This window comes from Cloeon dipterum, chromosome 4 (assembly GCF_949628265.1).
Source record: "Cloeon dipterum chromosome 4, ieCloDipt1.1, whole genome shotgun sequence".
NCBI lineage: Eukaryota > Metazoa > Arthropoda > Insecta > Ephemeroptera > Baetidae > Cloeon > Cloeon dipterum.
Genome location: NC_088789.1, coordinates 10,763,270 through 10,982,277, shown reverse-complemented (window position 1 = coordinate 10,982,277; position 219,008 = coordinate 10,763,270). Strand labels below are relative to the sequence as shown.

At 40.8% G+C, this 219,008-nt stretch overlaps 6 protein-coding genes across 20 annotated transcripts; 2 read left to right on the top strand and 4 right to left on the bottom strand.

Annotated features, from left to right (window-relative positions):
* Positions 1 to 9,978: 9,978 nt before the first annotated feature.
* On the bottom strand, positions 9,979 to 11,881 carry LOC135943273 (RNA-binding protein 41-like). 3 transcript variants are annotated; one of them, XR_010575183.1, is made up of 7 exons: positions 11,680 to 11,881; positions 11,439 to 11,618; positions 11,073 to 11,369; positions 10,820 to 11,013; positions 10,451 to 10,768; positions 10,244 to 10,391; positions 9,979 to 10,180 (listed from the first exon to the last, which is right to left on the bottom strand). XR_010575183.1 is itself a non-coding variant. In XM_065489733.1 (7 exons), exons 1-7 carry the CDS (start codon positions 11,709 to 11,711, stop codon positions 10,080 to 10,082), a joined length of 1,275 nt encoding a protein of 424 aa, XP_065345805.1. In that variant the 5' UTR covers positions 11,712 to 11,878; the 3' UTR covers positions 9,979 to 10,079. The 3 variants fall into 3 exon arrangements, 2 of the variants coding, with proteins under 2 accessions (XP_065345805.1, XP_065345806.1); XM_065489733.1 differs by having other exon boundaries at positions 10,446 to 10,768; positions 11,680 to 11,878; XM_065489734.1 differs by lacking the exon at positions 11,680 to 11,881 and having other exon boundaries at positions 10,446 to 10,768.
* A 203-nt stretch (positions 11,882 to 12,084) lies between these two features.
* On the top strand, positions 12,085 to 14,276 carry LOC135943272 (la-related protein 7-like). 2 transcript variants are annotated; one of them, XM_065489731.1, is made up of 9 exons: positions 12,085 to 12,244; positions 12,319 to 12,508; positions 12,576 to 12,757; positions 12,815 to 12,979; positions 13,038 to 13,216; positions 13,273 to 13,438; positions 13,486 to 13,630; positions 13,695 to 13,983; positions 14,035 to 14,276. In XM_065489731.1, the coding sequence occupies exons 2-9, from the start codon at positions 12,325 to 12,327 to the stop codon at positions 14,213 to 14,215; spliced, it is 1,491 nt and encodes a 496-aa protein (XP_065345803.1). In that variant the 5' UTR covers positions 12,085 to 12,244; positions 12,319 to 12,324; the 3' UTR covers positions 14,216 to 14,276. The 2 variants fall into 2 exon arrangements, with proteins under 2 accessions (XP_065345803.1, XP_065345804.1); XM_065489732.1 differs by having other exon boundaries at positions 12,111 to 12,244; positions 12,291 to 12,508.
* Positions 14,277 to 17,872: 3,596 nt separating this feature from the next.
* Positions 17,873 to 34,962, top strand: LOC135941886 (tumor necrosis factor receptor superfamily member 11B-like). Its single transcript, XM_065487655.1, has 4 exons — positions 17,873 to 18,139; positions 30,348 to 30,717; positions 33,319 to 33,467; positions 33,968 to 34,962. The coding sequence occupies exons 1-4, from the start codon at positions 18,062 to 18,064 to the stop codon at positions 34,118 to 34,120; spliced, it is 750 nt and encodes a 249-aa protein (XP_065343727.1). The 5' UTR covers positions 17,873 to 18,061; the 3' UTR covers positions 34,121 to 34,962.
* Positions 34,963 to 35,014: 52 nt separating this feature from the next.
* AP-2alpha (adaptor protein complex 2, subunit alpha) lies at positions 35,015 to 44,432 on the bottom strand. Of its 2 annotated transcripts, XM_065487652.1 has the most exons (16): positions 44,291 to 44,432; positions 42,402 to 42,504; positions 41,878 to 42,089; positions 41,631 to 41,824; positions 41,348 to 41,579; positions 41,189 to 41,297; positions 40,978 to 41,128; positions 40,758 to 40,926; positions 40,392 to 40,529; positions 39,590 to 40,102; positions 38,971 to 39,311; positions 38,055 to 38,323; positions 37,817 to 37,961; positions 37,481 to 37,685; positions 37,276 to 37,314; positions 35,015 to 36,504 (listed from the first exon to the last, which is right to left on the bottom strand). In XM_065487652.1, the coding sequence occupies exons 2-16, from the start codon at positions 42,463 to 42,465 to the stop codon at positions 36,427 to 36,429; spliced, it is 2,859 nt and encodes a 952-aa protein (XP_065343724.1). In that variant the 5' UTR covers positions 42,466 to 42,504; positions 44,291 to 44,432; the 3' UTR covers positions 35,015 to 36,426. The 2 variants fall into 2 exon arrangements, with proteins under 2 accessions (XP_065343724.1, XP_065343725.1); XM_065487653.1 differs by lacking the exon at positions 37,276 to 37,314.
* A 231-nt stretch (positions 44,433 to 44,663) lies between these two features.
* Polr3C (RNA polymerase III subunit C) lies at positions 44,664 to 47,004 on the bottom strand. Its single transcript, XM_065490242.1, has 9 exons — positions 46,747 to 47,004; positions 46,510 to 46,652; positions 46,314 to 46,447; positions 45,954 to 46,224; positions 45,690 to 45,901; positions 45,479 to 45,632; positions 45,230 to 45,425; positions 45,008 to 45,175; positions 44,664 to 44,953 (listed from the first exon to the last, which is right to left on the bottom strand). The coding sequence occupies exons 1-9, from the start codon at positions 46,897 to 46,899 to the stop codon at positions 44,807 to 44,809; spliced, it is 1,578 nt and encodes a 525-aa protein (XP_065346314.1). The 5' UTR covers positions 46,900 to 47,004; the 3' UTR covers positions 44,664 to 44,806.
* A 1,964-nt stretch (positions 47,005 to 48,968) lies between these two features.
* Positions 48,969 to 218,512, bottom strand: LOC135944397 (transcription factor SOX-5-like). Of its 11 annotated transcripts, XM_065491293.1 has the most exons (15): positions 218,168 to 218,512; positions 197,425 to 197,478; positions 178,864 to 178,929; positions 160,638 to 160,692; positions 130,064 to 130,173; positions 95,157 to 95,268; positions 81,277 to 81,744; positions 78,618 to 78,768; positions 54,894 to 55,019; positions 52,802 to 52,966; positions 52,449 to 52,737; positions 52,232 to 52,387; positions 52,119 to 52,166; positions 51,707 to 51,859; positions 48,969 to 51,616 (listed from the first exon to the last, which is right to left on the bottom strand). In XM_065491293.1, the coding sequence occupies exons 6-15, from the start codon at positions 95,258 to 95,260 to the stop codon at positions 51,141 to 51,143; spliced, it is 2,136 nt and encodes a 711-aa protein (XP_065347365.1). In that variant the 5' UTR covers positions 95,261 to 95,268; positions 130,064 to 130,173; positions 160,638 to 160,692; positions 178,864 to 178,929; positions 197,425 to 197,478; positions 218,168 to 218,512; the 3' UTR covers positions 48,969 to 51,140. The 11 variants fall into 11 exon arrangements, with proteins under 11 accessions (XP_065347365.1, XP_065347371.1, XP_065347366.1 ...); XM_065491299.1 differs by lacking the exon at positions 95,157 to 95,268; XM_065491294.1 differs by lacking the exon at positions 178,864 to 178,929.
* Positions 218,513 to 219,008: the final 496 nt, after the last annotated feature.

The following is a 219,008-nucleotide window of genomic DNA, read 5'->3' as shown; positions in this document are numbered from 1 at the left end:
AAGTGGCTGCTATTAAATTGCAGTTTAACAGACCACCAACGCGAATAAACTTGCCTAACGCCGAGTTTTCAATCTGCGGAAGATTAAAGATACGGCTTCTTTCTTCAAGATTAATTACCCCCTCGATCTTTTTTAGATTTGCTTCACCATTTTAATTCGAGCACAAAAAACTCTTAAACTTATCAGTCAAAATATTTTCCAACAAAAATATGCCAGGGATAAATATTAAAACACTGTTTAGCAGAGTTTCCAAAATATGGTTTCAATCAAACCAAGTGCACTCTCGGCTGCAGTGATCCTCCCTTTGTCTCTGCGGTCGGCATCCAAGTGAAATGTCATGCACTCGGCCAGATGGAAACATAACGAGTGAGTTGCCCGCCGTCGGCGTCTTTCCTGCCATTTTTCGCCGAAAGAATAAATTGAATCTGATATTCGAGTGTCTCGAACGAGGCAGCTGCTTCTCCCTCGCCGCTCCCTTATTCCGTACGGCCGAGCCGAGTGCTGCCTGGCATACAAATGACGCGCTCGACTCTGGAGCATCTTTAACACTGAGTAGCAGCCCAGATCCCCATCCGACGATTTGACCTAAAAAATCGGCTCAAAAAATCTGGTTTTTCCGGTATATGGTGTTAGAAACAATTTTGTATTAATATAAAAATCACTTAGGTATGCTAGAAATGTTCGATAGATTAAGGGAATCGAGTAAATGCTTTCAGAGTAAGAAAACAATATTTTACTTAAAAGAAGCTGCTCATGCGTGGGGTAGACTGATATTTATTTTAGTTTAAAATTTAACTCTAAATATGACTACTGTTGGGAAAAACTTCAACAACTAAAATTCGTCAAACACTATGTATATTCAGGTAAAAAATCCACCAGTGTCCACTCAGCCCTTTTATCACTGAAAAAGCGTGTGTAAGAGTGCATTACATCTTACTCACTGCTGGCAGGAGAGTAGCAAGTAAAAGCTGCGGGAAAGTGGCAAATATTAATGAACGGCTTTTTCCGCGCAGGTGCTCTGGCGAAAAATGTGTTTGCGGCTCATTTAAAACGGACGAGAGAGAGAGAGAGAGAGAGAGAGAGAGAGAGAGAGAGAGCCAAATAGCTTGCTAAGTGAAAAAGTGTGTGTGGGCGTCGACAGGACCTGCTTTTTATTTATTAGTCCGCGTGAGAAACGGAGCTTGTCATTCGAAATCTTTTCTGTCCTCGACAAAATTCAACCATCATGAAGCCCGCCGCCTTTTTTACACTCTTTCGTCGGGGCCCAAAGTCGCGTCATTTATCTTGCAGTCTCTCTCGCAGCCACTTTCTTCTGAGCTTACACACAAAAGTATATGCATGCACATACAGCACACGCACAAAATGTGATGCCGGGAAGCGAAACTTTTATGTCGTAGCGCACACGACAATAAGTATGCGTGCGAGATAAAAAGTTTCCTTCAGTCAGCAAAAAGGAAAAGCTGTAACCCAATGCATGCAACGACAGGCAGAAATAGAAAAAATGGAATTTTTGGTACGTTTCAGTTACAGAAAATATGATAAGAAGCAATTGAACTAGCATGGAAAACAATCACTTACGTTTGACGCTGAATCTTATAAAATGTTGTCACGTGTTCCTCATTTTTTCCTGGTTGAGTAATTGAAACACATACTTTGCTCTATATTCATCTGTGTTATTTTATTGTGTCTTTCCCTAAGTTATCATCGTAACATTATGAGATAATGCACTCCTTTGAGGGTTTTTATTTCATTATTTCATTTTCCTTGAGCTAAAAACTAGAATTTTTACATTAAATAACAAATTTTCATCAATAGAACGAGATAATTTTAGGTTTTTTCATTGCTGGAATACTAAATTACTATACACGGCAATTGTGTATAACTCGGCAATCGAGGTGGTGAATACAGCACAAGCGATTAGGATTTTGGATGAAATCTTGGTTTAAATTGTAGTTAAGATAGTATATTTTTACAACCGTTCCGCTTAAGCGGAGGTTAAGACGATTTGTCTTTTCACATTTGCGTGGCAAGTTTGTATTCCAAGAGAATGTTTGCTAAGTTTAGTGCGTCGTTAGTTTTGCGCGCTCTTAAAATTTAATCCTTTGCTTTTGCGAAAGCTTTCTTGCAGATTGCGATTCCGCGAAACAGACACTACGGTCGAAGAGAGCAACACAAAAAGCACCGGTTATTCTCTCAACCCTCTCTCGTCATTATTATAATAATCATAAACATAAACGTAATGTGTGCAGCCCATCCGGTAGCTCGGCTGGCTTCCTTTTATTAGCCTCCAAGTCGGTCTATGCGAAAGTTATTCACGTCAGCCAGAATGCAGCCAGGGCAGCTAGGTTGTATGGCGGTGGCTATAAAAGCACATAGAATCATCCAGGCTGTTCAAAGAATGTGCTTATCCTTTTTTTCTTGAACGCTCCAACTTATTGGTGCATAATACTTTACAATGCACGACCATAATAACACGCTTTCTCAAGTCTAGCGACAACACGGCACTCATAACTTGGAAACTCGAAGTAAGACTGATGTCGTTTCACTAAACATATAGCATGCTTTTTCAATCGCTATAATGGTAAGTTTAGCCATCAACTTTTCAGCTTATAGTGTCGATCAGGATGTGCAAACTGTCTCTTATCACTCGTCACTTGTGTTATACTTTTAAAATTAATATCACACCTTTATGGAAAAAACTATATATACGATTACTTTTTATTCCATTAAGGATGAAAAATTTTTAACATTTAATGCTTTTCATCAGCCCTAGCACCTTAAATATAAATGTATCTTTAATAATCTTTATGTAATGGGTATATGGGAACAATTCTTAACAAAGAATAAATATCCAGATTCAAATAATAATTACTCTTATAATATTGAATGGCTGTAAAGTTTTGAAAAGTAATATTCTCGATTTCATTTTTGTTACTTTAATAATGTAGATAGAATACAGTAAGCCTATAATAATTTAAAACATTTTTTAATGACATTTTTAAACTTTATAATAAATTAACAAAGAAATACAAATGAAGAAATGAACAATGAAAACTATATTGAATGCAAATGGAATAAATTTTCTTTTAGAGCTGCAGAAAAAGTGCAGTGACACCGCAAAAATTCTTAGCAAGAAAAGGAACGATGAATGAATCCAATTCATTTGCAGACTCGGATGAGCAAAAATCAAAGTCCCCGTTCCCTATGGCAGACACATTGTATATTGACACAAAATTGTGCGTGCAGCCCTCTTAGGTGGTTGACAAGCGACGCGCACTTTGAAAAGCGAAACTGCTCTCAAAGCGTGCTTATGACTCTGTGTGTGCCACATTTAGACGTTGGCAACAAAAGTGATGGGCTGCGACGCAATAAATTCGCTGCCTTGGCAGCAGCTCATAATTAATTATTGCTAAGCTTGCTCTCAGTCAGGCATCGTCTTGTTGGGCAGATATACGCCGTCGAGGATTAACCTGCTCGCAGGTCAATGGTCCTTGAAAGCGGCACTTTCAAGCAGTTCGCCGCCACTCGCCCGCCCGCCTTATCGAATATCAATTACAACACGTTTGAGCGGCCGGATTAACATCCAAGCTTTATTTTGACATGTAAACAAATGTCCATAATTCATCAGACGAGGCAACTCAATTAATTATGCTTAATTGATAAAGCGTCGCTGGCACTCCTCGAGCGCTCGGCTCGACGGATTCATCAAATCTGCGCTCCTTCTGCCGCTGGCTGCTGCCCCCATTATGCTGACGTTATCTCTTTCTCTCCGCTTTTGGTGCAAAATATCCAGCCCCGTCTCCGCCCCAGTCCCACGGACAGAGAGCAGCCCCCGCCATTATTAATAGCTGATCTAGCCGCAAAAAGCTGTACCTTGACGTTTTCACATCGCGCGCCACCAGAGGTGGAATACGTATTGATTGATGCGCCGGTCCAGTGCTTTTCCAAGCAAAATGCTGTATGAATACAAACGTAATATCCAGTTTGAGCAGTTCCAAGCTAAACCCTAAATTATTATTTTTTTTAATTCAGATGAAACAGGAATAATGCATTTAATAATCGTATATGCGCTAGATACGAGAGATTTAATTTTAATGCAAAACTATACAAACGAAAAAATCAAAACAGAATTAAGTATAAAAAATTAGTAAAAAAACTGGAGAAAAACTTTTAAATTTAAGAATTTGAATGGCACAGAATAATTGAAAAAAAACAATCGTATTCTAATGAATGTTACCATAAAATTTCATCCTTCACTCGTCTTTCAATTAAAGCTGTATTTTGTTTAGCCCCTGTCGAATTCCAAAATATGCAACCTGCTTAGCTTTTATGTCGAGACGTTTGCATAACTAAAACTAACTATTTTTAAATGAATCGTAAAAATATATAATAAGAAAATTAAAGTATTTAAAATTTTTACTATAACATCTTTTTTATTCTTAATCCGTCTAGGCAACATTCCAGCGCAAGCGGGTAAAAATTGGAACATTAACTTCAAATTACAAGAATAAAGTACTACTACAAATTTTGATATTCCACTCTCCACATTCAATCTGGAAATGTGACCCAGTTTTGAAGAGAATTTAACTATCGATTTAAAAGGTTGTTTATTAATGAACAGCTTGCGTGAGACGAAGGGGAAATAGTTGGCTTTGGTAAACATTTTTAATTAGCGTTGGCCGCGTACTAATTGGGGTGCGAGCAATGCAGTCTGGACATCGAGAAGGAATTTTTGAGTGCATACTTACTTTTGCTTGCTCCCGAGCTTGAGTTTGATTGTTCGAGAGCGCAATCACGTTGCATTGCATGAGTCACGAATGGCAATTTATGTGTGTTATTGCAGAATTGCATGCAGCCAGTGTAATTAATAATTTCAGCAACAAAAGAGCAGGTACAGCTTGTGATTTACTAATTGTCAAGCACGTGGCTGCCAAAGAGACTTGATGCTAGTACAAAAAAGGCCGTTGCCTTTTGGCTTCTTAATTTATGCATTACGAAATGAAAACTTATCTGTATCACTAGTGATTACACCATTTGATATTTTACTAATAACTGCTGTTTCGAAACTTAACGTATAATTTTTAACTTGTGGAACACTGAAGCTAGTAAAAACAAATATTCAACAAACATTTTTGTATTCATTTCCACAGCTGCTCCGATTTCAAATTTGCTCATCGGATTATCTCAGAGACACGCTGCTTCATAATCAGTTTCCTTTTTATTTTTTGGGACGAGAGTGGTAGCAGACTGCAAATCCTTTAATTGGACCCATCAGATGAATTTCAAATAAATTATTAGCGGCGGGAGCACTCTTCTCATAATCCCATCACTTTATATCAGTCGGAGCATTATCGGCGCCCCAGTGACGAGGAACTATAACCGATTCTGAAGTAGAGACGACTTAATCCGGCTCTCTCATCTTTCTCGGGGCCCAGGAAAAAAACAATTTAGCTCTTCTTCTGCTCCTTTTTTCCGCCCTCTTTTCCTTTCCGTGATAAACGGCACCCATGCTTATTGCCCCGATAGATCAAAAACGCCGATTACCCCGCACGCTGTGCCCAGACTACCGCGAATATACCATTTTGCCGGTTGGCATATAATATTATGTTGTGTGCTTTTGATAAATATGCACATGCCACACTCAATGGCTTTTGCGAAAAAGGGAAAACTGAGCGTGAGTTTGCGGAGGGCATATGAATAATCTTTGCACTGAATTGATTGCCGGGAACGCCGCCGACACGCCTGCGCTCAATTAGCATAATACCTAATGAAAATGAAGACCTAATGAGTACTTTGCTGTGCTTTGACTGGCGTGAGAGTCAAATCAAAAAGTTAACCTGGATAAATTCAAATTGAAAAATGGTGGTAAAATCAGCATTTTCCAGTTATTGCTTCATTCTACTGATATAAATGAAAAATTGTATGACTACATGTATTCTTACTTATTAAAAGTTAAATGCGATTACAAAATTAAAAATCCTGTATATAAATGAACATTATAATTGAAAAAATAAATGAAATGTTTTCATCGAATTGCATCCTTCACTCATATTTAAATTAAAGCTGTATTTTGTTTAGCTCCTGCCGAATTCCAAAATATGCATCCTGCTTAGCTTAAATATCGAAACGGTTGCATAACACCAACTATGTGTTATTTTCGATTTGAATTGAATCATAAAAATATGAAATAAAAAATGAAATATTTTTGAAATTGTTATTATATTTTTTCAAGAAACCGGCAAAGCAGTTCCGCGAAATTACTTTTGTGTAAGAGCTTAGCATCTACATGCAGCTAAATTAATTTGAAGAAAATTAAATACATAACCGGAATTTTTTCCAAGAGGCCGTGGAAAGTTCTCAATTCGGCGTTAAAAGCCTTCTGGTGGTGGTGATGAGGTGCGAATCTCGACGAGCAGCAGCAATTACGGCATCCACTCGGACGTGAGTCAAAACACGCGCTCAATTTTGTGAGAGGAAACTTGTGTATGGCCGGACGGCGGATATCAATTACTCGTCGTTTGGAATTAAAAGCACGCTCGCTTCTTGGAAACACGCGCCGCGCGTGTTACCTGCTGTAATTAGGTTGCAGGAAAATAATCTTTTAGATGGATTCCTTCCCCAGGCGAACTATGTAACCTTGAATGACAGCGCATAGGTGTTTATATCACATATATGCTGCAGTTGAGCAATAAATAAAATCACAATTGAGTTTATAAATTGAAAATTAAAATTATTTAACCGTAAGTATTGAGAAGGTGAAATTAAATCGGGTGAGCATTTTTATGGACTGTTATTCATATTATTTTTTGATGGAAATCGAGGCAGAGGGGTGGGAGGAATTCCTTTACTCGGGTCACACCAGATTAAAATCCTTGAGCCGGGCGGTAATTATTTACGCCCCGTGGTGTGCTGTGTTCAGCAGCAAAATAAGTTCTTGACTTTTGGCACGCCACTCACTTGGATCACGCATCGCACAAAAGAGCAACAGAATAAAACGCTGCCATCTCTGGCTGGCCGTTAGCGAACGAGGCAAATTCAATTCACGTGGCCTCGTTCGCGTGCAATATGGTGCGCAACTTCCGCTTCGAGAAAACGGCCCCGGCTGCCGCTAAATATACCGCTGCTGCGAGACAATGTTCACAGCACTCGCTTGTTTCTCGGGGAAAAACCGAAACGGAAAATGTGCTTGGTGCGCGTGCGAGGAAAATCCCACGCTCGAGAGGCCCGTGCAATATCTTGATATCTGAGCCCAGCCTCTCTCGTCGGGTAAAGAACGAAAAAATAATAAAAAGATCAGCACGGCGATAAAAGATCACTTCAGATAGTCCGTAATGCTCTCTCAGAAAAGGGCTATAAAAGTAGTTTCTTGGAATTTTTTAATTAAACCAAATTGACTGATAAATGGCTACTTAATGGTAACAACTAGCACTTTACAATTAGAATTTATCGCTTTGAATGTCCCAGGGCTGGTCAAAGCAATTCATTAAACCAATACTATTGTTTTAAATTTTAGAAGCATAACATGTAGATTGTAGATTCAATTTGATATTGAGGAGATAAAATACAAAATATACTAATCATACTATTAAGAAGTTGAGCTGAAATTTGACATGCATTTCTTGTCACTAGTTTGATAGGCAGCCGAATAAGTATGTATTATTTTTTAATAAATTATTCCAAATATTTAAATGAAATATTGAAATTTTTCGCTAGATCTGATACTACATCAACAATACACACTTTGTAAGTCTATATAATTCATTTTTAATACTTGAAACAATAAGGGCAATATAATCTTTTTAGCATTATTATTAACTTAAGCTTTTATCAGTTTTGTAACAACTTAGAAATATTCCACTATCAAAGGGAGCGGAGTTTTCAATTTTATCAGAGATAAAAGGCCTCAAGGCTCAAGTTACATGGAACACGAGCCATAATGTATGATGCAAATCTCAGCGATTATATATGGAGCTTCGGAAAAAAGTGAATAGGAATAATGACGAGACATCCAAAACTGATTGGACCACGAGTGCACGAGGAAATATAAATAATAAGTTGCTATTTATAGGCCACAAAATATCATGATCTGTATATATGTACATTTCTATATTATATGCGGAATACATATTTTTATCCATATATATGTGTTACGCTATGATATTCAATATGCTGCATCAAAACCGAGGTCGCTAGAGGATAAGCTTGACTCGGCCGATGCCACTTTTTAAAGCGGATCGGATACATGGTGGGGCTGTCAATAAATCTGCTAACCCTTGCGAAATACCCCGCAGTGGGTGACGTGAAAATACGGCAGCCGCAGCATCAGCAAAGAGCAAAAGGCCGTTCAGTTCAGTCAACAGCGAACACACACATGAATGGCAAAAATGCGGCCGGCCTTTGTGACACTGCGGCGAATGCCACCGCGGGCCTCCTTTCTCCCTTGCCATTTTTCGCCCGCGCCCGTCCTCCGCCCTATCACGCTGGCTGACTGGCTGGGCTGGCTATTTGTGTCCGTCGACCTGACGTTCCTCACCTTGCTGACAGTGCGTCTCCGCTCAATTCTGCGCTGTCAACGAATGCGCTGCGTCTCCACTTCACCTCTATTTGTGTGCCCAAAATGCGACTGTCGCCGACACAATAATGCAATACCTGGTCTTCCTAATTTTTATGTCCAATTAAGCTATAATCGTTACATCAGCTTTTTAAAAAACAATTTTAACAATTTTATCGATTTCATTTCCACTTTTTAAGGTCAGATCACTTAAATGGCTTATGATAAAAATAACGGGTGTGGGAAATCTATTTAGCTATAGCGGAAAACCTAAATATCTTTTACTGTAGCTAACGCAATGCGTATCCATTGGTAAATTATAAATTACTTAAATAAAATTGTATTTGACTTAATCATAATCACCTAAAATTTCACTCCACAGATCTGATGCTGCATTAGAAATGGGAATGAATGGTGGTGCGGCCATTTAACAGTTTGTGGTTGCCAACCGCTCCAGGGTTTGATGACCCTGAAAGAAAATGCGCACTGGCCAGAAAACATTCGCGGGGGCGGCTGGAGGCGAGGGTGCTAGTTGCTGTCCCCCCCCTCAAAACAAAGTTTTTATTATTCTCGCGTGCGCAATGTAGCTTTGAAAAGTTTAGTGTGACCTTTCAACATCCAATCTCTATCATTTAATTTCAAAGGAAGTCATCAATAAGATATTTTAGTTTCTCAAATGATGGTCGTAATATATGCGTATTATCTAGTGGCTTCATCCAGCTGCGCTCCACTCTACGCCTGCTGGCAAATATGGTCAAACACCATACGTGATTTTGGCTAATTTTCAACTTTATCAGCCATGAGTTATGCTGGATCGGCCACTTTATCAAAATTAGAAGAAAATTAAATTGAGTGTTTAAATTTCTTTTGCCAAAGCGCAACAAAAATTCAAATTTATTAATTACGCTTGCCGCTGGTGAAAACAGCTAGCTGCTCATGGAGCAAGAGGAGGCTGTAATCCAGTTCATTAAACCAGCTAGTCTTGAAATCTTGAGAAATGAGAACTCATTCATTACTTTTTTAATTTCATTACAAAATTTAGTACAAATAGGAACTTGGTCAGAAATTCATAATAATTAAAATATAAATTATAATTAGTAATACGGCAAATTCTATCATTGTATTGTACTGAATAATAAATATTTGAACTTTTTTATGCTCATTTTATCCCTATCTGAGGAGGGGGAAGGGCGCGCACTGCACTAGCATGAATGCTGAAACCCAGGTCCCAGTAACACCGCGAATGGATAACATGGGCGCACCTGGCCGCACAGGGACCCAGCCCACTCAAGGGCCACTTGCATCCGCACCGAGGACTGCATTGAAACGCTAGACATTCGTCCCGTGAAGCCAAATCACGCATGCTGGAAAGGTGCTAACCAGCAAGTAGCGAGAGATTACTTTATGAATTATATTAAAGAGGCGTGTAATTTCAATAAAATGGTTAACATAATTTTATTTTTATATTAATATCACACTTCAGTCTATTAGTTATAAGTTTTGTGAAGCTAAAGGGTTTCATCAATATTCAGCTTGCTGAACTCTCCTTTCCAAACTGGATGATAATTGGCCGCCCTTTCAGTTGATAGCCAATTACACAGTCAAGAGCTCTTTCCGCTGTCTTCTCATCTGAATATATAAGCAAACTCGAATTACTATCTCATGCTAAAATTACCAATGCAAAAATCAAACCTGGGAATTTCACAAATGCTTGGCCTTTCATCCTTCCTCCCATCAACCGATATACGATGGCTTGGCTTCCTTCTTGCTCAAAGTTCCCAAAAAGCTCAGCCAGATCTTTTTCTAGCACCAACCCTGATAAGTTTTTCAGAAACAAAGTCTACAAAAGAATGAAATTTCAATTATCTCAAATTGAGAGGAATATCTTTCTTACCCTACTTGGAGTGCCCTTTTCATAGTTTTGGAATTTGGTAATTTTTCTTATTTCTGCTATTGGTAAGGAATTTGTTTTAATTATCTCCAAAGGGATTGTTGTCTTGAGATGTGGTGCAACATAAGGCTTCCCCAGAGTAGGTTTAGATAGAGTTTCTTGCGGTGGCACTTCTGGTGGCGCAGTCCTTCCTAAAAAGACAGTCTTCCCATCCTTGATAGTGTAGAATGTTTTTGGAGCACACGTTTTTAGAGATGCTGTTGTTGCTTGCGCTTTTTGAGGCAACTGATACTTTTTCTGTTTTTTCTTATCCCACTGTGATTCACCTGAAAGTTTGAATTAATAAATTGTGAAACAAATGGCTTTATCAATGCAACCTTCAGCCAAATACGACACTGGTTCATTTTCCTCAATTTTTCTTTTCTGAACTTTAAAACCTTCATTCATTTGCTCAGGTGACTTTCTTAAATGACCGAAAAGGCTAACTTCTATTTCCTTTAGTTGATTCATTGGATGATTAGGAGGGTAATAATGAGTTGAATTTGATTCTTGGGGTGATGAAGAGCTCCCGCTGTGAATTTAATTTCAAACTGAAACTGGTCTATGTATGCGTGAAATTTATTTTCAAACCTGGTATTAAAGGAAGTTGCAACTTTAACTTTGTTGATAACTAAACTAATCTTCCTGTCCAACGCAGTTGGTTCTAATTTTGCATATTTGCTTTTAAGGTATTGTCTTCCCTTTTTCAAATCATAAAAGAAGTCGAGCTCCTCTTGGGCAATGCCTCTGCTCAAAAGTAGCTTGTCGAAGCTCAATTGTGAAGTTGATGCTGAAAATCTGTCAAGCGCAGCTAGCCCAGCTGGCAATTCTATTGAAGAAAATTCATCATTCGAACCCTGGATGAAGTCTTGCTTGAACGATAACTGTCTGCAAACACGAATGGCATTGCCATTTTTATCCTTAAAAGATGTACTTAAAACCGATATGGCTGCTTACTCTGACAACGATGTGTGCTTGGACAGTTGTTTCTGTGCTAATTCTTTTATAAACGACTGTGTCTCCGAGTTATCAGGCTCAGGACCATCTTCCTCGAGTCCCATTTCTCGGAATATCTTGCTAGCTCTATTGGAAATATTCGCCATAATTCGATAATTCGGCCCCAATAATAACGTAGATCTGAAACAAAATACCCCTCAGTAAAATGAATGAGCTGAAATTGTTAAAATTGATTCCAAACCTTTCTGAAGAATTATATGTATTATAATGCATGTATTTTATATGTATTAATCGGTCAATACAAAATGGTTTTTAATATTATATATGATACATACACACCTCACTTCAAATTTATGTAGATTGAATTTTCCGAATTTTCACATTAAGCTACGATCAAGAGTTCGAGGTATTAATTATAAATAAACTTAAACTGGTATGTATGTATGTAATCATAACAACAGTGCGGTTTGTTTACATACTATTTTTAATTTTCAATTCGACCAACAGATGGACTCAAGATCTGCTCAGAATGGAATGCTCCGTTCCCCGTTCTGCGCAAAATGTGTTTTGTGTATAAAATCTGTACAGGTGCTGCCATCAAGGGTTGCACGATGGAAGTTTTTCCCAGAAGTCGTATTATTTAGATATACTAACAGATGACAGATGATCTACACGCGCGAGAACGCGAGAAAATCGCGCGCCGGCCTGCTAGTGCGCAAAACAAACGCTGAAATTGTATTGTAAATTCGATTTATCTTGCTTATGTAAACAGTACCTCACTCTCTCCACGTCAGATATTCTTTGAGGTAATTTTGTCTCTCTAGATTTTGTGTTACATTTAATTATGCGTAGCCGATGAACTGCCATCGTCAATTTTCAGGAAACTATGGCTGGTCATGACAAAAGTGAGGCACATAACGAACCATCGGACACCCAGACTGGTGAGGATCAGCTCTCTGAGTGCAGAGAGAGCCTCCTGCATAAGGTCAATGGTGTCTTAGAGTTCTACTTCAGTGACATAAACCTATCAAGGAACCAATACTTTGCCCACAAAGTGTGTGAGGATCCTTGTAAGAAGTTTCGCAGAAATTGCAATATTTGCATGATTAAAATTAAATTTAATTATGCATGTTGCAGACGTTCCAATCGACCTCCTCATGACTTTTCATAAATTGAAAGAGCTGACGGACAGTAAAGAAGTGATTTTGGATGCTGTCAAACTGTCCAAAATGCTTCACGTTACTCCTGATGGTAAAAAGATTTATCGAACAACTGAAATCCAACATGTTGACCAAATAGAAGAACACGTCATCTATGTTGTATGCATCCTTTAATTTTTGAATGGAATATGTTATCGAACGCGTTAATATTCGCAGGAAAATGTCCCCGAGAACAAAGACATTGAGTGGCTCAGACAAATATTCTCTTCGTATGGACAAGTTGTGTATGTGTCATTACCAGTATTCAAGATGACCAGAATGAACAAGGGATATGCATTTATCGAGTTTACGTCAGAGAAGGATGTTGCGAAATCCTATGAGGTAAATTATCAACCCTTAAGTTGTTGATGCATTTGATTTATATTTAACTTTCATCCAGGCCTTTAAGAGCTCAGATTTGTTGATTTGCACAAATAGGCCACCTGAAGAGCTCTTGAGTATCAAAACTCATGAGACGGACAACCCTGCAGATGCTCCAGAAGTGGACAGAATGAAACTGGTCAACTCAACTGTTGAATCACGAGATTTGGCGAAACTTGGAATGAAAATCATGATGAAGTATACACTATAATTGGACCTTAATTTTGCTAAATTAATAATACTGAATCTTTCAGGTGTGATTGGAGGAGACTGAGAAATAGGTATTTAAATCGACTCCATGTGAAAAACAGAACATTGAAGGAGGAATCTGGTGCCCAAGAAGAGGAATGTACTCTTAAAAAAGGTCTCATTGTCAAGCTACAGAAATCTAAGCACTTGGGAAATCTCGCTCAATATATTGTAAGTCTCATTTTTTGTTGAATGATGGTCCTTAACACTAATTGTAGGAGGGGATTCGACTGCGACCAAATGGAGGAGTTGTGTTTGTAACAAACCATGCTAAAAGTGATTGTGTGTACATCCGATTTGCTTCTGCTGAGCAGGCTGATGCCTTATTGAGTTCTGACGCACCTCACATTACTAAACTTGAAGGTCGGAATAACCTGCTTATTAACTAAATTTCTAATTGACATCTGAATTATTACCTTCATTTCAGGCTCTGAGGAGGTTGAGTATTGGGAAAATGTAATGAAAATAGTTGCAGAAAAAAAAGAGCGCGCTTTTCTTAAGAAGGTTATGAAAAAGAAGGAAAGGCGACTGGCTAAAGCTCAAAACCAAGCTGGGCCAACCTCAGATATTCCCGAGCATGGCAACACGATGGACAACTTTGATAATTTGGTACACAACTTACAAGCTAGCGTCGCAGATGACCAACCTGAGGTCAATGTTGATCCTAGTTTGAGGAGCAAGCGCAAAAAGAAAAGAGACAGGAAGACTGGTCAAAAGTACGTTTGTTAGATAGATTAAGCTGTTCTTATCCTCTATGTTCAATTCAGGCAACCAGCAAACAAGCACATCTACTTTGATGACGACGATGAAGCTAAGGAGACTAATGATGAAGTTGGAATACAGGATCCAACATCTGAAAAAGGCAAAAACAAACGGGAAGCTGATTTAGGCAGCAATGATGAGGAGCCTTCGTCAAAGAAAGCATGTTTAACAGAGACAGAAGCATAATACTTTGAAAAGGAAAGAAAATTTTGTCAAAATACAATAAATTTGTTATTTATCCTTGATAGATGATATGAGTATGATTTGATACTGCCATAAATAAATTATTATATTTGTCTAACTTCAAATTAAAATATTAGCTCAGGAATGAGCAGTCAACTAGTCCAATTAAAAACTGTTTGCATAAATTAAGGTATTCAAGAATAACAGTGGTTACAGCAATCACGCATTTTTTTAACCAAATGATTGATGTATCACAAACTTATTCTTGTTCTCTTCTTGTTGTTTTTTAATTATGTCTGTTGACACCCTGTTGGTATGGGTCCTTAGATTTAGAAAACATATTTTGGAGTGGTTGCCCTAGTAGTCCTATGTCGCACCCTAAAATACGGGGCCAAAATTAAAAAAAAAATTGCTGATTATACAAGGGCTCCAGAGTTTTTGTTTTTTTGTAAGGGCGATTTTTGGAGAAAAAAACGTTTGCCTGGATTAAAGTAAATCAGAAAATGCTGTGTCAAAATATTCTAAATTTGACGCCAAACAAGAAACAAAAATAGCTCCTGCTGGTGACAAACTTCGTGGGTCACGAAAATCTGGTAAATTTTAAAGAAATTCAAAATAGCCAAAATGTGACACATGCACGTGGAATTTATTTACATCATAAAAACAGTTGCGTGTTTAATAAACTGATATACAATGTTTTCTCAAACCATTTACATTTTCGTAGTTTTTAGTGTTTGAAACAAATTAATGTTTTAAAAACAAACAAAAAATATTCGCAAGCATGTATAATTTAATATTTTTTGAAAAATAAGCCGTAGTAAAAACTTTAAAATTATTTTCCACTGGGAAATTGTTAACTATCAAAAATTTGAATTTGAGAAGAGGTAAGCCCCGGCTAACCGGCCAGTACTAACTTTATTTGCTATAGGTCGCCCTCTTCATCAGCTCCGCAGATTTTATGTTGTTTATTCTTCCTCCAAGCCATACACAAATATTTAAAATCACATTACATCAATAAATTACGTAGGGAAGAATGGGCAGACAGACACTATATAGCATTTAACGCAAAAACGATCAATACAATATATCTCGCACCGCGCTGAGCCCAACTCACTTAATTGATAAGTTGGCAGTGTTACGAGTGGCACTATTAGTTTCAGTGTCCCTAATACACCTTAATGTGAAGTCTACTATATTCGCACACTAATAAATTTATGCTAAAAGCTAGATTAGTTTAGATTGAGGTATTCACAGATGACTCATAACTCATGCTCTTTTTCATTTTGCTGTCAATATTTTTTGATATAGCCTTTTAAATTTTATTTTTGTTAAATTTATTTATCGTGTAACGGCCGCACACACGTGACCTGCAACAAAGAACATGAGCCACGTGCCTGCTCCCCGCGAGAGATCATCTTGCTTCGTTTTTTGTGGACGAAAGCTGCTGCATGTGATTCTTTTTCACCTGATTACCGCGCAGCGAGCGGTGGTTATCTCCCGTCCCTCGTCGTTTCATCCCCCGCAGCTGGCAGCGCCACAAAAGCCGCTAGCTGATTGCGAGAAGAGGACAGCTGCTGCCTAAAAATCCCTGGCTGGGCAGATGGCTCTCCGCTCATCAGTAGCTTCCACCTGATTCATCTTCTTGCCAAAGTTTTGTCTCATGTAATTTCTTTGATTTTAATTTTACTGATTTCACTTTAAAATTGCACATAATATATGAGAGGTTTTTAAGATGATTTATATTATTAAAATTGTGTCATAAATTGTGATAGTAAGAATAACCATAATCTTTGCGGAACTTTTATTTACACGATGGCAAAAGTAATTAAGAATAAATGCAAGTTTTGTTAAATATTTTAGAGATGAATCCCATCAATGTTATTTACGACATAAACTGAAGTGGCGGAGCAATATTTTCCTGTTCATGAATGTCTAAAATACCTCTACGTCAGAGATTTCATAAGATAAAATATGTTCCTAGCTGTTACTGGAATTTGATTAAAAAACCACTGGCGCGTAAAACTATAATTTTGCCTGCCTAGTTTGCAAACACACTTCCTGCCAACTTCATATAATTTAAATATCGTTTTTATATTTCTAAAGTTAATGTGAGTTTGAATAAATAATATATTAATTTAATACCTTTCCAACACATAAAAAAATATTGAGAGATGAGTGACATTAAATTTGTGAATATGCAAGTAAAATATTTTGTATTGCAGAAACCAGCATTCCAGAAGATGGCTAATCTGGAAATTATAAATATGAGTATGATATTTTTGTTGCGAGCGTTTGTTCTATTGATGAATCAAGATGTCCCTCTTGCGATAATACACCAGATCTTTTGAATAATATGTTCAACTCTTATCAGAATCAGATGATACAGCACGCTATACCAGCCATGAAGTCAGGGATACAATATTTTCAAACATTTTTGCTTTATTGAATCGAATTATTTTAGATATTTTGTGTGACAATTAAATGACTTACGAATATCATTGATCATTCACTGAGTCTTAATAACAATTAAGTTTTTTGCTTCTATTTTCTCTGTGGATTTCCAGGGGCACTTTTGCCTAACAAAAATACAGCGCTCCTCCTCAATCAACCTGGCATATGGCTATCCATTAAATTTAATGCAGAGAAGGCATGACTATATTATATAATAAAAATATCAAATGCTAATACTCTTTTGGTGAAAAATTTACTATGATTCGTTGGGGGCACAATTAATAAGTTATTTTTTTTTATTTTCTATGTGATACATACATGTATGGCTTAAAATTTACCTAAAAATAAAAAGTTTAAATTTATGATAAGTACGATCGATATTCTGTACAATAGCAGTTACTGCACGAGAAAAGAAAAACAAGCCAGCAGGCACTGTGAAATTTTAATCCAACCAACGAAACTTTATCCTTGCTGCATCCCCCAAATGTGGTGAATATTGGAAATATTGAACGCAATTTTAGTTAAAAGGAGAGAACAGAAGGCCAAAAGTGTGGCAGTGCGGCACATGCATGCTCTTTTAGTATATCTAATTTCATATACGAAATACCCTTCACTGCATATTTAAGCCAAGTCAGGAGATTATTTTACTTTCCACGTTGACTTGTGTGGGCCTTTGAGCAAGAGAAGCGTACTTTTATTTTTATTAATTTTCTGTTTGAATTCGGATAGTCAAACGAAGCAATCTGATCAACAGCGTGCTCAAAAAAGCATTGAAAAAAGTTTTATAATAATGTTGAGCTTACATTAAGATTGAATTAGCTGATATTACAATAAAATAGTTAACTTCGTTTAGGTGGAGTTAATTAAGTGTTTCAACCATTTGTACATATATTTGTACTAGCTTAAGAAAATATTGCTTTATATTTTCAAATGAATGCTAATTATTACATTTTTTTATATTTTTAGGTTCTGATTAATTACAAGTTGGACGTTATTTTTATGCATGAAATAAAACAGTTTCGTGAAAAATTGCTTATGCATGAACAATTTTTTTCATATATTTTATCATGGAGAAAGCGTTTATCCCCCGCTATTGTTGTGGCGCTGAAAGGTGCAAACTGAAATGATATTCAGAGGGAGGGAGAGCCGCAGGAGGAAAACCCTGACGCAGAGCTCTCGCTTGCTCCCTCACACACGCCACTCACTCAGCGCTGGCCCACGGACAAAGCAGCAGGCTCTGTCTTTAATTCTCTCATCTGCTCCATTCGCCTGCACGCGTGCTTTGCGGGAGGAAGCACGGAGCAGATAAAGTCGCCTGGGATACCGATAACGCACGTATAGGTCTATCGATCGAAATGAAATCGGTATTGTCAGGCTGAAATCGCTATTCGCTACAAGATGATGGACTTGAGGGTTGCTAGACGGTGGCAAGTGGTCCTCGTGCTTGTAGTCTTCCAGTTTCTCTGCCCTTCTGAGGTGAGTACAAAACTTTTTTTTCTTAGATGCTGTTATCTGGTTTAAATTTCGATCCATTACTAATGCAAGTGAATCAATCATCGGTTTAAAAAAATAATTACATACATAATTTTTATTCTGAATCCACATCACCTATTAACTCATAAGCCTACATGTATGCATCGATAAAAAATACCTCGATTTTTCTGCATGAAATTATTGAGCCTAGCATACTTGAGTAACTTAACATAAAAGTATGAAAATTGCTACAAATTTCCCAGGGTCCTTTTTTCCAATCCTTTGTCCTTGTTTTAAGAACGAAGCGCTCAAAGTTGATATAGTTATCAAATTTACGTCGTTTGAGGCAAAACTTTATCTCATTTAAAATAATATATTTATCCTATCAGTCCAACTGTGATAAAGATAAAATTTAGCAATATTTTCATTTTTGTATTAAAAAGGACGTAATTGTTAATTTTCACTTAAAAATTGTAAAAATCAATTTTTTTGGAGTCAAATTTGAAAAAAATTGCATTAGAAAGCTGATTGTTATTCTATTTGGATTAAAGAAGAAATATATATGAACATCGCAAATCATGCTTGATTTAGTTTTGAGGTAAAAAAATTAAAACTTTAATGAGTATTGAATTAACTGTTATTTTTGCGTGGGTAGTTCCTTAAATGGTGCACGAAAAATAAAACACAAAACTAAAATAACAACTTCTAGAATGAATGTCTCTTTGAATAATTAATTATTTAATTGTAAAATTTTCGGGTATACATTTAAATCATCAAGAGTTTTATTTTTCAACTAAAAACGAAAAAAGATACGCAAAAACTAAACAGTAATGAAGCCTGAAGCAAAGCACCTTTTTTAGAATAGTCGGAAGTGGCGTGTTTGCGGGGGCGGGCCGTCGTTTTCCATGCTGCAACTGAATTTTTATGCAATTGGCTTTTTATGTGGCGCATGGCAAGTTAATTAGAGAAAATCGTCACACTGTTTCCTGCTGTGGTCGTGGAGAAATGAGACGTTTCCTCTGAACTGACTGATATTTTTACGTGACTGCCGATATTTAAAGAAAAATGCCGGCTTCCTGCGATTTTCTCATTTGAATGCAACAGAATTGTAGGGGGCTAGATTCTCACAAATTAATGAAATTGGATGATCATAAATTAAGTAAATATGTAATATATTAGGTAGATATAATTTGATAAATAAATTATAAGCAACAATTTTTCCTGTTTCATCCGTCGCTTGTTTGTGTGGGATTTTTGTTGCAGACATTCAAACCGAGCATACGGAATTGATTTTTGACATGGAGGTTTACAGGGGAAAAACAAGTTTTGCATTTGGTGGTATAAGAATCGAGAAAAAGAAAACGAATCCCTCAAGGCCAAATTTGAGCATGAGCAGGAGATCAGTGGAGGAGCGGAACTAGAGCCGAGTGACTACCTGAGAAAGAAAAGTGCGACAGCTTTCTTGGCATCGATCGCGCGTCTTCTTTTCCACAACAATGAAAACCGCTGTTAAAGATGGGGGAGGTCGCGCGGCTGCCTTTTCATTCTTGATCACACAAAGTTGCACTGTTCCCATCGCTTGCGAGCTGGTTCATCTGCATGTAGCGCTAATTTTCACCGGATGAAAACATCACATGCAATTACTTCCAACCACCTAATATTACATTGTGTTATTAAAGCATAATACACAACGCACGGCAAGCCCCTCTCGTTTTGCATTTTGTATGCTGCAGCAACGGAACCATAATATTCTGCCAACAAGTGAGCGAGTAATCGACTCTTTAACATCATACAGGCTGTCCGCTTAATCAATTTCACTACTCTCTTTCTTAATTAGCAACATGTTCTCGGCGGAACACGCACTGGCGTGCGGAGAGAAGCTCCTCAGGTCGCGCCAGCCACTTGCACAGTGCTAATGCCTTTTTGAATTTGTCTAATTACCAAGTGCGGGGCAAATTCACTTTCCAACGAGTCGAGATACTGATATTCGACGGTGAGAGTGTTTCTGAAATCATTATGTGCGCCAGACAATTAAAAAATCATCATGTGAAGTTAAGGGAACCGTTGATATTTTCAAACTAAATTGTCATTAAAGAAACAAAACACAGGCAGCTGCGCGATTTCAAACTCGAAGCCGTACAGATGCGAGAACTTAATTGGGTGGTTTATTATATTATACAGATAACGTAGCGTAGGGGACCCCACCCACTCGCAACTCTTTTTGTTCACCATCAAGGTGGTCTTGCATGAAGTGTGTATCAAATGTAAACAGAAACACGAGAGAGGCGGGCGTGCATTTTATTGCGGGTTGAGCTAGGCCGGAAGCTGTTGAGAGAGCGGAGATGCAGCCACTTTTCTCCTATCGCACATCCACGCTGTGACGAGTAGGGAAGAGAGCCGCGTGGTGTAAGGCACCTATAGTGGGTCCCAAGCGAGCAGTTTATTCCTTTGAAAAACGGAAGTTGTATTGGGGGAAGGACAAATTCGATGCGCAAAATGCGAACTCATAGTATATTCATACTGCAAATCAATATTTATTATTATTATATGAAGAATTTTTCAATGCTGGAATAAATTTAAATCTGTGGCACGCGACGATCCCCTCGCGGGCGATACCATTCCTACATAAATAATTAGCATTTGCTTTTTTCTTTTAGTGTTTTCTAGAGACTTTTGAAAGCAGATGCCATTGCACCTTCGATTATTTCACGAATTTTTGTTCCTTGAGTGCTCATTTATTGCAAAGAAACCACACCAATTCATAAGCTATACACGCAGAAACAAATAATAATATTTTTTAGAAAAAACTGCGTGAAAGATTTGCGGTCGTTAAAGTCTCTTTCCATTGCTCTCAGAGAAAGAGAGAGAGAGAGAGAGAGAGAGAGAGAGAGAGAGAGCCGATCAAAGAAAATTGCTCCTAACCACTTTAAAAAGTATTTTAGAAATTAAAAGACCAACCGCAGAGCTCTCTAATTGGATTTGTCACTTCATTTAAAGGACAGCTGCCTAAATTTTCACCAAAGCCGATAAAAAACATAACAGATCAGGATCAGTCTAGGAGACGAATCCAGCAAAATGGTCCCAATTAATTGATCGTAAATCCAATAGGTGATTCCTTCTTAGCCTTGAGGGTCACCTGCTTTTCTCTCCTCTCTGAAATCCTCGGCGTGGCCGCGTGCGGAGTTTGCTTAGCTGTCGGGCTGTTGAAGCGGCAGCTGCGTTATCACATCTCGCCGGCGGCTCCGGCAGGTGGAATTATCCTGGAACATCCTTTCTAACCAGATTCCACTTTAACGACTGCTCCATATATACATAATTTAGCCTTTTGTTTATGCTCCTGATCATGCGAGGAGAAAAATGCGCGAGAAAGTAGCTCTTGTTCAGGCGAATGTGGATATCAAGATTTTAAAACAGTCTGTTGCGCGCGTCGCGAAAACGATTCGACAGCTGATTTTCACACCGACCGTGATGAAAAGAGCGAGATTATGCGACACTCGTCTTTCAATTTCTTAATCCACCAGCATGAAGTGCAAAGTTTTGACTTGTTTACATTTAGATGTTAAAAGTGTTTTAAACAATAAATCTGCGCCGCATCGTGCTAATTTGTTTGAATTTGCATAAACTGTCAGCAAAGTTGGATGATTAATGCAAATTAATTTATTGTGGTCGTTAAATCCTCATGTTCATGGTTCTCTTTGCATCCTTAATAAGTCACTCATCCTTCCTTTTACGCTTTTATAATGGTGTGTAGCAATGTGAGAGAAAATACCGAAACATACTTTCCGCATAAATTAAGCTGAAATTTCTCGGCACTTCTTTTATCTCGAGTGACATAAGAAAAATAAAATTGAGCTCTCTATCATTTGTATTTCAAATGATGCCGCAAACATATTTGCAGTCAACCTCTTATCGTATTATTTTAACTTTGACATGGTGCAGCTGGCCGGTGCTATTTTTTAGTCTCGAGCAAAACTCTTTTGACTAATACATTACGTTGTAAACAGGCACTTTGCTTTTTTGTCCGCAGCTTTTAATCGAGAAATTTGCTGGCCTGTTACCCGCTGCTGATTAATGAGCGCGATAATTATGCAGTGTGCATTAAAAAGAATACCGACTGCCCGTCGAAAGCTCTTCACTTAGATAGGGAAAAAACAGCGGCCGCGCCTCCGTGAGTTTTTCACCGCACACTAACATCAGTGTGGTTGTTCGCTAAAGAATTTAAAAAGGCATCTCGTGTACACTTCCACCGCTTTGATATATGCAAAAAAATTGATAACAAGCACAGGCAAGAATGCCAAGCTGCTTTGTTCAGAAAATTCACGTAACCTTATGAGCAATATCCAAACTTTAATTTTTGAATTGTACCAGCACAAATGACTTTAGGTTGCCCAGAAAAAGAAAAATGGTAAACTAACTCAATATTTGGAAATAGTTCCTGAAATTTTTTTTCAAATTAGAAGAGAAAATCAAGATTTATTATTTTTTTCAACTGGACTGAATGATGAACATCTCCGTGACATTAAATAGACACAAGTTGAACGTGGAAAAATTAAAATTGTTGGAATAAATAACAATTTTATGGGTTCTTGTTGTCCTGTAAATTCAAATTCATGAAGTTTTTCACACCAAATTTTGGTTGGTTTTTAAAATGAAGTTGATTATTATTATTCTGATTTTAGACCTTCACTGACATTTTATTTTCTTTGACAACCACGCAACCCTCGTTTGTTCAAAGCCAACATTATTTTGACAGAATACGTAAATATTAAGTTTTCCAACCATGAAAATTTGCGGCTTCTCCCCTCTTATTGGCCACAGTATGTAAATAGAAACCCTGCAGTCGTTGACTTTTAATTGAAGACAGCAGTGTTGGTTCGTTGATAAGTAGAAAATCGAAAGTGGAGGCAAAAATTATAGAAAAGCGGCAGCACGCAGTACCACCTGTTGTCCTCAGCTCAACTTCCTGCTTCCCGACCAAAGGCAGCATCTGTGAGCGAGTTCAACCCTTCCGCCAGCAGCCGTTTGCCGCACGTTCATTGTGTTTCTTGGTACGGAATATATTTAAAAGCATCAGCAATTCACAAAGCTGACAGAGCACAAAACTCTACCCCTTTCCTGGCGTCCAAAATTGTGTGCATTTAAAAACAGTGCATTAGCGAGCGGCGGCGATGAACGCGTTGATAAAGAGTCAGCAGTTAGCTCTGTGCGTTCTCTTTCCATTATTTTCCTAATTACGTAATAAAACCGAGGAACTTGGTGGGTGTGCGAAAGAAAAGGGTTGGCTGATGTGAGTAATAAAAATGTTTATATCTCCATCAGCTTTAATTGCGCAAGCAGATGTGAGTTTTTTGGCAGCAATAAAAAATGTTGTTGTGAAGGTCATAAATTATAATGCTTACGTTCTTTTGTTTGTGCCAAAGTTGGTGCGTAGCTCTACGATTATCAAAACCTATACCCTATTAATAAACATAGAGGTATGTTAATTTTTGTCCGAAATAGATCTAGACTGAGGAAATTTAGATCGAAGGAAACGTTGATTCAGCTAAAATTATATTGAACATAGTTTCTCAATTAAAGAAAATGCAAGAATAATTAAAAACAAGCCAATGTGGCAAAAATGGTGATTTAATATACCTAGACGGTGAGTCTCATTGGCGATTTTTGCATTTGTAAGCGTTGAAGCCGCGATCGCGACGCTTCTTGATCTTGGCAATAAATTGTGCAATAGCTGAAAACGAATAAAAAATGAGCTATACAATTGAAATTTGTCACACCTGCTGTTGAGGTGTCGTGTACTGCTGCTGTATCGAATTTTAATTAATCACTTATCAGCATTTTTTTGCAACTTCACATGCGGTGATTTGCAACGCTCCACTTTGTGTGCTAATCAAAGAAATCATTATTTTAAAATTAAAACTTTCAATTTTATTCAGCATTTCATCAAATGCAAAGTCGCTGTGCCAAATAAGCATTCATATTTTTTATGCTTTGAATGTTCACTGTGATACAAGGAATGGAAATATTAAAATCAAAAGTGACTGTAATTACAACAGAAATGTCTTGTTAACAAAATTTTAAGCCTGAAAATATAATATTCAAAATGTTGTTGACAACAGTGCTCTTTTTCAGAGAATATATAGCGTGTGTGTATGCATAGAAATGTGTACAAATTAAAATAAAATGAGCAAAAGTGTTCCATCCATATCATCGCGATTATGCATCACACGCATGGGTAGCTTTGAAACAATTTTTTTCCGTTATTTATTGCTGCTAGTTCCATGCGCGAAATTTAGACGAAGTGCTTTATTAAGACCGCGTCTCTCTCTCGCTCTCAGGTCGCTGCAATTGACCAGCTTGATTAATATAGCTGAACTAGCGTATCAAGGGGAGCATTTGCCTTTCTGCGTGCGTTTTGACATGCATGGGTTAACTAAAAAAAAGTTTGCCAGCTTTACAATGCATTGTTCCCTCACGCGTTTCCAAACGCAACGTCCCACGCAATCTCAAAATTCGCATGCATTTTTTCACTCTCCAAGCAGCACAACGCTTCGGCTCTGGTTTTATTTTAGTCTGTGCGCGTGGTTCCCATTTGAAACAATAAATTAGGACTGTTTCCACTTCCTCTAGTAGTGCATTCAAAATAGAAAACCCAGGGCAGTGTCAAATTGTTGTCTGAGTCATCTTGAGCATATAATATGACTTAAAATATTTACTTGGGTGTTAATCGAATGTCTTGAATTTTAATTCAAGTTTGTAGGAATAACAAGAGGAAAACAATCTGAAGTGATTGAAACAAACAGACACATCACAATTTTTAGTGGTGATCACTTGTTGCTTTCTTCATTAAATTATTGATTAGATCAATGTTAAACAAAGAATTGCTATCTTTATGTTGATTAAATGTGCGGGATAACGAAACAAAAATCAAGAAAAGTAGCAGGCGTGCGTAATATTTAATTCGTTTTATCTTTTGAGCACTTCCCCCATGGAGTGCCAACATAGATAAATGCTCTAACAATGAAGCACTATTTTCTCCTAGCGAACCCCTTCCATTCAAGGGCACGTAGGAATTTGAAAACACCTTTAATTTTGGGCTTTTGACGCTCGAGCACCAACGCTTGGAGCGGCTCCTTACCTCATAATTTATTGGACACTCCGTCCCCGAGATGAGAAAAACACACGTTGGCTTAATTTTCCGCTTCCTCCGAGATTAATTCAGAGCTTCTACTCAGGGTTTTAACGGAGGAGGAGAGGAGAGAGAGAGAAGGCGGCGGTCTTTTCCATGGTTACGCTCGCTGCACTTTTACTACGACTCCTTCATCCTCATGCAGCCTGCCCCCATCCGACAACGTACATGTATTTGCGCAGCGCGCGCTCTTTTCCTATTATCGCGTCGTTGCTGAATAAATGCATTTTGAGCCTGTGACTCACAACACCATTAATAACAGCATTATACGCACCGCACTCGTTTCGGTGATAAATTGGGGAGGAGTGTTAGTTCTTTCCTCCGAATGGATAATACATTTTTTACGTTGTTGGCTAGAAAAAGCATTTGCTCTCGCACACGACTTAATTGATAATTTTCAGCTTGTGAAAAAAATGTTTCCTTTCCATCCAGCAATTAATCTCGTTCGCCGACAGCGCTGCGTAAGTTTATTCACAACTAATAACGGACCGAGTAAAGACGGAAAGTGAGGTGAATTATATTCCTCTTCTCTGATGTTGGCGAGGTGTAATTTTCTTATCCTGAGCTATTTTATCAGCTGTACAGTCGTTACTATCGAATTTTGTTTGTTTTAAATTGCTCCAATTAAATTTTAGTCAGCTTCAGCCGCGGGAACGAAACTAGTTTTCTTAATTAGATTAGCAGCTAATTGCGTAAAATTAACTTGGAACGATTACATTCGTTCTCTAGCGCTTTTGCTTTCTTGTTTTGTGATAATAAAAATTAATGCTCCCTCCTTTTCCCATTTTTACGAGCAAGTGCAGATGCCGACCAGATAAAGAAGCAATTATTCACTTATCCAGCCCTCGACAAGAACAATGACAAATTTAATTTTCTCGTCATCTCCGAGATGGCACTTTCGCTTTTGAGAATTTGGCGTGCAGGAAATAAGCGACAAAGGCACGTCTTACTCTAGTGACATATTTTGCGCTCATGCAGTCGCGCGCAATTACATAATTAACTTCTAATCAGATGGAATTTAAAAGCGCTTTTCTGTTCCGTTGCGACTCCTACATGTGTGTTTACGACAAGCTAGCTATTGTCATACTCAGTCTGGGGGAATAATAACAGACAAGAAAGCTTAAGTCATAAGTTTCGGAAGAGATTTTGAGAGATTTGAATGCAGTCTCAAGGACACAGGATATTTAGGGAAAACTTTTTTAACCAGATTCAACCTTTGAAAAATATAGCTGAGAGCAGTGAATTCTGTTAAAACTAATTAAAGTGTTTGCCCCGCCGGTCGCCACAAAAGTGACAGGTATGCAAAGAAGAAAATACAGGAATAATCAACTTCAAAAGCTGGTCACAATTTTTGGTCGTTAAATTTTGTTCCTTGGAAAGTTGCATGAAATATTCCAGGCTGAATAATTTGTTCTGTTAACTTTTTTATGCAATTTCCTCTAATAAAAGTCCGTTTGAAAGTCTTTGAAATAGTCTTTTATATTTGAACAAAGTATATCTGTTCAGAAACTAATCAGGCGTCTGGTGTGTAAAATCAACCCCCAATCTCAAATCTAAGAGCATGTGCTGCTGTACCCAGCAGAAGAATTACAAGCCACGCGACATCTGTAAGGTGAGCGAGCGCCAAATGGAGCTAAAAATCAGCCTCGTGGGGGCAGCCTGTTGCCTTTTGTCTGCATTGAAAGCACAGGCGGTCGCTGCCCGCTGGGCTCAAGTTCAGCTGCAGCTGCTGCGTCCCAAATCGCATCTGGCAATCAAGAAAACAATCGCTTTTACCAGTTGCATCCATAATTTCCACAACAGCATCAAACGCACGATTGAGGAAAATTGCTTGAGGTATAGGGAGCAGGATTTTGCAGCGAGTGAGGGGACTGACAGCGGATTTGTAATCAGGAAGGAAATAAAAATCATCTCAACAACCCTTTCTGTGCTAGTTGAGGGTAAGAAAATAGACCCCTGTCGTGTGGCAGCTGCTTTGAAACGGAAAGAGGGTGAACAATTAAGGAAATGCTGTTCATTTCAGACGTGTTGAGAGATTTATATCAAAGAGGGGCAATTACTTTGATTGCCTGCATTTTTCGGTAACTGAATCTATTAATTAAATAATCTATTATTTCCACACCCTAGCCAAAATTCAACCAAAGCCTTCTTTGCATCACTTGTTTTAATATCCTCTAATCTTGTTCAAATGAGGAATGAGAAAATATCAAATGGCAGTGTCAAGACAAGCAAGGCTGTCGTTATAATGATACGTTGCGGCTCGCACGGTGACAAGATGAACCGAGCCGTACTTGGGAATCAACGCAACACGCACTAAAATACACGACGAAAATGTTTGCTGGGCATTTGATAAATGAATAAGATTGCCAGAGACCGCACGCGTTTTTATCCTAATACGCGCGTATATATTCCCATTGCAAGCGGCAGATAGGGCATCAGTCCTTGAGCTAGAGCAAACTTTAAAGTATAAAAACTTAAGCCGCAGCGCGCCTGCTTCGTTACTCCAAACCGCAATGCATAATTAGTGCCGGTGGGAAAATGAAATTGCATTCGCTCATTATTTGATCCCACGCCTCGGTTTGATCTTTTTTCTCCTGCTTTTCCTTTCCTCTTGCCAACACTGCCGACTGTTTGAAATCACTTGATATTTCGAAATGCACTGTCGCAATTCGCTCATCTGCAATTAATTTAAAATTTATAAAAAGTAAATATTTAGATTCTTCTATAAGAAATGCTACCGAGAACGGACAAAAAACCTACTCATGAAAATTAATTTAAATTCACTCCAAGCCGCCCAGGCTTACCTATCCTTGTAGTTTCTCGCAGAAAAGAAAGCTTTTTTGTGCATAAATTTTTGGTGCTATTTCTCTCTCCAAATAGAAGACTGTTAGAGCCAGGATTATCTTCAAATTAATTTTTGTCGCAAAATATTGTTTTTGCTTGAACGATTAAAAATTATAGCGAAGTTTATTTAGATCAGAATCGCAATGCTCCATTTTAAGATTTCGTTAAGTTTCCATAGTGTCATAAAGGATTAAATAGCAATCAAGTTAGCAATACTGTTTTGCTGCGCAAGATTTATTTCCGAAAAATCATATTTTTCTGTGCCTGTTAATATATTTATCAGCAAATTTTAGTTTTTTTTTACGAGGTAATGAACACGATGAAGCGTCAGTTGCCACGATTCTCACCGCAATTGTGCTTTCATGTGGGCGTTTGTTCGATTTTTTGCTAGCGCACACACATGCTTTTGAACCTGTTTGCACTCTCTCATTGTTATCTGTACAAATTAATTATGAGAGGAAGGTAATCCACCCTTGCCGCCGCCGCGACGGCACAAAAAACGAATTAAAATGCAAATTTATTCGTGATGTAACACCCACTTGGAGCTGCAAAAAACTAGTCGCCGAAAGTTGAATTACACGCGCGCTTTCGGACGATGAACTTGCGAAATTTTGATATCATACCACTTTTGCATTTCATTTTCAGAGGAGAGAAACTTATTTCCGGGCTTAACAGTGCTGCAATAAGCATTAGTTTACTTTTAGGGAATTTTTCATGCGGTATATAGCTTCACGAAGTCGGTCTTTTTGCAGCAATTTCATGAGTACAATTGCGATATTATCTGCTTTAATATTGCATAATCAGGAAGGGGGGAATAGATCATTAATATAGCAGGCGTCAAGTGGTTTGATGGAGTTGTTTTTATTTATGAATGCAGTTTCAAGGTTTATTTTGGTGTGCGCTGTGCAAGTAGTTCTCGGAAGTGAACGGGAGCCTGTGGTAATAAATTTGCAGTGAAATAACTAATTCAGCACTCAAACAAGGGGGACCCCCTCAGTATCTGGAATTCCTGGTAGAAAGGAAAGGGAGTGCTCATTAAATTGCAAAATTGGCGAGAGAAATGGCGAAAAATAATCATCATCAGAAGCGAGCACAAACGTTATGCTAATGAAAGTGTGTTGTTTGAAGCGCTGACGATTTTATCTGCCTCTCGCGCGGACGATTATTTTGGTACCATGTTTTCGCTTCCTCGGCACCTGTTCTCCCAGATATGATAATGACCGCGATGCACTCACCAGAAAATATTTTAACTTTGCGAACTGAAAATTTTTTCTCCGAAGGAGGACAATGGCGCTTGCTGCAAACTCAACGTGTGTGAGAGCGAATGCAGTTTTTACTAATTATCAGAAAATCTTATCTTGCAGATAATTTGGCGCAAACTTCTTCACTGACCATCATTGAGGAGTAAAATCTGAGAGTAATGAACCCTCGAGTTGGGGATAAAGTAATTTCTGTGGGAACTTTGGATCATCTTTAAGTAAAAAAATTGTTCTGGGAAAATTACTAGCTTTGCAACATCGTGATTTTAATAAAGCGCGCGCCTTGCTTACCTGACGCACTAAAAATTGCCAAAAGAATGCCTTCTTATTTCAAGTGAAATTCTACCGATCGTCAGAAGCGAATCTCGTATCCCACCTGTCAGTAAAATCACCTTGCAATTTTTTGTATAGAAAACAAACAGCAAGGACAGTTCGCGTCAATAAAACACGCGCACGGTACGTGACCTGCAATAATAACAAAACAAAAGGAGCAGTTGTTGCGGCTAAAGGTGTTTAAAGCGCAAGCTGCCACGCGACGCAGGTGGTGTTCGTGGGTTCGCCTGACGCCACAAGCGAAGATATCTTCCTCCGCTAATTGCCCCCGAGAGGCACACCCCTGATGCTGCGCGGCAGATGATGCCGTCGGAGAGAAACAAAAGACGACCCACCAATTGCCACCTGCCTTCCCCGAAAGTTGCTCATGCGATCATGCTGTAAATATAGTAGCAAAAACCATGCACGGTCAAATCATGTCTGCAATTTATGAACCAGAGCCACTGAGAGGGGAACTCACTTGAGTGAAATCCAAATTACAATCAGATACGCATCGGAACATAAGCTACTAGATCACTGCCAGTTATAGATGATAGTTTTAATCAAATCCATGAAAAAAATATTGATTAGCCCGTTTAAATTGTTTCAGACTGCAACAGTAAACATGCTTGCATCTAACACGAAGTGCTCCAAGTGTCCCCCGGGCTTCGGAATGGTGCAACTGTGCTCGCCGCTGAACGACACGGTGTGCGTCGAATGCCCGCCTGGCTTCTACTCATCTCACAATTCCGCCTTTGAAAGATGCTACCCGTGCTCCAAGTGCGGACCCAGTCTGTACGAAGCGCAGTCATGCACCACGCGGACGGACACCGTGTGTGACCGTTGCGCCACAGTCATGGGGCCGCACAACATGGACTTCTTTGCCAAGCATTGCAATGACACCATCTTCGTCATGGAGCAGCCAAAGCCCTCCTCGGCCTGGAGGAACGAGCTCTTTGTGCAGTATCAACATCTTCCAGGTAGGTTTAACGATATTAACTTTCCTCCAACAACTTGTTATAATTAATTATAAATTGGTGTGCAACTACAAAATTGGCAAACACGTAGTCGTGTAAAATAATATTTTTATTTTTAATTTTGTAGAAGCAATGGTTTACGTTTAGTTTGTTCAAATGATACGTCAAGTCCTGTCCCGTGCGGCTGCATATTTTACGAGCGTGCTCGGCTGCTGTGCGACTACCGGCGCGTTTTTTTACTTTTAACATTTTGAACTGGTGCAGATGTTTTGAGTTACAACTTTTTGTCCGTATAACTACAGCTAAAGAGCTTTTACAAAAATAAAAATCAATTAAATATTTTACACGGCTACATGTTTGCCAATTTTGCCATTGCACACCAATTTACAATTAATTGTAACAAAGTATCAAATGTGCAAGCTTTGAAACGTTCTCAGTTTTAACTGGTAACATTTAATTTATCTTAGATTGTTAAAACTTGGCCTCAAGCATTTCGCCACCACCTTTTAAACCGTCTCATACTCAGAAAGGTTAGAGAACTCGAGTTTAGTTGCAGCCACTTTCTTCAGCAATACACATGAACAGCTGCATTTATCGACGCTTATGTATTATATATATTCATGCTAAATTTTGATGTCAGCTCGCACCTGCCAGGTGTATATAAAGTCTCTGTCGTTGCACTTAAGTATAGCTGTAAACCGTTGAGGTTTTATTGCCATAATTATATATGCGTGAAAAGTCATAAAATTATTAATTTGTTGCAGTAGCTCACAAGTTCTGTTTTTTGGCAAATAAAATATAATTATTGCTCATCTCTACTGTGCGTGGTTCCAATAATGAATATTTTTTAATGGACTGCATAGTCGCACATATTTAGTTATTCGCCTTTACAAATAGGTCAAAAGGACATCTCGATTAAAATAATGCCGATTTCCTGCTATTATAATCTATTTCTCTTTTTCACAATGTCCCTCATTCAAAATAAGTGCAAGACCCTATTCACGCTAAGATTTCCGCAACAATTAAGTCGCGATAAAAGACACAGTTATAAATTATGCAGTTTCAATTTAATACGACAACGTGTGCTGAAACAGTACGCGAAAAGACGGACTCTAATTTGAATAATAATAGGCTGACAAAAAACTGTACATGCCTGAGAATCTCACCATTCAAGACCGGGAGCAATTATATTTAAAAAGACATTTCTTCTAAAAGAGTGACATCGCAATTTTCTGAGTTGTTCATCCTGAGAAACGCTTGCTGACGTATTCGAAAAGGTGCTGTGTATGTTCAATTACTATTGAATCAGCCAAAGCCTAAATTATAAATATGCAAAGCAGAAAGCAAGCTGCATGCATGTCATTTTCGACCACCTTCCCGCGTCCCCAGCTGCCGCACAAAAAACTGCTCTCGCCTGAATAACGCACCAGCTCGACAGTTAACACTTTGAACACCATAATGTTAACGACTCCCTCGCCATCCATCTCGAGGAAAAGCACCTGCGTGTTTATTTTTCAACCGAGTAGAATCGACAGCTTTACAGTCTCGATTGCCGACCCCCAAAGTCTTTTTCACTTGACTGCCTCGGCGCTGCTAGAAGATGACTTTTGTTACCCTTTCATTGCTAACTTATCCAGCTGTGGTACCTGCTATCAATTATGTAAAATAAATTAATATGGTCCTTATTGACACAGCTGTAGCTTTATTTTAAACAATGATTTCAAAAACTGATCAATCATATTAAATATACTGATCGCACACAACCGTCTTTCTGCATTAATTAATTATATTGGTTTTCCCTACAGTGCAAGTGGCAAGTTTCGCAATTACAAGATTTGTCTTTTTTTAAAGGTCTCACAATCAGTCGCGAGATTTAAGGCAGCGACTGGTGGGACCGGCTTAGCCGAATTTTTTGCCCAGCGGCGGCGGCTGGTCATTTTACCGGTGGCTGGCGCGGCTGACAACATTTGAAACGTGAATTTTGATAGTGCTTAAAGGCCCGAAGAGGCGGAAGATATTTTCTCCTGCACTTTTTAATTTTTGCCCTTTTTTACTGGCAGCTTGCGTGGCTTGCGCAGCTTAGCCAGATTCGCGGCGGTTGGCGGCTGCACAAGCGGCTTGCTGAGACTTCCAGTATTTTTGCATCAATTTTTCATTTCCTTAAAATAAAGATTCAAGTATATGGGTAAATAAGTTATTTTTAGAACTAATTACTGAAGTTTTTTGTTTTAAAACGGAACACATTTAAGATAATAAACAATTAAATCTATTTATATCCAGTACTGTGTGGCATACAATGATTTTTGCCACATTAATGGCAACCACACGCATGCAACACCAATAATTATTATCTAACCAAGCACGCACAGGAAGGACGCCAACGCGGCTAACTATTATCTCTGCATAAGACAAAAATTTGCTAAGTGCGCGCGTTGAAATTCTGAGCAACTCATGTGTGTAACATCGAGTTTTCAGGTTAATTTGTACAAAACACGAACACACAATCCTTTTTCTCCCCACTCGTGCCGGACAAACTGCACGTTTGCGGAAACACAAATTGTGCTATTCAAGTCACTTTTCTCATGTATGCCTTTCTGTTATCAGTTGCAGATCATCAGAAGTTGACAGCGCCGGCGGCGGAAAGGGCGCTGTGGCCGACACTGGCAGCGGCGATCGCCGTCATTTTCGGGGTTGCGGCCCTTCTAGTCACCATAGTGCAAGGCGTCCGTTCGCACTTCACACGCAACATCCAGGTTCGCATGCTTTTCAAATCACGTTTAAAATCGTGAACTCCCTTTTTTAATGACTATTTGAAAAGTATTTTGCCATTATGAAATGCGAAAAAAAGCACTCAGAGCTTTCAGCAGTCTGACAAGTTTTCACTCGCACTTTTCGATCAGCAATCCCATATTTTTCCTTATATTTTTTTTTAAATCAAAATTTCTTAATTGTTATAGATAAAGTGCCCAGCAGAAATGCTAAATTTTGTGGTAATATTTTTCAAATCAAATATGCTATGCAAAAAAGCCTAAAAGGTCAATGCGATCTATTCAAAATATTTTTTCAATCTCTAATATTACACTCATTTAAAAAAACTCCCACGTCATTAACTCACTAATTTTAGCATGATTTCAAAAACTGGAAAACGATTATTGTAATTAAAAATGAACCTGTGAAACGTTTCTTAGCGAAAATAAGCCCGGATTCTATAAAAATATTCACTGTCTTTCATAAGATTAATTTTTGTCCACAGAAAATCGATTTGAGTTTCGACCAAGAAATGACCTTACTAAAGGAAATGAGGCCGCCAGACGACTTGGACGAGGTGACCTGCTTAAGCCAGCAGCAGATGTCACTGATTTTGCACGAAGAAGAAACACACGAGCCATCCGAGGCGATTGGATAGCTTTTGGGGTGACCTGTTCTGCTATGCTACTTCACCAAGTGCTAATTTGAAACCAAATTACGGTTTAAAGACACTTTTGTTTAACTTAATTCATGCCGTGGACGTACAAATTCTTGAAGGGGAATCAATTTAGCTTGTGTTTGATTTGTAAAATCGAAAGAAGGACGAACTATCCTACCGAAGTGTTTAGAAGTGAAGAATAGCTTTATAAGTGCTAACAGAATAAGAAATTATGCTAAAGGTTGAGTTTTAAGAGAGAATTACAAGGCGCATCTGAAGATGGACGGAAATGCCAAAAATTGAAAATGAGTCAATCTAATCCAAGTGTGAAAACGCCAATCATCAAATTATCGGGTCTTTATTATTGCTTTTGTAAAGTCTTGATCTCATTTTTGAAATAAAATTTTAGTGTTCTTCTTGCTCAATGTTTGGAAAGTGCTTGAAATTAATTTGAAAATACATCTCAATAACAGAAGAGGTTTGACATGTGGCTTTGTTTTAATTGTGTTCGTTTGCATTCCAGTCGGCGTCACCGTTTTCGTGTTCACCGTTCAAAATATGTGTCCATTCTTAATCTGTGCCTTCGACAAATTTGTAAGCAGATTTGTATTAAGATTGAAAATCTAGACTGCGTATTTTATTAAACCAAAAACGATTTAGAAATGTAAAATCTAGTATGTATTATGTAATTCCTGAAACAAAACTGTAGATCTTGTATAGATTATAATCATCTGTATTTTATTTGAAATTGAGCAACTCTTAATTTGAATGCAAGAAATTCGAAAGTACAGAGTTTGTGATTTTGGATGTACAAAAATCCTGGAAATAAAAAATTAAACGAAGGTAATTAATTTCATTTAAAACAATTATAAGGTATATAGAAAAATAAATTGCTTAACTTTACAATATATTTATTATATCGTTACATTTTTGCATATAGATTTCACTACAACTTTGAATCTAACAACTCTTGTATGTGCCTATTTTAGTCTAGGTCTTCTGTATTTTTGGTTATAGCCAATTACATGATATTGATATAGTTTCATGACAATCGCACGAGACAGGATCTCGTTTTCAGTTCAAAACCCAAAAATTCATCTCAGTACATTTTAAGTCACTGGATAAGTTTGTTTCGCGTCTGCTTGGAATGTTGAAGGATCAAAGTAGAAAAATCAGTTTGCGAAAACCTGCATCAAACATTTCGAGAGTTCTTACTCAACAAGAATAACCAATTAGTTGATAGCTTCGTTTGCATAGCTGTCGTAGATAATATAAACATAACTTTAAAAGACTTGTCTCATCCTAGTTTACAATGATTTTTCCTATTTGCATATATGTTTTATTACTTTTGAGCAAATGAATTAAAACATCCGGTTATATCTGGTCTATGTTTGGCATGCAGGCATGCAAATCAATTAACTAAAGTCCTCACTACATGCATAATAGGTAAATTCATTTCCTTCTTACATGTAATTAGCATTACAGAATATCAGTTGATTCATTCATTCAATGATAACAATTAACAATAAAAATTAAAAAGTCGAAGAGAAAAACTCATCCTTCACTGATCTACAGACTTTTTCTTCCACTCGGACAAATTAAACTGCGATGCAGCCCCTATGGCTTGGCTTGATATCTACGATAAACGTTAGGTGATATATTATTCCAAATTCCATTCTTCCAATACACGCACAGCCCATCCACTCAATTTACACAGCCTGTGTAACTCACAATCAGCATGCAGCAGCCAGCCATTTGGAAAGGTCAGAGGCATTCACGCCAAACAATTACAATCATATCACTGATACCTAATTAAAAACTCCCAGCTTCTACTAGACCATTCACCACCGTTGTGTCTTTTAGTCATATGGAGCGGCCAATAAATATGTCTATTGCACAAAATTATCTCATTTGACCAAGCTTTTTGACGCCACAAACAAAATATTTTTCAGCCTGTTTCTTCAACAAACTGCCGTCAGTTAGGATTTGAGCACTAATCAAGCGCTAACAAGAAAAGGCTGTGATAGGTTTTAACAACTTGTTCCCGTTCCGTTTTGACATCCTTCATCATTATGTGGATAGTAACCAACAAATATGCGCCTTTGTGCTCAAATAATTAGTTCACACCACCAGCTTGTTTAATTTAACAGTGTTTTCTATACTCATTCGATTCACATACAGAGTGTGTACATCCATTGGCTGGGGATCGAGTAGTGAAATGTTGATGAACAATCATGTAACACCTTACGCAGTTGAATAAGAGAATATTTTAGACAGAAAATTTTCTCCATACAGTTTATTACATCCTAGAACTGATCCACCAGAAGGTCGCACACCGTAACTGCAACAGATTCTTTACTAGAACGCACCGTCAACCGGAACATCTGAAAAAAGAAATAAAACCGCAACGTCATTTTAAAATGTATTTTCCACTGTTGAATAATATTCTGTTATGCTTGAAATGGGAAAATTAACTACTCAAAATGTCATGTCATAATGAGCCACCTTGATGAAGAACAAAAACAAATCTTTGTCATGAGCTCATCTTCATTACAAAAGGTTGAAAATAAAAATATCAGAGAAAATAGTTTCATGTAATTACACAATGGTTAATTAAGAGATTCATGATAATTTGAAAAATTACTTATCCATAAGGGGAAATCAATAATTGACGTTGATCTTTAATCCTAAAGAATTGTCAATAATAGTTGCACTACTGAATTTAATAATCCTAGTATATTCAAACACCTTTCTGTGATGGTCAACTAAAATAAGTAGTGGGTTATGTGTTTCATTAAATAATGGCATGGCTTAAAAGTCTACACCAATATAGCTAACTAAACCTGGAGTTCACATGTGTACTCTGTTATAAAATTCTCAATAATAAGTACCAATGTAAGAAAAACACAAATAAAATGAGGATGCTCAAATGTGAATACCTAACAAACAATAATTCAGTAGTTGCGTTTGTCATTTAATTGAAACCATTCTAGTTTAGTGTTGGATTAAATTGGAATGGAATCAACTGAATGGCAAACCATTTAATAGATGATAAGACTTTGTCTAGCAACTTCTAGATTTTGAAGCAGGGCAATGTGATTAGCATGAATTAACTGGACCCAGCCACCAACAGCACTTTAGAAATTATAACTCACATCCATGGTGGTTGGCGAATCATAAAATCCATTTGATGCCTGAAATCATAATTTGGCAAAATGATTGTGAAGCAATGGAATTAATTTAACCCAAGCCACAACCAGCATAGAGGAATGAAGAAAATGACCAGTGCCAGACAGAGTTTCGCAAACATTAACACGTAGTAATATAAAAAAAGCAGTGACATTGCAACAGATCACTCACCTGCGCTTGTTTATTTGGTTCTAATCTCAAGAGGCAACCAATTTGTTGCTTGCTGGTGTGGACAATGCCGGCGCACACAAAGTTTTCAGGGTTAGGATCGATTCCGTCCAACAGCTGCATACCAAAGCCAATAAGCTTGGTGCGAATGGCAGTGTTGTCCATTGGCTGGGTTGCTTTGAAGATTTTCTGCGATCTTTGTTCATTCCTGCATCAGGAAAGATAAAGTTATCAATTAAATCAATTAAAAACCTTTTTAGTTATGGAAATTTTGGCATCAAGAATAAGAATACTTAAAATAAAGAATACATTAAAATGGGAATGCTGAATCTAACTCACCCGCTAAGATTTTTCCATCTGGCAAAGAATACTTCGCCAGTCATTTCAGTCGGCTCAAAGAATTTGTTGACTGTCAATGGCAGTCTCAAGCTCAACTTCTGTGGTGTTCCATTGCATGTGAAGGTTACGGTCAAGCTAGGCGCATCTATTAAACAGAGATTAAAACAATAATTTAGGTGTTGCTCATTCATCATTAATTTTGTCAATTGCAAATTGGCCATCAAAATGCTAAACAAACCTGGATAGTCAAATACACATTCGCCGTTGACCATTTGTTGCACTTGAGCCCCTGCTTCGACTGTTGGGTCCACTTTTTTGCTCTGCACGTTGAGTTTTCCAACGCACTCAGGAGGATTGGTCACTGCGGCAGAGAAGTTTTGCAAGGCTGTCGAAGTCTTGTTACCATAAAACAGCGTGATGCGACCAAGATTTTGCCGGAACTCAGACTTAACTCCAATTTGGATCAGATCATTTTCAAAGAGTACGCCATTGTTTTTACAAACAAACCTGCAATCATAAAAAAATCATAAATTCAGTTAAAAAGAATATCAGCTTTCATAAGGCAAATAAGGGAATTCATTTGTATTCAACCATGAACATATTTAAGAAGGTAAAATTTTAACATAGTTGTGGCTCATTGTTTACTTCACCACTCTTTTATATCCGTTCATCTCTTTCAAGATGGGTGAACTCCTAATAGCGAAGAACGAGCGAAAACTCCGCATCCCAATAACATCTCTAACAAATAACATGGGCTCGTGAGCCTCATTGGAGGAAGCCCAGTCCACTAATGGAAGAGACCATGATACTTCCCTCTCACCAGGGTCTTTTAATCAAACGCTAGACATTCGTCCCATGAATTTCATTAACGCATGCTGGAAAGGTGCTAATCTGCAAGTACTTTGCAATACTCCAAAATCTGAATGGACTTGTCATTGCTATGCAAATGAGGCAAATATAGGCGCAAATCAGCCTGCACTCGACCCCCAAACATGGTTTAGATTCTTACATTTCAAGCGTTCGCAAAGCATACCGTGTATTAAGGAAACAAGCATAATTATTGTTTTGTTCAATTGACAAGAACTTTAAATCTTTAAATTATTCTAAATTTAAATTATTACTACATCTGCTCTTCACACATAATTAGTACTCACTTGGCAGGATTGTAAGCGTTTTGTGCAGCTACGTTGTTGGCGTGAGGCTGTGGGGACCCTGAGGTGTAAAGCTCTCCAAGCATGTCAACTAAGACACCAGTGTTGCCAGCGGTTGGGGCTGCTGGAGGAGTGGACAGGCCCAGAAGGTCAGTAGAGGCGTTCGCAGAGACTGTCTTAGTAGCAGATCTTTCTTCCTGGTGGTTGGCTGTGGAGCCTGGAACGGGACTCTTATGCTCCCGAATCTCATTTTCTGGCACACGGCCAGGCTTCTTCTTCTTTAGTACCGCAAGAATTGAAGATTCTCGCTCAGGGAACACAGGCATTTCCTCAAGGACAGTTGCCTGAAAGTTAATTTCATGCAATTAGTGCACAATCACAAAGGGTGTAATTAAATTTTTAATTCGCATGTAATGATTGCATGAATTTTATCAGAAAATAAATGCAACAAAATATCATACAATTTTAAATGGGAGTTTTTCATAATAATTATTATTATGCTCCCGAATCATACTTAACGCTCAGGTCAGAGAAGAAATAAATATGCTTTGCTGGAAACATAACTTTGCTCATGGCAGCTCAGCTAATAAAAATAAAAAATAAATATAAAAACAAGACTTACCAGCATGTCGTGGGAAGCAATAATGCTGAGCTGAAGGTACTCTGAGGCGCGCTGTTGTAGTTCGGCGTCAGCACTGCGCAGATTGCTGTGTTGCTTGAAGACTTCCTGGATCTGTGTTTTGATCTCAGGGAACAGATTGACGAACTTGATGTACGTAGAGAGCAGCAGCGCCCTGGTCATTGGCGAGCACAAGTGGTACTTGGAGTGTAGCAGCTGGAACTGCACCGACGGCGAAGACCTTTGGTCACCAGCGATCAAGTTGCCGAATTCGCCAAGGATGTAGCCGCCAACCTTGACCATATTTTCGTGGCATGCGGGCGCCTGCAAGGCCTCAAAGACGGTTTTGGCTGCGTAGCCCTGTACGTCATCCCTATTGATGACGATCTGGATGACGCGGTACCAAACCTCTTCAGACACGTAGTCACCAGCGATTCGGATCAGATTCAGGATCACATCAACATACCACGTGTAGTCGGTTGCATATTTTTCAGCCAGAATCGCCACTTTCAAAACCTAATCAGGCTAATTAGTTTCTTGTTGATCACATTGCCCTTCATAATCAGCAATATCTGAAGCTGGTTCGCTACAAATCAACAATCAATGATTCAGATTGGCTTGTGGTACAAGCTACTGACATCACAGCAATATTTGATTTGTTTAACCTCAGCTGATATGTTAATTTGTTGCTTGCAACTTGACTGTTTTGCCACTATTTTAACAAATCAATTTATTTTCCTTCAATTAGGAGCAGCTTCAGATAAGGCTGTAAATTCATTGTTTAGAAGGTCATATATAAACCAACCATTTCTTCTCTAATTGAGTAATCAGCAGTTTCGAGATAGTTCAGCATTTCTTGCACAATTTCCTCTGCATTGGTCTTATCACACATGGCGTACAGCAAATCAACAGCTTGTTGGCGAACAGACACATCCTTCTCCATCTAAAAAGTTGCATGTTGGTAATTCAACAAGAAATAATGTATACCCTTGTTAGGGGAGCACATTAAAATATTGTCAACATTAAAATCACTTAGGATAAAGGAAAGCCATTAATGCTCATTTGAACAAAGGAAAATATAATAAAAATAAATAGATTTGTGAAAAATGACGTCATTATGATTTTAATTTTGAATGTTAACGCTTTTTTAATTTTCCAGGGGAAAAATTACCTTCATCGACAGAATGACCACTTCTTGGTGTTTTTTAACAGCATCATGTGAGAATTCTGAAGTCGCAAGCAAGCACATTGACTCAAGCGCCAAGTACCTCAGATTTGTCTCTCGGTTTGATAGGAATTGGCCGAGCTGATTGCACGCTCTCACTAGCAAGTTTGGCTCACTAAAATTACCCATTAGAATTAATTTTGTTATATTTAGAATACATTATTACGTGTCCATATGGATGATGAGACTTATTGCTTCAAACAGCACTGCATTTTTGGCATTCGAATGTTGCACCTTTTTGGACTTAGGAGGTTCTTGGGCTTTGTTCAGAATTGTCTCCAAGCATTCGATAAGCCTGCCCCTGACGCCTGGATCATCTGAAACACGACAAATGGAGCAATTAGAAATGTCAAAGTTAAAAAAGATGTATTATCTACCTGGGGGTGAGTAATTTTGCAGGAGCCTCAACAATTTAACAGACAACCATGGAGCTGGTACAAAATAGTATGTGTAGTCTTGAAGATCAGTGTAACTTGCAGTAACAATCTGAAAATTCTAAATAAATCTCCACAATCATTGTTGAATATTCCTCTTACCCTGCTGAGTCTGGACACAGCCAAGCTGATGCATCCTTTGTATTCATCAGGGTTCTTCTTGACAAGCGCATCAATCAGGCTAGTCGCTGCAGTGACGACACCCATGTGCTGGTCATTCAGTAGGTGGATGATCCTTGATGTCCACTCACCCCCTGGAATGATTTCTTGGGATGTCCTGAACAGCCGCAGCAAACAAAGGGCTGCCGACTGCTTTACCACGTCCATTGTATCACTATACACGCAAAATAATTCACGTATCTTGGAGAAGTCAAACTGGACTCACCCTGAAACTAGGAGTTTGGGGATGTCATGTCCAAAAACCTCTGCCATTTCTTTGCTGCCGATATTTGCGATGCATTGGAGGGCCAGATTCACATGGATTGGGTTCCTTGACTGCAGATCATTCTTGATACTTTGGTTAATGAGATTTATCAAGTCACTCCTTGTGTTGACCAGCACGGATATGAAGAGATAACCCTACGCAAAAGTAAAATGAAATCATTTAAAACCAATGAATGCTTCTTCCTTACGATTTGCTTCTCTGAATATTTATTGGATGAGAGAAGGTTGACAGCTTCCATGTGGCCAAAGTCGATGTCATGACCAAGCAGGAAAATAAACAACAGCTTGCACACATATTTCTTCTTTTGGTATCCGTCAAGGGTCTTGTCTCCTTTGAACTTGCTTCTGATGTTGGCCAGCTCCTTGTTGATTCTCTTTATTTCAGCCTCTTTGCTTTTGCCTGCAAGAGTTGGGTAACATGTTTTTAGAAAACCAGGCCGGACATATTGAAGAACATTATTTTATTTTATTTTATTTATTTTATTATAAGCCACATTGAAATTAGAACAGAAAACGGAAGGTATAAACTGGAAAGTTTTACTCCCGCATTTATTTACTTCACATCAAATTGGGGAAAATAATTTGAAAACAAGAGAACAGGTTTAGCAGAGGCGGCTAATCACTTCTGGTGATGATTATTGAAATTGGTTCGTGAAGAGCAAAGCAAAGGATAATCGGGGAGGCGTTTCCAGGGGCGTGTGGGCACACTCACAATTTCTGATATCGGAGATGAAAACCGCCAGGCCTCGCATGCCATCGCCTCGCACTGCCGGCATCTTGCCGCCTTATCACTGCACCAGCGTACTATCAATTCCCTGCGAACATAGAGACAACAAACAAGGGTCAGGCGCGCTGATCAAACCGCTATTGTGTCCGTTACATTTCACGCCCGCAATTGTCATCAGGGATCAGGGAACGTTTATCAAGAGCGTTACTAGGCAGCACAAGGGGATCGTGTGTTTCTTAATAGGATGAACAACGATTGTGAAGTGATATTGTGATAACTTAAAATATTGCTCCATATAGTTTTTAACATTTCTCTTTTCACGAGAGTAAAAAATTATAATCCAAATTTAATTCTGATAAATATCACCTATGCAAATTACATAAAATATTAATCAAAAAATTTAATGTTCTGGATTTTGTTAAACTTGTCAGTAAAACGTGACATAGATCTGTCCATTTTCAGTATTTTAGAGAAATAAAGTGTTTCAGGAAATTTTACTTAAAATATTTCTTTCAATGATTTAAATGTGCTCAATTTCTTGTAAAAAATATTGAGGAAATTATTAGAGTCAAAACTTGCATGCCTAAATTACAAGGAAGTAACACAAAGAAATTAATTTCCAGCTGCAAAGCTAAAAAGCCACTTTTTGCCGGTCATAATAATTTGTATATTTATTCAGGCCTGGCAGCGACCAGAGCCAATCTTTCGTGTGCGGAAAGGACTAATAATTACGCAGGCCGATGACAATCCGCCCGAGGGAAGAAGTGGCCCTTGCAGCTGATGTCTGGCATGCCGCCGTTGGGGCCGACTGGGAATGCTGCCGCGAATATTGATCTCGCGCTAACGCTTGCGCCCCTGACTCGAAATTGACGTAAGGCCGTCCTATCAAGCCAGAGTGCCAAAACGCCCACTACACAACCCTTTCTTTCCTCTCGTGCAATTTCTGAATGAACTAACTAATCAGCTCAGATAAATGTGGATAGGCAAATTTCGAATTTAAAATATCGAAAAACAAAATGATAGGCATCAAAAGAATATTAAGAAAAAGATTAAACGTATTTTTTTCTAGGTCAAGAATTTTCCGAATTTAGAAAGATTTAAAATACCAAACTAACCTGATAAAAATGGCACGGAAGTGGTAAAAAACAAGCTCTTCACTTAAACCTCAAATGTATAGGGATACATTCCTACTCTCCGTGAAATTTAGTGCAAAAATTAGTCAAACGCGTCGAGCGTACTCTTGATCAAACGTACATGAATCGCAGTTTCAGATCTCTTAGTCCACGAAGTAAGCAGTCAATTTTACATTGGACAGCAATCAGTCACAGTTGTTATTTATTTAAGTTCTTAAATCGAGTACTTAATGAATCACGTCAGTAATGAAAAACATCATTTCGTTTGAAGACTGGAGGTTCAGGAAAATACATTAGGAAAGTTTTGCTAATGGAATGCGTGAATCATTTACATAGTGCATACATTCTCCCTAATTTGGTTCCTGTGATGACAAATTAAGCGCGAGGGCATCGGCTTGGTCAAGCATAATGCACGTCCGTGACCAAAATTCTAAAAAAACATCTGCTAAAGCAGCAGAAAAGCAATGCACTTTTTGATGGGTTGGGTCGAGCTTAAAGGGCGCCTTGACGCCGCGTACTTATCTTTATGGTTCACCGACCTCTTAAAACGCGCTTTAAGAGTCCATGATGGACACTTGAGAGACAGACACCTAACAATTTTAAACGCTTTTCCGGTGTCAAATTTATTTTTGACAGGACAGAAATACCTAACGGTATACGAGGAGGGTTTTCGGCGAACGATTTTGTTAGTTCTCCGATGGAATATGGACTTCGGTGTGCAGAGTTCGAGGGGAAACTTACCTAGGATCCTGAAACTCTTCAAGTTCGCGACACTTTTCTGGTAAATTCGCACCAAAGCCGGTCGTTCCGAAAGCAAATCTTTGCGTTTCATACGGTTACGTGCGCCATTTGCCGAAAACGCACCACCCACTTTTTCAGAGGGACACGCCCACGCCATCTGTGGTCGAAGCAAGAGACACAGAGATGTCACGATTTAATTATTTGCAAGTTACGACCATGAAGACAAAGACATAAATTATTTTCTCATCAGCTGAACAGTTGACTTGAACGGAAATGTTTTGTGTGTGAACAGGGAAAAATAATTTCATAACTGGCGTTCTCATTATTTCTATGGATAGATTTCAATAAAACCAAAAGCATAAAAATTCAAAATTGTTGTGCAATTTTTTATTTAAATTTTTAATGATTTAACTTTTAGCAAGAAATGACACAAGCATGTATAATCAGTCTCGAAATAGAATTTTTTTCACTTAAATTATGACCTAGGAAAATTTGATGTACAACACAGCACCTCCCTTATATTTTCCCCTTGAACATTTGAATATATAATTCAAACAGAAGAATCGAATTGTCAATATCGTATTCAGAGAAGTTTAGCTGGGCGCGCCAAGTTCCAATCTTCTGTAAATCTTCCCTCTCAGTGAGGGTCAGCATCCCAGCTATCTGCAATTAGAATTATGTTAGACATAGCTTAATTTGATAACTAGCTGCAAATACATCTTCTAGCTGCTCCTGTGGGGCGCCTTGATCTTTCAAAGTCACGTACAGGCTTGTTAGTCTGCTTTCCTTCTGGATGGTGTGACTGTATTTACTGACGATGTCATTTTGTCGTACTGATGCGGAAAATTGAGCGAGGTAGCATTTTTCTAAACACATTCGCACCAACTGCAAGTCAACTGCTAATTTCTAATCAAAATGAGTAATTTAATTAATTCATACTTGGTTCAGATTTATAAAGAAGTAGTAGGACGTTGAAGTTTTTCCTGCTTCTGATCCTGTTCCTAATTTCATTTCTCTGAAGTGCACAAAATTCTGCCCTACTAGCGTGTACAAAATTTGTTTGGCTTCCTTTGGAGGCAGCATCGCATGATTCTGGATATCATCTACAAGGATGAACTGATGTCTTCGTACAACCCTTGAAATATTTAAATGTAAAGATTTCAGGGCCAAAGTAGTGTTTCCTCATACCGAAATATTCTTGCACCTTTCGTGCCAAACTGCTCTTGAGTTATTTTCTCCAAAGCAGACCATGTCAGCTCAAGTATTGCAGACTTCAAAGTTATTTGGTACTCGCCACCAGAAGCATCTCCTAAATTTTTTACTAATGAGCTCGAGTCTTGAGCTAGATTAAAAAATTCCTCATTAGCTTGAAATCTCAAGAACAAAGATAGATTATTACACAAAATTTGGAGATATTCAGAGAGGTGAGCTTCCAGAGGGGAGCCGGAGTAGCTATTCTTGACTGCCGATATAATGAAGGGCTTGTGTAAGATGTTTGATACATCACTCATTGCAGGCCCTGTATCTGCCATCAATTGCAGAAGAACGCGCACCAAATTTCCAGCGTGACAGTCAACTCTACCAGTGAGAGCTTCAGCAAACATCTCGTCCCTGAAGACAATAAGTCAGAATACAAACTTCTTTGGTGTAGGATCGCTCCAACCTGAGCAGCTGAGTCACCCTATTCCGACTAACTTGCCACAGAATGGCTTGGTCTTCTGCATCCTCAAGAGTTAATATACCATTGGAAATTCTCTCAACCATCATTGGTAGATCAACCCCTTTGAGCGAGTAATTTTTTCCAGGCGTAGAAAAGTCGCTCAACTTTTCTTGGTTTTCAGGTTGTTTTGAAGGAGCCCTTTCGATGAGTCCAAACTGTATGAGCTCTGTCAATTTACCCTTAATCTGTTCTAGGACACTGGCCACGTTCTGGTCTGGAAATATTTAAGTTTTAACTCCCAGTCCACACATTTTTTGTTTTGTTTGTAGATTCAATTAAAATGTATCTGTATGTATTCCTCACCAGACTCAGTCTTCAAAATTCGCACTGTCGCTTGGAAAATTATACCAGAAGCACATTCGTGTCCACATTTCATGAGGGAGTCCAGGACGATTTCCCCCTCAGTTCCAAACTTCCATATGAACACTGGTACTCCCCTGGAAAAAAATTATTTGGTAGTGATAAAAAGTGTTGCCGAAGACCCGTAATACTAATGTACCGTATGTATCTGTGCAAGAAAAGGACTCTGTCCTTGCAGAGACTATATATTGGAGTGTTTGACTGTGTTCCAGACTTGGCGTCAACTCCCATCTCAAATTTAACTAGGCCAAAATTAATCAGACCCTTGAGGACAGTTTGCAGCTGCAATAATTAAACATTAATACATATATCTACGTATAGATGCTTTAAATATAGAAAAATGTAACATAGTATTTATGTAGATTAAGTAACTTGCCTTGGACTGCTTCAATTTCGAATGAGACGCTAACTGCGAAAAAGTGAGGTCTCCAAATCGAAATAAGCACATGGCAACTTTTACAGCGTGATCTCCATACGCCTCTCTCAACAGGATTGAGCACAGTTGTGAGTGCTGGTTGGTGCCTGACATAATGCCAACTTCTCAATTATATTTATCATTAATTTTAGCAAAAAAAAAAAAACAGGAACCCCTTTCTTTTACAATGAAACTGAAATAAGCACGGAAACACTTAAGCCCATTCAACTGAAGGCGTCATGAGGTGTTCACGGTGTTGTGTTTTGTGCTTTATTTTCAACTCTAGTTGAGTCTCTTACCACTAGGAGACAACGCGTAAGATTTGAGAATTAGCCCGCGCTTGCTCTTGCTCGGCGCTCGCGTTGAAACCATTTGATTATTTTTCCTTTCCTATTTTCCAGCTATTTTCGCACTCTGTTTCCCTTGGCACGCAGCACACAAGGGATGAAACAAAACAACTTTTAGTTTTAAGTAGCTCATAACATATATTAGAGACACAACAAATCACAAAAAATGTTTTTTTTTGTATCGTTTTATGATATTTTTTTTGCTCTTTTTATCCCTGTCCTCGGACCGGGAAGGGCGCGCACTGCACTAGCACGAATGCTGAAACCCAATCCCATTAACACCGCGAACGGATAACATGGGCGCACCAGGCCGCACAGGGACCCAGACCACTGAAGGGCCACTTGCCTCCGCACCGAGGACTGCATTGAAACGCTAGGCATTTGTCCCGTGAAACCAAATCACGCATGCTGGAAAGGTGCAAACCAGTAAGTAGCGAGTCGGCGCCGGTGCGCCTCCCAGCCCGTTGAGCAATTCGAGTCACTAAACTAACCACTTTTTGCCATCTCTGACATTGGGTAGCCAGTATTAGATCTCCCAACTGCTCAAATACCTCTCATTGCTGTGACACTCCTGAGAGTGCCTTAACAATGCGAGCCAACGGGCTGGTCTAAGTTTTTAGATTTTTAGATTTTTTTTTACAAGACAAGAAGTGTGGATAAGGGGTATAATAATATAATATATTAAATTGTGTTCGCACATACTTTACGGTCGCATAGTAAATTATTACTTACTTACTTATTAATTTGACTAATTGCAATAATTCAAAGCAATTTTGAAGCAAATAATCACAACAATTTCTGTCCGATCCTAAACTAGAAGAGTAAAGTTTGAAAGAGTATAGAGTGATTTTTGTTTTATTAAAAGTGACAAAAAATAAAAATAAAACGGTTGATGAAATAAAGTAAAATTATACTACATTTCATGATACATGAATATTGCCTTTTGCTATAGGGCACTACTCAAAGATTTAATATAATTTAAGTCAGCAAAATCATCGCTATCTATTTCTTGTTTGAATCTACACTTCAGTAGAACATGAAATAAATACTTAATATTCATAATTATTTTAATATAATTGTATAATTACATGACAACAAAAATATAAATTTTCTAGTGACCAAGATACAAACTTGTGGATTTTTAGTTCATTCTTCGGGTAAAAAGAAAGAGAAAAAGAAATACTTAATTAATATCCAAATTTAATTACATTCATTACATTTGATCAAAATCTTATGTGAAAACTTGAGTATTATCTTTTTTTGAAACTATGATCAATACAGTGCCACATGGGGGCTGATCGGCGCTGCTTGTAAGCTTTTTGTTCAGAATTCATGATAACGACCAATTTCCCTGCTGTGCTGCGACCTGTGGAACTGGAGCAAAAATAAACGACTCTTGTCGGTCTTGTTTAATGTACCATTTTATAATTATTATGGTTGCGTCTGACACAAGCGAGTTTTGAAATTTTTGAATTCATTTTAGTTTATTTGATCTGGTATATTTTAAAACATTAATATCTTGTGGAAGGAGCAAACATTAAAGCAATACCATCTTGATTTAATGATTACAACTTTTGTAATTTCTGGAAAATTTGACAGCTTTCAGCACTATTTTCCACTACTTTTGCGAGTTTAATAATAGCAATAACATTATGTTAATTATGAGCTCAAGTAGCTCAAGGTATATTTTTTTATTAATTGCGCAAAATCATCAGCTGAATAGCGTTTATGTAGTAGGAACGAGCTGACGGCCCACGTCACAGCTTCTTAACAAAAGCTTTTCCAATATTATTAATTTATTTTAAATATACTTTGAATTTAAACGAGAAAGACATGTAAGTTTTAAGCCATATTTATTACGTTTCTACAAGTTGTACATAAAACAATGAATTATTTTCACTGGTGTACATAGACGTGTTTTTGTATATTTTATAGGCTTTTTGAAACACATAATTATTTTTGACACTTTCGGACATATTATCTTGTCCCTAACAATTACAGAATAAATATTAAATTTATTATAAGCACTGTATATATTACCTACAATTAAGTTTTCTGTTTCAATTTTTATTTTATAACAGTTGATTGGTTTGCTTAATTGTTCACACTGAAAGCAGCTTTTACTTAGAGTGGCTCCTTTACACATTGGGGCCTTTCGAGCGAAAAGAAATGCATGAAGTTACAATCAGTGTGATGAGGATAACTTATCAAGATTATTATGATGTTAAGCTGCCAAGTCATAACATTAGAACAACCATGCAAAACAGACACACAAAATGAAGATAAAATTCTTTGGATTAATTTACATAAAAGTGCCCTATCCATCCCTTCCGCGGATATTTAATCTATTTTTGGCACTGTGATGAGCAAATAAGAGATTTTCCACGTTGGTGACCATTGTATTGTGCTGTCGAAAAATGACATCCGCAATTTTGTCAGTTTGAAAAGGTGTGGACGCAGGAACTGGCCTATGACAATTTTATCCAACAGTTGTATGTGAAATATGTGATTTTAACTGAATTATGGCAAACAATAATTCACGTCTGGTGTCGCGCCAGGATTGTTACTGGTAATAATTAAGTCTTATATTATGCAACAAAAATTTAACCTTTTTTGGCACTGCAAGCATTGAGCACAAATAAAACACGACGTGAACGCAATATCTTTAAAATGATCTCGCCGTAGGGGAAACTGTTCGCCCTTTCAATTCAACAGATTCATCAATAAAAAGTTATTCATTGGACCACAGAGGAATATTCAATTTTCCGCTAAGCTACGGCAATAAATTAATTTATCAAAATGAAATGCACTTTACATTGTGTTTGTTCCATTCACGCAATCTGATGCAACATGATAATATTTCTCATATATCTCCTATCGCTAGTAATTTTACACATTTAAGGTGAAAGAGTGACACTCATCTTGGATATTGGTTTATTGCATAAATCAATCCACCATACACTTTCAGTGATCCTCAGAAATACGTTATTAGGTTTGATATTGTTTATTTCTATGTTTGTGTTCTGTGTTGAAATTTGGGTTTTGAGGGTTGCAAAAATGTTCCTTCTGCCTCGCGGGAGAGATTCTCAAAAGAAATGCCAAAGTTATTCATAATCTAGAGTCCTTTGAACCGGTTAGTTAGTTGTTTGAATATTTTAATAATCCCCACCATATGATGCGTCACCTCCGCCCAACCCCGAAAATTAAAAATATATCACATCAGTAATTAAATTAGGTGTTGCACTGAAAACGGCAACGATAACTTCTTATTCAACATGATGTTTTCTTTTTGGCGCATCAAAAAATTTATCTCTTGAAAAATTGTCCTGGGTGTCACTTGAGATTGGAAGAAGTGAGTTTGTATGGACAGCTTTGATTCATACAAATCAAGAGATGCGCCAGCGACTGACCTTGATGCAGATTCTGTACTGAGATCCACAAGTTTTCAGACACGAAAAATAAAAATAAGGTCCAGGGGGGCCTTATGACATAGGCCCATGGTCCAGATAGAATTTGAATAAGTATTCTTTCAATTCCATAATTGTGCAAAAAAACTTAATTCACAAAAATCCTAAACTTAATTAACAACCATATTTTTATCTACAATGATATAAGTACATATTTGTTGATTTTTTTCATAAAAAATTCCAATTCCTAAAGGAAGCAGCTGGCTCGATTAATCAAATTCGACTTCTAAACCTCTACAGAGAAAGGAACTTTTCCTCAAGACTAAACCAAATACATTTTGAAAATGGCATTTTTAAATGCCAAAGTCACATCATTACATAGCTTAAAACCAGCCTTCGCACTTCCTTTGAAAAAAATCTTGACCGTGTTGACGTCTCAAATATTCAAAAGAAGAACGCGCTCTCTGAAATCTGCGAGAGTCTCAACGATAACCAACTTTTTTGATTCCACAAAGTCCGCCACGATCTCCGCTGTTCACGGCAAAAACTCCTTCTCTTGGGATGCAGCGTATCAAAACCTTCAGAAGAAGTTTCTTGCCAATCAGTCCTCGTCTTTGGGCCTTGGACTGGAGTCGTAGGGGCCGACATTCTCCGGCGAGAAACTGAGCACGTCACTTGGCGACAGGCTGTCCGAATAGTACGGGAAGGTCTGGCCCCTGGGCATGCCGGAGGTCGACTGGCCCGACTCGGAGCCGGAGCTGGCCGCGCTGGCGGCGCTCGCAGGGCCCATCAGGGCCGTCGAGGAGGACGGCATGTCCGCGCCCGGCGCCAGAAAGGAGGGCATCTCACCCATAGTGCCGTCGCGGCACCACAGCTGCCTCATCTCCTGCCGCCTTTGCCGCATCAGCGATTTGTACTCGGAAATGCGCATCTTTTTGCCGTCGACGATGCAAGTGCGCTTGGGACGCGGCCTGTACCGGTAGTCAGGGTGCTTCTCCATGTGCAGTTTAGAGAGCCGCGACTGCTCTTCGTAGTAGGGTTGCTTCTCCGCGTTTGACATTGACTTCCACCGAGCACCTGAGAAAAAAGGCGAAAGTCAGTCTACAGTTTTGTTGAAAGTGAGATTAAAAAATACTTAATTGGTCAGTGCGTGAGTGTGAGACTTACCAAGAATTTTGGAAATGTTGGAATTGTGCATGTCAGGGCAGGCCTTGAGAATTTTTCTCCTCTCGTCCTTGGCCCATACCATGAACGCATTCATCGGCCTCTTGATATGCGGCTTGCCCTCGCCGTCCCGCTTTTGTGAGCGCACAATTTTTGCTGCAGACAAATAAATGCATCGTTTTAATTTTTAAACCCTTTGACCTTCAGATTACATCTCTGTACAAATGATTGTGAAAACCAACAAATATATCAGCAATGTCATCGTTGGCTGCAGTATAATTAATTTTGTAACCTCGCATCGTCGCGCCTTATTTTGATAACAACGCGATTATTGCACATTGAGCATTGCTTTAAACCCGAAGCTACGAAATCATTATTTCGAGAGATTGAAGTTTTAATGCATTAAAACACACACCTTTTTCTGAAGATTCGTCAACTTTGAAGCCGGCATCTGATCCCCACACTGAAACAAAAATAGCGCAAGTTTAGTTTAAAATATCGATATTTAATGTTTTTCTGAAAACTTACTTTGATTAGCAAAGAAGTCAGATTCTACTTCTTTTTTGTTATCTTCTTTCTGCGGCATGGGTAGATACATATGTAGGGGAAATCCCTTTTCCTCTTTGGGCACAGGACTGAGACTCATTTTGTTGGTCATCCAAGGGCGCCTCTGCTGATCAGCTTCTGCATACAATAAATTATTGGTCAGCAAATCGTTGTATATGAAACCTTATGAGATCATTACCTGTGGGAGGGAGGTGGTTGAGATGGGGTGGCAGTCCAGCAGCGTAGGGCAGGAAGGGCCTCGGCATGACCAGACCGTGGGGCAGGAGTTTGGGGGCAGTTGCTGGAACAGGTTGTTCTCCAGCTGTAGCCACCGGCGAAGGAGAGCTGCCTTTGGGCTTTGACAGGTTTAGAGGTGTGTCGACGTCAGGTGCCGGGGCTGGAGGCGGCTGGGGTGGCGGAGGGGAGGCCTTTTCCGCTGGAGGCAGCATAGGGGTGGCCCAGCCAGGCACCACAGGAGCCATCATCTGCTGAAAGTGGAGAAAAATATGATAAATGAACATGCCTCAACCAAACAATTGAATTGGTCCTCACGTTTCCTGCTGAAGATTTGGCCATGGAGGCTGGCGAGAGAGCAGGGTTGCCTGAGGGTGGCATGGCGCGGAGCTGCTCCAAAAAGGGCAGAAACATGAGTTGGTTGGGGATCGCGGCCATGGATGCTGCGTTCTTGGCACCTCCGTAATGAGTTGAGATTTGGCTCTATTCGAACAGAAACAGAAAGGCTGCATTAGCTGCGTGAAAAGCAATAATTCTCGGCTGGCACACTTTCCATTCATTAATTTTAGAGCGAGCCCTTAATTTCTCAAAGGGCGATTCAGCCACAGCTCGTCAACTGTTCTCCTGCGCACACCAGAATAGAGAATTCCGAATTTTCTTCGACCGGCCGTGCTGACTACTCGGCAGGAACAGCCGCCTGAATGACCGATTGTCGTCGCGAAATGGAGCTTCAGATATGAAGCGACGTCGTGTTTTTCTTAGGCCGGGCGTAATTCATTTTCGGTGTGCACAGAATATAAAAAGAAACTGTCGCGCCTGGTCGAGCTCGCTCAGTACACTTTTCGGGACAAGTAAATCTACTGTGGCTGATTTATCATGCACTGCCCGCTTTTTGTGCCGCACGAACGAGAGTACCCAGCTCTGTTTGCATACCACGGCCGTGCACTTTTGGACTTGAGCAGAATATATTTATGGCCATAGCTGCATTATGCTTGCCCTTCAATCACGAATATGAATTTATGAACACGCAGGAAAATCTGTTGACGATTTAATTTAATTTTCATTTCAATTTCGGCTGTGTTTTCCCCGGTCTGATCTCATTATGTGTCTGCGAAAATTAATTGCACGAGAGACAAAGGCGAATTTTAAAACTGGAACAAAAGCGTCCTGTGCTCGTGCACGCACGAGGCAGCTCGCCGAGTGTGCTGGCCGAAATGCGTCGGCTTCATTTCAATAAGCCGAGGTGATGAGGCACCTGCATGAAATCTAATTAGAGAGACGGACCGCTAACCACTGCCAACTCCAGGGGTGTGATTTACTGCGAGGCCATCATGTGTCATAACCAACAATATAGCGGCCACAATTGCCGCGCGGCATGAACGCTGCTTTTAATCTCAGCACCACTTTCAAGTCCCACACACAATGACATAATTGAAAATACGCGCCGCTTCTAACAAAGGGCGCAATTAATTTTGCCAAGGCTCCACTTTTGCGGCAGGATTACCGGGGCTCAAGCGGCAGCAATGGCTCTATTTTCGCGGAGGCTTCATTAAAAACTGAAATATGGCGCGCGGACAAAAGTTATTGCCGCATTATTTCTTTCACTCGCGCGCGCACACGATCTTTTTGTTCGAGCCGTGCAATTAAAAGAATTAGGGGACGAAAATAATAATGAGAATTATTATCTGTCGGCGTAAATTTATCTGCGCCAATTAATTTCCACGCATCTCATAATTCAGAATGCTACCGTCACGCGTGATGTATAGGGTGCATCGTTAATGCGGGTGCCCTTTGATCCAATTTTCCAAATTTTGGAAACCACACCATTCTTTACAGTCTATTTTTTCAGAGTTGATGCTTCGTTGAGGTGACACCTTGACTATTAATCATCTCTTTCATTTTTCTTTCCTCCATTCTCGTCAGAAGTGGATCAAAACGGGTCCCTTTCTCCAGAGTCCAAAAGGAAACGCAACATTTGAGATTGCGTTTCCAAAAAGCGTTGCTGCGTAGCAGCGTCATTATTGAGAAGAAAAAGTGGTGGCGAGCGTTGTTAATTGCGTCCAAGAATACTATAAAGGACTGCTGCCACATCAGAGTACAAGGGAATCAAGCCTGCGTTTTGTGGGCAGCTCTTTTAAGCAGACGCCTGACATACTGGAATTAACCGGCGAACCGACGTTTTTATATTTGAGGGAATTAATACGGCGTGCGATATGTGACGAATTATTACTGCTGGCTCTCATCCTCCGCGGCAGCAGCCGCCGGTTCCAGAATAGCGTTTGTGGCGGCACAAAAACAGCCGCTTATTATCTAAATTTATAAAACAAGCGCTGGCCGATATATCATAAAAAGAGCAGTGACGTGCGGCGACCATCGCATTTAAAGAAGCGAAGAAAGCGCGTATAGTCACCTGCAATTCCTGAATTTTGTGCTGCTGCTGGAGAATGTGGTCCTGTTGCCTTTTGAGCTGCTCATGCTGCATTCGTTGCAACTCCATCTGTTTCTGCGTTTCTGTCGTCAAGTGGTTGGCGTATGCCTGCAACACAGTAAAAGATGGATTAAGTCAAGAGTTTGTTGAAAGGAATATTTAGTGCCTTGGAAAAAAAAATATTCAAAGGGTCCAGCCAATTTGATGGAAAATTGGAATAGCGGCTTCACTTGCCAAGCGTTTTGAAAGCATGCCAATTCAAATTTGCTCCTGCTTTACGGTTGTTTTCGCAACAAAGTTGAGCCCCACCTCGCTGCAGGGCTTCGAGTGTAAAATGCATTTCCTCAGGTGCGGAGCAACAGCAGCAGGAACAAATTGAGCAAAAACGACTCGGTTTAACATTGATACATAATTAGCTTCATATTTTACTGCCACGACTTTTTATTGAGCATGCCATTAAATCGGTCGGCAGAGCGGCAGATTCCTATCGAATTGCGAAATGCTGGCTCATTCCTTGCATATGGCCAAGTGTAAGAGCGGCGCATTATTAATGAAACGGGCGTCTTATTATATCGGCTGTCGATGCATAAATCGACCGGGAATTAATTTGCTGCGCAGCTTAGGCAGGGCACTAAAATGGAAGGAAAATAACAAGAGGAAAGCGCGGTCGGCCATTAATTAAGGCCGCCGCTGAAAAATTACGAGCGGCAGTTAAAACTCCGTGCCGCTGGAGGATTGATTTGTCACTGTCTGCGGCGGGAAAAAACGAACGAACGCGCGGCCCGAATTAATTACGGCAGCACCGAGTGAAAAGGGAATAATTAAAATCCTTGTAGAGTGTGCTGGTTGGTCGGCTGCTGGTGTGTCCAGCAACGAACGAGAGGCCCTCTGTGTCTATCTGGCTGCATCTCATCTCTTGTGTGTCCGTCCGTCCGTACATATGTAATACACAGTGTATTTTATTATACGGCGGCGATGGGCACCACAGGAGAGTGCTTTGTTAATACTCACATACACGCGAGAGCATAGCTCTCTTTAAATGAGTCGTCTGTTCTCTTTTATATCAAACTTTTTGTTTGCAGAGAGATGAAAGGATTGACTTTGTTTTTACAAGCGGCAGCACCACGGAATTACGGCAGCCATTACAGGGCCCTCCTATTCTATTCTCTGTGTCTTGCTCAGCGCCATATTATTCCTTTTACAGGCAAAATTTGCTCTGCACCCGCTCACTCGCCGCTGCTGGCGTGTCGCGTCAGATGCGAGCGCACACACGGAACCTTGTTGTGCCCAATTTCAATAACTGCAAGACGGCAAAATCTGCACTCAGTTAGAAACAGATGTGCTGCATTGTCTGACCTTTTGTCAGCCGCTCTCCGCAACAACAGGAAACCATTTTTCACCCCACTTGTCCTGCTGCAATCTTTGCAGACGATCGCATTACACGCCGTCGAGCGCGCCTTTCCTCCGACTCTCGACTTTTACGGCCTTTGTGGATTGAAAAAAAAAGAAATTTGATCTTTCGAGGATTGTGCAGTTCTGATATTCTGGGGCAGTTTTATTTGTGCTTGAATTGTCGTCAATTTGCCATTGCAGCAACCAAAATAAATCAGGAAGTTGCACGTCAAGGCGCAGTTGTGAAAATCAGGCCGAGTCGTGCGTGGAATGAATTCGCCGCGGCTCAGCTCTACGCGAGCCTTGATGAAATTAAGCCATCTGAATTGACGGACGAAAAATGCAATTTCCTGCCAAAAGTCTCGAGGTCTGGCGAACGCATGCGCCGCGGTATTTTCGTTGGAGAGCATGCTCTTTTACTCTCTCGTTAGTAACAACTACTTTTGAATGGGAAAGGTAAAATTAGAAACATTTGCGCGGCTATTTCCAGCTTATGTTGTGAGATGACCGTGGGCGTCATCTTGCCGGGAATCCTCATAGAATCGTGCTGCGACTCCCCTGTTACAATAAATTGAGCGAACCACTTGGATTCACGAGCAGTGCATTTTGCCAAAATTCCGCCGCTTCCAGGTGTTCGCGCGTCGTAATAGTGGACACGTCCGTCCTCGTTTAGATCGAATTCTCAGCATGATTCTTGACAGTTCCAGCGGACAGGAAGTGGCGCGACACTTGTTGTTCCTAATTTTGGCGCAAACGGGTTACATAATGAACCAGAGGGAAGAAGGGTCGCAGAGAAGCAGCAGGCAGCTGGAACTGAGCACTCGCCCACTCAATTTGGCCTGCTGAAATTTGCAAGTATAGCGTGTTGTGTCCGCCTTTGTTGCCAAATTAAATGGCGGCTTGTTTACGCAACTCGTGAACGAGCCTTTTTGTTTTTCCTCCGGCGGACAAGAGGTAATTTAGGTAAAGGAACTTGGTTCTGAGTGAGAGAGAGAGAGAGAGAGAGAGAGAGATAAAAGCGTCGACGGCGCGCCGCGCTTCACAGAGAGGGCAAACGTCGAGACACAGTACACAAAACGTGGCATTCTTTGTCGCAGCGCAGACTGCTGCTGCTTGCATCGTAATATTGTAAAGCACGTATAATAATGTCTGTGCTGCTGGACCATCAAAGGGAAAATACTGCTTTTTGCTTTCTTTTGTACCTCACCACTTTCTTATTACAGGGAACTTTGATGAGGTAAGCTGGCTGCCTGGTGCTGCAGCAGACACACACACATACAGGAAGCAGAAGAGTTCATCAACATAATGTACGAGATTGCTGTCGGTTTTGCTTTATAGAATGGAAGGAAACATCATAGAGCGCGCAAGGCAGAGACTACTTTATAAAAAGCGCGCTTCTCTCTAGTTATGATACAATAAAGGCCTTCAGCAGTTGACCCGATGTCTTTGTCGGCACCGCCGCACAAAGCCGACGTGAGCCAAGCATCAAGCCTAGCTGTGTGCTTCCTAATTTTCAGCCGACCGAGTCGCGCGCGCTGTACTTCATTGAGACTGCTGTCTTTGAAATCACAGAGGAAAAGAGAGAAGAGCGCCCGCCGGGCAGACCTCTTGCATTGCACATGTGTTTGTTTTGCAAGTACAGCAGCAGAGGCAATTTCCGCTGCGGCTCCCGTTTTCACCTTGGCGCTTATTATTTTAGCCCGTCTTTCTTTCGCCTCCTTTGAAATTGACCCGTTTTGATCGTCATCGCGCAAAATATGATATCACCTCACCTTTGAAACTCGATTCAAAGCATGAATGGCCACTTTAAATAATTATTACCTCCAAAGCTGCGAATCTCGAGCCACACCTATAAAGAACAGTGTCGTTTTTTTTTAATTTCACCAGCACATGCCATCAATAAAAAGGAACCTCGGCTGGCATCACGCAAATTCAATCGTCGGCCGCTGCGATTGTGTCAAATGGCTGGGCAGACCTCCTCTCTCACAATCGAGGGGTGCTGCGAGATTGGTTGCGGCCGCACAGGTGCACGCAAATCATTAGCCGACGTCGCCAAATCCCACCGCAACTCGTCCCCCTAATGATGATTGTGCGGATTTCGTCGGAAACAAAGCGGCCGCCGTCATCGTGCCGCGGGAATACAGACGGATTGTGCACAGAGCACGGCCGTTCGAAAAAAGCGGGCATGATGATGTGAAAGGTTATCTGATTAATTAATCACCGTTCAATCAGATAGTCTGTGCGTCGAGTGTGTATGTTTTCAAACACGCGCAAATCTCACATCAAAGGCCTCGGCTTCAATAAAATAAGCTGTCGAGAGGGTGGAAGGAAGGGAGCGCCCCCGCCGACCGGCGTTTTTGTTCGTCCGAGGGAACGCAAACAGAGGTGCATTAGCACCGAGAGCAGAACAGAATGGTGATGATGATCACCCATCGGGCGCAATAAATTAGCGAGCGATTCTCGCGAGCATTCTGAGGAGGATGAGATATTGTGACTGGCTGTCAGAGAAGCCGAAGTTTGCCTGCCTTGACACGTCCCCGGGGGCTGCATTGTGACATCCAGATGACAGCCGAGCTGGATCGGCAATAAGCCGCAAAATGTAGACAAGCCACTAACCCTAAATGCACACACAACTGATAATCGGATTGCTTGTTTACACTGCTGTGCACGTTTTCAATTCCTCCGTTTCGAATTTCATTTTGAAGTCCTAACGAATTGCAGAAAGTTCAATTTGCGTCTCGTCTCAAAAGACGAATAGATTGCAACTTTGTTGCCAATCGGTGAGGGTCAAGTAAAGGGCCGATAATACGGGCGTGGATTAACGGGGTCTTTAGGGACGCGAATATAGTTGCTAATGGCTGATGACAATTTTAGGCCGACTCCCCAGCAGGAAGTGGAGGAAATTATCTGCCGCTCACCTGCGGGAAAAGATAGGCAACCTGCACGGTACGCGCATCAAGCAGGTTACATACCTTTCAAAGGTGGAGGGGCTGGAGAGGTCTTCTTTTTTCTCGTTCAATGAAGAAATTACAAGAGAAAAGATTCCGGTTTTTTAACAGCCTTAATTTTTGTATTTATCTAATGTATTTAGAAATGAAATTAATTTATCAGGCAATTCTAACACGGCATTCAAATTATCCACGATCTGTGGTCTCGTTTTGTTCTAGTTGCACAATAGGAAGTGCAATTGTCAAGTAAGCGACTGTATTTTTGGCCGCATTGCAAGAAGGATCCACTTTATTCAGCTATGTGGATTGAATGAGCAGCGTGAGCGCGAAAAGTATATATAGCGTAAAAAGTGCGAAGGGCGCACATCAGTGAGCAAGTTAAAATTAGACGAAGAGGTACATAATTCCATCGTCAATACTTTCTCACTCCAGCAATAAGAAGAGCTGGCTGTGTGTGTATGTGTGTAACACGAAGGCAAGCATCCAGCAGCAGGCAAGGCGCTCTAGAGAGTATAAGTGTTTGTGAGGTCATAAAAAAGCACGAGAGCGCGACGGCTGAACGCAGAAAGAAAATTGTCGGTAGGGAAGTGAGTGGTTTTCAAAATTTAACAGCACGTTTGCATTTTCATCCGTAAGGGTTTCTAAGTGTAAGTGAGAAGATTTTGAGCGTCGCCGTGTGTGCGAGCGAGATTGTCTGCTGCTTTTTAAGTACCAAAGAGCTGAAACGGTATCCGAGTGCCGGCGTCGGCATTATTGCTGCGTTGTTGCCGGGCTCGTATATCATTCAGCGGCCGTTTCCCAATTTTATTTGGTTGGCTATTAAAATTTTCCCCGTTTTTTCTGGTCCAACACGCGCACCACCCGCGGCTTTTTTCGCAGCTGACGACGTTTTTAATAAACGAGTCGGCCGCCTTAAGTGACGACAAATCGAATCGACGGGCGGACGGCATGTCGTCGAGAAACAACAGAAGCCGTCTCTGCTCTTTGTGAGTGAGGAATTGTTTTAGTTCTTTAGAATATAGCAGCACCTCCATCATCACAGTGAACGATTACTTTGGGCGAGCCGAGGAATTTTCTATTTTTACCCCCACAAAGAGAATTAAGTGAATTTGGCTCAAGAGAAACATGAAAAATCGAGAGCAACGCTCTTTCAAAACACTGGACTTTTCACATTTTCTGCTTAAAAAACGAGATTGATTGTCGTCTGCGGGTGCAACAATTAATTCTGACTTGGCAGTTATAAACTATATATAAGTCATATTTATCCAGCTGTCGACCAAACGAGAAATTCGTGCTGGGACAACAGCAGCCAAAATAGTGCGCTTGTGTTTCTTGTTACTCAACTAAATTAATCGGTTGCCATGGGAAAGGTTAAGGCGCCGGGCCATTTTCCTGAAGTAACTTTGTCTTTTCCTGTGAGAGGGGGGGGGGTGCAATATATCAGCGGGCTGCTTTTCCGTAATAAAACGCTAGATCCATCAAAAAACGCAAGCGTCGTTCTTTATTTTTTCAGGTCAGAGGTGCGCCTATTTGTCGCTGTCTCAACTAAGTGATTGATAAATTGTCTCGCGGGTGACAAGCGAGGGAAGAACGAGAGGCGGCAGTTGTAGTTTCTACGTCTTTTATCTTCGCCTCAGATGAGCGTGTGTCATATTTTCAGGCATAATTAATTGTTTTGGAAAGGAGGAACAGCTCGCGAAGGTAATGAGCCGGAGCAAACCCTCTGCGCTGGCTAAGGACAACGCTTTCTGAAGATTGTTTTGCAAGTATTTTTTCTCCGCGAAAAAAGTGCTACTCTCGCTTTTTAGCTTTACGCCTCGTCTGTAATTTTTTTCTTGGGTAGCTTATACAAACGCATAGAGCAGATTTGATTTCACGGTTTCGAATCCATTTTCACGCCACAGATTTGCATCAGAGGGCAATATTAACTGGAAGAAAGGGCCGCCGGCGCAGATTCTCCTTTGCATCGGGGTTGAGCCGTCTCACTCCCGTGCCGTATTGTCAGGGGAAATCTGCATCGCCCTTTGTAACCGAGCGTTTCCTTTGATATGCCCGCCCATATTGCGTATATATTACAAGGCAAATTAGAATCTTTGTGTCTGCACAGATTGCCTGTGCTGTTGCTCATCCTTCGATCGCACAAGAGCAAGAAAGGCAAAAAGGCAGCAGTGAGCTCCACCCCGGTGTTGGCAGCTCCCCTCCTCCTCGGCATGCCACCGGATTGTTTTAAATTTATTTTGTGCAAATACTCCACCGGGAGATAAAAGGGTTTCTCATCAGGCATTATTCCGTCGAGCATGCACACACAACCCTCGTCGGCCTCGTCGTCGTTGCGGGCTAATTAACTTATTAGAGCAGCGACGGATTAGCAATTCTCTTTCTGTCACGAGAAAGATGTCGGCAGGCAGAATTTTAAGAAGGTCAATCTCGGTAACCAGATTAGTCGACTCGTCCTTAAGAAGAATGACCCCAAAAGCACATAATGCGCATTTGCCATTCTCTGTGTTCTGCCACGCCGACTTTTCCCTTTTTATTTTCCTCCGCTCTCCGCCTCGACAGTATGTGTGCGTGCGCGCGTGTGTATTTTGCCCTCTGGTTTTTCCTTTGTGGAGTGAAGGTTTATTTTCCGATTGGGTGACTCCCATGGGATATGCAGCCTGCCGTACACGCACATCCAATCTGCTTGCCTTTCTTTTTCACCACAACAAGCTCTCTCATTTTTTATATACCATCTTCCTCTTCCCTTTTATTTTTGCTCTTTCTACGCTCCACTCTGCCTCTGCTGCAGCGGAGAAGAGCTAAAACAAAAGGAGCACCGACAGCATCATCTCTCTCTCTCGCACTCTCTCTCTCTCTCTCTCTCTCTCTCTCTCTCTCTCTCTCTCTCTCTCGCTCTCTCTCTCTCTCCTTCTCAAACTGTGTTTCTTTTGCGAAGCGCTTGCTTGTTTTGATTGGTCTCTCTCAAGAGAATTACATTCTCTCGAGCCAATGGAAGCTGCTATTTTATCGGGCAAGAAGAAGAAGAGGAAGAAGAGATTGCAGATGAAATAAAAAGAAAAAGGAGCAGCAGCAGTCTCGAGAGCTGCTGCCTCCACTTTTCCCAGGCTGCCGCCGACGTCACACAATATCCGCAGTGCTCGATTGTGTGTGTTCCTGTGTGGTCCTAATTTCGCCCCTTTTCATGGGATGAAACGCATTATTCGCCCCCTTCCCACCCAACCCTAACTAGGGGATGCGTGACCCCCTGAACTTGGGCGTGAAATTCTATGTTTGCCGCTTGTTATTTCTGATGCACAACACCTGTGTCCCCTTCCTCGTCAGACTTTTCTTGTTCATCCCCTGCTTCGACTTGAAGAAGCGCTTATTGTCTCTCGCATTCCTTGGAGCTTAATTACGAAGAGGCACGTTGAGAAATTGCTCGTTTCCTAGCACAAGTCATGCGCAAAAAGAGCTCATTATCTTTTAAAACCGCGAGAAGCGTTTTGATTGTCGTCTCGCGCGCATCGTGTGAAGTCTAATGGCGAACTTTGCCGCTAGACGAGTTCATTTTTTCCGATTTGTCTTCTTATAATTAAAGAAGCCTTCGAATTTAATTTGAATCCACAATTTTGTGGATAAATCAAAGTTTAAGTGCTCCATCCACGATCTTGTGTCGTACATGCTAGCATCAATTGAAACAGATCCTCTTGTGTTCCCCGCATATATTTTTCAGCTTTGATAACCTATAGGTGACCCTCGTGAATATCTGTATTTGTATTTATAAATGCAATAATTTTGAGTCTTTGGGTTAGGTCAAGAGAAAAAAGAAAGAGGCTGTTGCCGTGGCTGATTACAATTAGATTGAACGACGTATACCCTTGACTTGTTTGTCCTGCCTTAACCCAACGAGGCCAAGCTCGTTAAATTTCTGCTGCTACGAGAGAAAGAGAATTCAAATGCAAAACGCAAACACTTTCAATCCGATCCGAGGGTGGAAGGGCGGAAACAAGCTTATGTTTGCTCTGGTAATATCATTTGAGAATTACGCAGCGAATTTCGCCAGGGGTTGGCAAAGTGTAAAGATAACAAACAATGGCGGGCGGGCAACCGCGTTATGAATTTATAATGGCCTCATCACCAGCCAGCAACAATGCTGAAATGACGCCGAGAGGTCATGAAGCGTGCACGCCAGATTATTATAACTTCATCATCATCATCATCATCAGGCGAGCGAACATGATGAGGAGCATATTGCGCGGGGGTATGCACAATAAGCGCACAGACGGGGGAGTTATTAAAACAAACTTGCGCCGAGACGAGGGAGAGAATTATTATTATATTGTGCGCTCACTCACTCTCTGTTTATTTAAATATCGAGCGGTCGCGCACAATAAATCTCGAAACCGCATCCCTCTTGCCGTTTCCGGACCACTGACTCTGCCAGTTAGAATTATTTCCTTGTGTGTGGCACGCGTATTGCACACATATTCGCGCGCGCGCGTGGGGGTGCTGCTGTGTGGTTTTCCTTTTTGTGCGGGATTCAGGGGGTTCGGTCACGTGCCTAATTAACCACAGATTTTTGTCGAGAATTCGATGTCGAGTGGCCCTCGCTTTTGTGCATCGGGGGATTGGAAACTGCTGCTTCGATAATAAAGAAATTCTGCTTTTGGTCATTAGTCGAGATTATTGACGCTTTGACCTCGATCTGAGAAAATATAACACAATGAAATTTGAACTCAACGGAGACAAATAAATCGTGCTTTCGGGATCATTTGACCGGAGTCACGTTCTCATCATGCATGTTGACGGTCAGATATTCACATGTTATTGGTGCTATGTAAAACATATATTATAAATTATCAAATTGGACCACATTGCACTTTGGGCAGGAGTAATTAGCATTTACAGAAAAATGTGGAATATGCACTTTTTTGCTCTCTGTCCTTGTATTATATGTCTCTTTTAAAGAAATGACTGCGATAATTGTGTTATAAATTAATTAATTTTTTTGAGGACAAAAAGTCGATAAACCTCTTACAATATAGTGCTTGTTTTGACTTTATGGAAGCGGCATTTTGTCCCCGCGCGTCAGCCGAGTGTTAAATTTAGTGGGCATTTCACGTGGCACCTGAACAAAAATACAGAAACGCGCGTCTTCTGTGGAGTGAGTCATTTTTCCGCTCTGCGCGTGGGTGGCTGCCGAATTAACTAACATTCCGCTACAAGAAAATTATTATCTTTTTGACAGCGCCGACTATTTTCACTTAATTTCAGCGTGATGCTAGGAAAAGATTATTTCGGAGGCTGCCTAATTAATGTGGTCCGGCCATTCATTGCACCATTAGGCCAGATAATGGTCTCAACGCCGGCTCCAGTCTTGCTGTTCATATATTTCACTTCCAGAAATAAAATCAGCAACAAAGTGTCCTACAAAAACAGTCTTGTTCGTCTGACGGAGGGGATTATGAAAAATAGACTCTGGACGATTTTTCAAATCTCAATATTTCGAACCTAAAAATAATGTTTGAGGGAGAGAGTATTTTTTTCTATATATATTGTATGCGTGCTTGCTGTGGTGAAAATTAAACTTGTGCGCGTATTTCGATGATTGGGAGAAAGATAAAGGAATCGGGCACTAATTTTTCTGGATGACTTCTCAAACGAGTGGTGCAAAAACTCGAGGTGCGAACAAATTAATCCGCGAGCGGATTGTGATAAAAATCAACAGCAGCAGCCATTCACTCGCAATCCAGGCGCTTTTCTCGTTTAAAATAATAATCGCGAAAAGGCAGCCGAGCGCGAATTCGCGCCACACGACTGCTTGTTTTGTGATGGAATATTAATTAATTACCCCGGCACGCCGCCCTCGCGTGAATAAAAAGCGCGCCGCCCTCGCAACAAAGGCGTGCAGGCGTAAATTTTTGCATGCACCCGCACAATGCTAATAACTGCCATTAGTTAATTAGTCGCTCATTGGCGGATTTGTCAACAAAAAGCAGCCCCACCTCGCGTCAGCACATACAGAATTTTAATCCAAACAGGCATACATAATATTGCATTGATGGCGCGCGCGGCATTATCCTCAGCAAAGCATACAGGCGCAGCAGTTTCATTCGCTCGTGATGAATTCATGTTGTGTATGGTTTGTTCATGCTAATATCAAAGCAGCCAATATTATCAACGACTCGATGATTTAGTTAGTGTATTATTAATAGCGGCAGCCATCATCCGCGCCAAGCCTACACATATGCCGACTGCTGCAAAATTGAAACACGCTGCTGCCAGGTATGCACGGCACAGAACGCCGCTGGCTCTAAAATTGAGTATGCACCTATCCGGCAGATGATCACCACCGTGAATGGCGCTGATGTACGCTACTATTTGAATCGACAAAAACATTATGTTATTGAATATTTATGCTTTCAGCACACACAAACACAAACACACGGTCGCATCCTCGCTCGTTAATGGATAATAGATTTCAATTCGTAGCTGTTTGAGCCCGGCTGATGTTGCTGCGTTGCCGCCGCCGATTTTAATTAAACGGCGCAAGCACTTTTGTTGCTCGACATGCGTGTGCTGCGCGTTGGCTGATAGGTGCGGGTAAATACTGGTAATGGAGGCGAGGCAGAGTCGGTACCGTATGATATGCCAGGCTGTGTCTGCATTTATCGCAACCTAATTAAATTTGAAGTTTTCTTTTAACTGTAAGCAGACTTTTGTGACAGCTCAAAATGTTTAAAATCGCGGGGCTTAAAACTTCTGTAATTTTCAAGGATTTGAAGGGATTATCAAGAGAAATTTTAAACTTGGATTTTTCTCTATTATTGATAATGCAATTTCGATTAGTCCTTTTTTATTTCTTTACTTTTTATATAAAAAGCACTACATACTGCTTTGCAAATGAGATTAGCAGCTCTTTTGAGTACACAAGTGTTTTTTTTTTTTTGGTTTGAGAATCTAAAAATGTTTTCAATTCAAAACTGCTCGTGCGCGGATATTAGCTCAAAATGATTTTGCACATTATTAGTGCCGATTACGAGTGCGGATTTCACCCCACGAACGGTTCAATTGACTCCGTTATATCTACCTTCATAACAAATCTAGCATGATTTGCATATTTCTCGCGACAATCAGGTCCAGTCGAGCGGAATGGGAGTTGCACTTGATCTACCGCGAGCGGGCGATGCGTGAACGCTTTCGTCAAAAGCGCTCGCGACATGGGAGGAGGAGATGTTTGTGTGCGATAATTATTGCCATTGTGCTCGTCGATAAAGCGGCTTTTTGCACACCGTGATGCCTCCGCTTGCACGCTTGTACACCCTCCCTTTCAGCGGGCGGCGCGATTTTTACACCCGCGCGCGCCGCAGTTGCATTTGCCGGTGTAATTTTCGCACAAAAGTGTGATAAAGGGGTTCAAAACGAAACGTGCAGCTCTCTTTTTTGCCTCACACGCGCACTCGCGGTTTTTTGTGTTGTTTTTCGCACTTCCGCATTTGCATTATTCGCACCCCGCGCCAGCAGACACTCGAATGTGAGGTGCCTCGGAAAATATTCACGCATTTCAGCTTGTGACAAATTAGCGTCAATTCCATATCTTTTGAATTTCACCGCATTTTGTCTCGGCAAAAACGCGTACAATCAATTATTTTTTCACGTCAGTGGTGCTTGGTTGAGCTCCCTCTGATCTTTGATGAGTATTGAGCTTTCAACAAAACTTCAAGAGACGCGAGAAATGAAAGAATTTTCCAAAAAAGCTGAACATATCAAACAGCTCTAATTTAGATTGTGAAAAGACAGATTTTTGCTCAGACACTGCGATTATATTGGATGATTCTAAAGGAAGATTATTTAGCAATAAAATTTGGCCTCACTTATTTCTTTTAAATAATATTCAAAGAAAAAAAGGAAAGGGTAAGAAAATTTGCTGTGTAAGTATGAGTTGAACGGAGGGAGAAAAATAACAATTTTTAAAGATGGAAATGTGTCGGCTGTTGATATTTTTAAATTTTGACACAAACGCGCTGTCAGATATCGAGTATTTTGCTATTTCCGCTATTTGATAAAGAAGGCTGCTGAACCGAGTAAGCTCAATTCGTAAGGGCAAATCTATCCCCATGGTTTATATACAGTGCGTCAAAGCAAGAGCAGAACACACTCGTCTCTTTGTCGAAAGTTTGCTCGCTCATTACCAAAACACGCGGCGACAGTCTCATCAGCATTCTAAATACGCGATATTGTGCAAGCAGCGGCATCAAAGGGGTATTATGTGCGTCGTATTAATATTATTTGTTGTTGCCATTATGGTATACGTGCGCTCGGCTCGCTTTTGCATTACACGTGTAAGCTGCGCAGAAATTTGATGATGTTGACGATTGTGCCATTGAAATTATTGTCGCTGCTGTTTGTGGGAGTTGCTTTGTGTACACATTGTGAGCTGCTGCCATTGCAAAACGCTGCCATTCAATTATGTAGATATTCCACCCTGTGCGCTACTGTTGGGTCGTCGTTCCATTATACATACACACACAAGTTCTCTTGTGAAGCAGGCACCCAACCAAGCCAACCACCGGGACAAACAAACGAGACACAACACGCACAAAGAGCACATCCAACTATAGATCGACACGGGTTTATACGCATATTATAGCAAACGAGCACTTTTTGCTAATATCAAACCCAGCAAATTGGGCGTTTTTACCAGCCATTGATGTATTTTCGGTGAAATACAAAACGACGGCTGCACTGAAACTTCAGCCGATTATCCGATTAAAGTGTCAAGCGGGAGGAAGATCGGGGTTGACGGCTCCATCCTCGCACTTTTGTCTAGATCTCTTCCAATTATTCGGCGAAGATGCCGAGCGCGCAGCCGCGGCAAAATCTCTCTTTCGAAAGCTGTCCAGCGGAATTATACGCGAATTCCTTTATTGCTGGCGATAACGAAAAGAGATGAAGATTTACCGGAGCGGCAGAATGTGGAATAGATACGTGTCTCGAGAAAGAGATCACAAGATGTTTTACCCGGATCACAAAGATGAAGAGAGCAGCAGCAGCGGAGACCATAACCCACACCTGTTCGACATTATCTTTGTGGAGAGCTCCAAATTTTTAAAACATCCTGTGTGCGTGTCACACATACGCACATATTTTCTATTTTTTGTCACCGCTCGGGTCCGATGTGAGCAAGAAGCGGGAAAAGAGAGGACACTAGCAGCAGCTCAGGCTCTTCACTTTTGATGAAATAATTACTTGAGCGTAACATCTTGTTCCTCTCAGTTTGTGGCTGTCAAAAAGCAGCGCCTGTCTTATTATTGAAATGGAACAATTATACAAGCGTCAAATTTATTTCGGAGGGGTTAATTTGGATGGAGAAACGGAATGGTGTTAAAAAATGATGTGCCTCATAAAGCGGGATTTCCTCAGAAATAGATCAACGCGCGCGGATGGGCTCTAAATTAAATGCATAAATTTAAAACAAGAGCTGACGTGCGGCGACAAACACCGAAATAGAATTTTATGGAAAATCCGATTCTCCGCTCACTTCACTCATTCGGCGGCCGCCTTTTAATTTTTACTGTTTCAGGAAGATATGAAACCGTGAAGGGAATAATAAAATCCGATACCAGTGAAAATTTTTACCGTTTAACATTCGCATTTGTTATGGGTGTCGCTCCGGTTTTAATTTTTACGATCCAGCGCAGGTCTCACGCCAGCAGGGTATATTTTTACGCAGATAAATGCAGCTTTGCAGAAGTTTGTGTGCCTGCGCCGCTCCAGCAATGAAAGCATTGAACCGAGAAAATGACGGCGTGCATGCTCGAGTTTGACGCGAAACACATGGCACTCCCACACTCGCATTTCAAAAATTTACACGGGGTGAACCCGTGTGTAGCAAAAAAGCTTCGAGACGTAGTGTGAGCTCGTCGAAAGAAGTAAGGAGAGGAGGTCAAGAAGAAATCAAAAGATGTAACAAAGTATAGGCTCTTGTTCATTTCCCTTGTACCAAAATAGCAAGAGAATTTTGGATTTAAATATACTTTTAGAATAATCAGAAATTAGTGAGGACGACAAATTTTATTTTGTTTTTCAAAAACACAGACTCGAACTAGTTGCCAAAAGAAACAGTCATTATGAGAAGAGCACACAAAGAGCTATAAATCAGCGTCAAAATCGGCAGTAAAATCACTGTCGAGATCATAAAAGGGGGCCGACGATTGTTTACAAAGGCGTTCCAAAGAGTGTCATCACAGTCGGAATCTAGGCGAAATCTAGTGACATAAGTCATGGTGCATTTTTTGAACAGCGGCGGGTATTATAAACACAATTAGTCCTCCATGCATGGTGATCTGTTTTATAGAAACTTTTGTTCTAAAATTAGAGCGGTGCGGCAGAGGCGGCCGCGCGGCCCCAGATAAAAGAAGAGTTGAGTGGCTGCGTTTTAAATAAAATATTAGACGAAGCAGCCGCCGCTGTGTTCTGCGAGCTATTATCCTCATCTCGCGCTCTTAAGAGCATTATCAAAAGCACACACAGAGCACAAGTACTGACGCCACAAAACTAGACGCCGCGCTCGCGTTTCTTTCTTGTCTTTTTGCCTCACCCCCTTCTTTCTTATGGCGTGCTTGCGGCGTCAGATAAAAGAATGGTTTTTCGTTTACACTGAACAGACACCTAAGCTCACTTTCCTTTTCTTTTTGCAGTCTACCAACTGTGCTTGAGATTTATTGCTCTTGTAAGCTGAGAGCCGGCGAGAATTTAAAGTGGTTTTGTGAAATTTGGTGTCATTTGGATGGAATGTGCGCTCAGCGAGTGTGAGAAATCTTTACGAAAATTCATCTTCCGAAGAGCTATCTGGTCACGGCTCAAAGGTCCGCAAAGGGAAACAAAAGTTGGCCGCATAGCCTCTATCTTGGCGAGGATCAGAAAACTTTAGAAAACGGATTGCTCTGCTCCGAGCACTTTTCAATCCTTGATTTTTCTTTCACCACGAAAGGAATTTTCTGAAATTCTTTTCCGTAAAGTAGCTAACGCAGAAAATTAACAGTATATAAAATTTACACTTAAATGCGGCGCGGCTAGCGTCAAAAATGATGCGGTGCGTTAATTTGGCCATAAAAAAGCGCATGCCAGAGCGGTATCCATGTTTCATTTCGCAATCGGACGACTCTTTCACAGGACCTCTCGACCCCCAAGTGATGATTAGGCAAGCCGGCTACCTTTCTGGGTAAATTAATTTTTATGACCGTCTTTTTAGCTGTGCGGACTGCTGGCAAGTACACACACACACTTGCGATGGATTAATTAAAAATTTTCTCTCCTTATAATCAGGCAGCTCAGCATTGATTCCTGCAGCTATAAAAGCGAGGCAATAAAATCTCACGTGACGCGCGGTGATGTGCAGGACGCGCTTTGATTTCTTACTTTTGTGTCGCGTCCTTCCCGCGTGTATATCAAAAAACCGGTTCGTTAATAGAAGAGGAGACGTGCACAATGCACATAAATCTGCGATGATATTGCCGCTTTTTAGTAACTAAGTGAGTTTCTTTTTCTCTCTCGCACAGCTTTGATCATCGGCATTATGATGATTATTACACTGTGGTGCCTCCTCGCTCGATAAATACAAAACCGAAACTTGTTTAGCCTTGCTTGCGATTTTCTTATTCTCGCGCTGATTGTGAATGTAAATGCGAGCCGGCGATTTTTCAAGTCCATAAACTTTAATTGCAGTATTATTCGAGTGCGTGTGTAATTTATTCGAGGTTGGAGTCAGAGGCATTGATGAAGACTTGAAAATGTGTCTTCATCATCATTATCAACAGCACTCGGCACTATCTGACGATATATGTAAAGCTGCTACACCATTCATGTGTCTCTTTATCTTGGCAAATTATTTTCTCATATCTAGTTCTCTGATGAATATAATAATAAGTGACAGGTGAATTGTAAAAAAATCCTGGTCAAAAATGAAATTTCAGCATTTTGAAAATAAACAATTATTTGTTTATGCAAAGATAGAAAAAGGTGAAAATCAGTAAATAAATTAATTTAATCAAAAGAATGCTGCCAAATCACATTTTTGTTCTAAAAATATGCTTCTTTTTCTGATCAACCGCGAGCAATTTTTAAACACCTGCAAACAAGGAACGATATGCGAATTGATTGTTTCGCACGTGCAAATGCGGGGCTGTTGCCGAGAGCGAGTGGTTTGTATGTAAATATACGCATATTTATATGTGTGTGTTTGCATCAGCACAATATTGGCATGCTCCGATAAATTCCATCAATAATGTACAAACACAATGGCAGCACGCCGCGGGCAAAAACAAATAAAGTCATTAGCGCAGGCACACACTCACAAAAACAAGCGACGGCAGTACAAAACGTGATTATATATGTATATTTTGCTGCGCAGCCGACTCTTTCGAACGTGAAAATAATGCTCGGAACGCATTCAAAAGCACTCGCACAAAATATACGTGCGCATGTACACCAGCTTTTTACATGCACAACACACGCACACACAATTTGAATTATGCCGCTTTTTATTTCGCAACCCTCTGTGCTGGAAAATTACAAAAGCTCGCTCCAATACGCTTCAGATTAATTTTTTCGCTCATTGTCGCCCAGAATAATGAAAAATTACAATTTCGGTAGGATAAAGCCCGGGGTATCTGATTTTTCAGATTCCCATCGCTTGTCATTATTTCCGATTTTCATTTCGTGTGGGTCGCTGAAGCGTTGGCATCATTTTGATGATGAAACGCGCGAATCCGCTCTCGGACGTTTTGGTCCCTTTGACTGTCATCCACGTTCGTTTTGTTTTTGCTGCGACCAATCAAAGGGTTTTATACGCCAGCACACAGGCACCATCAGCAAAAAGGGTTTTATTTTATTTACAACATTGAAAATTTATCACAAGTCGCGCTTCATTATCACAATTCCCGGAGTGTAAAACACGTGTGTTCAGCGCTGTGTGAATATTTTGCGGTTGGAGTGACGCACACGCATATCGGCAGCATTTTCGATTAAGTACGCAAATTTATGTCAATTCGCATTTGAAAGGTTTTCGGTTTTCATCAATCCTATTGAAAAATGATAAATAAATAGCCAATTTGACAGACGCGCGCGCAAATAATTCTCTTTGTAGCGTGTGCGTCGCGTTTCAATTACAGACTGTGTGCCGACGGGTTTTGGTTGAAAATTTACACTCATGCTTTTTAATTCGAAAAACATTCACTGAAAGCGTTTTTAATTACAGGAGAATGACTTTTTCAGTTTGGTTTTTATGATACGGGAAATCGGTCGTTTGTATATAAGCAAATTTGCTTTACATTTCACCCTTCCTTTCTGGGACAGAAAAATGCACAAACGGGCGCATTTTCGACTCGACGCACAACCTAAAAACCGAAAGAGCAGAGAGTTGCGAATTTCCGAGCAGTAGCAAAACACAACAAAGTTAGTGTGTGCGTCTCTCTCTCTCTCTCAAACTTGAGCCTGCGGAGAATAAAATGTAAATTTGCGCTCACCAGAGAGTGAGAGAGAGGAAGGAAAGCTTCAGCAAATTCTGCTTAACAGAAACAAAATGGAACTCGCAGAGCGCGCCGGAAAGGATCGGGAAGCTGCTCTTCGCTCGCAGCTTTTCACGGAAAATAATTGTACGGGAGAACAACACGGCACAAAGTGCTCTCTGAATACATTTGTTCGCTCTCGCTTGCTCGTTCGCTCTTCTTTCCCATTCGACAGACAGACGGAAAATAATAAAGCAAGCGCCGGCAGCAGCAGCAGAGAGAACGAACCAGAAACTCGCTCGGCATCCAACTCTTATTTCCCTTTGTGAGCCGCGGAAAAAAATCAATTCGCAGCGCGAGAGTTGAAGGCAACATCACCACCACCCTGTGCTAACAGGAAAATCGGGCGCAACGCTGATTCCACGGGCACAAAACGAACGAGGTATATATTCATGCAAAAATGCTACGTTTCTTGCCCGCCGCTGCTCAATGCCTGAAATAATACCTATTTTGAAAAGAGCAAGCTCGTTCGCTATTCTAGCCGTGTTATTAAGAACGGACCACTTTGAAAGATTGGCGTGTAATTTTAATTCCCCCTTTGAATTGGTCCGGGCCCGTCTCCTCTCTCTCTCTCTCTCTCTCTCTCTCTCTCTCTCTCTCTCTCTCTCTCTCTCTCTCTCTCTCTCTCTCTCCGTGGCAAAGGTTTTATGTGGGCAAAGACAAAGCGCGACATAAAAGAGCTTCTCTGTTTATTGAAACTCTGGCGATTGTAATTTGTGAAAAATAAAGGGGGCCCGATGAATAGCCCTGGCGAAAGAGCCTGTGTGCTTGGTGCATTACGAGGCGCACCGTGGTGGAAATTGTCTTTGTGCCGAGCAATGCCGATTAAATCCTCTTACACGAACCGCGTGCAAGCGGCTGCTGAAACAGCGGCACAGCTAGCGGACGCTTTAAAATTGAATTCGAATAAAGGGCCCTGTGTTCAGGCACTTTTTGAAAGGGAGAACTTACGCTGACGTGGCCCTGCGGATGCTGATGGAACAGTCTTTCAGCTCAAGGAAAATTTGTTTATTATAATAAAAAGCAGTGGGTTCGATAAGGATTTTATGAGGAAATTAGATGCTTCTTAAGAAAAAATAGGAATGCAATACATATTGAAATGCAAAAAGGTATCAGGGGAAGTTTTTCGAAAAGAAGAAACAATTTAAAATTATTGAGATTTTAATTTTTAGCAATGATGTAAATTTGTCTGGTACATATGTACAAACTTAATTTTATGAACGACTAAGAAAGCGTTATTTTTTGCCTTCAAATAAGACATTTAAAGATATTTTATCTATCACGTCATTCAACCAAACAAAATAACATTGAATTAATTTCCTTGTATTAAAATTTTCCATCGATTATTTTCATCTGTGCACGGAACACAAGGAAAATGCACCGAATCAACTCCTTTCCTGGCGTTTATGCAATTGAAGACGCGGACGTCTGGCGAGTTGCATACCCTTCCCCTGGTGCGAGCGAGTATCGCGGTGCGCGCGCGGATGCGACTCTGCTCGCCCGGCCACAGCTCAGCAGCCGATTGTGTTGGCGGCGCTTTGTCGACGCGCAGCGAGAACAATAGCTGCTGCACCTGCCATTGTGGAGCGCCGCCCGCAGCCGCGGCGCCGCCCAATCAGCGAGCGCCGTCGCCGCCGACTACCTGTTGTCCCGGCCGCCCGCTATTGTTGTGCCAGGCGCAACGGCTATTGTGTCTCTGCGATTCACAGAGCAGACGCACCACAATGGGAATCTCACCGATTCTTCTCTGCTCCAATCGGCGGCGCGCTGCGTTCAGCCAAAAGAGTGATCCGCATGCCCGAAGGAAAGTGGGAAGGCGCCACTTTGGAGTTTGAAGGAGGAGTTTGATAATTGGACCTAGCGAGTTTACACAATATCCTTTTAACATTTTTAAAGGGACTATTATTAAATTTTAAAAATTCCACGGTCAGAGCAAAAATCAACGCAATTTTGAAAAAAAAGCACAAAGATTTACCATAAAATTATTGTAATTTGCATAACTTGTCAAAAGCCCTTGGATTTTAATTATTTTAATGTTTTGGGATGCATTGGTTCAGCTCGTATTTAGTGCACTTCTTATGATTCGAATTAAAATTTAGTAGGAGTTTCAAAAATTCTACAAATGATTTGTGCTCGTTGTTGGCAGAAAAGTACGATCTGGATTTTTTCAGTATCATTTATTATAAATGAAATGGTGTCTGGTTTTTAAAGGTCACGACCCCTTCTAGTCTGAAAGCCAAGGCGCCGAGCATCAGACAAAGCCTCTTGTTCTCTGGCAGGGCCGTGAATGCGCAAGTATTGTTCAATCTGAGACTCGCCAGCTCCACCAAGGAGTCATCTGTACACTACTTTAGTTTCAAACTGGAGAGCAGCATTCCGACACAATCATTATTCAAAATTCAACCTAACAATAATTTTGTGTGATGCTTGTTCTTAAATTTATAATTTAAATTTAATATTTTTATATAAATGATAAAAATAATAATATAAACGTCCACCAAGCAAATAACACTTTTCAAGGTCTCATCCAGAAACAGCTAAATGGTGAAATACATTCTGAAGCTTAGAGACTGTATAGTGAAATTATTAATGAGTTACTTGTCCCTCGATTTATGCTTTTCACACTCATCGTTTCATTTCAATCTGCACTGAGGTTGGAGAGTACAATAAATATTCCTTTTACACTTGGGTATTTCGGTGCAAACCAATTAGTTTCGTCGTTTACAATTCACGGTTTATTAGTAATTTTCACTGCACGTATTTAGTTTCTAACTGAAAACTTTTAAATAGAATTTCTGTGAAGAAGACGAAGCACCGTAAATTTATGGGAGATGGCGCAACTTTGTAGTAAAATGTTGCATGGCTGTTGGAAGCGTATCCCCTTACTTTTATATGATTTATAACTCACAGTGAGTGCGCGCGGTGTGTTTTAATTGCGCTGGAGTACCGCATCCGAGCATCAATAATAAATTAAATACAACGGAATATAAGCCTCACTTAAAGTAGCTATTTTGAGCGGCGGCGAGGGTGTTGGCGAGCACGTCTCACGCTGGAGCCAACCATGTGTGCATTGTTACTAAAATAATAATTGCTCAAGTAGAACACGCCTCTAGACTGTGGCAGCACAGGCAAGAGAGGCAATGTGGAGACTGGAGGACACCGTATAAATAATTCACCTTAATCGAAGGTTATCAAATAATTTAAACTTTTTAAGGTCAGAAGCACCTGTATGGATGATTAGTCGCATTGTCCAAATGGACTGAGAGCCGAAAATGTGCTAAAAAGTCGGCGCCAAGTATTGGTGTAGCCACATCGGCAATTAAGAAACACCATTGCAAGTCTCTTCTTAATTGCAGGGAGTTATTGGCTATCTACGATTCTGTCAAGAAGTTTTATTTTCTGTTGCACTCAACACAGTGGCTCTGATTTTGTTGGAAATATATATGTTAATATATTTTATTTTTTTATTTATCCCTCATTGCGTTTGTGGAGATAATTTTACAAAAATTCTGCTCCAGAATATTTGAAGCAAAATTCGGATTTTAAAAAAATATTATACGTTATAACATTCATTCATTCCCTGGCAAGTGATGGCCGAAGAGCGATATTCGCATGTGCAGTTCGATCGCCAGCAGAGCAGCTCTTTGAAATGCTGCGCAGAACAGAGCAGCATTATCTGAATACCATTTTATATATGTATACTCTCTTCATTCCTCCTTCGTTCGTGTTTGTCTCCTTTCTTTTGAAGAGTTTGCTTTTTATCTGCCCTCTTTCTTATTTCTTTTATTCGCCTGCGCAGAGAAGAAGAAATTGGAACATAAAAATAATGCAGTGGGGAATAATAAGGCGGAATAAAAGATAAGGCATCCTCCGCAGCGCCTCTCTTTCGTATGTAAGACCATGACCGAAGCATACTCTCTTAGTGTCGAGTTGTATGCAAAAACAAAAACCCGTCCTCTGATCGGGCCAGCCAGCCAGTCAGCCAGCAAGCGAGTGAGCGAGAGCAGAAGCAGAGAGAGGAAACTGGCATCAGCGGAGAATACATTTTCGCAAGAAAATACTTTTGCTGCGCGTCTCGCTCGGCATGCATCCTCTCTTTCTTAAATCGCTCTCTCGCGACAGACAATAGGATTAAGGGTTGAATTCTATTCATGATTGAGTGAGGGAAAATATTGTGTAACTTTAGAAGATCAGTACCGGTCTGTGAGAAATCCGATATGCGATAAAAACTCATTGAGCATCGCGCGGAGAGAGTGCGAGCAAAGAAATCCGGCGCTCGATGATTAATGCATGTGAATGTATCCGCACGTTTATCTGCAGATCGCATCTCGATTGTACGAGGTGTTGGACTCTTGGCCAGCACCGGAGCAACAAAATGATTATAACGTACAGATCATTAAAAGCTATTATGCGTAATTTAATCAAGCAGTGCTTGAGAGAAAAATCCGGCGTGCACTTTTGTCGCGCAAACATCATTTGAGAGAACGAGGGAGAGAAGGTGACACATTTATTATTTCGGATTTGAATTGCTGCTGCTACTTGCTGCCTGTCTGTCAGTTATCTCGGCAGCAATCGTGTTACAAAAGTTATCAAGGCGCAACTTAACCCCTTCCGCGCGCTGCTGTAGGTATTTCATTGTGCCGCTTTTGCCGCGCGGCTGCTGTGCTGGTCAAAACCACTTTAAATAGCTTTTCACGCAAATACAAAACACGTTCTTAACACCTCTCTCCTGCTCATTATACTTCTCGCTCTGGTCTTTTTCCAACAAAAACGTCTCGCTCTCTCATTATAATGCGCGAGATTATTTCACAAAGATACAATTCAACCGTGCGTCGTGCATATATTTTAGCTGGTGAATGTGTCCGCTAGAGAATGACGTGTCACTCATCTTCAAGTGCGCCCAGGCGACGCACCCATCAAAAGCAGTTTGGAAATAAAAAATTGTTGACAACTTATTCGAGTGAATGAGTCGCATTGTTGCCCTCTCGAGAACTTCGGCCCGGAAGAAAAGGGCATTGTGAGGCGTTAAAAGAGTGCGAAAACCAGTTGAAAAGAGAAAATGCGCAAATGCGACGTGCGTGTATCAGTGCACAAAATAAAAGCAAGGAGGAAATTGGACACACGTGCGTGCACTTCCGAAAATCACAAAAGCGCTTAAGCCGCTGGACAAAGCGCAATTTTCGCGCTGTGCCGTGCGGCGCGGGCACAAAGTTGTTAAAAAATTCTCTAGACCGTTTCGACAACCAGTCTCATTTTTGCAAATAAAAAAGGTGACACGATGTGGACAAGCTCGGAGCTGCGTGTGTAGTTTTTACTGAAAAGTCCCGCAGTAACGAGAAGCACAAGTCGCGCCGCAGTGGACATGTGACACTTGCTCAACGCACTAGTTGCTGTAATGTAATTCGCACACACGGCTAGCTAGTTTAATTTGCGCAATTTATTTACCTGCCGCTGCGTCTGTTCTGGGCGTACGCGGCGGGAAATAATGAGCGGCTGTGTCGGGCACAAATTATTTTAAAAAAGGAAATTACATCACAGAAACAGCGGGGGTGCTATTTGAAAAGGCGTGGCTCAACTTAAATTGCATTCAAATTTAGGAGATGTTCCTAAGAGATGCCTGATTGCGCAATAATAATTTTCTTCATTAACTGTCTGTGCCATTTGCAAATAATAATCCGCAAGAAGAGAGTTGAATTTTAGAACAAGTTTTGGGGATTTTTCATGTCCAATGCCGACAAATAATTCGAACATAAAATTTACTCTTAGACAATGAAGAATAAATTTGTAGATTAATATGATCGTGATCAAATCATTCCTACCTTGCTCTGATGTTCCTGCTGGATGAGAAGCTGGTCCCTGACCATCTGCAGCTGCAAGATCATCTCGGAGAGGCGACGCTCTTTCTCGACGAAGGTCTCCCCGCCGGTCAGGGCGTGCTGCAGGGCTGTGCCTGGATCCACGTCAGACTCGCTGGTGGGAAAAAAAAGAACGGAGGAAAATGAATCAAGGCAGATCAAACGGTGGAGTTGCGGAATGCAAATAGGAGGGAATAGCAGTGCGTCCCCGGGGGAGGAGAGAATCGAGAGCTCAATTATTCACCGGCCAAGAGAACGATGCTTAAAATTCAGCGCGCTCGCCGATAATGCGGCGTGGACAATGCAAAGTGCCTTCGGAAAACGACGGTGGCGGCGAGCCGAGCGGGGAATAGACAAATGCCGGTGGCTCGTCCGGCTGATGAATAAATTATTCACCTGCTACCCCTCGCGTTGTGCATTATTCAAAAATCGGGACTTTTCAGCAGCACCGGCACATACAAAAAGCATACGTTGCTGGGGGTGAGTGAGAGCAGAGAGTGTGTATGTGCCTTCTGGCTGGCTGGCTGGCCGGGTTGGTCAGTCAGTTTTTAAGTGGGCATTCCTAGGCAGAGCACGCGGTGTCGCATATCAACTGGATTTGCACTGCTTGCACGTCAAATAAATGCAAAATACGCGACGAGACGACTGCTCTGCTCTCGAAACTGACGGAGAGAGTAAAAAAACGGCTCGCCATTTGCACTGCTGGAAGAAGCAGCCCTTTTCTCCGCGCCGCTTTGAGAAGGAATACGTAATCAGGAAAAATAGAAAGCAAACTTTTTCGTACGTGCGTTATTGGAGTTTGCCACCTTTTGTGAATTTGTAATAGAGCTCCGGAGCACGTGGCTTCAATACATCAAGGAAAATTCCGCACAAGGAGTTTTAGTTGTTGAAACGAAAAGAGGAAACACTATACACCGAGTTTCAACCAAGTTAGGCAATGTCTTGACAGATGAGCTGCACTGGTTGCATAACACTAGGATATTGTTTAGCACCACTGCATTTTGAGCAGTGGGAAACCCCTCGCTTTCTCCCTACGGAGCATTCTCCTGATCTCGCGTCTTTCTTTTGCCTCTCTTTCTCTCGCGCACGTAGCAGATTGTGCTATTTCCAGCAGACCTGTGTACGTGAATGTATTATTTTTAATCATTTGTTATCTTTATGAAGGGTCTGCTGCTGTTGTAAACAGAAGAGTGAGGTGCTCGCATAGAGCAGCGAGCAATTCTTCTTGAGCAATTATTATTTCTGTGCCCTGTCTGAGGCGCAGCGCCGCGTCAATATCGGCCCTATTAGCCAAAGCAAAGCCGTGCCGTTGGCCGGCAAAGTTTGCTTCTGTAATATCAGCCAAGAGCCTGCTCAATACAACGTTCAATAAATGTGATGTGTTTGTTATTTTTCTGGCGGCGCCGATCTACCCAGTTTACCTCAGACGCGCGCGTGGATTCTAGTCGCAAATGCCAAGCTGAAAAGTGTTCAATTCTCCTTTTCAATTCAGAAATTTGCAAGCCAAACGCAACTTACGCGAAAAACATAATTAGTTACCCCACCTGGAGCATGTAAATGTTAATAAGTTTTCGTCTGGTTTGAATAGATCGTAGGCTGCTCAGAATACGTTAGCCACGAATAAAATAATACACGCGTGTAAAACAACGTTCATTACAAAACCATTCGTAAATCATCTCGAGCAGGCTGCACCGTGGCGAGGTGTATTATAAATATTCTCGGAAAACCACGCAAGTTCAAGCAGTAAGCAGCTCTTGCGGTGGTGCTCGCGCTTCTCTTTTATTTTTAACTCTCCACCGTGCTGGAATCTTTTCGCATTTAATAATGAAAAACTAAACCTGCTGTTGCCTAATTTATTACACGGTGGCCCCGGCTATTATTTATCACACGGCATGCGCGCAAAGACGCATTTCGCCAGCATAATTATAACACACGCACAACTGCTAAAATAGAACAAGCCGCTGTTGCTGCTGGAGAATAAAGCATCAGCAGGCTGCAAATCTTTCTGTGCCGTGCGGGGCGAATTTGATACTCGATCCTGCTCAGATACCTGCTTCTTTCAGCGAAAACTTCAAAGGTAAACACGGTCCACACGCACGCACGGAGCACCCCATTAGTCTGGACTCTGGCGGAATGCTGCTGAATTCTCTTCTTTTCAAAACAACAGTTTTAAGTTGCAGCGAGCTCGAATCCTATTTTGACGGCGCTGAGGGAGAAAAATGTTGCGCGAAAATGACTCATATGCTTTTCCTTTTTGCGGCCCTGGCAGTTGGTGGATTAAAGTGTCCGTCAAACGAGCGAGTTTCAGTTACAACTTGTTGGAAATCCGCAATTAGATTGTCCAATATTTTGTTTTGTATTTTCTAAAATAACTTTTTATCGAAAAACGAAGCTCCATTTACACATATTCATAAATTGACCACACGTAACGTCACAAAAAGCAGCCAACTAAATATTTAAAGAAAGTGAAATTTTTACGGGAAATAAAAAAATAATTGTAGGGAAAATTATGTTAGAAATGGATAACCCTCTCTAAACATCGAGAATGAGTAGGTGTGGGATGTTCTTCGAACTGAAGTTTATTTACTAAAAGTAGCAGTGTTAAGTTAGACAATATACACACCTCGCCGACTTGGGAGTCGTGGCGGGGGTGGGCCTCTTGTTCTCCTCTTTGATGGTGCTGTGGTTCATTTTAGAGGTGAGTCGCTTCAGGACATCATCCATAGTCCGCTTGGGCAGCAAACTGTTGTGGTTGAGGCTGGACGAGTTATTGTTCAGCCCCTTCAGCTCGGTGTCGTACTGCAGACGCTGCTTTTTGGCGCGCAGCTCGTGCTCTTCTTCCTCGTCTTCGTCCTCTTCCTCGGGCCCGCTGCTGTGAGGCGACTTGTCCTCGCCGAACGAGGCCGGCGGCGCGGACGCGACCTCGTCGCCGCTGTCGTCGGCGCCGGTCGCCGCCACATCGCCGTTCTCGCGGGCAGGCGAGTGGCCAACTTCTCCGTTTCCGGCGGACGCGGCCGAGTAATCCTGAGGGGCGCCGCCCTCGTGCAGCTTGGTCGGGGGCGATTTGCGTTTCGACGACATTGTGCTACTCCTGGGAACAGAAACAACAAACACAAAGTTCAGTCGTCGGCTCTTGGGTTCCCGTACGCGAGTGCGAGCAACAGGAAGTGTTGAGAGCAGATGAGAGATGGAATTTTGGGGGCTGCTGCTGCTGCAAAGACAAGGGCTTAATGAATTTTTGCGCGCATTTTTTCTTCCCCTCTTTGTTTCAGGCGTGAGAAAGTTAAAAATCCGTTCGTTTGAGTGACACAGACCATCCCGCGAGACTCCCTAATTATATTTGGGGAAACAGAGGAAGTAATAAACGATTTACTGATAATTGTAAATTCCCCCAAAAATAGTCCAAAAAACGATTTTTTGAAACTTTTACTTTATTAGTAGTAAGAAAAAATATATTTAAATATTTCATATTTTCAAGAAAATTTCAAGCAACCACGGAAATCAACTGAATTTCTTTTATTTCTTGCCAGAACCTTGTCTCGGACAGTCTATTTTGGGTATCAAACTTAGGGTAGACGCGCTGAACCGCACAATCTCCAACCACTAACTCAACTGGGGTTTAAGATAGCAGCATGCATTGAGACAAAAATGCGCAGTATCAAATTCATTAACCTCTCAAACAGAGTAAATTAGGAAAACACGAGCCTCATGCAAGAACGCGGAATGTGCCGGATTTTTATGTCGATTGAGAAAAATCCTTGATTTTCCGACGCAAAAGGAAAGAGCTTAAAAATGAGCGAATGCTGAGATGATTTGTGCTAATTAGTGTGTTTGAAAAGTACAATCCTTGATTTATCCATTGAAATCGAATGAAAAATTTTCGTTTCATATAATAATGAATGATATAAAATTAAGAAAGCATAGGAGTATCTTAATCTCACCGAAATTTCAGTTGACCCCTCCGGAGCGAGCGCAGTTACGTTTGAGAGCGGCGGCATAATTAGCGTGTGCACGGGCGAGTGCCCTTAGCTGTTTGTGCGAGAGTACTCGGACGAAGACTAAAAAACAGTTGGCCGGCCGGCTCCATGCGTTCCGTCCACCACAATACAAGTCTCTCCGAGCGATCATTGCGTGCGCACAATGAAAGAGGCGAGATGTCTGGAGGATGCATGGAGATGGTCCAGCGCGGAATAAATTATCAGCGGCCAGTACCCCTTCGCTGCTCCCATGAGGGGTTGAGATCTTGTCACACCAGAAAGATAAAAGGTGACGCGCTCGCTACGGAAATAATTTTTTGATGGTTTTGACCCTCAATACAATGTTGTCTGATATGCATGATAATGCCGCTGACATTATTATTTTGGGGAGAAAGACAAACTTTTTATTCGGGCTGGAGCTTTGAGCAATGATAATGCGCATAGAAGTCGTCGTCAGGCATTCACCGGCAACATAAACAAAACTGGATCTCTGCCGAATATTATCCAGCGCATTCATGTTATTCTTGCATTTAATCAATGGCCCCACCGTTTGTAATCATTTTGCAGAGTGTTGTCATTATGACCGAAAGCTGCATGCCCCCCGTCGTAGAAGAGAGAAGATACAAAATATAAATCCACACGTTTTGTTTGTTAATAGGAGCTGAAAGGATTCATTTCAATAAATAAATAAAACGAGAGGCGGTGCGCTGGGAGAAATCATTATTATTTTTGTTATTACTGCCACCGTGTCAAAGGAAGAACTGCGAGAGCGAAGAGTGCCAGTGCGAGACGGGCAAAAAGGTTTGACGCTGTTCTCAAATCGGCATGAATAGACGCGACGAGCAAATATCCTTCTTTTGCAATGCATCATCATCGTCGTCATGCGCCTCTGAATGTGTAATTTTTCATTATGTGTGCGCCGAGATTATTTGATCTGTGTTCTCTTCTTTTTTGCCCCGTGTGCTCTGGATTATGGCGTATTCATTATAGTTCGCGAGGCCTTATTGAATGATTATGTTGGAATATAACTGCTGCCGCTGTTACATTGTTCGTCAACGCTTGCTTACACAGCCAGCACCTTCGGGGAGGACTGGGGGAGACAGATAAATTGGTGGATGCTGCACGCTGGACCCGCCGCGATGACCAGTACGTATATTATAATAATTCATTCCCCTTTTGTGTCACACACCTTTCGAATAATGAAGCGGGCATCAATCATCTTAAACCAACATTCCCGGGCTTCGATTCGGACAACCGAAGCTGCGCCGGACGCGAAATGAGAAGTCGCAGCAGCTTGGAAATCGGCCAACTACTTTTTTCTGATCAAATCAGCCTAGAGAAAATAGAGGAGAGTTTTGAATTGGGCAATTCACAGACTTAGCCAATTTCTCGGTAGTATAATGATTAGTTTCCTCGCCTGTCACGCGAGAGACCAGGGTTTTATTCTCATCGGGGATACTTTTTAAATATAAAAAATAAGCTCATTCAAACAGTTCAATAATGTTGCCAATGCCTGTTGTTGGTTATGATGTTTCGTCTGCATCTTCTACCAGGATGAAAAAGTGAGTTTATAAAAAATCTTTAAAATATTTGTCAAATAAGAACATCTATTTGACTAATTTTCAACTTTTCGATTACAGGATGTGACACATTACGAAGCAGAGTTGCTTTAAATAGAACTAAATTCATTTCTAACTTAAAATCTATATTTTTAACTCAGATTAATTACAAAATAATAATAAAATTATCGGTTAAATCAAATTGCAGCTCTCTCAAGCGTTCCAACTCGCCAATTTAGTGGTTTTCGACCACTGCTGGACCACACGTCATATATCGTCGCATGCGAGAGACTGGGTGCATCTCCAAGTGGATTTTGCGCTCGCTCGACGTCACCGACGTTGAGGGGCAATTTCCTTCCCAGGGAATTTTAAGAAAAGCGCGCCGAACGGAGATGAGGTTGATTTCCTTGCGTTAATAAAGGGCGAAAGGGATGACACTTGAGCACCGAGGCTGCGAACAAGATTGATAATCGGCTTGGAACACCGGCATGGCAATTAGTTTGCTTATGCAAGAAGACGAGAAAGAGAGAGAGCGCGCGGCTGCCGAGAGCACGAAGGCGGCTTAATAGCGCCGGATGACGCTCCAAGAAACATAAACGATGATTCCATTAGGCCAAATCACATTAGTTTAATTATCTGCCGGCAATGGCACAATTTAGCCATCATCTTCCAGCATCTCTCCCTGGCGGCGCAGGATCAAGCGGCGCGCGCTAAAAGTGTTTACGCCGTGAAATTTCTCGGTGCCGGTCATCCAGTTGGACGATCAGAGGAAAAATGGCGTGCTCCTTCTCAGATGCAGATGTAATAATAAAAATTGGAATAACAAACTATCGCCGCCGTCATAACTGACGCACGGCAGGAATTATGGAATATATTATAAAATGTCCTCTCTTTATTTAGCTTTGCTTCGGCTGCTGCCGTCCGGTAATAAAAATGACGAGGGTAAAAATAATATTTCTCCATTTACACAAAGTCAAAAGTCCAGCAGCAGAAAAAGAGCGAGCCGCTTTTTTCTCTCTCTGCGCGCGGCTTTTATGCCTTTTCTGTGTACCACGGCGGAAGTTGACGAGTAAACCTAATATACTCTCTCCGCCGCTGTGTGTTAGCTCGTTCGCTGGAGAAACAGACTTCCTAAATCTCATTTTATATCTAGGCGACAATAAACATAGAGAAGAGAGCGTCGGCATCCGTAAAAAAGCCATTTCCCCGTGTCGCCGTCATCAGTCGGCGCAGAAGAAGCAGAAATTGCATTATCCCAATCCATTTTCCATTTCATCAATGCGATTTGTCGTGCCTGCACCAAGCAGAGAAATTGTGCGCGGCCCAAAATGCAGAATGCTGATGTCAGGCGAGGAATGATGGGAAATTGCTCTTTTTCAATAACATTGGCGCTCGCGCGTTTGCACTCTCCGTGCTAAAGTTTGTTCTTTCGCTGACGCGACGGGAATTGCTGCTAAATGTGAGCAAGAGCACTCTTGCATGCTGAGGGAACAAAACCGTAACAAAAATCATCAGCAGCTGTGCAGCTAATTTTGAAAAACGAAGACAAAACAAAAAGATCTTAAAATAATTTAGTTTTGCTCAGCATTAATCAAACTTGCAAGATTAGCGAAAAAGGGGATGAATTTTGAAGGGGTTTTTAGTTTACAGCATAAAATCATATCAAACGAATCCAATATGATCAAAAGATTCTTCTAAATCGCCATCAAGTAATATTTTATTATTATTATTATTATTTTAACCATGATCATAAAGTGTTTGCAACCGTAGCTTCAAATATTTAATAGTCTCCGCATTAATAGCCTTTTATACAAGAAGATGGAATAAATATTATAAATCAACTAATTCGAACCCTTTGAAGCTTTTTTCTCAATCAACACGCGAACAAGTCACACATTATAATAAAGAGACAGCTAGGCCAAAAAATGGAACTGACAGACTAATAAATAATGCGTCATTAATCACATGCAGAGCCACGAGTATTAAGTGTCTGTGCAAATTAATGCCAAGACGAGAGCGAGAGTGTGAGTTGTGATCCGAAAGGGGCCCACTTGCCCCTTTGGCCCCTAACTGTTTTATATATTAAATTTAAACCGCTGTTATTTCGGTTCGCATCTTTGTTTCTCTCGCCCTCGGCGCTCAGCCACTGCACACACATAACAAGCTGCTGCGTGATATTTTAACCCTTTTGTTAAAAGGCTTCTCTACTGCCTCTTTTTTCGCCCGCCGCGCTCTCTCTCTCGAAATAATAATAATAATGCGGTAGAGACAGGTCCTTTGAGCTTTCACAGCCACAACAATTAGCGCTGGTATTATTTTCAGGCGAGTGAAACAAACGTCTCTTTTCTGCTGACGCCGAGTGTATTTCAACGCTGCTGGCGAGTTAAGTATAAAATAATGGGGTTTTCTCTTGAAAATGCCTGATGGACCGAGGCGTTAATTTGACACGTAGTTAAAAACATGCATAGTATATAGGTTGGTACCAAATATTTGAAGTGCATATTAAGCGCACGGAAATGAAATGTTTTTTAAACCGCAATGCAAGACTTAAAATGATCACTCGCAAAATGTATAGCCTTGATTAAAATTGCTCTAACCCAGGGGGCATCCACTCAGATTATATAATTATAGGAAGTAGTGGGACAGAAAATATTGTAGTTGTGATCTTTTGAATTTTTTTATAGCAAAAATAATAAATAGAGTTGGTGTTGTTTTTAGATTCATAGAGAAATTTGATCGAAGTTCAAAGATGATTGTTGAATCATTCCAATTAAAATGAATCGGTTTTTAATGCTTAAAAGAAAAAGTGCAGAGGTTTTCTCTGGCATCACACTTTTCCGAATAAATTTGGCATTTTTTAATATATGTCCAGGAAAATCCCGAATTAGTGATAGCAAATCACATAATTTTTAATCTTCGGTTTTCCTGATGGTTGTATATAGTCGATTTAATTAAATTATTTACTCATATTACTCATTTCCTTGTATAAAATCTAAATTGAAATAAATGAGCGTTAAGCACAAGCTTAATCTAATTTGTTAATTGATATTTGGGTTAGATAAAATACAGTACGTACTGTACTCTTGTACAAGGGCTTTCCTTATCAAATGATTAAGCATAATCAATAGATATATTTGTCCATTTAATGCATTGGATATGATTGGTTACGTCCCCAAAAATATGTACATTTTTTAAAGTATTGTGAATCATGAATGATTCTAATCCCGCTCAGAATATGATGTATCTTCAGAGATAAATAAATTGTTGGGAACGCAGTTTGCTAGGTGGAATGAGAAGAGCGGCAGCGAGTAAAAATTTAAATGTCCAGCAGTTAGTGGCGGGGCCGGGAGAAAAAAACACCCGCACACAATGTACCGTTACCAGTCAGGCAAGTAGCCCCGGCGACGACGGCGGCGTCGTCATGGGAAAGTGGCATTTTTCCTGAGCCGCCGCTGGACGCTCCATCTGCGCCTCTCGGCGCGGCGGACAATGCTCGGCTAATAGTAACAAAAGGCGGCTTGTCCAGCCGGCAGTCGCAGCTAGAGCGCAACAATGCAGCCGGCCAATTGCGAGAGGAAATGCATCTCGGCCAATAATCGCGAAAAATATGTGTGTCGCGCGAGCGGGATATATCTATCGCTGGCGTGCGCGTTGGCAGAAAGGAAAAATCGTGTGCAGCCGTTTTCTCAAGCGGGTCCAGCGGCAGGAAGGAGGAGATAAAAGTGTATAAGTGACATGCTGGAATGGAAAAACTCGTTTCGGCCGCTGCCCTCCATACATTGTGTTAGATTTGAGTCCATGAAATAAGAACCGTGTAAATTTAAGCTCGATTGTGTACAAAGGAACCAGAGACAAGCACGGCAGATGAATTGTCCAGGAGCAAGTACTTTTGTCATTATGATTATTATTCTAGCTGAAGCGGAGAGAAAGGGTGAGGTCCAGCAGCTTCTCCATAATCTGCTCTTCCTCTTATAACGACAAAGATAGTGTGCGGCCGTTGTCTATCCTTTTATTTTTCGCCTTTGTTGCTGAGGACATTGTGACAACCCAACGAGCACCCAGCAACTCTTCTCCCCGTGCGCGCGGTGATCAAAAAAGCGATTGTCATCTGCACACAGCTGAATAATCGGACAAAAAGGAAAACGGTAGAAACGCATGTCGGCGATCCACAAGGATCTTCGGATTTTACTATCATTTTATTTTGTGTGCGTGTCCGCGAGCATATTGAGCGAGAAAGAGTCTTTTCAAATAATAAGTAGATGCACGCAAGTATACGACCATTATTGTAGGCCGCTGAATACCGGACCATTCTTTCGCCACCGCGCGCGTATTCCAGTTTCTTGTCATTATTGTCATATCACTGAGCTTATTATTTCGACCTTTTTATTCCGAAATTCTGCCGCTGAATGAATTTATGATGAGCTGTGGACGGCGCGCACAAAAAGAGTCGTTTTATGATTTCCAATGCGTATCATCGCTTTCAAGAATGGCTTAGGGGCCTTTTTAGCCGCTGCCATTTTTCGCAGGACAATCGAGTTAAAAGTCCGCTTTGTGATATCACAACACGGAAACTCAGCAACGACTTTATTTGCTGGATGAGTGACAACGCAAGTGGCGCCGGCCGAAATCCTCGCATAAGTAATTAGTTCTCATGAAATACACATGCAAGCAGCGGGAAAAACGATTATGCAAAATCATCAAAATAACTCCGTCGTGCTCGGACGGTCCCCGAACGCATTTATGAAATACAGATCGCATTCACTTTACTCCCGCGGAATGCTGCCCATTTTCCTTCTCCGCCACCAGAGAATGCCGTATTTCATCTCGCTCGTCTTTTTAGAATGACAAAATGCAAATGCTGCATCGGCAACTTATTTATAAACACACGCAAGCCGCTGACATGAGCGGAATCGTTTCGCGAAGGATTTGTATGGCCATTTTTACCCATTCTGAAAGCACACACACGGCATTATTTAAACTAAACGGCAGCGTCGGAATATAATCCGGGTGCATGCATCCCCTGCTAAAAAAACGACGATTTCATTATTTGAATATACAATCTTTATAAATGACGCGGAGTGATATTTTATGAATTGAAGTGTCACATGGCTGCTGTGAAAAACGCGCATTGGTCGTGCTCATTGTTCATGTGCTAAAAAAGCTTTATTAATGATCGTCTAAATATCACACAGCTGAAGAATGCATCTCACAGTCCCATTGTGGGCTAGCTAGATTCCTGCTGTCGCTCCTCCGATTCATTCACTCACATATTGTTGCCTAGCCGTCTCCGCTGCTGAGCTGGCAAAAGGCAACTCGGAGAATATTTCTTATTGCGAGGGTCGCGTAGAGGAAGTCAATCTGGACTTCAACAAGCAATATTTCCAGTCATTCCTTGAAGGAAGGGGTCTTGAATATTCTGATATAATAAAATCCCCACAGTGAGCGAAAATTTTCAAACAAAATCTAAAAATTCAAAGAAAAAGTGACACAAAATGTCATTTGCTGTTTATATTTCGCGACCCTTGCATTCTTCCGAGTCGGCTAGAAGTGCAGAACGGATAAATTTGCTCGGTTACCGGTTGGTTATAAATACACACACGCGGACAGAGAAATATCAACTTATAGCAGGAGACGCGTCCTGTCACACACGCAGCGCACAACTTTATGTTGAAATCCCTTTATATTGTGCTCAAGAAAAGCCAGATATGAGATGAGACAGCAGCATCTCGCCGTGTCATTTCAAAGGGATTAAAAAACGCAAACAACAAAAGCGCGCGGCATATAAAGCAGCAGGCGCGAGAAGCGCAGATAAAAAACCCGCTTCTGCCGGTACACATATAGTGTCCGTGTGTATATAGTAGTTGGCGGTAATTAATTACATTCGGTCATCATTGTGCCTGGCGTTGGCAAAAAGAACCAACAGATAGGAAATATATACGTGGCAGGCTATATCCAAGGAGAATGAGTTGCGCGATTTGCTTCTGGATATTATAATGTGCAGCTTTGTCCTCCACGCAGAGAGAAAGAGATGAATTGCTTGCAAATCTCCTCTGTGAAACTAATACCCTTAATGAAGGCACTTATTTTGCGTTTGGAGAGGAGTGAATTCGCCCCGGGCAACCTTTCCACAGTGAGAAGCGAGAATTGTGCAAAAAGCTTTAACACATTTGAAATTCCAATAATTTGCTATTTAATTTTCATGCATTGAGAAATTCATTAGCTCTCTTTGTAATGAACACCGTTACTTGTTTTCTTGTGTGGTCCATCTGTGAGAGGACACGCATATTTGCACCCGAGATATCAAACGTTTCTCATCTCGTTTTTTCGACCGCATTAGCCAGTTTTTTTATTGTTTATAAAAACGGATACGAATATCAATTCATCTAGATGTGGTGGTGGCTGAGTGCTTTTATTTACCGCTGCGGAATTTTGTATCTATGTCATTGGTTTATGCGAGTATTATGCGATGGCGGTGCAATGAGGCGAAACAGCGCTGATGCATTTGCAGCCTAGCCCGCGTAGGGGCGAACAAATAAAGATATAGAGGGTAGGTGACCAATCGATGGGTGATTTTATGGTAATGAGCTATTAAGAGGCGGAAGGAAGGCATAAACCGCGCAGGAACACGGCTTTTTGTCATTCTTCGGCTGCCCGTGGATGGTGGAGATGATGATTTTTTAAGTTTATACATCGGCCGGGAGACACGCGCACGCGGCCGAGTAAAAAGAGTGGAAATCGTCCGCCGGCATCAGGGCTATTTTCCGAATGCGATCGAGTGGATGACCAGACTGCTCGTGGCAAATAAAAATATGAAAAAGCGAGCATCGCACTCTCATTTAATGAGCCAATTCATATTGATGATCATGGGCTGTGGGGGAAAATAAAGAAGTGGAGAGAGATGACTGCTCTCTCGCTATTTCGCAGACTCTTAACTCTCCTTTTTTACATTTTCCGGCAGCAGCTCTCTTGATTTTCCTACCGCCGGGTTAGAATATGAAAATGGCTCGAGTGCATCAGACTTTTCAGTTTTGTCGGCGGTTAATTAGGGTGGAATAATGAATTCATTCGGCGCTGATGATTTCATGCAGTATATTCTTGTGTTTTGTGTGGTGCTTGACTTTTTTATTCGAGAACACTTGCGAACTGGAGTGGTTGTGAATTGTGTTAATTGTAATTGATAAGTTGCTATCGTTAAATTAATTAATTTGAGAGACTTTCGTTACTAAACAACTGTATTGTCACACTTTTGCTATACAAAACATTATTAAGATGGTTCGCAGAAATATAAAAAATGTGTATGTGGTTTCCGTATAAGGAAAATACCGAAAATATTTAAAGTCAACATACAAAAAAATTAATTTAATTCCAAAAAATATCAATAGGAAAGTTTTTTTTTTTTAAAACGTTTTAAAGAATAAATACAGACTTATTGTATATAAACGATTGTGTTTACAATAGGTTAGAGAAAATCTGTAAATAATTAAATTTTGAATATATTGCGCACGATTTAAGTATTTATTAAACACTTATATTGCGTTTGTTAAAGATCGAGGAAAGAAAACGAAGCAAATCTCAGATACTATTATGGGCTTTTATCTTATTTAATATCTCTTTGCAAATGATAAATTTTCTAAATGGTAATTGCGGGAAGACAATTGCTCTGACGCTGTGTGTGCAGAGAGGTGGGAAAGGCCAAATGCCGCTGCCGGCCGCGGGGATATTTTTATTCGCAACTTCTCGCCATGAATGCTGGCCGGGTGTGAATGGGGCCGTGGGCGGCGGGGGCTGCGTGAATAGCGGGGCAGAGCGAGGTGAAAACTTGGCACACGGCTCATTACCTTGATGCCCGCCGCGCGGCTGCTCATTACAGAGTGTGGCTCGAAAATCGCGTTTCCTCCAATTTTTCAGTCAGCGCCTCGATCCGAGCGAACGCTCGCGAAACGCGTTGCGCTTCATTCAGCAGCGGGGCAAAAAAGTGGCTCGGCGGCGGCGGCGGCGACAGTGAGCATGTGGCCGCCTTGAGACAATAGATCTCCAGAGTATATTAACAGGATGTAAATTGTGATGCCAACCGCAAAGAGTGACGAGGCGCCAGCAGCCCCTCGTAAAAAGCGGGAGAAAAAGTCGCCTGCGAGGCTGTTGATGCACCGCCTAAATAAAATAGCAGATGTGCTTTTGTTTCTACTCCATTGTCGCCCAAACGAGTGGTTTGCCTTCCAGTCTGTGATTCTTCGCGCTTCCTGTTCATCTGCCGCGCCGGCTTCTGGGATTTTCCCATTAGCGTTATGATTTCATTTATCATTTTAATTGGGCTTTTCTTTTCAGGCTACGTTTGTCACCAAAGTTGCATTTCGAATATTAATGAACGCAGGTTCTGGGAAAGTGCTCCGAAGTCGAGCACTCTTTCATTAATTTCATTAAGAGCGTTTAAAAAAGTCGTCGTTAAACACTCTGGGTGGTGCACTATGAAAATATACAAGAAATCCCGCTGTCTGTTGAGATCAAGAAAAACCGTGGATTAGTGACAAAAGTTTGAAGCGTTCTCCCCTAATCTCAATATACTCTCGGAAATATCATGAATGTGAACGAATAAAAAGTCTGCAGCCCTGGCAGACGAGAAGTCATAAACAATTCAGCGCTGCAAGCTAAACTGTTGCATTGTCTTTTACTACCCCCTCGAGGGTTTGTTCTTCTCGGGGTCAAGAATTAGGGGGAGCTGGCTGGCTGGCTGCTGCTATACTGCTGCTGCAGCGTTTGATGCAGCAGCAGCGGCAGCAGCCCCAGCTTGCAAACCACAACCCAGATGTGAAAATGCACACACAGGCCCAGGAGAGATGCATTTTTCGTCTCAAAAAAAGTCAGACAAGGAAAATACTTGCGGCTGGGAATTGTTTAAAATTGGCCAAATGGCGAGCATACGGGTATTTTTCACATTGTCCCTGGCCTTGAGCATCTGTTAGGCCGGGTCAAATTTCCTTAAAAGACTCATTTTTCACTCTGGCGCAACCTCTATCTCGAAAACTAACAGACAGACGCACGCTGCTTGTTAGCAGTTTTAATTCTCCCAGCATCCTTTTGATCTTGCATTACGACTGATTAAACCATTTCTAACAGACAAAGTGAAAGATTCATCTATCTATCGGACTGGTTGCTGTCCTCTTTCTCTCTGTGCCTTAATTGAAAAGTGGTTGGTAAATAAAGGTCTCGGCTGCATAATTATAGCAAATAAAAACAGTTGGCTCGGCTGACCCTCCAACTGACCCTCTCGCTAGAGCCGGCTACAACAATCGCTTTTGTGTTGGGGAGGAGCGGACAATACGAGCGAGAGAGTGCACCCCGGCTGCGTCATAATCACCGTTATAGCGGCGAAAAGGGGTTGAGATGTCATAATTAATACCGCAGCAATTACCTTGATTATCTAGAGTCAAAAAGGGGATCGTTTGATTTATCTATTTGCGCTGACCGATCATTTTGAATGGTACTTACAAATTCTATAAGCGCTCCAAGCCTGGTGAGGAAAATTTACTCAAAAATGAGCTTCATGAGAATTATTCTCGGGAAAACCACAGCCGCGATAGAGAAAAAGAAGTAGGTCCAGACGCATAATACCAAGTGTGATTATCACTTTCGCATTCAACTTTCAAAGGGAGGCACTTCCTGCTGCGACTCTCGGCCAGCAGGAAATCAACATTGTATATGCACAAAGCATTGCCTGAGAAAAAGAAATGTTTCCTATTTGTGTACGAAATTGATAACGCAATCTGCGGTTTGAAACAAAAGCTGAACGCGGTTCGGATAAGAAAATCCGTGCGCGTGCATAAATACATATATTTAGTCTGTCAGGAAGAATGCAAAATAACAAGAGAGGGAGTGCGCGCAGACAAGAATGAGCCAAGAATGTAATTTCAGTCAGCTTCATTATTATTTCTGTCTCGAGTGCGATATTTTCTCATCGCGCACTCCGCGGCCGCACAATGGGCCTTCATTACTGCGCACGGCTCCCGTCTGCCGCATACTCATCAACAGCGCGCAGAATAAGCGCGAGAGCGGTGCATCGTCGTCATTATTTCGCCGAGTGTACATATATTTATCATATTTGGCTGCCGATGTGTGGAGAGGGACAGACAATAATACGCGGGCATTGTTTCTACATGTCAAACCAGGGAAAGAGCAGAGTTCGTCAACTGATGCAATATCGCGCGCGCGGCGGAACACAGCGTGCACACAACACACGCACTTGTCTCCCGCGAGATCTCACCCCATTCACTCGGCGTGCGCGCCCCAGAGCTCCCGCGTGCTGATATAAAATTCCTTTTGTGGCTCATCTGAATCAATAAAAGCGACAAACAATGTCAGCCGCGAGGGCGAACACATGCAAATATATTTTCGATTATTTGCTTTGTATGCAAAGTAAAAGGCAATAAGCTGCTGGCTTGCAGGGGAGCCGAGCCGAAAATCATCGCACAAATGTTATCGACTATTACGCGCAGTAGGAAATAAAATTGCGTTATTGAAATTGAGTGTCAGCTGGCGGAAGATTTAATTTAAATGAGATTGAAAAAGGGTTATCGCGTTCAAAGATCGACTTTTGTTTCCGCGATAAAATCGGATGGTGTTGGAAAAGCGGCCTAATCAAGGATAATAAATATTCATCAGCATTTCAATTATACCATCAAGCCAGTCGGGCGAGTGAGAACACGTTCAAATTAAAGGTCCGCGCGCGAAAGGTGTGTTCTCACATGCAAATGACGGTGGCGGACCTGAAGTTACAACCGCCCACCTGAGCGTGGTTACTACCTGAGCGCAACCAAATCCAGCCCCACGGCTGCCTAAGCGTGCACGGCACGAATGGCAGGCGCGCCTCCCTCCACTTCCCAATAGCAGCAGCAGCAGCAAACCGGTCGTTGCGTTAATTAGACAAAAATCTAGAATAGCAAATGCAGCAGCCACCTGGCCAGGGTACTCACTGTTTCTTGAGCTGAGCGAAGGTGTTGGCGGATAGGATGTCGTGGTGGTTGAAGGCAGGGGTGATGTCGCCGCCGGTTCTGCTCACTAGGGAAGCACCTTGCATACTAGCCCCTGTTGGAAACGAACACGGTGCACCGAATTAGTATACCGTGCTCGGTCCGGCTTGATTGAGAGAAAAGTCGCGGCGCCCGATTGGAGTGAGTGAGTGAGTGTGTGAGAGAGAGAGCAAAACAACGGACGGGTGCCGGCAGTGCTAGAACAGCAGCCGAAACATGGTCCGCAGCGGCGCAATCGGGCTGAGAGAGTGAAGAGAGCTGGCGGCTGCGATGGGAATTATTTTCGAGAGGCTCACAGCGCGCGCTCGCGTCTTCTCTCTCCGCTGGACCAGATGGATGCTGTGTAATGTTCTCTCTTCTTCTTGCATGCACACTGGTGGGCAGGGCCGATCTTTAAAACAGAGTGGGGAGTACCAAAGGGTGCCGTGGAGAAGAAAAGAGACAACAGCCAATGGTTAAGCTCGCTCCACTGTGTTTAGCACCGCGCGCGCTCTGCGCGGGTGGAAAACTACTTGCCAGGGGTATTTTATTATGTGGCCGTGAGTGCTGCGCTCGACTCGCGCTGAATTTCTGCCAGAGACACCGCCGAGCACGCCTCTTCCCTGCAACTGGTGCAAGATTGCAGCACAGTGCATTGGTTTATTGATTCGCGAGCTCATTTAACCGCTTTTTATCGCACTCTACTTGTGAGTGAAAATATTATAATCCAACGAAAAGGAAGAATGGATTAAAAATTAACATTCGCATGCATTGAAGGATCAAAAACCAATTAACGTTTTCCTTATTTTATGCTAATTGGTCTGATGTATTTGTAATAGTTATTGAACGTTTTACGGTGGTTGTTTTGATCACCTTCAAGACAAACTATATCATGCCACCGATCAACGTATGTTAATATTCAATTACATATCTGCCTGCGATGCTTTCTCGAATGCGAAAAATGCAAAGCATTCCAGTTAATAGCCTCTAGACAAGATTTACAACCGACATTATTTTCAGAAAATATAACGAGATTACAATCTGAAACAGGTGCATATCACAATTTTATGTATTGATTTTTTCCGCTTGCTGCTGGAAGCGACTGCTGTCGATTTATAAAATAATAAACGATTACAGATCGCGCCTTAATTTATGGTGTTTTTGCTGGAAACTCGCATAAAAAGTGCAATGCTCGCCTTGTGCACTTCGTATGTGTCACTGCGCGGCGGACTACAGAATCCGCACCTGCTGAATTATAAATTTTAATTTTATGCGTTTTCATGAAAAATGAGCAGTTGGAGACGTGGTGATAAAGAGGACAGTGATCTCGATAAAGAAAAACTGCAGCCGCAGCTCCCATTTCACGGTGGTCATCGAAATAAAATTAATATATGGCACATTAGATATTGCATTTAAGTCTGAGAGCTGCATTTCGTTTCACAATTACGCTTAAAATATTAACTCAGGCAGTGAACGACTGCAATTAAATTCACACACACGGCGAGCCGCGCGAGAATGCTGCTAGAGAATTAAATATAAATGCGTAAATATCATGTGTAAAAAGATTTACTTTTTACTTTTGTGTAATTTCAATTTTAATGAATGCAGAACGACAACATCATCTCTCGCCTTGCGATTATTTCTTCTCTCTCTACTCTCGCTGCAGTTGTATGTTCTAGAGAGATAAATGAGAAGTTAGTTAGTTAGTTGGGCTGCACAACTTTAACTGTACAACTTAATTGCTATGACCTGCTACGTCTTTTAATTATTCTTCGCATTTACGCGTGCACGCAGCACTCTTGCACACACACATCAGCTGCTCGGGCTTGTCAAGAGAAGATGACTTTGGAATAAATGAATGCATAAAACGGCATTCTGGATATGATCTCAGCAGCTTTTCGTTTTAGCTCTCTCAGTCAGCTTTCAGGAGTTGAATTAGTGATTTATTTATTTTTTAAGCAAATTTACCGAAGTATGCAACTTCACAGCAAGCGGCCCGTGCCGGTTGCATAATAGCAGGGGATCTAGCTTTGCATTTCTGCTCAGGATCGTGATTTTTCCCGTTCGAGCGTTTTAAAATGCAGAAGGAATACATTTAACGTCAAACAAGGCCATCGTCTATTTGCTGACACGTCAAATCAGCGCAAATAAAGGGAAGCAGCGACGGTCAAAGAGTGTATATATACGCTCGCTCTTTTCAAAGGGGCAGCTGCAAAGAAACGTTTTGTTAATTGTGTTTTCCGTCGCACTTTGGCGGAAGATTCACGCGCGCGTATTTACCTGTTAAAAAGGGTTGAAATAATTCCAGCGGTAAATTTAATAAAGCGACTGCGTATTAGAACACCCTTTGGACCCTTGTGTTGGACGTATCCTATGCCCTGTGAGAGTGTTTCGAAATTCACAGGATCTGCACACATATATGCATCCAGTTTCTTTTACAGCGCGAATTAATTGCAAAGCACACAGGGGAGCGAGGGGAGGGCGGGGGCACGCTCCTCTTTCGCGCGCGCACAGTCATCAGCGGGTGATCTTCAACCTTCAAAACGCCGGTTATTAAAACAACACAACACTTTTCTGCAAGAGCATCTCGCTTGCAAAAAAGAGCAGCTCGGCGCTTGGCTCTGATATTAACGAGTACGAGCACTGGGGTCATGAAAAATAGTCAAAATGAATAATATCTCGGGTATAGCATTTATATAGTTCTTTACGTTAATTAATCCTATGTTTAATTTACCTTACATTAAATTGAGTAGACTTGTAAAAAAATGCCCACCAAAATCTCACACAATTTAAAATTGATCCAATCAAAAAGATTTAGTTTTGAAAGCAAATATATTTTCTTGGCAATTTATATTTGTAAAAAGAAAAGCCGTATGTATAATTATTTTAAAAATTAACCGTTAATCTTCTTAAGAAAAAAAATGTCTTTATTTTCACATTTTCATCTGTACCAATCAGCTGCAGTTTTTTTTTTTTAAATATCTTAATTGATTTGGAGACCATCGGTGGAAGACTTTATTAAATTTTTTCTTGAGAAAATGGTGTTTTGATACAGTCGAGTAAATCATAATATCCTCGATGAAACAAATTTCTTAATTAATATTTCAATTGAAAATTCTGTCTTTTAAGCCTATGCCAATATGCTTGGTGCGAAACAAAATTGCACGCCATCGGATGAAAAAACCCTTGATCAAAACTTGAAGGATGGGGATTCTGACTATTTTTCACAACCCTCGGGATCATGAGAGACGTGGAGCAGAAATTGAGACGCGCATGGCCGCCCGCATTTTTTCGCAAACTCGGCGAAAACTGTGCACGCGACTTTTTGTCACAATTAAAAATCACAAAAAGCCTTGCGCGCGGGTGTATCAAAAAAGTTTCCATCTCGTTGCATAGTTTCAAAGTGCGTCCTCGCACAATGAGCGAGAGGCTCGTGGAGAGCATCAAAAAAGCGTGCGCAGGACTTCTGAAGGTTTTTGATACGAAAATTTGTATAAAACACGCGAATGGCGCTGACTTTTGTGCAAGGGGACGTTCTCTCTCTTTTTTGCGTCGGTGGGTGTCTCATTAAAAATATTTTTTCAATGAAGGACGACGCGCAGGAGGACTGCTTAAACGCTCACATGGACACAGTTAATTAATTTCATCATCTCGTAAGAGAGGAAAACGAAAATTCGCACCGAAAAGAGAGGCCGCCCTGCAATTTAACGGCTGTATAAATCGCATTTTCGCCATCAGCCGGCTTAATGGTAATTTAATCTTAATTGCGTTACGCATCACACCCTGCGCCGGTGCGTCGTGTGCAGGGGTGTGAAAGTGTGTGAGCCGGGCGGAATCCACCTCTCGCGCATATACCTACGCCTCGTCTACACCTTTAATAATACATAAAGACTGCCGTGAATCCCAAAAGTGCGAAATTCCAGCAGCAGAGCAGCACTCGCTTTGCAACCGCGCTGCTTTTCTTCTCGTCTGTCACTCGCGCGCTGCTCTCGTCTCGGTGATAAATATTTAATGAAATAACATTAAACTTGGCTCTTTATGTTACTGCTGGAGCGTGTTCCATCTCAAGCAGAAAGTTTTGAGTTAATTTCCTTAATTTTCTTATGGCATGATGTCGTCAAACCCCCGGGTTTGCTCCTTGCTTCCTTTCACCAGCAGCAAACTCTCTCGCGCTGTTATCTCTCTCTCTCTCTCTCTCTCTCTCTCTCTCTCTCTCTCTCTCTCTCTCTCTCTCTCTCTCTCTCTCTGCCGCGCGCGGGAGCGTCTGTCTATTTACGTAATCAAACCGAAGCCAAACTTTCTGCTAATAAAATAATGAGTGACGTGCCTCAAATCACACGCGCATCTCTCAAACTTCGGCAGCTGCCCTGCGCTCCTCATCTCGCGAACTTCCTTCTTTTGCTCTCTTTGTTTCCAAGGGGGAGAGGGGTATCTGCCGCGGCCTGAATTTGCTCTAAAAAGTTGCCCCATTGTGATGCGCAGCGGCTGCTCAGAGTGGATGGATACTTGTGTGCGCGCGCTCGCGCTCGCCGATTGTGGGAAAAATAATGGGAAAAAGTCAAGAGTTGCGGAAACACGTGACTCGAATTATTCTTCCGGCACGCGTCGCTGACTTTTTGTATGCACTTTGTAAGGAGGCAAGCGTCTCTGCGTCAATTAGAGCCGCAATTCAACTTTCCGGACCGATGGATTGTGGGAAAATAATGAGTCGTGTGTTAAGTGAAAAATAAAACAAAAAGTTCAGAGTCGTATTCATCGATCCTCTTGATTCCCAACACTATTAGGTGTATTTTAGTTTAGTTTTTGTCTATGAATTGAGTCATTTTGAATGAAACCGCAGCACGAAAGCGTCACACACGCAGCCCATTAAGATGAAGAAAATGCGATAGCTGATGACGGGCGAGAGATTTGAAATGCCGCAAAAAAGTAACCGCACGAGCAGATCGAGAGCCAGAAACACTTTTCCTGTTGGTAGTGCAAGAAATCCTAACGACGAGGCGGAGTAGGTGGAGAAAGGGGGTATATAAGAAAAAGTAAAAAGAGCACACGCAGGCCAGAGGCGTTTATGAATAGAACCTTTAAAAAAGTGGGACCAAAGCGGCTAATTCTGTCATGTTGCAGAGACCATAGATGATTTTTTCTCTCTGAAAACGCGTGTGCTGTTGGCTGCTGATGAGAAAACAGCCGTGCCAGGGCTTCTCCATTCATACATTTTACAGCAGAAAAACTAAAACAACTTTTTATTCGGGGAGCTGCGCGGAGGTATGTAACCGGAAGACTATAAAAAGTGGTAGTAGGAGAGTTCATTCACGAAAAGAGCGCCGCGGTCCAAATTAACATGCGACACCGCCCGGCCGGGCAAATACCATGCGAACGAAAGGACAATAATGAATTAATTAGCATTGTGTGTGGTGAGAATGTGATTATTATTGTTGCGTAATGAGCCGCGTATAATGAGGGAGGAGTGAATTTGCATGCGGCAAATCCAACAATGGGCTGGCTTCATTCATGAAACAGGCGGCCCGCCGCAGACCGAAATACACTGCAGCTAAACAACTGCTCTCAACTCTTTCGCGGAGGAAATGCTTCTCTGCGTTTTTTTGCCCGCCGGTGCCATTGTTGGAGAGATTTGATGCGGGCTTATTATGCATTGGAAATCCGATTGCGAGGTCTGATTTCCAGCCTTTATGTGCCGCAGTGTTTACATTCCACGCTGCTATAAATATTGTATTTCACATTCCTCTCAGTTGAGGTGCATTCGGGCCAACGGATATTAATTTCAATGCTCATCATATGTAATATTTCATGCAGAGAATTTTAATTAAAATTTGAATCGATCAACATGCATTTTCAATCAAGTAATTCAGGCAATTTAGATTTACTAATATGTATTATAGTTACGAAAAATGTTATCATTTGGATTTATCTTAAATTGTTACATAACGATTGCGAAAATATTTATTTGCTGGAATAAAAATTAAGAAGAAAATCTATTGAATGATTAGAGACATGTTTAGCCAGTTTTAATAGATGTGTTAAATAAGTTTCTATTTTTCTAGCTTGCGTTCTGTTTTGTGCCAATAATAATTGGAATGGTGTTTTAAAAGTCAGTGGTGGTGGTGGAGGCTATTCAAATATAAAAATATATGAAAATCTTTTGGAAGTATTTCAAAAAGCAAGCGCGGAATGACGCAGAAATTATGCCTTGTAGTGAGAGGCTTTATTAATAGAAAAAGCTAACGAGAGATCCCGCTCACGCTTGCTCTCTTCGCGGCCGTGCCCGCTTTACTTCTTCCTTTTAAATTCACACAAGTATTGAGGGATTTGTCGTTAATTTAGCCATCCCCTCTGGCGAAAGTCAACAATGCGGGCCGACCAGCGTGTCGAGAGGCCGCACTTTTATTTCAAACCCGGGGGCGCTTCAAACGGTCGGGAGATGTCAGTCGAAAATTTAATTAATCCGAGTTCAGAAATGGCACATCGTGTAGTTTTTCTCAAGCGATCCTCGTCCTCGATTACTGCAACTTTCCGCATTCAAACAGGAGCTGCGGAGAGAATACTGCTCGTCATTACCAAGTACTTGTTTTTACTCTCTCGTTTGGCTCGATTTCAAGCTTGAATTTTCCCCGCAATTATGATCAAGATAGTCAGCCTTTGTGTCAGAACGGAATCCAATCAAAATGTTTTGAAAAGGATGAGTTATTATCCCAATGATTATTCGCCGTACGTCGAGAACAAATTTTTCCATACTGCATGCCTCTCTCGTGGAGCTCTTCATTTCTTTTGATTTGATGAGGCGAATGGGTAATGAATTCGTTATTGGCGTTCACGTTCAAACTCGTAGCGGCACTATAACACTTCACAGTTGGGTGGTTTAAGCTAAAATCTCATCCTTCGCCCCGCCAGTTATTTTTTCATTGTGTACCCGCAGTCAAGTACTACTGGCTCTCCTTCTGGCCGCGCGCGTATTTATTCTCATCTAGCCGCGTGAGTATTATTGCTCAAGAGTTATTCTATAGCCGGCCGCGTATTCTCGCTCTCATCTCGGCACCGCGATATTTCGCTCCAGCCGGCATAAAGCAAACGATGGGGGGTGCGCGCATTATTTAATATTTATTTTCAACTCGCCTGGCTTGCGTGTAAGCGAGCGAATTTCATCTCGGACGCCGGCTTTCATTGGGCAGCATCAATAAAATCTTGGCATTAATGCCCAAATGTTTTCCACAGCGAACCACACTCATTTTCAATGAATCAATTAATATTAAAAAAATATATCGGACTGCGTGTCTGTGAGATACGTTAAACTGAATGACTGGAATTTTCAAAGATTTAAATTTCATGGTTTACTGACATTGCAATAATTAAAAAATATTGATGAGCTGAACAGTTCAAATTAGGCCAATCCTCTTGCTTGCATTTTCTTCTCTCGTGAATTGTGAAACCGTACAATCAAATCAATCATCTATGAAGCAACTGTTCAAACATAAGAGAGCGAACGGTTACATCAGATGGCTATAGTAATTTATAATTGTAATAAAACTTGCCATAAAAATTCTCCCACAGTGAAACGAACTAGCGCGTCAAACACAATGAAAAGGAAAGGAGCAGACATAAAATTAAGCACTTCGGGTCGTCAAATTACACTCGGCCTCTCGTCTCGCGCGTTTTAATGTACGAATCGATTAATTTAAATCTTTTTAAAAGCCACCAGAGTCGTTTAAAGCCGAAATCTCTCCATCTCCACTGCTGCTGCTGTCTGTCTTCTCTCGTTTCTTGAGCCCCTCTCCCCTGCATAATCAGAGAGAGCCAGTCCGTCTTTTTGTGCTGCGAATGCCAACACACACATTGGAACATTTCTTTGTGTCCATTATGCATTGATAAAAAAAATCCAGTTTAGCATTCAGACTGGTCCAGCGAGGAATAACAGGGAAAATGTGATGCGCCTTACACAGCATCCCTCTGCACGCTCATCTCCCCCTTATTGCAATCTCTCTTGTTCCTCCACCCCTTTTGTATTTGAATACTATGTATGTATGTAGCTTTTTTGCTGACTCGCTTTGCTACCTATACCGCAAAGCACTGCTCTTACATTCATTATTATTTATTCGCCTTCATATATCATCGCCGGCGGACTTTTTGACCTTTCTCTGCACCGTCAGCACTGTCCATTCCGTTACTATATACGACGGCAGTGATAAGAAACTTTGCAAAACATCTCTCGAGGAGGCCGAAAACTGCTTTAAATAAATATGGCACCATTCACGCACGCCCTTGCCTTTGTGCCATTAACTCTGGGATAATTACAGATTTTCAAGACAAATTCGGTCACCGCGTGAAAAGCCCAAAAGCGAGTGTCCAGACGGGAAGCAAGATGCGGGCAGAGTGTGTTTCTATGTATAGAAAAGTGGAAGAAACAGCCCGGCGTTTGCACACAAGTTTGCTGAACCGCGACCAGTGCGAGTAACAATGACGTTGAGCGGTGTTTGTCAATAGCTAGTGTTAATGTCCTAAGCCATTAATCATTCTTCAAGTAAAGCATGCAGCCGAGCGGCAGACACGTCGATGCGAGCGGTGGCGGCGGCGGCCGTGAATTGTGGCAGCAGCTCCCGCATAATGCCTCGCCTAGCTATAATGGAAACACGACGTGCCGGCTTAAACTTTGCTCCTGATAAAGCTTATCCAGCAGCAGCGACACACACGTCTTTTTGCACTCTTTCTCCGGCGACGAGCCATTCATTCTGCACGCCGACGGCAGCAGCGCGCAATCGACGGGATGCAAAGCGTCTTTCACCGCCGGCGCAAGCCCATTATCTTGTGGCAGTTGAGCGACTTGCCACTTTTTGTCCATTGGGAAACAGGGAATGAAAGGAATTTTGCGCGGAAAGGAAGGCTCACTCATCCTCTAGAAATAAAAACTCCCCTTGGCTGAGATCAATATTTTCCAATATATAAACATTTAAATTTTGAGTGGAGAGAAGTAAAACGGGGAGAGTTTGGAAATGAATGCTTTTATACAGTCATTTCATTAAAACAGTCCATTTAGATGTGGCCACATAGTTTGTCCGAATAAACAAAACTTTCTTCATCTGCAAACCGTGATGAGATAGTTTAGTTTAGCTGAAAAACAGCTTTTCCGCTGAAATCCATCACCGTTTGAGCCTGCGAGAAAAACACCCCTGGCATTGCAAAGGTATCCTCGCCCGCCGAGCAGCCGTACCAGACAGGTTGCCTATTATACCCGGTGCGGCCGCCCGCAGGTGAGAGGTTTCAATTTCAACTGGAGAGGCTGAGAGCAAAAAGAAGGAAAGACCATTCTCATTAAGCCCGGTCGGGCAAGACATTAGAGGAAGATGAATGGCCGGAGAGACTTTTCCTGGGTAAAAAGTTGCCCGAGTTGGAAAGCAGCGGAGGAGCCTATTTTCTTTTCTCCAGAGAATATCGACGTTTGTATTTGCAGCGGCAATTCCATTCAATAGATTATGTGTGTGCGCGCGGGTACCTCGGCCGGTTAGTGATGTGCATCAGGCCGACCAAGATTGCTTTTCTATCTCTCGGGCTGGCTCACCTTTTTAAATTTTTTATGGGCACTTTTTTATTGAAGAGAAAAGCAATCTAGTGTAGTGTGGTTGGCTGAAAATTACGTCAGAGAAGCACCTTTTTTCCCGGCACCAGGCACTTGCCACTCGGCCGTCCGCTCCACACAAACATAAATCATTGGGCCAAGAAATAAAATGGCAATTTTAGCGCGTGGTGCATTTTCAAAGAGAGTCCGCTCGCCTCTGCTGCTGCTTCTGCTGGATAAATATAATATCAGCAGTTTTGACACAAAAAGCAGCGTCAAAGTGCATTTGCCGCTTCAAAGGCTCGTGTGGCTATAATCGTAAACAGATAGGTGAGAAACGACGAACCGAAAGCACTGATCTTTCTCTCTTTCCGAACGCGGATACACACACTGCATACCCCCCGTATAAATATCTCGATCCAGCTGGCTTGCTTTACCAAAGCTTTATTTCTTAATATTCAAAGCGAAACATCGCCTTTTGATCTGCCAACATTGGACCACAAATATTTTAATTCGAGCAGTCATAATTCCTTAAGTTATGAGTGCGCAGCCTGAGATGCATTTCAAAATAGAAAATAGGACAATTTTCTCGGCATATGATGTACTCTGATCCAACTGGAATTTGAATCAATCCCGTGCATCTCGGACCTTCATAATTGGGCGAAACACAGAAATAGCAGATACAGCAGACGACGCTAATGGAGTTGTCCACGCGTTCTAAAATAGAGCAGCAAATGCAGCCGCCGAGAATCTTTCTTTGATTTGTTTGAATCAGATGTTTTGATTGGAGATGTCACCGCATCTGTTTGATTCATCTCAGAGGCTCGAAGGGAACACAGAACACGCGGAACAGTAAAATGCAGCAGGCCAGCATAAAAAGTAACGAAAAAAGACCGAGACGCGGGTGCAGGAGGAAAAACGCGCTGTCACGTCCCATTCAGAAAACAGTGCGCGCGAGAGAGCCGTGCTCTTTATAAATAATATTACGCGCGCTTGCGTTGGACCAGAAGGGCGGCGGAAGTCGTAACTATTAGTTATATGAGTTATACACCTCTTTTTATTTGAGAAAAGTAGCAGCTCTCCGCTCTCTCGGTGTCATCTTTCTAATGTATGTTCTTTTCGTGGTCCCACACCTCTTCAAACCGCATACATAACCTAATTTCGCTCGATCTGCGCATTGAGTCATTTCAACGTATATTTTTGCAAAGCATGTATTCCTGTAATTTTGCTGTAATAACTTGCTTAAAAAATGATTGAAAAATGTAGAATAAAAATGAAATTAAAATCAAGGACACCTCCTTTTAATTGGTGAATTGCCTACGTGAATTTTGTTCATTTTTTATAATTCATTTAACTAATTAATTCCAAGTATGGACATACTATAAAGGCAATGAATACTTTTCAGTTATAGTAAAGGATCGCATTATTATTTTTCAAAGTACATTTAAGTTAAAGATCATATTTACTATAATCCAATGATTTTAGCTCCTTTTATATAAATTTAATTGATAATTTAAATCCTTGAGATTCAGTTTGAGACAGAATTGAAGCTTATCCAAGCCAGATCCGGTGATTGAAGTTAGTTCAGCACCCACGCACGCACACGGTTAAAATTAATAAAGCCGGTGTTGATTCGACATCTTTCTCTCTGTCGCCGTTGTGCCTGGCGTATACGCGTAAAAGCAGCAGAAGCCGCTGCCTCAACTCCCACAATTTCCGGCTGTTTTGCCTGAGTTCTCGTAATTTTGACCGCGAGCCAACTCAGACAATACCGCACGTTCATGCATTTTGCTACTCAAAAGCGGGCCGCCCGGCCATATTAGTTAAAGCAGGGTGTATGGATAAAAAGCTGCGACGTAGAGAGAAACAGCAGTTCTATTTTTCAATAGGCTGACTCGGCCAGATAAATGTGAATGAAGGAGACGCGCAAAAATCTGTGCACTTTTGCGCGTCAACTTGGCACTCGTATCCAATTGCCGGGGAGGATGCGCCGGGAAACAATAATCAACTCTTGGACGCGCCAGGCATTATTTATTTAAAGCGACTCAATGTGCAGTCGAGCGAGGAAAATGTTAATTGAATCTACTTGAAATAGACCTAGTCTCTTTCGAAACGCACAACAACACTGCTCCAGACAACGGTTTCACTTCAGACAGTAATAATTATTGCTTCAAATTTTGCAATTCAATCCTTTAGTATACTTGCCCGATTTAAGCGAATTTCGCTTATAGCAGTTGAGTGATTTAAATTTAATTATAAGCAATTATCAATTTGACAAAAAGAGCAGAGTTAATTATGGCTTTTATCAATCTATTAAAATCAAAATCATTTCTATTTCATCGCCCTCCTCATTAGAATCTGGGCAGAAGCCAAAAAGAACAATGAGCACTCTACTCCAATTTGGTCGCTCTGGATTAAAAATCGAGAGAATCCCATTTCCGCTTTGCTGTTTTACCCTCTCTCGCTGTCGACTTGTGTGGCCCGTCGCGTACTTTTGATGAACTGCGTGCAGAAGAAACACTGACGACTAAAATTGTCTGCGGCGGCACTAACAAGTGCATAAAAAAGACATTCTGATTGTTATTTATGCGGCTGTCTCGACTACGGGAGGGAACAAGGGAGCAAGAGGCGGAGCTTTCTTTTTTTCCGTTCGCAAAATCTGCCCGAATTCTAAACAAGACTTAAGACAAAAGTAACCGAATCCAAGGAGTTAGCAGCAATCGGTAGCTGAGGTGTTTATTTCTCCGGGAGTTTTTACGAGCCATCTCATAAACGGAGTTCATTGAAATGAGAGAAAGAGAAATAGACTTGAAAAGTCGACGATTGTTTTCCTCTCGTCTTCCAAACTGCTCTGCTCTCGAGAATAGAAGTGTGTGAAGGCTGCTGTGAGCCTCCTTTTATTTATTTTATTTTACCCACCAGCGAGGTACACAAAAAAGATTGAAAGTGTGTTATTTATTTTCTCTGGCAGGCAGTTAGTTGATCGCATGCCAAAACCTATTGTTCTTCACGTCCTTACGGCTCACTTCCTCGCCTCTTCATTTCGTTTTGTTTCCACAGCCTCAACTTGTCTTCACTTTTTTAGCCCGCCGACTGCCTTTGACTTGGCGCTGGCTGTCTTTACCGTCGACTGAGATTGGATTTGCAGCAAGCATCAAAGTGAAGAAATATGTGAAAATTGTACTCTCTCAAGAAAATTAAAACCTAAATAGCCTGTATGATATTTTTCAAAGCGCGGCAGAATTAAATTTGTTTTCAAGTAAAACAGTGAACGAGATTTTGCTTGATAAGAAATAAAAATAAACTCATGCTTCTGGAATTTCAGTCTCACAATTTGGGCCAGTCGGCCGGCCATTGTTTTTATGCTTGATGAATGAAATAAAGCATTGTTTTCGCAGGCTGCGACGAATGAATGAATCTTTGTGGAAAGACCATCTCGTTTCTCTGCTGGCGGGTCACAAGTGTTTAAAGTTGTAAGTGATGCGCGGCATGTCTCTTTGTTTCACATACGATCGCGAGCCGCTTTTTCTCCCCGTCGGGCCACAAATTGTGAGGGCATTCCTCGCGTGTCTACACAAAGTGACAGCTGGAATTCTCTTCTCTTTGTCTTGAGTGTTTTATTGTGTGGTGTCAGGCGCAGCTTCTGTTCTCCTTCATCTCGCGGGCAACCATGTGTGTGATCTACTCGGGGCATTTTAATGGCCAACTAATTAGAATTAGCAATTGGCATAAATAACTACCAGCCTAATTCATTTAGAAACTGGGGCATCAAATACCACTGTTGTGTGAAAGGAAATAATATATTTTATCTTTGGGTTTTCCTTAATTGGTATCGGTCAGGAAGTTGAGGTCAAAGATAAGAATGGATTGGCTGTGAAAGCAAAAACCAGAAGTTTGCCTCACGTAGTCCATATTAAAAGGATACGAATTATCATATGTACTCATGCAAATTTGAAAAGTAAGCTATGTGGGAAAATGCTTACGTGATAGACGTCCTTCCTGCAATGGAAATGGATTTGACAAAAAACAATTATCAAAACACTTCGCAGGCTTTGCGATAGAGTTCCGTTTGTATCGGGTGTTTGAAGTTAATCAAAAACTTATGTTAGAAACAGCGTTGCGATGTTATCTTCAAAGCTCATTAATTTGCGCAATTTCTTTTCAGTCGCTGATGCGTGCAGCAAAGGAATCGTCTTTTTAGTCGTCTCAGCTCTTTCTAATGTCTGCAGGTGACAGTGAGTGCCGTTGACAGAACAACACACACCTCTTCTCCAAAGCACTTATTCACAGTAGCAGAAGCAGCTACAGCTCAGTCTCTATAATGAATATATTATTTAGCAGCAGACACCTCCATAACGCGGTATCCTGTTTCAACGCGGCCGGCACACAACGAATATCTATCCGCGCCCTGCTGACTCGCAGCTCCTTTCTTTCTTTCTTTCTAGCTCATGTGCTACCACACTTCACAATGTGTATTTATAAATAAACCCCACTTAGGTGGCAACTGCGCCACACAGAAATAGGTCCCATTGTCATATTCCTAGCCGGGCTTATCAATCTTTCTACAATTTCCATACTGCTCATTTTAATTAAATGGAATTGCAGCTTAATTGTTTCTGATTGTGACACTTGAACGATTATGACGTACACATTTCTTCGCAATTGTGTTTTTCGAATTAATGGTAAATTCCATTTTAATCACATATTAAAACTGCTGGAAGTTTCTTGAAGTATTTTTAAATTCAATTCAAATCAATTGACCGTAAAAAATTATTTTCACCTATGCTTCAAGATTTAATCCAATCATTCCTACATTAAAAATGATTTTAAATCAGGGATTTTGATTGATATATATTGTACTAACACGCTGCATCTGCAGTCATCAATTGAAAACCACAGAGGCACTTTAACTCTGTTATTTCAGGTGGCACAATACAAAATTAGCCAGCACATTTTTATGCTCCTCATCGTGTACCGTTCCGCGCTCGCTCATATTTATATCTACGCAAGCCGTTTCATCAGCGGCCGAGAGCTTGGGTGACAGTTGGTTGGAGCGCCAAGAAAAAACAATAAGCCGCGTCATCAATTGTCTAAAAGCATCAGCACGCATTATAATGTATGGGGAGAGCGCGCGGAGACAGCCGACGAGCTTCTTCTATTTGTGATCTTTAATAAAATAGATGAGCATGTGCAGGGGTTGTGGCCAACTTCTTGCCGCTCACTTTATCCAAGTGACACTTTATCGCGGGGAAGTGAACAATAGCATGGACAATTTAGAGATGGAAAAATTTAAACTATTTTACGACTGAATCTTTTGTTTGAATTTAATTATTTTGTTCCGATTTTCTAACTCAATTTTACTACCTATCTTGTGGAAACAATCCGTTATTTGTATTTTATCTAAATATTATGTGTGGGAGACAATAATATTTATAAATTTATAATAACATCTGTGGTTCAAAGGAAAAGGGTCGCTCCTTTTCTATATTGCACAAATTCGAATATTTTAAATTTCATTCAAATATATAACTTAAACCTTTAACCACTGCCCTCGGAAGTTATATTGTTCACCTTGAAAAACGTGTTAGAATTAACGATGTCATTCAGATTTGACTGACAATGTGACGCTTCCGCACAAAGCAGCAGAGGGAAGGAAACAATGCTACTCTCTAGGCGGGGGTAATTGGTTAGAAACGAGCAGCCAAATCGTCCAGACGAGAGCATTAAGCACCCTTCAAGGGCTGAGAAATCAAGCATTAAACGAGGCTCGTTCACAAAAAATTGTTTCGCAACATGTGGTTTTCTATGAGAAACGCACTCAACCTTTTTAGAACGCAAACATCGTGAGAAGTTAATTTTTCAACTTGTAAAAAATCACTTACTGATGGCTAGGAGCCTAATTTTGGCCGACCAGCCGGCTCATGATGAATGAATGAGTTGCGATTTTTGCGCCGAGCCCATTGAGCAAAGTCTGCGGCTAATTATGCTGGTAAGGGACGCGGCCAAAACACGAGCAGAGAATGAAACGCTTTCACGCCTTGGTAGGGGAACAACGCACGAGGAAAAATAGCTCAGCGCCGAATCACAATGACACATGTCATTGTCAATTGTTCGCGTTCGTTTTTTGTTTAATTAAGTTTTAATTGCCAGAGGCGAAAATAGATTCGGTCGGGTCACGTCTCCCGTTACTTTGTTCAAATTTCAATTTTCACTGGCGCACTAAAACATTTACAGAAGAATAACTATAAATTATCTAGCTGAGAATTGGGAGGGACGTTTGTCCTTTTTCGTCAAGGTGCTCTAATATTTTCAAGCCTAGATACTTTTGAGAAGCTCAGCATTGCCGTTCATAGACGTTAACATGAATTATTCATATGTTCTTGCTGTCTACAAAGCTGTTGCGATTTGTCCGACATCCAACAGGCCGATGGGAATTATTTGCTGACAGCACATTTTTGGCGCATAAGTCTACTGACTGAGCGGGAGATGCACTTTCCCCGAGTGACTGCTGAGAGGACGGCTTATGCTATTCTGAAAAGAGAGCTGTTTATAGTCAACGTACTTTAGGAAATAACCATTTTCCACTATGTATGTGATCCGCCTGCTGTCTTGCGGTCAGGAGCTTACCAAAAACCTGTCAAAAAGCTCAGACTTCGAGAGATATAACAGTTTTTTCTTCATTTTGCAATCACAGATTGTGAGAAACTCAGAGAAAAAACATCTGCCGTTAATTGTCACTGCGCATTTCAAGGAGAAAAATTCCGATTGGAAAGACAGGCCCCGTTACAGTTTATCTCAAAATTCCAGCATAATCAATTCCCACGGAGTGAGACAAATCATCGATCTGCCTGGGAAAGCTGTCTTTTTGGCTGAAAACAAGCAAAAACCGCACTGGCATGTGATAGGAATTGATGGGAGGAACAAATGCGGCGAGCCAGCCAGCGGGCGCGCGCGAGATTTCTTGTCTCACTGGTTATTGATGATGCGCCACAAATAGAGAAAAGCAAGCGACGAACGGAGGAGAGAGAACGAGAGTGGCAGAGAGAAAGAAAGGAAGAAAGAGATTTTCCGCAGAAAAGCGGCTGCCGAACTCGCCAGAGACGTGAAAGAGTGAAAGAGGGCAAAAAATCTGATGATGGGTTTTTGTGGGATTTTTCATTTTTATTACGGGGCCAGCTATAGGACGTCTCTCTCTCTCTCTCTCTCTCTCTCTCTCTCTCTCTCTCTCGCGTCTGCAGTGACATGGGTTTTGTACGCGTCTGAAAAGAGAGAGAAGAATCTGCGGCAATGGTGCTGTGTCACCTTTTATTCTGCTCGCTCGCAGTTGTTTTCTTGCGCGCGTTTTATCTCAGCACCCGCTCGCTTTTTGGGTGCTCGGCTGCTTCTGCCCTTGCTGCTGGCACGGGCAATAGATTCCTCATTAATCACTCAGCGTTGACACAGAGCCACTATCATGCCTCTCTCGTGTCGTAGCCCTTTTTGCACACGCTATTATGCTCTTTTCCTTCTCTTTCGGCGCAGACAAAGAGAGCTTGGCCGCGTCGTCTCTCTTGGCTGATGTGAATAACGCATTTGCAAACCTCAACGCGGCATCCAGAGGCCGAATTTGGGAAGGGTCGATGAGTTTAGCTCCCAGAGACGTTATTTGCAAAAACCTTGCGCCATCAAACTAACATCAACTTTTTTTTCAATTTTTTATTCCTTATCCCCTATCAGAGAGCATAACAATAAAAACTGAGTGATGAACAAAAATGAATTTTAATCATATATATAGTAATAATTAAATTTAGGCCAAAACTATGGTAAATATTGTAGCTATTGCAATGAACCTTGAGAAAGTATTTTATAGATTCATAGCAAAAATTCTTCCAGTAATTAAAATAAAAAATAGAGTCAATATAGTCGTTTAAAAGTCAAAACTGAATTTCACATAAAAATAAAATCAACTAATGATCAATTTTAAAATTTAAACTTAATCAATCAATGATCTAAAAATAAAAGGCCATTTATAGTATAAACCTATTACAAACATAATTTATTTTGAGAGCACAGCTTGTGTTTTTAATTAGGATATTGATTTAAAATTTTGGAAATCTGTTCTCAATCAGGATAAGAAACACCATAGAACAGTTCAATGGCAAACCTACACGCATTAGTTGGCACAAAGAGCACCCTCGGCTTGGTCTGGCAATTATCGAATGGTAATTAGCGAGAGCACGACCGAACGCCCCCTGAGCATTAGCGCAGAACGCAATTATTCGCTGCGAGGGAGTACGTTTGCACGATGTAGAAAGAAATAACGAAAGGCATCGGCTTAAGTTGAATAATGCGCGCCGAAAAGCATAATGGGGCGAAATGCGACGGCGGCGAGATATCGGGAAAAAATAATGCGCCAGTGGTGCCGGATAATGGATTGTCGATTGTTCCTCGTGATGGCTAATCCGTCAAAAAGCATGACAACATTGAAGGTTTGATCTTTGTGCGGGGGACGCACTCGGCCGGAATTACACGGTGCGCCTCTTTCGCGCAGCATTATTCTGAGTTTTTTGCCTGGCAGCAGCGGCAATTTGATGGATCGCTAATAATGCCTTGTAATTTATTGATAATGGATTGGTGTTTATTATATATACATGAGAGTAGCATTTTTTCTTTATGAGGTAAGACAACCGTAAATAGAAAATAGGCCCTTTTACACCTTGCCATGATAAAAATTGACGAGAAATTTTACCGCGAAAACAGCCATCAGGCAAAAGCTTTTGCCACAGTGAATCAATTCTCAATCAATTATTAAAGCACCCACGGATTCTTTTTTTATTTTATTTCCTGAGGCAACAAACACAGTGCCACCAGGAGGGCTCGCCAGCAGCGTCCAATTTAAATCTAATTTTGACCAGCCGAAAGTGGTTTCAATCAGCGTGGGGCAGATCAATGGAATTTGCACACAGCGAGAGCACTTTGTCAGAGATATACGCAGCACACGCACACGAGCCGATTTCGCTCGCAAGCAATCACATTACGAGGCAAAACATTTGTTTCCATCAACAAAACGCCAGGCAAACAGAGCCGTATCCCCCACCCCCGAACACACCCACGCCCGCTGTCTGTATAAAACCGTGTGTGTTTCTATATATGCTGTGCATTTCAGGAGAGCAGTTTCGGCGTATTGTCAGTGCGACACATCAAACAGAATAATTCATGAGTTTCACCGCATTGTTCCCGGAGGATTGCCTCCCGACAACACAAGGGTTGGCGTTTGCTCTCTTGATGTGCATACGGTAGCGAACGAATACACACTGAGAGTGCATGAATACCAAATCAGAGCGAGTGCGCAAGGGCATTTATATACATTATCAGCCGCTGCTGTATGCGAGTTTAATGGCATTAGCAGCAGAATTCGCGCGCCACTTAATTTTCTCACTACTGCACGGCCGCTGGGAATTGGTCCTCGAACTGGATAATGATATCACTGTGAAATTATAGACATCAGAGAAGGGCAATTAAAATATTTATACTGTGTGGAATAGACCGCCTTCGATTACTTTACTATCAGGAATTGCGAAACCTTAATGATAAAAATGAAACATTATTGAAAACTTAAAAAGTAATAAAATTTAAGGTTGGGATTTAAAACTGTCATTAAGATTAATAGAAACTGTCCAAGTTGTTCGCTGCTGTTATGAAAGAGATAAATATGTGACCTTATGTTACTTCAATGATTATATTTTTCTTCATCTTAGAAGCTAAAAAATAAATCACTTTGAAATTCATACTCATAAATAACGTTTTAAAAAATAAATCCATCTTTATCAAACTATAGCGATAGTAAAAGGAGACTGCATCATGTAAAGATGCAATTGTTCGCCGCGTGTCGCACGTGTTGCATAAGCAGCTCTGAGAGCGGATGAAGGAACGTGCACGACAACGGCGGCTGAGAATTAAAGGCAGCGAGCGGTACAACACCATAAATCCTGCGTGGAACAGTCTCGGTGGGATTATATAAGTGTGCGACAATCGCAGCAATAATGATCGCTCTTTACTGTGGCACCCACAATGCGCCGGTTACGGCATTCTTTCATTCACGAATGTGTCCTTTTCACGAAGCGGTGATTATGCACGTTGAATGGGAGAAGAATACGAGCGGCGAATAATCTGCCGCGGTGCACAATGATCACGCAGTACGTAGCGAAATCTTTTCCGCTCTCACTTCTTTTCAGATTTGAGCACGCGGTTAAAGATAAATCTTGTGCTCCGTAAAATCAAATCTTTCAGTGGTAATGAAATTTACTTTGGCTTTTGGGTCATTACATAAAAAGCCAGCGGCTGATTAGAAAATTTCTCAGAGCCAAGAAAAATGGGTGGTGAAAAGAAAGCTCACCTGGCGCGTCGGCTGAATGGGCTAAGGCGACTTTCCTCTTTTTTCGCAAGAAAAGATAAGGGAAAAAGAAAGCATAAAGGAGGGAAGATGAGAAAAGGATGAAAAAGAAGCTCTGGCTTGGTTGGCACAAGTTTTTGCACTCTCTCTCGCCGGCATCTCGTGTCGTATTTTTCTCTCTCATTCGATGAGCTCCTTCTAGATGGGAGATGACATTATATGAGGGAGCCCGAGAGTCTTAAAAAAGAAAAGCTATATAGTGATGATGTGATATGAGAGTTGGATTTTGACAACCAAACCTAGAGGCACACACTAGTTGTAGTTGTATAAAAGCAGCCACGGACGCCCTGGATGTGAAGGCAAAGAGCTTTTTTGTACGGGCCCATCTGTATAGATGAGAAAGTTGTATAATGCTCGAACGGGCTGCGAGCGAGGTAGAGGTAGGTGTTGCCACCGTCTGATATGTTAGGGTTAATCTTTGTGGACACTGCGGCTTGGAGGAAACTTCCATCTATAGCTCTTAATCCTTTGTAAGTACCGGCCGTAAGAGGTGCGAAATGAGGAGGAGAGTGAGAGCAAAGGCGGCCTTCCTCCTGCACGGCTCTCGCCCATCTTCCGCTCTGCCACGGCCTCTCATTTCTCTTTTATCGGGACGCCTTTATTGTCAACACTAAGCCAGAAAATTAAACTTTTCCCGTTTGAACACCAAAGGGCCCGAACAAAATACGTCGCAGGTTCAAGCGGATGCAATGTTTCCCGAAAATCAATACCTGTCGGAGAAAACCATCAGCAAGAGCAGCTAGAGCCGTGGCAATAATTGCAATTGCAATATTCACCGTCGGTGGCAGATGCAATTTGCTGCATGTCGCAACGGCAATCACATTCAAATAATAAAAGCACCCTGCGGTCGTGGGCGGTGATTAGCGCTGCGCTCGGATTAGAAGTAATCATCTTTTATTATCGAGGCCGGCGCATAAAAAGCCATAGATGCGCTATACACTCGTCCGCCGTATTATACGGATCGGCAGCAGTCGAGTGTGTACATATACGCGTATTTAAGTAAGATATTTTGCTGCAGTGCGCAGATTAACCGGCAGCCTCTTATATTTTTGTCATTAGACGCGTGCAGAGAGAATCCCTATCCCTAGCCTCGGGAGAAACCATAATATCACTTTTATTACATTGTTCGCGAGTGCACCTAATATATACGCGTTGGCGATAATCCCGGCCCCGCTCTCGTCTCTTCGGCGCGAAATTCATATTTGTCCTCTTCTTGTAATTCGGCGCCTCTTGCCAAGGCTTATCACACCCTCTTTGCGGCTCTTGTCACCATAGATTTTGTATCAGGTATTATGTGCGCTCGGCTGTCAGGATAAGAGTGAGATTTAATGTTGTCGTGCAATGCACAAAAGAGAACGAGGCGCACGCGATGATTGAACGGCCTAAAAAGTGGCAGAGCCGACGACAGCCCTTGCTCCACGTCATTCCCCGATGAATTCTAGTGATAGATTACACTTTGTGGCCAAATATTAAAATTTTTGGCGAAGCACATAACTGCAAGGGCCCATACTTCAGGAATTATGCTCCGTCCTAAAGGGTTATTTATAGGAAGTTAAAATTCGATGCCTGTAAAATTTAACTCACGGAAAATATGCATCATTTATTAGTTTTACGTCAATTTTTTTAGTTTTTATTTTATGTGAAAAACACAAGGAAACCAATGTGAAATTTTTCTCATAATGGGAATCATCAAAACCATAAATTTCTATTCACTCCTCAACCATCCCTTTTGTTTTGCTTTTAATTTAATTTAATTTTAGCGGTGGGCAATGACTTTCTTAGTTATCATCGTTTTTTGATAAATATGTCTTCATTTCTATTATTTCCAGCCACATTCAAACTTTTACGTGTAGACTCTGGGGGCGGCCATCATGCGCGGCCAAGTCGAGTGACGGCGCAGTGCCGGGACCCAGGATAAAGGAGATTGTGTGTTTCACAAACTCTGCCATTAATTTTGCATCATTCCATAACTGCTATATCGAAAACTCGTTCCTGTTTCTCCGTCTTTTTTACGCTCCTATTCTGAATGGCACACATGTGCGTTGGCCTTTTTCGTAGTCGCACACACACCGGCCCTCTAGCTATGTACCTGGTGCCACTGCACGCGGAGAGATAACAACTCACGTTTTTACATTATTGAGACCGGCGTGGTGGACCGTTTCCTCTGTGCGCCTCTTTTCTACACACACACATATTATATTTCGAGAACAATTTTTGACAAGCATATAGACGCCAGCAGAAGATACACTCTTCCTTTTCAAACGGCAGCAAAATACAGCGCATAGACATTTTTTCAATATCTTTTCCCCGCCAGCACAAACATTTCGCTCTTCTTCTGCTCTCCTATTCAGATATAAATATTTATTCCTTCCTTAAAATACAGAGGCTGAATGTCATGGCATTTGTTAAAGATATGAAATGTGTGTGTGCGAGCGCTCCAAGTGAAGAGAGAGAAAGAGAGAGAGGTCCATACTAAGCGAGAAAAATGAATAACTCGGAGGGCTCCAACACTCTACTTTTCTTCTTTACGACCAACACGTGTATTCTGATCCTGGACAAAAAATATACTCAAAGGGGTGAAATTCAAGTAACTGCTTCTGTTTCAGTCTGGGGTTGTTGGAATTATTTTTGGAAGTAATTCATCAAATACATATTACACGTGTAGGCTCTATCCAAAAGTCCCAGAAATAAAAGCTCGGAGCATTAATTTTATGGTCTGATTAAATTTTACGCAATTAATATATTCTTCTTTCAAAACACAGTCTCAATAAAACTTCCAATCTAGTTATGTGTGCACACGCAACAATTTTAACTCGTTAACAGCTGCTCCAAAAGGTTAGTGGACTAGGTTGTTTTGGCAGATCGGCTGATCTAAAGAGGTATCCCCTGTTTTGCATCAGCCTGGTAGGCTGAGACGCATATTCATTAAAACTGGATCTGTTGTGTTTGACACAAATCGCGGCAAAATGAGACGAAACTCTTGATGGCCTACGTGCGCGGTTTCGCACACCTATATATTTTCCCTCGCGCATTTCCATCAGGCGGGAGAGAGTTTTGTTCGCATTTGAATATTTATTTACAGTTAATTTTAATCGGTCGCACCGATATAAATGACCGTAAAAAAATAACAGCTACGAACTGGGTAATTCAGTATCACTTTTTATTTCGGCTTAATAATGAGGTGGGCATTCCAATTAAAGCCAGCGGTGCTTGATTTGAGCAGGATGAAAAATGCGATATTAATACGCGCGCGGCTGCTATTATTGGGTCAGCCGGTAATAATAGTGATAATCGGTATAATGGGTTTTTAGCATACCGTGTTGCAGAGGATCCAGTTCGTTAAATTCAGGCTCGCGGGCAGCACTTGACATTTTTGGCAAGTGCCGCTGACCATTACGTGCTTTTCGTCGCAAAAGTGGGGTAACGACTGACCATGGAACTCTTGTCAAAAACGCTCAGACTTGTTCGCTGAGGGGGACAATGAGAAACTGTTTGGGAGTGGAAGCAGCATTTCCCCAAGAGAGAAGTTTTTGCTATATATGACGCATTTTCTAACCGGGAATGAACGCGGAGATATAAATATTCTATTGAAAATTGACAGAGCGGCTGCAAAAGGAAGAGCAAAAGGTAATTACGGAAATAAATAGCTCTTTGGACGGCAACAAGATTGAAAAAGACAGGCACCGCGAATACGCTTCTATTTTCAGAAAATTAAAAAGCTTGTTCGCTCGTCAAGTCTAAAGTTTGGTACACTTTTCTCTGGAGTTCGTGAAAGAAGCGCGTGTCGTGATATTCCACCCTGAGGAGCCCTCTCTCTCTCTCTCTCTCTTTCTCTCGTCGTCTAATTTTTCTGATCTCCTCTCCTTAGCGTCGTCATTATTTGAAACGCGACGGAGCAGCAAAGTTTGCAGTTGACGTCCCAAGTTAAGATGTGACAAGGGACATGGCTTCTCAATAATAATCTCACCGCTACTTTTCTCTTCTTCATCATCATCTCAGCAGCCCATCCCACTAATCATAACTCGGATAAAAAAGCTGAGAGGAAAGCATGCACGCGGCAGAAAGAGGAGCCGCGCTTCTTTTACTCTGTTTTTTAAATAAAAATCGAGAATGAGTGAGCTCGGGCACAAGCGTATATAACTGCTGCGGCACTCTGAAAGAAATACACAACGAACAGCTGGACGAGAGCTATCTTAGAAATATGATTAATATTTTCATAACAGACCTTTTGATTTTTGATGCTTCTGAACAAATGTGCGGCTGCCCGAATTGAAGAAGAGGGGTTTTAATAGCAGAGTATTAATGGAAGCTGTGTGCGAGTGCTTGTCAGTGAAGCCCTGCTGATGAAAGATGGTTTGTTACATCTGAGGGGAAAGAAATCATTTGATTTTTCAGAAAAGCGCGTCTGTGGAGGGCTAAAGAGACGGAATCAGTCGTTTTTGGTTAGTTCTGCAGCTCGAGTTTTGTATGCTGGCAATTTGCATGCAGAAAATTTAATCTGTCTTCTCTTTTTAATTTATATCTCAACTCTTATCGATTGTTATCATTGAAAAATTAAACCATTTGCTGCTGCCGAGTTGAAAATGGAGTTCTCATCATTTGCGGTCGGGCAAAACAGAATAAAAAGCAAGAAGGACGATTATTAGCCACCACGATGGCCGGTGCTGATAAAGAACTAGAAGACGATACTTCTTGCTCGCTCTCGAGCTGCTTGCACGTAAAAGTTGTACGCTACTCTGCGAGGCAAGCAAGCTCGATTTTTAAAACTGACAGCGGCTTAAATTATAAATAATACACACTCGGCTCTTTTGTCTCGGCTCGGCGCGTCCCTCGACGTGCAGATACCATCATTGGCAATATTTAAATATGAAATACAACAGCGTTAAAAAGACGATTTGTGCCGTATTTCAAAAAGCTGCTCGGATTTTTTGCACGCCGTCGGGTGATGCTATCGTCTTGTGCCGAGTTTATTAGAAGAGCAAATGGGCGAATAATGTTGTCATAAAATGCCGAACAAATAACTCGGCAGATAATGGAGGCAAAAAAATCAAGTGCCTAATCTAGAAATCAGGAAAACCGTTTTCGTGTTTTGTATACATTCATCATGCAATTCGCAAAGTTTCACCAAGCGGTGCGGCACTCTGACATTTCAATTATTTGCGCAAGAAAATTTTAATGCTGACAGCCTTGTGCCGATAAATTCTCTTTACGCATAAAATAATTAGCCGCAGCAGCAGACGGGCCTCTTTTGGAGAGAATTTAATCCCTGGGCGCCGGACATAAAAGGCTCAGTCTTTAAAATAATCATTGTCCTGTTGGGTGGCTATTCAAATTGAACGCTTATAACTCTGAGCGGCGAGACTAATTAGCCGGCGGTACAGTGCCCGCGCCTCTCTTCTCCTCGCCTTGCCCAATCAATGGCCCATCTGCTCGCTGGGTCTCTCATTAAAAATAAGTGCGATCAATGTAACGACCTGAGCAATTATCAGCAGTCAGCTGACCTACAACTCAGTTGCTCTCGGCGAAATAAAAAGAAGTGACTCTTTTTGTCAACCGATTTGGAAACAACTCACCATTGGCCGTGCCAAGTGCTATTTGGCATTGTGCAATTATATTCGAAGTTTTGGCCACTGGCGAGCAACTCATTAGCCGAAACGGAAACAAAGTCGATATAATTGTCGTCCGCTTTGGCAGCTAACCATTGCACGAGGGAGCGTTTATAGAATATGTCGCGATTCGATCAGCCTGCTCCCCTTTTTCCTGAGCTGATTTCATATCGTGTTGCAAAAAGTAAATACAAAGAAAAGTGCAGGAGTGGTGTTGTGTGTGTTATCAAAAAGCATGCACGGCAAATTTTATTATTTGCGTGTGGTGAGGCGATCAAATAATATAATGTCGACCCGGCCCAGTATCTTGAGCACACACAGGAAGATAGAACGCCGGGTAAATACCAACAAAGGCGAATTTGCGGGACTGCAAATTTAAAGGCGATAAGGATTTGAAGAACGGTCGATTTTCTAGAAGGAAACAGAGTCGTGGTCAAGGCGTTTGCAATAATTTCGACACAAAATCAATGCCAGAACGATTCAGTCCACAATTCATTTTTATGGGAAAAGTGATTCAATGGACGTCGTCCATTGCCCGGCTGAAAAAGGGCAACTGTAAACTCGCGGGAAATTCCGCAGGCATACGAATCCGCAAGCAGAATTGAATGCGAAAGTGAGCTGGCCGCTTTTAAAGGCCCAACGTGCGCAGTTGAGCTTCTTTGCGCGATGCCTGCAGCCTCAAGAATCAACCGCACCCGGTGGGGCGGCTGACGGATGTATACGTGCAGAAGAGGGTAGTTTGGTTCGCTCGGATTTATTAAATAGCCATTCTATGCAGATTCTGCAAACAGGCCTTTGATCTTGCGGCCGCTGTGCTCGCCGAAAAGCAAGCGGCTGGCGTGTGTACAAAAACTATAGCCTTTTCTAAAACTTTTCCTTTTTTCCTCAAATAACCATTAACGAGCCACTGCTGCATGGTTATTCAAATTACGCCGGGGCATGCAAAGCAGCCAGCTAGCCGGCAATATACTTAAAAGCTCTTCCTTTTTGTCGGCCGCATGCAAATCCTTAAAATAAATAAACGCCACTCGGCAACGGAATTTCAGCAGCAGGAACAGCAGCACTGCTAACAATTTTTTAATTGAAACACACATCTTTCGAGAAAGGAAAACAAACAAGACGGACGGACCCTAAAGGGGAAGCAGTGCGATTGTGAATTTATCGACAATGAAACAAGTTTGCTCGCCTTTGTCAGAACGGAATTGAATTTTTTGCCCTCTCTCGCGTTTCCGCCGCTTTTGTGTCCGCGCGGAAGCAGTTCGAGTTGATGGTCAACCAGGAGAAAGATTTCTAATAATGCAAACAAGCCGACACAATCGTCAATTGTGTGCTGCTCGACAGGGATTTTATGGCGTTTTAATGAGAGCTGCCACCAGTCGCCGGGAAACGAAGCAGCAGAAAAGCTTTTTCACTAGACTTCACAGAGCGCGGCGTTTTCGAAAACGATGGCGCAAATAATCAGAGCCAGAGCTGCGACAATGCAGGCCAGCAGATTACGGTCGCGCTTTTGTATCTCTTTCGCTCTCGGTGTGGATTTAATCTCACAGATGTTGGTCGTCGGTCTGGCGAGGAGGGCTCTCTTGTCGCCGCGCGTCGATGACTAATGTGCGTCGATGAGCAACCAGATAACATTGTACTTGCGGATAAATAATGAATGAGCTGCTTATTAGCGCAACGGGACGTTTTCGCCGACGTGCATTATGCTGGGCACTTGTGTGTTTTCTCATACGAAAATAATTCTTCTAAGCCTTCTGTCACTTCCGGAATTAAAATCGAAAAAGAAGAACGTATGAATTTTCAGTCATCATAAAGCAATTAAATAAATAAAAATTGCCTTTTTGCCTACGATAATGATATATCGAAAATAAATTATTTTCAAAATAATTTCGGTTCAGTGAAAGGACCGTTTTAACGAAACATATAATGCCAGCTCATATTTAGAGATGTGTAGTGTACACTGGAGCGTGAAAATGAGCTAGTTGCTTCGTTCCAACACACACAATTCCTTTTTTGTTTGGTGACATTTTAGAAAATAGCATTCAGCTGTGCTGGTTTCCACCCTAGCGTACAGGATTTTTCACCCCTTCATTAAATTCCAATGTAAGTGGATCTGTTTTGTTTGCGGCCAATAATTCATTCACATTTTAATAGTTGCCACATGCACGCACGCCTCGACTGATTTAAACGGCGTGTCTCCTCTCGCCTCTTCTTTCCATAAAATAAAGCCTCTGTTTTGGTGCTGCGCGCGGGGGTGTCACAGCTCAACCCTTCTGTCTCGCATTAAGTACTTCCTATTTGGAAACAACCCTTCTCGGGTTCAGCGCGAGAGAGAAAACACCTCACGCGCCCGAATAAAAATAGAACATGCTTGCACATGCACAATCAAAATAAAAAATTGCTTCTGTCGCATCGGAAGTGCGCGGGTAAAAAATTGCTGTAGACAAATCATAGGCTTAATTGTCAAGAGTGAGCTTGAATATTTCCGGGAGGTTGTTAATAACTTTTCGTATAATTTCAACGCATATGAGAATTAAATAGAAATGAATTTTTATGGATTAGCGCATGTATTATGATTTACTTTTCATTTTCTGTAATATTTTTATAAAATATCAAGATATTAATTTAAAATTGCAAACACTAATTGGTCTCCTGTGTCTTTGTAAAAAAGACTTTGACGCCGGTGCGAAAAGAAGGCGTGGTCTGCGAATCCTATTGTGTTTGAATCCATTGTGTGCAGAAACTTCAATGCTGGAAACGAGTCTAAATGGAGAAGACACGAGAGCCGAGATTCATCGCTACCGAAATTGATGTGACGCACCGCGACTTCCTGAGCTGCAGCACGACGTTTCATTAAAATCATATTATGAAAAAAACGCCACTGCAATAATCAGTTTCACGCACACTTTTTCGCATAACCGGGGAAAACGCTGTCATCACGGTGGCAAAGCTGTAGCGAAATAATTGAATTGAACAAAACGCGAGAGGCAGGGTGTAAAAGGCGCGCGTCAAATAAAAACTGTCATTCACGAGGCAAAACGTGCGGCGCAGCAGCGCTTATATTCAGGCGATCATTAGTAAAGAGGCGGAGCGCGGCGGGAAGATGCGTTGCTTTCGAATGAAAGGCTGGCTTGCTGCTGAACACAATTTATTGAAGTGCTCGCCTCACGCTATACACACACATCGCCCATAATTGAAATTTATACATTTTTTTCCAGCGGAAAAGTCGCATCGCGTTATCACTCTGCGCGATGTGTGGCGTATTTTATTTTAAATGCCGACGAGGTGCTTCATTAGACACACGACAAGTTGGACAAAATAAACAAGCGTGAACGAGTCGCACTGAAAATCCCGGCAACCCTTTCCCTCGGTGCCCTTTCTTAATTGCAAACTGCCAACAATTTAACCCTTTTTCCCCAGAAGCCGCGACGGCTCGAGGGTGTCAACTACTTGTGTTGCCGCAGCTTTTATAACTAATGGTCTCTCTCTTTCTCGCCGGCGCGCGTAATATAATAGCATGAGCATGCACATTTTTATTTCACGCCGCAATGAGAAACCCCATTATGCGAATAACCACGTGGCTCCTCTCCTTTCGTCTGAATTTGTTTAAATGAAAAACGTTTTCGCCTTCATGTTTTCGAGCCACACGGTGGACTTATTATTTTTCCTGGCGGAACAACAAGGAGCAATTAACAACCGCTGTTTCCGTAAGATGTGTATTACTCGCACCCCTTTGGCGTAATGGGACTCTGGGAAACGCGAGGGGTCTGCGGCCCGACAACGACCCGCCGACGCCGTTCTCGTTTGTTAATGAATAATGAGAACTCGCTAGGACGAGATGCTGCCACCGCTAATTCATCTTATTTTGGCAGTCCAGGGCGGAAGCTGCGAAATGAGTGAAAATTACGTGCTAATGACGGCAGCTTTTTTAACAGGATTACCTTAATTTTCAGGTCTTTGGTCTGCATTTGATAATTAGGAAAATTACTCACTCCTTTGATTAGAAATTAAATAATAATTATCACTGCTTAATTTATGAACATTATAGTAGAGTTCTAACTAATATATTGTGGAGTATGGCATGCATTATTTACAAAAAGGTTTGTTTAAAATGTGCATCTAAATTAGTTTTGATGTTGTAAATATTTAATGTAATTTAAACAGACATTAAAGAAATATCAACTCTATATGTGGTGATGGCTAACCTATTAAGGTCCTATTGGTTGAAGAATAAAAGCATAGTGTATAAAATTTTGAACAAGTGGATGCTTTCAGGTGCTATCTGACCGAACACTTAGGTCTGGTATATAATATCCCTCTGACACGCAGTAGCCCCTTCTTGTGCGCAATACTTTCTTTTCCAATACTTTTAGCACACACGTGGCTGTTATATTTTTTAACTTTTCCCAAGCGGAGGCCGGGGGAAGATGGAGTGTGCTTTAGGCGCGCGAGTTATCGTTCCCGGGAGGATGCTGTGCGCGCCGAGCAGCTTGTTTTACATCGTTTTGTTTCTAACAATCCCGCTGATGTCTTACACAGTGGCCGAGCCCCTTTCCCGACCGGCGGCAGCATTATTCGGAAAGTCATAAATTCGCAGTTTGATAGCTGGCTGCTAAAAAAATGAGAGAACGGCAGGAGGGCGAAACAGCTTTTTCGCGCTCAAATATATGTGAAAGAAGCGGACCGAAAGAGCATGAAATATTTATAATGCTTTTTGTTCCCTCGGCTTGCGCTCCACAAAATTTCCGAGGAATTAACATTCGCGCCTAAAGGCGTCGAATATTATTATTTCTTTTAATGAAAATCCCGTGAGGCTGCATTTATAATAGCAAGAGCCAATATATTAATCGCCACTTAAAAATTCATCGAGTTTGGCGTGCCGCAGATAATTGCCAATAAATAAATTCCAGCAGCCGCTCTTCCTCTCTTTTTCAGGGCACATGCTGATTTAATTATTATCGCCTTTTCAATAAAAAATTGACTCCAGGTCCCGGTGTTAAAAATGTAACACCGGCAGTAGCTCCAAGACAAATATCACGGTGTGGATCAGCTACCGATTGATTTGCATAAGCTGAGAGCACCGTTCGTCCAAGTGCCGCTGCCCCATAAATTGAATGAAATTTATGTCCTGTCGTAAAATATTCTCCTCGCGAGAGCGGCTAGTGCATAAATATCTAAAATAATACCACCGTGCGGCGTAATGAGCGCGAGAGAAAGAATGCTTTTTATGTGCGTAGAGACAGAGAGCGTTGATCACCATTGAGTTATGCGCGATCGGAGGTTAATTGCGCTGTTTATAAAAAAGTGGGATTTTCTTCTGAAGTGCGTAAATATTCATTCTTATGATTCTGCGAGATAATTATCGCTGGAAATAAAATAGTGGAGATTGTTCAGACAAGCTGTTTTAGCACCTGCAATGTTTTTTGTCCTGAGACATATATTTAATCCGCAATAGTTTAGCAAGCTAGCAGATGTTCATTAATTGTGCAGTTTTAGAGGCACATTCATATTTTTGTCTCTGAAATGAAGTCTTCTTTCGAGCGGGAGTCGAAATAATTTTTGGCCCAAAATCTAGAAATAGCTTCCGCGAGTTGTGTGGCTTCTTTTTCCTCGCCAGCTTTCTCGCACTTCCGCACGAAACGGCTCAGTGAGAAATGACCAAAACGGCTGCGATAAATATTTTTTACAGCACGGCACATAAATTTTTATAATTTGGTGACGTCCTTTTATATGAAACGGGCCAGTTTGAATTACACCGCTGGCCAGCGCTCGCAGTGGCCTCTGCAAATATAAATAAATGAAGCGGGGATAAAAGTGTATAAATTTTTATATGTATCGAAGGAGTCCGTCGAGATGTCACTGCGTCCAGTGTGCGAGTGCCCCTTTATAAATAAATGTAACACCACTGGCCAGCAGATATAGGATGGCACGCATTCATATTTATCATAGACAAGAAGAGAAAACCGAAGAGACCATAACTCGCGTGTGAAACGGAAGGAAGAAATGAAAAGTGAGAGCAGAAGTCGGTGGTCTCCTATGTCCCAAGGCATTCAGCCGCACGAACTCCTCTTGACGAAAATTTGAAATGAAGGTTGACAGACAGTATTTACAAATTTTTTAGCCTGCTAAAACGAAACTGCGGCACCATTTTTAATGTAAACAGAAAATCAATCAAATTTGGGAGCTAATATTTCATTTCCATGGTCTCTTCCTCCTTGATTTGTCCTAAAATTGATTTATGACTAAAATATACACGAGTGTGTGTTAAAAAACATTAAAAAAAGATTCTGATGCCTGATATTGTTCATTCTGGGCCTCAGAAATATATAAATCATAATTTTCTGCCATTTAGAATGAAACACTCGAGCTTATTTTTAAATGAACACATAATAAAAGCACTGATAAGGATGCATGACAAGATGCAAAAGCAAAAGCTCTGCGCGAACCAATTTGCTCTCTCGCTCAGCGTGTCTCATACAATATTGGTGTCAAATTCGAGAGCATTGAGTTTGGTTTATGTTGCGCTGGAGAGCTGCAAATCATTAATTATGCAAGACGCAGTAGAGGGCGGACACCCGAGCTGCCCTTGTGCGGCCCTTATTACCCCTCGGTCTATTTTTCAGCCGCCGCAACCCCCGGAGCATCTCAGGGGCAGATCGCCACCCACGCCACCGACATATATAACTCGATCGCTCCCTCCGCGGATTGGGAACATAAAATTTTTGTTCTCGCTAGATATTGCGGTCAGGTTCCACTGTCAAATTTATTGCCGCTTTGGATTATTATTTTCCCCAACAGGATTCAATTTTTTAACAAATAGTGGCGCGCACGAACCACCGCATCAAACTGATTGTATGGGTGTGTTTCGTGGGGCAGTCTTCTGGGTCGAAAAAAGAGGCCTTCACCGTTTTGGGTTCCGTTTTTCAGACCTTCCTCAGGTTTTGTGCAAATCATTTCGACTACACATGATGACTGCTAATGGACATATCCAAAGTAATGTTAGGCTTTTCTGATTTATTAAATTTAGGTTTTGCAGTAATACATAAAAATTGAGCATTTAAAAAAAGAAATGACTCATTAAACAATTAAATTCTTGGAAATCTTTTTGTTTCATCCACCTTGTAATTTACGCTACTTGGGAGCAGTTGCGCACTTTCGCAGGAGCAATAATTAACTTAAATGATTCGTATATCAACGAGTAATGAGAGAATTCAAGCCGGCAAATTCTTCGTCGTGCATCTGAAGCGCGACCACGGGGACATTAGATGTCCAAGAGGCGGCACAATAATTGACCTCGCGCGCCGTTTCTCACACACAGACCTTAAATTTTATCCCACACATCGAGGGAAAGAGAGAGAGAGAGAGAGAGAGAGAGAGAGAGAGAGAGAGAGAGAGAGAGAGAGAGAGAGAGAGAGAGAGAGAGAGAGAGAGAGAGAGAGAGAGAGAGAGAGAGAGAGAAGAGGACTAGCTAGCTTTTTACTTTTAGTGCGAGGGACATTAAAAAGTAGGACTATAAAAGTAACTAGCGGTCACCTGTATAATAAAGCAAGAAGCAGCAGCACTTTTATATCAACGGCAGCCAATTACAAGGCGAAAGCGTTCACCGTGGTCGAGGCATTATTCAGCATTACGGACGGGTGACGGCGGCATACGTTTTGTGGCGCAAAATAAAACACACACACGCAGCATACTGCGCTCTAGCTGCGGCCACTTATGATCGGGGAATATCGACGCGAGTAAAAACAGAGCTGCGTGCGCGGTTTATTTTATTTGGCCAGCCAGAGAGCTGTCCGGCCAGTTGCACAATAAAAGTAGCCACAAATCATTGTTCATAAAAAGAAGTTGGAGCCGAAAGAAACGGCACAGCATCATTTCCATTTTCCCGCTCGTTTTATGGCAAAATAACTGGATTACCTGCCGCCGCCACCGGAGCTCTCGTCAATAATGTATGTGTGCGCTTATCGCATACCTTCAAATGTTATTACGCGTGAGTTTAATCGGAATTTTCCATTTGTTGCAAAGTGGACCGGTCAATTATCTGAACGGCAACATCATTATCGGGCGTTTTGAAGAAGCGAAAATTCTGCCTTTACCCATCTCGCAGGCAGTGCAGCCAATGACGCAAATAATGCGTGTTTTCTGTTGTATATAGGGAAATTTTCTCAATAATTGCACCAGTGACGGATGAGCCGAGTGACAATAACAGCGCAATAAATCACGCGATTTTTACCTGGTGAAGGATTATAGGCTGTTGAATGCGAATCAACATCGAACAGATCATCCCACTTATCTGACCATAATTGTTTGCGATTGTCTTTGCAGGTGTATATGTAATTACTGTGCACTAGAATCCAGCATAAAAGTGAGCACTTGGCACTATAAGAATGGGTGTGAGAGCGCCAAGATAATTAATTACGATTAAACCTGCTAATCCCCCTCCATTTTTCCGCCTCTCGGAATAATAAATATGCCCAGTGAAATGCCCTTGTCAACCGTATTGACATTGTATCAGAAAGAAAAAGAAATGATCGATTGAAATCCACCTGCTGAGGTCAGCGTTTTCTCACGTGCGGATGCAAAAAGGCAAGAAAATCATCAATTTCCCCGGTGAAATTTAATTAAAACGTTTCGCCTGAAGGATTAATCTCTCAATTGGCATCTTCGGCCGAGCAACTATATAAGCTATTTTCCAAACATTCCGATCCACGGACAGAAATAATGATCAAGTTGTTTTGTTCGGAGCCAGTGAGCAGGCGGAGCAAATATAATAAATTCCTGGCTCTCACCGAGACCGCGTTCGCGAAATACACATAAAGAGTTTTAGCGACGTTATCTTAATACAGGCATCTGAGTGCTAATTGGCAAAGTGTGTCCATTCTCTTTTTTGCCGCTCACAAAGAGCGGCGCAGGGCTGATGCCGCCGCTGCAGCCAACCAGATAACTCGAGAGAGCAACAATAAAAATATTGACTGGCTATTATTTTTCCAGGCTGATTGATTATGCGGTCGCGGTTCTCCATTTTAATTACACAACGCAAGCTGCCTTTATCGCAGTCCATCGGCCGGTCGCATGACAAAATTGAAATTAATAGTTTGGCGAGTGGCAATTCATCACAAATCACTTTAGTAAAATAGACGACGCGGAAAACAGACAAAATAAAAAGCAACTCTCTCACAATAAGCGGTCAGAAAAATTAAATTAATGTAAAAATATTGCTTTTAGTATAATTTAGAAAAATCATCGACGAATTGAAAAAATTGAAAAGGGTACTCACCAGCAACTCATGTGTATAGGGATCGCAGAAAGGCAAAGCCAACAGTGCAGTGCGTGCAGATTGGCGAGCAAACTGATGTGTAATATTTCAGTTGGTGTTTTCAGCAGATTCTGTGGACAAGACAAGAAGAAACGGCCGCGTAAGCTGGTGTTCAGTGCGAAAAGTGTTATCTTGAGACGAGAGAGACAGACACACAATGTGCGAGCTATGGACATGAACCACTTCGTGTGCGTGCTATGAACTTGTATGATGATGATGCTGAGCCATGATTTTTCACTATATATTTTTAAATGTTTGGTTATCCCGCACCGAAGCAGTGAGATATCACCACGCGAGTCTGAATTGAGGAGGAGCTAAATAACACTATTATTACCGGCAGATTAGATAAGAAAATTGCGCCGGTGGAGCTGCCGGTGTTGTTACACCCTTTAAGATGCGAGCTGGATCAATATTATTTTTTTGAGAGGAGCAGTTTTGGGAATTTCATGCAGTTTACAATCTCAGATACGAGACGAAATTATGCTCTCGACTTCTGATTGTGAGCCAAAGGTGTGTCATTGCTAACAAAATGACTCACAATTTGTCTCCCTCTCACAATCAAGTTCATGCTTCATGATTCACCTATAATCGGACTATTATTTACCTAAACTTTTATAATTTATTAATAATTTGATTTATTCATGAACAACTAATATTATTTATGAACATATTTTCATGCTTAAAATATAATTATATGCTTCAAAATTTCGTCAGTATATGTGTAGCGAAAATATTACAAATGGCTTTTTGAACAGAGAGGCGTATCAAAGGAGTTTAAGTGTCCCTGTTACTTGCAGCGCCCTTTTGAACTTGCAGGAGAACCCGATGTTGAAAGGTCTCTGATGGAAACGAGGCAGTCACGATTTGCGGACGCCTTTCCAATGGTCAGTGCGCATAAATCAGCACCAGAGACGATTACCTCTCTTAATTAATTCGCAACTAAGCTGTTGACCCAGAAACAGAGAGCGAGTCAAATTAAGCCTCACTCCGCACGAGCAGTATAATTTTTCTTGTCTCCGCGGAGAACACGGCAGCCATTGAGATGCAAATGTCACGGATGACCACCGATCGGCAATTACTCAGATGGATAGTCCTTGCTCGTTGGTGGAGAAATAATTAAGCGGCTGCCAGTCTGTCGTCGGCTTTTCATTTTCGGGCGCTACTTGTTCTTGGTTCAAGCTCACGCATGCACACAATGTGGCTTCAGCTCATTTGGCAGGAAGAATGAAGCTCGCGCGGCCCCAATTTTCGCGTGGTGGGTTAAAACAAATATGCACGTCGAGTGGAGCATTGTTTTCACGGGGCGGACTACTTTTCAGGCTCCCCCGCTTTTTTTCTCTCGGAGGCTCTGCGGCCGCAAGAGATAATGGAAACACAAGCCTCTCTTTCAGAAAAGGAAAATGATGAGGACGAGAGCGAAACTGATGATGAGAGACAAGGAGTAGAAGTTCAGCGTGACACACACGCACGCACTCGCACGCCGAGATATGCATTTTAAAAATTTATGTGTACTTTTTCAACTGGCGCGCATTGTGGAACAAGAAAGAGTTTATTTTTCCTACTTCCCCGTTTTCCTGTGTGTGACAAAGACTGCGTTGTCAGCTTCGTAATGAGAAACTCTTTTCGTTTAGTCTTTCCACTGCATAATTTGTAAGCCGAATAAAAGATTTAAATAGATGAGAGTAGGTGGAAAAAAAGAGTTAAATTAACTCTGCAGTGTGGATTTCTTTTTGAAGGTGATGACGCCTTAGGGGTGAACTAAAAGTTGTCCAGCTTGAGATCGTGTGATTATTTTTTTCTGTTTCTGATTGATTAAACAATAACCTACTTGTTGATTTTTCGTTTGTTTATTCAACTCGTGTTCAATTATTTTTATTTACTTTTCTAAAAACCAGGGTGAAAATTGTTTATTTCAGAATTTCGCTTAATAGCTTCTAACCTGAGTGATGGAGAGGAAAGATTAAATTCAATTGATCAAACTGTTCAAAATAATCAGGTGGAAATTACTACTTATCGAAGTTCGTGTCATTTTTAAGAGCGAACGATTTGTGCAATCGATGGATTGATCAGTCGGCACGTTTGCTTGAGCTCACGTCAGATCAATTGTAGTGGCGGGTAGCAACGAGCAAAGCGAAGCTGCAAAATGCTCTGGGTGCCGGCCTGCATAATGGCCAGTGTGGTCGGTGGCATTGAATTGGCGGTATAGCCAGGCAGCTCGCACAAAGAAAAAGACTTCTCCTGCTCGCTCACTACCCGCTTCTTTCGCCGTTTTGTTTGCCCAATACAAAATAGCTGGCACCGCTGGCGGCAATAAAGTTGCAACCTTTTATATAAAGACACACACAAATCCATTGTGTGCTCCCCGCCTGCTTTTGCACAACAATCGCCAGCCTCGTCGCTTTTCTTTTTCGCCAGCCACTGCCGAGAATAAAAGCCGCTCCACGAGCGCAGCGCAAATAAAAATACACTCGCCGTGTGGCTCTCCGCTGTACTTGAGGTTTTCACCTGAATATATTATTTATCTTGCACTGCTGCATCTGCTGCTCGCTCTCGGCGGTTTTCCATTTTTGTTCTGCGCACTTCGCGAGCGCTACCATTGCAAAAAGTGGCGGAAAAATAAATAAACTCGCGCTCGGCTGCACATGTTTGTTTTAAAATAAACTTTTGTGCACATGGAGGCAAGTTTCATTTTTGCAAAGCACCGGAGCGAAAATTTACAACCTCCGCAGGATTTTAACTTTTCCAGTCTCTCTCTCATTCACTGGCAGGTTCGTTCAATTCAAGTGCTGTTGATTCATTGTGCATGAGCCAACAATTGAGTTGTGCCTGCTTTTTCCAGCCAGCTACGTTTTTAATTGTGTGTATGGCATTCAAAAACACTTTAATAGAGATTTAAAACTCGCAGCCTGTATTAGGGATAATTGCAGCAGCATAATTTGAGTGCCATTCAACTCGTTCAACAGTGCAAATGTTCTGATGGAAGAGCGATTGTGCTGCGCACAAAGGTCACTTGAGTACACGCATTTCTCAAACTTTTCCGAGCTGAGTAACAGCCAAACGCATACAAAAGGCAGATGAGGATATAACGATCTATCTACAACGTAGCGAAATTATAACGATTCAACTTTTAATTACCTAAAACAACATTCAGAGATGTTTTGAATAAAAAATCTTTAGATTACCATTTCTTTAATATTGCACAAATCAGTAAATAATAGATTTTATGATAAATAATTCATAATCAGTCATGATTTTCGAAGTTGCCAGGATATGAAAGGTAAATGTATAACCAAATATTGTGATCAGAGTTTTCAGGATTAAAATTGATTTGGTTGTTCAAGCACCGCTTTGGCAGAGTAAAATTGATTGCCTGGTTTGTCTGGCCGCAACAAAAGCAGCCGCATGGAAAAGCCGCTCACCGATGGCAAAATCGTGCTGACGTTTGTCATAAAGTTGGTGCTGATAATCGCACAATTCGGAATTGAGGCGTGCGCTTGTGTGTGTCGCTCCTCCCGCACCGCCAGCTCGAAATTGAATTTTTCCTGCGCCAATGTGGCGGGAAAATGGGGTTTGACCTCAATCAATAGGTGCGGCGCCGGAGCGAGCATCACACACAGAGAAGAGTGCGGCCGCCGCAGCGAGTACCGGGCGTTAATTGCACCGCATTTGTTTCCCCGGCTCATTGTTTCCGACGCGTACAAAAGAGGACTTGATTGTGAGCGGGCGATTACTTTGGTGCCGCAGCCGAGCCGCTAATTACCCACCTTATTGTGCCGACGGTCGCGGTGGCGAGTGGGTTAATCTGCATTGTGCAAGCCTGCAGTTGTGTGTGCGGCATCCCCATTCACGGCGGCGATTACCTCTCGCGGATGGCTTTGTGTCATTCGGTCTATCTGCGCGGACAGAGTATTCAGCACGTGCAGAGTACTCTCCTCTAGCAGCTATGATTTGCTTTTATAATTTATTGCAGTTCAATACTTACTAATTTTTAGAGTTCAGAACAATTTTTCAGTCTGGGTGGGAGCGGCATACGATCCAATCATTAAGTGACTAAATTAATTGAAAAGGTTACATTTGCTGAGCAGCCGTAATAGTAAAAGCTACTCACAATCAGGTGTGTCTGGTTTAATTAATTAACAACGTAATAATTCTGCACCAAACCACAGTAATATATTTCAATTAGTTTGGAAAAACGTTGACCGCTAAAACGAAACGTAGACCTTTAAATTAATTAAAATTTATGTTAATAATTTTAAGGACTTTTAAGAACAACGGCACCAACATCAACATTAATTATGTTAAACTACTGTGTTCATTCCGTCAGGACTTATCCTGAGCCGGCTATACCTTCCCCCCCCCCCCAGGTAGGGTTAAGTCTGAGACTGCACCGCTCCTTTAGATCGGCCCTTGACATTTTATGGATGAAAATACCTTGTAAAATTTATAACATTCCATATATTTATTCTATCTCAGGTTGCTTATTGAGGGAAGTTTTGAAAAACCAATTATTGATATGATAGCTCAAGATTTAGCTATTTAAATACTATTATATTATATTAATTAAAATAACTCTGACAATCTAACGTTTTGAAGTTTTAAATATTAAAAAGTCACACACATTGACTTGTTGCGGCAAATTTTTCTGGGGACATGATCCGAAACATATTTTGCTAAATAAGTGGAACAAAACTCGAACCACAAGGGGTGCAAATTGCGCACGAAATCAGGAAATTACAAATATGCTGAGAAAATCGAGTGGTGGGTGATGAGTTGCATAAATGCGCTGCAACGCTGCGGTGCGGTGTTGTTCTCCCCTTTGCCGGAAGTCGGCCAATATTGCATAAGCAAAAGTATTTAGCCGTGTTAGCGGAGCAGGCGACGCGCACTTACGGATTTGTGTTCTTTTCTCGCGCCTTCACCCCCGCCTATCGCATCATGAAAGAGTTCCAGGGGGTTGATTCATGCGGCACAGGGGCGCGCGTTGTTTTTATCCACATGCGACGACTCCCTTGTCTCAAACTCATTTCCGACTCATGCAGGGGATATTTAATTTCTGATTCGCCCTTTACACACAATTCAACGACAGTCGATCGACGTGCTGTGAATTTTTTCAATTTTCTCCGGGAAAAACTTTCGCCGTTGTACACTGCGCCGGAAATGAGCGTTTGCCGGATTTCGCCTTTCGCCGATTTTTGCGCTGCTCCAGCCTCTTTCAAAATTTATGCTTTCGGTCTGACACGCCTGTCGCGCGGGTGGCATATATCGGCTCGCCCGCAGGGGTGGGGAGACAAAAGCAGCCAGCTCGGCGGCATTGTCGAATATTAATAGCTGTTGTGGCGCTCGAGGGAGTGCTCTGCCAGAGTGAGAGGTAATGATGACAACGTACACCTCAAGGGTATTGGGGAAACAACAAAAGCTGTCGTCACCTTCTGAAGTAATGACACCTTCTGAATTATGCATTCTCACAAGAGGGTTTGTTTTCAGCTGCAGATGAGTGACGCTGAGCACAACGTCGCCGCTGTTTTCAGAATTTTTTTAAACGCCGTCAATTATGCATGGCAGACGCTATGACATCATGAGGGATTTAGTTTGAGCTCCGTGAAATCGATTTCATCTGATGGAAACGAATCAGATTACATGGATACAATCACACGTATACCTTTTTTGCAGTTTTATAAAATAATACAAGTATCACTTCATCATAAAATGAAAAATTTTGTATAAATTTTATCAGCCAGCTAATATTTGTTTTCTTTTAGCAGCATATTTTACTAAGAACTAGCAAATTACACACTCTAAGAAATTAGGATCTCAATGACAATTTATTATGTAAAAATCATATAATCCAAAATTGACTGTTAAGTTTTCGCTATGGAAAAATATTTTGAGATGTTCTTCAATTTAATTTAATCTTCTCGCAGGCATAAATTAATTCAAGAATAGCAATTATATTAAAAGTTGCGATTTTTAATAAAAAATCAAAAATATATTCTTTTATTAAATATTTTGTACAAATAGTAAATAAATAGAATTAAAATGTTGATTAAGCGCCCAGACCCCCAAATTGTCATTCGCCGTAGATGGTATTTTTTAGGCCATGAGGAATAAGCGAGCAAGTCGGCAGGAAAGAAGTCGAGAACAGGCATCGCAATATATCAACACACCTCCCAAGACAATACATAAAAAAGCAGAAGCCGACATAAAGAAAGTCGTTTGTTTTGTCAGCATCAGCGTGCCATTCTAACGAACGACTCGCTCGAATTTCCTGTGTCACCTCGCTCTCTGTTTTCTTTAGGTCTTTCTTATGTGTCCCATAAAACTTCACACATCGGTGTAGACGCCACACGCTGAATAAAAAGCCTTGTGCTGCTACTGGCAGAATTTCCGCTCTCACACCCCTTTGTGGAATTACTTCCATTGCCTGAATTTTTCATCGAGCGAAATACTAAAGCTGCTGTTTAACATTTTTATTTCTCTCTTCAAATAAAATTAGCCGGGTACACGATAAAAAAGGAGAAACAGACTTCTACGCCGCGGCACAAGGGCTGCATCGGCGACGAGAAAGAGTCTGCTAGCTGTACAGCATAAGCGCAGCGCGTTTGATGTTTTATTTTTCACTTATTACGGTGCATCTCTCGAGCTGATTTGCAGATTAGTCGAATTATCCAATCTTTTTAGTCTCCCTCCGCGACGGCACACACAGTTTCTTTCTCTTTCGCAGATGAGGAGCGCGTGTAGCGAAAGAAAGGCGCGCGCTCGTCCAAACACAAGGGGTCGATGGGGGTGCAGAAGAGCTAGGTGGCCCCTTTTTCTTTCGCGCTGAGCGTGCAATCAAAGTTGATTCAGAAAGAAGATAGAGGCACAAGAAAACGCAAAGATAATAACTCTGCTGTATTGAGAGCTTTCAAGAAACGAGCGGGAAACTTTTTTTCTCTTTTGAAGAAAAAAAGCGAGTCTCTTTTCCTCGTTGTCTGATTATGAGATGAGTGACTCCCCTCCCCACGAATTTAAATCAGCTTGCTTTTCTGTCGGTTGTAATTACTTTGGTTACTGCTCAGCACGAGATTTTTAAAATTACCTTTTTGCCTGCATGCCACTCCTGCTATATAGATTTTTAATAAAATAAATACTTGCAACTATGACGTCAAAGAATAATATTCCTACTGAGATCCATTTGCGAAAATTTGGGTGACTTGAACGAAGGAAATTAAAGCAGGCTGATTAAAACTAATTTACAATAACTCTTGCATATTTCACATATTGTCAGTTGCTGGATAAAAATTCAACGAGAACAAATCATCTAAAATCTAGAACTAGTCGATCAGTAGCTTCAAAGGTTTTTGCTATCTATAGCCAAAAAATATATATAATTATGCGTTGAATTTGGACAAGAATGTCTATTATTGCAAATTCTTTGAATTGAAGTCAACTTTGTAAAAGTATGAAAAGCATATTCTCAAAATTGCATTACAAAATGCTGTCGTTATTCACATATTGAAGAGTTTGTATGCATGATGTATTTGCATGAGTCCAATTTTCTTTGATGTCGAAAACATTCGAACAGCAAGCCCGCAGATGATTGTTTCATGTATGTTTTATCAAGAGCGGAAACGCCATTCCCGCTCTGACCATAACAAGCTCTCCGTTCGCTCTCCATCCACTCTGGGTTGAATATGTAACGCACTCGCAAAGTTATCTGGTTAGATTTACTACTTTTATGGGTGAAAGATAAAAAGGCCGCACAATTTTTATATTCGCGGCTGAAAAAGCAAGTCGAGAGGGCGAGACGTTCAGACTATGAAATACAGCACAACTGCCGTTGGAGGTAAAACTCGCATATATATTATTTGCACGCACCAATACATGCGAATTTATTATACACGTGTGTGTGTGTGTCCGAGTACCCAGCCAGCTCTTTTGCAAACACAGAGAGAGAGAAGAGTGGTGCACGCGTGAGGGGATACACTGGCCGTTCGCTCCTTTGTGGGCACGCATGTGTGCAAATTTCGCGGATCTAATATCACCACCAGCGTCCGACGATCTTCGTGCGCGGGGAGAGAGATGCCTAATGGCAATATAATTCACTGGAGCCGACGTAATTCGCTTCATAAATCTCGATTTTGTTGTTTTCATTTTGCATACACGCGAGATCTCGTCTGCATGTGCGTTGGAAGCAAAACAATAACAAAAACGAGCGACCGCAGCAATTTTGCTCACAGCTCAAGTGCTAAACGAACATCTCCTCTTTCTTTTTCTCTGCGATAAAAATAATAAAGGGGAGTAAGATGACACTAACTAATGCGAGCGAAAATGACTAAAGCTCCACTTTTGTTTTCAAGCGTTGCACGCAGGTGGCTTCAGTTTCAACTGACTCTGCACTTTCAAATAAAATTCTCACTGTATACACACGACATTCTCTACAGAATGAGAAATTAACTCGTGACAATGGTATAAATTGGAATGAGGCAAAATTGAAAATAAATTATGTATAGTGTGGCCTAGAAACTTATCAAAACTTTAACTTATTTTCCATGAGATTACCAATAATGGATTCTAGTTTGAGAGACTTAACCCACCAGTATTGCCTTCAATTTTGGAGAGTTAAAAACGACGAATTGGAATAGAACGAGGATGAAGTCTGTTTTCATTTATTCCCAATATTTTGTTTGCTCTTTTTATCCTTGTCCGAGGACCGGGAAGGGCGCCACTGCACTAGCACGAATGCTGAAACTCTGGGTCCCAATAACACCGCGAACGGATAACATGGGTGCACCAGGCCGCACAGGGACACAGCCCACTGAAGGGCCACTTGCCTTCAAAATTTGGACCAATATATAAAAATGGGAGAAATAATTTATATAACACATTATTATTAATGGTTTATTAAACGCAAAATATGCGTGCAACACTCTACATCTAAAGGTTAATCAATTTTTACACATTTTCGCTGCTTCTCTCAAAGTAAGTTTTCTTGCTGTACACTTTTGGATATGATATTTTTCACAAGTCTCGCCACAGAACTTACATCTACAATCATAATTAGGCTCATAGTGAAACGTTGCATTATTACAGAAAATATAGTGATATCCATGACAAGCAAATCTTGCAAAAATATGTCTATCAGGAAAATCAGGGCCACGCCAGTTGTCATTAATCATAGTTTCAGTCTCAAAAAACTCAGAACAAATTAACAGTCTATTTGTTTTCTTTTCTTCACAGAACTTTATATACACATCAGTCTCTGGTAGATTAAATCTAACCTTTAAGTCAGTTACATATAAATTGGAGTCTTTCGCAACATTAAAGAGTTCAAAACTGCAAAGGCGAATGTCGATTGATGCATCCTTGTGACTATCCAAAATAAGAAAGAGAGTTGTAACCTTTTAAGAATGGTCAAGGAGGCAAGTGGCCCTTGAGTGGGCTGGGTCGCTGTGCGGCGTGGTGCGCCCATGTTATCCGTTCGCGGTGTTATTGGGACCTGGGTTTCAGCATTCGTGCCAGTGCAGTGCGCGCCCTTCCCGGTCCTTGGACAGGGATAAAAAGAGCAAAAAAAAATGAAAGGGACAGTGTTTTTCCATCGCCACTAATAAAGCAAACTATTGACTTTTCTCAAACGCAAGTGGCACCCTGTAATGTCTCTTTTTAGCAAGGGGAATCTTATGGTAATTAATAAAATACCTGTAAGAATTAAAAGGTATTCTCGGATGTTCTAGACTAATCGAGACAAATACCGATAATAATTCAATAATTAATTAAAGCAGATTTAACAGGATCTTGCATGCATAATAAAAGGCTGACGTGTAAGTTTAAGTTAACGTGTATTAATTAATTAAGAAAACCTCAATAATTGTGCATATGATTTTACAAATGATATCAATTCTAATATTCACTCAAATCTTGATTCTTGTCAAGTCTTTTCACTTGTGTGTCTTTCAGTTCTTCACTTGCTCTTGTACTCACGGCTTGTTAACATGGTCATTAATGGACCTGAATGTGGTTGCTTTGCTGATAAACTGTGCTGCTGGTGACCTCTTGTTCTCGGTGCAGTTTTCTTGTGGTTGCTTATTGTTGAAAACAATGATTGTCTGCTTCGATTGAATACGCCTTTCCTGTGTGAGACAGGAAAAGTAGTTCTGCCCATTTGGCTTGGCTCGGACACAGGGAAACCCACATAAAACCTGTATCGCAGAACTCACGTTCACCACAGGTGTTGATAGGGCCTGATTACTAAGTCAGCGGCCACAGTTAGCACTTCCACTGCACTTGTGTCTCTCAAGACTCCTCTCCAGCATCTGACCTCGTCCGCTCGGACGCAGTCTTCCACTTGTTCCTTCGCAACAAACCTTCTTCAACTTGGTTGGTGGAAAATAACCAATTGTTTGGTCGTGTAATCTCATTGGTTCATACAATAATGGATAGCATAATAGTTTACAGAAATAGCGTCTTATCCAAAGGTCGAACACCCTCACCCTTTGTCATAAAGCTACTTTTTTGTTATTCTTCTAAGCACACAGGTGTGCATGTCGAATTGGCTAAGCCCGGGTCGTACACAATAAAAATAGTTTCCTTAGAAAAACACATCTGGACATCATAAAGAGAGCTCCTCACGTTGCAATTAACATTCCAAGATAAACGTATTTCTTTTAGATGTCAAAGCTGGTGTTATCATATCCCTGGTCACCCAAGGATAATTTATCATTGCACAAGTATTGAGTTCATTTTATTATTGGTTTTCCATAGATTTAATTACCTATTTTATTGCACGATTTATAGCGAAATTTATTTTATACTTGCAAAAATAGCATAGGTATTTAAGGGTTAGGAGGTGAAAATAAAACCTTGCGGGATCTTGAACAATTCTTCTCTTTTATAAGACAGTCACTTGGCGACTAAGTCTAACAGAATACAAGGACCTTTAAACAGAATTCATGTTCGAATTTAGAATAAACAGTTTAAGAGAATTGACTTGAAGAACAATTTAAAATTAGAAAAGAATTTACCCGAATGAACCGGGTCCTTCTCAATTAAACGCTCGGAACTCTTAAGATGCGACTTGTTGGCTTGTGTTTCCGGCGAAAACTACATAATTTAAATTCAAAATCTCTCTCTGTTGCTTAAACGAATTTTTAACAAATATCGCCTAACAATCATTAATAACAATACCCTAGACCAAAAGTGAAAAAGGAATGGGAGTTCGGCTCCGCAACCAGGTATATATATATTTCATTTTTTGCAGAGCAACAAATTAAAAAATGGTCATTGTTCCCTTTTGAAAATATGTTCATATAGTGGCCAATGAATTCATTTTGTCCTCGCCTTTTCATTTTCCAAGCTATGAAATCGACTTTAAACTTAAATGCTGCAATATACATATAAGTAAACGCACACATTTAGTTCACGAACACCTTTTATTTGGTTTTTGTATGTTGCAGCCTTATTATAAAATCAGTGTGTATAACAAAGAATGAATTCCGTGCATCTTTATCGCAGATAAGATGCTAAAATCTAAGGGTAGTTTTTCAAACACTAATTTAAAATCGGAACTCATTGTCATTGCTAGCAATTTTTCCAAGTTGTATTCGCATGTCTGACAGTATGGTGGTTGATTAGATCAAGAACACCAAACTATCCCCCATTTGGTCGTGTGTGAACTCGATGAATGTCCAGTTTCGAGGTATTTCGTTCCTCAAGCTTATAAATCAGCTAACACGCGTTAAAATTCATCCGGAACATTAAAATACAATCCACTTTCTACAAAGTATAACCAAATCACAAATTTCAAAGTAAAAAGTTCAAACAAACCATTTAAAGTGTGTATTTCGAGACCAGAGAAATTTGGTGGACTAGTGGTCAGTCGTCAGTCATTCACTTCTGAGTTCCAGTTATTCAGCAGTCTTGCTCGAGTCCATAAAGTAGCCGTAGGCGACAGAGTGAGGCACCCAACGCTCCTCTTACTGCTGGACAGACCGAATTTATGCTTGCTGAATGCAATTAGCATTCGCTGGCCAGATTCTGACGCACAGATTAGGGGACAGGTTGTTGCGCAATTATTATTGTAATTTTGCGCTTAATTTTTTAGCTCTTCATTCAAGAAGTCATAAAGTGAGAGAGTGCGAAGAACGGGACCAGAGAATTAAAAAAGCACGCCTGACAAAGTGGCTTTCGCAATCGCTAAATTTATAATAATGAGCCGGGAGGAGCGTATCGCATAAATTTCGGTTTTATCACTTCGTCGAGCTGGAAATGGGCTGAAAATTCATTTTCCGCGGCAGCACTCTTGTCCGCATTTAATCGGCAGAGGTCATCTTCGCTCTCACTGCCGCCACAATGGAAGAATATCTTCTCAAGATTTATTGCGTGTTGTTCTTGTCCGCTTTTTTGCTCGCCTGGCGCTTGTACCACTTCACGTTGAAATATTGTTCACGCAGTTCGCAATGGACTCTCGTTTTTTGAAAAATAATTATAAGCATCAAGTGAGTAGAATTTTAAATTTGTGCGTGAATTTATATGCTTCCAACGCGCTAGAAGTCTGCTATGCTAAATTTATATCACTTTGTTCCCGATTTTTTCCATTTTTAAGCAATTAGAATAGTAAGAGTTGAAAAAATTAAAATTTTAAATAGTATAATTTATGCCTTAAGAATAAAAGATATTGCAAAATATTTGAAGTTTTGTGAATTTAAGGTCATATAACCAAATTAATGCGCGAGGAATTGCAAGACACGAATAATTCTCAATATTTTAAATCCCTGTGGAACCAACTTTCCAATTCTAAATACTTCAATGGGATACTTAAACTTATTTCGAATAAGTAGTAAGAATATATGGAGCTCGTATACAATGCTCCATTTTCGCGTATTTGACATTAATTATCATCATTTTAAACTATTTTGATTCGGAAAATGCATTAAATTATTAGATTTGCCGAACTTTTGCACTTTAGAACAAATAAATTAGCAGCGGCCACATTTCACGTCTTGGCGAAAAATGAACAACATTTGAACGCAGGCATGGTGTGTCTGAAGAGGAGCGGTTGTGTGTAGTTGTCGCGCATCTCTCCTCTCTTTTTATTTTTAATATCACACCGCGCAAGCACAATGTTTTTCAGCGGGCACAGAACACAAGCAACATCTAGACCGGCCGTATAACCCGCTAATAAATTATGAAGTGTAATGAATTTATGTGCTTTTTATAGCGCACTTGGAAGGACAAGCTTTCAGAGGGAGATTCTCTCTCTTGTATTCTCAGCGGCCGCGCAGAGAAAAATACACTCTCGATTCGTACGTTTTTAATATTATATAAGAGAATTATTAATCAGCAGTTGCGGTGGCGGCAGCAGCGGCCGTGTTCCTTTTTATGTAGCCCCGAGTCGTAAATTTCCCTTTTTGCGCATTTAAATGACGCGATTAGATGCTTTTCCCGCCGAGAAAAACACCACTGGCTGCTCTTAAAAGATCAGCAGCCGAGGCCATCATCGCCGGCTAAATGATTTTTTTCGCTTAAACACACCGCGCCGTCTCGATTATGGAAGCTTTCACATAAATCCAGGCGAAAAGATTGGCCACCTCTCCGCGCGGTGTGCATGCTCGTTTTATCTTTTTTCTTTCTTCGCGCCGCCCGCGTCACCTTTTTGTCTCTCGAACAGCCCACAATCAGCTCGCCGGCCCCTAAATTAACGCGAAAATGACGACGGCTGCGGCTAACAAAGTCGGCGATGCCGCCGCTTGATTGTCGTAAAATTAAGCAGGAATTCGAGAAATCCGCTCGCTTGGTCGCACGCTTCGTTAATTTGCACTGCGATCAAGACGCTCGCCCAAGAGTTAAAGCGCAGATTATTAATTTTATATGCCTACCATGGAAGGAAATCGTTCGTGCCACCCAGCTTGAATTTCTATATGAAGCTATTATGATTTAGCCCTGGAAATAAATTCAAGTGATGTCTCTAAATTTCTTTTAAAATGACCACACAATGACCATGAAATTTTCATTCATCTAAGTTCAGAATAAATTTGGTGAAGTACAAATTATTTTCATTTTAAAACATGAGCAATGGTTCGGAATCGTGAACCTTGTGGCTGATTGAATCGATGGTATTGGCAGCTTGCAGCTATAAAGCAGCTGAAAGTTATATTTTATGTATTTAAATTTCTATGGGGAATATTTGATGGTTTAGTCGAAACATTAAAGTTCTTTCCAGTTATAAAGGCTTCGAATTTTCAACCCAAGGAAATTAGAGACTAGAAAACGATATTCCAGTAACACTAGACTGTTTGCTGGCTCTCCAGTTGTTTGGATTTGACAAACATGGGAATCATGAGAAATAAAACAACTAAAACCATTGACTGTGGAGTATATATGTTAACTGTGTGAATTATAAATGACCTGAGTGATAAAATATTGTAAAAATGTGGTTGATGGACAGAGACTGATCCTCACACACTTATATTTTACCTTTCGTTACAGAAAATCGCATAATATGTAAAATAATAAGAGTTACCTTGTTGCAGATGAGAAGCACCAGACGATAACTTTTCGGAATTAGCTGGACTTATAATGATTTTCTCAATAAGTATATTTTCTAATAAGGCTTTAACAACCTGAACATATATTTTGTATCCGTATACTATCTCCATCAGCTGGCAATCAGTGTGTTTCTGGCGCCATTGTTCGATCTCTCAACAGCTTTTTTATGTCATAATAGACAATAACTATGTAGGTGTTTATGAAACAAATGCTTTGAAGAATTGATAACTGTTGTCATAATTTCTTTGGGTCCGTCAAAGAAAACTCAAGAGGACAAAAGCCCAAAATTTTAGCTTTATGAACATCTTGTTATCCAAGTACAAATAACTCATCGTTCATTTCCCTGTTCTGACCGTTAATCCGTTACTTTTTCACAAAAATTCCCAATTTTATTATTTTTGTTTCAAAAACTCTTCGTTTTCAGAGACGTGTTGAGGCTCAAAGGTTTTAATGTTTTTTGCTGCAAACACTATCAACGGCTTTACTGAAATAAAGTTATTTCAGAAATCAATTCCCACAGATATATCCAATATGTTTGAACCGTAAAAATTCTTTTTTCATTCATTTGAGCCTTTGAAAGATTCTTCTTGCTGCACATTCTATACCAGAGCTATTTCTAAAAGACAAAGTGACAAAGTGCTCCACTCTACTCTATCAAAATTGTACTGTGCTCGTACAAAAAACAATTGTTAAATATTTTCCGGCTCGTAATCACTTCTTTAAACGTGACGCCGGTGCCCATTGAGCGTCGCAGCAAAAGCGTTAGCGCGGCGACACACGCGTTTAAAGTAGAGTGTTGGTCCGGGAGAGCTATACGGTTTCACGTCACCAAGTTGTAAATGAGTTGGTGTGGGCGAGCGGCACACTCATTAAACACGCACAGGCGGATATGTGGTTCAGATCGTGAAAAGGAAGAACAGGTGACCGTTCAGAGAGACAAACACAACGATCTTGGCAGGTGGATAAAGGTTTCACCAGATTTCACACAAAAAATTATTCAGAAATAGTGGGAAAAGAAATAGAGACATCCGGAGCCAAACGAGCTGCGAGATGTGCGGGGCAAGATTCGGGTGTCTTTCATGCATGCATTCCCCCGCGGGTGGGTGCATTTTCACGGAGAAAGCACAGCTGCTTGCCTATCTATCTATCCCGCTATCCCGCTGGACGAGCGTGCGTGTGTTCGAAATGAATGAGATGTTTGCTCTTCCGGGTAGTGGAAAATAAGTGAATCACATTTTAAGTGCTGAAAAATTATTTCACAGTACTGGTAACGGAATTATATAATTATATTTAATGGTTAATTTATTTGGAAATTTAATTTTTAATCGAGTCCGTAAATCTTAGGTTGTTTATTTATATTCTTAATAAGGTATTGTGTATGACTTTAAAAATGAAAGAAAAAAATACCGAATTGGACTTCTTCATCTTCAAAAAATCATATTGTTTAAAGTTTCCTTTAGGAAGATTTTTAACTAATGTCGCTATATTAAGCAGCTAAATAAATCCTGATTAATAGCTTTTGATAAGCTTGATCTAAGAAATAGATTACGATGATATGCAACATCAGTTATCAAAATCATGACTAAAGAACGCGTAACTAAAGTCCAAGAGCCAGCGATGGCGCATTTAAAAACAACACACCTACTCGGAACACATAATTTGGGGCGAAACACACACAAAAATCCAAAAATAATGCCCACCGAGCGCGTCCTCGCTCCCCGAAATCTGTGAATTCATTTTTGTAAATGATTAATTTCTTAAGAGCGACACACAGGCTGTCCAGAAATATTTTAATGTGTAACAGCACTGCAGGGCCGAGATTTTCATAATATTTTACAAAAACGCTGTCATATCCACTGCTCTCACTCTTTTTATGAAGCCACTCTGCCGACGAGTATATATTATTTATATTTTTAAAGCTTTTACGCTAAAATTTAATGAATCATAAACAAAGATGTCATCTTTTAATAGGCTCCTCCGCGTTGGCTGTTCTTTTTCCCGCGAGCAGTTGGTTCTGCTCTTAAAGCTACGCTGACTGGAGCATAATATGTCATTTTTCAGAAAACATCATCCTCGATGGGTTGCAACCCAGCATGCTACTTTATATTGCCAGATGAGGGTTTTACTTTGTTTCGCGCGTGACAGTTGAAATGAAGAACGTTGACAGGATGATAATATAGACAGTCCGTAAATATATACATATCATAGAATAAAAAACAAAAATCTTATTTTTGCTATCCCCTTCAATTTTGCAATTTAATTATTAGCCTTTTAAAATCTACAGAAATTTAAAATTAAAATATCCTTGTTGATTAGTTATTAGATGAGAACGTATAAGTTTGCTATTTCATTTCATTGCTATATGCTCAGAGCTATAGAAATCTACACTCACATTTGGCACCAACTCCAGTGTGCTGCTGAACCATGTTAAGTAGTGCTCGTCACCTTTAGTACTGCGAGCGTATTTATTGTCCTCGACAATCGCAACACTCAGAGGACTGCAGCACGCACGCTTGTTGGCAACCACCACCACAGAGCCTTTCCGACGAAATTGATGATTGTGCGCAAATTCATTCAACAAAACAGCAGCACTTACAGTCAGTCGTATTAATCGAAAGTTCTCCCCCGCGTGATCGAATAATGCATGAACAAGATTGGGGGTGCGTTCAGCTGCGAGACGGGATGCAATGTGGCCGTCGAATTTTGGCGTGCCACGACTGTTGCCGCTGCGGGACGATCGAGCACACGTAACAGGTAAGGGTGCACGCCGCGGGCCGACTGCTGAACAAAGAATTCTGATGCACACCCGGATGGGAACCAACCGGGGCGAGGGGGTATCTTGACGTCATAATAGAGATATGTGTGTGCACATATAGTAATGGTTACTTAAGGTGTGCGTGTTTGCGTTTTTTCGGGAAGGGAGGCAAAAATGCATTGTTGCCCTCCCTCCCCGCCCGCCCCGCTACTAGCAACAATCTATACGAAAATGCATTCCTACGCGGAAGCAAGCGGGCCCATTAAAAACCGGATTCTGCTGCTGTTCTTTGCATGATGCTAGAATTGGCTTTTGGCGAATTGTTTGCCCGAATGGGATTTCGCAGCCCCCTCCCCTATATGGCTTACGAGCAATAAAAATACAAATCCGGTAGATAAATCTATTACGTCTGCAATTTCTCGTCGCTGTGAAAGGGTTGTTGCATCCCCCTGTGCTGATTCTATTAAATCGGAATGGGTTCCGATGCCCTCAGCCGGCATTTGGCAGTTTGATTTGATCTGCTAAGCAAACAGAACGGGCAAATGATTGCGTCGAAATGTCTGATTGAAGTCAGTCACGGACTATTGTTCAATTTGCTGCTCGTAAAAGAAGGAATGGAATTAGCTGAAGCTGGATGTTGAGATGTTTCTTTGAAGTAGCCGTTTTATCGCACTTTACTGAAGGAATCATCAAACAAAATTGCCAGGCTTTTATTTCTCCTCGCGGCGCGTTCACTTTATTATTCCTCAGCTTTTTTGTCATCCACTCACCGAGAGCTTTGTGGTGCGCGTTGATGGAGCCGCGGGTCGGCAATCATAAAGCTCCGAAATAGCCGCGATCATAACAACCACAAAGTGATTCTTCCTCGCGTTGCCAGCGCCCGCTTGAAGAGTAACAAAGTGAAATTATGTTCTGCCCCAGATATCACGAACAGAAGGGCGAATATTTAATTGTGATCCAAAAATATTTTTTATATTTCGGTCCGCCCGGGCCGCGCTGCTTTCACTAGACGCCGACGACTGACTCTCTCTTGAAACGCACAAACAGCTCCGTATTATTTTTATACCATTGTTATGAGTAGTGGCTCAAAAATAATTTTTCAGCTGTGTAATCCTTTGTGTGTAACTAATCGCAATGCGCGATGCTTCTCTTTCTAGCCCAAGCTTTCTTCCAAAAGCCCCTAATTAATTTAGCCGGGCTAGCGCAGAACAAATAAAAGTAAAAGCTATACAGCTTCTGCCGCTCGCACACGTTGCTTTTATCCGTTCCAATTACCATTAATACAATATTTTTCTTCATCTCATAATGCTCTGCCTAATGAGTGTCGGCGTCATTTGTTATGCTCACTGCTGGATCACAAAGGATCTTCAGAACCAACCGCAGCAGACACGTCGCCTTGAGCTTTTTACAGAAGTTGGTCTCACCCAATGCCACTTTTCCTTAATAAGAAACTTGGTTGAAATCAATGGGAGAGAGTGACTAAAACCAATCTTTATATTTTTATTGGTTTAACTTCAGGAGAAATCATATTGTTCCATTTTCACTGATTTTCAAATTTTAACCAGCCATCAGCCTGAATAATTTAGGATTGAAGAGTTAAAATGTGTGGCTAATGGAAGCCTTATGGGAGTCTATAAAATGATCAATCACGAGCACCAGCGAAAAATTTGTGTAAGGCAAACGACGAGAGAGAGAGAGAGAGAGAGAGAGAGAGAGAGAGAGAGAGAGAGAGAGAGAGAGAGAGAGAGAGCCCACCCAGCAGCAGCTGCCGTTCATAATGTGATGCTAGATCACAACAAGAGAACACAACAAGAATAATGGCGCACAAGAAGAAGATACGGCTCGATTCATCCCACAATAATCATAATCCTTTTCTTCTTCTCTTATGCATATGCTGGCTGCCCGACTGACTGTTATGAATTGCCGCTCTGTCAGGTAGGGCCTGCAACTATCAATCTCATCTTTTGTGCGCCCTCTGCTCTTTCTTCTGCTGTTTGATTATTTAACGCACAATGAGCCATATCGTCCTCAGCCGCGAGAGCGGAGAGAGAATATGTGCAACCCCTTCGTGCCAACGGAGAGATCCGCTGCTATAATGGGCCTGATATGCTTTTTGTTCCGTTTATAATTGGGACAATCGAGATCTGAAGACTCGATCCGGTGTTTCCGTCCAATTATCGAGCTATTTTCAGTAGGGGTTGTGAAAGCCAAACAAAATTTCATATGTATTTTCATCTTCATATTTTTTTTTAGAAATATCATTATAAAACAGCTAAACTTGCCATAGTAAAACGTATTTCATAATATAAGACAAAATTATGATCGGCATAATTTAAAAATAATACACATTTTAATCACAAGATGAAAATATCGAATCCTAATAATTTAGAATAACTTGCACGATTGCTATTTTTAAAAAATACCAATTTATTAACTGTAATTTCTCCATGAATTTTAAGCATTAAATGACAATTTTTTCACTAATATACATTCAAAGAATTATATAAAATCAAGAATCTTTTTTAACTTCATTAATTTCAAAATATGGGGTAGTTTTAATTTAAAGCTAATGTAGTAGTTTCCTAGGCATATTACAAACTCGAGGCTTGAATGTCATTTGCAGCCTCCTGACGATATAACAAGAAGTGCCGCGCATTCCTTATAAGGTGCGGCGGAACACAATTTGCTATTCAGACACAAGTGAAACAGCCGACCAGAGAATCCTGCGACTCACGAGAATCAAAACACATAATGCTCTCGTCAGGGTGGCATTGAAAAAATCAACTGCACAATCATCAACTTCCTCCGTCTGACACGACGATTTGTATGCGGCCAAGCTGAAAGAGCAACACACATGTAATGTGCCTCCTGCTCATACGCGCGCACAGGGTTCCGAACGAACGAAACGAACCCACCAACACCAAATATTTTTCACATGACACAATGGGCCAATTTTTGCTGACGCAATCGGTGCATTATTCGATTCAAGCAGCAGCTTCTCTCCATTGAGCAGAGTGCGCACAATGGTGCAGAAGAATTAAAGAAAGAAGCCGGTGGCGCTCCCAAGTTCTGGGACCACCGCACGGCAGCCCTTTTTTGTTTCTTTGTCCAGTGCTTGCACATCATTGCCAGTAATGGCTCCTCTGTGTGGCCAATGGAGAGAGCAGCATCATTTGTAGTCAGACAAAAGACACTGCTGGACAAAATACAAAAGCGCGGCCCTTTCAGCACAGCCGCCGCCGCCACTGCTGCTGGAGATGAATATGTGTGTGCTCCAGCATCCGTTGTTTTGTAACGAATTCTCCGCAACAGGACTGGGAACTGTTTGCTTTTCACGTTGCTTGTTTTGTAAGCTATCTGTATTGCAGATTGAATTCAACAGGCAAATTTACTGCGCAAATCGTGAATAATTACTTAAAAAATTAAAACTCATTCAACATGAGCAAACTTGCAATAGAAATTTTAAATTCCGCACTTGCAGGAAATTGGTCCAATAAGGCAAAAATAATTGTATATGTTTTCAAACTAAGTATAATGAAACACAGTAATATTTATTAAACATGAAATTAGCATGCTATATTAGCTTAACAGCTAAACGTGATATAAAAATTAATTTAAAACATAATTTGATTTATCTTTTCAGGTTTAGCCCTTACATTCTGAGGGAGATTTTATATAAAAATATCTCATATGCTTCAATAAATAGAAAAATGGTTTTACATATATTGGAGTCAAAATAACTTTTAGAATCAAATAAAGAACTTTGTTCTAGACTGTGTGTAGAGCGCTTCTGTGATCACGTATATCCTTTAAATTTATTTATATATCCTGTTTTTTCCTCTTAACCAATTTTTAAAATAAAATGTTTGTGAGGATATTTTATGTAAAAGTCCATTCAGATTCGTAAAAAATTCTTTGGCATATGCTGTTGGGAGTAAGTGCGTTTACAATCAACGAATTGATTGCTCTATCCATTATCCTCCTCATGAGTTGAAATGCACGCTTCTTGCGCTTGACAATACCACGCTAATGTAGGCAATAAATTACCAGAGGCAGAGCACTATACTTTGCTCTTTTTTCGTATTATTATTCCGCTGTAACAGAATGCGCGTAAGAAAGGAAATTATTACACACGCGGTGGTGGCGGTGAGCAGAGAATTCCTTTCTACGCGCACGGAACACGGAGTGCATGCTTAAAGAGATTAGGCCCGATTCAAGCTAGTCGGCGAGGAGGGTGGTCGCATAAATATTATCTCGTCTTTTTCAGAGCTCATTACCGAGGCGAGGCGGCGAAATCACTTTTTATTCCGGGCACGTCTCACACCTCACCAAATCCACTTGCACAGCAGCAGCAGCCGCCGCACACTGGCTGCTCGCTCTTCTCTGTCCACTCCGGCTCTCTATAGTCCTGCGTAACGCAATAATGGTCCCGGCAGCAGCGCAGAGAGAAGCAAAAGTCATGATGCCGCGCTTTTGTGCCCAGAAAATGCCTCTCGGTCATCATGCGCGGTCAAGACATATTTCCAACGAGCGCACAATATATACCATTATCGGTGCCATTCAAACTGCTCCGGCTGCCGACAGTGTAATCGCCTTTCTATCCACGCAAATGCAGCCGAGTGCGTATGGAGGGAAATATGAATTAATATCGCCCCCGGCCACTTGCTTTGTCGCTCACGCTTGCCCTTCAGTCTCTGTCCCTTCAGCGCGTGGACAATGCAAGGTTGCAATGAATCGATGCAAATTTGTTTAATGCTTCATTTATGTTCAATGTTTAAATGCTGATATAATTTAATTACTGATTTAAAACTCTCAGAAACACATGTCTTTATGATGAAAGGCTGTTTTGTCTACAGCTTTCCAATTAAGTTAATTCAGGGTCGAATGCAGGCTGGATGCATTTTACACGTTTGACTAGTGCGTCTACCATGAAGAGTCCATTCGGATATTAAAGCTAAAATACTTATTTGTTTGCACCTAAATTAATTTCACGAAAAAGTATGTCTAGCAGTTCAACAAAAGAGCCCGGTCCGGGAGCTACAGCGTTCGTTTCTTTAAAGGACCGAGATCACCCCTTAAGGCGTGAAGTGTGTTGTGTCAATAATCTCATAATATTAATGTTTTTGGGTGCACTAATAAATAGTTTTCTTGCCAACTGTGGCAGAAACACATTGCTATCTTTGACATTTTGAAGGAAGCCATCTCATAAAAACTATTGAACGTTCTTTGATACTGAATATTTTTCAAACATGATAAAAACGACAAACTATTAAAATATTTTAGTTACTAAGCTGAAAAAGGCAATGTTATTTTCCACCCTTAACGTATATAAATTTGATAATAGTCCATAAAAAAACAGTGCTGTGTGATTTAAAAGCTTGAGCTAAGGTCAGAGCATTTTTGTAGATTGGGGTAGTCAGTATAATATATGGTTTCTTTATGTGGACTATTGTAGCCGCCTAAAGCATCGCAACCCAGCAAAAACTGACCAACTCCTTGCTATAAAAAGGTGAATTGAATAGGTACTGAAGCTGCAATAGTAATTTAAATTCGAACCAGCAATGACGGAGTAAGATTTATTTCATTACAACTATTTTGAATTTTAAATTATTATCAATGTGGTTTTGACTCAATTCTAATGCGTTAATCGATTGAAGGGCTAATTTGTGATTAGTAATTCTTGTAAATTGAATTTGCTGTTTAAATCGGACTTTGAATCAAGACTTAAGCTCGCCATTCTTTACTTTCCAGTAAAAAATATAAATTTTAAAACGCAAATGGAAGAAACTAATCTTTTTATATTTTGCTGTCTTTAAAAATTACGAACGCGCGCACTATATAATTATACAGATCTGCCTAGAACTTGACAAGATTGAACCATCAAATTCCTTTGGTTAAAAATTATTACTGTACTAAAAAAATTCTCAAAAAATTTAATTTTCCTTTTATTTATCACGTTAACCCGAAAAATGTAATTTAGCCACAAAATGATCTCGCAATCTTGTGGCGACAAAAGGATGAGGCAAAGCTTGGCGTCGGGAACGCTTGTTTAATGCCCTGTGCGTGTTCTTTAATTTATATTCAATGTTCTTGGTTGACAGTGTAAAAATAATCATATGCATTATTATCCGTGGCACCATCATATGAGAGCGAGTTGTGTGCACATTTAATACATGTAAAATATATAATACACGCACAACACGGGCTTTTGCAGCCGAGGGAGGGAGAGCGAAAAGCGAATTTTCAGAGACAGGCCGCTATAAAGCACAATGTCTGATCGAAAAACACGCTGCTTACGCGAAAATCCCCACAGGAGGTAAAAAAGTTGGCGCGCCGGATTAATGTTTTCAGCTTATTTGTCAGGCTGAGGCAAAGCTACTGCAAATAGAGAATTAATTTTTATTCCTGCTCATTGGCAAGTCGCCGTCGTTCCTCGTGGAGCTTTTTCTTGCATGCCACATTCTTTTATTCTTTGGCGAGTGGGTGCCTGCAGCTTTTTCTTCTCATTTGAATGGAAGCCTTATCAATAAATGAATCGACGAGAAAGAGAGTTGCTTTGCTTTCGTCGTCGAGGCAGAAAGAAAAATTACGTGTGTATATTGACTAAAAGCAAGAAGTGCTTTCTTTCTTTATGTATCGAGATTTTGTCATACAAAGCGCATAATGGTTATTTTTCTTTCCGCTCTCGTCGCCGTCGTCTTTTTTGCCACGAAGAAAAAAAGAAAAGCTGCGCTTTAAAAGCAGTTTCATTCTCGGTGAGCGAGTAGCACGGCGGAGGTATCGGAGACAAATCGACTTGCGGTGCCTTTGTACGCCCCACGCTTCTGAAGGGGGCCAACATTTGAGGAAACACTTTGCGGATTTTCGACGCGTCAACTCGTAATGCGTTTATTTATCCAACCTGCAGTCTGCGACTGCACCCTCGGTTTCACTTTGTTCCCTCTGCTCTGTGCTTCTGCCACTGTGCCGTCAACAAAGGCAATTTGTCAAATCACTCACCGTTCAGGAAAGAAGAAAATAATGGCCTGAGTTCAATCATATTTATATTTATTCCATTAAATTGAGTGATCCATTTATCTTAAAGCTCAACATTTGAAATCCTATTTTCACAGAGAACCATTTTTTGTACTTGAATGGAATGAATTTTTGAAACCAATTAACTAATTATAATTAAGATGTTATATACTTTGAAATCTAGAGTGGCACACCTTTGGTATACAGTACAATACATCTTATTAATAATAATGGAATCTATTTTTTACACCAAATTAAAAATTAAATTTTTCATGCTTAGGCTATTTTTTAAACAAAAAAAGAGAGTCTCTCTTAAAGAATATTACCCGATAAATGCTCGCAATTAGTGAAAACACGGGCCTCAGAACTCGTATCTGTCGTCCGCCCTCTCCTTGGGCCTATCTTGACAGCACAAAGGAAATATCAAGAGCATGTGCTCTCTCTCTCTCTCTCTCTCTCTCTCTCTCTCTCTCATTGAGAGTCTCTGGTAAGCAACCCTTTCATCGCCGCGCGTCTAATACATATCCCCGCAAGAAGATTCAATCAGGCGCATTTTTCGCGCTATCGATTAAATAGCCGTCGGGCGGAGTGAATGCAAAACTCGTCTTGCAATCCCATTTGCGCACAATGCGATGAATAGCCTCTTAGAAACTGTTGTAGAACACGACCCAACCAACTCTGTCGGTCGGCCGTCGGTGGTGGCGGCAGTTTCGAATTATTAACAGGAGCCGGGTGGTCAGTCACAACTCTGGCGGGTGGCCGACGAGGGAGTGTGTGTAATTTGCTTTGAGGCTATTGAGAATGGCGTGTGTTTATGTATACCAAGATAATATTATGATGAGAAACCAGGGACTTGGAGGAGAAAAAGACAAGGCTGGCTGCTGGCCTGAGAGGCGAGTGAAGAGAAAAGGGCTGCTCAAAGTGTTTTCTCATCAAGGCTCAGGCGAGAGAGTTGCTGGTTGGTTGGTTGCTTGGTCGGAAGGGTGGTTTAGCACTCGGCTCCACTAAGGCCTATGTGTGTGAGAGAGCGAGTGAGTGCTGCAACTTCCTTAATGAACTAAACATTGACAAACAAGACTGCTACTCCCACTGTATTAGGTTCTATCGAGTAAAACGGCGTCAGTGGTAGACAAAGTTGTTAGAAAACAAGCGTAAATAGTAGTGCTTCTGCAGAGATATAGAAAGTTTTCTCTAATGTGAATTTCGCCTTTGCTCACTGGCTCGGCGAAAAGCCTCAAAACCCCGTGCTGCCGCCGCTGCCACAGCCACGCTGACTTTGTGAAAACCCTTTCTGTGCGATCTGAGGAGATATGAAGAGTGGAGAGCGGCAGCAGATCTAAAACAAATTTCAATACCAACTGCAAATACACGCGCGGCACATCACAAGATATCAGCAAAGTTTTGTGTGTATGTGCTCAAACCCATCTTGGCTCCTCGGTGCTCATGCTCACTCACTCACGAGCCCGTTCACTCGCTCGCTCGCGTGGTGGAAAATAAATAAATTTGTACAGCCAGCGCGCTTGCTTTTAAATACATTGCTATAAATGCTTACGTTTTAATTTGTGCCAATTGCTTCTCTCGGGTTATTTCGCGTTTGAGTTTCTTCTCCTCCCACACTGTTGCTTGCTCCCGACTTGTTTGTGCCTGCCCACCAACTTAACAAGTGCTGCCCGCCTCTTTTACGAGTGGTTTTCAAATATTGCGTTTTCTTCTTCAAACTTTCCAATCAGTATAGCACCAATTCTAAACTACATGAGCAAATGCCGGAAGTAATTTGAATAAAACGGCCACCATAAATTAGATATCATAATTAATTTGAGAAGTTGCTGATTTATGGCAATTAATGAAAAACACCGGTTTTTCTGGTACAGCAAACTGACTGAGAGGTGGGTTGAATTTGTACTTAATTTGGCGAAAAATGACAAATTTATCACAAAATACATTCCTGTTAACTTTGATTTGCGAAATTATGCTAGCATCAATATCAATTAATATTTTTTTAAATTATTTTCCCATTTTACAATATATTTGATTTCATAGATAAAGATATTTAAAAACAATTAATTTTTATATTTCACCCCCAAAGAAAAATGCAGATTTTTGCAATCTCCAACTTAAATTGCAGAATATAAATTTAAATGAGGACATGCAAAAATTAGTTCCTCTGTCTGCAAAATGAAAAAATCACATAAAAATAAACATTTTAAATTGGTTTTGGCACCAAGCTAGGCAATTGTAAAAATCTGCCCAAAGAGAGGTTATGCAACAAGCTCAACATGTAGCTCGTGCGAGATGCATAACTCATAAATCTCTCTCGCCTTGAAAATCTCCCGCACGAACTTATTCGATATACGCAGCGCCTATTTTGCTATCGGAACGTTTTTCCTCACACATTTCTTGTTAAAGTTGTGGAATCAGTCCCCAGAGCGCACAAGGAAAGAGATCATTTGGCAACATGTGTACAATTTCGCCGAGATATCAGTGTGTATGCCGCGCGTACCGGCATAAAAGCATTTCAAATATCCCCGAGTGTTTGCATTGTGGCAGTCTGCTTGCTCTCCATACAAACAGCACATCCTCAGACAACCATTCAGATCCATGCATATCTGTTGATAAATTTCGCCACGGGGAGTTCATAAATGAAGGATTCTGGCGTGCAATACAAACAGGGCACGGACGCCGAACCACGGATCAAGTCGACGTGGATGCTCCTGTGTAAGCAATAATGCAAACCAAACTTTGGTGCCACCGTCGAGAGAGTGAGCCGGTCGAACGGATAGCGTCTTTGGGGTCGTGGAAATGAGTGTTTTCATGCTTCCAATACTTTGCGGACGGTTGGCGTGGTGTAAAAAGCATGTGAAATTATTTCCTCGCCCTCGGTGGTTTTTTTAAGAATTAAATATTGGTTTCCAAACCAGTTCCGAGATTGTTTATTTGGAGTGACTGTTAATTTGATCAAAATCCACCACTCTGATTTGTGCCCGCACACAAATGTGTCCGCCCCGCTTTCCATTATATTTGCGCACACACCCTCCTAGAGCCGGGGGTTATAAATGAGACATCGGGCCGAAATCTTCTTAGGCACGCACAAACAAACTCATCAAATTAGCATGCCCGGTCGTTCCAAGGCGGTATCGAGAAGAATAGCGAGTGCAATGTGAGCCTTGGGTGCAGCCAGAGCTCGCTTGTTTTTAACAGGAGGAAGCGGACCGCTGCTCCTGAAAGCGCAAATCTTTACCTTTTCGGTTAAGCAAATCTCGAGTAATCACGAGTAAAAGCAGTCGCCAATGTCTTTGAAGTTTCTTATCCGCTCGCAAGTAAGAATCATGCGGTGCTGCCCACGTTTGTCTCTACACGACGCTGGAACTCTCAACGATTTGCTTTCAACCTGACTCAAAATATATGTATATAAGTAATGAGATTGGATTTTCCAGCGCAGCTTAGTTCCACTTTGACACAGCTGACAAAAACATCATTGAGGCAGAAATAATTTTTTCCTGAAGGATTAAAAATTCTCGTGTTCTTTCTCTTTGAGAAAGTCATCTTAGATATCGAGAACATCAATTAATTTGTGCCAAAGGAAAAATTAATTTCCGTTGTTCAAAGACAACTGCGTGGCTGAAAAGAAGTATTTTGGTGACAGCGGATCAATTTTGATTATAAAGAGTTGGTAGGCGAGTGGAGGCGGAAAGTTTGTATATGCGTGCGGCCAATTTTTCCTCTGCAAAATGTATCAAAAGAAAAATTAGAAAGGGTGGCGAGATAGACAGAGTGCGTCGCGGGCAGAAAAAGCTGGCGCACAAGGGGGTGGCAGGCAGGCTTCATTTGAAAAGTCAAGAAGAAAGGGCCGCGCTCTCGGCAAGAGAAAAGTTTGCGTCATGTAATTACTCCGTAAATACCATATATTCATTTCTAGGTCTTATTTTGATGTTGCTCTTGCCTTTTGATGAAAGTCAGAGTAGCATGCTGCGGCGGCAGTTAGAGAAAAAAGATACACATACACATACACAAGCAACGCTCACGGTCATGGCAGCGTCGAAAAAAGTTGCCGGCAAAAGAGAAAAGAGCAAGCCGACTTTGCAATGATGATCCATCATCCACTCACTCTCTTTATAATGTGAACCCGCGTGCACCCTGGCTAAGAAAACATCCGTAATTATTTATCATTTGAAGCGAAAAAATATTTTATGTTCGTCTGACTCTGTATGGCGCAAAACTTTTCATTCTCCGTAATGTGGAGCAGCATTTTTCCCTGCCGGCTGGCTGGCAGGATGCCTGCCTGGCTCTCTCTGATGTTTTAAATTATTCCTGCTGAAAAAAGGGAAAGATGAGAAGGCCACTGCGAATAATCTCCGCACGCTCTCTTTTTGCACCCTTGAAGCGCCCCTCGTGCACACAAAAACTCGGAAAAATTAAGTTGCAGCATTAAGGAGAGGCCTCTCGCTTTTTGTATATGTGAGTATAAATTGCAAATGACGAAACGCTCTTATGAATGCCCGCGGACTTGAAAAAGAAGAGGATTTTAGCTAAATGGGACATTTTCGGCATCCTGCTTCAAATTAAAAGTCGAGAGTGCACGCGTCTTTCGCATGAAAGTTTTTTAAATATATTCTCGGAAGTCGCCACTGTAAAGCCCCCAGCAGAAGCTTTCATACCAAAGCCTGCCCGTATTGAGCAAATCAAAGTGATTAAAATTGCATAATTTGCTCAAAGATCAATTCAGGTAGCCAACTGGGATAATCTCAGAATTACAATGTCGTGATTAAGAGGCGTATCAAAATTGCAGGGCCGCGAACTTTCCTGGACACGGCAGGAGCAGAGATGGATATACGTGTGCACGGGACCTTTTCATTCATTCATTCATTCATCAAGGCTCACTTTGTGTATAATAAGTCGATGAGAAGAGAGAGAAGTCCACGCGAGGACAGACAATAGGCCCGAATTATACGTGCACAATAGCGGATGATTTTCCTTCAGCGCTCATTACACGGCCTTTGTCGGACTTTCCCTTTTGTCATTTTGGCGTCAAGTGCAAAAAGAAAGAGAGCTGCTGCAAGTTCAAGGGGGTGAAATTATCGAGGTTTGTTTTATCTCTCGCTCGCTCTCCTTGAATGATGGCCATTGTGCGCCGCAAATAACCCTTTTGACGATTATTAGAGAGTTTCGGCCGTCGCCGCGCCGCCTGTGAACCCACGCAAAAGGCCAAAAGCCAGACGACGACGAAGAAGTCGGAGCGAGAGAAGAAGAAAAGTAATATAATGCAATTACCTTCGCTGATTCTCCTTTGTGCCGATCCTCCTTGAGCAGCACCACCGTGTGCCGCCCTACGTGAGCATAAAGAGCGAAATTGATGAAATGAATAGCAACGAAAATTTCTTTCTCTGCTCGACCCTTATAATGACAGGGGAGTGTAAAGTGGCAAAAGTCTGAATCTCAAAGTTTTTATGTCTGCTATTTGAAAATGGGTTTTTAATAATCGTCAGCATGCGTCCTGCTTGACACGAATGACGCTATACCAACTTAAAACCTTTCAGCGTTTTCTCTATAAAATCTATCGAATGACCGTTATCAATGAGGTCTTTCGCTCACTTCCCTGAACTCATCTCGCATCGAGCATTTCTCTCCTCATCATCATTTCTCTTCTGACTCCGCCACTGCTGTTGTCATTCGTCAAAAGAAGCAACTCCTATATTTGTAGGGAAAGGCATTTTGCCCTCTTTCATATATTACATAAAAAGGAAACTTTGCACAATTTGAAGAATTGCTCTCGTGTGTGTATATGTACCTCCGCCGCCGCTTCCACACCGTTCTTTTTCACCCATTGCCGTTTCTCTCTCTCTCTCTCTAGCTCGCTCTTTCCCAACTGCCGTCATCACAAGGGAGGAACATACACACGTGCCTATGCAGGCACCCGGTATTAACTCGCGCACATAATCCATTTTGCAGCAATTTGCTTTTCTCTTGGCGATGCACGCGGCGTTCCCGTCGTCCTCTTTATCTATTATCTCGCGGCGCAACCGACGTACGCTATTCACTAACATAATCTGATGACGATGACACGTAATTTGTGTATTCCGCTCACGCTCTAATTCAATCCGATAAGGACGACCAGAATGAGTGATATTATGAAGGTATTCAAGCAAATTTAACTTAACGTATTAAATGATATAATGTTTTGTTACATCAATTGTAGATTGCGATTCACAGTTTATCTGACGCCTCGTAAAGAAAACACAATCTTACCTTTAGACTATAGGCTGCCGAGGGAGGTTAGAGATCAGTCGGTCTCCAAATGAGTCTGGAACACACACAAAAATTGTACAATTAGATTGAAAATCCCTTTTTGCAAAAAAAAAAAAAAATCAGAGCATATAAAACCAACAAAAGTATTCAATAAATTTAAGAAAATCGTGGCAGTTTATTTCTTGACTGATTATTGTATTTCTGACCTGTTTTACGCATAGCATTAATACTTTTTTAAAGAGGTATGCAGAAAATTTCAAAATTAGTAAACTCATTATGATTCTAGCCATCCAGAAAAACGCCACAGAAAAGCCAATTTTGCAACGTTTCAAATATTTAATTAATATTTTTAGAGAAATTTTCATTAAGTATTGTAGAAAATTGAAGAATGAAAAACACGAGAGGCGCTTTTACTGGCGTCCAAATGTCTCGCCAGTAGCGCTATATAGAGAGGGATGGAGGGACAAGGAACATTAACTATGAGATCAATGCTAAGCAAATTAACGCTCAAATTGCGTAATCTAATTAGTGAACAAATTGGCACAACACTTTGATGCCGCCGCCGTCGCACACCTGATTCACAGGAGAGCGAGTGAGAGGGCGCACAATAATTAGATGTTAGACGTTGTTAATGCCGCGGTGGATCCCAGCAGCAGCAGCGGTGGCAGAGAGGAGCGCGCGCGAATTCATTCGCAGTGGCAGCAGCTTTGTGCGCCTGATTCCCCTTAAAACTAAGTTGCTTTAATTCATTAGCAAGTCCACTTTGATCTCGGCTGACAAAATGTATGCGTGCAAGCAGCCACGTCATATTATTCATGCACGCAGAGATCATGTCGCACCCTTGCAAGATCGATTATGATCCTGTGATGTGCAAACAAGGCGAAAGCGAACGGTCATCCGTGCGCCCTTTTTTGTCCGCGGCCACCCTCCTCGCTGTCCCCGCAACTCGCTGAATGTGTTGAACTTTTGTATGAACGAAATGCGCCACGCACTCTGTTGTTGCTTCGCTCGTCCCTGTTATTTGAGGAGGACACAATCAATTCATCCTGTTTGCATTGTGCTCGAGAGGCATGATTATTTTGAGCTCTGATCTCGGTGTTTCAGGATGAATAAGGCGTAATTTAAAAGGATATGGCTAATTTCACAGTTTTTGTTTAAGAGTTTAGACGAATGCTAGGTATATAATGCAAAATGTTTTGAATAATTATGTATGGGCCAGACTAACTTCAGTTCTATACTGAAAATGTTTATGTTTTAATCTTTGATCATATGGTGTTAAATTTTTAGTCTATCATTTTCAAGATCTATATCAGCTAGAGAAAATTAGAAATAATTTAGTACAACAGCGCTCGATTTGACTTACATTTCAAAACAAAATTACAAAATCAGTTTACTTTTTTTAATCCAACTTTTAAATTCCCATCCTACTATGCAGAGTATTGTTGATTAAATATTTATTTTCAAAAATCTGCTTTTGCCAATGTGGGTGTGGGTATAATTCTCCGAGCTGTTTTTCATTGAGATAATGTAATAAAAATCATCACACTTTAAAATTAGTACAAATCTAAGTTCGAATGAGAAAAACAAAATTTAATTAAAAAGTTTAATAAAAAGTTATAAAAATATCTACCAATTTCAAAAGTAAATTGTGTTCAACCTTTGAAGTATCACGGTATGTTTATTATCTGATCGGCAAATGAGACGTCCACATTAAAGTTTAAAATGGAGGAATGCTTACTTTCCCGTCAATCGCTTCTACAAACATTGGTTTTTCCGAAAGAGAGCGGCTCTTTTATGGAAAAAAGAGAGAGACCATGCGTCGAAAATAAAAAGATCAAGTGGAAGAAAAACAAGAACGGTGAAAAATTTTATATAGAGAGGGTGAGCATAAAACTGATGAAAAATAAAACGCGTCATAGAATGAGATAAAAATTTCTGAATCTCTGATTTCTAAATTTATTGTATGTATATTCGGAGTGGAGCCATTACAGTGAGGGTCGTTTTATTTGTGGTGAACAGGACAATAAACTGTTGAGCAGCATCAGCATTGTAAGGAGGGATTTTCAATTATATTCAGAATGAGACCAGCCGATAAAATTTAATAGAGCCAATAAAGTATCGGAATGGATGCTCATTAGGCACTAGGCTGAGGGGGAAATCATCGCGAGGCGCACAAAAAATGCGGAGCCCTTTTAAATAAAATAACAATAAATGTAAATCTGCCAAAAATATGGGTAACAATTAATAAATTCCTGGCGGCAAGGCAACGCGTTTGGAGACTGAAAATTTTTATATAGTGAGGCCAAGAGTGTAAACGCGGCGATTGACAAATGGAAATCTCGTGTTAGCTCTTGTCACACGCAAGAATGCTTATTTATAAACAGATATTTGAAAAAAAGAAGCTGCATTATAAAATTTTATTCAGATATATTACACATATTGTGATGGAACCAGTTTGATCAGCCGCCACTGCAAGCCGTTGCGCAAGTGTGTTTCCTCTTCAACTCATTTTCACATTTTCTCAGAGACGAATCATGTGACATAAAATTCATCCGAATTCCTCACTCTCAAGTAGAAATATCACGCATGCATAAATTTATATTAAAATGGACTTCAAAATATTTCAAATGGTTTTTACTATCGGATTCAATTATTTTAAATACCCGTTTTATTTTCTCAAGATATCGATTGAGTGAATGAAGAATATAAACTACTTGAAAAATGCCATTATTCTATACCTTTGAAACAATCAATACGCGGCTATCTTCAGCATCTTTCTCTTGGCATTAACGACCTGCCTACCAACTGCGTATATATAGTAAAAGAATTTACAACCTCAATCTTTTACCGACTACCGGGCAGCACTCTCATTTTAATTATTTTTGGCAAAAGGATTGCTGTTTTTGGACAAGTTAATCAAGCAGAACAGTTAGGAAACTAGCTTTTTACTCACGCTTACAATTATTAAAAAGGTCTGAATAATGAGTGCCGCGTTACGAGAATTTCGCAATGGCAAAGAGGAAAACGAAGAAGAATAGGCAGTGCGCAATAAAACGCTTTTAATTGTTGGCCAGCATTAAAAACGGGTACGTACTCACAATTTTCTGACGTTGATGATGATGATGACCAGCAGGTTCAACGACTCGCTGCGGCTGCTCTCGCTTAATTTTTTGCCAGACTGCCGCTGACCGAGATGAGATTCTTATCTGCTATCTATAAATCCCGCGTTTATGGCCGGCGCGCAAGCATTTTCCTGCTGCAACATCTTCTTTAAATGTGGGCCATAAACTATTCAAAATATTCCGAGAGATATGCCAGATATTGATGAGATTGTCGACTCTTTTCTGATGGTTTATTTTCATTTTGATGTTTTTATTTTCGTTCGCGCAAAACAATCTTGGGCATTTTATCAGCAGCGTACACATAGGTGTATCTGTTTGCCCAAAATGGATAAATCAGCGCATACACACCGATCCAAGATAAGCAGTCTGCTCGTGAAATTAGGATTTATACTGTAGCCAATACAGCTTTTTCACTGGGTATATTAATAACATAATTTGCCGTTGGATTTGGCTCAATTAGTGACACATTCCAGGCAATTAGCAGCAACTTTTGTAAGATAAGCAGCCCGCCCACCTTCAGCCTCCAGATTAGGCTCGCTCAATAACTCATTAACTCGCAAACCTGAATTAATATAATAATAATTTATGAAGAGCGAATTCTCCGCATTTCTTTTAACTTAGTTAATTATATCAACTCGCTTCTTTCTCTCATGCTCACGCGTGTATATATGTGTGAGGAGGAAAACACAAAAGGTTCGTTAACCTAAAAGTTGTTAAACTCAGTGCGGATAAGTGGATGATGCCATTGCCGGCCGAGCAGCGATGGTCACTTACTCGTTAACACTTTTCACGTCCCACAAAGTCTCAATAACATTAATTTGCAGCGGCTGACGCGAGGATAATGGGCGCAATTCTTCGCACTGTCGACGTAAATTAGTTTTACGGAAACCTTGAAATGTGTACAAATAAAATAATCGTGGAGCGATCGATCAGCAAAGTCCGCAATGAAAATAATTTACACGTTTTATGCGGTGGCATAGAGGTTCAAAAAGAAAAACAAAAACTCGTCCCATTATATGCTGATCCCTTTTTCGCTCGCGGCTAGATCAGAAGAGTGATTTCATTATTTTAACGAACAAGGGAACGATTTCAAGGATGCCGGTGAGTATCGTCAGTTCGAAATTTCATTCACAATCAGAAGCAGGCTCATTAATCATCACAAATGTCAAGTTGAGCGCTGGCGAGGATGAAAAAAATGGGAAGAAATGCAAATGTTTTGTGAGTGAAATAATGCTGTAGCTGCCCAGCCGAGCCGAGAGAAAAAGAGCAGATTTAATTTATGCAGCATCAAAAGTTAATAACAATCCACGCGGTTGGGGCATAAAAGCAGGAGGGACGACCAGATAATAACTTCTTAATAAAGGTTGGGCAATCATAAAATAACGTATCTCCGGTAGCCACTGCTACTTCTTCTTCAAATAATATTTATGATTGTGCCTTTTGCATTAATACATAATATTAAAATAAGGGAGTGCTGCCGCCAAGTGAGACTGCTGAGACGGTTTCGCTTAAAAGCTATGAATACAAAGTAGCTATCACCGGCTGTATATGTATACGTTTTCTTTCGATATATGTATAAATAGTGTCTCGGGAGCACTCTCTCGAGGCGAGGAGCTCTTATAATTTGAAGCGTTTCTCCCGCACGTCCATCAGATGTCCGTCCGTCCAGGGGCACGCACACATCCATCAACGGCATGTGCGTAGGCTCGCAATTCTTTATAACCGCGACGCTGATACATTATTTGTTGGAATCTCGCTACGCCGATTAAATTCGACTTAGCAGGAGGCTAGAAAAATCGCTAAGCGCAAGGTCCGTGCAAATTAATATCAAAACTACCCATTAATTACTTTTCCTAGCGCATAAAATGAATTAAAACTGCACCAATAGACGTTGAAACTTTCGGATTTTTCTTTTAATTTTGAATTCAGCTCCGCGTCAATCTTCGCATTGAAATGTAAATATTCTCCCATCGGAATTTGTGTTTTACAGCTGAATGGCCACGTGGATAATTTATCATCGGGTTAATTCGCAATCATGAATAGACAACCCCTTGAAACCTTTTCGTCAAAATGATTATTCAACGGTGATTATACAGGAGCGCGGAGAAGCGCCAAGTCAGCACAACCGCTGGATAGTGAATGAAAAAGTCAGCAAAATAAGGGGGAGTTTCCTTCTTGAGCAATGACTTCTCTAACCAAGTGGACTCGGTTTTCAACCCCTTGGGAATCGCTGCCGCGTAATAGAGTAGCGGTGTGTTGCCGAAACGCGCACAAAGCGCGCAGTGAGTAAAAAAGCGGCGCAGAAAATGACCCCGACGCATCATAAAGAGAGATTGATACTGCATTTACTCCGTCACTTTTTCTTTAAATCGACAATGAGCAAAGAGGAAATAATAGCGAATGGTAGGGGAGGCGAAATCGTGAAATAAAATATTAAAACTGCGCGCTCGTCAAAAGAGAACGTGGACAAGTTATAATTTTATTTATTGAACAATTTCACCAGGCGTCCGTCGAGTAATGGGCCTGCTTTTGAAAAGTGACAGACAACTACAAATAACACAAATTCACCCGTGTGATAACACGATTTTATAATTTTATAGACCTACCGGGACACGATTGTCCGTCTATTTTTTATCTTTTCCGTGGCCCCCAAGGGTGGCGAACGGACGGTTGGTCGTTCCTCTCTCATTCCCTGGCAGCAATAAAATTCCAATATTGTTCTCAAATTACGATCGAGACGCGGCTGCCGACCAAATTTTATATTTCTTCCGCTGCTATTGTTTGTTGTTTTTTGGGAGGCAGAGAACGGGTTTTTACTCTTTCTGGTGCGATGATTCCTCGAGAAAGAGGCAGATGTAAAAGGGTGAAGACGAGATTATGACACACCTCCCGCTGCTGCCGCATCTTTTATTTCAGCCAGAATTTCTCTGGAACCGAGAATATTTTTGTTTTCTTTCCTCTGAAAAGAAAAGAGAGGAAATGTGTGCTCAAGTAAAAGTGTGGCTCTCAAAATTCCTGAAACAACTTCTCTGAAAAATAATTTCGTTTCTAAAAGAATTCCAACGGTCTTTTAGATGCGACATCCGATAAAGTTTGTCCCGCAAAATGAATGAATAATTTTCATTGTTGGTAGACTGAGGGTCGCATGCTTATGATATTGTAACAATGAGAGAGGTTCCAAGATAAAAATCCTGATGCTCACTTTGCGGCGAGAGAGATGATGTCAGATAAGATAAGCCGCAAAAAATTTATGTTCGGCTTGTACGCTTGCGAGAGCAGAAAACAATATGTTAAGTCAAGTATGCATGTGGTTTTGTCTTCTAAATAAGCAGTACCTCTTTTTCTTACGTGCATCTCACTGCGGGGAAAATACGCCGCGAGCGTCGAATCCTTGTTATTATGTATGCGTATATTCGCATTGTGCAGCGTGTGTTCCCAATTACAGAAATTAATTTCGATTTCATGGTTCGTGCTCATGAAGACCTTTTTTACCATAGGGGCCTTACCAAGATTATTTTACCCACACTTGACAATGAACGAAAGCAAACAATGTGTATCATATGGGCTGATGCACCAAAAAAATTATATTTCCACTCATTAACTAGAGGTCCTGTAAGGAATTTTAATTTTTTAAATTTAGTTTAACATTTGTGTATTTTAATAATTTTTTACCTCACTTTCACACTTTAAATTTGAATTATGATTTATGTAGTACATAGAGCTTTATAAAACTATACTATAAGACATTGCTTGTTAAAATTGGTATTGTTTAAAATGTGTGTTGATGATGCTAACCAAAAGATTGAGCAATTTTACTGCAGTAATTTTAAGAGCAGTAAAATTTAATTACATTACACGCTCATAATTACAATTTATCTTAAGGATTAGCGTGTTTTATATTAGTGGTAATTAATTCCAAAGATAACTAAAATAATTTTAAATCAACTAAATTTGTAAAATTTTTACGATAAAAATACCGTTCTATAATGTATAGGTCTTTAATATTAATCTAAATATAATTTTTTTGAAACGTTGGTAATAAAATGACACAAAGCACTAAATATATCTGGACACTGCATATTCAGCCGTTGTTAAGTAATTCCACTTTCCATATTTCAACCGCACATCGATCAGTGAATATAAGAATGAATTTAAAGCATTTTCAGACTTGATTTTAACCCCAGGCACTAAACAGTTATGCAAACCAGTGGAATTTACTATAAATCTCTGCCTGATTCCCAAGAGCATCGAACGAGTGGCACACGATTGATTGTTTTTAATCGGCCCCTGCGAAGGCGAGCTCTTTATCCCGACCGTTTATTAAATCGGCAATTAGCTTCCACTTATCCGAAACGCTGCTGCAGTTAAAAACAAAGTTCTTCGTGTGTGCTGTACTCTAATAACAACAAAAAGCAGGCGAGAGAGCAGCGCGTTTAAAAAGTACTAAGCGCGCACAACAAAAAAGGATCCAGAAGTCGAAACCCGCGCGGTCACGATTTTGATATAGCAGCAACCGGGAGAGAAGAATCGTGAAGGAATAAATAACATTAATTAGTATTCGCCCATTACATTTATAACAACAAGGAGCTGCTGCAGAAGCTGCCCTCAGATTGGAACAGAAGCGATTTTGCGGATCCGCAGCCGGGTCAAATGGTAATTGCTCTCGCTCGATTCAAAATCGAGAGCAAAAACTGCCCTGCAATCTTGCGTGTATAGATATACTCGCGTACGCTCTCTCCCAATCATCTTACACAGGCTAACCTGTAATTTGGACAGGTTTTTTTGCCTAATTTAATGATGCCAATTCAGCTTTTTGTCTTGCCTTTAACGCTGCGGTCTACCTATTTTCATAATGAAAACAGTTATATGGGTAAAATATTATAGAAGATAGTACTTAAGGAATTTCTTAAAGAACAAAAAATTAATTACAATCGAAATGTTAAATTTAACTGGTTAGCATAATAGGATTAAAATGAGAAAATAAAAGTCAAGTTTAAACCATTGAACTAATAATTAAATTGACAGCGCAGACTATTAGAATTTTCATCTCCTCAAAAATCAAAATTCAAGTCAGAATCAAATTATTTGCATAAAAAGCGCGATAAATTGCAGTGTTGTCAGCGGGACGCTCAATTAAGCCGACAAAAGTCACAGATCAAGTGCTCATCTGTCTCCCGCTCTCTGCGCTCTCGTTTCCTTTCTTTTCTCCTTCCGAACGCTCTCTCTTGTCTGTCTGTGTGTGTGTTTTGCTTCGCGCCAAGAGAAATGGGGTGTCTGAGCGAAACGTATAAATTTGGCTCCCGGTGACAATGCTCGCAATAAATAAATGACCCATGTTAATTTGCTATTCTTCTTCTGCAGCCTCAACAGCTCGAGGGGAGACGTGGAGAACAACAAGCAGAGTAATCGTTCTCTTGATGGGGCGCAACGAAAATAATACATACATACAAGAATGCGCAAGCTGAACCTTATACACGCCCGCACGAATTTGCTCTGCGGCTAAATAGAATGCGTGCTGATTTATTGCGGCAATTAGTCTTTTGCAGGCGCCAAAACCTTTTTTAAAATTTCATGCTAAGATTCAATTTTTTCCAAAGAGCCAAATGTAGAGTCTGAAAATATAATTGGTTTATTGGGTTTGTTGCAATCTTTCTATAGATATAAAAATATATATGTTTATTAGATGAAGACTGCGTCTTGTCGGCCCTTACCGGTAGTGCACAAGGCACTTCCTATTTTTTTTAGCCTAATTTGAGCTAAATTGAAAAACGTCATTCATCGTTTTTATCTCTAATATGCACATCTTTAATTTTAACGTCAAATCAAACCCAGTGCAATGCAGCTAGCTTATAAGTGCTTACGTGAGAGCCCAGAAATGAGCCTTTTAACAGCCTGATTTTGACTTGTGTTTGCGGTGGGACAAAACGCGAGTGCTCAACTTGCACCCACCATGTGCAGACAGCCCTCGGTGCTTTTTGTTTTGCACTCGGCGCCAGCAGTCTGCCTGCGCGGCGTTTACGCTTCGCATTTTGGCGTCGCTCGAGTGCATGAGCTGTCATTGTGCGCACATTTACTCTCGGCACTCGGCTATTGAATTAGGCCTGGCAAAACATCTGGGAGTGAAGCTTTTCAATTCGCAGCTCGCATTCTTTATTCACACTCAGCGAGCGAGTTGATCGCAAAGCGAGCGTGATTAGCTGAATAAATTAATTTTGCGCCAGCGCGAATAATAATCCGTCGGCGAGCCTGGTGGCAGCACATTTTTCAGGCCGACGACAAATTGTCGCCTTTGTCTGCCCGCAAAACTAATTTCTCGACTTCGCCGCTGCTTTGCACGCGCCCTATTATCGACATAGCTGCGGTAGCCAATTTTGGATTTTTGTTTTCGGTCGGGAGGACGTGCGCCTTTTAGAGCCGTGAAAGCCGTCGATAATTCACACCGGCAGCCACCACATGTGCTGCTTTTTCGAATTCAATTTTTCGAGCGCGGCGTTTTGTCACCCCCAACGCTCTGCTGACGGATTTTAAGTGTTCCTGCTCCCTTCCACCCTCGGTTTGTGTGGTCGGATTAGTGGCAATAATTGCTGTTTCGGATTTAGGGTGCTAGTCGTTGTGGATTCTTGAGCTGGAGTTATTTCTTTGTTTGGCTTAAAAAGTCAAAATTGGATTTCGGCTAGCCTGATTGATTGCGTGCAAGTGTTGCTACTAATGAAAAAATGTTTTTCTAAGTTTTATTTTAATCGGAAATTTCATATAAAATTAGATTGCATTGTCAAACTCTTAGGTGAGAAAGTTTTTGCAATGTTCTTCAGGCCGGACTGTTCCAATCCCTGAAATAATTTCAATCAATTTTCCTTTGAAAATTCTGAGGATTCCGCTTGAAGTCCTAACGTGTGTGTATTTTTGCTTCACCTGACCACAACTTGTCGCAAATTCCGAGAAATATTTTGAAGGCTTTCAACCAATTTCCACTTAGTTTTGGGTATAGAGGAATAAGACGAGTTCAAAGATCGAGATTGCCTTCAGTGCACCCTTAAAAAGCTAGTATCCTTGCTCTTCATTCCCGAGAAAAGCTCTTCCAAATTTAGGAGACTCTCGCGGATTATACTCTTCTGGCCGTGCGTTTGCACATAATTCATTAATTTTGTTCTGAGACTGGTTTGGTCAGTGCGCGCGGCGGATATATATGACAGACGGACAACAGCAACCGTGCGCGTTTACATATACACACGCGGGGTATAATAAAAAGGATTAAAAATTATATGTATAAAGGGAGAAAACGGCACGAAGGGGCCGCCTAAAAAATAAATGAAAGACTTTATTATTAGAATGTCTGCAGGCTGAAGAAAAAAGCGAGCAGACCAGTCTGGCTAATGAGAGAAGAGAGCGCAAGCAGTTCATGATTTGCGTGCTTTACTTCATTATTCGGCGCACAGGCGATGATATATGCATCTCGGCACCTTTGTCAGTAATTTCCAGCAGCACCCCGTCCGTGTGCTCGTCTGCGGGGATATACTCGGTCGCATAATGCTTTTAACCCTTTGCTCAGCTTTTTGTTCGCTGCTCCCCGAGTTACTTTATTGGTGAGCCAGCATCATCTTCTTAAATTCCTTTGTGCGTCGCGTCGCGGACAAAAAGGGAATAAATGATGATCCCCGACTGCGCGCTATTCATAAATAAATTCGGGAATATTTCCACACCACACAACTCTTTCTTACGTCATTGGGCGACGGCAATAATTATTGTCTGCAACCCTCTCTTTACCGGGTGCTGAAAAAGCGGCGCGTCCCTTTATTTCTCTCTATTTTTTCCTGGCTTGATCCAATGATTGTGCATGCGTGCCTCTGTTTGTTGTTGAGAAATGCGCACGGCACAATGAATGCCATTATCATCCACTCTCTTTTATTGGCCAACGTTTTTCACCACAAATCTGCTGGCGAAGGGCACAAAACGCTCCCGCTGCGCTGTGGATATCGTCTTCTTGTCCTCGAGTAAATCGTCGTAAGACTTTGTCAGTTTTCGATAACATGAAACGTTGATTACCTTTTTGTAAAAAATCAAGTACCATACATAGCAAACGGGGAAAGCAGCTGTATGTAAGGGCATTTCTTTCTAAAAAAATCAACCTTAAAATATTATTTCTGTTAATTTTTTCCGAAATATTTTTTAGCGGTAAACTAGAATGTGGGTATAAAAATTCTAAATATCGTTATTTGCATCAAAAACCCAGCAAACACCAAACAAATAACATGTTTGTCAAAAGAGCCATGATGTTGACCAAAACACTTTTCATTCAATATTCGCAAGTCCCATTAATTTTTAATTTCAATCTCAAGTTAGACCAAATTAAATACATTTCCGTGTTGAAAGAGTGTTAACTTTATCGGAAACAGTTAAAGTATCCTTAACCATTGATGCAGGGGAAAAATCTCAATGGACCTTTCCAGCAATCAATATTTTCTCTTAGCAACGCGTTGGCAGCATACAATCGCTTCTTTATCGCTAATAGAGCGAACAAATTAATTCGCATGGTTGCCTGGGTACGCAGAGCGCAGTTTCAAAGCAATCAAGCTAAAAAGAAGCGGGAAAAATTCTCGGCAATAAATTGTGACGGCGCTAATTATTAATTGTTGTGTCAATAAGCAAGCATCGAGTTAATTAAAAGAAGCGACGCAAGCGAGCGAGCAGGCAAACAGCAGCAATAAGTTTTTGCAGCAGCTGTGCCGAGAAGCTTTCCGTTTTTGCAAAGAGAGAGAGTGAGCGAGAGAGAGAGAGAGAGAGAGAGAGAGAGAGAGAGAGAGACCCTGCTTATATTTATTATTAGTGCGTGAATTAAGGCAAGAAAGCAGCCAAGGCAAAAGTCTCTCGACGGCAGCCATCATGCCAATTTGCCGATTTAAATTTATTTTCTTTGAAATAATAAATAAAGGCAGCGCTTTCTGTGTGCGACCGAGGAGGAAGGAAATGTTCCGGCGCGCGCAAACCATTCAGCGCAATATTGTCCAAACAAATCACACAAAGTTGATTTTGCAGAATAAGTTTTCTGCCGCTTTTGACGACGATTCAATGCAAATACCGAGCTGTGTGGTGCGTGTGTATGCGTATGTTTATTCCCAGCCGAAAACAAACCCCCGGTTCGGCAAACGAGTATTTAAAAGTCCTTGGCTGCATTCACATCAAAGCGACGAATAAATGCCGCGTGCGCCTTCTAGGCATTTGTTCGCATCTCCCCAAATAAGAGAGAGCTTTGCTGCTGCTGGAGAACAAATTATTTGCTTTTCATAAAGCGACTTATTTCCCTCTAATCCTCGACTTCCAAACGCATTTTAATGGCAAATCAACATCCTTTAAGCCACCGAACACTCAAACAACAAGCTGGAAGGAAAGTTGTAAAAACATTCCTTATTACCTTAGATTCTGGTTCCACCGAACAAAACAAGCGATAACTAATTGCAACCTTCCAATAGAAGGAATAAGACTTTTTTGGCTTAACACGTAGATATCCGAGTTTCAGTATTTCCTCTCTTAAGAGCCAAACAATTCAATGAAAAAGAAGCCAATGTTATGTGGACTCGTTGAATGGGGCGCAAGAGAAGCATTCGAGCAAAATTTCTCTCTTCCTTCTCGGAAACGCAAAGGAAGAAAGGAAGTGTTTGATATCATATTATGTAACTTTCTTTCCGATTCATTGATTACTTTGTCTAAACATTGGCAATAAAGGCACGGGAGGTTTGCACAGTATTCTTCTTTTGAACAAAGTTATGCATGCATTCAAGAGGGAAGCAAAAGTTCGGCCTCTATATACAAGCTCTCTTTTATGCACGGCGTTCCCTCCACGAACACATTGCTCTCCTATCTGGAATTGCTGTTTGTTCAGTGGGTGAGGGTGCTTTTGAGAAACAAAGTTTGGTTTTCTTTATTTATACAAATAATGCCTTGCTGACACAAAGTGCTCACATAATAATGATTCCGACTATTTTTCCATACTGCCCTTCAGCCAAAAAAGAGAGTTCGAATTTTTTCCGTAATTTCCCTTTGACGTGTAGAGCAATACGCAACGTCAAATCAGCTCGGCGGCATACGAATTTCACTCGACTGAGAAAGATCAAAGGACGCATCCACCGCGGCATGCATTAAAATCACAAATGCCACTATTGTTTAAACACAGTTGATGATTATTTGCTTTTGCTTGCAACCCTCGCGTGCATGTGTGTTTGATTTACTGCGTGTGCCTGTACACAGAGGCAGACTAGACAATTGAGACCGCACAAAATTTACATTGTGTGTACAAAGTTCAGAGGCTGTTTTGTTGCCCTTCTTCTCCAGCAGCAAGTCTCGCTCGCACGCCACAGAAAAGACGGCTAGACGCAATAATAATAACGGAATGTGGAACACAAACGAAAATTTATACACATCCAACCTCTCTGCGCGCAGCACACCCAGCGTGCGTATTGCAGAAGGGGGCTTTTATTATACAAATAGCAGTGCGAGAGTGCGCCACATTTTCTGTGTGAATGTGAAGGCACATGAGATTTATTTGTCTGCTCTGGAGAGCGCTGTTTGTTTTCAGAAGCATTTTAATAGGGGCAAATAAAATTTTATTATCATCCTCTGAAGCTGTTGCTGCTGAGCAGAAAATATTAAAATCTGATTTTCTATCAAACCGCAATGATCTTTAGTAGTGAAGCGCATTATTAATTTATGGGTGAGTAAATCAAATTCTTAAATATACCACACCTATTTAAAAACCAGAATTGTTTAAGATATTGAGTGTAAGTGGATTAATTTTCATCACCCAATTAAAATGGGGCGACTGCCACTTCAATAAAAAATGATTATGACAACTGGGTGAGCAGATTCGGAGCTCACACTGATTAATAGATTGGAGATTTAAATCGGAAACAACTGCACTATTCCCTGCAGTTGTAAACCACGATCGGCTGTGCTGCGTGCGTGTGCCGTTGCACAGTTCCCTCTGCTTTCTTCCACACGCTGAACACAAACTGGACACTTCTCTCTCACTTTACTTTTTTTAATATCCTCTCTCGACGAAAAGATTCTCCGTTCCTTTTCGTCCGTCCTTACATAGTATTTGCTGGTGTGTAATATCAGCGCTCATACACTACTTTTTATATATTTTTTGTATATATCGCCAGCGTAAAAACAAGCTTGTCTGCTGGCATGAAGAGTGGACGTTATTTTTTAAAAGTTGATATGGTCATGCATGCGTTGTGTGTGCTGGGAATTTCATCATTGGAGGATGTACTTGAAATTTTATGCGTGTTTTATATGAGTCAGTATAAAACAGCGTGCGTGGTGCAGGGAAGCGCTCGCCGACGTTGTACTTGACAAAAGAGAACAATTTGGCGGTCCGTTTTAATTTGTCAGTCAGTCGCCGGCTCCTTTTGCTCCGTCGAGCCATAAAAAATTCGACGGCCACTCTTTATTATGCTAAAATTTGTGGCGAACGTGAGGAAATTTGCGTATTTGTTACCGAGACTTGTTCACTTATACCAAGCTTGTTTATTCCGCGAAATGGTGGCTGGAGATTTTTGTACTTTGTTAAATTTGCAGAGGAGAATGTTGTTTTATTATGTGTCGCTGGAGGGGTTGACAGCTGAATGGAATATCTAATTACGAGTTATTTTTACTGCTGCATATTCTTTTGTTTTAAGTGATTCGCTAGAACAATAGAAGACATGTATGCCTTTTGTCGTCGTTTCATGCATGTGAATTCCGAGGAAATTTCTCTAAATTACTGCAAAATTATGCTAGGATTTTTCATCTACAATTTAAATCCTTGACGAATACACAATAATCTTGATTTTAACGAGAAATATTTCTGTCCCGCCACTGAAATGGATTCCTTTGTTTCGAGCGTCAAACTTGTCCACGGTTGTTTGGAAATTTACTTAAAACCTTTGAAGTCTCCAGCAGGGCTAATTAGCAGAAAGCAGATAAATTGAGTGCAAACAATGAATTCCTGCTTTCCTGCTTCTCGAAGGGAAGTGCATGTGCGCACCCTTTTGCCCTCATCAACAGACGTTTACTTTGTTCGCATCAAAGGAATTACGGAAGAAGAAAAGCATCGGCGTGTGATGCAATGCACCTCTCTTCCTCATTTTCCTCGAGGCCGGCGTAATAATGTGTGCTGAAGAATAAACGAGGAGGTTCTTCGAGACCACTCTCGGATGCTGCGCTATACCGTGAGTTTTATCAGCCGGCAAAAAGTCGTTCGCTGGCCTGGCGTGTTCCTACTTTTATCAGAAAGTTTCTTTTGATGCTATTTACCTTGCTTCCCAGAGAATTTTGTTTGTCTTACATTATTCCTAAAACAAACAGAGACCTCTCATTCGCTTTTAAACTGCCAACTTCGTTTGTAAGGGAAGTGAGTGGAAACACAGGGGGGATATTGAATTAAATTTGAATTTATTCCATGTCATATAACATAAACCAAATGCATGCTGAAAGACTTCAAAACATTAGTAAAAGGTGCTTTCGATAAATATTTCCTGCATTAGACTTTTTGCGCGTACCCCGCCTACCTTGCACCAACGCCGCTGCTGTACATATATGTACTTGGTGGCAAATCTTTTCACACTTGTAATGAACATTCAAATCCATTCAGGCGGTGCGTATTGCATGAAACTTTCAACGCACCTTGCTGCAGCACCGACGCCATTGAACACCGCGAAATGAGATTTGTTTGTTATTCAAATTAGAAATATCGCGTGTTTAATTGGGGTAAAATCCAGCACACGTATATTTATCTAGAAAACACCCCCGCCGTGTCGTTTATAAGAGGCATGCATTCAAAAAGGTATATATGCAAAATGCAAATCAAACAAAACTATAAAAAATAGTCACCGCTATAAAAAACCTGCAATTCAATTAATTTCCTCGATTCAACGCTTGATTGAGGTTTGTAATTAAATGGGACTCAAAGGTTTGTGATCAAGATTTTCAATTTTAATTAAAAATAGCAAATAGTGTCAAGAATCCACATAAAATTTTCTATAAAGCAGCAACCCAAATCAACGACTATTGACATACACTGGATTAAATAAAATGGCCACAGAAAGGCTGTAAAAATGACATCCCTAAGGTATATATAGCTTTCAGACAACAAATAATACCATTTCAAAACAAGGCTATTGCCATTTTTACGACGAAACTGAAACCATTTTTTTTACACGAATACTCAATTACTTTTTATTTTCTCTGCAGATAATATATAAGTGTATTTTTTATTTTATTTTGTAGGCTATAACGAATGTGCCAATCATCACAATGCTTGTATTCTCAAAGTGGAAGAAAGCGTTCCCTTTCCTTAATTTGAGAATCTACTAAGCTTGCACAAAGGAGGCGAAAAGAAGGAAAGCAAGCGGTAGATTAATAATTCAAGTCATTAACTCCAGTGCAGCTCAGCTCGACAAGGAGGAATAATGTTCCAATGGCGTTGGCACAAAGCGTTCGCTTTTCCGCTAAACCCTCGTTTTCGCAAAGCAGTCGCGTGTTTCACAAGGTCTCGTATTTTTCTCACTCCACGCCGTCTCTGAGTGCGCGCCACCCAATTTCAGAATCTCGCCATTATTTCTCCAGTCAACCCGCACGGCTATGCAAAATCCGCGCCTTTGTATTTCAAGTGCGAACAATCGTGCAAATTAAAAGGCTCGTCTGTTCTGCTGTGCCTGTGTTACAAAGGCAGCGTAATCTTAATTAAAAAAGTCTGCACGGCGTCAGAAATCGACTGCACAAATGACTTCAGAAGTGTCGCAAAATCACGCTTCATCAAATCTTATAATTATGATATTCCAGCATTATTCAATTTTCTGTTTTCTATTTTAGGTTTTCTTATAGCTACGGTGATATTTATTATGTGTTGAAAATTGATTCTTATTCGGGATGCTTCCATTAAAAATTGAAATTCAGACACCATTCACCTAAAATCCTCGTTTCGAAATAAAAAATGTACTTTTTTTGAATTGCAACTAGATTTTGACTTGGAAAGTTCATCTTTATTTCCATGTTAGTGCACGGCAAATATTTCATCCGGCGCATTCAGAGAAGTTTCAACAAGCCAGTCTGCAAAACTGTCGTCTCTTTGGTGCATACGACATACTCTCCTTGTTAGTGACATTACTTCTGCTCCACAAAGTCTGGCGAGCTGCTGTCGTCCAACTGCACTTTGAAATGAGTCTAGCTCATTCTCCCTTTGTGCTTGAAGAATTTGTAATACAAATGCAGCACAGTGTTCAACTATTTAGAGCGGGCGACGGTTGCATGTGCACGATGACACACACGGGTTACACAAAAGTACACAAAGCTCGGATTAAAGCAGCAGCGGAAATGCAAGCGGTAATAATGAGACAGGCTGGCTAGCCGGGAAAACGCTTTGTATTTGTAATTATTCAAGAGCCTCAAAAAATAAACAAGCAAGCCGTGCTTGGCAGTGTCACAGTTGTGGGTCGCCGCGCGTTTATCACTCATCGAGAGGAAAAAGTATGCGTCAGCAACCCCTTGTTCACGCGAAAGGGTGACATTTTTTCACTCTGGAGTATTGTCGCGCACACTCGGTTTTTTCGCGTTTCTTTCTCTCGCGCTTCACGTGGCATTGTTGGAGGTAACAATGCGCTTGTGTACACAAGTGGTTGCTTCTGAGGACGCGATGAGCAAACATTGTTTGTCCAAGCTAAACCGCAGTGACAAAGAGCCCCGTTCATGCTCCTGTGCCATCACATTTTCGTTTTCTTAAGGGGCGATTTTTTGTGCCCGCAGATTTTGCTGTAATTGGTACGAGTTATGCGAGTGTGCGAAATCGAGTAGTAAACAGCAAACGGCACTTGCTGCTGGCGCGATAAGAATTTAGCAAAGTGAGCATTATTTTTAATGGCAAACGACTCGCAAGGAAATTTTCATGTGGGTCACAAGAGAGACGCAAAGAGTGTCTGCTGCGCAATTGGTCCATCTATCTAAATTTAGCAAGCGAATAGCGGATGCGAGAGCCGGTAGTGATAAATTTCTAGCCAACTTTTTCTCAAATTATAACCTTTCAATGCCTGATGCATAAAAACGAAATTTCACAAAATCTTTTGAACACTCACCAGTCAAAATTACGACATCCCTCTCTGTCAGTCACGATTCCCAATAAAATGCTCTAGATCACATACCTGAAACAGAAATTACAAACATGAACAGGGCATTTTCTTTCAGACAATGCACGTACACAAACGAAGAAAAAACTTGATTGTCATTGGCCAAGGTATTTACAAGTGTGCATTCGTCACGATGACAAAGGAATTGCGTATAAGCAAGTGTGCGCGTCTATTGGATGGGTACAAAACGCACATAACACATGTAGCACTGCAAACATTTTGCTGCAGCAGCGGATAATAGAGTCTCAGACAACCAAAAGGGCTAGGCAGCAGCAGAAGGTAAACTGTATTCTTTTGGCACAATCGAAAAGTGTGCTCGCTCACAGAGATGCACATTGTATACACGCACCAACTTCCAGTAGCAGCTAGAGGATGAAAAAGCAAAAAGCAAACCAAACATCTCATGAGGCAAAAGAAAGACAAGCACACTCTCTCACGCAGGAAGGGACTGTGCGCGCCTTTATGAATGCGGAAGATATGCATGCTATGCTACGTTAGGGTTGTGAAAAATAGTAACTCAACTACTTTTATATTTACTCTGCAATGTGGGTAAAATATTAAAAAAACAAAGTAACGCGTCGATAGCATAATTTATGATAATCTTTTCAATGTACGATATTTTAAGCAGGAAAATACTTTTTCCTGTTTAAAACCAGTCTTTTGTGTGCTGCAACTCTAAATGCTACTATGCGGTTATCTTAAAAAATAAATATGCCAGACCAGTTATGATGCATGATTTTTTAAAAACCATATATTTCAACGGTCTTGTTTTAAGACACATTTGAATTTTTAAAACAAACTTGTAACACAGTCGGACACAAATCTACAATAAACTTTGCTACAACACAAACTCTCAAAATTGTTATATTTATTTTGTCCTAAACACAAGTTACAAATTTAAATTTCCAAACCAAATGTAAATATTTTTCACGTCCCTAGAGAGAGCTGGCTGTTTTACATTAGATAATAATGGCGAAATGCGCGCGTTGTGCCGCCGCGGAGAGGGTGACGATACCAATCTTTGTGTTGGCCCCCTTTGTTGCGAAAGCAAAAAGGTTGCGCAACAATAAACACGACGCAACAAAGGGCGGAAAGCAAAAAGGAGACACACGTGCATAAGTAAGAACCCCGGCAGCGAGAGGACCAGTTTGTGAAATTTTCGTGCCGACTGGAATTTTTTACGACCTCAAAAGTGGTTTAAATTTTATAGGGCAAGGGTATTAATGAAATAAAGCTGCTCGGGCCGCCGCATTTTTTCCATACGCACCGAGAGAAAAGATTATTTTTCTACAATTGAAGAGACACATTCGCACTCGCTTGAGGATGGGAACAATCCAATTAGCAGGCTTGCAACTGGCTCGATGACTGACTGTTGATCACCCCGCGCGTTCACTACAATGGGAGAGTTCAATGGCGGACAATGCGCATTTTTTGCATGCCCGTAATTAAATTTTACAAGCTCGCAATGCTAATTTCGACTACTGGCGCGAGATATTACTGTCTCAACCGTTAGCATATTTGTCTTATACTGGGAGTCGGACTTCAATCGAACTATTTCTATTTATTTTAGTTGTTTCTTCTCATCTAGGTCAACATTTCATTGTTTAAAAAAGGGTGGCTAGAATCCCAGACGTTCTAAGGAAGTGGATTTTTTGAAAATAAACGTGTCGGACATAGCTCATAAAAACGTTTTTGTTAGTGTTTTGAATTATTAAAAAATAGATTACATCAAAAGTATTAATTTGTCAAAAAACAAGCATGAGAGAAATTTGTCGTGCAAGTCTGGTAGAAAATCAATATGTAGTGTAAAGCTTTATAGACTATATTTTAATTAAAAATAAAATTTTATTTAAGATGTATTAGTGTATATAGTGGAACGCCTACAGCATATTAACATATTTATTAACTAAGAATTCATCACAATCCTCTAAAAGGTATTGTTATTTTTTAGCAATTATCTTATTCATAGAGTAATTTCAAATTTGGAATTTAATTAAACGATACACTGAAATAGATCTCACTACTTTAAGCTACATTTCTAGAAAAAAATTAAACCACCAAGGCAAAATGGCACGCATCACCTCTCCAATCCAGATAAGAAACTGCTGCTGAATCTCGGCGGCATTGTCAGTGCGAACACGTTGCATTTAGCGCGGTTTATAATACCGTTTGTGGTAGTAAATCAGTCTGATAACAATCACACAATTGTCGAAGTTGCGTGTCCGTCGGCTCATGAATATACCACTTGTGCATGAAATGATTTTACTGCCAAGTATGTCTGTCTTTTTGAATTATTATGTATTGGCCTGAGATTAACACCTGCCTAGGAGGCAATTAAAAAGTTAATATTCCCATTAGCCGCATGAAATTATAATAATCGATTATTTATTGGTTTCCCTTGTCTCCACGTGGCTGTAAATCACTGCTTTTTAAGATTGAAGTCAAATATTGACAACCCTTTTCTCATCTGCTTGTATGAGATATTTTATGGTTTCATTTGTCAAATCACATCATACGTTTGCTGCTTGCATCACCTGCCGTGAAACATAATTTTTTCTTTGTTACGTTTTAAATTCGTTTTTCGGCATGCTATAAAATTTTAAAAATAAAATGCTGATTTTTAGTGAGCTGTGCAATAAAACTTTGTGGCCGTGCTCAAATGAGAAGAAATTTGGCCATCTGATGGGATTAATTAAGCACGTGAAATGGTCAGCGTGCGATTTTGCCCGGTTCAAAACGAGTTGCTTAGCGTTTCCCTCCGCTCGTTTTGTGACACATATCATAATCACAAAATTTCGCTACATTTAATCCTTTTAAGTTCAGACAGGCAGGCAGACTTTTGCAAGTCTCATTTGCATGCTCGCAGCTGCCATTCTTGGCGCGAGAACACAATCCCAATCGAATCACGGCTGGCAAGAGACAATGAGTGGACAAAAGGAAAAGCATGCGGAGACGTTTTGCATGCGGAAAACGCATGCAGCAGCAGCTGTTGTTTATTATACAATGCGAGCTTTTTTATCTGCGCAAACTCTTTTTTGCCGGCAAGACGTTATTCGGCACAATGCTTGGCCGTGGAAGTGTAATAAAATGAAATCCACGCCGCGCCGCGCGTCCGCCTTGAGCAGCGACAATGCATTCCGCGCGCATTAAATGCAATGAGCAGGAATGATAATATTAAGCATTATAGCAGTGAGATTACGGGCCGGCAGCACAGAAGAAATCATATTTATAATGGCATGAAACGTGTTTAATACCTTGATCCCTCTCTCTCTCGCACTCTTTCGCTGCCTTCTATTTGTGCATTTTCCTTGTTGATTAATGAGGCAGCACGGATAAAAGTCGGTGGCAAAAATGGAACAAAAATACTTTCAATACGAATAATAAATGCATGAATATGAAATTGAAATGCTCTGCTCTTCTCTTGTGCATTATTGAGAGGAGCTGCTGAATGAAACGCTGATGATCATATCTCTTTTTTCCTCTGCTCTCGAAAGCAAAACCTGTTGTGTTCGATTATTATTATCAGCGGGCTGCACGGCCGCAAGAGCAGCGCTCGGTGCTACACGTATTTATGCAGATTAACGTTCCACCGGTGAGAGATGCACACACACACACACACACACACACACACACACACACACACACACACACACACACACACACACACACACACACACACACACACACACACACACACACACACACACACACACACACACACACACACACACACACACACACACACACACACACACACACACACACACACACACACACACACACACACACACACACACACACACACACACACACACACACACACACACACACACACACACACACACACACACACACACACACACACACACACACACACACACACATTATGCCCGCGCGATGTCCACTCACTCAGCGCACTCGAATGCATAACGGCAGTTTTGTGTGTGGCAATACCTGCCGCGCGCACGCGAAAAATGTGTGTACAAAGTACCCTAATGCATCGGCCGGTAATGAGACTGCACTTTGCATAATTGTGCCCGGCACAAAGGGAACATGAAATTTTAAGGCAGCTGCACAATTACCCGCGCGCGCAATATGAGAGATTCATTTGAATCGCAGAACGGAGCATTCTTGCGAAACGTTTAGGCCCGTTTTGGAGCCGACTTTTAAATGACGCGGGCTGAAAAAGGGTCGATAATTTGGCACTCTTAAATCTCTAGTATACACGCTCAAGTTATGCAACCCACGCGACACTCACGCATGCCAATTGCCTAATTAAAAGGCTGCTGATCTGGGCACGAAGCCTTGTGCTATTATAAAATGGTTTCACGCTTTCGGAGCAAACAAATTTTCCGGTGCGAAAATTATTTGTCAAAATGAGCCGCAATCTTGATGGGCAGCGACTGGAAAACACGAGTTCGCTGCGATAACGATCGCGTTTAATATTGTAATAACGGTTGGTGCTTATTATGCATAAACACCGTCTGTGTGTACGTATGAAAATGCGTTTGTCCTGTTTGTACAGAGAGATAATCCAGTATAGCGAACAATACCAAGCTGCTGCTTTATTGTCCGTGTCCTTGCGCGGTTTTTTTCACCACGAGTGGGCGTCCGCGACTCGCAATGGAGTTTTACAAAGCGTGATTTTCCATTCTGCTCGAACAATATACACTCGCGAAAAGCAATAATTCACGCCGCTTTATTTTTAATGAGCCGATCAGATAATAAATCAATTAACACGTCCGATCTCTATCCGACATTAATGAGTATGTGTGCATTGAAAAGTTGTTGCTCTCTTTGCAGATACTGCACACTTAAGCAATACTATCAGGCGGCAAAGCATGCGGCTGCCGACGAGTTTTGAAGTTTAATTGCAGTGTAAATGATGACCGTGATTGAAGTTGATAAATGGAAATGCGCATTTATTATCCTGCATTCCTCGGCTTGTCCAGAGTCTTGCAACTTCCGTTTGTCGGAACGGTTTGCCTTAGTTTAGACTGCATGAGGTTGTAAATAATCTCATGTAGCGATACAATTTTAAAATTTAACATACCTATACATACAGAGTAAAAAAAAAATATTCGAGAGCTAGCAAAGCCAGAACACTCATTAAGCGAAATTAGTAATGCGGCAACTGTTTGAACTACATCACTTTCCACAACTGGATTTGCTCGAGTGGACTGCAGCTTTATTTATTTGTTTCTGAGAGCTTATTCAAATTACAAGTGCGCAATTGTGCGGTAAATAAATCTTGTCCGAGCCATTTGGAGTGCTCTTTGGCTAATTTGTGCTCCCGCACATAAATTATTGCGCCGGGCAGGCATCGAAGCTGAATACAGTTTCATTATTGTGGCGGACAGTTGAATGGAAAACACCTTCGTGTGACATTTTCCAACGTCTCTGTCTTCTCTGCCAGTAGGTCATCAGCTTGCGAGCGGCAAAAGCAGCCTTTAAAGGCCGCCTTCAGATTCAAATGAGCATGCAAATAGAGTTCTGGCTGGTGCCACTTAACACAATGGTCATCAGGATAAAGTGCTACTGTATTGTTTGACCCCTGACAATGATCTCGCACAATACACAATGGTCCAGCACAGCGATCCTTTTATTTTCAGCAGCATCTCTCTCCTTTTAATGTAAATGCTGCCGCCGCCGCCGTTAAAAGCTGCCGAGATGGGGTTTTATGAACAAAAGCTTTTAGCTGATTGTCCACGCAGTCTTATCTTCCTTTATTCAAATCGACTGCTGCTTGCTGTTCTTCTTTTGTACTCTTTGCACTCTGCTCTTTCTTTCTTTTTCTCTCGTGAAATTATGTATGGATGCTGCGGCGGCTGACTGGACCGACTTTGCGTGCTGTTCAAGTAATGAACACATTAACCGAAAAAGTGTAATGTCTGAAAGATATGACGATGCTGCTGGTGGTCCGGCTAAAGTCTCTCGGGCCTCTCCTCTTTTTGGAGGCAAATTAATATTTTATTAGCATGACAGCAATCATCATAAAATTAGGAGAGATATCTGCATCCTTTTGGCTCTGTCCCTCTTTTAAGAGCTGTCTGTTTATTAGAATAATTATATTTCTTGCATTTATTTAAGCATGTCAAACGCAGAGAAAGAGAGAGAGAGATCGTTCCTGTGCCACCTACTTTGATCGAGCTTCTGCGACTGAAAAATGTTAAACTAGAAAATATCTTTATTAAAATATATTGTATATTTTGGGCTATTTCCTTTTAAGTTTTGGTGTTCATATATATTTCTACTTCAGGTGAATGTGTTTAATTTATGCAATTTCAAGGATTGGAAAATAATAGCACGGCTATGTAGAAGTAAAAAAGTTGTAAATTATTTTACTGAATTATGTTAAATTCTAAATCTAAAAAGCAATAAATGTAGAGAGCAAAGTATCATCAATCCACATCTGGTCTGGCGGAAAAGCACTGCCACGTTTTACATACCTCTGCGAAAACCTGCTGGCGACGCAAAACAATCGCGATTTCGCCGAAATCACTCATCTGCATCGAGACAGAGCAGCGAATCCGATCAGACTGGTGCAGAGCATTTCGCGAGCAAACGAACGAGACAGATTGGCGAGAGCAGTATTTCAGCCTCGGCGCAGCAGGCACGTTGCAACACGACGATCCAAGCCGACTTTGGAGATGGTGTTAAGTGCCGGGATACATCTCGTTGTCCTTCGACAAAGAGTGAGGCGCGCGCGATGGACGGACAATATCAGGTGACCACGGCGCCTGAATTATACCACGAGTATTGATTGTTAACAGTCACCGTAATGCAGGTGTAAATTTAATTAGAGCCGCACAAAAGACTGCTCGCTACTGCGAGACAAACAACGTGTGAGGCGCAATTAGCTAAATGGAACAGCGGGCCTGTTCGTGTGGAAATCGGAGAAACAATGTTGGAGTTGATATAGTTTCAAAGACAAGGAAAACAACATTCAGGAAGTTAGGCACAATATATTATCCTTTAGAATAAAATTATCAAAGCAGAAAATGCCTCTAGGGCTTTAGTGCAATGCTATAATTTTAACAAAAATATTTGTTTCAAAGATCGGAGTAAGAAACAGCTATCAGAAGTTTATTGTTAACTGCAGGCTTTTATTTGCTTCAAAGCTCTTCTGGGTTTACTCTAAATGAAAAATAGAAAAGAAGTATAGTATGTGACACAAGAAATTGAGCAATTATTTTCAAACGAATTAAAGTACGTATTAATTTTGTATGCTGCGAGAAGGTATGGAGTTAAGTTACTTTCCTGTACAAATAGTTTTTACAAACTTAAGATTCCTTAGCAATAGGGCAGTCCACTTTTAAAGCAATAATTTAAATTTCAAGTCGCTAATGTATACCTTGATTTTGTACTTATTCAATGAAATTAACCCTCTAAAATATTTGCTATTCACCGTACCGAAAATTTAATCTCGGTGACGCAACCACTTTCTCACTCTCCCTATTCGGCCTTGGCTTTAATTGTTGCCAGTGTGTCTCGACACTGCTCGTTTCTCCAGTTCATTTGACGTTTTTCCGCACTCCTCCCAAGCAGCACAGAGTGCATGAAATAATACCACACAACAGCAGAATGCACACCGTCTCGGGTATCAATGTCAGCACTTAAATCACGCGGAATTAAATTAATTACACGGGAGCTGCAAGCTGAAATTTCACATACGCGCGGTGCAGCGCACAATGATGGCCGGGCAAGCATTGCTTAAGACAATAATAAATATCGTTATTACCCGGCGCGCGGAGACCGATTGCCGGCAGCAGCGGTGGAGTGCGTTTTATAATAATCCCAGTCGGCTACTGAATTGACTCCTTCGGCCATAAAGAATCGCGAGTGGTGCGAGGCGTGCAATAAATATAAAATAATTCGTATACACCCGAGTGTGAGTGTGTATGTGCATGTGGGAGTGCAGGCGAAGCCACTTTTTGCTCCAGATAAAAAATGATAAATGGCCCTGGCAAAAAGGGCCTCAGCGTCCACAGGATAAATAATCACCGCATTTCCTGGGCTTTTCTTTCTTGTACTTTTTTCACTCATTCCATACAGAGGAGTGTTGTACGTGCCTTTCAATGGAATATAATATATAAATAAATGTGTCGCCCTCCTCATTCTTTTTTATCTCGCGCGTCCCTTTCTGAACACAAAAATAAGCGTTTTTTGCTCCACCGCGCTGCATAATAACATATTATTATTAAGAGCTGTAGACTACTGTTTGTGCACCGATCCTCCTTTGGTGCGTGCTTTTTCTGTCGTCAGCATTATTTCCCTCACAATCACACGTGGGAAACATTCTATTTAAATGGGACGCATTATTACTCGAGCGCGATTGTCAGCGGTCTGATTCGCGATTGATGTGCATTTAGTGGACCGTTGTTTGATTGTTTGTTTGTGCGTGCGTGCGTTTTCAAGAGGTCTGATCAGCTTGACAAGTATTCTGCCACTGAACAAAGCGCTCTATTTATTTAATTTAAGAAATACGCGCAAGCTAGAATATTTGTGAAATGAAGAACGTTTGCAAATATACTGATTTTAAATACAATAGATGAGTTGACCTTATTTTAGAGATTTATTTTTTTTAATTTTCCAAGTTCCACCAAACAAATTTAATTCGTAAATAAAGAATTTAAATACTTGCCGTGTTACAATAAAATGGTGATTTAGATTTATTATTTAGATCAATCGATTCCAAATATTATTAAAAAAAATGTCGAATACTAATAAAATTATGAATTAAAGATATTTTATGGTCTTTGCTTGTTAACTGCGACAAGTGTCAACTCTAGTAAAAACTCGTGCTTTGGAAAGGTTTCAATCTTAATATTTCAAGCTTCCGACTCCAACTACAATATAATATTTTTGTATTCTGTTAAGCGTGAGTAGCTATAGTTTGTCACCAGTCGTGCGACCTAGCGTATGGTGAGTTTGCAGGAGCAGACGCGGGGAAGACAGGCAGTCTAATAACTTCACCAATTCATTCCCCTCCAGTCTCTATCACTTGCTCGCCGGCTGACTTGGCTGATATTAATGATCTTCTGTCAAGACCTGGCGATGGCTAAGCAGCCTTTGTCTCGCCTATTATTTCTCTATTTTTTACTCGTCAGCTCAGGTATCACAGTCGCTTGCGCCCCGCAGGCGCTTTCTTTTCTTGCTCGTCTCCAGATGCGCGCTTTGTTGTCCATTATTTACTTTATTAATTTTTCTTCTCCAAAAAAGAAGTTAATAAACTACATTGTCATGATTGTGCATAAAAACGGTCCTAAATTAGTGCGCTCATGAATTTTAGATGCACAACAGCGCGCACCGTGGGCTTTGTACTGCGTGAAGAAAGGGTTGCCTGCTGTTTGCTGCTGCAGCTCGCGCACAGAAGAAAAATGATGCTTTAATGATTGACAGACGGGCAGTTGGAAATTACTTAACGAAATAAACAAGCCTTAGTGAATTGCCAGTTTCATGGTGCTCCTTGGTACGGAATTTTTGAGAAATTCTATTAATGAGAAAAGAGCGCTGATTTTAATTTTAACATGAACTAATAAATGAGGATAGAGGAGAGAAATCGTTGTGATAATTTTGCACTTTCGACATAAATTATTATCAATTCAGAAATCAAGTTGGTTGCAATTGAAGTCGAACTAGAACGAATTCAATCTTTATAGCTTTTCTTTGTTGCTAAATTCAATTCAGCTATAATATTAATGTAACGTTTTCAGTTTCAAAAAACCCTGTAACATTTTAATGAACTTGTGCCACATTTTTTCCATTTCTCACACTTTCCACCAGTCCAATTAGTTGAGCAATGCAAAAAACGGCATTCGTCACTGAAGGTTCGGCTCAAAAGCACAGTAGCAGAGTGTGTGTTTTCATTCGCGCGTTTCATTCCGAGAAGCCAATTTTCCTCTATTATAGGCAGCTCGGCAAACAGCACAATCTGCGGAATATAATGATCATTATTCGAGTCAACATCTCTGCTGAGGGCATTCAAAGAGAGGAAAGTCTTTGTGGAGTGTGATTGCGACGCGGTAATAATAATCCGGCCGGCCGAGAAATCAACCATATATTTCATGGCAGCTTCAAAGGAGTTGCAGCGCTTAATATTTTCAGAAGGCATATAATTTACATCATCAAGTACGAAAAGCGCAAGAATAGGAGTTAACGAAGAACAACTCTCGCGCGCTTATTATTATTGTATACACTTAAGGAGTCTGCGGCTACTAGAATACGTGTGTGAGTGTCACTGTACACTCGGCCGCCGCTGCTTTTTGCCATTATTAATACTTTAGCCGCGCGCTAACAATCAAGGTCCCCTTCTTACGCATTGTCTGCCTGGGCGAGTTATATCGGCTGCTGGTTGCTTGCCTTTGCCGCGCCAAGGCCGACCCCTTAATTGATGCTCATCGTTAAATTTTAACAAAATAAAGTGCGAAATTTATTATTCGACGGCTGTCCGCATTAAATAACCCCCACGTGACCTGCCCAGCCTGCATTGCAGCTCCTCAAGAGTAACGTTGGAATTGCTCACCGACGTAATATGTTCTTACTGTATAGTAAGCCGAAAGTTGCCATTTAATTTACAAATTATTGGGCAGCAAACGGCAAAAGCTCTCAGGTTGGAATTCTTGCAAAATGCGTAAGACCTTCGATCGATGTGTTCTAAATATTATGCTTTTAATGAGGATGCTGTCATAATTTGTACCGCTGCTACGAAGCGCATGGAGTTGTGTTGTGCAGCGGTGCATCCACAGCATTATGAGTTATGCAACACGCTGCGCCTAGATGTAGAGATTGTTGCGCACTACCTTCCCCTACCATTGCTCTTAAGTTCTACATACTGCTTAATTAAATCAGAAACTATAGCGGAATGGAGATAAACTTTAAATTTTATTCCTGGTGGAAATGATAAAGTAGACGAAAAGTTCGTGTGAATATGCGGTGAGGGTTTTTAAAAAGGAAAATAATTAATTAGTACAATACGGATATTTTATGTACAAGTTTGTTTCAACTTAACTGTCTCTTGAACTATAATTTATTTTACGGTGGTTTCAGTCTATTTCAGTTGAAATGATTGTGAAATTGGCAACTTTTAATTAGTTAAAGATATTAAAAAATGAAATCCATCCCAGTTTTGTAAGTTATTCGGATGCTGGTGACTCTCAGATAGGTGCGTAAAAAATACGTAGAAAGATACATTTTACGCTGACACTAAAAAATTATTGACAGCTCAAGTATTCAAAAAATATTACGTCTTAGTACAGTTGAAACGCTTATGGTTCAATAAAATTTATTTGATAAAACTCTAAATCCTCAACATTAAAACTGCTTCACATTTTAGCTTTTTAAATTTTTAAAAACCTAAAATGCTATAAATAACGACAAAATTGAATAAGTTCGAACGATTTATTATCAATTTCCACTTGCTTTTGCCAAGCAAAATCTCAAACCCGCATCAATTTAAAATCTCATTCCGCGTAGCGATAAAATCAAGCCGGTGCTGAGCATATAAAATCGCAAAAATAACGGACTGCTTTGCAGCAGTGGTTGCGTAGGATAATAATAAAATGTCCATCGAGTGACGTCCAGCTAGCTGCAGACGAGAAAGAAAAGGCTTGGCTGCTTCTTTTCTTCTCGCGAGATGCGTGCATTTTCTCTCTTTATGAATTCTTCCTTCCTTGATCGCAGCCAAAGGCCATCTCGCATGCAGCTGAAGTGCTGTATTTCTGAATAACAGCACATCCAGCGCGCCGAGTTATAATAATATTCTAATGTGGTCATCTGACTACAGCTGACTCACAAAGTCAACGGATGCAAGAAAATAATGCTAATGCAAGACAACAACTGTCCCGTGCGCTCGACGTGAAATAAATGCATTATAGGTCGACAAGTTTTCTCGCCACTCGGCCACTCCATTGTTCTCTTCAAAGCTCATCTCTGATCTAATCCCACCTTAAGTCAGCGTGGACGTGAAATATATGAATTATGAAATATCTGATTTCGAAACTCTTCATTTCAATGTGGTGCCTCGTGAGCGAACACTATAAATTTTAAAATTAAATTAAGATCGTGCCATTAAAATTAAAATGAGATTTATACAATAGCCAGTTCATTGGATGGTGGTATAATCTTTTACAACCAGAAAGTAAAAAAAGTAAATTGGGGTCCAACACACACTCGAACTGTCTGCTTTCTAGGAAATGGAGATAATCAACGATGATTCGCTTCTGGTCATGCAAGACAGGTGGGATCGAACAAAGTAAATAATAATCTCTCACACGGCAAAAAGAGAAAAACGCTAGTCTCTCTCTTTGAAGTTTCGCAGAGCTATTTTAGCGTATCGTGGGATTTCATCGGCTTCAGTCTGCAAAAAAGAGGAGAAGCGAGAAATATCAATCAAAAAACGCAACCAGGCAACACCAGTGGCACCGAAAATTGCGTGCAGCAGTCCAAATTATCACAACGAGCTCTCATGGCATCTCTTTCTGCACGACTACCTTTTGCTTGCATGGGATCATTGTTTTAAGCTATTTTGTGTAATTGCTTGGAATACTTTAGTTTTAAACAAACAGCGTGCGAAATTCACCTTCAAACATGAAAATCCTTTGATGATAATCAGTTAAAAATAATTGGTGAACCTAACCAAAGTAAATTATAATTTTTTCAAAATGATTCAATTTTCTTGCTGAAAACATATGTTAAGAAAAACATAGAAATACACCTTACATTTAATATTCATGGCACTCTCCTGTTAATTGAAAACAAATCTGGCTGAGAATCTTATGACGTCCAAGTGTTAAAGCAACGACCTGGCTCTCAATGAAATATGTCGATTACGATGAGATATGGATAATTTTGCCGTGCGCTTAATTAAAGCCGCGCACACCACTCGAGCCTGATGCCACTCGTTTATTATTTATGACCGTTTGCAGGTTCGATTATTCTGCCACTCTTCTCTCGCGGTCGATCATCGATGACGTCACGCACAAACACCGTAATGGAAAAGAGTCGTCGTCTCAATTTGCAAGTCAAATGCGGGCCGTTTAGCGAAAAATCAAATTGGACAATTAACTAGAGCGCGCGGGGATGCGATATAAAATTAATTAGAACGTCTGCTTTTTTGTCAGCTCCTTGTGTATTTTCTCGGCGACATAAATTAACGCGGGGCAGCAGGCGTTGCTCATTAATAATGCAGAGAGGAAGGGAAGAGTGGTGGCAGATGAGATAAGGCGTTGAGAGATCTCTCGTGAATATGCACTCTACTATAATTGCGACACCTTTTCGTCGCCCACCCCGCGTCGCTGCTGCATTTTAATATAAATACGCGTGCAAATAAATAAAACGCGACGAGATATTTGCATGCAGCCGAGGAGAAAGAACACTCTCAGGGTCGTTTTTATATTTTCGCCTCTCTATCTGAATGAAAAAGTCGGCAGCGTGCGAGAGAGAGCGAAGAACTAATCCGAGTAATTTATTATGGAAATGTACCACGCCTTTGTATCATTGTGAGGAGAGCGAAAGAAAAGAGCAGCAGCCGATAGCGGACCAATAAATAAAATAAGAGGCAACTTTTTAAGAAGCCATCACGACGCTCATTTTTTCCCATAATAAAACACTTGGACGGCGCGGTAGCGAAATGTATAATCCTCCGCTCTTTTATTGTGAGACGAGCCACAAAACACAATATTTTAAATATTTATGTATAAATGCCGTGTGTGCCAGCACACGAAACAGCAAAGATAAGCGTTTTCCAGTCGGGATAAATTTAAATTCATAATACCACTTGGAAAACTTGAATTTTCGGACAAGATGAATTATCTGCGTTTTCGCAGCCGTGAAAGACGTTTTGTTCTTCCCTTGAAACTGCTTGTTTTCAATAGCTGTTGTCTGCCACCGCGCTGTATATGCCCACTTGCTCGCCGCGCGACGCAATCAGTAGTGAATATGCAGCTGAAAAGGCAGAATTATGTACGACACCCTCTGCACTTCTTTTAATTTACGTCTCCTGCATACTGTACAGAAGTGCGGATAATTCACACACACAACAGATTGCAGATAGCGCTGGGATGAATTTACTGTAGAGTTGAAACTTACTGGACGATGTTTTTGCAACTGAATTACTGGCATTTTAATTTGTGTAATTTCAGACAGCACAGGATGTAACTCCAGCAATCTTTGAATTCCCCCTTTAGTAATCTGAGTTGCATTAAAAAAATATTAAAGCAATGAAAGTATGATTTTCTAATGTGCTGTTTGTGACTTGCAGGATGTAGCAATTTGAGAAAATTTCAGGATTTTGAGAAAATATGATCATGCACGACTTCGTAATGGATAGCCAACCCCTCAGGCCTTATCATTACTTTATGCCTGCAAAACTAAATTTGGTCAATCAAAAAGAGGAGCAGAGAAGTTAAAGTATCCACACCACTTGCCCTCTCTGCTTCAAACAATAATTCAAAAGTCTCAAATTCCGTCGTTCATTTTATAGTTTTATCTTTCACATAGTAAAATTCTGCGTGTATCACCAAAATTCTGAAGGGAAAAATTCCATGTACATACTTCAATGAAGGCTGCAATGAAAAGGATTTTTTTGTAAAGTTCCATACGTGAAATATTAATTTTGAGAATTTAATTGAAAATCTTCATAATTTCGAAATCCCAAATAGGCGAGCAGTGCGTGAGAAACACAAATCTATCACTAATCCATCCGCACAATATGCCATAAGTCCGCAGTGTAACTTTCTATAATTGCTCAGCGTGTTTGTTTGTGTGTGTGTACTTGACTCGCGAGATGATTACGTTTCACGCACACAAAGCTACACACGGGACTGTTAATTCCACGCTGGCAGCGGAAAAGCGTCCGTCAAACAAGAACCAATTCCACCACGTACACACACAACACTCCGTTTCTTCGTCCTATTAACGAGTACTCGTGTCAATTCGCGGAACTTTTGCGCACACACAATTATTATTGTTGCTGATAATAGCGCGATGGCAAAAACGCTGCTGGCTATGACGGCCTTCTGCTCTGGAACTGAACGTACAGCTAGCTTATTTAGTTAGCTCTCGGTGTAATGTGGATTTCAGAGGTTTTCAATATTTGTTATTTTACTTCATCAGATATGCTACGCGGTGAGCACAGAATAATCTTATTGTCAAAACGTAAGGTTGTTTTGAGTAATTTCAGCACGCACCTCAAACTGAACTCATACGCAGAAAAGAATTTAGCACAACAAGGCGTAGTAATTATCCCGAAGCAGCCGCCACCGCTTCAAATAATGATAATAATGTAACAACAGCGTCGAGACGAGGAGAATAATAACTCGAGCGCACCTACCGACAAAAACAAGGCGCCGAATTCTGCCTTCTATTGAAATCTAGAGGCAGAACAATAATTTGATCATTAATTATCCGCGAGCGCCTGAATCGCGCAGCAATCAGTGCAAACACACATGCTTTCGTGGGGAATTCATTATTATCGTTTGTATGTGTTTGTGTTATTGTGAATTGTCGACTGTTGGAGCACAATGCGGCGGAATCTCGATCGGCGGCAGCAGCGTGCATGGCTGAATTTTACGAAAGGGAGCTTCGCCGTGGAGATGTATAATTACGCACGCAACAGCAATGAGATGTTTGAGAGACGGGCTTCTCCACTCATTCCACGCACAACAATTATTTTCCTGAGCCATTGTGCGGTCTGACTAACGAGTGGGTACTTCGCTTTTCTTGCAGTTCACCCCTGCAGGATAAATTGTGCCAAAGATGTGCAGATAGATATTGATTTTTGCGCATTCTTTAATTATAAATTTTATCGAAACAAAATGTTCAACGATTTCTTGCTTCTTAAATAAAATAAGTGTTAACGCTAACGTGCTAAACAGCTTTTAATTTAAAATCAAGATTCTAAAATACAAAATTCATCGCACATTTTGACGAAGTAAACCACCACTCGAGTCAGCATCGACGTTGAAATGCTGTCAGTAGGGAAGAAAAGGAGAAAACCTCATTATAGGAGCAAATAAAAATTGCCTCATTGATTCACAATGAGAGGGCACACACAAAGAGTAAATACACTTTGCTCGCTTCTGTTATTCTCCCTCTCTATTGTCGTGCCCTACCTAAATTACAGGGAGGAAAATATCGACGAGCAGAGGGGGTGAAACTCATTATTATGTCAGAACATGCTCCTCTCTCACTTCTTTTCAAATCCACACTTTCAATTCTGTCAGCGAAATTGTCATGAATTGAATGAAATTCTTTCGCTCCACAGCTGCTTGAATAATATTTTCTAAAATCCATTTGGAAAAGATTTCCTTGCAAAAACGATTTTAGCAAATGGTAAAAAACATTCACATTCCAAATTTCAATTTTGCAATATTGATGGCTGGTGTGTCATAGCAGAAAAATTTTAATAAATAAACATAAAACTTGCCTCACTATAATATAGTTTTACTTTCTTTGAAACCAGTACTGAAGAATGTAAAATCCAACTGACTGAACGCTGAATCAATTTAAAAGCAACAGTTGTAGCGAACACTATTTCTCTGAGGCTATGTAAACATGTGCAAATTATGAAATAAACTACCCATTTTTCAATTTCTCCCTTTCTTCCTCCCCGCAGAGAAGAAATCGACGAGCACCCGCATCCACATCGCATGTGTGCCTGAGATTGTGCAGTGATGGATGGAAATTGTTTTTCGCAGCGGCAAGTCGTTGGCTTCACAGGCACAAATGGCTGCTTATTTGACACATTCATATTGAGCAGTAAAATCCGCCTCTCGGCGCTGCGCTTATGTAATGAGAAAAATTTTTCCACCAGCAGCAGAAGTAAAGAAAATTGCTTCTTTCAAACTTTTCTCTCTTTTTCGTTCGCTCGCGTGTGTCTGAATTTTCCTCGAAGAAATTACAGCTGCTCCTCTACTATTTTTAGCATGAAAATGCTCTCATGGCCGCCCGCGTGCGTTGTGTGTTGCATACATTACACTTCCTTTGCTCAGCTTCCTTGCTGCAGGAGCGCTGACAAATCAGTTCCATTTGTGGAAAATTGGACTCGCAAAACTTTTCCAAATTGACGCGCTCGCCGACAAGCGGGAATATAATTTATGCCTGCGCGCACAAATTTCGCTCTGTCGTCTAACAAGTCGAAGAAAAACGTGATAAATTGTCCTCGCTTTCATCTCAGCACTGGTTCTCCTTTTCTGAATGCTGAATTAAGTGCAGGTGGTGGAAACGTGTGTCAACGGTGAAAACTTTATATTCTGATAATTTGATTTCACTTAATTAGATGAAATTACAAGAAAAAAATATTATTTAGTTTTTAATGTGTGGCTATTAATATTAAATAGTGTTTCTGAAATTGTTTTGTTTTTTTACGGAAGAAAATAATATAAATTGCTCTCCTTATCAATTTCATCTAAAAGAGGTTTATATTTTAGTGCACGCACATGGATGAATAAAATTGTCAGCGTGTTGATCGCTCGATCGGGTTGTCACGCATGGATGCGAAAGTAAATCCCCTCCGCGTGTCGGCGACAACCTAATTAGGGGCCACGCCGCGGGACCTCCACCCCCGCCAGTACAGGGGTGCTCGACAATGGGCGCAATTTGGCTCCTGACCCACCGCTGATGATTTCGCCTCGTGTCTTGACGCCAACACGCTAGCATTGTTCGAGATTAGTCAGTCGAAGCTGCGGCCCAATTGTGCTACATATGATGGGGCAGAGGAACCGGCAAGCAGCGCCCAGAGCACTTGGCAATTTGCAAACGCGAGGAGGGATATATATTTATTAAGTTAGCATTGTGTCTTGGCAAACTGGATGACGACTTTCTCGAAGTCTCTGCACGCGAAGGACGTAGCACAAATCGACCGAGATATTGAACTGAACACATGTGAGAGTGAATTTCTCACCAGGTATATCCTGTCTTCAAGCCGGATGTGCGTTGATTTTCGATTGAAAATCCTGTTTAATAGGCGTCACTGTTGAAAAGTGAATAAAAGAAACTAACATAAAATATTGTTTAATGAGAACGCTGCATTAATTTATTTTTCAAATATAAATATTATACTCTTTATTTGAATAATATTAAAAAAATAGTATCAGGATTTGATACTTTTCAGTTCTATGTCTTCTATATGCGTACAGAATTTAATAGATATAAAATATAATACATCTAAAATATTTATTTAGTTTTAAATAAATTTGGTCAGCTGCACAATCAAACTAAAATGATGATCATATTTCTGTTGGCTTTTTAACTGAAGAAAATAAATAACGTAGATGTATAAATTATTTAGATAACTTAGAGCTAATCGCGAAAGATATTCTGAGGTTGTGAACTTAAAATTAGTTTTAAATTCTCTATTGTTGCTGAAGCAAAGTCTACAATTAATTTTATTTGACAGAACCTGCTGGCTATTTGTTTGTAGCCTTCGCTTTCTAGTTAACTTGAAAAAAGACAAAGAGTTAGAGTGGTCTGAGGCAAAAATAAGAAAATGCTAATGTGCTGCTCACTTACCTCTTCACAGGCAGCATCTCGGCCAGAAAAGAAACAAGCACCACGGGGGGATCTCTGCAAAAGCCAAAACGGTTTTCATTAATACCACAAACTGCTAGTTGCCTGGCGTGTAATCGCATAAGAGACGCGCCGCCGAGTAAGAAATAAATCAATTTTCTACCAATTTAAAATCGCTAATAAATCAAACACTAATGAAAAAGCTAGCAGTGCTGCCCAACAAACAGAACGGAGAAACAACACTTTGCTTCTCTCGTGTGGTCTAATAGGCAGCATTGATTTCTGGCGTGGCGAATGTTATTCAAGGCGGCGTTAATTCGGGGAATTAGTTAGGAGACGTTTCGATTTAATTGAAGTAGATTATTAAAAATCACTTAAGAATTTTAATGATTTGAACTGTTTATCATTTAGTTTATTGTTAATTACAATTTTAAAATTAAAAATTCAATATCATTAAAGCAAGATCAAATTTTTGTTGGCCAATCTAGTCTATTAAATTAAGCTTTAATAGAGTTGATGGCACAAAATTCGCTTTATGCTGTCTAAAATGGCTCCAAAACTATTTCGATTAGCAAGCAGAGCTCTTGCATAGCATCCTAATCCTCTTGTTTGCTCAAGCTCAATGGTCAGTATGGAATTGTGTTTGCCGGTGTTTTTTACTCGTTTGTGTTTGCGAGCGGCCAGTTTTGTTTTAGATCCCGGCGGTGCATTTAGCCCGTGAGTGGCTTGTTTGACTTTGGCATCCGCGATGATGATGCGGTGGTGATGCAAGCACGGAGGCTACCGCATTTCCAAAATAACAGGTGCTTTTCTTGTGCGAGAGCGGAGCTGGGGCCAGCCAGCCCAGCGAGCAGCAGCTAAAGAGTAAAGAGCACAAACACAGACAGTAGTCGTCGGATGCTCGCTGATGACAAAAGCAAATGTTTGCACACTCGGCCCGCCACTTAAATAATAGACCGAGCATCAAGTATTCCCTTCTGCTTTGGCTAACTAAGCGGAATACCGAGCGGCGCGCTGCAAAACAATTTATTTGGGACGTGACGCTGTCGTCCGCGAGATATTTGCGTTCACCAGAATGAAGACAGAAAGGAATTTTGCGAAATTAATGCTATTCCAGCGGCATTCATCTCCAAATTTTTGCGCGACTAAAAATAATTTACTGTTGTTGGTTTAAAAATACAAAGTTCATTTAGCAAGTATTCTCTCACTAAATTTTTAAAATCAATTCGACAATTTTGGCTTCTTACAATCTTTTAGTCTTGGAAATAAGAAATAAGAGAGGCTCAAATTCAGGGTTTACAAAAACCCGATTTTTTTCTAGGAATCACATGCATTAAAAACTGTTTTGCGAGATTTCCTGCAATTTTTAGTTGTTTTTATTTTTATAAATTTAATCTGCAATGCCTTCGTGGTGCACGCTAGTAATTATTTTGCGTTGAACGACCCAAAAATGAAATTTAAAATATTGAGATTATCAATTTTGGTGCCTGTGATATGGGATTTAACAGAAAACAACTTCTTACACAAATAGAAAGGGTAAAAAGCTTCCCGTCTTGTGCAAAATATGTTTTATATATTCTGCTAAAGTAAATAAAAATCCGGAAAACTTCCAAAATGGTGTTTTCCTTGTATTTTAATCTGTGCAAAAAACGGGTCTATTTTTGCTATGTTTGATAACATAACATCGACAGGTTTCAAATGTGAATAGGAATATCATGCTTTTTTCAACAAAAATGACATGTCTTCTAGAACCCGAGCGATTTAATATTGATTAAATCTGTCAATTCAAAAATTGGTTGACACCAGATCCGGCCAAAGCCGTTCACATAAAAATTCCTCTCTTCCAACCATTTCATTTTCTTCCGGCAGAAGTATATTCAGAGCGCTCTAGAAGTGAAACCGATCGCCATCGCACTCTCGAGCAGCCGCGGAGTCGAGGTGGCGGAGAGGATGCGAGAAAGAATGCACGGCGCGAGAGGCAAGGTCCAGTGGCGGATAAAATCAATTTAATTTCGCAAGCAGGCGAATCATGCGCCGTGAGCAGCGGCGGCGGCGGCGGCAGCGTCCAAAGCACTCGCAGGTTTTATTTCGCCGGCTCTTCTACCGTTATTGCTTGTCCAGCAGGCAGCACCATCGACGAGCCAGCAACCACACCTGTCCTATCGATCCAGTTTCTCTCTTACATATTGTTGTTATTATTTCACGAGTTGCAGCGCAGCAGCCAGCGAGCGAGCGGCTCCCGCGTGTGTTATTTTGTATGTATGTGACGCCGCCGCCGCCGCTGCTGTTGCGGTCAAATAACCACACTTTATGTACATAAATTCTGCCTGAGACTGTGTCACACACGCGTTTTCCTATTATGGCAACTAGTTGAACGACTGGGTCGGATGCCTGCCCCGTCCGGCCCGTCCCGCTCATTTATTTATTTATTTTTGCAATATTGTAAGTAACCGCTCTATTATTGCGCGCGATGATGATTGATTGGCCGTGTTTAATTTATGCCGCAAACCAGTATTTTGCGCCAATGTTCCCGCTGAATTCGTTTCTTTCCAGCTTCCAACTCAACAGGACGAACGTGCTCTCCGCGACAAATTATTATCACTCACTCTGCGAGCTCTCACCGCTGCCGATTATTGTGTTTTATTACCGGCTGCCTCGCTGCTTAGGCGCGCTGATTTTACTTTCTTAAACGTGTGGTTTCACTTGGTGCAATTGTGTTGCAAATTTAGAGGCTTCATAATATATTATGTTCAGTTTATTTTACTTTGTGCAAAAAATTTGCAATGTGAATTAGTAATTTTTTAATTTTTTGGCTACCTAGCTGTTTGAGAAATGATATAGGCGAGTACATAACTAAAAAATTATTTATCACGATTTTCAAGCTCCATTGTGGACAAGATACCCCCTCTTTCTCTAAATAATTTTGTAGATTTTTCTTTGACATCTTCAGCATTTAACAGGCGTGTTTACTCAAAATCCTACACACGCCTTTGGTAAAAATGGAGAAAGAAGCTTTCAACAGATAGCTTTTAGACAAATCCTGTGTGCTTATGATGCTGAGTAATTGAAATAAGCGGGCTGTTTGGTCTCGACAATGTTGAAGACCAAGCCATGCCATATATGACTAATCTGTAAAATGCCCATTAAGCAAATTGACTCCGGAAAGCTGTAGAGCAACGTGACCGTCCAATATTTACCATCCGGTCAATTTCATTTTTACACAATTTATTGACCCACACATATGTCCGTCAGTATTTGATAATTCTCAATCTTTGAACACACCACCTGTAATTATTGCTCTAATTAATGCCAGAATATCGGCTCGAACAGAGATCTCCTTGGGCGATAAAATTCAAAGTGACACAAGACACCTGCTTGGGCAAATGAATACATTAGGCCGGCGAGCGCAAATCCACTCTCGCTGTCAGGCACACACACACACAGAGTGGCCGCGCGAATTTCCTCTATTGTTTGCATCGCTCGGAGGGAACTTTTGCTGGAAATTGCAGCAGGCGCTAAACAGGGCGTCACCAGCAGCATTAATCGTTTGATTGCCGACGCGAAAATCGTCCCGCTGTTACACATAAACTCTCCGCGAGTCAGCTGCGCGTTTGTGTTGTGTGTGTGTGTGTGTGTGTGTGTGTGTGTGTGTGTGTGTGTGTGTGTGTGTGTGTGTGTGTGTGTGTGCATATGTGTGAATATACGCGCGTACATGTTGTGCTGCGTGTATCGGCGCACGCTTCGTTTGTCGGCGCGCAAAAAAGCTGTTTGTTGCTGAGGGGATTAGATAATAATTCCATTGCTCAGAGCTGCAGCGTTTATATTTTCCGTTTCGTAATATGGACATTGTAAAGAAAGAGATCAGCTTTCACATTTTTCTCCGCTGCAGTCGGAATATGGATTTTTCTGCTTAAACTGCGACTGAGAGCGCGACGATTGCGGATTATAATACGTGCAATTATTTCTCAGGCCATTGAGAGCAGTTAGAAAAGGAATGTTGGAGTGACAGAGTGCTTGCGTCCAACCCATTTACGTGTCGTTTATCAATGGACAGCAGCAAGCGGCCGCGAGCGAGCCACTTTTTTAAGGAAATAAACGTACAAAACAAATATGCGTGCCGCAGCCGAGCAGCGCCGGCAACCGTCTTAATTGTTAAACGGATATTTATCTGAGCTCATTACATTTTTATCGAGCCGATTCTTCTTCTTAAGAGGCTGATTCTTCATGCGCCAGCGACAATCGAGCATCTGCCTTTTGACAAAAGCCGACGGGATTAATCAAAAAAGGAGAAATGCGCCTGCTGGATCCTCTCTCGTCGCCTCTTTTTGAATACTAATTTATGGCGAGTTTTCTTTATTCTACGTGCATGCTCGCGCAGACATTCCCTCGGCTATATTTGATTAAAATAATCAGTCGTTCAGATTTTGCTGACGAGCCAGCTCTAATGAGTTGAGAAAACGGGAATTTGTCAACTGACCGAGCTGGGTTTCTCTCCGAAAATAAGACGACTCGTTTGCATTATTATTACCATTATTTAACTCCATGTGATGAAATTCTGAGAGTTTCGTCACCAACCAGGGAAACCAGAAACGTCCTTTCTTACGAATACCAACGAGAATCAATTTCGGAGGCTATCTCTAAACTTCAACCCCAATTAAACCTGCGAAAAATATTTGCCAACACTAATAACAATGGAATTTCAGGCAAACGAAATTTATGAAGTCATTATGTCGTAATTCAGTTTGGAAATGCTCTCCGATTCCACACTTTACGACGGCCATTGGCGACTTTAATCCAATATAAAGCATCATCACGAGCGGCGAGCCAACGCGCGTCCTCTGTGATTTACATCCGCGCGCGCATTTTCGGGCTTTGGCAAATGAACGACCCGCGATAAATCTGCGCGGCAACAAAGGAATCGCATATGTGAGACGAAGAATTACGACGCAGTATCAGCCGCGTAGAGAATCTTTTAATTTCTATATAATCTGCCAAGATTTATTTCTCTTTTTGTTGCATGGGCTGGATGCGGCGGAAAGCGTCATGAGAAAGAGGATGCGAGAGAGAGAATAAGAAAGGACGGCTACGAAGATAAACGCAAAGCAGCATTACAATATCGTGTGTGATTTAGTCCTGCAGTCACACCTTATTGTAATGGTTCTCCGCTCGAGTGGGACGACAAACTGAATTTCTAATTAAACAAGCGGATCACAACGCACGGCCTGGAGCTGGTTGATTTTAATATAATCATGATTATCGTCTGAGGAATTTAAAACGACTGCAAGTCTGTTCCTCGAACGAAATTATTTCAGGATTTCGCGTAATCTCGAAAAATTATTTACAATTGAATTGGCCGTCATGAGCCGACCTGTCCGTCCTGCATAATTTTAGTATAAAATTGTAAAAGCCATGTTCCCGCCTAAATTCTGTGTCCCTTTGGCCCATAAAAGGAATATAATTGTGTCCAGCAGTTTGGGTCTTCAGCAATAATCATATTGCCTGTCGTTATTTAATGTGTCGTAAAGTGAGCTGACTTATGCGGCGAACGCTTTGTTTTACGACGCGCATTGTTCCTCACCTCTTTGATTTCCATAAACACGCACCGCCGACCAGCGACTTTTTCATAAAATTCATACTACATTGCCGGGCGTATAATAAATTGTATAAATTACGAGCCACGCGCATCTGAATCACTAACAATTCTCACCAGCGAGTGGTCGTCACACTCATTTCGCCGGCGCGAGCCGGCCCTTTTTTAAGCGTCTACCAGCACCGCACACATTCGACTCGCCATTGTTTTTCACTTCACTTCGCTGTGCAGAAAGGCAGATCGACAAGGTAATAAATACATCAAGAGAGCGAAAGCAGGCTTAGGTGTTAGGATAAACATTATTTTCTTACTTATGAAAATAATGTGATCAGACAATTCACAGGTTGCACCATTGCGTTGAAGTGTGATTAGAGGAGTTGTCCTAATATTTTTTTTAATAGCCTAGTATATCCCGTTTTTTGCTCGTAGTCATGCTTGTAAATTAAATCAATTTCAAAAATTCGTAATCCATTACGCCTCACAATTAATTAAAATCTTTCCTATATCCCCTTATCTCTATGATTTGGGTTCTAGACTCTAACATCAGAGTAATAAATTTTATATAAAAAAGAGAGCACACCCCTTGAGGATCGTCTGAGAGCCGAAAATTTTCGCGTAGCCACTTTCTGGTACACATGTTCTGTTAACACAAAAGCGGCCAGCGAACAACGGGGAGTGGGTTTGGCCGCGTGCAATAATAATAATTCGGCGCACATTTCAACGACCGTGCGGCGGTTTTTCACATTTCCAGAGTCGAGGCACTGCACGAGGTTTTTCACTTTGCATCTTTTGGTCGTAATTAACAAGCTACGCCCTGGGTCGGAACGGCAGGGGTCCGCGCGCAGGAATCGCGATCTGTCTCTCTATTTGTCCGTTTGGACCTGGAAAAGGGTCTTTTATTTATGGCCTTACGTGATAATGATGTTTGTCGATTGCGCATTGTTGTCCTCACCGACGCCGCTCCGCAATAAACTAGAATCTTTGCGTGCCGACGAGATACTCCTCCTGGGGTTTCGCTTTTCTCATCTCTGCGCCATAGCACTCATTTTTCTCATGCAGTGTGTATTATATATGTGTTCATTTTGCGGGTGTGCATAAATTTCAGTGATTTGCCACACATTCATCTCACCGCGATGACGCAAATTCAAAATTACCATCTCTGTGAAACGATCGGCGTCGAAGTACACACACAGATAAAGAGCTCAAGAAGATGCGAGGAGATTGGGAAAAATTCGCGAGCCGCATGCACGAACGCACGCCGAGATAAATGATTCCTTGTGCGGAATTACAAATGCGCGAGCTGCGGAATCACGAGTTGCCGGCTCGTAAAGCATTCGGCTCAAAGTGCAAACAATGCCGTGCCAGATAAATAAATGAGTAATTGTCGATACATTTAGCCGCGGATGGTGTTATATTTCAACGGCCCTGGCGGAGGATAATTTATAATAAAATATTCTCGCTTTGCGCGGAGCGGGCGGACGAGTCGTCCTAATCTTGTAATCAAACATCATGAACCTCCTTGAATAATAAATCTATTTTTTTTGTAGAGCCGTATAGTGTAGGAGAACAAAACGCGTTCTCCTTTTCCGTGAGCACATTTTCTGTCTTCTTCGGCATGGAAAATAGACTGTAATCAGATTCCACGAGAAAGAGAGAAAGGGCGCTGAACACAATGACGATAAAAGTCTCTTACGCTGTGTGTAATTTATAAATCCGCGGCTATTATTATTATTTATGCCGCGCGCAGCCGTGTAACAATGAGGAAAGGAGATTTGTAATCGCCGATCCTCAGCTGAGGCGAGAGTACAATGCATTTTCACTAAATAATAAAATAAAATGCTCCCGCTTCTGATATCAACCGCACACCGGGCACTTATCAAACCGGGCTGCGGGTTCACTCTCGTGGCGGCCGATCAGATCTTCTTGGGGAGCTCCATGGGAAGAAGAAAAAAGAGGAAACCGCCCGCCTTTGATCGTGAACAAAGTTACCCTGCGGTCTGATACCGAATTCCATTCAAAATCTGGACCTGAATTTATTCCTAAACACGACTGCATTCGAACGATTTACGCAACACTCGTATTTTGCATTTTGAATAGATAAGTCGTTTATATTTACTATTTGGATAATTTTTGTTTTGTAGGGAACGATAGATTCCCAATACATTATGTTTGATTCAAGATGAATTCAATTGAAATCAAATTATCGAATTTGAATAAAAGTATGCCGCTGACAAATTAAAAAAATAATAATAATTTCCAGCTTTAGATAACATTCTTTTGGAATGCATTATGCAACACCTGAGCAAAAACGGGAAGTAGAGTGCAGATACAATTTTTCTTAAAAATTCTGTGAGTAGATCAAACAAGTAATAAATTAAGTTCCAAGTCTAGATGCCGGTGTGTTGCAATTTCTCGGTCATTTCTTATAATTACTATCGAGATGGATTGATTCCAAGAAATCATCAATTACATTTCACAAACGACAGCTATTTGCCAGGATTATGTCAAGTGACTATTTATTCATTTTCCATTATAGAAAGTGCAAATAAAAACGTACTTGCACATTTACTTTGTTTTGCTTACAATCAGATAAATACAAAGTAATAGTTTTCTGATAGAAGCGTCGTGTCGGGACTGTCCGATTGCTGAATAAGAAATGAGCAAACAGCATATGGTGTACAATGCACTCGCACAGCGTGAGTAGCGTATGCTTCGTTAACAAGCCTTTGGGTTGGGCCACTGCAATTGTACTTATTGACACGGTAATTTATTGTGGACGACAGGCATAAATCTCGGCCTGGATGGACGAACGAAAGCCTCAGATTCAACTAGCCGCGTTTTATTTTATTAAATGAGTTCGCATTGTTTCTGCTGCTCGGCGAAAACTGCTGCTGGAATTTCCTTAACGGGCTACGCAAAATATGTAAATCAGCTGCTTCTAGAGTGAGCATTTGTTATTTACCTTCGTTTATTTCCTGAGTCTCTCGCCTAATTAATTAAGTGGAGAGAGGCAGCAGCATTAGTCAGCCAAGCGCACTCGGAGGACTCGTTTCGCAAGAATGGAGACAATGGCCGAAATTTGTGTAATTATACCTGTCGACGAATGAACTGCTTTTCAAGAGAAAACTGGTCTCATGTCGCCCAAAAATGGACCCGAGAGATGAGATTAACGTAATACGCACACATCCGCGGTTATAAACACCGTTAGAAAATAAGGCAATCTCTCAACTTGCCGGAGAAATATCGCGTCAGTCAAACTACCGACTTAGCTACCTTGTGTTTTTGCCTCGCTTAAAAACAGGTTAATTTCATCCTTCTCTCTCTCTCTCTCTCTCTCTCTCTCTCTCTCTCTCTCTCTCTCTCTCTCTCTCTCTCTCTCTCTCTCTCTCTCTCTCTCTCGAAATTAAAAATGATAGCTTTTATATTCAGATGTAGAGAGCCAGCTTTCTTTCCTCGTCGGTGGTTTGTGTGATGATACAAGAAGTGTATAATATTTTCACACACTCGCAGAGGGCAAAAAAATTTACCGTGTCTTACACTGTTTCACCAGTTTCTGCGTCAACAAGGTCCACAAACAGCAATGTCGACACCTCTTTGATCATTATGCTCGGCTGGACCAATTTATATGTAAAAACGATCCGGTCGCGTCAGAAAAGTCACTGCGAGACCGTCGTAAATTTATCAGCAAATGTATGTGTGGCAAAACAAGAGAAGATCAGTCTCTAATAATTCTATGACTACCAGGAAATCAGTGAGAACGCCGTATTAATGAAATGTACTCAATGAAACTGAGTTAAGATTGAAAATTTTAAATTTGATTGGCTAAAAACGGAGTGTTGAATATTTTATTCAAAGGATAAAGATTATACAATTTCCTGCTACTTTATAAGCTCATACATTTCAAATGAATAAAGTTTCGACGCATTTTGCAAAATAGTTGCGGTGATTGAGTTGGAATACTTGTTGTCGCTCAAGAATTTCGCAAAAATAAAAATAAACCATTATTTGATGGAAATAAAAATAAATCATGTATCAAGGGTAATACTTCAATGTAGGCAGCTAACAGAACATTTAGGAGGCCAAATTATCTGCCCGTATGGTGTGGCAACGTGATCACATACCTGCGGAAATTCGACCAGACGCTTGTCTGCCTTTTAGCGAACCGTCTCGTCGGGAACAAATAAGTGCAAACACGTCTGCAACACAAATCATGATTTGCAGCGGAATAATTGGGCAGCTCGGAGCGGACCAACAATGAGATGCTGCTGCTGCTGCTCCAAGAGAGACCGTGCGCGTCGCTCTCTTTCTAGACAACCACGCCCACGTGTGATACCCTTGCCCCGGGGCAACAGCCTACTGTTCGGATCGCACAGCTTGGCTCCTGCGTCTTTTATTATTATTAACATTATCGTCTCACTCACTTAAACGGACCAGTTTTGGTTATACACAAAAGCGAGGAAGCCCGACTGCTAGGATTGTGTGTCCGTGTGCCGCGGTGGGAAGCGCACAAATGAAGCCGGGCACTGTTTATTGCTCAATATTTTACAGTTGTTATTTCCACTATAAAGTTACAGATTTAATGCAGATCAGGGCGTTCCGGCTGGCTGGAAAAATATTATTGTGTCGTAAATATCGGCTTATCTCGGTTAATTGATGCATCAAATCGGGTCCATTCTCATTCAGCTCTAATTCAGGCTCTGGCATATTGCGTATAAATTTTGATGCATGCGGCTTTCGGCGTGAGAGGTGTCGCGGAATTTTGCTTAGTCGGCCGACGGGTTTCATAATAATAAAATGCAAATTTCAAGAAGAGAACGTCACGGCCACCATATTGCTTTGCATCTAAATTGGCGGGCTACTGTTTAAATTTATTTATTTGACAGGCCAATTTTGAGACGTTTCTCCAGTCCTGCTGTGGCAAAGGGTTTCATACGTTTAACGAGCATTTTAGCGTGCAATCAAAGGCAAAATTCACTCTCGGCAATTACTGCGGTGTGCGTTGCGAAAGGAGATGAGCTTTTGATTAGAGTCGTAAAAATAATCCCGGAGCAATTGAAATTCACGCCTGAGGATTTCCTGCGCCAGATAGCCGATCAATTTAATATGGTCCGCGAGTACCAACACATTTACGGCCAATTTACTGACTTTACTCAAACCGTGTATATACATCGGAGTGGTCGCGGTGGCTATCAATCAAATCAAACGCATCCTACAGTCGGCCTAAAGCTGTTGTTTTTCTAGGCTGCAGAGCGAAAAGGGCAGTCGGACGCGAGGAAAAAAGCAGCACACTAACAGGTAGGCTGTATTTGTGTGCAGCTAGCGAGTGCCACGAGTGAGAAGGAGAAAAAGCATTATAAAAAAGAGAGAAACAAAACCGGTATCTTTTTCTCTCGCTGGCTGGCTCGCTTCATGTCCAGTGCGCTTGAGAGATTGAAATTGTGTGAGTGAGTGGAGAAGAAGAGAAGAAGCGAGCTGGAGAGATAAAGGCCAATGGCCAAAGTGGCCTTTAGAAGACCTTGCATAACAATGAAAGCAACAAGTGTTGGTTGGGGAGTTGCGTGAGAAGCAGCGCTGTGCGCGCGTATGCCGACCGAGAGCGACGCATCTCTCTCTTTCTCTTTGGCTCACTCTGAATAAATAAATATTAAATTAAATTTTTCTTGCGCTCTTTGTGTTTAGTCGCAGGCGGCGCGAGGAATGGCGTGATAGATGGCTCTTGTCCCCTGTCCACGGGGACACACATTAAAACGCGAGCCTCCAAACAGATGTAAATAGAAACATAAATAATTCCTAGATGCTGATAGCATTTTGTACACCTAAGTCGGCCAAATTGGCCCTTTTATAGTCAGAGAATTTAATGGTCCTCGCCAGAAATTGTTTTTTATACAGTTTTCACACGCTTTTGCTGACGAAATTCCGAATTTTAATAGCCTGAATACCATCCATTCCAGTAGAGACGAACATTATAAATCACAGGAATTTAATTCGAAAGCCATAGTCAAAAACTTTCCTGAAACTTTTGGCTGCCTGGGGGTAGCGATCAGGTACAGTTCTCGAATTTAATTTTTACGATAATCTCCACTGGGGTGAAACGTACCATCCTTTTTCTTGCACTATCAATTTAATTAATTTTTGCGTTGTTAGTGAAACTTACTGCCAATTTGCAATTTCAATTTTTGCATGAGCAAAATTTTAAAATACCTGGAACAACAGTATTATAGCAATATAATTTGATCAGGAATCCAGCGTTTTCACTTTGGAGTTCAATCACATAAGAAAGCCCATGGAAAAACTGCTGCTTAAAATTACTGCAACCTTATAATTTAACCGTTTCCTTCTGGCATGCGGAGAAATGACGTTCCAATTCCCAATTCATACATTCAGACGCAGCAGACTGACCAAATTATCGGAGAGCTGTTCGTTTGGAGCGAAACTCGCTTTTTTCCACAAACTATAGTGCTATTATTTCTGTGTCTTTTAATCCACGCGAGGCAAATAATAGCCTTTACATTATTATGCGGTTGTGAGGTTAGAAGCGTTGACCTATCTCGCTAAATCAAGTGAGTTTTTTACCACTCGAAAATAACACGCCTCGCGCGCAGACACTGGCCGCGGCTGGCTCCCATCTTTTTTCGATTATTTTTTTTCTCCACGCTCTCTTAGCGGTCACTTCTTACTTCATCGTTTATGTATTCACTTAGGAGAGTGTTTATATGTGCGCCCAGGCCCGCGGAGAATGAAAGATGCTCCCGCTGTTCTGCGCGATTCGCCCATCATGCGCGAGATGGTCGGTTTGACTGCTGGGCTGCACCACCTCGGGAATGCCATAACGGAATGCCGCAGCCGCCGCGCGCGTTTGTAATTTCATATTCCATTTTGACAACAAAATCATGCATAAATTTGTTTTTAATTTCGCCTTGTCGGGAATTGAATTGTTGTTTGGAGAGGCGCTTTATTAATAAGCAGGCGTCGTGTTTTTACCCAAAAACGCAGTTTTCTTTCTCGCAGCATCTCCGTAAGCGGCAATAAATTCCTCGAGCCGCTCGCTGGACGCCAGAAAGAAGTGATATTCACCAAAAATTCTTCTTTCTTTGCGGCGACAAAGGCATGTGAGCCGACAATTACCGGCAGCAACCCAATAAAAAACCAAAATTGGCATGCACTCTGGATGGCTCGCTTTTGTCGTAAAGTTAATAATGCTTAATTCAGCTCGGTAAATAATTATATGAGCGGTGTGTGTGTGCAGGCCGCCTCTGATGCTGCAGCAGGAAAAGAGTGTGTGAGATGAGCATTTTACTTTTTAGACCGCCGCGCGCTTATCTGCCGGCCAGCATCGCTTTCTACAAAAACAAAAGAAAAAGTCACTAATTGGATCCGACTTGACACTGACGCTTACGGCACAAATTCTGCTTCCTCAACTTCGGCGAAAATTTATCAACACTCGGCCTATGGAGTCAGTTTCACAGTGGACATTAATTTAAATTGATTTCACTGGAGTTCCAGCTTTCAAGAGGAGATTAAAATGAATGAACTGTCACCAAAGAGGTCGAAATCCTAGATGCTACTCTTAATCACAGCTCTCTAAAGCTTATAGACAGACCTGCTTGTGTTACTATATATCAGAAATGAATAATTTAATAAAAAAGTTAGCTCAATTATAAAAATTTCGAAATATTAAATATTGTTATGATGGTTACGATTACTTTTTTATGAAGACCTCTTTTGGACGCGGTCAAATTGTCTATTTGCGATCGCAGCCAGCGCACACATAGCTGGTTGAAAACTGGATTATTGAGAAAAGCTCTCCCGCGAGTGGCCACCTCCAGAACATAAATACTCACTCAGGAATCGGCGATTCCGGTCACGTACGATTATCAGAGTGCGGTGTAAGTCAGGCATCCAGGGAATGTGATAGGACACGCGAATATCGTTTATTCCACTGAACGCAATAATTCACTCAGCGCGCCGCAAATAAAATTTATTATTGCAGCCGGACAAAAGTGCTGATTGTAACATAACTTTTTGTCTCTCGGGGGACGTGAAGTAGGAGAGAATAAGCACAGGAAAGTGTACTATAATCTCTGAGAAGAAAGCCCAAGATGACATTTCGCGTGTAAAAGAAGAATCGCTCCTGATCTTTATATCATGGGCTGTGAATCAAAATCTTTCAGTCTTTTCGCGTCACTTTGATTAATGTCCCACATTTGCATTGAGGGCAGTCAATTATTCGTTTGTCCGTATGAGCTAAAATCTGTACTAATCCGTTAAAATACTTGGCCCTTGGGTGCGTTGACTAAGGAAAATAAATCCCTTTAAGCTGGCGTGTATCTGATGACTCCGAAGACAACAGCAGAGAAAGGTTGAAAGAGATCAATGGGTTTGTATTCGGCGGACATGAAACCTGAGCAGGCAATATAACATTAAATAAAATGGTGATGTTGTCGTCAGCCTCTTATTGCAATCAGTGTGTGTGCTCTCTCAGGAAAAAACAACTTTTTAAATATATTATAACAAATAGCGTGTTGGCCACCAAGCCGGCGATACCATCTTTTATTCTCTTTTTCTATTATTCTCACTGCTGATGGAGTGCGGGAACAAAGTTCTTTCTTTCTTCATTGACCAAATATTTTGGCATTTCCCTTGTGTTCCAACCTTATCTGCGGCTATAAATTAGACTGGCTCAGCGCGTAGCGTTGTTTCTCTTGGTGCCTGGGAAAATGCCGTTTTTCGAAAAGCTGTCAACATTTCAATTTAGTGACCGGGCCAGTGCGTGTGTGCCGATTATTTGACCTGCCGGGATCACCTGCTTCGATCCTATAAAGGTCCAGTTTTTGTGCGCTCGACCAGTTAACATCACAATTTATGTGACTTTCGCGGAGAAATCTGAATTTAATTTTAATTTAAACGCCAAACGACTCCCAATTGTTGACAGATTTAGGTACGCGTTGAAACTCATTTTAGCGAGGCTAATCAAGCCCAAAGCAAAATTATTGCTTACTCATGAAAGTTTTTTTCGCGAATCTTGCAGGAGAAATATGCGTACCTTCAATGACCTCAACTGATTCAATTTGAGAGCTGGTTGATTGGCAAAAAGCAAATTGATCAGCAGAGTATTTGATTGCTTAAAGACCACACCTCAATTTTTAAATGGCAATGTGAGAAGAAGCTCTGAATTTTAAAACGACTGTTATGTACAAATTGAAATTTAAAGAGTTGTTCCTGTGATTTTAGCAATTCATCGTTTAATAATATATTTTTCATCTTTTTGAATCGTCACGTGTGCAAATAGTTTTTTGATAGTGTCTTACTCCATCCCATTAATTCAACGATAGTTTATTCTTCCCTAGGATCAATTAGCCGCATTTTATAAATATTATATATTAATGACGAGTTGCCAGAGACGTGTCGGTATCTGTTACGATTAAAATAACTTTAATTGTTCTGGAATATTGTAATGATTTTCATTTATGTATAAAATGCTCTAGGACATTCACACTTGTATACGTATATAAGAACCGAACAGCCTCTGATTCCCTATGACAGTGGCCGTCACGTCTCGCGAATGGCTTAGAAATGACAGGAAGCCAGCTATAGCATACAGCTCCGCGGCAACGAGAGCAATGACACAAAGTATGCAGCAATAGACAAGAAAAGAAAGAAAATAAGCAACGCCGCTAGAGTTGGTTAAAAGAAAAATCCTTCGCGCAGCTCGCACATCTCTTAATACAGCTATTGCGGCGCGAGTAATTATGGCAAGCTGCTAATTGTTGCTCTGGTGCGAGTAATTTTTTATGGCATCGACTGCCTATCCGGCCGCGTCCGTCTATCAAAGGTCAGGCAGCAAAAAGAGAAATTCTTATTTATTTTCCTACATAAAATAATACCTCGCGCACTGCCACCGCGCACTCGTGGCAACTAACAAGTGCAATTGCAATTACACACACGAGATATCACGTGGAAAATTGTGCGCGAGTTATAACGAATGTGAAATTTTTCCCCTTGGTCTGCGCTCTGAACTAGAAAATAGCCAATTTGACGTCATTTTTTTCTAGCATAGAAGTAAAATATGCGGCGGCGATCATTTATGCAACACGCTGATGGAGGATTGTGATTGACATTTCACGCATTGGTTGCTTTGTTTATGAATTAAATTAATCTGCACTTTATTTAATTGATCAGCAAAACTTAATGAAGCAGAAAATCATACTTTGGAAATTTAGACAGAATAAAATCATTCATGCGTCTGTTAAGCTCTATCCGCTTATTCATCCTGCCATATGAAAACTATTAATTTGTCTCTTAAATTGGAATTCTCAATTCTAATTTATTACTAAAAATCAATCAACTGAATTGCTCCTACTAAACTCTTGTCCTAAAATTTAAAAAAAGATCAAATGAGGAAAATCATATAGCATAAATATTTTAGAGTTTTCAGTATCACTTGAAATAAAATAATTGAAGCAAACCAAAGACCTCGAAAAGAACAGGTTTGATCCTCAAAAAGCCTGTCAGGTTTTATTTGGCATTAAAATTCCTCAGCCAGGAGATCACCACTAAAATTAATTTTTGGAGCCAACATTGAAGGAGTTCCCAAGATTATAAATTTTACGAGCACAATCGCAACTGTGTGTTTGTCTCTCGCAGAACGGTGTCGATTTTGACACCAACAGCCACGACGGCAGCGGGTTAGACTACTTTGTAAACTGGCTTGGAAGATGCAAACTCGACGCGAGTCAACTTCTTTTTTGTCGCTCTCGCGCAACCCATCCATTATGCATCAAGGAAAGTGCCGCAAAAAGAAGCTGTTTGCGAAAGGAAAGCGGGCGGCTAATTTTAATTTATGGACCGAAAAGCGACTTTTTGCGCGACGATCGAGGAAGCTGCTAATTAAACTGCAAGCAATGCTTTTACCCAAATACCCTCTTTATAGCAGGTTAATGAGAGAAGGTTAAGAGTTTTAATTACCAGCAAATTTTCAGCAGTAGCAACCGCGTCATTCGGAAGGAATCTCTTTACTCAAACTAAAATTTACAATCAAATTTTCGCATCACCACGGTTAGTTTAATTATTGCGAAACTACACCGCGTGCGCCAGAGGGAGATTTTTCTGATACCATTTTATGAGATCACGTAATAAAAGAGGCGCAAATTATCCATTTTGCCATGCTTGAATTGCTTTGTTGCGAGCGCGGGATGCACGATGCACGAGTTGCGATTCTTTTTTCTCTTTCTCTCAGATGATTTTATTGCACTTAACAATAAATATCTTGCGCGCTAATGCTATAAATAATAAAAACGGAGCGCCCGTTCCTTCTCTTTCTCTTCACGCGAATTTTGGTTGTTTTGCGGGAAAAATCGTGACTGCTCAATCTGGCAATGATTTTCAAATTAAAAATATTCGAATATGCCAGGTGTAGCGTAGCATCACCGACTTTAGTAATTATTGGCCAATTGAGTTTAAAATAATAAATTGCTTTCCAAATAGCGGTTTTTATTATTATTGTGCTGAATGGTTTGCATAACGTTCATGTTCACTAGAGAGAGCTGTGCGGCACAAAAAATATGGAGTGTAATTAAAAGGCCCTCATCTCGGCAGACTGCGGACTTTTGAGTTTTTATTATCTTCCAGTAAAAAACCCTAATTCCAACAAATTGAATTCACCTCCGCAATTGAATTCAAAGCAGCGGTCTTCTTCTTAATCGCAATTATTATCTTAATTAAATTTCCTTAAATGCCTGGGCCTGTTGAGTTGCGAGTGCCGCAAAAGGAAAAAGCACGTCAAACCTTTTCATTTGAATCTAAGGTGAGTGTACGTACGCTTTTCTGCCGAGCAACAATGGCTGAGTGGCAAAGTTGCCAATTTATATGGTCATACGCAGCGGCGCGCAGAATTAATTGGCCAAAAACATGTTTCGCCGCACGCATCCTCCAGCTAGAGTTTGAATGTGGCCAGAAAACAGCTTACAACGGGCTCGCCGCCAATGAAGAGCACACTGAATAAGCACGCGGCGCCGGCCAAAAGCCGACCTAGAAACGTCCGAGCAGATTAAAGGCGCGATTTCCTCAAATTCGAGGGATAATCGGAATCGGCGGCCGTCGTGACTTTTCGATGCGAATATAATAACTCAATAGGGGCAAGTGTTGTAAAACGAGTTTCGGCAAAAGTGCGATTGCTCTCCAGTATAATTGTAAAATAAGTGTCCGCAATAAAAATTAAAAGCCACACACGGCAGTTTGCCTGCCGTTCCGTGCAGCTGACTGGAGAACTGGAGATGCACGCAGCTTGGCGAGAGAATTAACAAACACGCCGTTCAATACCAGCATTTTTTCGTACTAATTGGCCGACATGAACGCACTTTTGATCCAAGCATGCAGAAATTCCTCGCTGCCCGCTCATTATTCATTGTGTGCTTAATTTGCAGCCGCGGTGTTGTTTGTGTGCCGCAGAGAAGCTGAAGCGTCGCGCAGCAGCCACTTTTCTTTTTTGGTCATGATTGTTTGCCATTTCAGACAATGGGCTAAATACACATGAACGCGCACACAGCACACAGTATGATGCCATTGTGTCCGCGCATTTTAGGAGTGTTTCGGGTAATTAGCACTTTCGGCGTGTTGCAATATTCACGGCGTCAGAGGAAAAACTTAGTGCTTTTTGTTCCCTTCACTTTTTCACTTTTTTGGAAGACCTCTTCTTAGTATTATATATTTTGTGTGCTTCTTTGTTTAATCTAAATTTTTATTTACTCAAATGCTCAATGGAGCCTAGAATTCTAAAATTGAATGACTAAAAATTCACTTTTATATATATGTACAGCCCCGATTTTAGCTGACGCAGATTAAAATGATACCTTAGTTGGCTTTTCATTATCAGATAAAGAATCATTAATTTAGAAACTATTTACGTCATTTCTCTATTTGGAGATAAGAAAAAGCTAAAACGTCAAATACGAATGGAAAGGAAGTGTTAAAAATACAGTTGCAATGTTTCTGTTATATGTGATTTTTATTACATGTTATAGAAGCTAAAATAGATCAAGATCACTAAAATATATCCACTATAGCAATCACTCATGTACAACAATTCTTTCATTAATTTAGTTAACAAATTTAATCTCATACTATCCATTTTGAATTTTATATTGAAAGCGAATGTTAATGCACTTATGGATTAAGTGCGATGGTGTAAAGCTATATCTTTTGCTGCGCTGTTACAATCACTTGTAATGAAGGCAATAGCAAATTTGGCAAACACGTAAATTGTGTAAAATGACTGATTTATTTTTATTTTTGTAAAATATCTTTCCTATCTTTCCCTCTCTTGTGATAGCGCATTGCTATACAAATACATTGTTTCATATCAAAGTATAGTAGCATAATATGAACCGTGAGTTTATGACCAGTAGTGATATTGAATGGTAAAGGAAAAAGAATCCCGAAAAGTAACCGGGTTGGTGAAACGGTAGTCAGAAGGTATCTCTACTCTTTTTCAACTTAGGAGCCAATCGGTCCAATATATTATTAGTCTGCCGACGAAGACACGAAACTCACGCTCGCTTGGCACCGCTTCGTATGAAAAATTGACCCTCTTTGAACAAACTAACATTCTTCGTGTGCACTTGATCATGCAAAAAGCGGACCAGCGTTAATTTTCTCTCGCCGAAATCAACCAGCTGGACGCACGAAGGCACAATAAACGAACCTGAGCGAGCAATTAAACCGACATCATTTCAGAGACCATCAATGCCTGCGCCATTATGCATTAAATCCTTTCGAATCGCACTCCGCCAATTGGCCCTTTTGCTCAAACACGGATGTGTGCTCAATCAGCTGATCAAATAGGCGCATTTTCGGTGTTAAGTCAACTGTTACATCTTCGCATTTACTGCTTTTTATCATTCTTTAAGAGATTCGCAAGATTTCTCAAGCTATTACTTCTGTTGACGTGACAGTTGAAATGTAATTATTTTCGGACCATATTTTTCCTTTGGCTTTCATAGTCACGCGATTTTGGATTAGCATGAAGCGTTTAAATATAAATAAAAACAACTGATTAATAATCTATTTTACTAACTGCTTCTTGTAAATATATCAGCACGTAACCAACTTAAATTGGTATGCATATATATCATTAAAATATTTTCACGACATTTTTTTGTATTTTTACTCTAATGTCGGCAGTTAGAAATTTAGAATAAAATTAATAAATCTACTATTTTTTAAAGCAAAACAGTTAAATTTTGACCATATATCGAAAAACGTCTAGCAGTTGAGTGAGTAACCTAAGAAAGCTATATGAAAATACATGTTTTATATGTGTGATTATCTAGTAATGTTTTTATATTTTAGTGTCTCTTCCTTGTCGCGCTGTGAAATAGATATTCAAAGATTTTTTAGCAATTCTGTCTAAGGATACCGAGACATACCGCAAGGGGAGATAACCAAAACACTCATTGTGAGTGTTCCCTATTGTAACCCAAAAAATTATTACCCATATCCTGACCGATATTAGAAAGAACACAATGTAAGCAATGGGATTCCATTTTCTGTTTTATTTGAGTTTTTTTCTGATTAACTTGCGACAAAGCAATAAAAGAATGCGCAAAACGACCCCCTTGAAATTCTAACAGTGACAAAATTATATGTTTGGCTAGTTGGTTAATGCTGGTTGCTTCCTTCTTTGCAGAACAGCAATGGAAAACTGGGGGTGCCGTAAAGTTTCCTACTGGTAAGTGTTCTAACGGGGGACCCGGTCGCGAGTGCGCATTGTTTTCGGCCAACGAGCCTTTTATTTCGGGGAACAGCATGACTGTGGAACAAGGACTTTTCCGTAACCGAATTTATATTCTTGTGTAAAAAGTAATCATTGCAATTTTAAAGTGATTAGAAACGCTTGTTATTGTAATTTAAAGCAGAGATTGTTCTTGTAAGGTTTCGCTATTGCATTTTTTATCGTTCTATTTACCTTTTATTTAATTTACCATTTTAGTTAAATTAAATTTAAATAAATTGTTTTAATTAATTTTAAATGGGGATGTTTTTATAGCAGGGTTAAAACTTTGCACATAAAAAAGTTAGCGGCTGTTAAATTAAAATCTAAAAATCCCAATGTGGACAAATACTCTCAGCCTGAAATGATTTCAATAAAAATTTACTCACCAGAGGACAAAATTTAAACTGACACAGCCACAGCAGGGTAAGTTGTTGCAGGGGTGTGAAATTCAGCAAACACTAAAGTTGAACGAATGCCGTTCACGTTTGTCCAGCAAACTGAAGCCACGCCCACCTGTTATCACTGACAGGTTTGGACCGTCGCCGCGTCTTCAGACAAGGATGATCTCCAACTTGCAGCTGACGAAGAGAAACGACACTCACTGTCACACGGCGGTCGTCAAGAAAGAGCGTTCCAAAATGCTTAGCGCAAAAAATCAAGCAGCGTGGTGCAGGAAAAACAGAGAAAAAGCACGGCGGGCGAGAACGACGGCTGGCATGGCACTGAGCGCGAACATACGGCCGCAGCCTCTCGCTTCTCCCTTCCTGCTCGCGGCCTCTCAGGTGACCACGTGGACCTAAACCAGGCCCCGATGGTAGGGATTGATCTGCAGGTGAGGTATCTTCTCGTACAGCCAGATAAGCAACCTCCGCGGTGGTGCTCAATGCATGCTGATTGTCGCCCCTTGAGAGCAAAATAAATACCCTCATTGCTTCCTGGACCAAGCAGGAATTTTTTTTCTGGAAAATGTCCGTTACTGGTTTCTTATTTGCACAAAATCCAAAATTTACAAATTTGTGCTATATTTTTGAAGTTTTAAAATTTTTCGATAGCTGTACGTAATCTTAAATCGTATTGTTGTACTTAAACAATACATTATTATATTATTAGCTAAAACCGCATTAAAGAATTGATATTACATTTTAAAAAGTTTAATAAACGCATAATCAATATTTACTTTTAAAATTAATGAAAACAATTTATTGATTGAAATTATAGTTATACGTT

What these genes read in the sequence shown, in the direction of transcription:
- LOC135941886 (XM_065487655.1), top strand. Translation starts at nt 18,062, where the DNA reads ATGATGGACTTGAGGGTTGCTAGACGGTGGCAAGTGGTCCTCGTGCTT. An exon ending in AGTTTCTCTGCCCTTCTGAG is followed by an intron (nt 18,140 to 30,347) that starts GTGAGTACAAAA and finishes AAATTGTTTCAG; the next exon opens with ACTGCAACAGTAAACATGCT. An exon ending in ACTTCACACGCAACATCCAG is followed by an intron (nt 33,468 to 33,967) that starts GTTCGCATGCTT and finishes TTTTGTCCACAG; the next exon opens with AAAATCGATTTGAGTTTCGA.
- LOC135943273 (XM_065489733.1), bottom strand. Translation starts at nt 11,711, where the DNA reads ATGCATTATAATACATATAATTCTTCAGAAAG. An exon ending in AAGCACACATCGTTGTCAGA is followed by an intron (nt 11,370 to 11,438) that starts GTAAGCAGCCAT and finishes TCGTGTTTGCAG; the next exon opens with ACAGTTATCGTTCAAGCAAG. An exon ending in AGCATTTGTGAAATTCCCAG is followed by an intron (nt 10,181 to 10,243) that starts GTTTGATTTTTG and finishes TTATATATTCAG; the next exon opens with ATGAGAAGACAGCGGAAAGA.
- Polr3C (XM_065490242.1), bottom strand. Translation starts at nt 46,899, where the DNA reads ATGTCAGGCACCAACCAGCACTCACAACTGTGCTCAATCCTGTTGAGA. An exon ending in AGGGTGACTCAGCTGCTCAG is followed by an intron (nt 45,902 to 45,953) that starts GTTGGAGCGATC and finishes TATTGTCTTCAG; the next exon opens with GGACGAGATGTTTGCTGAAG. An exon ending in CACAGGAGCAGCTAGAAGAT is followed by an intron (nt 44,954 to 45,007) that starts GTATTTGCAGCT and finishes TTCTAATTGCAG; the next exon opens with ATAGCTGGGATGCTGACCCT.
- LOC135944397 (XM_065491289.1), bottom strand. Translation starts at nt 130,278, where the DNA reads ATGTCCATAGCTCGCACATTGTGTGTCTGTCTCTCTCGTCTCAAGATA. An exon ending in ACGACTCCCAAGTCGGCGAG is followed by an intron (nt 78,769 to 81,276) that starts GTGTGTATATTG and finishes TTTTCCCACCAG; the next exon opens with CGAGTCTGACGTGGATCCAG. An exon ending in CAACATTTCCAAAATTCTTG is followed by an intron (nt 51,617 to 51,706) that starts GTAAGTCTCACA and finishes CTTTTTTCTCAG; the next exon opens with GTGCTCGGTGGAAGTCAATG.
- LOC135943272 (XM_065489731.1), top strand. Translation starts at nt 12,325, where the DNA reads ATGGCTGGTCATGACAAAAGTGAGGCACATAACGAACCATCGGACACC. An exon ending in CAAAGTGTGTGAGGATCCTT is followed by an intron (nt 12,509 to 12,575) that starts GTAAGAAGTTTC and finishes TGCATGTTGCAG; the next exon opens with ACGTTCCAATCGACCTCCTC. An exon ending in TCACATTACTAAACTTGAAG is followed by an intron (nt 13,631 to 13,694) that starts GTCGGAATAACC and finishes CCTTCATTTCAG; the next exon opens with GCTCTGAGGAGGTTGAGTAT.
- AP-2alpha (XM_065487652.1), bottom strand. Translation starts at nt 42,465, where the DNA reads ATGCCGGCAGTGCGAGGCGATGGCATGCGAGGCCTGGCGGTTTTCATC. An exon ending in CCCAAACTCCTAGTTTCAGG is followed by an intron (nt 41,580 to 41,630) that starts GTGAGTCCAGTT and finishes TTGCGTGTATAG; the next exon opens with TGATACAATGGACGTGGTAA. An exon ending in AGATGGAAAAATCTTAGCGG is followed by an intron (nt 37,686 to 37,816) that starts GTGAGTTAGATT and finishes TTCCTGATGCAG; the next exon opens with GAATGAACAAAGATCGCAGA.